Genomic DNA, 249022 nt, shown 5'->3' on the forward strand with positions numbered 1-249022 from the left:
CTGCTGTTCTTCCTTCTCAGCAGCCTGTAAGTTTCTTACGAATCTGAGTTTATTTAAGTTTCTCCCTCACAAACAATGCTTTTGAAAATGGGAGTGAAAATAAAATACCATTTTCAGTACTTTTAGATTCACGAAAGAGAAATAAAAGCTATAAAAAAATAAAATACTGTAATGTATTCAAAATGTGCATTTCTGAAACAGTTCCAACCAACAGAGAGGCAAATGTGGATGATAAGCCAAAACCTGGTTCCTGAGAGACGTGCTCATGATAAGGGGATGTGATTTATTATTAGTGAGTTAGAGCAAGGCCATTTTCAAGGATACTGTATCTGATTTATGGGTGTCAGGAAGCTACTATCAATATGCAGGAGAATTCTGTGAGTCACAGGAGAGGTGGGATGACTCTCACCTCAATGTATATTGTGCATTAACTGAGATGCAGAAGTAAAAAAATGTACTAAACTAAGTTGAATTAACTTTTTTGTATTTTCCCAGTGGGTGAGATGTACAATTATATCAGAAGATTACTGTACTGCTCTGGTTTTATTCCATAAACTATGGACAACATTTCTTCCAAATTGCAAATAAATTTATTGTCATTTAGAGCATTTATTTGCAGAAAATGAGAAATGGCTGAAATAACAAAAGAGATGCAGAGCTTTCAAACCTCAAATAATGCAAAGAAAACAAGTTCATATTCATAAAGTTTTAACAGTTCAGAAATCAATATTTGGTGGAATAAACCTGGTTTTTAATCACAGTTTTCATGCATCTTGGCATCATGTTCTCCTCCACCAGTCTTACACACTGCTTTTGGATAACTTTATGGCAAATCCTGGTGCAAATATGCAAGCAGATCAGTTCGGTTTGATGGCTTGTGATCATCCATCTTCCTCTTGATTATATTGCATAGATTTTTAATTTGGTAAAAACAAAGAAACTCATCATATTTAAGTGGTCTCTTATTTGTTTCAGAGCTGTATATCAGGCTTGATTTCACGGGGCATGGTCAGTACAAGCCCACTTGGGTTAAGAGCACACTATGGGTAAATGTTTGGCTAAACAATCAATTCTGCTGTTATTGGAAAGTGCTGAATTACTGGAGAGCGAAACACTGGCCTGTGAGTTACAGTCATTCCTGATTTGGGCTTTAAAAAGAGCTGCTGGCTTTCAGAACGTTTGAGTCGTGCTAAAAACAGCAGCAGCAGCCAGCACTTTCCGTGCCTCACTGCTCCACCGCCATGACGCAGCACACACACACACACACAACAAGGGACACGTACACACACGTGGTCCTGCTTGCATCACTATGCCGTGAATGTGGAGTTACGGGCTGCGTAGTGTGTTTTTACAGTCAGAGGCTGTTAAAAGCCAGCGGTGGACGCAAAGGGCAGGGAAGTGTGTCATCAGAGCCGTACGGCCCCGCCCCTCCCCACCCGGCCTTCCAGCAGCAGGAGGAGGCCCAGGGTCAGCCCTGAGGTTGTGGTTCCAGGACCGTGACTTCAGCCGTCTGGAAACTGACATGAATCATTCCCAGAAGCGTTAAGAGCAGCCAAGCTAAAATTAAAAGAGAACAAGAGAAAGACAGACAGACAGACAGACAGACATAAAATAGTCAGTAAAGGTCTTCACAGATGCAGGCTGAGTCGGCCTTAACCTGAGGGACAGAAAAAGGGCAGCGTCAGCAAAAATGAGCGATGTGTTTAAAAACATTACGTGAATTTGTAACAAAAATATGACAATCCTAAGAATGGGTGATATTTTAATATTATGACAACATTGTAACACAAACTTAACCCTTTCACATTTCAAAATGTTACAGGGTTAATTTTGTGTTACAATGTTGTCATAATATTAAAAGATCAAAAGGTTCAATTTGACAGGGTTGAATTTGATGAGTTACAGGTTTGGATGTGATGAGGTTTAATGTTACAGGTTTGGATGTGATGGGGTTAAATGTGACATGGTTAAATGTAATGGGGTTAAATGTGCTGGGGCTAAATGTTACAGGTTTGAAAATGATGGGGTTAAATATGACAGGTTTGAATGTGATGGAGTTAAATGTGACAGGTTTGAATGTGATGGGGTTAAATGTGACAGGTTTGAATGTGATGGGGTTAAATGTGACAGGTTTGAATATGATGGGGTTAAACGCTACAGGGTTGGATGTGATGAGATTCAGTGTGATGGGGTTAAATGTGGTGGGGTTAAATGTAAGAGATTTGGATGTGATGAGGGTAAATGTTACAGGTTTGGATGTGATGAGGGTAAATGTGACAGGTTTTAATGTGGTGGGGTTAAATGTGATGGGGTTAAATGTTACAGGTTTGAGAGTGATGGGGTTAAATGTAACAGTGTTAAATATGTTGGGGTTAAATGTTCCAGAGTGGAATGCGAAAGGGTTAAATATGACAGGGTTGAATGTGACGGGGTTAAATGTTACAGGTTTAAATATGGTGGGGTTAAATGTTACAGGTTTAAATATGTTGGGGGTAAATGTTCCAGGGTGGAATGTGAAAGGGTTAAATATGACAGGGTTGAATGTGAAGGGGTTAAATGTTACAGGTTTGAATGTGATGAGGTTAAATGTAACAGGGTTGAATTTGATGGGGTTAAATGTTACAGGGTTAAATGTGATGGGGTTCAATATGAAATGATTAAATGTGATGGGGTTAAATGTTACACGGTTAAATGTAAATAGAAGAAAAATATGCCAATTTGCAGCTGTGCCACCTTAATTGGTGCAGCAGTTTAGTCCAATCACCTCTGCTTTACTGTTTTATGTGTAATTAGTTTATGTGGCTGTGTGAAAATAGTGGGAGCATTTAAGGTGGAACTAACTTGCTTGAATGATTATAGTGGCTAAAATGATTTTATGGTGGAACTGGCGTCTTTGCATGAATATAGCGTGCATCAATATTGCATGATTTAAGGTGGAACAGAAACTTAAAAATTCAACTTGGCATTGGAAGTAGCTAAATAATTTTAATACACTTTTTAAGGTGGAATGGAATATTAAAGAAGTTTGAGTAAATTTGAAAGAGTTTAAGGGAGGAGTAGACAGTATAAAACTAACAGTGTAGTCTTTTGTCCATTTTTTTACTTGGGACACTTAACTCTTTCTACCACATAAATGCATTTCCAAATCTTTTCCTGCCAAATAGATCCGAACGCCGCTGTGCTCTAATTAACTGTGGTTCAGCAGCACTGAAAAGGCAATCTCTTATCCTCAGGATTACCCTTCGCTTAAAAAGGAGAGCATTCTGTTTTAAATTTCCCTCCAAATCATCCCCATTAATCCTGACCCCATCTGTGAGGGTTCGGGGACTGGAGCAGAGGCCTGCGGGGATCTGCACGCGATTTAGACTCTCTTTCATTCTTCAGATCATCTGCTTTAATTTCTTAGTCTTGTAAGCGTGTTCTTAGCGGCTCTGCGCTGTAATTCAGGCAGAATGCTGTGCAGCAACTTAATGCAGAGTGCTCACAGCTGGATGTGGATGGTGTTCAGGGGTGATGAAGAGGCTTGCTGCCAGAAAAGATGAGCCATACTGTTTGTAGCTGGTCATCACGACACTGTACGCTGACATGACTCACACCAAAACCTTCACTGATTGGTGGAAACTTCACACTAGACCTCAAACAGCTTGGACTGTGTGTCTCTCCACTCTTCATCCAGACTCTGGTTCCTTAATTTCCAAATGAAATGTAAAATTTACTGATGATCAGTGATGGTTTGGAGAGACATGTCATCTGCTAGTGTTGATCCACTGTGTTTTATTATCAAGTCCAAAGTCAGAGTTTTCTTACAGCACTTCATGCTTCCTTCTGCTGACAACTTTTATACAAATGCGGATTTCATTTTCCAGCACTGCAGAAAGTACCAATTGGTTTTTATATAATATTCTTACTGTCTGAGACACAGATTTTTGTGTTTATATTTCATTGTATCATCAACATTAAAATAAATATTTAAACAAATATCACATTTTGAACTGAATTACTGAAATAAAGTAACTTTTCAATGATATTCTATATATTTTTTTATTTTAAGTATTATTATTTTTTTAGTTCTCGCGTTTTTTGTCATAGTTTCGAGAATTCCAGTAAAGAGAGTAACCTAACCTCCCCTTTGCATAACACTAATGAGCATCTGTGATGCTGTGCCTAAAAACATATGGCATGTAAATGGGCGATGCTAAATTGCACACTAAGTGTGAGTAAATGAGTGTGTTGGGTACCCTGTAATGGACTGGCACTCTGTCCAGGGGTATTCCTGATCTATGCAGTGATTTCAGGTGGGCTCTGGAACCAGTGTGACCCACTCACTCAGTTACTTACAGTAAGCTTTTACCATGACTTACACTGTTTACACTGTTTTATAGCTGGTTATAGTAAATTAAATCGCTAAAAGAAAATGTTAATGTTAATGTGAACTCCAGAACTACATTCTACTGTATATAGAAACAGGATTAAGTGATGTGAGATTTTCTTTATAACACTAGAGGGTGCCAGCGCCATCCATTTCACCCCTCTAGGCTCTGTGATTTTCAGCCCTTTCAGCCCTGCAGCAACAGTGCACATAGCAGCTGTCCAATGAAAAACATGTATCTCCAAAACAGCAACCTTCTTAAATTTCAATGGAAGTCAGTGTAAAACGAGTTAATTACAGGTAATTCTGGAGGACTTATGTTGGTCCAATTCAAAATGTTGACACAGTCTAAGGTACAGTTTGTGTGTTCAAATTATGTAATCAACTAAAAAAAGACAAAAAATGGAGATACTTGTTTTTCATTGGACAGTGACGACAGGATCTGAGCTTGATTGGAGAGTTTGGATCATAACTGATTGGATGGGAGTTTAATAATATCTGAACTGTTGCTGTGATTAAATGTTATGTAAAATAAAACCGCCCATAATGTCTATTCCAGAATATTTTTGGATTATTTTTGTCTTGATAACATGTGAATTGTAAGAGCAACATCACTAAGGATGTGAGGACTTCAGTACATTATAAAAAAATAATAGAAATGATTTTAATCAATTAAAGAAAAAGATGGCCTTTCATATCATCACTGTCCAATGAAATAAAACAAGTATCTTCATATTTGTTGATTTTTAGTTTACTCAAATAGTTTACTATAATTATAATTTGAACCGACAAACTGCCCCTTACACAATGCCAAAATTTCTTGATGAACGCACAAATATAATAATAAATAAAAAGAAACTATTTTTTACATTGACTTTCATTGAAAGTTTCCAAGAAGGTTTTTTTTTTCTCTCCAGTAAAGTTGCTGTTTTGGAGATACTTGTTTTTTTTTTTATTGGACAGCAAAGATTTATAATAATGCACACCAAAAATATTCCATGTTTAAAGCAAAACGTACTGTACTAAACAGTACTAACAGTAGTAAAGCAACAAACTTCATATACGGTGCTGTTTGTTCGCGACAGAAAGCCTACTATGCTGGACTAACTGAAGCAGAACATCGCCACTGCCTGGGAAGCTGTGAGTGCGGAAACTTGCGACAAGCTGGTCAAATCGATGCCGCGGAGACTTCAGGCAGTCATACAAGCCAAGGGGGCAGCCACAAAATACTGAGAAAGTGATGATTGTAATTATAATAAAAATTATTCTAATTCAATGAAACGGTTTCTCCATTATTCTAATTCAATAAAACAACAGTGTCACAGTTAAATGGCCTAAATGGGCCTTTTGGAAAGCTCAGCTGAGCAATTTTTTTCCAGGTAACGAGTTCTGTGATTAGTCTAACGAGTAGGACAGGTGCGGTGAACACCTGATTTGCTTTCTGCACAAAAAATGCATTCAAAGAATTTCATGATTGCACTATTTCAAATTATTCTAATTCGTTGACCAGCACCGTATATATATATATATATATATATATATATATATATATATATATATATATATATATATATATATATATATATATATATATATAATAACCTTTTTTGTTCAGTTTTGCATGAGAATTGCTAACATTAAGCAATTACAGTGAACTAAAGTGAAATAGGTAACTCTTGCTCTTCCTTTCCTGGGGCGGTCCTGATAAGAGCCAGTTTCATCAGAATGTTTTTGATGGTCTTTTTGACTGCACTTGAGGATACTTTCAACATTCTTGAAATGATTGATTGATTGACCTTTATTTCTTAAAGTCATTTTATTTTCTTTACTTAGTTGAGTAGTTCTTGCCATAATATGAATTAGAACATTACTGAAATAGAGCTATTCACTGTATAACAACTACTTCTTCACAACTTTACAAGTGATGCTCTCAAACACATTAAGAGAAAAGAAATTCAAGTAATTAACTCTTTAAACAAGTTCAGCACAGCTGTTAACTGAATGCCTGAATTTAAGGTGACTCTGTCTCTCTATATAAAGCTGCCTATTTTGAGGAAATCTGGTTTACTAAATAACAATCATGGTTCTGGTCTTTTTTATCTTTTGGCTGTAATTTTGTTAAATTTGTATATTTACACTCGTTTTTACACATCTGAAGCAGTGATTTCACTCACACACTGTCATGTTTGCCCTTTTTGCATTTGATCAGCAGGTTTAACCCCCTTTTGAACCCCTCCAGTGTGTTCATCTCTAGAGGAAATACAGTAATTTCGTAATTTCGAGACGACTTAATTAGCCTCTCGCTTCTCTTTGCGGCGCTAACTGCTTTGATTCGAGCTTCATGAATACGGTCAATACGGCGTGACGTGCGCTAACTTATCTGCGTCTAATAAGAGTCCTTGGGCCTGCTGTTAGGAGGAGCAGGTACATTAGCTTATTACAGCATAATCACTGCCAAATTACTGCAGAGTAATCATTTTCTAATAGCTATTAGTTCTGTCCCGGAGGGGGTTTGGATCATGATAAATTAAACTTTGGCATTATGCAAATAGTGGGCGATGAGATGCTGAGGGAGGGCTGCTGACTGAAGGACTTTATGAATGTGGAGGGATTCCTCTGTCAGGCCAGAGGCCGTGCTCAAGAAATAGTCCAGCTCTATAATACTCCCGATTTAGTCTATATTACGTCTTTAGTTAGAACTGTGTTGTGATGCTTTGAGTTTATTCTCTAAGGCTACGTTCACATTACCAGGCAGAAGTGACTAAAAAAGTTTTTTTTTTGCTTAATGTGGCTCAAATCAGATTTTTTTCATGGCTGTGTGAACGTGCCAAATCCGTTTTTTTTTTTCTTTTTTTCAAATCAGATTTGAGTCACTTCCATATGTGGTCCTAATTCAGATATGTATCTGATCCAAGCACATGCAACATAAATGTGAACAGTAAAATTTGAATTTGTCTCTCGTACTCACACATCTCTTGGTGCAGCTGTGCACCTATAGCTATATTTGAGTAGATTTTAGACCACGATTTGAGTAAAATTTCCTAAAATACCTAAAAAAGCCGATACACTAAATAAGGTAATGCCCCCAAACCACACTTATCTTCAGTGTGTAGTCTTGCCCACCAGGGTTACATTCCTTTAGGTATATTAAGTTATATTTTTTATTTTATATTATATTTTTATATAAATAGTTGACTGCCTTTCCACTGTGTTGTAGGCTATAAGAGCACGTTATAATTTTATTTACTGCAACATGTGACTTCAAGCTGACTGAGCTGGATGAAAATAAGCACACTTTAAAATTTACACAAATTAAAAGTTATAAATTACCAGGCTTACAAGAGTTGTGAGGGACAGGCAAGGTCAATAACAAAAAAAAAGTCAGGCAAAGCAGGATCACAATCGATCAGTCCAGCAAAACAAAGAAGAAGGCAAAAGAGGAGTAAAAAAAACAGTCAGCAACAGGTAATCAATAGATGGGCAAGGCAAAAGATGAAAAACAGAAATACAAAAAAGGGTTAGTAACAAATAGTCAAAAACACCAGAACACGTTGTACAAGAGCTAGGAAAACTTGATTCAATACTCAGCAAAGAACTGAGCAAACAAAGGAGTATATATACTAGGGAGGACAGGTGGAACCAATTAGTAACTCAGAGTCAGAACGCAATAGAGTCATGTGATCAGTGGAATCAGGGATGTTTGGTGTGGGTTCAGACTGAAAAATGGGTCCTGATCCGACAGACTAACAGTGTCAGTATTGACAATACTTAAAAAAAAAACCACTTGAAAAATAGGTAACACTTTCAGTGTGGCACTTTATCTGAACTGAGAATCACAGATGAATTCAACTTTATTATAAAGTTAAACTGACTGCAGTGAATCAGACACTTACTGTATCTTCCTGTAGCTTCTGGCATAAACAACCTGCTGGACACCCGGGACTCAGACCTGAAGCCCACCTCTGGAGACCCTGTGTGTAGTGCTGAGCTGGGCTCTGACTGGGGCCCACCCTCAGGCTAAACTGCAGGAATGCTGATTCATCCTGCACAAACACAGACACACACACACACACACACACACACACACACAGTTCACTGCAAACTCATCATTACTGTAAAAAGAAAAAAAAAACATCCCCAGCATTAAAACTATAAAAGATTATTTTTTATTTACCTCTCTGCATTAAAGAGCCAATATTCCTTATTATGAGCCCTTCCTACAAATAAGCATATATCAAATATATAAAAAAAATCAGTTATTCTTTCTATTTTTATTTCAAACATTGTTTTTACATTAAAACTACATGTATTTAGACTTAGACCTGGATGGATGGAATGGTTTGTCCTGTAGTTTGGACCAATGGAGGTTAGCTGGTGTTGGTCTTAATTGGTGGCACCTGAAAGCAATTACAAGGACTACTTAAGCTCTCTGGAGATGAGCTGACTGCACTTAAGGATACTTTTATTTACCTTAATTTCTTATATATAAGTATTTTTTTTTTTACTTGGTTAAGAGGTTCTTGCCATTATATGGATTTTTATGTATTAAGCTATTCACTATATACCCACTCTACCTCTTCACAACTTTTGAACTGATGCTCTCAAACACATTAAGAGACAAGAAATTCAAGTAATTAACTCTTGACGAGTTCAGCACAGCTGTTAACTGAAAGCCTGAATTTCAGGTGACTCTACCTCATAAAGCTGATTGAGAAAATCCAGCCAAGTTAGCAAAACTGTCACACCGGACAGAGTTGTCTCCCCAGCCTACCCCTCCACAGACCCCAAGCTCACTTGGGTTGCCAAGCTAAGGACACAGTACCTAAATGGGCAAGTGCAAGAAAAGTTCAATAACTACTGCCAGTGCAAGCAACGTTATAAAGCAGCTCATGTGGATTTTCTATAACTTGTTCTGCAGTTAGCTAGCTAGATTTATGCACCGCTAGCTATGTTAGCTCAAGGTAAGTATGTAATATTGAAAAAAGGTCCCAATGCTCTGAAAATACACATCCTAGAATTGGTGCTATTAGGTTATAGATCCCAATAATATAATAATATTAGTTTAGCTGCCCTCACTGGTGTCAAGTGAAATGAGTGAAGACTGGAAATAAACAGATAAATAGCTAATGCTAGCTATCTGCTTGGAATGGCCATGAGTGAAATGTTTAACTTACCGTTAACTCTGTACTCATGATGTAAGAAATCGTGCAACATATAATCACATTCGTATCTAAATTGAGTTAATATAGAGACTAACTTTATATATCAATTTTCGGCATAGTCATCGCACCAGGGCTGGAGTAGTATTAGCATTAGCCGCTAAACGCTGTTTCCCCGTTCAGAGTTGAGCATTATCAGCCTGTAGCCAGCTTCTAACCCCGGTTAGCACTGCTGGACTAGCATTAGCATTAAATGTTAATCACGCTCGCTATCTCCCTGTTCAAAGGTGAGTATTATCAGCCTGTAGCCTGCTGCTAACTCCGGCTAGCACTGCTAGAGCGGTTAGCCGCTAATGCTAATGCTAATACTCCAGCCTTAGTGCTTTAATTCTGGAATCTAAGCTTACTGTAAATAAATAAAAGCACTTTACTCACCCAAATAAACAGTTTTCAGGAGAGAAATATGTGTAAATTAACATCCACGGTTTGTTTGACTTTTTTTTTTTTTTTTTTTACAGTTTTGTTTACTTATCTTAGCTTTACTTAACTTAGTTAGCTAAGTTACCTACCCCCACCATAATCACCACCCAGTGGTGAGACCTGCTGCATTAGAAGTTCCTTTTAGTGTCTCTTAAAATGCGCCTTATAATCCAGTGCACCTTATGTATGAAAATAAAATGTTCAGAAAATAGGTGTTCATTGATAGTATGCCTTATACTATGGTGCATCCTTAGCTGTAAAAGCTTATTCAGTATGGAGCCTGAATTTGACTCAGTTGAAGCACTGGGGTGTTACCAGTAGAGGGTGTGTAACCACCAGCGAGAGTCACCAGCAGCTCAGAGCTGTGTGGAAACTTACTGACACTGTGCAGGATCAGTTCAGGCCACTGGATCAGCTGCTGATGGCAAATCCAAACTGAGCCTTCTCTTCAGATGTGTTTAAACTCAGTGTAATGCAGAAGAGCTTATATTTATATATATACATATATAGAGCTATAAATGACTCAGCGTGTGCTGTGTGTTTGCAGTGTGGGGCCTCCTCTCTACTCTCACTAATCGTTCTGAATTGAGTTTAATTTCATGGCTAAACGGCCGAAACTTAAACTGACAGGAGTGTCGTATTCCTGTGCCTATTCTTGATTTGTGAGTCATGTTTTTGGACGCAGCCGGGCGGCCGCAGACTGTGGCGGCTGCTGGACAGGCCGTGCGGAGCGGGGCTGTTTTCAGTACGTTCTGCTCAGACTGGATGGCTTATTTTTATATAGTCTGAAACCATACATGTCAGAAATCACATCATCCTTCTGCTTTAATTCTTCCCGTTTTGGGAAACCTCAGTTTGCATCTGGTGACAAATGAGTAGCTCTGGCTTGTGTGGTGTGAGGTCAAAGGTCGTGCTGAAATGTTGTTTTGGTGATTTAAGATGTTAAAAATATTTCTAGGTTTCATCCAGTACCCTCTGGAAATAATGCAGATTCTAAAGATTTACACGGAACAAACACATATTACACAATTACACAAATAGAGTACTGTTAGCTTTCACTATAAAGAAGAAATTTTAGTACTTTTTTTTTTTTTTTTTACAGTATTCTCTTTTATGATGAAGGGTTTTAGCCATGTTTGCAAATCTGCCAGCCTGATCATTCTTTTAAGTGGTTAATAATACATTTTGTTTTTAAAAAGTATGTTTTCTTAAAATTTAAACAAAATTTAATTTAGCTATCCCCTCCCTGAAGACACTTGCTGCATGATCAGCAATTAATAATATTAATTTATTCACTTATTTCACTTAATATTTCTCATATTGTCATGTTCTCATTCTGTTCTGTGTCTCTCCTGTCTGTCTCTGTGTTTTCCTCCATTTCTCCGTCTTAAGTGTTTTCACCTGTGTTCATTTGTAGCTCCACCTCCTTGTTACCTGTCCCCGGGTGTTTCCTGTTACTTGTGTGTGTGTATATATATATATATATATATATATATATATATATATATATACATAGGCGTGGTAGTGGGGGGAAAAGTGGACCTGACTACCCAGGGCCCGAGTAGGAAGAGGGGCCCATGAAAATCCATGTTCCTTGTGTGTTGGCACGGATAGGGGCCCACTGACATTAAGAATGTACAGGGCCCAGAATTTGCTGCTACGCCCCTGTATATATATATATATATATATATATATATATATATATAGTTACTTGGGTTCAATGTCAGTTTTTGTACGTTTTTTTATGTTAGTTCAGGTTGCCTGTGTTTTTATGTATACCCAGTTTCTGTTTCTGTATTGGGTTTATTATTTGTTTTATTTGTTTATAAATACATTTACTCGCATTTTCGCATTGTTGGCACACTTATACGAGGAAAGGCTTGAGCTGTCCATGCTGTTGTGGTAAAATATTGTTATCCATATAATGACTCTGATTAATACACAAACAGTGAAAAAGCTGGGAAAAGGACACAGTATTCTGATAATGAACCTTATATTTTCATTTCTAATTGAGAGTTCTGTAACCCGATGAAAGTTTAAACGATTTGTAATAAATCTGAAAAACAGTAACACGTGTGCTCAGCAGTATTTTGTTGTCTCATTAATGGTGCTGACACACTCTGCTCTTCATTTCTCTGATCAGCTCTCAGCCTTTCAGCCACATTCACAGTGCTGTGGCTTCATAATGAAGACCAGCAATCCACAAGCACACACATACTCATACACTCATATACTAGTGCATCTCAAAAAAAAAAAAGAATATCATTAAAAAGTTACCTTTTTTTTTACTATTTCAGTAATTCAGTCTAAAATGTGAAATTCATATATTGTATAGATGTATTAAACACAGAGTGATCTATTTTAAGGGTTTATTTATTTTATTGTTGATGATTATTATGACTTACAGCCAATGACAACCCCAAAAATCAGTATCTCAGAAAATGTAAATATTATATAGGATCAATTGGTATTTTTGGAAGTGTAAGCAGAGTGCCAATTCCTGCTGGAAAATGAAATCTGCATCTCCATAAAAGTTGTCAGTAGCAGAGGGAAGCATGAAGTTCTGTAAGATTTTGTGGGAAAACAAAACTGCACTGACTTTAGACTTAATAATAAAACACAGTGGATCAATACCAGCAGATGACATGTCTCTCCAAATCATTACTGATCATCAGAAAATTTTGCATTTCATTTCAAATTGTTCTGTATAGCAGAGAAAACACTGGTAGGACTGGGAGTCACTAGTTTAACTGGTTAAATAAATACAGGTGTGTTATAAACCTGATGAAGATTGCTGGTGTTTTAGTTTTCCTGAAATCAGATCATAAAGATCTCAGAAGCTTATTTTAGCTAATTTCAGAATATTAACCTCAGAAATATGTTTATTTAATCTGATCTGTAGATGGGATAGAGCTGTAAATAAGGAGGAATAAGGATCGTCCCAGAGCTGGGTGTTTATTCTGGTGAACTGCAGGCCGGTTTCCCCTGATTACACTCCCTAATGGCTCATGAACTGCAGCTGCAGGTGGCCAGTGTAAATACCGCAGGTGAAGCTGCTGCCTGCCCCCTCTGGAACAGAGTCAGCGCTGTTAGCTCTAACTATGTTAACTGCAGTCATTACAATCATTTACAACTTACCCAAGCAGTCAGACATATGGAGGTATAGCATAAAAAATACGCCATAAATCATAAAAGCAGCTTTCATACAGGTTTCCAAGTGAAAGCCCAGCCAAGTTCTGCAGAGACTTGTATTTGTAAGGCGGATGAAATACAGGCAGAAAGCTTTCATTAGTTTAAATAATAAACGATCATAAACTGTTTTTACACCAGCATTAGAAATCTTTAACATTTTAATGTCCTTATCAATGGACAACCAATGGGATATTAAAAAAATAAGGCTCCTTAATAAAGGGTAAGTTAAGGTTTATTATATAAAATAATATAGATGTTTGATATGTTAGTATACACAACATCATGATTACTGGATAAATAATTAATCACAGTATGTGGAGTGAAAACTGAAAAGTCATGCTATGGAAAGACACAGCATATATGTAATGTATGTCTGCTGATTGGTTGGGTTGGGTTAAGTTAAACACCTTCTTTAATAAGATACAGTGACTCAAAATGTTTTTACCCAACAGCAGAGTAGATATTTAAGTGTTAAAGAATCCATTTGGATGTCTTGTCAGAATCAAACAACCAACTAATAAGCTCTATTAGAAATAAAAGTTATAATAAATAGAGCAAAATATTTTATTATAAAAAGAATATGTGTGTAGCCAAATCATTATCTGCCACATTTTTTTAAAAGTAAATAAACTGCTGAGAGATTTCTAAGCTTCAGGCAGAGGAAGAAATAAATTATTTAATAAACAGGTATGACAGGTATCTCTCTTTCATCTTGTTGCAGGATAATAAATCAGTTGTAGTTCTATTATGTGAAAAAATATAAAACAAATGAAACAGAAGTGTATTATATGTATATGTACATTTGGGATCTCACAACGTAGAGCTACAATATGCAACAAAGTCAGTGGTCAGTGAGTGTCTACCTGTAATTTAAATAATTACAATAACCCCAAAATAAACATAAAGTGAGTGTCTACCTATATAACTACCTATAGATACTCCTACTTCTCTACAGGTGTAAAGCACTGCATTACATTTAGATGCAAAATGTGCATATGCAAATGAGGTCCAAGTTGGGTTGGGATGGAGTAAAAGAAGTTAAAAAGAAAAAGGGAAAAAAAGAAAAATGTATCATCAAAAAATGACTGCGCCATAAAACGCAGAGCTATTAGACGCACGCGCGGGCGCGCGCGCACACACACACACACACACACACAAACACCAGACAGCCACCTCCGCTGTTGTTTTCATTTCATCCCTCCTTCTCTTCTCTTCTCCTCTCCGTCGCTGCTGTTAGATCTAAAGTCTGGCTCTCGTGCGGCTGCTGCTGTCATCCATGCGTTTAATAGACTGTAGAGAGAGAAATATAATAAAGAGAGAGAGAGAGAGATCTACAAACAAAAATGCAGAAGACGCGGAGACGGTTCTGCTGAGCACACAGCCCCAGTGCTGCTGCACGAGCCATGAGCCCGGACGTCCAGCCTTGTAATAATAGCCCGAGAGAGGGACGAGCACAGCCGGCTGCGCGAGCCAGCCAGAGCACCCCCCTGCTGTCCTGTCTCCTGTCTCCCCTCCTAAACGACCCCTAATGGCACCGCTGTGCACCAACAGTTCCTGCTATAGCTAAGTGCCAGCCAGCGCTCAAAGCTGCATGCATCCTGCCCTCTGTAGCTGCGCGTGAGGGGGGCATCTCATCTCTCTGCTGGGATTGGATTGCCTCGCCTGGGACATTTCTGCATTCTGCATGGGCTTTTTGGTCACTTGTCCCAAGGAGAAGGAGAGGGGTGCTGTTTGGGGGGCGTGGGAGGTAGTGCGTGCGCGTGTGTATGTGTGTGCATATGTGTGTATGTGTGTGGGGGGTGGTTTATTGGCTGATTTGCTGATTTGTTGGTTTGTTGGATTGGTGTGCTCGTGCATCCAACCAAGACTGGACCAGACAGAACTAGCGTGTACCACCAGAGTGGATTATTTTAAAGGATTGCTTCCCAGCAAAAGGAGCATGCATATGCATATGGAGGAGCAATAAACAAACAAACAACAACAACAACAGCAGCAGCAGCCAGAGCAGAAACAACACAGTAGCAGCAGCAAAGCAGCAGCAGCCAGAGATGACCAGGCGATGAACTAACAGAACTGCAGAGCTGCTGCTGCCAAAATAACAGAAACACAGAAAGCCTGCCTGCAAGCTACAACTTTTAGAGGAGGAGGAGAAGGAGGCGAGAAGCAGCAGCAGCAGGAGGAGGAGGAGGCAGAGGAGGAGGAGGGAGGAGGGAGTGCTGGCTTGGAAGTTTGGCTTGGAAATGGTACGTTTAACAAATCAATTTCATTTATCCATCATTTATTTCGTGCGCCTTCCAGCACGCACCTTAATGATAAGCCGCAATAATTAGGAGGAGTATGCACTATGTTAATGCTCTGTTTCTTTATGCACTGAGTGTTTATGCACTGTGTGTTTGTATATATGTATTTATATGCGTCTCTGCACGTGTATGCACGCAAAAAATCAAGCTAAACGACGTACTGTCACGAAATTTTGCTCGTTTAAGTCACGCAAGCCAGCTAACGTTATAGGCTTAATGCAGTGGTAAGAGTGTCCCGCAGTGAAAGTTAAGCGCGAGGAACAAACACAAGCAAATAAACAAGCAAAGAAACAAACAAATAAACAAACAAATTGACAACCCTTTCAAAAAACACAAAAATACACATACATACCGTATATGCTGTTAAAAAGGTGAGAATTATAACTTATAACGCATGTGTTAAGCTTCAGCTCCAGCAGAAATATGGCCGCAGGCTCGCCGGCATGAATTTGTACCACCACGCCGACAGAGGCGCACCCTCGCCGGGGAGCAGCCTCTGCCACACCGCGGTAGCTCCCGCAGCCCGAAGCACGGCTAGCTGCGGAGCTTCTCAAGCTCAAGTTCATGTACACACTCTCTCTCTCACACACACACACTGTCTCACACTCCTATTTCACATGATTTTAATGTCTGACAGACAGTAACTAACCTAAACGGTCTAAATTATGTAGAAACACTTTAAAAAGTATAGTTTACCTTAGCAAAACAGCACCGGCTAAACTAATCAATTCTACACCGACATTAAGAAGCAGGACGGCGGGCAAGTGCCAAACTCCTGCCCGGCGACTCACTTCCACAGCCGGTCTGCTGCATTTCTAAACACTTTATTTCGCTGACAGTCGCTTTTAAAGCAGCTTTAGGCGTTTTAAAGACTTTAAACTCTTTAAAATCTTCTTAAAATGAGCTATGACATTCTGAAAGTGTGTTTATTCAGGAAGTGTCTGTCTTCCTCTTCGTGGTTTTCAATTCATTTCTAAAAGCTGTGAGTGGGTTGTATTTATTAAACCCCTAATAATAATCCGCATTTTTATTATTTTTAGATGTATATTGTGCTGTTTTTATGTTTAAACATAATGACGCTGAAAGTTGTTTGAAAAGGACTGCACAGGCTGAAGAAATGTTTGAGTTAAAAAAGAAAAGAAAACAAATGTTTGTAGTAAACTAATAAATATTTGGTGTTTTTTCATAGATTTCATAGATTCACAGATTAGTGCCATAATTATGGACCAAATTATTAGGCTAATATATTTTTCTGCACCAAACATGGATAAAAAATATAATACATACAAATTGCCACTATTCCTCAAATGCATTTAGTCAGCCAAGAGTTGTTGGGTGTTTAGTTTATTTTTGGTAGTTTTTATTAGCGTAATTTTTTGGATGTTGCAAACCTACTGTAGGCCTAATTAAACAATTAGATCACATTAGTTTCTAGAGTTCTATAGAAACTGTCTAGTTTTATTTTTCACCTTATTAATTATGTTTAAGACATTTTTAAAAAGGACGGCATTACTTAAAAAAATGTTTCAGTGAAAAAAGACAAAAACACAAAAAATGCAAATGATTTTCCAGCCTTATTTCAAATGTTTTCAGGTGTTTTTTTCTTTTATACATATATTTATTGACAAAACACACGTTATCTTAATAAAACAATATTTGTTAGTGTTTTAAATTGACTAACTAAAAACACAAAAAAAGTATTGGAATAAGTTTTATTTAACATATGATAGTTCTGAAAACTGTTTCATTACTTTTAAACGACTGCTTTAGTAAAGAAATGTTTTTCTGAATGTAATTTATCAGTCAGTCTAGAAATGTTTGGTGTTTATTCTATATATGTTTTTGCTACATTTCCAAAGCTAATTTAGGCCTAACGGGCCTCTTTGGCAGGTCTTGGATGGAATACATTTAGGAAACCTAAAGTGGAAGTGGAAACCTTATGGAGTTGTATTGTCTAACTATACTGTGTATACAAAATATATTATATTATATTATATTATGTTATATTATATGACCTGTAGATCTATGGGGGGCTGGCATACTGAAGACTTTAAAGGTCAAAAGTTAATTATACTATATATGTATATATGACTTATACAGTACATAGGATAAAAATTTGTTTTGTTTTCATGATTTTTCATGAAAGATCTAGCAAAAGCCAAGGCTACCAAAGTTTTTTTTTGTGATCACAGTTTATTTTTCATGAGAATGCAAATAGATAAATATATAAAATATATAAACGTTGTTATCTCCACAAATGTACTTATCCTAAGCTGAGATCACAAACAAAAGGAAGTTTTTGTAATTTTGTAAAAACATTTGTCTTTGGGACATATCATCTGGCTATTTTGAGATTGCAAGAAAAAAAAGTTTGTGATCATGTCATCAAATACCGTTCTAAAAAATATCAATAACTCATGGCTTTTATGGGCTCTCATTGAAACTGTCTGCGTTTCATTTTTCACTTTATCCATTTTGTTTTATTTACATGCAAACAGAAGGCTTTTCAGTTCCTCGCAAGCTATAAAAGTCCAAATAACCCTAATCCTTCATAACGTTTGAGTACTGGGGTAAAAGAGGCAGCACAGTCTGCACTGTAGTGTACGGGTATAAATTTAAATGAAGTATTAGCTCTGACTGCTGAGCAGGTGTTTTTCTACTTTGTTACCTCATATAAGCTGCTGGGCCATATTTCCCCCCGCGTGAACTCAGAAAAGTTCCACTTTGAATCTGAACATGGATTCAGAAACAGATTACTCAAATTAAAACTCCATTGCCGTCTTTTCTGGGCCTTTAGCTGGAGCCTTTGTTGCCAAGCAGCCTACAAAAGTTGGAGAACTTTCTGCACTGGTGTTGTTGGAGGACGTCTGGTTGATATGTAAACTCATTGTGGTTTTGTTCGTGTTGAATCACCGCCTACAGTGTTTATAAAAGTCCAGCGTGGATACAAATGAACACTTTGGTCATTTATTATGCTGAGGTTCATGTATAAATTGCATAGGGTGCAAGTCGGGGTACACCCAGCACAGGGCGCCAGTCCATTACTGGCAAATAAGCACTGAGTTGATTTATGATTGTAGATGTTAATTTGGGGCTTAGTTAGTTCATCAACGCTATGGATGCTAAATCAGCACTGCCTGATTTAATCTAAAACTATAGACTATGGTTTATAGGCAGGTTATAGGCAGGAATTAATTATCATTAATATCTTTATTAATTAGTGCAACACTGTAGTGTTCATAGAAGACATATTTCCCTGTGAGGTTGATCACACATCAATGCACCAATTATTAATTTAATGTCATTTTAACCCCAGAGCAGCCATTCAATTTGACCTCAATAGTTAATTGTAAGATTGTGTCATATTGTGTAATATTCATTACTATAAAAGATGAGTAGCCAATAAAAGAATTAATGCAGTGCTGTTAAAGTAACCCCCAAAATGTAACATGTTAATGCAGCAAAGTTTTAAGCCCATATTTTGTTTAATTAAGCACTGTGAAGAGTTAAATCATCTCTGTAAGTGTTCATGTTACTCTATAATAAAAAACACTTAAAGAGTTGAAAAGCACTGTAGGAGTTAATGCAAAACTGTAAAATATAAAGCAACAGTGGTAGAAATGATACAACACTATAAGCGTTAAAGCAATGCTGTAATAGAGATAATGCAACACTGTAAGAGATAATGCACCACTAATAAATAATGCAACAGTCCAAGAAATTTTGCAACAATATTTGACACTAAAATATAAAACAACAGTGCAAGAAATAATGCAGCACTGTAAGAAATAATGCAACACCGTATAAGTTAATGCGACAATGGAATAGACAATCCAAAACTGTACAAAATAATGCAACAGGGTTAATGCAATACTTAAACAGTTAACGGGAGAGTTAATTTAGTACCAGATGAGTTAATGCAACACTGAACAATAATGCAACACTACACATTTTGAAAGTTACTAATTCAGCACTGTAACTGCTAAGTCAACATTGTTACACTAGAGAAAAACAAAGAATGCAACTCTGTCAGAATATTGTATGGGTTTGTTTTAAGCATTAATGCACCACTGCAAACATTATGAGAGTTAGTCTAATGTAGAGAGTTAATTCAGCACTGGCCCATTAATCCACTACTGTAAGAGTTGCTGCGGTCCTATGTAAGAGTCAACTCAACACTGAGAGTTACTTCAGCATTGTAAGTGTTAATTCATTATTGTGAGTTATTTCAGAATGGTAAGTTGATTCAGCATTGTTAAAGTAAATTCTGCATTTTGTGAGTTGGTTTAGCATTGCAGCATGCAGCAATGCAGGTACATTTAGCATTAAGAGAGTTGATTCTGTACTGTAAGTGTCACTGCAGCACTGCCTGTTTGAGAGCTAATTCAGTACTGAGAATTAATTCAGTGGGAGAGTGAGATTGTAAGAGTTAATTCAGTACAGTGGGAGGGTGAAAGTGTAAGAGCTAATTCAGTACTGTGAGGGTTAATTCAGTACAGTGGGAGGATGACAGTTAATTCAGTAGAGTTGGAGGGTGAGAGTTAATTCAGTGCTTTGGGAGGGTGAGAGTTAATTCAGTACTGTGGGGAAAGTGAGGGTTAATTCAGTATTGTGGAAGGGTGTGAGTTAATTCAGTACTGTGGGATAGTAAGGGTTAATTCAGTACAGTGGGAGGGTGAGAGTGTAAGAGTTAATGTTGCTCGTGGCTGATATAATTTGGCCTGAATGGGCGCTGTGGGTGACGCAACGTCCGGCGCTCGGTGTATGTCAGCACAGAGGGAGAGAGAGAAATAGAGAGAGGGAGGGAGAGAGAGAGAGAGAAATAGAGAGAGGGTGGGAGAGAGAGAGAAATAGAGAGAGGGAGGGATAGAGAGAGAGAGAGAGAGAGAGAGAGGAGCGCGCGGCGCTGTAGTGCTGCACTTGGGCGCGTGTTTGAAACCGGACTACAGCGGTGCGCAGACGGGGGACGGGGCGGCTGCGTGAACGCGCACGGGAGCGCGGATGAAGCGAGAGTTCCTGCTTCCTTAACTTCTTGCGCGCGCCGTTTTTTTTTGTTGGGACGGGCTATCACGTCATTTCATTCCTCCCTCTTCTTCATTTCTTCTCCTCCTCCTCCTCCTCCTCCCTCCATTTCCTAAATGGAAGTGCGCGCTTTGTGCGCGCCCCCGCTGCTCTTCGTCCCGCCTGCACGCGCTCACTTCTTTCCCGTCGTTTTTCTCACCGCTCGCGCCGAGTGGAAGTGAGAGAGTGTGTGAGAGAGAGAGAGAGAGAGAGAGAGAGAGAGAGAGAGAGAGAGAGAGAGAGATACAGAAGAGGAGAGAGAGAGACACACACACGGGGAGAGAGAGAGAGTGAGGGGGTGTCCTGAAGCTGCTGGAACCTTTCTGCTGGAGAGGAGGAAGAGGAGGAGGAGGAGGAGGATGATGGTGATGATGATGATGATGATGAAGATGAAGGTGGTGATGATGATGATGATGGTGGTGGTGATTAACTGTGAAGAATGCTCCACTGACTGATCGCTCACTCTCTGCTCTTCGAGACTCGCTCCGTTATTTTTCGCAAAAATGATGTATTCTCCTCTCTGCCTGACTCAGGTAAACAGCTCGGCTTTGTTTGTTTATTTGTTTGTTTGTTTGTTTGTTTACTGGTCACACAGAGGCAGTGCTGGGAGCTTTAGTGCAGAAGAAAAGGGCGGGCTAGGAAAAGTGCAGAAGCTGAGCTGGAGACGAGCCACAGAGTCCTGAGCTGAACTGCTGTACTCCTCTATAACTGTACTATAACTTTAATATAACTGTACTATAACTATAATATAACTATACTGTAACTCTAATATAACTGTACTATAACTATACAATAACTTTAATATAACTGTACTATAACTATAATATAACTATACTGTAACTCTAATATAACTGTACTATAACTATACAATAACTTTAATATAACTGTACTATATCTGTAGTATAACTATAACATAACTGTACTATTACTTTACTATAACTGTTCTAAACTTTAATATAACTGTACTATAACTGTAGTATAACTTTATTAAAACTGTACTGTAACTATATTGTAACTGTAGTATAACTATACTATAACTATACAATAACTATACTGTAACTTTACTATAGCGACAATACAACTGCACTATAACTATAATATAACTGTTACTATAATATAATCTCACTATAATATAATTGTAGAAAAGCTACATAATTACATTAATATAACTGTAGTATAACTGTAATAAAAACAAAAAAAACTTTAGTATAACAGTGCTATAACTTTATTATAAATGTCATATAACCAGTATAACTGTAATTTTACTGTGGGATAACAACTGTAACTGTATAGTTATAGCACTCTATTACTGTGCTATAACTAAAATATAACTGTAATATAGCTGCACTTTAACTATAAAAAAACAATAAAGTAACTGTCCCATAACCAGTTAAATTGTATTTTAGCTGTGCTTTAACTTTACTATAACTGCAATGTAACTGTGATGTAACTATAATATATATATATATATATATATATATTTCCTATAACAAGTATACTATAACTGTATTATAACTATAGTGCAACTGTGGCATAACTTTATTATAACTATAATATTACTGTTCTATAACTTTAAAACACTTGTATTATGACTAGAATAATTGTACTGTAACTGTAAAACACCTGTAATATGTTATATAATATTATAATATTTCATACATTCACAGCTTTACTGAATTACCGTCTCATTGTGCTGACAGTGGAAGGTATGCTGTTGTATGTTGTTTAAGGTTGTAAACTATATATTTAAGTATAAACAGCCTGGGATCATGCAAACAAGCCTCTTTTTAATTGTATTTCACATTAAATCACAGATATGACACAGATATTATATATATATTACATATGGAACACTTAACATTAAAAAAGGCTCAGAGAGGAAAAACCCATAATAAGCGACATGCTTCTAAAGTAAACCAAAACTTTTTTGGCCCGAGTGCAGACTTTTCAACTTAAACACATTACAAACCCATTCACATTGTTACATATTATTATAAACATATATAATGATGCATATGAATCAGTCCTTTTCCTGAGTGCACATGCTTTTTAACTTTATCCATTATCTCATGCAGCTGGAAATGTGTCACAGGCCGTTTTTCACACTGCAGCTTTTTTATGCCATGAAGTTTAAAATTGATTATTTTTACAAATTAACTGTAACCGTATTTGATAAAGTGCTTTAAAGTTGGCCAAGTTGCCAAAGTTCAAGCTTTTTAAAACCTAATAATGATTACATATTGCTATAAATACATTTCCTATATATAAATCTGTACATTCCATAATCATCAGTTTCTCAGTGAACTAATTCTACTATAAAAATACTTCAGGCAGGTTTGTGTGTAATTGTGTAATATAAATATGCATATGTAAATATATTTGAACTTATAAATATATTTGAAATATATATAAACTCTAAATGAAATATTCAGTATTTTTATTATAACAATGAGCTGTCTAAAATCAAATGTGCGAACTGTTCTAGAAGTTCTGGCCCTTTTGTAATAACCGTGCACTTACTTTTATATTATATCATACTCCTAAAATACATTTCAGACATTTCAATATTGCATCTTACATGTTAATATATATAACTAAAATTACTTAAAAATGTTTATTATGATTGACCATGTTTTAATATGTTCAGAAAACGTTAAAATTGGTTGTTTTTTGGCTACATGCAAGTTTTTTATATTATATCCAGCTTCTAAAATACATTTCAGATCATATTACCTATTATTACATATTAGGAAATAAAATTAAAATAAAATAACTTCTAAAATTATTATGATTTGACTGAATCTAAACATGTTTGGGACTTTTTTTTTTGCTAAATGCAAACATTACAATTCTACAAGTCTATTATTTGTTGTTCTTAAAATACATAACAGACCATATTGCGCGTATTATATTTTTTAACATATCTAACTAAAACTTTCTAATATTATGATCTGACTGTATTTAAATGTGTTTTGGAAACTTTAAACCTCTAAAGTTGGCACTATTTTTTTGGCTAATTACAGATTTCAACTCTTTCCTCTGTATCATTCTCCTAAAATACATTTAAAAGTTATTTTAAATACAAGCATATTTTATAACTAAAAAGATATTTGAATATGATTTTAAAAGTAGGTGATGCACATGCAGATTTTGCAGATTTTTCAACTCTATATTATAATCTATTGCTTAAAAATTACAGACTATATTGCATGTAATTATATTTTATTATGATGCATAACTAAAATTGTATAGAATTATGATTTAGGTCTAAAATGTTTGGTAAACTGTTTTAAAGTTGGCTATTTTTGGCTAAATGCAGACTTTGTTTAACTCTGTTCTATTATATTTTATTCTTAAAATACATAACGTTACAATATTTGACAAAAAATCTATGTTATATAATTTATTATTATATTTATGTATGATTTGATTACATCTAAATTTGTTTTGGAAACTTTAAAGCTCTTTTACATTATTGTATACTTATACAATACTTTATTGGTCCATGTTATTATACTTCATATTATTTTATATTATACATATATATGGTAAATATAATAGTGCATATATTTATGTTTTAATCTGTTTATTCTAGTGTTGGCACTTTCAGCTTTACTGCTTTACCTCACACTCCTAAAATACATCTCAGACCAGACCATGCTTGGTATGCTGTATTATCGTGCGTGTGTGTGTGTAATTGTGTGTATTTCCAGTGATTTGAGTGGAACTCCGAGTGTGTGTGTGTGTGTGTGTGTGTGAGCTCTTAAGTGCTGTGAAGTTGGCAGGTCGTCCCGCTCCGTTCTGGTGTCACTCGAGGACAGTGTAGGCCAGAGGAGAGGTAATGTGTAATCTTCTTCTAGGCCTCTTTTCCTCCCTCCGTTTTGTTGGTAGAACAACACTGACCTATATTTTTAATATCGAGCCGCTCGGCGAGACGCTGAATACAGTCAAATAATCAGATTTACACTTACGACACCAGTTTTACCAGTTATTAGAAGAGTTCAGGGGCCGGCAGAAGTGTTTAAATGTATTTGTGTAGAGTCTGGACTGAGTTAGAGCTCCGAGCTGCAGTTTAATACCATCTGTTCTGTGTGAATGTGGAGTTTATAATAGTTCTACATTTTCCATATGAACAGACTGCAGATATACAGAAAGAGCTGATTTTTTGCAGTGAAGCTGCAGCAGCTGCATTTGTGCAGAGTTTGCGCAGTTTGTGTCGAGTTTGTGCAGAGTTTATGTAGAGTGAGTGCAGAGTTATTTAAGGCCCAGTTTGTGTAGAGTTTCTGCTGAGTTAATACAGAGTTTGTGCGCAGTTTGTGTAAAGTTGTGCTGACAGTTTGTGTAGAGTAATTTAAGGCCCAGTTTGTGTAGAGTAATTTAAGGCCCAGTTTGTGTAGAGTTAATACAGAGTTTGTGCACAGTTTGTGTAAAGTTGTGCTAAGAGTTTGTGTAGAGTTATTTAAGGCACAATTTGTCCAGATTTGGTTAAAATTTGTGTAGAGTTTGTGTAGAGAGTTTGTCCGTTTTGCATAGACAGAGTTAGTGCACAGTTTGTATAGAGTTAGTGCAGAGTTTGTATAGAGTTAGTGCGGAGTTAATGCAGAGGGTTTATGCAGAGTTTATAAAAAGTTTATGTAGAGGCTGTGTAGAGTTTGTGCAGAGTTTATTGTGTAGTTTTCTCAGAGTTTGTGCAAAGTTTGTACAGAGTTAGTGCAGAGTTAATGTAGAGTATGTGCAGAGTTTTTTAAGGTACAGTTAATGTAGAGTTTGTGTAGAGTTTGTGTAGAGCTTTTGCACACTTAGTGTAGAGTTAATGCAGTTTGTTTAAAGTTTGTGTAGAGTTTGTGCAGAGTTTGTGTAGAGCTTATGCACACTTAGTGTAGAGTTAATGCAGAGTTTGTTTAAAGTTTGTGCAGAGTTTGTGTAGAGCTTATGTAGAGCTTATGCACACTTAGTGTAGAGTTAATGCAGAGTTTGTTTAAAGTTTGTGCAGAGTTTGTGTAGAGCTTATGCACACTTAGTGTAGAGTTAATGCAGAGTTTGTGCAAAGTTTGTGTAGAGTTTGTGCACACTTGGTGCAGAGATAATGCAGAGTTTGTGCAAAGTTTGTGTTGGGTTTGTGCAGAGTTTGTGTAAAGTTGTGTGGAGTTTGTGTAGAGTTAGTGCAGAGCTATTTAGGGCAAAATTTGTGTAGAGTTTGTGCACAGTTTGTGTAAAGTTGTGAAAGTTTGTGGAGTGTTTGTGCACACTTAGCGCAGAGATTTGCGCAGTTTTTGCAAAGTTTGTTGGGTTGTTGCAGAGTTTGTGCAGAGTTTGTGTAAATTTTGTGAAGAGTGAGTGCAGAGTTAGAGCACAGTTAGTGCACAGTTAGTGCAGAGTAATGTAGAGAGTTTGTGCAGTTTGTGTAGAGTTTGTATGCAGTTTGTGTAGAGTTCTGAAAAGTTTAAAAAACACTCTTTATGTGTATATTGTAATTTAAAAGTGTTAAATAGGCCTGTGAGGATAACCATTTTCATTGGATGATGTATTGTCTGAAAAAAATAATTTTGATAAATCATAACATTATCAGTTTTACCATTTCATGCCACTGATACTTACTTTATGGTTCAGCATAAAAATATAATCCGTAATTCTATAATGTAATTTGTTGGTCTGTGTGGAAATCTATTGTTTATAGGGCAATAGAAAAAACTGAGCAATCACTTTTAATTTATATTAATTAATAATAAAATCTGGACATTGGAAGTGGGATATAACATTATTTAAATTAAATAATCTAAATAAATTATTATGCAAAGAAAACACAGCAGGCTAAAGGCAATATTGAAGTCAGCACAAATGATAAAGGTCATGTCTACATATATATATACATATATTGTAATATATTGATAAAATATAGGATAACTATATTTTTTATGGCCTAGTGCTGAATTGTAGTTTACCTTTTACATTATTATATTATATTTATATACTTATTCATTTATAAGACATTTTCTAAAAAAAAAAAATCTTATTTTTGTGTTTAATTTAGTATTGTATAAAATATTGTATAATTTATTGTAAATAGATGAATGCATTTTTTTTTAAGAAGTTAAAGAAGTTAAAGAATGCGGTGCTGCAGGTTTAATCTGAACTGACTCGTGCAGGAAGGGAAAGTGCTGCTGCTGCTGCTGCTCGGTTTACAGGCCCGTGTGTTCCGTGCTTTAAGTGAGCCGCCTGTCCGCTGTTCCACTGCGTTTCTGCTTTTACGACGTGATCACCGGGCTGACTGCGCCGCGCCGCAGACGACTCACACTTAATCTGACTTTCACTGAAAATGAATAATCAGCTCCAGAGTTTTCAGGCCTTCAGGTCTCTGCCAGCTCCAGTCCCGACTCCCAGGTCCAGTCCTAAAGGGCTTGAGGGAGTACCTCACTTTACTGAAATACAAATACAAACTCAAACACTTTTATTAATTTTTTTTGTATAGAATATAAAATATGTTTTTTTTAGTCAGTCTCAATATTTTGCTTTTTTTTTTGTTAATTACACTCTATCATAAATTAATGTAATTTAAGCGTAGACCAATGGAAATGCTCTAAAATGCTACTAAAAATACTTTTTCAACATTGACTTCCATTAAAAGATAAATAAAAAGGTTTTTTTGTTCATTCTGTTTTTATCCTATATCAACAATGTACAATAAAATGTGAGCAAAGTTTTTTTTTGTTACTTTTTAAATCTAGAATAGAATAGAATAGAATAGAATATATATTATTGTCTGCAGTGTGGAAATTCGTCTCTGATCACTCATACGTAAAAAACTCCAACAACCTATAACCACACATACTCTACAGACACACACACAAAATTAAAAACAACACACATACGCAAAATTTACACATTCAGAATTTCCACTGCATTTGGGACAAAAAAAGATCTCCTGTAAATGTTCCTAGAAGCTCTTGGCATCCTATCTAGCAGTTGTTCTTAATCTTGTGTCCAGATTCCATGATGAATTGGACCAATTAAAATTGGCACTGTCTTTCATTGTGTTTTCCATCTCCCCTCAAATTAAACCTTAACTGTTTAAGAGATATGAGTTTTTTGCATGCCAAATGTATTTGCATATCGTTAACCAGTCCTGATTCTGATCCAGTTTTGAGTCCGGAAATTATATTATTAAATATCAAACTTTGTAAGCTTTATAAATATATATTTTAATATATTATAGTACTGTATCTGTTCTGATTTAATACATGCCTATTAAAAGTATAAAAGTATATCGCCATAATTCTAAAAGCTTTTTAATGTTTAAATCACTATAAAAGTGATTTAATAAATGTTTTAAGTAATAAATTAGCCCAGTTTCTGTTATTTTAATGTGTTTATTGGATAAATAAAATTAAATTAGAAATGAGAGGCAGGCGTGTTATTCACAAGTTATAGTGTGAGAGTATGTGTAAGAGTATGTTTCCAGGTTTTCTTGAATTTAGCTCTGTTATATGAATATATTGTGGTGCATGATTCTTACATTTCATGCATTTGGACAGTTTTCAATTTTACTAAACATAAAAAAAAAATCATAAGCAGTGTATTAGAGTGTGTGTTGTGTATTACTGTGTATTGTATATGTGTGTGTGTGTGTGTGTGTGTGTGTGTGTGTTGTGTTTTACATGTGCTGTAGAGTGTATTACAGGCTGGAGGCTTCTGGGCTTTTGCTTTGTTTCTGTGAACAGTAGCGCCGTGGCTGGTCTGGTGTGTGTTTACGGTGTGTGTGTGTGTGTGTGTGATCCAGCCTGTGGGCAGTGAGAGTGGAGGAGTCTCCTGACGTGCCCCTAATGTGCGAGTGTGGCGAGTAAAGAGAGAGAGAGAGAGAGAGAGAGAGGGGCGGCCGGAGTGTGTGCCAGACAGTGTGTGCTGGCAACCTGAAGGCCCTTGATCCTGAGGAGTGTGTTATAGTCACACACTCGGCCCGCACTTCCAGCAGCCGTATTTGAACTCTGCACCGGCGCAGCAGTAAAAGTGAGGCGCTGCAGGTTTTAATGTGGATGCTTTTAAAGTCAGTTGGTTTGTGGTGAGTTCGGCTCTGAATCTGATTGGTTGAGAGTTAAAAGAGCTGCTGGTACTATAAGTGGCTGAATGCATTCATTAAAACATGTGTCCACAAACATTTGACCATACAGCTCTGGAAGAAAAATTAGATACCACTTCAAAATGATGAGTTTCTTTAAATTTAACAAAGTGAAAACCTCTGGAATATAATCAAGAGGAAGATGGATGATCACAAGCCATCAAACCAAAACTGAACTGCTTGAATTTTTGCATCAGAAGTAAAGGCATTAGGTTATCCAAAAGCAGTGTGTAAGACTGGTGGAGGAGAACATGATGCCAAGATGCATGAAAACTGTGATTTAAAACTATTAAAACACAGATTTATTCCACCAAATATTGATTTCTGAACTCTTAAAACTTTATGGATATGAAATTGATTCCTTTGCATTATTTTATTATTTGAGGTCTGAAAGCTCTGCATCTTTTTTGTTATTTCAGCCATTTCTCATTTTCTGCAAATTCATGCTTTAAATGACAATATTTTTATTTAAACATTTTTGGGAGAAATGTCTATAGTTTCTAGAATAAAACAACAATGTTAATTTTACTCAAATATATACCTATAAATAGCAAAATCTGCAGTGGTCTCTTCATTTTTTCCAGAGCTGTATAGTGTAGATCTATTTTTACTCAATTTTGTGGTTGTTTTTTGAAGTTGTGTCAGAATTACTGAATTTCAAAATAAATGGACCAATAGAAATGCTCCAAAAAGAATTTAAACTTTTTACATTTATCGTCAATGGAAGTTTAGAAGCTTGAATTATCCTTTGTTGTAAAGTTGGCAGCAGTGATATAAAGTATGCTATTAATTCACATTAGTAATAAACTCTGTCTGTCTCTTTTTTCACCAATATGAAAGACAATAAGTACAAAATCAGATGAGCATTAATTATTTGTATTTAGTATTTAATAAGTATTTATTTTTTGGCAAGCTGTCCGCGATCCGTCCAGAACATGTCTGTGACCCACTTTTGGGTCCCGACCAACCAGATGAGAATCGATTATATATCTAAGATGTAAGGTATAAACTACATTTATCATTTGAAAAAGAAAAAAATAGCTTATTTTGTTCATGTTTAACCTCTGTGTTTGTTTTATTCAGACTTTTTTTTAGACATACAGAGATACATTACTTATGCTTTAAATGCCCTTTTTAGAAAAATAAATACCTTTTAAAATTGTAGTTGTAGTTTAATTGTACTGTAGTGTTAAACTAAACATGTTTCCAATCTATTTAGGGTTATATATATATATATATATATATATATATATATATATATATATATATATATATATATATATATATATGTAAATATCTGTAAGCTCTGCGTGCTTCCCATGTTTTTCCTATTTACACTGTCACTGCAGATAAATGGTAAAATAACTGCTTTCCTAATGAATGAAAAATAATTTGATGCAGATTTTTAGACCTTTAGAGGCTGAGCTGAGCTGAGCTACATGGCAGATGTTTATCATGAAGTGAGCTAATAGCTAATTAGCAAAGCTGTGGTTAATTATATGGTTGAAATTTGGCATTAGAGATGATTTGGATGGACAGTCGAAAATGTATTCGTGATTTTGTTTTTTTAACAGTGGCTTTCTTTATCGGTGCACAGAAAATTTGGGAATCTGGTTTAGAGAAAAATGTGTGGAAAATTGTTAAATTGTTGGAGTTTACTGTGTAAGTTTGACTGCAACTTGAGTTTAAGGGTTTTTCTTTGGAGGTTTTGTATCAGAGTTTGTTTGCAAGTCATTGAGGAGGCTGTTTTAACCCTTGTGTGGTGTTCATATTTTTGTTACTCGTTTACTTTGTTGCTTGTATTTAATTCAGCAAAATTAAGCAATTTTACATTAAAATGCTTTACACATGCTTGCTTCACCTAAATTGCAAGCAATATAAACAGCTTACATGGTTAATATTTGCCCTTTACCTTTCTTATGTTACATTTCTTTCAAAAAGTGCTCCTCTTTTTTTATTAGTTTTTTAATAAAATGTAAAAGCAAATGAATTAAACTCAAGGTATGAGTAGAACATTTGTTTAGTTTCAAATTTACAAATGAAGCAATGTTTATTAACCCCTGGCCAAACATACTGTATGTGATATAAATGTTTAGGGGGGGGGTGTACAGTGTGCGTTTATTGAAAATGTGTTTTGATATATGTTTTTCACAAAAAATGAGCCAATGCCAACGAGTTTGAGTTAGAAAAAATATTTTTTTTAGTATCATTTGATGAAAAATGAAAAAGGGTCCCACAGACCCGAACACCACACAAGGGTTAACTCTCCTGCAGTTGATTCACCTTTAGTGAAACTGCTTTGTTGCAGATTAAAGCAACAGTTTGTACGCAGCCCAGTTTGTAAGTTTAGCCCATATTTTGAGTAAATATTACCTAAATTGAACTGAATTATCTGAATAAGATAATGTCTACCTAACATTTCTTATAACACTTCACCAAAATCTAGACATTTTAGCATTTCATTTCAGTTTTAACTAGGGGTGTGCCATATCAAATCGTATCGTATTGTACGCAATTAATATCGCCAACATTTTTGAATATTGGGAAAAATATTATACCCTGAAATATTGTGTCATATCACCCACCACTAATTATCACATCAGGGTACTGTTATTTCGCTGTTTTTAGCAAAAGAAAAATTCACACTGTTCTTATTTCTCATTATATAGCTACTAGAGATTATATCTGTCCAGTATCATTTATTTTACTTTACTTTACTGGATATTATATGGATATATATATATATATTTGTAGTGCCTTTTTATTAGTATCATGACATTCTGGATCATTGACTTTGTTACAAATCTGATAAAATTATTGTATTTTTAAATACCTTGAAAATTTCTCCAAAATACCATGAAATATCGTGATATTATTTTTTAGGGCCATATCGTCCACCCCTAGTTCTAACTCCTGAACAGACTGAACAGATCAGCTTTCAGAAGGTGTTACTTTAACTCTGCGCTGGATTCAGTTTAATAGTCACACATAGACACAGAAATGGAGTTGATTAAAGTGGCAGGGAGTTTATTCTGAAAGGCAGAGTGTGCTGTGTGGTGTCTCCTCAGCCTGGCAGATGAAAGCAGTCTGGATTTCCTGACAGCAGGGCTGAGTGTTTGGAGGCTGGCGCGGGGATTTGGGACGGACCCCGTTCGGAGGGAGTTTGCCAACTCTCTGCAGTGCGATCTGTGGGAGATTTTGGACGAGTTTGAATTCCCCTGCGCTGGCAGAGCGCTGTCCTGCCCCCGTTTCTCATCGATTCATTCCGTTAGTGCCGCAATTAGTCCCCTGCAGTAGAGGAGAGGAGCGAGGGAGCGCAAGAGAGAGAGAGAGAGAGAGAGAGAGAGAAAGAGAGAGAGCGGACTGTGGGCTCTGCTAAAGCGAACTCTAGGCTGCCAGCAGGATTTTAACATCAGTCAGTGGGGTGATCATGTGGGGCTTTGGCGAGGTTCGGACTCGTGGTTTAGTGTTTTATTATTTTTTTTCTTCTTCTTTTTTGTTAATGCATTGCAACATTTTAAATCTGAACTGAGCTCTGAGTTTTCAGTGAGCATCTGAACATTGACCTCTTTATGTGTGTTTTTTTTGTCATGATTTATTTAATTATCCAAGATAAATAGAAGTTAACAAATTTCAGATAATATCTGTTATACCACAGTTAGTTTCAACCCTGCAATGTTATTGGCTGAGAGACGTTTTATGAGTGACATTATCCGCCGGTAATGCACTGTAACCGAAGCTCTGCATTTATTACTTTTATTACCACATACAGGTAACCTAGCAACGATGCAGCGCTTACAAGCCAAACAGCACAGCTACAAACAGAGCAGCTATGGAACTATTTTAACTCGTGGAGTGTTATAACCAAACAGATCGTATTTTCTCGTCCTCTTCAACTCAAAATCTTCAACTCAAAATAATGGATGGATAATATGGTATAATCGCAATAATAAAATTGAGGTTCGTGCTATACATTAACGTGTAATATTGGCACTACTCTGCTGCTCTACAACCGCATTACAGCAGGGCAAATATTACATATATACAAATTATACCTCATTTATACGAACCTCAAGTGTATTAATACTTAAATTACTTATGTAGCAACAGACGCTACTATAAGGTGAGACACACAACCCTGGACACACACTATACACACACTCTCACACTATAACTTGAGAGTGTTAACCAGCCTGCCTCTCATTTCCGACTTAATTTAATATCTAATAAATACATTAAAATGACAGAAACAGGGGTAATGTATTCCTTAACATTAAATTAAATCACTAAAACAACTTATTGTATTGATATTGAATATTCCTTAAAACTTTATTTAAAAAAATGAATTCCTGTTCAATCCCTTAAGCCGAATGTTTAGTTGACGTCAGGTTACTGCACTGGCATTTCTGCACACTGTATTGATTTTGGTGCATTTCTGTGAAATGCTGAATTTGTGCATTTTATATTTATTCAATATCCACAAAGAGAGAACTGCAGATATACTGTACATCAGAAATATCAGATATCTGCATCAGAGAAGACTTTTTTTAGATGATGATTTATTTTTTAAATGATCAGTCTATCAAATTGCTTTTCCAAATCTAACCAATAGACTGTCTTAAACTAAAACTGCACTTTTTACTTTTAATTGTATGTAATGTATACACTAAAATATCATAATATAATATACAGCTCTAGACAAAAATTAAGAGAGCACTTCAGATTCTGAATCAGTTTCACTGATTTTGCTATTTATAGGCATATGTGTAAATAAAATGAACATTATAGTTTTATTCTATAAACATTTCTTCCAAATTCTAAATAAAAATATTGTCATTTAAAGTATTTATTTGCAGAAAATTAGAAACATCTGAAAAGGTTTAATAGAGTTTAGAAATCAATATTTGGTGGAATAACCCTGGTTATAACCCTTTTAATCACAGTTTTTATGCATCTTGGCATCATGTTCTCATCCACCAGTCTTACACACTGCTTTTGGATAACTTTATACCACTCCTGGTTTGCATTAAAACGATCCTTTAAGCTACAGCATTCATATATTTAAACTAGCTATAGTTACTGCTTTCAATTTTTTTTTTTTGTATCCAGAGTTTTTGGGAGTTTTATCACTTAATCGTACTGAATAAATGATTCTGTACCCAGGACTGATTCTGGGTTCGTCTGGGGGACGAGAGGAACTTTTCTCCGATCTGTATATTGATTGTGCAATTCCATTTTTTCTCTTTTCTGAGTGAATAATTGCTGTTTTTGCTGTTGTCATTCATACAGCGAAGAGCAGCAGCAGGAGCTCCTCAGATAAAGAAGATGATGAGATTCTGTTCTCCTCATGTTTCTCCAGGCAGGTGTTTGATTGCATTGAGCTGTGAAGTGTGGAACTGTGTTCTCAGATCTTTACAGCAATACAGTAGAAACAGTTAAATCTAGTAAATTAAAACTATGTACTCTACGAAAATAGGGATAAACTCGTCTTTCGGACGAACCAGTGTGTGAACAGGTGTCCCAATACATTTGTCCATTGATTTAATTGATCTTAGTGAAGTTTTTATTGGTGTGTTTTACAGTTTTACTGAGATCAGTGTAACTTGGCCCTGTTTTAATCAGCAGCAGGCTCTGAAACACTCCCACGCCCCCCCTGCTTTCGGCCACACTGTTTGAAGTGTCGCTGCTGGTCCTCACTCAAACCATCCGGGCCTGTAGCACCCCCCTGCTGCTGCTGACTCTCATGGGCTATTGTGTGTGTGTGTGTGTGTTAGGTGTATGTGTGTGTGTTGGGTGTGTGTGTGTGTGTGTGTGTGTGAAATGCATGGCCCAATTTCCCGCTGCCGTCCCCGAGCGCTGCAGCCGTGCCAGTGTCCCCCCGCTGCTCCACAGCCTTCTGTGCTCCAGTCAACACATTAATTAAGCTATTTTGATTACCCTGCTCCTCCTGAGCTCTAACCCGACCATCATTTCTCAACAGCCATGCCAGGGATCTGTCACGGCTCCCAAAAAGAAGTGGTGCAAGGGCTAAGTAGAACATCAGCTTTGATGTGGGATGTTGTCGTGTGGGCCCTGGTGGCTGTGGGATTGGAGAAGAAGACTGGGGTACCATGGGACGGGACGGGACGGGACAGGACTCAGGACGGGGCTGGGTGTGGACGAGGGGGTTTGGTTTGGGGCGAGAAAAAAAGTAGGCACAGTTTTTAAAAATCTGCAGCATTTTATTACATAAAATCAGTGCGTCTCAGACCATCTTCTGAAGTGGTTTAATTTAACTAATTTTTATTTTTTTTTTAATGCATCTTGAACCACCTTAAGTGATTTGATTGGATTTGTGTATGTTTTAAATGTGTCTCAGACCACTTTCTGAAGTGATTTGGGTGATTATATTTGTGTATGTTTTAATAGCTTCTCAGACAACCTCCTAAAGTGATTTGATTAAAATGAGTTATGTTTTAAAGTGGTCTTAGACAACCTCCTAAAATGGGCTAAGTGAGCTGATTTTATCTGTTTTAAATGTGTCTCAGACAACCTTGTAAAGTGATTTGAGTGATTGAATTTGTGTATGTTTTAAATGTGTCTCAGACAACCTCCTAAAAAATTCTCAGTGCAAAGACTTTTATCTTTTTTTGGTAGGTCTCAGACCATCTTTTTCACTCCTGTACAAAGCTGATCACTTAAACCACTTCTGAAGTTGCTCTGAGATGCATATATATATATATATTTGTCTCAGACAATCTCCTAAATGGTCTGAGATGCACTAGTATCTGTCTTAAATGTGCCTCAAACAAACTCCTAAAATAGTTTGAGTATGCAGACTTTTATCTGTTTTAAATGTGTCTCAGACCAACTTCTTTCACTTCCGCACAAATCTGATTACTCAAAACACTTCAGGAAGTGGTCTGAGACACATTAATAAAAAAACAAATACAAATCTGATCACTTAAAACACTTTAGAAAGTGATCTGAGACGCAATAATAAAAACAAATACAAATCTGATTACTCAAACCACTTTAGGAGGTGGTCTGAGGCGCATTAAAAAAAAAAAAAACAAGCTCTGAGGTTGTCCAGCAGTTTAAGGCTCTGCCTCTATGATCAGGAGATTGCTGGTTTGAATCCTGATCATGCAGCTTGCCATAGGCTGCTGGATCCCTGAGAGAGCCCAATCGGCCTTGATCTCTCCGGGTGGGTATATTTAACTATTTTCCCACATCACTAATGTAAAAAGCTAATGTATTGGAAATGAGTCGCTGCGCTTTCCTCCAAATGCGCTGTCATGCTACTCGGCAGTTTGAAAAGAGGCGGTGGCTGACCTCACGTGTATCAGAGGAGGCATGTGCTAGTCCTTACCCTCCTGGTGTTGGGGCATCGCTATGTTGTCTGACACACAGTTAAAACAGATACAATTCAATCTCTTTTTGCCATTTGAGTCTCAGGCCAACTCCAGCAGTGATTTAAGTGATAGAATCTGTATCTGTTTTCTAAAAGAAGTGGTGAAAGTGCTAAGTAGAACATCAGCTTTGATGTGTGATGTTGTCGTGTGGGCCCTGGTGGCTGTGGGATTGGAAGGGGGGGGGGAGGAAGAGGGGGTATTATGGGATGGGACGGGAATCAGGACTGGTTGGGGGGTGTACTGGGGGGGGGGGGGTGCATGTTGTGCGAAAAAGTGGCCACAGTTATAAAAGCCGCAGCTCTTGGCATGAGCCGCGGACTCCATGTGGCCTGTGCTGCAGATGTCTGTGGACGCTTGGCTTCGTTTCATATCACACCCAGGTTCCTCGGCGGGGAGCATGGTGAGCAATGCTAAATATTTACATTACAAAGGCGGGTTTGGATTCCACCTGAGCATGCAACCTCTCGCGCATCTGCGGCAACAGATTAGGACGTGGTAGATCTGGGCTTTCGTCGCCGGGCTGCTTTCTCTTTTTTCTCTTTTCTTTTTCTTTTTTTTTCTGTGTTCTGTGTTTTTCTTTCCACCTCACTTTTCCCTCCATTCAGAAGCGATGACGCTCGGCGAGCTCCTACACACGGCCCTCCAGAGGCTCTTTCTCTTTCAGATGCTGAAATTATGGAACAGCCAACAGATCTGCAGAACAGCTTTTATACTAGCTGATCTTGCATGAAGTTACCATATAAAATAGCATTTTATATACATCCAACTGATACATCCATGTGAAACTATGTCTTTTTAGAGTTTGAGTTAAGTTGTAGGTCTTAGAAATCAGACCCTACAGTTTTATTAGAGTTGTTTCTAATGGTAAATTTAGTTATCTCTGGTTTGATGCTCATTAAAGCAAAAGTAAATATACTTTTTGAGTTCTGAATCAGAGTATCTGATTGGTAAATCAGTTAATTTAGAGCAGGTATTTTGTGGAAGTGCAAATGGGACTCATTTAGTGTTTGTACGTAAATGAAAGACTGTTTTCTGAAGATATGACAGATCTGGGCTCCCTTTTTTCTCCTTTTTTCTCCTTTTTTCTCTTTTTGTCCTTTTTCTTTTCTTTCCAACCCACTTTCTCTCCATTCAGAAGCGATGACGCTCGGCGAGCTCCTCCACACGGCCCTCCAGAGTCTCTTTCTCTTTCAGATGCTGAAATTATGGAACAGCCAACAGATCTGCAGAACAGCTTTTAAAATAGCTGTAAAAATAGCATTTTATAGTAGCTGCTGCTGCTGAGCAATGGCAGCAGTATCACACTCACAACTTTAGAACATCGAGAACATCGAAAACCTGATACATCAAACTGAACCATGACTTTTTAGAGTTTGAGTAAAGTTGTAAGTCTTAGAAATCAGACCCTACAGTTTTTTTTAGTTGTTTGAGTTGTTTCTAATGGTAAACTTAGTTATCTCTGGCTTGATTCTCATTAAAGCAAAAGTAAATATTCTCCTTTATGGTCAGATTCTTGTTTGAGTTCTGAATCAGAGTATCTGATTGGTAAATCAGTTTAAAAAAGAGCAGGTATTCTATGGAAGTGCAGATGGTACTCGTTCAGTGTTTGTACATAGACGATGGACTGTTTTCTAAAGATATGAAAGATCTGGGCTCCCTTTTTTCTCTTTTTTCCTTTTTCTTTTCCCTCCATTCAGAAGCGATGACGCTCGGCGAGCTCCTCCACACGGCCCTCCAGAGTCTCTTTCATTTTCAGATGCTGAAATTATGGAACAGCCAACAGATCTGCAGAACAGCTCTTATACTAGCTGATCTTGCATGAATTAACCATATAAAATAGCATTTTATAGTAGCTGCTGCTGCTGTGCGATGGCTGCAGTATCGCACTCACAACCTCAGAACATCCAAAACATCGAAAACCTGATATTTCAAACTGAACCATGTCTTTTTAGAGTTGTTTGAGTTGTTTCTGATTATCTTGGACTAGTTGCTCATTAAAGCAGAAATAAATATATTTCTTTATGGTCATATTCTTGTTTGAGTTGTATCTTATTGGTAAATCAGTTTATTAAGAACACTCGTTCAGTGTTTGTACATAGACTTTTTTTTTTGAGTAAATCTTTTTATTGTCTGTTTTGCTTTGTCATTGAACATTGGGGAGCAGAGTAATTATGTTTAATTATGTTGCGGAACGTTCCATTGCTCAGGTTCACAGAATATAAAATATGTACACTTTACAATGTAAAATATGTAGTCCTCAAACACAAAACATATGTTGTCCACAAAGGGGGAATCATTTTACCATTATTCTGGAAAGGCTGTAAGTGAGAGCTTTTCCATAAAAGTGAGGGAGCACAACCAGTTCATAGCAACTAATATTATTATTAAGTAGATTTTTCTAATTTGTGGTGAATGGAAACGAGAGTAGACACTAATTTTAATTCAGATATAATAATAATTGTATTTTTTAACATGTTTTATATCTTATTTTTAGCCTAATTGATACTAAAATTCAAATACAGAGGCGAACCTGGTGATAAATCTTGTTAAATTGAATGTACAGTGAATGTAATTCACTGCATAACTAATTATAATGATAATTCTAATTAAGAACGAGCATGTATTAATTAGCACAGCAGAGGGACAGTAATTAGGCTTATTAAGAATTATATAACAGTGAGAATTGTAATTGTAATTGTGTGTTCGGCAGGATTTATAACCAAAAACCTGGACAAAAGTCATGGAATTTGAAAACAGCAATTTCCAGGCCTGGATTTTTGGAAGTTTTTTGAAAAATAAAAATACCCATAAAAATGTAGAAAAGTCAAAGAAATTTGGTCTACAAATCTTTGTGTTTCAGGTTATTGATGGAGAAAATCTATTAAATCTATTTTGAGCTACAAATACGTCATCAGCTCAGAGTTAAGTCAGTAATTTAGCCTTTAAACTATAGAGCTCTCACACATTTTATTATTAAAGATTGTGTGTCATTATTTTTTATCAGATAAATTTTAGACCTACTATAAATAATATAAATGATAGATTTAATTGATTATTGGTTTTATTGTCTATGTCTGCACTGATGTTTTAAAAATCTTATGGTCATGAAAATTTGCCTTAAAGGCATGAAGATGTCATGCAAAAAAAATCATGCAAATGTATTGGTAGAGAAGTGTATGAACCCTGGTTCAGGCTCGGTGTAGTTGTATTGGTTTTATAGGGCTGGGCTGTGTCGGCCTGTGCTGGCCTGTGTTGGGCTGTGTTGTTATACTGCGCTGTGGATCAGCAGTGGGTCAGTGTGAGAAGAAGCTCGGCTGTTGGCAGCAGCGTCCGGCTGCCGCTGGAACGCCTTTCAGAGACATTCCAACTGGACGCCGATCAAGAAGCCGGGCGCTGGCGTGGCGCGGCCCAGCGAGCTGTTTATTTAAAACTTCTGTAAATCTACCTTTACTCGCGCGCTCTCCGCCGCCAGCCCGCGCGCTTATCCTGCACTCACTCTGATTACGAGGAGACGCGCTGGACCGGCCCGCCGTGTTTTCAGAACTGATGGCAGCTATTTCCAAAAAACGGTTTATGTTGTCAATTGTTTGGCGCCTGAAATTACAGCCGAGAATCTCTTTTAGCTGGAGTTTGTATTTTTAGTCCCATTCAGACTCTAGAGCATTTTTCCGGAGCATTTTTTTTCTGGCTGTGTTGATTTTTTTGCGCTTCTGCAGTTCACTTCTGAGATTGATTATGGAAAATGAGGAAATGAGAAAATGAGTAAATGAAAATAAAAAAAAAACAGTTCGAGGGGTTTTTAGGGGTTTTAGTGTATTCATTGCTAGAAAGCAGAAAACTAAATAGTAAACTCGTTTTTTTTTTTTTTTTACAGATTTCAATTGCAAAATCAGCCACTTTTTTGCCAGCTATCAGACAGCACATATGGAACTTAAATAATATCACGATGTTTTTTGCGATTTAAAAAAATAATTAAGAAAAGAAAAACAAGAAAATACTACTGCAACAAAATAAATATAAATACATTTTATTTAGTAGAAATTTAAGCACTTTTATTCATTCAGTACAAAGTTTGTGTATAAGAAAAATAAATTGGGCCAAACTTAAAAAATATAAATTTGCCAGAAGACAGAAAACCAAATAGTAAATAGTAGTTTTTTTTTTTTTTTTTTTTTTTATTTACATATTTCCATTGCAAAATCAGCCACTTTTTGCCAGACATCAGACAGCACATATTTTCATAATTCTAGGCATGTTTACCACTTTTTTCTTTATTTTTTAATGAGCTGTGTTTTATGATGTACTACCAGTCACGCCAATATTGTATTAACGATGAACAAATTGTTCAAATCAAACAAATCATACATTTTAACTTCAGAAACAGGAAATCCAGCTTATATTTGACCCCAGCCGGCCGAGGTCACCCTGCACCCTGACCTCAGTGCATGTCGAGTTTTTCCCCACAGGTATCAGTTCAGTTCTTTCCCCAGTGTAAATCTGTGTTCTGCTGACAAATGGCCCAGACAAGCTTTAGGCAGCTAAAGAGAGATTACTTCTCTGCCAAAAGTTCTGTTTAAAAATGTCTCGCTGTCTTTCTGTCGGTTTTATGAATCCGTTCTTAACCAGGCTGCGCAGAGAGGAGCGTAATAAGCGTTAATGAAGGCTTTGGCGCGGGATAATGATGAAAAGCTGTAATTAATGCTTTCTGTACAGAAGCAGAGAGAGCGAGAGCGTCTCCCGGCACAAAGCGCCGCTCAGCAGAACAGTTCACCAGCGAGTGACGGAGATTTCCTCCGAGGGCACTGGGACTGTGTGTGTGTTGAGTGTGTTGAGTGTGTTTTCTGGGAACAGCAGGTTGTAGTTGCAATCACAGCTCGTCACAATAACTCTGAGTTGCGTCTGTGACTTTTATACCATGTTCTGTAATTCCTTAATTTATCACTGTCTGTATGTTAGTCCACTGATTCAGTCATAGTACACTCTGCAGAGTCCATAGGGGTTACTGAATGAAGTGTGAGGTAGAGTGTGAGGTTGGCGTGAGGCAGAGTGTGAGGGTGGTGTGAGGCAGGGTGTGAGGGTGGTGTGAGCCAGAGAGCAAAGCAGACTGACATAAACTGTGAGGCTGCTGAAAAACAAAGTGTGAGGCTGGTCTGAGGCTGAGTGTGAGGATGCTTTGAGGCAGAGTGTGAGGTTGGTATAAGACAGAGAGCAAGGCAGACTGATGTAAAGTGTGAGGCAAAATTTGAGGGTGGTGTGTGGCAGAGTGTGAGGCTGGTCTTAGGCAGAGTGTGAGGATGCTGTGAGAGTGGTGTGAGGTTGGTATAACACAGGGAGCAAGGCAGACTGATGGAAAGTGTGAGGCAAAATTTGAGAATGGTCTGAGGCTGAGTGTGAAGATGCTGTGAGGCAGACTGAGAGTGGTGTGAGGCAGAGTGTGAGGTTGGTATAAGACAGGGAGAGAGGCAGACTGATGGAAAGTGTAAGGCACAATTTTTAGGGTGACTGAGGCAGAGTGTGAGGGAAAATGTGAGGCAGGTGTGAGACAGGTTGAGGCTGGTGTAATGCAGAGTGTGAGTCAAAGTGTTTGGCAGAGTGTGAGACAGTGTGTGAGGCGGAGTGTGAGAGTGGTGTGAGGCAGAATGTAAGACAGTGTGTAAGGCAGAGTGTGAGGATGTTGTGAGGCAGAGTGTGAGGTTGGTATAAGACAGAGCAAGGCAGACTGATGGAAAGTGTGAGGCAAAATGTGAGGCAGACTGTGAAAAACAAAGTGTGAGGCTCCTGTGAGGCAGAATGTAAGGTTGGTATGACGTTGAATCTGATGTAAGGCAGAGTTTGAAGCAGAGTAAAGCGGAGTGTAAGGTTGCTGTGAGGCAGAGTGTGTGGCTAGTGTGAGGCAGTGTGTGAGGGGGTGTGTGAGGCAGAGTGTGTAAAGCAGAGTGTGTGGCTAGTGTAAGGCAGTTTGAGGCAGTGTGCGAGGCAGGGTGCGAGGCAGTGTGTGTGAGGCAAAGTGTGTGAGGCAGTGTGTGTGAGGCAGTGTGTGTGAGGCAGAGTGTGTGAGGCAGAGTGTGTGAGGCAGAGTGTGTGAGGCAGAGTGTGTGAGGCAGAGTGTGTGAGGCAGTGTGTGTGTTTTGCAGGACGGAGCAGTTTCCCTGCAGTACAGCGTGCAGCTCGGCTGCAGGCCCCTGGGGCGCTGGCCTTTGCCTTGAATGCACCGTAGTGGTGGAAAAAAAGGCCAGTCGCTTATCTTGCAGTAATGGAGAGTCTCCATTACAGCACAGCCTGCTCCAGCTGCGGCCCAGATTCACTCACCCACACACACACACACACAGGCTTGGAAAGTCCTTAAATTCTGTTTTTCAATCTTTTAAAAATCTGTTTTTTTAATCACAGGGAATCTCATGATGCATTATCATCACGATACAATATCATTATTATCTCGATACTGTGATTCTTCGATATGCAATATATCACAAGACAAATCTCTATGGTATCTGTGTTACTGAAGAGGATAAAATACTCCTAAAAAAAATAATGGCAGAAATTATTTAATAGTGTCAGTTTTACAGAATTTGTCAACCAAAATATTTGATGCCTTGTATTTATATGACTTGTAATATCAATATATTGTTCCACCCCTCGTAACCACTATGAACGATTCTTAACTTTCTTCTAATAATTCAGTATCCAGCACGTATTCTTCAGTATGTACTATGTATTATTCAGTATGTACTATGGCTTATTCAATGTCTAATATAAATGATTTAGTATGCTTTATAAGTTTTTCAAAATTTGAAGCGTCCAGCAACTACTATGACTTATTCAGTATCCACTATAAACTGTTCAATAACTATTATAAATGAATTAATATTTTCTAGGGCAGTTCGAAAAAAAAAGTTGGGGCACTGAATAAAACATAAATAAATATAAATGAGGTGTAAAAACACATGCAAAGGAGTGCAAAGATGTGCAGTTCTCATAGACCCACATTTTACATCACAGTTTTCATGCATCATCTTGGCATCATGTTCTTCTCCACCAGTCTTACACACTGCTTTTGGATAACTTTATGCTGCTTTACTCCTGGTGCAAAAATTCAAGCAGTTCAGTTTGGTTTGATGGCTTGTGATCATCCATCCTTATCTTCATTATATTCTAGAGGTTTTCTCATCATTTTTAAGTGGTCTCTTATTTTTTTACAGGCAAGTTTTACCACATTTACTCAAATCATATTTACTCATTTTGTAGATTATCTATTTGATTACTTTATATTATTATTATTTCTGTACTCTTTTACACCGCTTGATTGGTGCAAGTTGGGATGTCTGCTTCTTCTTCTTCTTCTTTATTTTTTATTTTTTTTGCAAAGTAAAGCTTTTGATAGATGCAAAAAGTCAGAGAAACAGAGTTCAGGCGGTCCTAATGGAGTTCCGCTGGGGTTCATATGCATTGTTCATTGTTCGGCTGACACTGAATTGAGTAATGGCCTCTCGCTGCGGGTTTAATTTTGTTTTGCTGGGACTTGAAATAGCCTGAAACCTGTTGCATACCTGCACTCGCAATCAGCCGCTTGTGTTTATCTGCGTTTAAAACACCGGCTCTTTATCTGGAGCCTCAGGACTGAGGGTGAGTTTTGGTGCATTATCTGAGGCCGTGCTCCGCGGCGGTATTAAACGCCGCCCAATCAGATAGCCTCTTTCAGAATGTGGGTAAACATTAAAACCCTGATGCAGCTGTTTATGAATAAGCTGGGTCTTTCGTGTGCTTTCTTCTTAGCCTGGCTGGCAAATGTTGCGGGGCACCTTGCCTTCTTGTGTAGTTTGAATTTTCTTGCACTTTGAAGCAATTAAGTTAGAAAGCGTAGCTTTAACCCTTGTGTGGTGTTCGGGTCTGTGGGACACATTTTCATTTTTCATCAAATGATACTAAAAAAATATTTTTTCTAACTCAAACTCATTGGCATTGGCTCATTTTTTGTGAAATCAAAACACATTTTCGATAAACACACTGTACACCCCCCCCCCCCCCCCCCCAAAACACACACACACATTTATATTACATACAGTATGTTTGGCCAAGGGCTAATAAACATTGCTTCATTTGTAAATTTGAAACTAAACAAATGTTCTACTCATATCTTGAGTTTAATTCATTTTCTTTTACATTTTATTAAAAAACTAATAAAAAAAAGAGTAGCACTTTTTGAAAGAAATGTAACATAAGAAAGGTAAAGGGCAAATATTAACCATGTAAGCTGTTTATATTGCTTGCAATTTAGGTGAAGCAAGCATGTGTAAAGCATTTTAATGTAAAATTGCTTAATTTTGCTGAATTAAATACAAGTAACAAAGTAAACGAGTAACAAAAATATGAACACCACACAAGGGTTAAAGCTTTTATTATGATAATGCAGTTGTTATGGGTTGTGCTTGTTTAGCTTCAAGCCCTGAACTTCATATTGATTACAGTGTCTTTTAAGGCAAGATGATATGACCACTTTCTACTAGTGCAACTGCTGTTGAAATGTGTTCTGTTGTTACTACAAAGCCTGAAAAATCTGGTATGGTAGTAGCGCTGGGCTATATACCAGTTTATACAGTTTACCAGTCGTGGGTTTAGAACTGGTATGCATTTTTCACATACCGCCACACCACTAGAGGCGCTGCAGAGCGCTGTGTGGAACAGCACCACCAAAAAAGCACACAGCTCGCTAGATAAGGCTTGCCTGTTAGCATAACAAGCTAAAATACTGCAGTGACTGCAGTGAGAGGAATGGAATTGCGTAGTCAGTCCACAGCTCTGAGAAAAGTTCCTCTTGTGCCCCAGACGAACACAGAATCTGTCCTTAGTGTGGAAACATATAGAGATAAAACTACCTAAAACTCTGGATACGAGAAAGTAACTGTAACCCTTTAAAATATATTAATATTGTAGCTTGAAAGATGTATTTGTTAACTAGAGAGAAAAGGAAATTGTCTCTGATTTTAATACAGTAAATCATTTAATGGCTTCAGAAAGACATTGTAAATTGATTTTAAACTCGTGTCTTACTTGTGCAAAATAGCTTTTGAACAATATCTCTTTTTTAAAAAACTTAAACATTGAGAATTTTGGTTTCATTTATGGTGTTTATAGAACTATTTAAAATATTTCAAGGAAGCTGTGTTAAAGTTGTTGGTGCTTTTTTAAGATCTAGTGTTTTCAGCTATTTTTTCTGATAATTAAGCCTGATTCCTTCATATGTTGTGTAATTTTGTGATTTTGTGGGAAAAAGTAAACCCAATAGTAATCCCAATATTAATGTAAACCCTAAGTGTTGTAAATTGTATGTACTTCTAACAGTAGAGTGAGTCACATAATTATATAAAAGCCCAGTCATGAATGAATGAATAAATAAATAAATAATTAATTAAATAAATAAATAAGATATAATAAAAAAAACTGTGGTACACATTTTTGGTCATACAGCCCAGCACTACATGATAGTGATGAGTTTGTGATGAGCTTACTGCTTGTACAAGTAGCAACAATCAGACACAGCAGTGCTGCTGGAGTTTTTAAACACATCAGTGTCACTGCTGATCTGAAAAGCTGTGCAGCAACAGATTCAGAGCTTCTGTCTGTGACTTTACTTTATCTACAAGGTGTAGCCGCAGCCAGCTACAGGAAGGAGTGTCTAATAGAGAGTGGAGGACAGTGGTTAAATACAGTGTTTAAAAACTCCAGCAGCACTGCTGCACTGTCTGATCTACTTGTCTATAGTTACAGTACTATAAAAATTGCTTCTATATCATTAAAGCATACTGCATTTAATCAGTTATTTACTAATAATTATTTACTGGTTATTTCACTCGCACTTGATCGTCCCTTTTTGTCGACCTCAGGGCTGTATTTAGTTTTACTAAATGTAAAAAAAAATGTAAAACAAAATTACAATTGCAAAATTACAGATAAAAGTTAGAAGATATAGAGAGTATATAAAAATTATAAACAAACACATGTATCCATAGTTACAGGGGCTGTATTTATGTATTTAGTTAATGTGCTTGTGTTGCTTGTGCTTCTGTCCTGTCTCTCAGAAGAGCCTTGGGACAGAGGGCATTGTGGGTATTCATCTGGGATTTGGGTTTGAGGACGAGACATTTAGAGTGTCCCAGTGTTCTGCTCTCACACACTGGAAGAGTATTATTTCCTGCCTTCCTATAGAACAGTCACACACACACACACATACACTTTCACTAGCACATGTTGGCACAAATCAACAGACGTCAGCAGTGACAGAGCTAAAAGGCATGGAGAACATGTAGGGTGGAAGCTACAGGCCTCAGAGAGGTGTGTGTGTATGTGTGTGTGTGTGTGTGTGTGTTTATGTGTGTGTGTGTATGCGCACTCTACAGGCCCAGACAGAGATCTCTAAGAATTACAGCCCGAGCCAACCAGCACAGCGCTGGAAACGGAGGCGGACACGTCAACACCGGGCCGTGGCCTAATCTGACTCCGCCGCTATGCACAGCTAAACTAGGCCAGTCTGCTCGCTGCGCTGCTGCTGCTCTAATAAGCCCTTTCACCGCTGCCTGTTTGTTGCCTCATAATTTAATCCATCGCCGATTTAATCATTTAATTTCCCTCCTAATCTCCACTGAAACCACAAACTCTCCCCTGATGTTCCAACAGGGCTGAGTATGACTAAGAACCTGGCGTGATGATACATATCACGATACAGGAGCTACGATTTAATATATTACCAGTACTCGAGCAGCTTATTAACCTCTGTGGAACACCCTAGCATCCACCAGAAACGCCACTGTAACCATTTATTTGTATTTCGACACTCGTTCAACCACAAGCAGCCATCACCAAGTAAAGCTGTAGCAGCTCTTTGAAATATCAGATAGTTTTCAACCACTGGGGAACACCTCAGTAACCACCAGATACCATACCACGGCAACCACATTAGGGCTGTGTATTGGCAAGAACCTGCTGGTATTAAACTGTACGTATCAGCCACCATAAACACCACTGTATTTATCATTTATTGACACCACAAGCAGCTATCACCTGGCAATACTTTACTAACAGTCTGAAATATCAGTTAGAAACACCATAGCATCCACCAGAAACACCATTTAAACCATTTATTTCTATTTCGACTCCCTCTCAACCACAAGCAGCCATCACCAAGCAATGCTTTAGCAGCTCTTTGAAATATCAGATAGTTTTCAACCACTGGGAAACACCTCAGTAACCACCAGATACCATAACATACCAACCACATAGTGACTCTGGCGCTGTGTATTGGCAGGAACCTGCTGGTACTAAACTGTACGTATCAGCCACCATAAACACCACTGTATTTATCATTTATTGACACCACAAACAGCTATCATCTGGCAATACTTTACCAACTGTCTGAAATATCAGTTATCAACCACTGAGAAACACCCTAGCATCCACCAGAAACACCACTGTAACCATTTATTTGTATTTCGACACTCATTCAACCACAAGCAGCCATCACCAAGCAATACTTTAGCAACTATCTAAAATATCAGATAGTTTTCAACCACTGGAAACACCTCAGTAACCACCAGATTCCATACCACTGCAACCACATAGTGACACTAGCGCTGCGTATTGGCAAGAACCTGGTGGTACTAAACTGTAGTCTTACCACCACAAATATATTTTACTTACTGTCTGAAATATTAGTTATCAACCACTGAGAAACAACCTAGCATCCACCACAGACACCATTGTATCCCCTTAGTGATACCTTTGCAACTGCCTAGCAATTCCATAACAGCCACCTGGCAATCAACTAACAACCACAAAGCAAAACTTTAGCAACTGCCTAAAACTCTAACTGTCTTGTGGAACTTTCAGATGAAGTAAATTTAAAAAGAGTTTATTTTAGGTCAATTATGGAGAAATTCTATTGGTCCATTAATCAAGAACTTATGACCTTATAAAATATAGTATATATATATATATATATATATATATATATATATATATATATATATATATATATATATATATATATATGGCGATGTTTGTTCATCGCTTTGTGCTAATCTTCTGCTAATCTTCAGCAACATCAACTTCACAGAGGACATCTGTCATAGTATACAAAAATCATTATTCTAATATGCATACATTGTGTTTTTAAGATTCAATCTAATATTGCAAAACCTAAAATCAATACACTCACAATACACTGTTTCGATGTATTCTTACATCCTTATAATCAGTCCACAGTTAAAGGATGCACGCACTGCATCAACACTCACTCCAGGAATCTTTCTGGAAATCATGTGAAGTGTGGCTTTTTGAAAGCTCCGTCCAAGTGAGGAAGCTATGAATAAAATGCTTTTTTCGGGTTACGTAAGATTTCCTGCCTTTCAGGCCGCTCCAGGATTCGCCACGCTAGAGCGGAGGTGTGATTCAGAGGCTTGTGTATGATTAACCAGGGTACACGGCGCGGCCTGCAAGATAAACACAAGCCACTTCTTCAGTCTGCTTACACTGTAAAGCTGATAAAGGCACGCTGTTCCCCGCCGTGCTCTGCAGTGTGTATTAGCCTAGTTAATACACAGTATTTATCAAGTTATTACACAGAAATTAATGTTTAAAGGTGTTGTTCTGTTAAAAATTGTGACATAAAGTAGGTCTCTTTGTATATTATTGTATATGCTGCAGCACATGAAACATTGTTTATGTTCCTTAACCTCCATTAAAAAAAATATTTAAAAAGCAAGTAAATCAGGAAAATCCTCTGTGTCTACGTCAACCCGGGAACTAGTATTCACGGCCTCGCCCACCTTGGCTCGCGACCCCCCACAGACAGAGCTGAAGCCAGGCAGCCAGGCACATCTCGTCAAATAAGAGCTAAAAGTGTTAGGAACAGCATGGCGGTTTGGTTTACATAGGATCTCCGGTGGATTTCGCGTTTTACAGGGACTCTAAGGCTCTAGGTCAGTTGCCGGTCACAGATGCGCCAGCAAGAAGTGCACAAACAATTTTTGAGCAAAACTGTGCTCTTCTCCTGCTAATTTAACCTTTACACTCCTACTCTTACTGTGCAATTAATTAATGTGCAATAAATGAAGATTGGCCACCAGGCTGGTCCAATTTAGCTACGAAACTTCCTAGATTAAAATGACAGATGTTTCAGTTTTATTGTCCAACCTCTGTATATCGTTCACAAAATATTCTAATCGTGACAGGCCTATCAACAGATTAGTCGACTACTAAAATAGCCATTAGTTGGAGCGCTAGTAGTCAGTTACTGTGTCTTTTTACATTTGCCTGACGTTGCATTTGTACAGTGTGAAAGGTACGTGGTTGAGAAAAAAACATGGGTCTACATCAGAGAACTGCTGGAGACTCCCGGAGACAGAGATCCTGTGGCGTGGGCCGTGTGAAGTTAAAGAGAACTCCACTGAAGACTCCAGGCTAACAGGAGCCATTCAGATCAAAGCAAATAGGATTGTTGCCTGTTTTCATCAGTTAAATCCGCAGTGAACCAGCCTGCCCGCTTCCCAAGCGAAGTCCAGTACTGAGCCTTCGGTGGGCCGGGCCCCCCCCCCCTCCCTCCAGCTTCAGAAGCCTCACTGAGAGAGGAAGAAGAGGGACTGAAGGACCGGCTTTGTTGCCGGGCTCAGGCAGGGGCCCTGTTGTGGCATAGAACGGATTATGAAGATTAGCGGCCTAGCGTGTTATGTAATTGACCGTAACTGACGGGGGAGTCAGGTTGTGAGGCATGGCAGTGTTTTTTTATGAACAGTTATTTAATTTGATGATAAAATGCTCTGACATAGACCATTGTGAACAAAAGTATTGGGACACCTAAACATTTTTGGTTTCTCAAGGGTGACTCTTTGTTGGAGTCTCTACTGTCCAATAAAAGTAGGCTTTGTTGTGAGGATTCACAAGAGCAGGTCAGGATGTCAAGATATTATGGACCTCATCTCACCACAGTTCTTCAACTGTTCACAATCAAAAAGCATTGGATGGAGCCCCATTGCTCCAGAGAACACAGTCCCAGTATTCCAATAATCCAGCTCAAGACTGGTGTTTTTGCTGGTAGCTAGTCTACTTGCTGGTCAGATGGTCTAAGATGGTCATTGATGTTCACGTTGGTCGAAATGCTGATTAACTGTTACTTTTGGTTTTAGTCATGCTGGTCAGGCTGGTCGTGTTGGTCAACCAGCATGGTCACTCTCGGTTACTCTGATTGTCTAGCTGCTATGCATTCTGGTCATCGTGGTTAACCAGCTTGGTTTTGCAGAAGCTCCTCATTCAGTGTGGTAATGGTTGATTATACAGTTGTATGGTTTTCTAGCTGGCTATAGTAGTCAACAAGCTTGGTCAAGGCCATGCAGGTTGAACCTGTTGGTCAAGCTTACTCATCCAGGTTGGTCATGGTGGTTGACAAGCATGGAAAAGCTTGATCATACAAATTGTCTGGCTTACTGGTTGACCAGCTTGGTCTTTCAGGTCATGCTTTTCGACCAGCTGGGTCTTGCTGGTCACACTGGTTGGATAGTTAATGGGTCGAGTAGCTTGTTCTTGCTGGTCATGTTGGTCAACCAGCTTGGCCTTGCTGACGACAATGGTTGGATAGTTAACTTGTAGACCAGCTTGTTCACACTGTTCATTCTTCTAGAAATAAAAACAAACCCTGTGCTGTTCAAGAGCTTAACCAGCTAAACGGCTGAACGTCTGTTGTGTTTTATAGTATCTGGAAGAGCAGCAGTGCTTTATTTGTGTTTGAAATTCTTGTACTGGCTGTAGTTATCATTTTTTTTCGTCTTCGTCTCCCAGTTTTCACTCTGCAGCATAATGAATGTGCTGTTTAAAAACGCATCCAGTCCTTTAGACGAAAATCACAGCTTTCATAAATTCTCCAAGGCTGCGAACACGCTGTTCCAACTGGTGCCCGAGCCAGGGGAGCGACTTCTGCCTCCAGCATGCTAGTCAATGGATTAATCTTGAGGAGTTTGTCGATACTTTATACTTCTGCTGTCAGATTTAAGTGCTTTTAATAGGCTTAAGCTTTGGGTGAAATGTGCCTGGGTGCCCTGCGCTCGCGCCGTCAGACGGATGAACCCTATAACACATTCCCTTCATGGGAAAGATAACAAGGCGGGGACGGTGGCCTGATAAAGAGTCCTGCTTTAACCTTTAGCCCAGCGGAAGCTGGAAAGTGGGACGAACGAGAGTCAACAAGTCTCGAAATTCGGTTCTGACTCTTAAATAATTGAAAGGCTCCATATCCTCCTCTTTTTCAGCTCGTCAATTATTCAACCCATTTGAAAGCAGATTTAATTTGATTTGGTCTCTTCTGATCTGCCTCTCCCATGGCAGAGAGAGAGAGAGAGAGGGCGAGAGAGATAGCGAAAGAAAGAGAGATAGAGAAAGAGAGAGAGAGAGCGAGGAAGACCTAGTTCATTTCCCCAGGATTCTCCAGAATTAGAACTGTGCTGTCAGTGGTCCTGGAGCTCCAGCCAAATTCAGTTACAGGCCTGATGTAATTAAGCCTAGAGAGAGACGGAGCCTGTGTGTAGGCCAGAGAGCTCAGAGCCACCCTCTGCCCCCAGAGCCGGCCTCGGGCTCTTCAGGGCTCTAGACCCCCCGCCCCTACCATCACTACCACCATCACCATCGTTTAATTAGCCCTGTTCATTCAGGCTAAGTCAAATCACCTGCTTTTTACTGAGAGTCCTCTTCCATTCTGTACCCAACAACAACAACACTCCTCCAGAGCATTGGCAGGAATTATCTAAAAAACACTGCTGGTGCTTTCTGGTCTGCTTAGAAGTCACAATACCCAGATTGGGTGTCAATATCTTGACACTTTTGACTCCAAAACGTTTGTTATTCAAAGAGTTCATATTAGGGCTGTACAATAAATCATATTTTTATAGTTATTGCAAAATGAGTTTTCACAATAAACACATCAAAAGAGCCGCTTTAACATTGCAAACAATTGCAAAGGTAGACTGAGGTAGAGAGAGTGAGATGCAGAGATGGATAGAGTGAGATAGAGTGATGTAGACTGAGGTAGTGTTAGATGAAGTGAGGTTGTATAAGTACAACAATGTTCAGTGAGGAAGTGTGAGGTTGTGTGAGTAGAGCTTTGTTGAATGAGGTAGTGTGAGATGCCGTGAGGTAGAGTAAGGTAGAGCAAGGTAGAGCAGAAGTAGAAGTAATGAAGTAGTGTGAGATAGAGTGAGGTTGTGTGAGTAAGTCTGTTGAGTGAGGTGAAATGGTGTGAGGTAGATTAAAGTAGTGTAAGACTGAGGTAGAGTGAGTTAGAGAGAAGTAAAGTGAGCTAGAGTGAGATAGAGAGAAGTAAAGTGGGGTAGAATGAGGTATAAATAGTGAAAGCACACACCATGGTACTTCTTATCTTGTGAAAAATTAGTGTATCCAAGTTCTGATTATGGCTTACAGACAATGAAAACCTAAAAATTTATGTCTCAGAAAATTTGAATATTATATACTGTAAGACCAGTTGGTACTTTTAGCAGTGTGGGCAGTGTGCCAAGTCCTGCTGGAAAATGAAATCTGCATCTCCATAAAAGTTATCAACGGAGGGAAGCATGAAGTGCTGTAAGATTTTGCAGAAAAACGCTGCACTGACTTTGGACTTGATAATAAAACACAGTGGACCAACACCAGCAGATATGGAGACCAGACATGTCTCTCCAAACCATTACTGACCATCAGTAAAAAATTGCATTTCATTTGTAAATAAAGGGTTGTTTCCCATGTTTTGCTGGGCAGTATAATAGACACTGCTGATCTGTGTTTGGGTTCTGTTTGAGAGCGAGTTCTGCAGTCTGCTCATTAGGCTGGTAGGTTTTAAGTAGCTGTTCAGACGCTGGGCTCGGCCGCGCTCGGCTTTGCTTCGTTCAATATTAATGCGTCTCTGAATGCCACTGGATTCTCCGCTGTTCTCTGCCCATTGTTTTGCACTTAACGCTTTTCCACAGATGCGGCACCTCAGGCTGCTTCTCCAGTTTTTATGTGTAAGCTGAACGTCACATGTAATTTTGTTTATGTGGGAGACAAAGAGCACAGTGTGTGGAGCATGTTCCCAAACACTGAGGGATCTCTCTCTCTCCGAGTGGGGTTGTTGGGTTTGAGTTTCTCTGAACCGTCATTCTCGTAAATCTGTGTAAATTGCAGCCTGGTTTATGATACAGTATGTTGATGGTAGCAGTGGAAGATTAGTTTTGTTAATTCAGAGTTAAAGAAGATTTATGATGCAATTTTATATTCAAACAGTGTCTTCAATATCTTTAAATATATATGAGCAATTCTCAAATACAATCAGCTTTTTAGTTCTTACATAACTGAAAAAAGAGAAATAAATAAAAACTGCATGTAATCAACATAAAACAAAGATTTTAAAAAAGCTATTTAAAGTTTAGGATAGTAAGCCGCTTACTATTAGCTTTATATTAAACATGGTGCAAAAATGGCCTCCTCATATTTCAGATAAATATGAGGAAAAGTGTAAAATATGAAAATTACTGCTACATAATAGTGTTCTTTACAGATTTCTGACAAAAGCAGAAGCCTATCTACTGAGACACTACTCGGTCTGGCAGCTTCTATATTTATATGTCGATGTACAATCTTAATTGTTCCTCTATTAAAATTGCATTAAAACAGTCATTCGTTTTACTTAAATTTGATTTGATTGACCGCAAAGCACTAGGATAGGCAATATATCCGAAACACAACACAAGGAGAGTGAAGACTAGCACATGCCTTCTCCGATACATGTGAAGTCAGACTTCGCCTCTTTTTGAACTGCTGCTGATGTTGCATTAATAAGTAGCATCACAGCGATAATGCTCGGAGGAAAGCGCAGCTACTCAGTTCTGATACAGCAGCTCACAGATGCCTTGTGCTGATCGACATCACCCTTTTGGAGGGATGTGGAGAGAGAGTGCCATCTACCCAGCCAGAGAGAGCAAGGCCAATTGTGCTCTCTTAGGGCTCCAGCAGCTGATGGCAAGCTGCATAACTCAGATTCTAACCAGCAATCTCCAGATCATAGTGCCAGCGCTTTAGACCATTAGAGCAATCATGTCATTATTGAAACGTCTTTGATTTGAGTCATGTCTGTTTCAGGCCTCATTTGGACATCTCCTTTAAACTCAGAGAGTTTCCTCTGAAGACTTTAATTCTCTACTTCCCTTTTTCCTCTTATTTCCTGTTCCTGGCTGTGCTAAGATAGGGAAACCCCACAGGCGCACACATTAACACACAAACACACACACACACTCACACACATACAGAGCGCTCAGCAGTGTGTGGTGTAGCTAGAGCTGTAGAGATTAAGGTGAGGTGTCATCATTGTTGACCTCTATCTCTGCTGATATCCGGCTGCAGCAGATCTGAGCTATCAGCGTGATTGGAAGAATATAAGCCTTCGAAGAAAAGCTCAGTGATCGGACCCGGCCGGGATTATTACCACTGGCAGTGACAGTTTGGTGGATGACTGGAGAATCAGACACAGATTGACTGTATTTACAATCATTTACGATTGTGGTCATTTATGTTTTTTTATACACTAGTTTTATATGGATAAAGTTATTGGGATATTCATTGGTTCTCCTGAAATCAAGTGCATTAACCCTTGTGTGGTGTTCATATTTTTGTTACTGGTTTACTTTGTTACTTGTATTTAATTCAGCACAATTAAGCAATTTTACATTAAAATGCTTTACACATGCTTGCTTCACCTAAATTGCAAGCAATATAAACAGCTTACATGTTTAATATTTGCCATTTACCTTTCTTATGTTACATTTCTTTTAAAAAGTGCTACTCTTTTTTTTTATTAGTTTTTTTAATAAAATGTAAAAGAAAATGAATTAAACTCAAGATATGAGTAGAAAATTTGTTTAGTTTCAAATTTACAAATGAAGCAATGTTTATTAGCCCTTGGCCAAACATACTGTATGTAATATAAATGTATAGGGGGGGGGGGTGTACAGTGTGTGTTTATTGAAAATGTGTTTTGATATATGTTTTTCACAAAAAATGAGCCAATGCCAACGAGTTTGAGTTAGAAAAAAATTTTTTTTAGTATCATTTGATGAAAAATGAAAACGGGTCCCACAGACCCGAACACCACACAAGGGTTAAAAACAGCATTGCTGTGAGGACAATCCATCATTAGTGAGGTCAGGATATTGGACGCTTACCACTGCTGCTCATCTTCAGCTCCTCAAACCCCTATCCCAGATATACTGGATGAAAACCAATACTTTCAGAGAACACAGTTCTCCCTTTGCTTCTACATCGACTAGAGAGTTCTGTGTATGTGTGCACTTGCACATCTGTGTCAGCAATGGGTGCAACTTTAACTCATTGGAATGCATTCCTTTAAAAGATACTCACAATCATAAGAATATATAGTGTATGTATGAATTTCTGATATTAGATTTTGTCCAGTTATTTTTATAGTACAACGTAGTAACAACAACTATATAGAATAACAGAGACTAACGGCTTTTTCACACCTGTAGTTCTTTCTATGGATTTCTTGAAGCGTTTCTCCCTCTGTTTGGTTTGGTTTCACACAGGCATAAACCTAAACGCACCAAAATGTGCACCAATAAACTACACAAGCATACTGTCTACTCTGATTGGTCAGAACTGTCTGCCGCAGGAGCAAGAAAGTAAAGGAACGCTGAAAATTTACAGTGAACACTGCACAAACTGTGCTTGTAAACAGCATGGAGCAGAGACAGCATTTGTTCATAGCTGTGGTAATTAGCGTTATCTGGCTAATATATCAGATTAAACTGCACCTTATTAGCAGTTTAACTCAAATAAATGGAATATAATTAATAGCTGAGTCAGAGTTCGTTTTGATCCACCCCCGAGTGTGATTACAGTTTTCACACCTGCTCAATCTAACCATACTTAGAGTACAAACAAACCAAAGTCTGTTTTAACTGGACCAAATAGTGCTGGTTTAGTTAAGCATTAATTGAGGTTTTTTTTTTCATGGCGTAGGGGGGCATTATAGACAGCAAATAAGAAAAATAAAACTTTGTTTCGACAAAATATGAAGTGTCTGAATGGCAGTGTGCCGTTAAAGGGGAATTCCACCAATATTTCAGCATTTCTCAACGTCTCCCCCTCCCCTCCCAGTTTCAACAGAGCCAGTTCCACACCTATGTCTAAGTCTAAATGCAAATCAAATTAAATCAAATGGTGTATAAATAAAAAAAAATAATATAACAATGTATTCAAGTATACAATATAAAGCCCAAAAGCAAAAAAAGAAACAATGCAAATACAGTAATATACATACCAAATAAACAGTATATACAGATACAGCTCTGGGGAAAAAAAAGAGACCACTTAAAAATGATGAGTTTCTTTGATTTTACTAATTTTAAAACCTCTGGAATATAATCAAGAGGAAGATGGATGATCACAAGCCATCAAACCAAGCTGAACTGCTTGCATTTTTGCACCAGGAGTAAAGCAGCATAAAGTTATCCAAAAGCAGTGTGTAAGACTGGTGGAGGAGAACATGATGCCAAGATGCATGAAAACTATGATTAAAAAACAGGATTATTCCACCAAATATTGATTTCTGCAAATAAATGATCTCGACGACAATATTTTTGTTTGGAATTTGGGAGAAATGTTGTCTGTAGTTTATAGAATAAAACAACAATGTTCATTTTACTCGAACATTTACCTATAAATAGCAAAATCAAAGAAACTGATTCAGAAACTGAAGAGATCTAACCTAATTTTTTCCAGAGCTGTATATTTAAATAAAATATTTTTAAATATATTGAGGAAGATATATTAATAAAAATATACATTATATTTATAAATATAGTGTTCCACAGCTCTCTCATGACCTTCACAATCTTTCTGACCTGATCTACACTTACAGATATATATATATCGGATAAATATATATACAGATATATATATATCGGGTTCGGAAGTGAGCTTAAGCTGGACACAGCGGAGCTCTCGCGCCGTCTGTCGTCTACAACAACAGAGGGAGGGAGGGAGATGGAGAGATATAGAGAAAGAGAGATAGAGAAAGAGAGAGTGTGTGTGGTGGGCAGAATGAGGGACAGATTGGACTCAGACTGACCAGACGATCCCCTCTAATCCCCATAATGGACGCCTATTGTCCTGGCATGCTCAGGTCAGAGCTCAAGTGGAGTGGCTGCTTTGCATTTCCCACACAGCATCAGCATACTGCCCTGATTTACCCACAATCCCACAGACTGTATAGAGTCTGTATGAGGGTTTACGCTTTTTTATACATTTTATAGTAATAATAAAAAAATAATAGTAGTAATGGTCAGTGTAACGTTTAGCAGTTTAAATTTCTGACTGTATCAAGCTAAATTCAAACATAGAAAACTGTATATAAAACTAGTGAAGAAATATGGATATATTTTTTTATTATCTAGTTTTTGCAAACAGAATTTCAAGAAAAATAATAAAGAATTTTCTCTTGAGTTTCAGATTTGTCATTTTTTTGTATCTTGTAACACAAATCTGATGACTTGCAAAATGCAAAATTAAAAAAATTATAAAATAAATAGATAAATTATTAAATTTTTCGTGAAATAAGGAAAAATTCAATATTCTATTTTTCTATTTTTTCTATTTGTTTTTTTTTTTGCATTTAGCCTCAAACAGTCAGAAAAATAAATTAATAAAAGTTACACTGACCAATTATTAATAATGTCTTAACTAGTCTTAATTAGATAAAACCAAGTGGATTGAAACCTTACTTAACCATTTAACAATGTTTATTACTGTCATTTTGTTTGTGACCCTTATTGTAAAGTCTTACAACAATACATAAATCAAAAAGTAAATAAATAATACATTAATTCATAAGTAAAACTACACATTTAAGAATATGTCAAATAAAGAATGAATTATGATGTAAACTAAAAACTATTTTAGTATTATGATAAAGTTCATTAAAGATGCGAGTGTTTTTTATTATGCTTATCAGTGTGTAATAGGTTGGACAGAAATCTGGTAATATGAATGAATTGCTTGAAGCTATTTATTGCAGCAGTTTGATTTTGATAATGCTGTATGTAGTTTTGTATTAAGTATTTTGATAAAACCAGTCTACAAAATTGTGCTGTAACTATTGGAAAAAACTGTAAGTGAGAGACAAACTCCCTATTAATACTAATTTATAACTGATGGTGAGTTTTTGGAGATTATTGAGATTTGGAGATGGTTTGGAGGTGGTTGCTGCTTGTGCTCTTGTTCACTGTGCAATGCTCTTTTTGTCCATTTTTAGATTTGGCAGTATGTGGTCGGGTATGAAGTTGTGTAAAGTTGATGTTTTGCTGGCACTTGTGTCGCAGGAGGTGTTAAAATAGAATGTGGTGTGTTATAAAGTGTAACCTGAGCCTGAGTGATACTGTAGTGAAATATAGAAAGGCATGCAGGCAGTGGGATTGATTTGACCCAGCACTCTGTGTGTGTGTGTGTGTGTGTGTGTCTCTTGCTGTAGAGAACCAATCGATGGCGTGAGTGTGTGTGTTTGTGTGTGTGTGTGTGTGTGTGTGACAGCTCTGTGAGAGGGAACAGGTAGAACACTGTCAGGGGCTGCTGCTGCTGTCTGATCTGCTCACACTCTGAGGCCTGGGCCTGTATGTGTTGCTCTATGTGTGTGTGTGTGTGTGTGTGTGTGTGTGTGTGTGTGTGTCAGAATTGAGAGGTGTGAACACTTTGGAAAGAACAGAACACACCACGCCAGTAGAACAGTATTGATGTACAGTAGTAGGGTTGCAACAATATGACATTTTTTACGGTATGATAATCATCTTTTAAAGTATCACAGTATAAGTAAATTATAAAAAAATTAAAGTAACAAACAGAATTATGAATATAATGGATACCAGGCTAGTACAGAGGCACTGGATGGTTTGTATATGGTTAAACTGGTATTTTATTTCTTAAAACAAGTGGATTTTAGCTGTTTTTCTGAGCTTGATTACTTGCTGATAGTTGTGGATAGGTCAGGTTAAGTTTTGCTGTTTGTCATTATATGTGGAGTGTCTGTAGGTTATGAAGAACCTGCATTATGAAGCCTGGATTAATGTGTTAGGTGTAACATAAACTGCAGCTGCAGCCGGCTTTTAGAGTGTCTAGTGGTTTTAGTGGTCTAGCAGCAATGCTAATCCTACAGTTCAACCTACAGTAGATGCTGCTTTAGCTACTTTGACTGTGTTAAAACTGTTTTACCAAACCTTAAAAAAAATGGTTTAGGCACTTTCACGATAGAATTTATAAGCAAATAAATCAAAATTGTGTGTTTTATTTACTGGTATGAGATAACAGTTTGTTAACACGGTAACATCCAGTGTTTTTTTTTTTGCAACATTAAGCCATTATCTATTATAAACTAAAAAACATCCAATGGCTGATAATTCACAGAATTAATCTTCTTTTAACGTTATTCTTTTTTCTCTTTAGTATTTTAGAATATTTAACATCACAACAATGAATGAATTGAATTGAATATAATTCTTTGTTAGCCACAAGCTAATATTATATTGTTGCTGGCTAAAACAGACAAACAAATTTTTTGTATTTGTATCCAGATTTAAAAGCACATTATCGATAAACGTCTATTTTCTGGTCTATTTTATTACATAACACGCATTATGCAACAGGTTTAGAATCACCTGTTTTCCTTTAAACACCGCTTTGGGTGGTGAGAACTGTAAAGCTAAGCTAAGCTAAGTAAACAAAACTGAAATTCTTAAAAAAAACATCTTCTTTTAAAGTCAAACCAGTGCTGGATGTTAATCTACATAGATTTCTCTCCTGAAAACTCCTCTCCTTTATTTGTGTGAGTAAAGACCGTTCGGTTTATTTAGAGTAAGCTTAGATTTCCAGATTTCCACTATAGCAGCAATATTATCATTAGCAGCTAACCGCTAGCGCTAGATGCAGTTAACAGTAATAAATGCTGCCTGACAGCACTACACTGAGGAACCCTGAGAGTTTCAGTAAGCCAGGATGATATTGGTTTGTGCTAGTGGTTTGTCCCATGTAGCTTGTTTTAATACAGTAAACACGCAGACTACAGTTTGATAATACTCACCTCTGAACAGCAAAAAAAACTAGAGCTTAGCACAGTTAGCGGGAAATGCTAATGTTGTTCTAGCAGTGCTAGCCAGGGTTAGCAGCAGGCTACAGGCAGATACTCTCCTCTAGATGGCAAAAGAGCTAGTGCTAAGCGCGGTTAGCGGCTAATGCTAATACAGTTCCAGCTTTAGGTGCTGGAGAACTAAACTGAAGCTCCTGTTTAACACTGTAATTCAGCAGAGTGGCTTTACTGCTCCTTAATACCTGACTGGTAGAATTAATACATAAGGAGCACCAGATTATTATTTTTATAATGCACACTAACTATTTTTGGTAAAATTAAAGGGTTTTAAATGCGTCTTATAGTGTGAAAAAAATACAGTAATTTTTTTAAATAAATGATGATAGTAAAGTGAGCCTCAAGGGGAGAAACTGATGAAATGTGGGATATTAGCTCTTTAAATGAAGTGTGATTCACAGCTTCACCTCAGTGCTCCGCTCTCTTTTGATGCAGGAGAGGAATTAAAAGCGTAAGCTCATCATTCAGGCAGATTAACGAACGCAGCATGCACGGGAATTCAGATTGGTTTGGATGCGCTAATTGGATGTGATGATCTGTATGAAAGCACTGCGAGGCTTAAAGCCTGTCGAGAACTTTTACTGCGCATTATATTGCAGTATCAGCTAAATCTCTTAAAGGGCCAGTATCACATTAAAACTAGTTAATCCTCCCAACTTTATTAAAATGAATGGATTTTAATTATATAACATTTTCCAGAACATGCTTTTTAATTTACATAAAATTTAACATATGCCCATATATATTTAATATATACATTTTAAATATCACCCCTGCAGCAGTTTAGCACTGTCTATTTACACTGCAGTTACAAGTACCGGTAGTTTTACCCTTGTGAAGAAGAAGTATACTTAAATTATGCTGAAGTAGGTCTGTACTTAAGCTATGTTATTTTGGAACCAATAATTTGTACTTAATTACTAATTATTTGTAATTGAAATGATATAAATTTGCACTAAATTCATATTGAGTATACTAGTCGTATTTTATTTTTTAAGTATATTTGTGTGAGCTGTCCGACTGAACATTAAAAATCTTTTAAAAATGTGATTAAAATATAGATTTATGACATCACATTCACTTTGAGGAATGTATAAAAACTGGGGAAAACAAAAGCAATATATCTAAGTTCTTTTACAGACACTAAAGTAACTAAAGTAAACTTTTTAGGTATAAATTTAACACATAAAAGGTTATTATCACAGTTTTAATTTGTCAACACAAAATTATTGTTTTGTAGCAAATTTGACTGAAGTAGAGTTTTATTGCAGAAATATCGACTCCTTTAGACTCATTTAGTAAAAGTATAGTTTTATCATAAAAAGCACATAAAATAATTTCATAAAATAATACTTAGCATATATATTTTACTAAGTACATAACTAGTATAAAATCAGCACAAAGTAGAAAAAGTAAACTTTAATTATTGTGCATATCGTTCAAGTACACTATTATTATATATACACAACTTTTTACATATACATAAAAGATTTAAAGATTTTGCATGAGAGCATTTTTATTTAATTACAGTACCAGTCAAAAGTTTGGACATACCTTAAATTCAATGTTCTGCATTGTAGATTAATACTAACGTCATCCAAACTATGAATTATATAGAATTATTTATCAAACAGAAAAAGTGTTAAAGTTTTCTATATTTTAGATTCTTTAAAGTAACACCTCTTGCTTAGATAAAGACATTTTTTTTTACATCTTGGCTGGATTTTCTCAGTCAAGAGGTAGAGTCACCTGGAATTCAGGATTTCAGTTAACAGCTGTGCTGAACTCGTCAAGAGTTAATTACTTGCATCAGTTGCATCAGTTGAGCATCAGTTGTAAAGTTGTAAAGAAGCGGTAGAGTTACAGGAATACAGTGAATAGCTCTATTTGAGTAATGTTCTAATCCACATTATGGTAAGTAAAGAAAAAAAAAGTACTTTAAGAAATAAAGGTCAGTGAATTTGTACTGTATTTTTCTTATATTTTTTATTTTACAAGCATATATGCCTGTTTAATGCGATGAAGTAGGCAAAATAATGAAAACACGTTTTATGAAATCTTTATGAGTAAAAGAGAAAATGATCCTCCACTTCTTTGTTTGAAATAAGTTGATTTTATTTTTGTAGAAAGCTAACATTTAGATCTTGCACTAATTTTGGCTTTCTGGTCCCAAATGGAAAGGGTATTTTTTAAATGTTAAAATAAACAACCGTCCCCACATGAGGACACTGTTTTTTTTTGGTGGTTGTTGTTTTTTTTGTTGTTTTTTTTTTTGCAAAAATGACTTCCTGTACAAGGACAAAGTTTATTTTTAATACTTCTTAGGTCCCAGTAATTCCAAATAGCAAGGAGAAAGTAAAAAATGTGAGGCATATGTCCAGGTCTCAGGAGGTTAAACAGTATTACAGAACAAGAAAATAATATACTATACTGCGATAGTTCATCAGTACATCAAAATAATCCTAATTAACCCACTTTAATGAAGTAAACACCCCCTTATCTGGCCTGGCCCACGCGAGTCTCTGTGACTGTTGGCAGCTTAGCATCGAATGCCCCATTTCTACAGTTGCATATTGTTTCAGAAGCTGGAGAAGCTGGTGTTTTATCTCCAATATCAGATTGAAGAAGCATCGCACGTAATAGTGCTCACTTACGTTTTTGATCAGAAGTCGTAAACGGGTCACGGCAGACCTTTGAGAGTCGTTGATTGACATTTGTAGCCATAGATAACTGCGGTTTTAACCGTTACTCATTTAGCACCTTCCCCCCTTCCCCTGTACTGCTTTTATCTGGTTTTAGGATCTTGAATATTAAGAGCTGAAGCAGCTCGATAGGTTAAGGACTCGGTGACGGCGCTGTGGTTTGATGAGCTGGGAGCTCTGGGGACTTTTTGTGTCTCCAGTTTAACCACGCTGCTCATGTGTCTTCTTCAGCACTGTGCTGGGTGTGTTTGTTGTGTTGTTGTGTACGGAGGATTCTCCGCGACTGTATTGACCTTGTGCCGCTGCTGCTGCTGCCGTTACTCATTTAGCGACCAGGAAGCCGGAGGATGCTCGAGATTGCTGCGGCGGCGGCGGCTCAGTGCAGAGGCAGGGGTGCAGGCTGCAGGGGGACGCGTCAGGGTGGTGTTTCCCCAGAACTGCTGCACATTTTAGTAAACTGGTTTCTGAAAGGCACTGGGTTGACTGTAAACACGCTGCGCGTTTGCGCTAATGTTCACCAGGGAACGTCACAAGCGATGGCGGTTTTGATATAAGAGAGATTTGCCACGTTTGGCCTGTTTTTCTTGCACGAATAGGGAGAAGAGGGCGGGACGAATTCGAGAACATTTTTGTTCGACTAAGTATTTTAATATATTTCTTTATCTGTGCTTAAATTTACTTACATCTCCTAACGTTCGTGAACAGGTAAGCTGGAAGCAGAGCATGCACAAGCGTTACACTGGCTATTTTAGCTTTAAACATCAAATAGAGCAGTAAATAAAGGTCTTATAACATTCTTATAACCTTTCTGAATGCACACCTAATGGATAAAAGTATTGAAACACCTGCTCATTTATTGTTTCTTTGAAATCAATGGTATAAAAAAGGCTTTCTACTGGCTTTTAAAGCATTGATAGTAGGATTTGATTGCATTTGACAATCAACAAGCGTTAGTAAAGTCAGGAAAAAGGAGTCCCATTTTTTCTAGAGAACATAGTTTTCCCACTGCTTTATATCTCAAAACTGGGGCTTCATACAGCTTTAAACCCCTCGAGCCTACACCTGCTAATAATTATGCGTGGTTGTAATGCTGTTGCAAATCGATTGCAGTGAAGTTGCTTATTATTAGTTGTTGGTGTGTTCCTCAATATTCCTAAAAAGCATTTTTTTCCCTCTGTAATACCTGTAAAAACAAGTAATTACACATTAAACAAAAAGCTGTATACTGGCCCAGTGTCACAGTGTCAGTAGCTCAAAAGCAATAGTTCAACATTTTGATTGCTGTGTAGAACAGCACCGCCAAAGAAGCAGGTATAGCTCGCTAGCTAATGCTAGCCAATTAGTATAACAAGCTAAAACACACAGGAAGTCAAACGCTCATCTAGCGCTGTCCTGCCTAGAGAGAGATGAAAACAACACTTTATCTGAGGAGCTCCTGCTGCTGTTCTTCACTATATGAGTGTTTTTTATCCGAGTAAAATAGAAAAGCAACAGTAAATAAACAGCAATTATTCACTCAGAAAAGAGAACCTTTTAAATGTATTAATACTGTAGCTGAGGGAAATTTTTAATGCACACAAATACTTGAATGTATTTGTTAATTGGAGAAAAACGAGAATTGTGACTGATTTTAATGCTGTTATGCCTCTGTAATGGCTTAAAAAAATCACTTCTGAATTGTTAAACATTGAGTATTTTAGGTCTGTTTATAGTGTTTATGGAACTATGTATAAAGTTTCGTTTTGTAAAGGGAGCCATATTAAAGTTGCTGGCGTATTAACTTATATATATATATATTTTTAAGATCTATTGTTTATATCCTTTAGCTGTTTTTTCTGCTGATAAAGTCTGATTTCTTCATATATTGTGTAATTTTGCACTTTTTTGGGACAAAGTAAACCCAATAGTAATTGAAGCTTTAATTGAAAGCCTTAATGTTTTATATTAGATGTACTTCTAACAGTACAGTAAGTTACCTATAAACCTATATAAAAGCCCAGTCATGCAATAAAAAAAAAAAACATTATATAATCCAGCACTATTTTATTTTTTCAAATCCAGTTTTTGTTTCATTTAAACACAATACAGTCATGTTCTCGGGATTGTAGAGGTTAACAGGCGTTGCCGCTGTAGTGCTCTGGATGTTAACGTGTCTCTGTTTTGAAGTTTGAGGTTAAAGCGGAGCCCTCTTACCTCAGCGCTTCCTTTCCCACGTTAGAAAATCCCACCCCCCTCCCCTCCTCTCCAACCAGCCCCCCCAACCCCTCCAGAGCTCTCTCAGCGTCAGGGCTGGAGATGTATAGCGCTAATTGTTCCGTCAGACTGAGCCGGACTTCATTATGCCGAAGCTTCTTTGTTTCTAATCTTCAGTAAACAAACCTGCTCTGTGTTTCTCTCAGCGGTGGGGGGGGCGGGGCTGTTTCAGATGCTAATGGGACAGGTGCATTTAGCTGGCATGAGAACAACCTCCGCCTGCCGCAGTTTGTCATAATTAGATCTTGCCAATGATTGACAGCTCTTGTTTGTTTGTCGGACTCCTTTCATTACTGCTTCTTCTTTTTATTCTTTAAGGACTTTAAGACTTTAAGTATAATAAGGCTACTTTACATATATTTATGTATATCATAAAAATGTCTGTTGTATGGCTCTACGATATTAAAGAAAACTGAAGCTGCGTTCTGATTGGTTCACTCGTGTGATTAACTCGTTCACTATTCGCTATATAGCATTTGCGTTGCTGTAGCTATATGAGGATTAAAGATACAGTGCAAATTCTCGTGTGCATCACCTGTACACCACATTTTGCGATTCATTATGGCTGTTTACTGATTTCTATAACTATAATGAAAAATATATAAATACAATAAAATAAAATGCTTCTTTGGTGAGCTTTTGTTTACATCCCTCCCCTGTCTCCCTGTTGTGCGTGCCGTGACTTTAGTTTTTGCCCCTTTTTTTGTTTTTCTGCCCATTCTTGGGCTCTGTATCTTTTTTATAAGGGTGTTTTTTTTCCTCTGCCGTGTCCCAATTCACTAGCCGGGGCAGCGATAGTGTATTGGACCGCGACCCTGACGACACGGGTTCGATCCCTCGTGAGAAGCTGTGTTTATTTATGTATTTTTTTCCTTTTTTCTTGGGTTTCCCTGCTTTGAATTCAACTGTTCTGCAATTGGGTTCAATGACCCTTTGGGCTGGAGAGCTACTAGTCTGTAGCACTCCATCCCTTTACACTTTGTTTTCCGAAACAGATGTTTTTTTTTGTGGCCCACCAAGTAATGGCTTGGAAAATTTCTGTTCCGCGGCCAAACCTAATTGCAGACCCCTGATATATAGTGCAATATTTCTGTTACAGGAAGAGATTCTAAATACAGCTCTATATTTTATCAGGTAGTGATATTAATAATGCTCTGTGCAGGATCGTTCTAGCAATATGCACAGATTAAAAACCTTTTTGTTTGATACACAAAATGTGGAAAATGTTCACTGTTTCCATATTGTGGGGCTATTCTCAGTCCAGCAGTGACACTGTGGTGTTTAAAAACTCCAGCAGCACTGCTGTGTCTGATCCACTCGCTCCTACCAGCACAACACACACTAACACCTCATACACCACCACCCTGCCAGTACAGTCACTGCATATCACTGCAGATCTCAGACCGGCGGTGTTCAGGCTGAGATCACGGAAACGTTCACATCCTGAATTTCACAGATTTGGAGGGAAAAATGTGGGAAAGAAAAAAAAGAGGAAGTAACAGAGCATCGGGCTATCCCACACACTGCAGCCTTCACTCCACACCTCACTCTCTATCTCTCTCTCTCTCTCTCTCTCTTAGTCTCTCTTTCTTTTTATCACCTTTTCTTTTTTCTTTAATCATCTATCTTTGTCTCTGTCATATTGTCTTCTCTTTTCACTTAACCTCTCTCTCTCAATCTGTCTCTCTTTTTCTCTCTTTCTTTTATCACGTTTTCTTTTTTCTTATTCTGTCTTTTTTTCTGTTCTATTGTCTTCTCTTTACACTTAACCTTTCTCTCTCATTCTCTTTCTTTTTATCACGCCTTCTTTTTTCTCTTATCATCTGTCTTTTTCTCTGTCCTATTGTCTTCTCTTTCCGCTTAACCTCTCTGTCTCTTTCTCTCTTTCTAGCTTTGCTTCCTTTTATTCTCCTTCTCTTTTACCCTTTCTCTTTCTTCCTAATCTCTTACTATCGCTTTCTTTCTCTCTTTCTCTCACATTTTGTTTCCTCTTACCCACTGTCTCTTATCCCTATGCTCTTATCTATCTTTCTCTCACACACTTCTTTTTCCTTTTTTTGTTTCTTTTCTTTTATCCTCTTTTTTTCTCCCTCTTGCTTCATTTGTTCTTCTCTTTTTTATTTATCTTCTTACTTTTTTTTTTCTTTAGCCCGCATCCCATCCCCTCTCCTTTCTTTATTGTAACAGTGTGAGAAATGGATGAATCAGCACTATATATACAGTGTATGTATATATATATATATATATATATATATATATATATATTAGTCTAGATGGAAACAGGGGTCCACGAGCACATAGTGGATTTTTTTTCGCCACCTGTTTTTTCTTAATCTTTGAAGTGTCTATTTTAAGATTCTGACAGGTAACAGGATGAAATAATGTCCCATGACATTTATTTTTAACCCTTTAATGCATCTATGCTAATTCTGAACGGGAAAAAAAATATGAAGAAAATGGCATAGCTCCTTGAGTTAACAACCTATACAGACAAATGAGCACACTTTTCCATACAATTCTGGGCCAAGGAATTTAACCGAATGGTTATTTTTAAGTTTTTTACACATTTTGACTTGATTTTGGGACAAAAATATAAAAAAAATGCAAAAAAATGTAAATTTGCCTGTATGTTTTCACATTACACTAAAATCATGTGCATTAAATATAAACATCTTGGGGTTTTTCTTAAACTTTGAAGTGTCTACTTTAAGATTATGACAAGTAACAGGACAAAAAATGTCCTGTGGGGCTTATTTTTAACCCTTTACTACACCTGTCCCAATTTCGAACCTGAAAAAAATATTAATTAATTGGCATAGCTCCTTAAGTTAACAACCTATACAGACAAATGAGCACACTTTTCCACACAATTCTGGGCCAAGGAATTTAATGGAATGGTTATTTTTAAGTTTTTTACACATTTTGACTTAATTCTAGGACAAAAATATCAAAAATTAGCAGAAAATGTTAATTTGCCTGTATGTTTTCACATTACACTAAAATCATGCGCATTAAATAAAAACATCCTGATATTTTTCTTAATCATTAAAGTGTCTTCTTTAAGATTCTGACAGGTAACAGGACAAAAAATGTCCTGTGGGGCTTATTTTTAACTTTTTACTACATCTATCCCAATGCCGAACCTGAAAAATAATCAAGAAATTGGCATAGCTCCTTGAGTTTACAACCTATACAGACAAATGAGCACACTTTTCCATACAATTCTGGGCCAAGGAATTCAATAAAATGGTTATTTTTAAGATTTTGACACATTTTGACTTAATTCTGGGACAAAGAGATAAAAAAAAATAGCAGAAAATGTTAAGGTCGCATGTAGGTTTTTACATTATACTAAAATCCTGTGCACTGGATAAAAACATTCTGAGATTTTTCTTAATCCTTGAAGTGTCTACTTTAAGATTCTGACAGGTAACAGGACAAAAAATGTCCCGTGGGGCTTATTTTTAACCCTTTACTACACCTATACAAAATCCGAACCTAAAAAAATATGTAGAAATTGGCATAGCTCCTTCAGCTAAAGCCCTATACAGTCAAATGAGCACACTTTTCCATACAATTATGGGCCAGTGAATTCCATAGAATGGTTATTTTGAAGTTTTTGACACACTTTGATTCAATTCTGGGACAAAAAGATAAAAAAAAATAGCAGAAAATGTTATGGTCGCCTGTATGTTTTTTTACATTATACATTATATTTACATTAAGAAAAGTCTACTTTTAGATCCTGACAGGTACTAGGATGAAAAATGTAATAAGCTGCAGAACTAATTGATGATAAAATCCAACAATGTACTAAAAATAAAGTATTAGTATAGTGTGGTACTAATAATTTTAATCCTCATTATCACCATTGAAGAGATCATAAAATCTCTGTCCCTCTGTCCCTTCCTCCTGAACATCTGTCCCCTCTACAATCAATCCTGTCTCTTCTGCTCTTGCAAAAATGTCAAGAGAAGGAGGGAAGATGGGGCAAACTGACCAGACCGGCTCCAACACCCCCTCTTCCATTGTCTTCTCCCAACCCGTGCCCTGATCGTAAGGGTTTGGCCTTTCAGATTTTGGCTGATCTGTCCTTTTTTAGCTGGAAACCCTGTAGTTTACTCTGTCTACTTTAAAACGTGCATCCAGGGCTCTGTTAACACCCACCATCTTTTGCAGCATCTTGGTTCTCACAGCATCAATGGAGGTCAGTTGGCTAATAGACATACATAACATTATCTCCTGCTGGAGCTCATTGCTGTCCTGCCACAATGTCGTTTTTTCTTTCATTTTAAAATGTCTAGTTGTGGTCTCTAGTATGAATGAATGACATGTGAGCCGTTTTTGTAAAAAAAAAAGTGCTCAGGTGTCTCTGTATAGCTCTTTTTTAATGGACTGTTTTAGGCGTGTGTCCAAAATGACCGGATTCCAGCTTTGCTCATGAATATTCATACATGCAAACAGCATGCAAATATCTCTCCTCTGATTGGCTAGGAGCACTGCGACGCCCCTCCACCGCTCTGCCGCTCACTGCCTCCCACCTCCTAACTGATGAGCGGTGATGTTGCGTCGCTTCAGCTCCGCCTCTGGGAGTTTCTCGAGCCAAGGTGGGCTGGTCTGTGAGTTTCTGCCTACGTAGGCAGAAAGATAATTCAAAATTCACCCGTTTTTCGGAGGGGGGGAGGGGGGATTTCTTTGCTTAGCTCCTGCAGACAATGGGGGCTGCAAAACAGTTTAATGTGCAGGTGTACACATTCAACTCGGAGAGACCTACTGTATTCCACAAAAAACAAGAAAAATCGGATTTTCGCGGAAGGTGAGCTTTAAGCTTTTCTGTATTTAGTAAACTATTACTGTTTTTTTTAATCAAATCTGAGTACAATGTAAAACTGTATTGAGATCAGAGACATTCACTAGCTCACTATGCAAGCCAGTTCCGTGGTCAAGAATCATGGTAAGGTTGACACTGCTGACATGGTAAAGGAGGTTCAGTAATGTGTCGGTGTTCAGGGTCCTCATCACACTGTACTTGTACCCCCACTTTACAGCTTGGTGGAGGTACAGGACAACACGGGTGTCTGTCTCCTCCTGGTTTGACTGCAGGGTGTGGATCTCTGAACCCTGAACCCTTAACAAAATGTATTTTTTTTTACACATACCTGTATATTGAAGACTCTACAATTCTAGCGTTCCATTCAAATGTTTTTATAGCATTTGGATATGTGATGACAGCTAATGTTAAGCACCGATAACTAAGGTCTGAGCCTTTTTCAACTTACTTACATTTGTTAAAGTTAGGCAATAGGATCTCATATACCCATACCACTGCCCTCACTTCTCTAGCCCAGATGCTGCCTCAGTGGTGGCCTTGATTGCTTTGTGTGCACACATTAGTGCTAGAAGACTTCACAAACTTCATGAAAGTTTCCAGCATCAATGGAGGTCAGTTGACCATGGACATACATAACATTATCTCCTGTTGGAGCTCATTGTTGACCTGCCACTATGTAAAGCTGGCTTAAAGCCATATCCATACAGATACCTAACATGGTTTGAGGCATTTCTTGCCAACATTGACCTCTCCCACCTACATCAAGCTAGGAGCTATCTCTAATCCCAGGGGCTCTCTCAGTACTGGACAAGATCATGGAGAAAACTTTCATGAAGTTTTCTGAAGTCTTCTGGCACTAATGTGTGCACACAAAGCAATCAAGGCCACCGTCTCCTTCAAGATAGAGATGAGGAGGTCACCTACCCTAAGGATGCACTCTTCATACTAGATGTCAATGCTCTTTTCCATATGATGACTAACCTTCAGCCAACATGTGGAGAGATTTGTATGCAGCTCTTAAACCATTTGATTCTCAAGCAGGACTTAATCTCCACAGATTGCTACCAGACAGACTCTGTTAAAGCCCAGGAGAGGGTCAGATGATTCTCCACTGAGAAAGTCATAATTGGTGGCCCATACACCCACAAATCTTGTGACTTTAAATGCTTTCTTAGTAATAAGGTAAATAAGAAGCAGCTATGTGATCTGCTTCTCAAGGTCTGGGGGAGCAATGAGGCAGCATCTGGGCTAGAGAAGTGAGGGCAGTGGTATGGGTATATGAGATCCAATTGCCTAACTTTAACAAATGTCCAAGTAAGTTGACTATAGTTATCGGTGCTTAACATTAGTCATCACATATCCAAATGCTATAAAAACATTTGAATGGAGTCTTCAATATACAGGTATGTGTAATTTTTTTTACATTTTGTTAAGGGTTCAGGGTTCAGAGATCCACGCCCTGCAGTCAAACCAGGAGACCCATGTTGTCCTGTACCTCCACCAAGCTGTAAAGTGGGGGTACAAGTCTAGTGTGATGAGGACCCTGAACACCAACACATTACTGAACCTCCTTTACCATGTCAGCAGTGTCAACCTTACCATGTTTCTTGACCACAGAACTGGCTTGCATAGTGAGCTAGTGAATGTCTCTGAGCTAGCTGGAGCTCTGGGATCTAAATACTGGAGCACTCTTCTGGGACACTATGCTGCACCAGTGTTCTTTTAAGAGCAAAGTCGAAGTAGCTCCCTTGAAGAAGCTGCAGCTTGGTACATTGTGGCAGGACAGCAATGAGCTCCAGCAGGAGATAATGTTATGTATGTCTATTAGCCAACTGACCTCCATTAATGCCGTGAGAACCAAGATGCTGCAAAAGATGGTGGGTGTTAACAGAGCCCTGGATGCACGTTTTAAAGTAGACAGAGTAAACTACAGGGTTTCCAGCTAAAAAAGGACAGATCAGCCAAAATCTGAAAGGCCAAACCCTTACGATCAGGGCACGGGTTGGGAGAAGACAATGGAAGAGGGGGTGTTGGAGCCGGTCTGGTCAGTTTGCCCCATCTTCCCTCCTTCTCTTGACATTTTTGCAAGAGCAGAAGAGACAGGATTGATTGTAGAGGGGACAGATGTTCAGGAGGAAGGGACAGAGGGACAGAGATTTTATGATCTCTTCAATGGTGATAATGAGGATTAAAATTATTAGTACCACACTATACTAATACTTTATTTTTAGTACATTGTTGGATTTTATCATCAATTAGTTCTGCAGCTTATTACATTTTTCATCCTAGTACCTGTCAGGATCTAAAAGTAGACTTTTCTTAATGTAAATATAATGTATAATGTAAAAAAACATACAGGCGACCATAACATTTTCTGCTATTTTTTTTTATCTTTTTGTCCCAGAATTGAATCAAAGTGTGTCAAAAACTTCAAAATAACCATTCTATGGAATTCACTGGCCCATAATTGTATGGAAAAGTGTGCTCATTTGACTGTATAGGGCTTTAGCTGAAGGAGCTATGCCAATTTCTACATATTTTTTTAGGTTCGGATTTTGTATAGGTGTAGTAAAGGGTTAAAAATAAGCCCCACGGGACATTTTTTGTCCTGTTACCTGTCAGAATCTTAAAGTAGACACTTCAAGGATTAAGAAAAATCTCAGAATGTTTTTATCCAGTGCACAGGATTTTAGTATAATGTAAAAACCTACATGCGACCTTAACATTTTCTGCTATTTTTTTTTATCTCTTTGTCCCAGAATTAAGTCAAAATGTGTCAAAATCTTAAAAATAACCATTTTATTGAATTCCTTGGCCCAGAATTGTATGGAAAAGTGTGCTCATTTGTCTGTATAGGTTGTAAACTCAAGGAGCTATGCCAATTTCTTGATTATTTTTCAGGTTCGGCATTGGGATAGATGTAGTAAAAAGTTAAAAATAAGCCCCACAGGACATTTTTTGTCCTGTTACCTGTCAGAATCTTAAAGAAGACACTTTAATGATTAAGAAAAATATCAGGATGTTTTTATTTAATGCGCATGATTTTAGTGTAATGTGAAAACATACAGGCAAATTAACATTTTCTGCTAATTTTTGATATTTTTGTCCTAGAATTAAGTCAAAATGTGTAAAAAACTTAAAAATAACCATTCCATTAAATTCCTTGGCCCAGAATTGTGTGGAAAAGTGTGCTCATTTGTCTGTATAGGTTGTTAACTTAAGGAGCTATGCCAATTAATTAATATTTTTTTCAGGTTCGAAATTGGGACAGGTGTAGTAAAGGGTTAAAAATAAGCCCCACAGGACATTTTTTGTCCTGTTACTTGTCATAATCTTAAAGTAGACACTTCAAAGTTTAAGAAAAACCCCAAGATGTTTATATTTAATGCACATGATTTTAGTGTAATGTGAAAACATACAGGCAAATTTACATTTTTTTGCATTTTTTTTATATTTTTGTCCCAAAATCAAGTCAAAATGTGTAAAAAACTTAAAAATAACCATTCGGTTAAATTCCTTGGCCCAGAATTGTATGGAAAAGTGTGCTCATTTGTCTGTATAGGTTGTTAACTCAAGGAGCTATGCCATTTTCTTCATATTTTTTTTCCCGTTCAGAATTAGCATAGATGCATTAAAGGGTTAAAAATAAATGTCATGGGACATTATTTCATCCTGTTACCTGTCAGAATCTTAAAATAGACACTTCAAAGATTAAGAAAAAACAGGTGGCGAAAAAAAATCCACTATGTGCTCGTGGACCCCTGTTTCCATCTAGACTATATATATATAGAGAGAGAGAGAGAGAGAGAGAGAGAGCATCCCCTTTGACTCAGTTTGAATGTTGGGAGTCCTCTGGGAATGTTCCAGTAACCCTGCTACACTCACACACACACACACACACACACACACACACATATGAACGTACGTATGAGCAAATACAGTAAGAATTTTCCACTCTCTCTCTGATGCAGAGCGTCGCTGTGGTCAGCGCAGTCGATACTACCTGCAGACATAAAGACGCCCCGACTGCTCCCCCTGACCCACACGGCTTTCCTCGAAAGAGTTAAAAATACAGCAATATTAATATTACTGCACTGTACTATTATTTATATTTTACTTATAATTATTATCAGAATTAAATGGAATAAAATGTATGTGAAGCAGAAGAAGCATTCAGAAGAAAGAAACAGACAGAAGAATAGGAAAGTGAATGAAAGAGAGAAAAGGAGATGGAGAGAATGTGAGTCTCCACCCATAACTTTTTGCAGCAGTAGGGCGACAGAGCTGAGTCTGTGACTTAAAAGCGACGGTTTGGAAAAGTAATAACTGTAATACCTAGAAAAGTGCATTCCTGAAGTCTAGTTGCACAGTATAACTCTTGTAGTATAACTGTTTTGTTAGGGTGGTTGCTGTAGTGCACAAAGTGGTAGCAATGATGCTGCTAAGTGGTGCTAAGCTGTGTTCCATAGTTATGTAGGCCCTCTGGCTAGTTCTGCTACTTCATTGGCCGATTTCTTTGCTTAATATAAGCATATTATTATAGACTGCCTAACCAAAAAAATGATCACGCACTCTAATATTTTATTGGCGCACCATTATCTTAGATTGCATCACACATTCTCACTGTATAATTGTTTCGATAAGCTTCTGCAGTGTCACAAGATTTACTGTATTTTAATCCAGTGTTGCTGGATTCATTCATTTTTCACCAAGATCTTGCAGCAGCATTAATGATGGTAGAGTCTGACCACTGCACAAAGCAGCTCTTCTCCATCCAGCACATCCCAAAGATTCTCAATGAGGTTAAGATCTGGACTCTGTGGTGAACTCTCTCTCAATCCATGTGTGAAAATAATAAATGATGATCTCATGCTCCCTGAACTCTTTCACAATTCCAGCACCATGAATCCTGATATTGTTATTTTGGAATATGGCCGTCAATATGCCATCAGGGAAGAAATATAAAATCTATTGATGGAATAACCTGGTTTATATTCAGGAAATATTCAGGTAGTCAGCTGACCTCATTCTTTCAGCACATACTGTTGCTGAACCTAAACCTGCAGAACATCTGCCGCATTTTTTTGGCCAGGCAGTGCAGATTGTAGTTTTTTTCCCAGTGTATTTTTGTTGTGAAAACTACAGACATTTTTTACAGTGCTTATGAACCAGGCCAAATCCTGTCTTTCATTAGAGACCGGTAATTCAGTGAAATAAAGCAGGGCTAAAAAGAAACACTGGAGGATTTTCTCACAAAATGTCTCACATGGCATTCATTCATTTTTACCAGAGGAAAGAACTAGACATTTTAAAATGAATGAAAAAACGATGAAGTGAGACCTTGAAGGCTTCGATTTCAAAGTTTTCAAAGTTCTGCACGAGAAACAGCAACGCAGGTGTCCACTGTTGCATCCCAACCGGCCAAGCTCTGGTGTTCTGTTTTTGTGGTTCCTTAATGGAACAGTTCACAAGGTTCTCTCTACAAATTGCAGTTCTGAACGTTTAGCGTTCGAGTTATTTTGATTGTTAATGATGTGGCTCAGAACAGTCGGCACATTTCCGAGCACTGAGGTCAGTGTTTCCTCGCCGGGTTCCTGCGGCCAAACTTTTCGGGAAGGCGGTCGGGAAAACCTCCGACTGCGACACATGCTGGAGACTGGCGGGTAACCCGGGGCAACGCTTTCTGTGTGTGTTACCGCAGCCGCCCATTCAGTCATGCTCCTGACCCCCCCCCCTCACCGTCCCACACGCTGCACGAGTGTGTGCTGAAAAAACTCTGCAGAACCCGGTTCCCTCTGTTAGCCATAATAAAGCCCGTCTCCCGGCAACCGCGGCCAATAGGAACACAGTCCCATTCCTGCAATAACAAAATGATTTGATTACTGCGGGACGGTCTGCAGCTTTCTTCTACAGAGTGTGTGTGTGTGTGCGCACGTGTGTTAGTGTATATATGTGTATATGTGTGTGTCCATTAGTGTAATAGCTCAGGCCCAGGTGGAAATCAGAGTTTTTAATGTTTTTTTTCTTTTGTCCTCCTCTTTTGCTTTTGTCCGACTCTCCCTTTTTCTCATCTTTCCCTGTTTTTCTCCGTTTCGTCCTCTGTTCTTTCACTTTTTACATTTTTACACATTTTTCTCTGCTCTTCCAAGCATCTTCTCTCTCTTTCATGTGTTTACTCCCTATCTTCTGTCTGTCGTTCCTCTCTCTCTCTCTCTCTCTCTCTCTATCTCTTTTTCTCCTTTTTCTCTGTGTGTGTGGAGTGGGTGTTTTAAGGACACTGCTGCTGGACTCCAGCTCTGCAGCTTTATCCTCTCGTAGCGTAGCGTTCAGGTTTCATCCCTGGCAGCGCGCCAGCACTGATCTCCAACTCATCCTCTCCACTGAGACCCATCCCTCAGCTGCCTGCATCAGTAACAAAACTAACTGGACTGAGTGCAGACAGAGCAACACATGAAACTTTGGATTTTGTTGTAGTCTGGAGGTTCAGGCGTGAAAGTGGGATCGAGAATTTTGAAAAAAGAAGAAGACAAAAGGAGAAAGAGAGAGAGAGAGAGAAAGTTTGTGTATGAGTGAGAGAGAGAGAGAGAGAGAGAGAGAGAGAGAGGTTTGTGTGGCTTTCCCCCTTCAGATCCGTGTAAAAGTGAGGTTTGAACAGATGGAAGTTGTACAGGGTGGGATTGGGGATGAAGGGTGAGGGGTGGGGAGGTGGAGAGGTGGGGGGGTATGAAAACATTACAGCGTTATGAAGCTGGATGGAGAGCCGAATGCTCAACTACAGCTCTCAAACTCCCACAGCCTTTCCCTGATCCATGTTTCTTTAGATGTGTGGACATCTAACATTACTCAATCCACAGTGGGAGCAGGACCTTATAGAAGGCATTACCACTCACAGTGGACAGTGTGGTGGAAGGTAATGGTTGTGAAAGGCTAGGACACTACCATGGGCATAGCTGACATTTTTAGGGATGATCGAGTAAAAGTAAGTTCTAGCATCCTTAAAAGTAAAAGTAAACTTTTTTTTTGGAGTGGCCTTTGATATATTTTAGAAATAAAATAAAAGTTGTCCCGCTATTAAGCAGGTTTTTATAACGTGCAATTCAAAGTTTGAATGCTAGGTGTCAGAAAATGGGCCAAAGACTCTAAAAGTGGCGAGAGTGTTCAATTGTAGCTCAGAAAACGGGCCAAAGAGTCTAAAATCAGTGAGAATAATCAGTTGTAGTGCAGAAAACGGGCTAAAGAGTCTAAAAGAAGCGAGAGTGTACAGTTGTAGTGCAGAAAACGGGCCAAAGAGTCTAAAAGCGGCGACAGTGCTCAGTTATAACGCAGAAAACGGGCTAAAGAGTCTAAAAGCGGCGAGAGTGTATAGTTGTAGTGCAGAAAACGGGCTAAAGAGCAAAACATCATCAGTGGCCCTTCACATCCTCACTATGGTCTGTTTTCCCTGTTGGCTTCTGGAAAAAGATACAGGAGTATGCGGTGCAGGACCACCCGGTTCTGTAACAGTTTTTCCCCCAAGCTATTAGACTGTTAAACTCCTAAAACCTTGGTCAATTTAAGAAAACTCTGACTGAGTATTAGTTATTTACTTTTTTACACTCTACATATTCCTAACTGCACAAGTCAGTTTATTTATAGATATTTATGATTCTATCATAGAGGTGTGTATATTTTTGAAGATGTACATTGTGTAACTATGTGATATATCTATACTTAATTTATGCTGCTAAATTTTCATATATTTTTGTATTTGTACTTACATGCTATATTTATTATTTTTCTCGGTATTTCTGCGAGTCAATGCAACGAAATTTCGTTCTGCGTACAGAGGTGTATTAAGAATGACAATAAATAAAGTCTAAGAAGCTAATTGTTGAGCCATTGTTTGGTGTGGTTCAAATAAATAAGACAAGATAATAAAGAATGCAGCTATGCTAGGAATATTGCTTTAAAAAAACAGTTTTATCTTTTTATCTGCTGAAAATATGTTTAAAATTAAAATACACTCATGTCTCTCGGATCAATACAAAGTGTCCTTTTCCCCTTTATTGGACATGGCAAGAGTCAAAAGTCATGGGACACCTCAGTTTGTATACAGTAAAGAAGATTTTCTAGGGAGCTTAAATTAGATGGGTTTTTGGAGGAACCAGTTATGAGAAATGCCAGTTCTCAGCAATTTCTCACCAGAACAGAGGGATAGGGATGAGTGGTAGGGCCAAGGGGTGAAATGGGATTGGGCCCAAATTCTCACTGCAGTGCTCCAAATCCAAGTAGATACCAAGTAGAAAGCTTTCACTGGAGAGTAGAGACAGAGTTACTCAAAAAATATCAGGATAAGCTCTTTTTAATTCTCTGGATTTCACAAGAAATTAGTGAATTTGCAGGTGTCCAAATACTTTGGTTCAGATAAATTTGTGTGTATTTGTGGTCTGCTGTAAATTCCTGCTGTGTTTGAGCAGCCCTGATTTCCCTGTGGCTTTAGGAGAAATTGAGCGGAGAGAAGTCTTAAATCGGGCCGGGCTGCTCAGTTCGGGCTCATCTGTCACTGTTCCGAATGCTGATTGGCTATGGAGTGTCTTTAGGCACGTTTTGGCTCTGGAAGTGGAAGTGTTAGGCCTTACTAGTGGTAGCATTGCTAAGCAGCACCCTTGTTGGGTTTAGCGACAGACAATGTGCTCATGGCAAGGCTTTTTTTGGTTGTATTGAGTTGTTTTGAGGCTTGATGGTGGGTGCAGATGGATGGGAAAGTCTATTTCTGAAGCTTTGTGGATTTTTTAATATTCTTCTATCCACAGTATAACAGGAATTTGTCATAGAAGGCCTTACCACCCACAGTGGACAGCACAGTGCGTGTTAATGATCATGACTGGCAGCATCTGGCTAGAATTGTCCATATAAAATGATACTCTGTTCGCTCTGGTCCTTTACTGTCCTGATTGCTAATGAAAATGGAGTGTTGTTAGTTATGCTTTGGCTCCAGAAGCATCTTATTAAACTAGCGTTAGCATTGCTTAGCAGCGCCTTGTGTTTGGTTTGGTGATGGACAGAGGGCAAGTTATTTTAGCGTTAAACACGGTTCTGTCGTAAAAACAGCGCAGGGTTCAGAGCATGCCGTCACTTTTCTGGCCTTTTCGTCTCTCCGTCCTCTTTCCAGACCGGATCCCTGTTTTCCATCAGTCTCTCTCTCTCTCTCTCTCTCTCTCTCCCTCGTTCTCTCTCTCTCACACATTATTCTCCCTCTCTTTAACCGTCTGTCTTGTTTACAGTATTGCTGGTTCACTTTCCACACTTTATCTCCCATGCTCTCACTTTTTCACTTTTTTTCATTTTTTATCTTTGCTCTCTCTCTCTCTCGCTCACTCTCTATTGTCGTTTTTCTTTTGTCCTTCTTTCCCTTTCTGTTATTCTGTTTAGCTCCCTCTTTTTGTGTAGTTTCTTCTTTCTCTGTGTCTCACTAATGCCTCTGGCTAACTCACTTTTATTTCTTTTTCTCATTTTACTTTCTCTTTTTCTCTTTCTTCTTTATTTTATCTTTCAGTCTTTCTTTGCTCTGTCTCTCCTCTTGCACTCACTTTCTTACTTTACTCTTTTTTCTCTTCATTTTCTTTCTCTCCCTGTGTATTTTCCTCACTATCTACTCTTTCTTCTTTTTTCGATCTATTTTTTACCTTTCCTCTCTCTTTATTTTGTTCCTTTTTCTTTCTATTCTTCCAATGGTTGTCTCTTACTTTTTCTCTCTTTCACAAATTCTTCTCTCATCTTTCATCTCTCATCTTTACATCTCTTTGTCTCTCCTCTCATACTCTCTGGCTTAATTTTCTTTCTCATTTTGTCTCTCACTCTGTCTTTTGCTTTTTTTTCCTTTATTTTGTCTCTCTTTTTTCTTTTTCACCCTTTCTCCTCTCTCTGTCTATCTCACTTGCACTATTGCTCTCCATTTCCCTCAGTGGTGTTTTCACCACCACTTACTGTCTTCTCTTTTTCTTTTTCTTTTTTTACCTTTCTCTTTTTACATCTTTCTCTTTATTCATGCCACCTCTCATTTTCACCTGTTTTTCTTTATTTCCTTAAACCTCTCTTTCTCTCTCTCTCTCTTTCTCTCTCTCTCTCTCTCTCTCTCTCTCTCTCTGTAGTGAACTGAGTGCAGTTTTAGGAGAGCAGTTTGTACAGTAACTGTAGCTGGGCAGTCCGGGCCGCTGTTCCGGTGGTGATTTACAGATGGTGTTTCTGTAGAGTTAGCGTGTTCGGGTCGGGACCGGGCTCTCTCCAAACACCCAATTACCCCTGAGCTGATTACTCTGAACCGTTCCAGCCTGTTCTCCAGCGCCTCCAGAACCCTGAAAGAACTGGAAATAAAAACACATTATGTCCTGCTGTTCCTCTTACATAAAAATAAAGTCTCTCATTCTCTTTCCCTCTCTCTCCCCAAACCCATACCTCTCTTTAAAGAGAAAGTCAGATAAAAATAATAAAGTCTAAAGTTTTCCACCTTCCCTGAATGTATTTGGCCAGCTGGGGCATGCTCTGTGTCTGAAGGTTGCGCTGTTATTTTTGCTCTTGTGCTGCCTAAATCTAATTGGTTTGAACTATACTATATACATATATGGAATAAAATAGGAGATCACTTAAAAAGGATGAGTTTCTTTGATTTTACCAAATTGAAAACCTCTGGATTATAATCAAGAGGAAGATATATGATCACAAACCATCCAACCAATTTGAACTGCTTGAATTGTTGCACCAGGAGTAAAGCAGCATAAAGTTATCCAAAAGCAGTGTGTAAGACTGGTGGAGGAGAACATGATGCCAAGATGCATGAAAACTGTGATTTAAAAAAAACAGGGTTATTCCACCAAATATTGATTTCTGAACTCTTACAACTTTATGAATATAAACTTGTTTTCTTTGCATTATATGAGGTCTGAAAGCTCTGCATCTTTTTTTTTTATTTCAGCCGTTTCTAATTTTCTGCTAATACATTCTCTAAATGATATTTTTATTTACAATTTCGAAGAAAATGTCCGTACTTTAAAGAACAAAACAACAATGTTCATTTTACTCAAACATATACCTATAAATAGCAAAATCAGAGAAACTCATTCAGAAACTAAAGTTGTCTCTTAATTTTTTCCAGAGCTGTATATATATAGATGTAGTAAAAAATTATGGAAAATTTAAATTTTTTCAAAGTTTTATCACAAACAAAAATTACAGTCCCATTTTTTAAAATACTATAAGTTTGGGACACAATGTGAGTTCCTCCTAGTGAAAGATCGCATGATTTGAGTTCCTCATGTTGTGTGGTTCATGTGTGTAGTGTGTTAACCACATACACTAAAATATCCTCAATTACAATTGTGTAATGCAATTGTACATCCGTCTGACTACTCTAAATTTAGTAGTGTCACATACGCACAACATGACACAACAATCACTTGGCAAGTTCTCAGTCAACCAAGTGAACGCCTTTGATTTGGTTGAATTACAGAAAGACAGCAAGAAAAACTGTGTAGTGATATTTAGCTCACACAGATATTTATGGAGAGATTTGTATTGTGTTTTTTGTTTTATTTTTATATTGTGAGTCGAATGCAGAGTAGGTAATAAAACATCCAGACCCTGTTCATGTTAAACAGGCTGTAGACTACAGAGAAAAACAGGAGTAAAAGTGAAAACGAGGGTCAAATGTGTTTCTTTTGAAGGTCCTATGAGCTGTTACTCACTACCACTGTGTTTATTAGTAGAGGTGGTATCTTTATAGCTACACATCAGCACACACACACACACACACACATAAACACACGTGTTTGGCTGTTCTGAGGTGTGGAGTGGACTGAGGGCAGGGAGGTGAAAGGCAGTACACTGACTTGTGCTGAGCACTTCTCTGTGTTTTGTTTGGCGTAGTACTGTGTTTTGCTATTAAACTGTGTTTTACTGTGCTGTGTTACACTATATTATCAATTTTTTTTTTGCATTGTAAGGTGCACTTAAATTTCCAAAAATGTATGTATGAATTCTACCAGTCAGGTATTAAGGAGCTGAAGTACAGTGTTATACAGGAGTTTCAGTTTAGCTTCTTCAACACCGAGGCTGAAGCAGCATTAGCCGCTTACTGCGCTAAGCACTAGCTCTATCGCTGTTTAGAGGTGAGTATTTTAATCTGTAGTCTGCTTGTTTACTGTGTTAAAACAAGCTATATGCGAAGAAGCGCTAGCTGGCTCACTGTAATGCTAGCTGTGCTAGCGCTGCTGCTAACTGCGGCTAGCGCTGCTGCTAACTGCACTGTTGAAAACATTGGAAATCTAAGCTTACAATAACGGCTTTACTCACCCAAATAAACAGTGGGTTTTCAGATGGTGCGCCTTAAAGTCCGAAAAATACAGTATGTTCACTCTTTAAAAAATTATGTGCTAGTTTTACCTTAAAAAAATAAAATAAAATAAAAATCTCAAAGCTTTTTCGTCATTTTTGCTAAACATCTTTCTGACATTACTTAATAATTTGTATTACATAATTAGTATTTTTATGTATAACCCGCATAACATTTTGGTCATTTTTACAGAAAAATCTTAAAATAAGTTTCCCTACTTGGATTTTCTTAGAGTTTCTTCAGTATGTAAAATTAAGCTGTTCATATTTTAGGATGAATGATTAATTTATGTTTCTACTAAAACTGACTACTGCTGACATAAAACAAGGTCTTTTATTAGGTTGTAGTTATAAGATAAATTAAAACCAACTCCTTTTTTGTTTTTTTTAAAAAGTATGCAAATACATAGCAGCATTAGTGATGAACTAGTTGGTGTCCGGCTAGCGACATTAGCGATGAGTCAGCTAGCATCTGGCTAGCAGCATTAGCGATTAGCCAGCTAGCACCCACCTAACAGCATTAGCAACACGCTACCTAGCGTCCGGCTAGAGGCATTAGCAACACCACGACCAGGCATTAGCAACACCACCACGAGCGTTGGTGCTAGCAGCCAGGTATAACAATTAGCTTTCGTGCTCTAGCAAGCTAATGGCCAGCTGTAGAATTTATCAGAGAGTTAGCCAGCATGCTAGCTTGGAAAAATTAGCCATTTGACCTTGTGAAATCCGTTTTAGCTAGATAGGTTAGTTGCCTAATAAAGTCAGCAGATGTATTGTTTATTTCCTGTGTATTTCCAGTTTAAGGGGGAATTGTATTGGTGGTTTAATGCTTGCCTACTTCCAAGAAACATATGTAATCTGTAAAAAGTCACATAATTTAACATAATTGTGTATAAAAACCAACTGAAACTACACAGATTCCTCACCCACTTTAAATAAACCGTAATTATGCTCGTACTGCTTTTAAGTGTGCACTTTCACACACGTGTGCTGTGAGCAGCTAAATAATACATTCATTAAAACATTTGATTATGTAGTTTATATATTGTTTATAGCTGCCATATCAGTCAGTAAAACACTGATGTAAAAAAAAATATATATATATATATATATATATATATATATACTGTTTATTAAAACTTAAAATACTTTAATATCGGTATTGGCTACGGCCCCTACAGCAAATCTCCCTCCTTACTGTACACAATAAAACATTGTGTGGAATTTTTTCATTGTGTGGAGGTTATGAGCAGCACTCTTGTTATGACTGTGCCATATATATAAATACACATACACATACACACACCCATCCACAAACACACACGCAAACATATACAGTGAGTTGCATGTGCTGTTCATGCATGCAGCAGGCTGTGCGGCGTGCAATGCTGCACCGCGCCGAAACGCCGCTGATGTGTTTTGGTTGCTGGTAGTCGTGCAGGTTTTTTCCAGGGTTCTTTTTTTTTTCGGCGCCATTTTGCACTGCACGCCGGCGCTGGCGGAGGGTTTGTAGCAGAGCGAGAGCATGGAAGTGATTAGCGAGAGCGAGCGGCAGGCTGCGGAGCCATCGCGCTCTCGACAGTTTGGGCCGTGTGGTCGGCAGCGGCCTGCGAGGCACACAGATGTGTATTGTTGTCGAAAGTTACCACTAAGAGGGAAAATAGTCAACAAAACGTAATTGGATAAATGATGGCGGGCCGTGCTCGGGCCGGGCCCATGAAGTTCTGTGGCTTTGTGATGCTTTGCTGAGAAGCCTCCTGTACACGCGCCTGTTCAACAGCCTCCGCAACGCAGCTCTGCAGCGTCAGCCATAAATCTGCTGCCTCCACTGCTCAACACAATATATTTTATATTTAATATTCAATAAAAATCATATTATTATTGTCTCTTTATGCTGTAAAGGCCGGTAGGTGAGCCTACGACCTAGTGCTTTAGTTTTAGAACTGAGGAACCTGCAGAAACCACATAGTGGTTTCATACACAGTAGCCTACCTTGTTCAGGGTTAACTCAGCACTGTGGGTGTTAACTTAAAACACTGCTTTTTAATCACTGTTAGATTTACTGTGAATAGTGCTTAGTATACTGAGTAATATTTCAGAGTAGATACTGAATAATAATCTATAATAGATATATTGATAATTGCTGATACTGCATACAAATAATTTATGCCAGATACTGAATAATTTGCGTAAACTGAGAACATACTTAATATTATTTAAGCAGTATTACACTTGAGGTTCGTGCTGTAATGTGTAGTATTGGCACTGTTGTGCTACGTTCATAGGCACGAGGCCGCAGGCTCGTTCTATTATCTGTTATCACTGTTAATTAAAAGATTTTGAGTTTAAAGGATGAGAAAATACTTTAAATATCTGTATAGTTATAAACACTCCGCCAGTTAAATAGTTCCATAGCTGCTCTGTTTGTAGCTGTGCTGTTTGGCTTGTAAGCGCTGCATCGTTGCTAGAGTAATTAATACATGGAGAGCTTCGGTCACAGTGCATTACCGGCTGTTAACAGCACTCATGGAACACCTCTCAGCCAATCACATTACAGGGTCAGAACTAACTGTGGTGTAATTTAGTTGAATAGATACTGAATATAAATTTATACTTGAAAACCATATATAATTCATAGTGAATACTGAATAACTCATTATAGTTAAGAAGCATTGCATTGTAGACACTGAAAAATACATATTTGATACAAAAAATATATATTTTTAGTTAATACCAAATAATACATGAATCCATGGTCCTGAATAATAATTCCTAGTAGATACTAAATACATAATTAATAGTAGGTACTTAAGTTGAAGTAATTATGTTTATAAATATAAATTAAAACCTCCCTTTGGCTCTTGGCACTAGCGTTTTGCATACTGAGCATGTCATTGACACTCACTGTCATTGTGTTGTCATTTTCCCCTGAAAAATACATTCTGGATACTGAAAAAAAAAATCTTAGTAGATACTAAATAATACATATTGCATGTTACGTTATAAAAAAAAAAAAAATAGTTGCTTTATTGGAGACCTGTCAAGTATACAGTATATATATATATTAAAAAACATATATCTATTCTTATAAAAAAATATATACATATATATTACATGATTAAAGAAGATTAAAAAGCTATATGTTTACATTCAGGATATTAAATGTGATCTGTAAGAGCTGGTATTATATGCTGCGCCCAGATAATTGTGTGTGATTATGATGCCTATATGATTATGTGTAATTGTAACCATAATGACTGTATATATCACCGGCTGCTTCTGATAAATGGCTGGACGTGTGTAGTGTGTGGAATGTCCAGTGTGGTCAGAGGGGTAATTCTCTCTGTATGTTGATCGGTGGAGCAGTAGGCCGTTGGACAGCTGCCAGCCGTTAATCTGTCACTGGGGTTCGGTGAGGATGTTGTGTTGCCCTTTGTAGAACAGTGTATCTGCTTTCTGCAGAACAGCACGCTTGCATTTGGACTAGACAATCTCTGGGTTAGCAATTAGCAATGGGTTCAACATCAAAGTAACTAACATTTGAAAAAATTAAGAGACCACTTCAGTTTCTAAAAAAAAAAATTTATACAGTTTTAAGAGTTCAGAAATTAATATTTGATCAAATAACCCTGGTTTTAAATAACAGTTTTCATGCATCTTGGCATCATGTTCTCCTCCACCAGTCTTACACACTGCTTTTGGACAACTTTATGCTGCTTTACTCCTGGTGCCAAAATTCAAGCAGTTCAGTTTGGTTTGATGGCTTGTGATCATCCATCTTCCTCTTGATTATATTCCAGAGGTTTTCAATTTGGTAAAATCAAAGAAACTCAATGTTGAAGTGTTCATACAGTATTAGATAAAAGCAGGCATTTTTATTGAATTGTAAGAAGCTGTAAACTGTACAAAAAATTTTGGTTGACAGCTGGAACCCCTGATACCATTATTATTTAACTGTAATTTTAGAGGAAATTTAGATGGTTTATAATTTATGACTCATAGACAAATAAGTGTCTATTAAATGCAACTTAACTCTTAGATAAATGTAAATGACTCTCTACAGAATTTAACCCTACACCTAACCCCAACCTTTAACCATAAATCTTATTCTAAACCTAACCCTAAAATGTTAAGGTTAAATTGGGTGTAGAGTTATATTCAATAGAGGATCATTTACTCCTATCTTAGAGTTCAGTTGCATTTAATTGACATTCATCTGAATGTTATACGAATGCTAGTTGAACATCCATGAGGCATCAACTTTTAGTGAAAGTCCTTTTTTGTAAACATGGTTTTTGTGCCAGTAAAGATTATAAAGATTATGAACATTATCATCAACTAAATATGGCTCAAAAACTTGATAATCCAAAATTGTCTGGCTTTTTAAATAAAAAAATGTGCAATTTAAATATATATTGTTTATCAGTACAGTGATACAGAATACTGAATGTACCTTTTTTCGGGTTAAATGGTACAAATTTGTACTTATTGCTGTCAGGAAAGACATTGTACTTTAGATGGAACACATCTGACCCTGTAAAGACCAATATTGTACCTTTGAGGGTACAATTATGAAGAGTGTACCTTTGAGTACAAAAAAGTACTCATATCTTACCTCTGTTCTTTAGAGTGTAGTTTCCTAGTGTTTGTCCTGCAGTAAAGAGTCTTAAACTGGAAATCAAAGTGTTCATGCACATGCAGTTTCTGTCCAAAACTCATCCATCTCTTCCTCCTCCTTCTCTCCATCCCTTTAGGATGAGTTCCATCCGTTCATCGAGGCGCTGCTCCCGCACGTCCGCGCCTTCGCCTACACCTGGTTCAACCTGCAGGCGCGCAAACGCAAGTACTTCAAAAAGCATGAGAAGCGCATGACCAAGGACGAGGAGCGCGCCGTCAAAGACGAGCTGCTGGGCGAGAAGCCCGAGGTCAAGCAGAAGTGGGCGTCCCGCCTCCTGGCCAAACTGCGTAAGGACATCCGGCCCGAGTGCCGCGAGGACTTCGTGCTCTCCATCACGGGCAAGAAGCCACCGTGCTGCGTCCTCTCCAACCCCGACCAGAAGGGCAAGATGCGGCGGATCGACTGCCTCCGGCAAGCCGACAAGGTGTGGAGGCTGGACCTGGTGATGGTCATCCTCTTCAAAGGGATTCCCCTGGAGAGCACGGACGGCGAGCGGCTGGTGAAAGGAGGCCAGTGCTCCAACCACATCCTGTGTGTGCAACCGCACCACATCAGCGTCTCCGTCAAAGAGCTGGACCTCTACCTGGCCTACTTCGTGCAGGAGAGAGGTGAGTAAGCAGGCCTTGGGCGAGTGAATGAGTGTGTATGGGTGTGTGTTTGATTCTCAATGATTTGGTTGCCATAACATGACAAGTTTTATAGCTTGAAGGCGTTTTTTTCTGTCTTTTCAAAAAGACAAAGACAAAAGTTTCACAGCTATACAGTTTTTAACACTGCATGGCCTACTTGGATAACATATTTGACTTTTTAAAAAGATAAACAGGGGTTGGACAATGAAACTGAAACACCTGTCATTTTATTGTGGGAGGTTTCATGGCTAAATTGGAGCAGCCTGGTGGCCAATCTTCATTAATTGCACATTGCACCAGTAAGAGCGTGAAGAGTGTGAAGGTTCAATTAGCAGGGTAAGAGCACAGTTTTGCTCCAAATATTGCAATGCACACAACATTACGGGTGACGTACCAGAGTTCAAAAGAGGACAAATCGTTGGTGCACGTCTTGCTGGAGCATCTGTGACCAAGACAGCAAGTCTTTGTGATGCATCAAGAGCCACGGTATCCAGGGTAATGTCAGCATACCACCAAGAAGGACCAACCACATTCAACAGGATTAACTGTGGACGCTGTAAGAGGAAGCTGTCTGAAAGGGATGTTGGGGTGCTAATCCGGTTTGTATCCAAAAAACTTAAAACCAAGGCTGATCAAATCACGGCAGAATTCAATGTGCACCTCAACTCTCCTGTTTCCACCAGAACTGTCCGTCAAGACAATAAATTATTGTGGTCTAAAACCAGTTGTTTCAGTTTCATTGTTCAACCCCTGTACAGTATATGTTCAGTCCTATAATATGTTCAGGATTTTTGCAGCTGATTTCAGTTCATTTGCACCATCACAGCCACACTACCCTGTTTACTGGAAACCTTATTCTTAGATTCTTAGACCATTTTTTTAGAGTTTTTTTAGGATGTAGTTTCCTATTTTGTTCTTATTACATGGAGGAGGGATGTGTCTCCTTGAGTCTCTGAGATATTCTTGGACTGTTTGCCTACTGATATCAGCCTGTAGTATGTTCTACTGTACTCCAGATAGTAAGCAGCTTTACTTTTATTAATACTAAATTACTTTGATCAGTCATTTTTCTGATATCTGTGACTTTGTATACTGTGTATTATGATTACTAAGGACGCACTAAATATTCCATAGCTGAAATTAGCCGTCTGACACTTCTGGACACTTTTGGACTTTAGAATAATTTTGGACTTTAAAAAGTTGTCATTTATGCTGAACAGTATTTAGCTATTTTTGGTATTTTTGATATGTCTGTTTGATTGTTGAAAATGTTTTAAACTGCTTTTTTTCCTAGTATTTTGTCTTTGAAAAGCAATGCAAAAGTACATTTAGCCAGCCTATTTTCTGCAATGTTAAAAAAAAAAAAAAGTTAAATTACTAAAAACAATGCTAATGAAAATCGGTATTCAGCAAAATGTTTGTTTGGTTTCAGATTCAGTCAAAAAGTTGAAAAAGTTCAGTGCGTCCTAACTATTTAAAATCGATATATTCAGGTCTACAGGAGTTTTAGAATCTTTATCCTGCTACTACATTCCTTTAAAGCTGATTTGCGACAACAGAAGTGAAAAAAAGCTATTAAAAAATGCTTTATTAATAAACTTGGTTTTATTTGATTTGATTTTAAAGCACAGCAAAAGTGAATTATTCTGTGCTCACATAGGCCTAAAAATCTGAATTCCTCCTCTTTATCACTGTCACTTGTAGCACAATGTAACTATTGTTTATGTGCGGTGGCTCTTTTAACAGTAGTCACCTTGCACAATAAAAAAAGGAGCCGTGGTTCTGAGAAGAGTCCCGTTGCTGGGGTGTAAATACAGTACTAAGAACTGTCGCTCCAAAGCTGCGAAGAATCCCAGGTGCGCCGCAGAGCGGTTGGTGGACGGACATGTGTTTGCCGCTTTTGTGTAAATCACAGAGGATGCTACGGTTCGCCCTTCTGAGAAATAAAAGCCGCTGAGTCATCTCCTGCCTTACTCACTCCTGGTGTTCAGCAGCACTCCTCGCCCGTGACCTTTTTAACACCAGCTGCAGAGTAAAAGTGAGCAGGAGAGCGGGAGAAAAGCGCCTTTTACAGCACGTTCAGAGAGAGAGAGAAACGGCGAGACAGACGAGAAAGAAAGACGAGAAAGAGGGAGACAAGCAGAGCCAAGTCCTGCTGCCGTAAATCATTTTAAATGAGCGCGGGTTGCTCTGGCAGGCCGAGAGATGTGTTAAAATTTACAATGCTGTATAAAAGGGTGTAGGCTGGCAGTTAGCGGCGGTGCTGAGAAGCAGCTGACGAACAGGCGCCCCGGTGCAGCCTGGGAAAGAGCCTCACAGACAGAGATACAGTCTGAGACAATCTGATGATCCACTGTTAAGAGTCTGAGATAAACTGAGATAGAATGTGGGATATTCTTAAATCTTAGACAAAGCTTACTTTATCACAGCCTAAAATATGATCTGAGACAATGTCTGAGATACAGAGTTTGAGACAAGGTTAAGTTAGTATACGACTGTCTTATTCTGAAATAAAATCTGGGACAAAGTCTTAAAACTAAAGATAGTCGGAGAGAGACTAAAATATTCTTGGAAACCATCTGAAACAAGGCCTGAGACAGAGTCTGAGATACTCAGTGACAGTCCGAGAGAATCCAAGACAAAGCCAACAAAATAATCTGGGACTAAGCCTAAAATAGAGTCTGAGATACAGAATTTGAGACAAGGTTTAGTTAGACTATGATTGCATTATTCTGAGATAAAATCTGAGACAAATTCTTAAGACTAAAGAGAGTCTGAGAGAAATATTCTGGGACATCATCTGAAACAATGCCTGAGATTCTGAAAGTCTGACATAGTCAGTGATAGTCTGAGAGAATCAACGAAATAGTCTGGGACAAAGCTTGAGACAAAGTCTGAGAAGGTCTGAGAGAATCCAAGACAAAGCCAAAGATAGAATCTGAGACAAAGCCTGAGACAGAGTCTAAGATATTCTGTTACAGCCTGAGAGTATTTAAGATAAAGCCAACATAATAAACTGGGACAAAGCCTGAGACAGAGTCTGAGATACTCTGTGATAGTCGGAGAGAATTTAAGACAAAGCTTAAGACGGAATCTGAGACAAAACCTGAGACATAGAGTAAGATAACATCTGAGGCATCTAAGACAAAGTTAATCTGTTTCTTACAGTCTTAGACTGAGACAAAGTTTAATATGACAAAGTTTAAGAAATTAAGTGAGTCTGAGACAATCTGAGACCGTCCGACAGAACTTGAGACAGAAACAGTCTGAGACGATGCATTTATTTCATAGACACTAAGTAATTTACAAAACAAAGAGATCAGAATCAGTATCACTGCAAATGAAAACAAAATGACTTTAATTAGAATATGTCTGTTTATTTAAAAAAAAGTCCAGGTCACATGGTCTGCAATAACATCCTTCAGATTGTAAACAGGGGAGATTCTAAAAGATAAATATGATATGTTTTGGAACTGTGTAAAAATAAACAAACTTTTGATTGAATTATAGTAATGTAAATAAACTCAACATCTGTACTGGTGAATAAATACAAGGATGTGGTTTGAGTTCCAGGAAGATAAATAACAAATAAATAAATAAATAATTGGGCTGTAATTAGCGGTTTGATTTGCAGGGAGTGACTCACAGTGTTGTTTGATGTTCGGAAGTTGATGCGCTGCTGCGTTCCTGTGCTGATTTTCTCAGCCGGTTCCATCTAGTATCATTCTTTGTGGGTGAAAAGACTTTTAGCACACTGGCCTTTGCAAGAAGTTATTGGAGTTTAGTGGGTTGATGCTTTGTGTGTGTGTGTGTGTGTGTGTGTGTGGTGTTTGCAGGAGTGTGTGTTGAGATTTGTATCCTTTATCTTCTTCTATGTAATTTTTCTCTTTACAGTTTCTGAGAAAGGGCCTTACAGAGAGGTACAGGCCCTGAGATACATTCTGAGACAATCTGAGACAATCTGATGATCCACTGTCCATCTGCATATTTTCTAACTATTTCACAACTTTTCTCGTACCTAAAAAAGTTTCAGCACTTGCAACACAAACACCCAATGGGATAATGCATATATTTAGCTAGAAATAAATCTTACCATTTGTTAAAACTGAAGACAGTGTTTTGAACCATTGATTCACTCAATGAGTCGACTTAACCCAAACCATTTTTTTAAAACAGGTAAACCTAGTTTTTAACCATTTCTTTGTCATCTGTAGTTTGATTTTTAATAGGGGGGGAAAATGTATTATAATCGAAAATCAGATTGTTTTCTATTATTATAGGCCATAATCGCCCAGAACTAAGAAGTAGTATACAGACTGCCACTGTCACAGCACACACACACACACACACACACACACACACAGGACTGAGTCCCGGTTCATCCGAGGTGATGGTTTTGCCGTATCGTCCAGCTGGACATGCAGCCGTGGAGAAGTGTCCAAACAACACTGACTGAAACGTGATTCCATCAGCTCAATCATTCAGCTGATTATACAAACACACTCCTGCCAGAGGAGAGAGTATCGAGACAGACGCAGGACAGCCAGCGTGCAGCGTCTACAGGTCAAACAGTCAGGAGAGAGGGAGGGAGAGGGAGAGGAAGAGGCACAGGGAGAGAGAGAGAGAGGCAGAGGGAGAGAGAGAGAGACAGAGAGAGGGAAAGAGACAGAGGAACAGAGGAAATAGGGCTGCACGATATATCGTCATTGTGATGTGCGCATGCACATTAGATAGATAGATAGATAGATAGATAGGTGGGTAGGTAGAGATAGATAGATAGATAGATAGATAGATAGATAGATAGATAGATAGATAGATAGATAGATACTTTATTGATCCCGAAGGAAATTAGATATTAATTAGATATTAGAAATTAGATAGATAGATAGATAGATAGATAGATAGATAGATAGATACTTTATTGATCCCGAAGGACATTAGATATTAATTAGATATTAGAAATTAGATAGATAGATAGATAGATAGATACTTTATTGATCCCGAAGGACATTAGATATTAATTAGATATTAGAAATTAGATTGAAAAACGCTCTTATTTACTATTTAAAAAGCCACTTAAATGCCTGATTTAAGGGCAGATTACTGTTGTTTTGCTGGTTTTCTCGGGTTTTGAGTGCTCGGCACCGACTCTATAGTGCTGACTCAGCTCCAGGTTGGTCACCTGAGTCGGCTCTGACTCAAGACAGTGCGTAGGTGGGGTTGGGGGCGGGGCTGGTGACGTTACGGGTCCTGCATTGTTTAATATCGCGATATATATTTATATAGTAGAAAAAACGTTGCAATGTAAAATTTTTCCAATATCGTGCAGCTCTAAGAGGGATGCACTTTGTTTTACTGTACGCTGCTCTTGCCCACCCTCTGACCTTCACCCGCTGTCGTCTGGGTCAGAGAGGCTCGAGCGTCACCTGACCAGCCTAATGGCCTCCAAACTGCTGGCTGTAAACTCCGAGATAAGGAACTGCAGCTTCACACACACACACACACACACACACACTTATACACAAACCAGCACAGAGAGTGCCAGGGGAGAGGGAGTGGAGAGAGAGAGAGAGAGAGGCATCCAGTCAGCAATTGCTCTTAAAGGTGCAGCACCTTTTTTTTTACTGGTGTGATCCTTTCCTTCTTTCTTTCTTTCATTCTTTCTTTCTTTTCTGTGTGTTATCTTCTTTCTTCTCTTCTTTACAGTTTTTCATAGAAAAAAATGTAACGTTCTTAAAACTTTTAATCCACTTAACGTTTTTAAACGTTCTGGTAATGATGCTGCATCATCACCAGCATCCATTAGCGTTTTCATTTTTTGCTTTGGGGATGTTAGTGTTAACATTTTCATAATGTAAGGATTCGTCTACCCTGGAAACATTGCGTGAGAAACGTTCATGCAACATTAATTCAGAAACTCTACAGGCTAACCTTCCTGCATCCTGCTTTTAAAACATTGCAAAACATTAAAACATTCTTATAATGTTCTCTGTTACGTGTTTTTTCTTTGTCTGTCATTTGTTTGCTTCTTTTTTTTTGTCATTTCTCTTCTGTATTTTTTATTTCCTGTCTTGCTTTCTTTTTTAAATCTTTTCTAATTTTCTTCTTTGTTCTGTTTCTTTTTTTTTACAATTTTATTTACTTTTTTTTATTCTTTGTTTCTTTCTAGCTATCTATAGCTTTCTCTCTCTCAAATGTTCACTCTCTCTTTCTCTCTCTCTTATTCTCTCTTTCTCTCTCTCTCTCTCTCTTTTTTCCGGGTTGTACTGGGTCAGCAGTAACAGAAGCTCGACTGCTGTGGTTCAGTTCACTGTTTTGCCTCCTTCTCTCTCTTTCTCTCTCTCTCTCTCTCTCTCTCTCTCTCTCTCTCTCTTTCGTTCTCTCTCTTTCTCTCAGTTCAGTTTAGTGTGGATTTATTTAGCCATGAAAGCTAAAAGGTGCATTTTTGCCAGAAAGCTAAAATAAAGAAATATACCAGTAGAAATATATATCAGTATAAAATGCTGTTCATATATTATTATAGTTCATACGATGCCTTTATGATTGAGCCTCAGGTTGTAACATGATGCCACAAATCCTATTAGCTAATATGTAGGGCATCTCTCTCTCTCTCTCTCTCTCTCTTGTTCTCTCTCTGTCTGTCTGTCTCTCTCTCTCTCTCTCTCTGTTTTGGTGTGTTTCTTAATGAAGCTTGGAGGCCGGGCGACCCAGCATTACCCGCAGCTCTCTCTCTCTCTCTCTCTCTCTCTCTTTCTCCCTCATTCTGAGATTCAATGGGGCATTTGTTCCAAAAACGCACCCCTCCCTCCATCCTCCCCCCCAAGAATATCTCTTGCTGCTCTAAAACAATGAGCAGATCAGACACATTACACAATAATGATGTACAGTGAGATATAAAGAGACTACAGTACTCTAGAGTCATGGTCACGCAAAAACCTAAAAACCTCAGAACTCCAAAAACGCAACTTTACAGGAGAAAAAAAAAAAAAAACTTTTTTAAAATTCAATGGAAGATTCACAAAATAAGCAAAAAAAAAAAAACAGCACAAATGGAGATAAAAGATACAATATTTTAACTTCACGTTTGTTCTATACAGTAAATGCTGCTAAACTTTGTAAAACAAATCTTGTAAAGTAAAACTTTCTACACTTTAAATAACTTTTACACTCTTTAGAGTTGTTTGTCTTGTTTCATCCGTTAAGAAATGAGTTATGAGGTCCTCTTATGACAGCGACAGTGTGCTGCAGTCACGTGACCTGGCTCAGCTCCTGCCGTCTCCTCCCCATTTCTCTCTTCTCGTTCCAGTTTCATAAGAAGGGAATAAATACGGCATAAAAGACGTGTCAAAACAAATCGTATGGTGGTTTGACTAAGGAGTGATATCAAGCAGGAGCGGAATCATGCAAAGCCCGTCCTGCGGGACCTGACCTTCCTCTGGAACCCGCCCCCTCCCGCTGCGCTTCACTGTACGGCACGCCAAGTGGCACAAAAAACACTCTGTCTACTGCAGGCTTTGGCTTCCATACAGTTCAGTTCAGTTCAGTTCAGTTCTGAGTTGAGTTCATGACTTTATTGCTCTGTGTGTTTTAGGGATGTATGTTGATAATGAATTCACTGTATGTTTATATTTGTGGACACTATTCCTAATGTGTTATCCATTATTCAGTTAAATACAGGGGTTGGACAATGAAACTGAAACACCTGTCATTTTAGTGTGGGAGGTTTCATGGCTAAATTGGACCAGCCTGGTGGCCAATCCTCATTAATTGCACATTATTGCACCAGTAAGAGCAGAGGGTGAAAGTTCAATTAGCAGAGTAAGAGCACAGTTTTGCTTAAAATATTGCAATGCACACAATTGTTGGTGCACATCTTGCTGGCGCATCTGTGACCAAGACAGCAAGCCTTTGTTATGTATCAAGAGCCACGGTATCCAGGGTAATGTCAGCATACCACCAAGAAGGACCAACCACATCCAACAGGATTAACTGTGGACACTGTAAGAGGAAGCTGTCTGAAAGGGATGTTCGGGTGCTAACCCGGATTGTATCCAAAAAACATAAAACCACGGCTGAACAAATCACGGCAGAATTTAATGTGTACCTCAACTCTCCTGTTTCCACTAGAAGTGTCCGTTAGGACAATAAAAAAACAGGTGTTTCAGTTTTATTGTATATATATATATATATATATATATATATATATATATATATATATATATATATATATATATATATGGCTCGATGGTTTATGTTTTTTTTTAGTAAGTTAAATACGTAATAACTAATTTGAAATTATGTCTAAAATGTGCAGAAAGTGAACATATTTATGTCTTCATCTTGGAGAGATTTTGACCACATCAGTCTTGTCTCTGAACTGCCAGGATTTTTTTTTTATATCCACCCTTTTCTGTGGCTGAACTGTGGCCACAGAGGCTGACCTCGCTGGTGTCTCTGTCTGTACTGTCAAAAATTGAAGAAAACATTCTAAAAAAAGAAAAAGAGCTGCACTGAAGTGAACTGATTCAAACACACTCAGAATTTCCACATATAATAGCTTTCAGTTAACAGCTGTGTTGAACTGGTCAAGAGTTAATTACTTGAGAGCATCAGTTGTAAAGTTGTGAAGAGGTAGAGTTACAGGTATACAGTGAATAGCCTTATTTAAGTAATGTTCTAATCCATATTATGAGAAGCAAGAACTACTAAACTAAGTAAAGAAAATAATTCTTTAAGAAATGAAGAAATTTCAACAACTTTAAAAGTATCCTTATCAAATGCAGTCACCGCAAAGACCATTAAAAATGTTATGATGAAACTGGCACTCATCAGTTATGCCTAAGGAAAGGAAGAGCAAGAGTTGTCTCTGGAGATTGCTGTTTTGAATCCTGATCATGCAGCTTGCCATCAGCTGCCGAAGCCCCGAAAGAGCACAATTGGCACACATCATCACTCCTAGGGTGATGTTGTTTAGCACAAGGCATCTGTGAGCTGATGTATTGGAACTGAGTCGCTGCGCTTTCCTCCGAGTGCACTGTGATGCTACTTGGGAATGATACATCTGCAGCAGCTTGAAAAGAGGCGGAGTCTGACTTCACATGTGTCGGAGGAGACGTGCTTGTCTTTACCTTTTCTTGTGTTGTGGCCTTTTCTTTTTCTACATAATTTGAACAGCCAAACTGTCACTCATACTGTGCCAAAAATTTCTTGATGAACGGACCAATAGAAACTCTTTAAAATTACCTGAAATAAACACTTTTTACATTGACTTCCATTAAAAGTTTACTAGGTTTTTTCTCTCTCCTGTAAAGTTGCTGTTTTGGAGATAAGTGCTTTTTATTGGACAGCGACGATGTACAGCTAAGTAGTATATGAATGGGTGGGACAATTGACCTAGCTAAATTGGGAAATTATCCTATTATATTATATTATATTATATTATATTATATTAAATGGTAATTAAACTAATTAACACAAGTGTCCAGATACTATAGTGCATATATAATGTATATATTAGTGCATACATTTTGTCACTATCATGCAACAAAATTGTAAGTTGGTGAAAGAATTAGAAAGTGCAAAAATGGAGATACAAGGTTTTTGTGTATCACTATAAACTGTGTAAATTAAGTGCATTTGTGTTGTCTGTAAAGTCTGGAAGTGTGTGTTAGAGATGCTCGGCCTCTATTTATCCTCTCTTCAGAGCCTCTGTGTGTCTCTGTGCTCATTTCACATGTGAGTCTGCACTGTAAGTCAGCGGAGCAGGACGTTCCAGCACACACACACACACACACACACACACACACACACACAGTAAACACAGCGAGGCTGGAATGTGCTCCAGTGCTCCGGCAGCGGAAATTTGGGAGGGGTGGGAGGGACGAGGGTCAGCTCAGGTCAAGTTCAGCGGCTCAGCCAACGTCCAGCAGGGGGAGGTGTTCGGCCCGCTTCTCTCTTAAAGGCGCAGCGTCCTTTTTTTTCAAAAGCTTGACCCAGAACTTTAGCAGCACTGTAGTATTTATCTTTTAATCCAACGTTTCCTGGATTAAAACGTCATGGACAAAAGTATTAGGAAACATGCTTGTTCTTTGTTTTGTTTTTTTTAATGTATTGAAGTTAATTCAGCTTTTCTTATGTGTACTGTCCAGGAAAAAAAAAACTTTCTACTTAATTTCAGTTAGCCTTGCTTTGAGGATTTGATTGTAGGTAGTGACAAGAAATAAAGTTTGTTAACTTAAAATGTTGGATGATGATCACCACCCCAACCTCATCGACTGCAACGTCTGACGCACATAGAAAGCAAAAAGGGTGAATGATGGAACTGGCACTCATCAGGGAATGAAGACCAAGAGTTCCTCTGTTGCTCAGAATAAGTTTTTAAGAGTTACCATCCATTAAAGTCTCCTGGTAGAACTTTCACGGAAGTGTTTACTTTGCTAAAGATCTCACTTCCACTGCCTCACAGCTCAGAAGGCAAGGGGTGTATGATGGAACTGTCACTTATCAGACTACAGGAAAGGAAGAGCAAGAGTTCCTCTGTTGCACAGGATAAGCTTATAAGAGTTACTAGCCTCAGAAATCGCAATATAACAGCTTAACAGAGTATTTTGAGTTGTTTAACACTTGTAAAGACAGGTGAAAGCTGGTAATTCGTCGAGACATGCATGCAAGTAATATGCATTTAAGTCTCCTTGTAGAACCTTTACGGAAGCCGAAGTTAACTTTGCTGAAGCTCTCACTTCCACTGCTCCACAGCTTAATGCTGGGCACATATAAGGCAAGGGGTGTATGATGGAACTGTCACTAATCAGGAACGCCCCAGGAAATGAAGAGCAAGAGTTCCTCTGTTGCACAGGATAAGTTAATAAGTGTAACCAGCCTTAGAAACTGCAGTATAACAGCTTTACAGAGTATTTTGGGTTGTTTAACACTTTTAAAGACAGATGAAAGCTGGTAATTGGTCGAGACTTGCATGCAAGTAACATGCATTTAAGTCTCCTTGTAGAACTTTTACGGAAGCGGAAGTTTACTTCGCTGAAGCTCTCACTTCCACTGCTCCACAGCTCAATTCTAGGCACATAGAAGGCAAGTGGTGTATGATGGAACTGGCACTCATCAGGAACGCCCCAGGAAATGAAGAGCAAGAGTTCCTCTGTTGCACAGGATAAGTTTATAAGTGTAACCGCAAGTTAACAGCACCCCAGATGGTTAAGCTGGTAATTGGTGGAGACATGCATGCAAGTGACAGCTTATGGTAGCTGGATAACTGGATAATGCAATCATTAAAAGTGGTGGTGTCCACTAATATTTGTCTGATTTAATTTGCTTTATCTCTGTCTCTCTCTCTCTCACTTTCTGCAGTGCTGATAGAGAGAATGAGAGAGAGAGAGAAATGGAGAGAGAGAGAGAGAGAGGGCAGTCTTGTAGTCTCTCTGTCTGAAGGAAAAATCTATGAAGCTGCAGTGCTCTCTTGACCCTCGCTATGTCTGTCAATGTCCAATAAGTTAATGGGGCTTTGATTCCCGCGCTGGCTCCAGGATCTACACACACACACACACACGCACTCCCGCATCCTGCTCCTATAGTGTGTGTAATGTAGAATTTTATATATACAGCTCTGGAAAAAATGAAGAGACCACTTCAGTTTTTAAATCAGTTTCTCTGCTTTTGCCATTTATAGGTTTATGTTTGATTAAAATAAACATTGTTGTTTTATTCTATAAACTACAGACAACATTTCTCCCAAATTTCAAATAAAAATATTTTAGTCATTTAGAGCATTTATTTGCAGAAAATGAGAAATGGCTGAAATAACAAAAAAAGATGTAGAGCTTTCAGACCTCAAATAATGCAAAGAAAACAAGTTCATATTCATAGTTCTAAGTTCTAAGAGTTCAGAATATCAACAGATCAATATATGGTGGAATAACCTTGGTTTTTAATCACATGTTTCATGCATCTTGACATCATGTTCTCCTCCACCAGTCTTACACACTGCTTTTGAATAACTTTATGCCTTTAGTCCTGGTGCAAAAATTCAAGCCATATCATTAAGACCTTAATTAAAGGAGAACTCCGGAGTTAAATGGACTTGGGTTGTAGTGAAACACGATAATAAATATAAACTTGTCATGTCACACAGCAGCGAGTGAAGGAATCACATTTTGTCGTTGCGTCCTGCTTTAATGACACTGAAAAAGAAAACTACACTAAAGTGCACTTTAAACAGTATTTAATGCCACTACATATATTTTCTATCAACACAATGTATAATTTAAAGCATATTGTTTAAAAATACATTATATGGAAATACAGAGAAAGTATATTTAATGTGTTATATTAATTACTTTTATTAAGTATATTAAATAGAAAATGCACTTTTAGCATTCTTTACCCAAAAAAAATCATCAGTTCATCATGACACCGTCTGCCGTCTGTATTCAGTGTTTTTCAGAGCAGTCGTTGCTCACACGTCCTGAGAGCAGCGCTGTGCTGTTGAGGACCAACGTCACGCTGCCGTCTGGAGCTGATAACACCACCTAAAGTCTCACTGATTACAGTGCTGTACTGCAGCCCGGGCTGATAAACACTGCAGCGTTACTGTACCACAGCTCCCTGACGACACACGCGTTACTGCACCGCCCCGATATTACACTATCAGCAGAACATTAATTATATAAACCTTAATGTCAGACTCTGATTGGAGAATACAGTTCAGATTTCACCCAAACCCAGCCAGAGCACTGAAAAAGAGAGAGAGAGAGAGAGAGAGAGAGAGAGAGAGAGCTGCACTCTCGCAGCTCAATACATCACAGCCTGTCACAGAGAGAGACAGAGAGTGAGCATATCACACTAAATATCATATTAACACACACTATACACACACACACACACTCTCATAGAGTATACTTGGTTAATTTGTCTCATCACCTACACTTATTAATTATATATTTTTATTAATATTTATTTATTCATATATTATATTTTTTTTTTATAAAATATAATATTTTATTTTATATTTTATATATTTTTTTGCATTGTTTTAAAATGTAGAATCTGTTCTGTTCTAAACTTTAGAAATTGTTAATCTCTGAATCAGTTCATTATTCTTCCACTTTTACTTTACTGTTAAAACTGTGTAACTCAGGCTTTGGCAACACAAATGTAGCACTATTTGTCATGCCAATAAAGCACCTTGAATTGAATGAATGAGAGAAAGAGAGAGAAAGAGAGAGAGAGAGAGAGAGAGAGAGAGAGAGAAAGAGAGAAGAATAAGGGCTTTGTGTTCTCTCTCTATCTAAATGTAAACACACTGTAATGTTTCAGCTCTGGTCCAGATGTATAGAATAGCAGAGCCATTAGCGAGCAGCAGGGCTGATAAAGCTGTAATGCTTTACATTAGTCTCTCTCTCTCTCTCTCTTTCTCTCTCTTTATCTCTCTCTCTGCTGCCTGAGAGGCCACTCATACAACTTTTACTAATTGCAGTCTGTGTATAAGTGTGTGTATAAGTGTGTGTCTGTGTGTGTGTGTGTGTGTGTTTTATTTTCAGATAAAATCCAGGTTCTAATCTACACGACTAACAGTCATATATAGTTCTATAGACATTCTGACAAAAACAAATGGAAAATCCGTGTTGTGAGTAATGGAAAGTAACAGAGAGTCACAGAGCACAGTTATGAACTCTGTTATGAATAAGCTGTGTCCTAATTGCGTATAGTAGACACTAATACTCAGAGGTGTTAAGTAATGAGGAAAAAATACTTTTTTATCTTACTTAAGTAGACATTTTGTCTATACTGGACTATCTGAACTTTCTATTTTTTTTTTACATAAAAAAAATAGCTGCTAAAATGACTCCTATTTCACTTCAGTTCATTTTTTTTTAATTCTGGCTTCTAATCATTAAAAAAAACTCTATCCAGATAAATCTCTTCATCCTGATATAGAGTAAATCTGATTGTAGTTTGTATGTAGAGAAGATTCTTTAATATATTTACATTCTACTAAAAAATACATTTATTTTCTATTTTTCAGCTGAAACAGGGAGGAGCCTAGTGCAAAATCCCAAATTTAACAACAGTAACATTTTAATAATAGAACATTATAGTCATTATGGCTTTTATAAAAATGTGTTTTGTGGAGAAGGAGGGGGAGGGGGGGGGGGGGTACTGCACTACTATAGAGTCGTGTGGCGTGGCTTAAAAAATTTTGTCCATTACTTTTAGTTTTATATTTTAAGTAGCTTTGAAGCCAGTACTTTTACACTTTTACTTGAGTAAAATACTTGATAAGATACTTCAAGTATTTTGAACCCTAGTATCTATACTAAACTGTAGTTTTTACGTACGGGAAAACCTTTGAGGTGGAAGTAATTTAGGTGTAACTAATGTATACTTTTAATTTATTGTGTTTTATATCGATGGTATCGAGAAATCCAACAGCGTTATCACATGTAACATTTTATGTCCATGTTGTGAAACTCTCCTCTATATATAAATACTATGATCTTATGATCTTAGAATCGCTTAAACCTTTTTTGTAGTACCACAAAGTGATATTAACCCTCCTGTTATGTTACGGGTCAAACTGACCTGTTTTAAAGTTCGAAGATCTAAAAAAAAATAGTTTGAAGTATTTTTTCGGTATGAAACTTCTTCTGCTTGCCTTAATTAGTGTAATCTACATTTAATATAAAAATGGTTCATCTCACATATTTGCAACAACCACCCCCTGCCAAAAACTAAAACAAAATTGCAATGTTTTGCTTCAGTGTTATGTAGAACTAATGTTTTTTTTTTTTATATTGGTCTCTCAAAAGTGACAAAGTAGTGAAACATTTAAAAAAGTATGAACATATATTTTTTATGAAATATTTGTGAATACTCCTAATTGAGCCACTACCTGTTAGAGGTCAGGAAGAAGTAAGGAACGCCATTGCACTAAATATGATTTGATAGAATAATTAGTAATGCAGTTAGTAATTAAATATTCACACTGTTTGTTAGGATTTTTTTGGTTTCAGACATCTTTTGGATGGTTAAACATGCACCAGGTCAATTTGACCCAGAAACAGCATTGCTGTTCCTGACAAATGAACATAATACGAGGATTAAGCATATGAAGCACATGTTGAGTCCCACAAGGTTCTATGTTAGGACCTGTAAAGCTGATGTCAATTGTGTCAGCAGTCTAGTTGTGCAATGTGAGTAAAGAATTGCAGTTTGGTCAATTTACTTTAAGGCGATAGTACACTATGTGGACAAATGTATTGGGACATCTACTCATTCACTGCGTGTTTATTAGTGTTTATTTGGCTTTTGTTGGAGTAACAGTCTCTCCTGTCCAGGAAAGACTTTCTACTAGACTTTTCTACTAAAGCAGGGTTCGGCAATAGGTGGCCCGCAAAAAGATAAAATGCTTTTCTGGTGAGCTTTTGTTTATATTCCCCCCCCCCCGTCTCTCTCTGTCGCACATGGCATGACTTTAGTTTCCGATTGTTTTCGTTTTTTCCGTCCGTTCTTGGGCTCCCAATCTCCTTATAAGGTTTTTTTTTCCTGGCTGTGTCCCAATTCACTAGCCAGGGCAGTGGTAGTGTATTGGACCGCGTCCCTGATGAAATGGGTTCGATCCTGTGTAAGGAGCGGTGTTTTTATTTACTTGTTTATTTTTTCCTTTCTTCTTGGGTTCACCTGCTTTGAGATCAACTGTTGTGTAATTGGGTTCAACAACCCTCTGGGCTGGAGAGCTTCTAGTCTGTAGCACTTCATCCCATTACACTTCATGATCACCACCTCAACTCCTCCTCAACACCCTGACTGTGGCATAATGCCAGTAGGTTTATGGTATTTTATCTAATTGCTCCAGAAAGTGATGTTTGATATGATGCATGTTTGTAGTATGATATACTGTGTAGCTCTACTATGATTATTACACTTAGTTCAGTATAAACTTTCAGTATGGGTTTTCCTGAGTGGGGGAATTGTGGGAAATTGGGGGGCCGGGGGTCTCCGGGTGTGTCCAAAGCTTCGTAAAAGCATTTCCAGTGAAACGCTGGGACAGCTGTTGTAGTGCAGAAAGACATCTCCATTCACCCTGTCTGTCCCGTCTTTGCACGGCCAGCGAGTCTCAGCCGCACCACATTAGTGGGACAGCTGCCCGCTCACTGTTACAGCAGTGTGTGTGTGTGTGTGGTGGGGGGGGCGTGTGAACGGGATGCTGGTGCTGGTGATACACAGCTCCACACTGTCTGCACTGTCAGGGTCTGAGACATCCAGCCTGCTGAAACAGGCAGTGAAGAGGGGGTTACATTACATGAGTTAGGAAGGAACAGGGGTGTCGCCATGTTTACCTTCTAATTCAGCAGGTCTCATCGCTGGGAGCACCTAAATAAACAAAAAACTGAAATCATTTTTTTTTTCAAAGTCAAACGAGTGCTGGATGTTAATTTACAAAGATTTCTTATATGAAAACTCCTATTTATTTGGGTGAGTAAAGCGTAAAATAAAACAGTTCTGGTCCAAATTGAATTCTGCCGTGATTTGAGCAGCCAGGGTTTTATGTTTTTTGGATACAATCCGGGTTAACACCCGAACATCCCTTTCAGACAGCTTCCTCTTACAGCGTCCACAGTTAATCCTGTTGGATGTGGTTGGTCCTTCTTGGTGGTATGCTGACATTACCCTGGATACCGTGGCTCTTGATGCATAACAAAGACTTGCTGTCTTGGTCACAGATGCTCCAGCAAGACGTGCACCAACAATTTGTCCTCTTTTGAACTCTGGTATGTCTCCCATAATGTTGTAGTGTGCATTGCAATATTTTGAGCAGAACTGTGCTCTTACCCTGCTAATTGAACCTTCACACTGTTACTGCTCTTACTGGTGCAATGTGCAATTAATGAAGATTGGCTACCAGGCTGCTCCAGTTTAGCCGTGATAAAACCTCCCACACTAAAATGACGTTTCAGTTTCATTGTCTAACTCCTGTATATAGTAGTTATGGATTATATGCAGGGTTTTATTATTGAGTTAAAGCTGTTCTATCTTAATGTATCTTTTGTTGTTGATGTCAGTAGAACTGTGTAGAACTTGTTGGGTTTTTGTTTGGGTTCAGCAGTGTGTAACAGGTTGGGTACAGACCCCCGATACTTCAGTTGGCTGCTGGAAAGTGTGAGATATTCACTCTTTTTCATCATTTGTTAGGATGTTGTAAGTTGTTTACTGTATCCAAGACAAACCAAAGGCCACAACACAGCAGGGAAGTCCAGGTGTAATTTATTTATACTCCCGGCTGTATAAAATACGACTCACTGACAAAGCAAATGTTATCTGGCAGCCCTGGCTCGCTGTGTTTGTAAGGCAGATGTTCTCCACCACAAAGCAGTGATGTGTTCCAGCCCTGGTTCTTCTAATGCACGAAAGTTCCTCAAATAACCGCTCGTCTCAGCCTCAGACCCGAAACAGTTCAAATCACACGTGTTCAACATTTCCACACCAATACAACACACTGCAGAACACTTACAGAAAACAGTACCAGACAAAAGTTTAAACAATTCTTCTCTTATTTAATGTGTTTTCTTCATTTAATGTTTTTTTTTTACATTGTAAATTTAATATTGAAGACTATATTAACCCTTGTGTGGTGTTCGGGTCTGTGGGACCCGTTTTCATTTTTCATCAAATGATAAAAAAATATATTTTTTCTAACTCAAACTCATTGGCATTGACTTATTTTTTTTGAAAAACATATATCAAAACACATTTTCAATAAACACACACTGCCCCCCCCTACACATTTATATTACATACAGTATGTTTGGCCAAGGGCTAATAAACATTGCTTCATTTGTAAATTTGAAACTAAACAAATTTTCTACTCATATCTTGAGTTTAATTCATTTTCTTTTACATTTTATTAAAAAAACTAATAAAAAAAGAGCAGCACTTTTTAAAAGAAATGTACCATAAGAAAGGTAAAGGGCAAATATTAACCATGTAAGCTGTTTATATTGCTTGCAATTTAGGTGAAGCAAGCATGTGTAACGCATTTTAATGTAAAATTGCTTAATTTTGCTGAATTAAATACAAGTAACAAAGTAAATGAGAAACAAAAATATGAACACCAAACAAGGGTTAAAGCTATACAGGATCACACGCTGAAATATATTTAAAGAAACCAGAATGGGTTTATACTTTAGATCCTTCTAGAAATTAGCACATTTATCTTTGAGGACACGTGTTTCTTAATTGGTTTGAAAAAACATCCAAAAACACCCCAAAAACTAAATATATCTCATATAAAATAAATACATCTGAAGGAAAATAAATAATACATTCAGCATTCTATTTACTTTAGTTTTGCTGTTTACTGTATTTACTTTTAATTATTTGTTGCAGTTTATATGCATGCACTAAATATGCTGCATGATTTTTGTAGTTCCATTACTACATTTTTTGTCACGTTTTTTTATTTTGTTACACTACTATTTTACTATTATTTTATACAAAATATTTTTAATTTTATTTAATGAAATAAGCAAAGGGTTATATATTTTTTGTGTCTGAAACTGTTTATTTTTTTATATTTATATTATATTATTCATATTAAATCATCGCTGGTTTGAATCCCAGTTATGCAGCTTGCCATTTGCTGCTGGAGCCCCGAGAGATTTCAATTGGCCTTGCTCTCTCTGAGTGGGTAGATGGTGCTCTTTTCTCTCATCACTCCTAAAGTAATGTTGTAATGTTGGTCAGCACAAGGCATCTGTGAGCTGCTGTATGGTAACCATGATGGGTGGGACAATTGGCCAGATTAACTGGTAAAAAAAAAAACAAGAGAAAATTTGAAAAAAAAAAAAAACAGTAATTTGAGCAATCAGATTTTCATCACCATTGCAGCTGATTTTATATATATATATATATTAATTATCATGACTTAAGTGCAAAGTGAGCTCTCCTGCTATCCAGCTAATTTACAGCTCATCTTCTCATAAGACTTCTGCACAGCGCTGTAAAAACGGCCGAGCGATTAACGGTTAACGAATCGCCCGCGTATCGACGGGGTTACTCAGACACACAGCATCCAACTGGCAGGAGGGAAAAGGGCGATCAAAGCAGATTTTTTTTCTTCTCTCTCTCCTTATAAAGCACCAGAGAGGCTCGCTCAAATCAGCTTACTAAAGCAAAAACATATATAATCCGCTGACTCTGCGCGTTTTCCACCCCGCATCTCTGAAAGAAGTGGATGTATGGAGGCTTTTCCGAGATCAGAGATGTAGGTCAGGCATCCAGCCTTCGAAAAGCGCCTGACTCATCGATTGATTACCAACACAGGGGTCGAAGTGGGAAATTCTTCAAGACAATGCCTCATCACTCCGTCTTTCTTTCTGTCACGGCGCGCCACATGAAAGGCTGGCGAAGTCAGAAAGAAACCCCCCCCTTTCACAACTGCAGGTGCTTGCGTCAAGAGAGCGCTGACAGAAAGCGCCTGTGCGAAGTTTCTGGCGGTGAGGAAGGGTTTCAGTTGCCGCGCGAGTACGGGTTCAATCAGACTGTACGGTCAGAGCTCAAAGGAAAGCAGCAATTTCAAAAAAAACATGTGGCACTTTCTGTTTTGGGGAAGCGTCTTCCGTTGGCGTCATTTCGGGCACCGTTATGAGGAGAGATTAGTCAAGAGGGAAACTGATACCAATTTAATTTCCCATTTGCGGTGGACCAATCATGACTTGACACATACTGGGAGTAAACAGAACCAGCGCAGGGGATTTCAGCCCAGTGTGTAAGAGCTTTCAGAGCTTTAGTAAAGGTCAGCAAGGCCTGATCTGATTTACTCATTTACTGATTTACTGCACAGAGTTCCACAACAAACAGAAACACACTGTATCTGCTGCTGTACCACCCATCAGCCAGTTCAGCTATGTAAAGATGGACCTTCTACTGATGCACTATTCTGTATCCAGGTTGTGTACATACCTGTCTAGTCTCCCGTTTTAGCCGGGAAACTACCCAATTTTACCCCTCTTTCCTGCTGTTCTTCCTTTTTAGTATTTTTCCGCAAATTTCCCGTATTATATTATAATTTAAAAAACATACCCATGTCTCTCTAAACTGAAATATCACTAATTTTGAGATTAGTGACATTAGTGAGGTTAGTGCTGACAGCAGGAACAACCCTGGAACAACCAATCAGAGAGAGAGATGGATGGATGGATGGATGAGAGAGAGAGAGAGAGAGAGAGAGAGAGAGCATTCCTGCCAAAAAACAAACCACCTTACTATGATACATATGTATAATATTATACATACTCCTTCTGACTGCAGAAAAAAACATTGATACCACAAAAATACTTTAATACTACAAAATAACATAAAAATAAAAATAAAATAAAAAAATAAAAATCTAAAACTTATGTTTTAGGTATGTCTATAGTGTACATTTACATAATTCTGTTAGTTTACTGAGTGCACAAAATAATTTTAGAATATCATTGAAAATTGACTTCATGTCAGTAATTCTGTTCAAAATGTGAAACTCATATATTATATAGATGTATTACACAGCTACAGAGTGATCTATTTTAAGCGTTTATTTATTTTATTTTTAATGATTATGGCTTATAGCCATTGAAAACAATATAAAATATTATTGACAAAGAACAATTGGTACTTTTGGCAACAATGTGGGCAGTGTGCCCAAAAGTCCTGCTGGAAAATGAAATCTGCACCTCCATAAAAGTTGCACAGGATAGAGGGAAGCATGAAGTGCTGTAAGGATTTTTTTTTCAGGAAAACAAAACTGCACTGACTTTAGACTTGATAATAAAACACAGTGGATCAACACCAGCAGATGACATGTCTCTCCAAACCATCACTGATCATCAGTAAATTTTACATTTCATTTATAAATCAAGGATCAGAGTCTGGAGGAAGAGTGGAGAGACACACAGTCCAAACTGCTCGAGGTCTAGTGTGAAGTTTCCACCAATCAGTGATGGTTTGGATAAAGAGACATGTCATCTGCTGGTGTTGATCCACTGTGTTTTATTGTCAAGTCTAAAGTCACTAAAGCATATATATATATATATATATATATATATATATATATATATATATGCTTTAGTGACTTTAGACTTGATAGTGAGAGTGAGTAATATGGGATGGGCAGGGCTGTGATTGGTGTGGTTGGCATTTCAGCAGGTTTAACCACAGACCTGCTGTTTCTGATCTGTGTGTGTGATTTCTTATCTGCGTCTGATCTATAATCTGTGTTGGATCTCTGATCTGTGTGTGATGTGTGTGATATGTGTGTGTGTGTGTTTGTGATCTGAAGCTGTGACTTACTCACTCTGCGTAAACATCTTGGCCTTTAACCTTCCGGCCCACACACACACACACTACACACACACACACACACACACACACACACACACACAGATTAGTTGTGCCAAAATATACAAATGCTACAAATGTAGCTTTTGATTTTCTTAAACATATATGTAGATATAGAGTTTGGCTCATCAGAGTTACCAGCCTCAGAAACCGCAAGTTAACAGCAACCCAGATTAGAGCACCAAAAAGCTTTCTACATGATCCCTTAAGTCTAAATCTAAACGTTTGAATTGTACTGTATACCAGTATATATTTTTTTACCCAGCCATATTGCATATTATGTTGTGTTATATACTATAATATATATATATATATATTTTTTTTTTTCGAAAATTGAATTTCAAAAATCACATGTAAACACAATATATCTTCTTGCTTACAGTATTACCCAACTGTGTGTAGCAATATATATAAATCACAAGCACTGTATATATATATATATACATATATCACACCTGGTGCTAAAAGTGCTCCTGTATTTCCCACACTCTGTAGCCTTCAGACTACATTGCCCAGGATGCACCACACCTCGGCATTAATCATTAATCAATCCCAGTCACATGACACAGCACATGACACTAGCAGTAAGCAGGTCACCTGAGTACTAGCCACATGGTTTAGCTATATAAAAGGTATTAATATTTCTTTGTTACTGCAGTTGACCCTTTTTGTTGACCCTTTTCTGTTTGAACATGCCTTTGCCTAATATTTTTGTAAATAAAGTATATTTTCATCTGCTTTTATGCGTTCCTGAATTGTGCCCAGCCATGATAGTATAATGATGCATGATTTTTTCATGTTTTAGAATCTGTAGACTGAAAAATGGTCTCTTTCACAACTTTGCAGTAAAACAACACTGTAGATGTCTGTGATGATAAACACCACAGGCATTTTATGGTATTGTACACAATAAATTAATTAATTTATATCATGATATAAATGTTGTCCATATCTTCCAGACAAAGCATATTGTATTGCGGGGTTCTTGCCAACAAACAGTCCTAATTAGGATACTTGGGGTAGAAGAGTTAGTGCTTGGGGTCTGACCATGCGGCCTGAGATCATCCTGATGGCTTTTTAATTGGAGATGATGATGCTGCTGCCCTGTGTTTGATTGACTGCTCCTCCCCTCAGTGACCTCATGTCCCTATCTGTGTGTGTATCTCTGTGTGTGTGTGTGTGTGTGTGTGTGTGCTAAATGCTGGTTGGGCCGCGGGGTGGCCGTAACTTCTTGCCGGAGAGCAGCTGCCACTCTGGGTTCAGGCGGCGGGCAGCGTGCCTCGCCACAGAGCGAAAAAAAAAAAGCAGAAGAAAGGACGGTTTGCTCAGAAGACTTTGATCATACTTTCTCTGCCCTCGTCTCTGTTTGTGATTCTTTCCCCTTTAACTTCCATTCTGCTGTTTTTTTTTTTTGTTTTCTTTTTTCTCCTCCATGCCAAGCTGGCCTTCCTTCGCTTCCTGTCTTCTCAGCTCATTCCTGCTCTGTTCTTCCTCTCCTCCTGCTCTCCGTTACTTTGCGGGAGAGCGTGCGGTCTAACTGATGTCCTGACCTCGTGTTGTTTTATTCGCGCATTTCTCTTTTTTTAACCACAGCTTATTTTTCATAGCTACCAGGCGATACATCGTCAATATTGACTTAAAGCCAGGCAGTAAAAACAGGGTGCCCGAGTCAAACATAACAATGCCGGGAAAAACGAAGCTAAATATTGTTGTGGCGTCGCCGCGACCGTGCCGAGATCCGTTACCCGTTAGCGCACGGCGGCGGCGTCGTATTTGCATTGAAATGCCTCATTAGGATCACACTGTCCGTTACATATCAAACCCTGCGTTGTGTGTGGCTCCCAAAACACTCAACGCCCATCGTTGCCAGCACTGCCAGCATTGCATATGCCGGCGTGTGTCATTTGGAAGCACTTTAAACAAACGGCGTGCGCTGGAAAAGTTTTCCGCTGCCCTCAGCATCAAGACATGAGCGCCATTCCAGAGCGGCCGACCACTAATAGATAGGCCGCTAATAGAGCCTGCGGTCTCGGGGACGGCTCCCAGGGTTCTAATGAGGGATGAGGGAGGGGGTGGCTGGCAGTAGTCCTGCAGCTGCCTGGGTAAATCAAAAAGCATTGGGAGGGTGGAGCCAAAAAATCACCTTTCAATTTGCTGATTGGGGCTAACTCCACCCACAAGCTTTCATTTTTAAATTTACTATTTACTATATTTCAATGGATAGCTGCTGCATGCCACGGTGCATGCTGGGTTGCTTTGAATTGCGTTAAATGCAGCTTCGACCTCTTGCGAAAAAAAAGTTCAGCAAAGCTCAATTTCAACTGCAATATTCAAATGAATCCGGCTGCCGCGCTGCGTCCAGCCAATCAGGGAAGAGCAGGCTGACACTTTAAACATACGAGCCTCACACACACACAGAACAGCCACCTTTTAACCAGAGAAAAAAAGCTAAAAAAAATAGCGCAATATGGATTTATAGAATTATAGATTACAGTGAGATTGATTTTTTTTTTTTATCTTAAACTTTGAATTTACTACATCGCTTGCTATAATAATAATCGTCACAGACACGCCCACATAAAGTGAGCTGAGAGATCCTGCACGGTGATATGCATTGGCGAAAAGTGCCAGTGCACACGGGTCATCAGAAATGTGGATTTAGGTTTTCAAATGTATGGAAATTATCTATAGCTGCTAAACCTTGTAGATAAAGTTAAGTCAAGTATAGAAGCTCTAAATCTGTTGTTGCACAGTTTACAGTGTTGGTCATCCTCTAGTGCTCTAGTGTTTCATCAGTGCCCACAGCATGTTGCCCACAGGACGCTGTGGACTGTTCTCAGTTCAGCAGTAGCACTGAGGTGTTTAAAAACTCCAGCAGCACTGCTTTTCTTTTTTCCCTTTTTACTTCTTTTCTTCTTTATTTCTTTTCTCTCACACACACTCTTAGTTGAGTTGTGCATTTACCTTTCTGTTTTCTCTTCTTCTCTTTTCTTTCTGTTCTCTAGTTTCCTCTTCATTCTGTCTCTTTTTTCCACTGCTATTTTTGTTTCTCCATTCTCTTCTCTTCTCTTGTCTTCTCTCCTTTCTATTCTTCTAGTTTCTTCTTTTCTCATTTCTCATCTTGTCTTCTCTTTTTTCTCTATCTACGTCTGTATTTTCTCTTGTTTCTCTTTTCTCAATGTAGCTTTTGTCCTTTTTTCTTATCTTCTCTTCTCTTCTTCTCTTTATTCTTTATTCTCTTTTATTCTATTCTTCTAGTTCCTGCTTTTCTCATTTCTCTTTTTCACTACTCTTCTCTTATTTTCTATCTACTTCTCTCTTCTCATCTCCTTTTTTCATTTCTTCTCTGCTCTTAGTGTAGCTTCTCTCCCTTTTTCTTATTTTCTGTTCTCTTCTCTTCTATTATTTTTCTCCTTGTTTATTCTTCTCTCTTCTCTTCTTTCTCATCTTCTCTCAATTTACAGTTGTGGTCAAAAGTTTACATACACTTGTAAAAAAACATAATGTTATGGCTGTCTTGAGTTTTCAATAAGTTCTACAACTCTTATTTTTCTGTGATAGAGTGATCAGAACACATACATGTTTGTCACAAAAAACAGTCATAAAATTTGGTTCTTTCATAAATTTATTATGGGTCTGCTGAAAATGTCACCAAATCTGCTGGGTCAAAAATATACATACAGCAACATTAGTATTTGGTTACATGTCCCTTGGCCATTTTCACGGCAACTAGGCGCTTTTGGTAGCCATCCACAAGCTCCTGGCAAGCTTCAGGTCGAATGTTTGACCACTCTTCTTGACAGAATTGGTGCAGTTCAGCTAAATGTGATGGTTTTCTTGCATGAACCCGTTTCTTTAGCACTGTCCACATGTTCTCAATGGGGTTTAAGTCAGGACTTTGGGAAGGCCATTCTAAAACCTTAATTCTAGCCTGGTTTAGCCATTCCTTTACCACTTTTGATGTGTGTTTTGGGTCATTGTCTTGTTGGAACACCCAACTGCGCCCAAGACCCAACCTTCGGGCTGATGGTTTTAAGTTTTCCTGCAGAATTTGGAGGTAATCCTCCTTCTTCATTATCCCATTTACTTTCTGCAAAGAACCAGTTCCACTGGCAGCAAAACATCCCCAGAGCATAATACTACCACCACCATGCTTGACAGTAGGCATGGTGTTCCTGGGATTAAAGGCCTCACCTTTTCTCCTCCAAACATATTGCTGGGTGTTGTGGCCAAACAGCTCAATTTTTGTTTCGTCTGACCAGAGAACTTTCCTCCAGAAGGTTTTATCTTTGTCCATGTGATCAGCAGCAAACTTCAGCCGAGTCTTAAGGTGCCTTTTCTGGAGCAAGGGCTTCTTTCTTGCACGGCAGCCTCTCAGTCCATGGCGATGTAAAACACGCTTGACTGTGGAGACTGACACCTGTGTTCCATCAGCTTCCAAATCCTTGCAGACCTGCTTCTTGGTGATTCTTGGTTGACTCTTGACCATCCTGACCAATCTCCTCTCGGCAGCATGTGATAGCTTGCGTTTTCTTCCTGATCGTGGCAGTGACACAACTGTTCCATGCACTTTATACTTGCGTATAATTGTCTGCACAGTTGCTCTTGGGACCTGTAGCTGCTTTGAAATGGCTCCAAGTGACTTCCCTGACTTGTTCAAGTCAATAATTCACTTTTTCAGATCCACACTGAGTTCCTTTGACTTTCCCATTGTAGCTTTTGTAGCTGAGTCTAATCACTGGGTCAAATGAGCCCTATTTAAATGGGCTCATGAGAAGTCAACAGCTGTAGTCAATCAGAATCACTTACAAGAAGTGAAGAGGCCATGACATGAAGCTAATTTGATTGACACAACTCGCTACATCACCAAAATTGACAAATTTTGTTGCTGTATGTATATTTTTGACCCAGCAGATTTGGTGACATTTTCAGCAGACCCATAATAAATTTATGAAAGAACCAAATTTTATGACTGTTTTTTGTGACAAACATGTATGTGTTCCGATCACTCTATCACAGAAAAATAAGAGTTGTAGAACTTATTGAAAACTCAAGACAGCCATAACATTATGTTTTTTTACAAGTGTATGTAAACTTTTGACCACAACTGTATCTTCTCTCCTTTTTCTCATTTTCTATTCTTTTCTGTTCCATCATTTTTATAAAAAATTCTATTCTCTTTTCTTGTCTTCTGTTCTATTCTCTTCTTTCTCATCTTCTCTCAATGTATCCTCTCTTCTTTTTCTTCTTTTTTCTTATTTCCTATTTTCTACCCTTCTATAATTTTTCTAATTCTCTCTTCTCTTCAGTTTTCTTCTCTTCTTTTCTGAGTTCATCGTTTTTTTTTTCTCTCTATATGATTAAAATAATCACACCTCCCAAATAATAAAAGCTGCTCTGTGATGGTCCAGTTAGGTCCTGGCCATTAAAGAACAGGGTAAAAGGAGGATTATAATAATATAGAATGCAGAGAAACAGATACAGGACTACAGTCTGTAATCATAGAACTACAAAATTCTCCTACAGTATGAGTGTAAAAACAACGCAGTGGTGTTAATGTTATGGCTGATCAGTGTGATGCTACCAGATTAACACACCCGTCCCGTGCCTTTGTGTATCAGCCGCTGGCCCCCCCCCTGCTCTCTTCACAGCCCCATGCCAGCTGCTCATTGGTCGGATGGAGCCATGCCAGTGCTGGCAGCTGGCACCACTAGTGGCATTGAAACAATGACGCTGCTGCTGCTGCTGCTGCTGCCTCAGATGGCAGACCTGGCGCTCCGCCAGCCTCTCTTGCTGCAGGCGGAGGAATGAGAGAGAACGAGAAAGAGAGAGAGAGAGATTAAAGAGCACAGGAGAGTAAGAAAGGAGTGTAGGAAAGAGATTCAGAAAGAAAGCGAAGACAGGATGAAAGAAACAGTGAAAAAAGAAATAATAAGTGAGGGAGAGAGACACAAGCAGAGAGCCAGTGAGAAAGGGAAGAGAAAGAGAAGAGAAAAGCCTAGGAGAGATGAGAAGAGGGATAGATTAATGAGAAAGAGACGGAGAAGGAAAGATGAGATTGTGGAAGAGAGAAAGAAAGTGAACAAGATACGAGATACAGGAGATAGAGAGAGAGTGAGAGAGTGATAGCGAGAGAGAAGAAGGAGCATGGAGTGAGTTAGAGAGATAGAGAGACAGGGAGAAATAAGAAAAAAGGATAATGAGAAATAGGAAGAGAGTGAGAGATACCAGAGATAAAGAGGAGAAGACGAGAGAAGAGGGAGAAGACTGTGAGGCTGAGATATCAAAAACAGCAAAGGAGAGAGACAGAAAGTGAGAGAGAATAACAAGGAGAGAGTGAGAGAGGGAAGCAGTAGAAGAGAGAGATTAAGAGAGTGAGAAAGATGAGAGGTAGAAGAGAAAGTAGAAAGGAGAAGATAGTGAGGCTGAAAGATGGAAAGAAAGACAAAGAGAGAGTAAAGGAGAGAGGCATAAAGTGAACGAGAAAGAGATAGCAGACATAAAAGGGTAAAAAAGGAGAGTGGAAAGAGAAAGTAAATAAATAAAACAGAGAAAGAGGAGAAACACAATATGATAGAATGTACATGATACAAAAAGTGAGAGAAAGAGTAAAAATAGCTGATGAGAGAAAGCTTAAAGGAGAGTAAAGGAACGGAAAAAGCGAGAGAATGGTGTGAGGTGGAGTGCTGAAAAAAAGAGAGAGAGGGGAAATTGGGTAATCCCAGTGGGAGCCACTCTTTTTTCCTTCTTTCAATTGAAAGGATGGAGAAATGAGGGGAAGAATGGGTAATTATATGCTTGTTTAGATTTACTCATCTCTCATTCTCTCTCACTCTCTCTCATTCTCTCTCTCTCTCTCTCTGACCCTGGGCTAATTCATTAAAGCTGATCTGGTGTACAGCTGGCTCGGACGGCCGCCTGATGTCGAGGAATAATTACGACTGTGCCGTCTGCTGGGTACGCGCTCCGTACGCGCTCCATGCACCGGCCCCCTCGCCCGCCCCGGCCCCCTCGCCCGCCCCGGCCCCCGGCCCGCCTGTGGAAGGGGTGTGTCGTGCTCCCTGCCTTTGTCATCTTTAATCACGTCTGTATTTACGGCCTGAGGGAGCGGCGGCGAGCGGGGCCTGAATGAGGCCTTTGTCTTTGTGGATAATGCGGGTCGGTGCGGCTCCAGATCACGGCGGAGGAACCCGGGCTCACATTGTGCCGAGCGCTGGTGAGCAGACCGCAGGTGTCCCTGCTGAAATCTGCTGGCATGTAAACTGCAGTAAAGCGTAACAGCCTGCCGTAAATCTGTAAAAGCGAGGGCGAGCTCGGGAACACTCTGAAACGCTGTGACGTAGACGTGCTGAAAAGCTGGTGGGGTAAATCAGTCACTTTAGTTTGAACTGAGGCCGGATCAGTGAGATATTAACCACAGGAGATCACACAACTGTGTGTGGAGTGTGTTTGTGAAAGTGCGTATATATTACGTTGTTAGTTTATAGTCAGTGTTGTTCATTGAACACGCTCTTTTTTTTGTGAACGTTGAACTGAACGCAACATATTTTTTAATAAAGAACTTGAACGTGAACGAGTTCACAGTATGTGTCATGAACGCCAGACATCACTGTAAATGAACGTTGGCTAGAGAGCGTGGAGCGCAAGGACGCGCAAGAGAGAGAGAGAGAGAGAGAGAGAGACCAACGAGAGAGAACCAGTATGGACCACACAAACCACACAATATAAATTATTATAACTCATTTAAAATATTACTGAGTCATTGATATTATCACACATTTATAAAGTCTCCACACTCTTATTTCCATCTATTTGAATGATCATTAATAATAATTATAAGTGTTAATCTGGTAAATAATAATTTCTGTTGGTGTAATTGTATATATGTAATCTTTCTTTTAATTATTTATTATTATTATTATTTTTATTATTATTATTGTTTGTTTTCTGTTTTATGCTTTGGCAATAGTGTTGACTTTTACATTCATGGCAATAAAACACTGTTAAATTGTTGAATTGAGAGAGAGACCAACGACCAGAGCGCGAGGGCGAGAGAGAGAGAGAGAGAGAGAGAGACCAACGACGAGAGCACAGAGCGCGAGGGCGAGAGAGAGAGAGAGAGAGAGAGAGAGAGACCAACGACGAGAGCACAGAGCGCGAGGGCGAGAGAGAGAGAGAGAGAGAGAGAGACCAACAACGAGAGCACAGAGCGTGAGGGCGAGAGAGAGAGAGAGAGAGACCAACGACGAGAGTGCAGAGCGCGAGGGTGAGAGAGAGAGAGAGAGAGAGAGAGACCAACGACGAGAGCACAGAGCGCGAGGGCGAGAGAGAGAGACCAACGACGAGAGTGCAGAGCGCGAGGGTGAGAGAGATAGAGAGAGACCAACGACGAGAGCACAGAGCGCGAGGGCGAGAGAGAGAGAGAGAGACCAACGACGAGAGTCCAGAACGCGAGGGTGAGAGAGAGAGAGAGAGAGAGAGAGAGAGAGAGACCAACGACGAGAGCACAGAGCGCGAGGGCGACAGAGAGAGAGAGAGAGCAAATGTCTACAATGAGCAGTTTAAAGAACGTATAGTGATTTCTAGCTTGTAGTGTGAAAAAAAGTATTTATTTGAATATCTCACAAAAAAAGTAAAATGAACTGAACTTTGAACCAGTTCAGAATTAAAATTGTGAACTTTGAACGTGAACTGTTCACTTTGAGCATAAACTTGTAGTAAAAGTGTTAAATAAAGCTAAATATCTGAGGAACTGTTAACTTGCTCTTTTCTGGGGCTGGTAACTGGTAAACTTACCCTGTGCAAAAGAAGTAGGTAACTCCTGCTCTTACTTTAATGGGGCGGTGCTGATGAGACCCAGTTTCATCATCTGACCAACTTTTCTAAAAGTAATTTTATCTCTTTGCTTAGTTTATTAATTCTTGCAATCATATGGATTAGCACGTAATCATACATGCTTATATAGAGCTATTCACTGTATAACAACTCTACCTCCTGACTCTTTCTTGTATAGATGACTTTAGTATTAATCTACAATGCAGAACTTTTTAAAATAATAAAAAAAAAAAAAACGTTTAACTGTAGATCGGCCAAACAGAAAATACTATTATAATAGCAGCCCTAAATGTTTGTTCACATCCATAACTGCTGGTTGCATGTAGAACAAGGAGAAAATAACACTACAGATCAGTTTTCAATATGAATGAAAGTAAAAATATAAATTAGACACCCCTGATTTAAAAATATGTACTGCAGATAGGAAAAGTCTGCTGCAAAATACTAAATATAATATAAATATATAGAGTAAAACACTCACATTACACATTATTACACTTTAATAATTCACATTATAAAACACCTTAAAAAGTGTTTTTGATTTTCTTTTTTCCTCTGAATGTAACTGCAGCTGCATTTAAGGTGGAACAGGAAACTCAATGGAAAATGCTAATTTGTTCGGTAAACGCAGTGAGATATTCATTTAGTAAAAATGAAACTTGTTGCTAAAGTTCGCTTCTGTAAAACTATGGCATGATATGAAACTAATGGTTTAGTGCCTTTAAGGTGGAATTTATGGTTGACCCGTGGTAAGGTGGAACAGAACCTTGGAGAAAAATGCTAATGCTAACCTGTTTGCAAACCACAAGTGCGATACATTTGCTAAAAATCAGACACATTCTGTTTAACTACTCTGGCAAGCTCTAGAAACTTTAAGTGAGAAAGTTTGTGGCTAACATTAGCCTCTGAAACTACTTCATGTTGTAGAACTGCTGGTAAAGTGCATTTAAGGTAGAGTTTAAGGTGGAACGGCGGAACTAAAAACTCTGTAAATGTCTCATTAAGTTGATTGCTAAATGGAAGTGAGATATCATACCTTTACTGATAAACTTTGCATGGTTTGAAACTGCTGGTCTAGTGCCTTTTAAGGTGGAATTACGAGTTTACTGGTGGAAAAATAGAACAGAAACTTTGAGAAAAATGCTAATGCTAATGCTAATGCTAAAAATGAGACAAAATGAGAATGTTTAACTACTCTAGGAGGCTCTAGTAACACTGAGTGAGAGAGAATATAAAACGTCTGGCTAACATTAGCTTCTCTAAACCTATGGCATGTTTTGGAACTGCTAGTAAAGTGCATTTTAGGTGCAATTTAAGGTGGAACGGTGAAACTGGAAACTCAGGAAATGCTAACGTTAACTAAGATATCACAAATTTATATTTACATTGTGTAACTAGTATAGCAGGCTACAGTTTCTTTATGTGAAGAATAAAACTTTAGCATTAGCTAACATTAGCTTCTCTAAAACTACGGCATGTTTTAGAACTGCTGGTCTGAAACTGCTGGTCTGTAGCTACAGGGGTTCTAATACAGTCCTGAATCAGGGTTCTTTGGCTCATACCAGTAATGGTCTAATTTCTGGTATTATCTAGAACTACTTTAAAGTGTTCTTTAAAAAAAAAAGTTTCCTTTGTGAAAATACATTTAATGAGCTCTTGTATTAAGCATGCAGCAGATATACAGGACAGGTGTGTGTGTGTGTGTGTGTGTGTGTGTGTGTGTGTTGATGAAGTGAGAGCAGATGAAAGTGGGCTTGTGCTGGTGTTGTGCTGGTGTTGTGCTGGTGGTCCTGGGTGGGATCAGTGGAGTCGTGCTGGTGTTGATGTTGGAGGGATATTTAAGACGTCAGGAAGCAGAGCCGTAATTCCCGCAGGCAGAGAATTCACGTTCTCGCTTGGAGATTTAAAGCAGGACTGGAAACCGGGGTCCTGTCATTGCTGCGAGGCGAGCCGGACCGCCCGAGACCCCCAGACTGACTGATTAGAGGGGAAGCCTTTCTCCTCCTATTGCTCAGATCTGTTCATTCTATTCTCCAGATCCACTGCAGAGAGAAACACACTGACCACAGCTCTCTCTACCACTGCTCTCTCTCTCTGTCTCTGTTTTCTTTTTTCCCTTTTTACTTTTCTTTTCTTCTTTATTTCTTTTCTCTCTCTCACACTCTGTTTTCTCTTCTTCTCTTTTCTTTCTGTTCTCTAGTTTCCTCTTCATTCTGCCTCTTTTTTCCAACTGCTATTTTTGTTTCTCCTTTCTCTTTTCTTCTCTTCTCTTCTGTCTTTTCTATTCTTCCAGTTTCTTCTTTTCTCATTTCCCATCTTTTTTTTCTATCTACGTCTGTCTTCTCTCATGTCTCTTCTCTCAATGTAGCTTTTGTCCTTTTTTCTCCTCTCCTCTCCTCTTCTCTTATCTTCTCTTCTGTCATTTCTATTCTTCTAGTTTCTTCTTTTCTCATTTCCCATCTTGTCTTTTCTTTTTTTTCTTGCTACGTCTGTTTTCTCTCTCGTTTCTCTTCTCTCAATGTAGCTTTTGTCCTTTTTTCTCCTCTCCTCTTCTCTTCTCTCTTCTCTTCTCTTTTTCTCTCATTTTATCTCCTCTCATTTTTTCTACTTTTCTATTCTCTTCCCTTGTATAATTTTTTTCTCCATTTCTCTTCTCTTCTCTTCTTCTCTGTCTTTTATTCTATTCTTCTAGTTCCTGCTTTTCTCATTTCTCCTTTTCACTAATCTCTCAGTGTAGCTTCTCTTCTTTTTTTCGTATTTTCTGTTCTGTTCTCTTCTATCCTTTTTCTTACTTTTTTATTGTTTTCTCTTCTCTTCTTTCTCATTTTCTCTTAATTTATCTTCTCTCTTTTTTCTCATTTTCTATTCTCTTCTGTTCTATATATTTGTTTTCAAATTGTCTATTCTCTTCTCTTGTCTTCTTTTCTCTTCTCTATTTTCTCATCTTCTCTCAATTTATCCTCTCTCCTTTTTCTTCTTTTTTTTCTTATTTTCTATTCTCTACCCTTCTATAATTTTTCTAATTTTCTCTTCTCTTCAGTGTTCTTCTTTTCTTTTCTGGGTTTATCGTTTGTCTTTTCTTTTTTTCTATATGATTAAAATAATACAGAAATAGAGAATAGGAAAATCTGAGAGCCTCTGTTGAAGACCATCACCCACCCAGAAGTAAAGAATATTTTACAGTAGTGTTTATTTGGAATCAAAGGCATGTTAAGTAGTGTGTGTGTGTGTGTGTGTGTGTGTGTGGCTGGATTAGGCAGTGAGTGAAAGTGCTGGCACCAGCTGTTTGACGGGTTTGAGTTACACAGCTGCACTCACCCGTGACCCCGCCCCCTCCGAATCACCCCGTCCCCTTCTCCCCTCAGAAGCCCCTTCCTGAGATTTGTGTCCCGTAAATCAGCCCCAAACTGTGGACAGCGGCTCGGCGCAGATTCAGCTGCGGACCCTTTTTAACAGCCTTTTAGTCGGGGTGTAAATCTCTGAGCTCAGTGATTCAGTTACAGAATGACTCTTTAGGAAACGATTCACTGAATCATGCAGTCTCTGGAGTTTACATGATTCACACTCATGTGAGTCAATCAGACATGAACTCAACTAAATGTGTTACATCAACTGTTTCTACTGTCCACTGAAGGAGACTTTCTACTAGACTGTGGAGCATTGCTGTAAGGATTGGATTGCATACTGTAACAAACATGTTAATTCCCAAATTCCCAACTCCTCCCAAAAGTATTGATGGAGCTCCATCAATCCAGAGAACACAGATCCACTGCACCACAGCTCAGTACTGGGGGGCTTTATACCCCTCAAGCCCACACCTGACAATAGACATGGAGCCAGTAGGTCCATATTTATTTATCTGGCAGTGCTGCTGCTTCTACAGAGACTTAAAAAGCAATGTGTGTGAATTTGCACATCTGTATTAGTAGTGGGTGCAACATGTGTTTATTAGAAGAAGTGTCCACTACTTTTCAACTCCCTTCTTTTATCATGTCTTTCGCTTCTCTTCTCGTCTCTTCTCTTCTCTTCTCTTCTCTTCTCTTCTCTTCTCTTCTCTGTTCTCTTCTTTCTTTTACAATCTACATTTTCTTTTTCCTTTTTTTGATTTTATTTTTTTTTTCTGTAATTTTCTTTTCTCTTATTTTGTCTTCTTACAATTTCTGTTCTCTTCTATTATTCTAACATCTGATATGTTCTGTTCTCTTTCCATTTCTTTCACTTTTCTTTTCTTCTATAATTTTCTGTTCTCATTGTCTAATTTGTGTTGTTTATTTTCTCTTCTCTTCTCTTTTCTCTCTTTTTCACATTCTATGTTTTCTCTTTTCTTTTTTTGATTTTCCTTTTTTTCTATAATTTTCTCTCATTTTCTCCTCTTACATTTTCTCTTCTTTTCTCTCATTTTCTTTTCTCTTCTCTTTTATTATTTTTACGTCTTATATTTTCTCTTCTCTTTTCTTTTCTTCACTTTTCTTTTCTTTTATAATCTTCAGTTTTCTCATTGTCTAATTTGTGTTGTCTCATTTTCTCTTCTCTTCTCATATTTTCTCTTCTTTTCATTTCTTTTCTTTTCTTTTCTTTTCTTCTCTTCTATAATTTCCAGTTCTCTCGTTGTCCAATTTCTCTTCTCTTCTCTTCTGTCATTTTCTTTTCTCTTTTCCTTTCTTTTCTTCTCTTCTCTTCTCTTCTCTCTTTTTCACATCTTTCATTTTCTCTTCTTTTTCCTTTTTTTAAATTTTCTTTTTTAGAATTTTATAAAACTCTTCTCTCATTTTCTGTTCACTTATTTTCTCTTCTCTCATTTTCTCTTCTGTTCTTTTCTCTTCTCCTATTTTTTTATCTTGCATGTTCTCTTCTTTTTTCTTCGTTTTTTCATTTCTTCTTAATTCTTCATAATTTTATGTTCTCTCATTCTGTTGTCTCATATTTTCTCTTTTCTCATTTTTACATCTTATATTTTCTATTATTTTCTTCACTTTTCTTTTCTTCTATATATATATATATATAGTTTTCACATTGTCTAATTTATCTTCTCTCCCCTTTTCTCTCTTCTCTTCTCGTCTCTTCTCATATTTTCTCATTTTCTCTCATTATATTTTCTCTTCCTCTTTCCTTTTCTTTTTTTCTATAATTTTCTCACATTTTCTCATAAAACCTATTTTTTCTCTCATTTTCTTCTTTCATCTTCTCTGCTTTCATTTTCTCATAATTCCTCTTCTATTTTAAAAAAAATTCTTCTATTTTCTTCTTTCATTTTCTGTATGACTGTCTATTTGAATTAAATGAAAAGAAAGTATTCTGCATTTGCATGTTTTTAAGTGCTTTGTTACGTGATTTCTGTGCAATGTTTGATTATTTTAGTTTTCAGTCACAGCGGAGAGTGAGGGAATATAGTATAAGGCGGTGATCAGTCTGAAACCCGGCTCTCCTGAACCCAGGCCTGACTCTACAGCAGTACCTGATCTGGCAGCAGCTACTGAGATTTCAGCTGATCAGTAATTTACTGTAGAAATGAGTTTAATCATTAATCTGATGTGTAGCTGGGCTGGAGTGATTTGGCGTTTATTGTGCTGTAGTGTGTGAGCGTCTGGCACCGCTGGAACTTTCCTCTGCTGCCAGGAGCTGCTTTCACACACAGCCACAGCTCACCTCATATAATCTACCTTACAACTGTCTGTGAGTCTGAGAGAGAGATACAGCGCGAAAGCAGACTTTGATTTTTGAAGTTTTTTGTTGATTTAACTGTATTTACCAGGATTATTTTTAGGCCAAAAATATAGTTTTAAATGTAAATATCAGAAAATATAAAATATTTTTCTTATAGTTTCTTATAGTTTCTTGTTTATAATTTAACCAACACATTATGTTTAAATAACGTTTAGGTTTAATAACTAAAATAAAAAAAAGTTTATGATTTATCTTATTAATTTCTAGTTTTTTTTTTATTTGTTGTTTAGTTCTGTTAAATTCCAGAGGCAACAGGCAAACTGACCTGTTATATATTGTAAAAAAAAAAACATTTCCTTGAATATCGTCGCTGTCCAATGAATAACAAGCATCTCCGAAAAAGCAACTTTACAGGAGAGAGAAAAAAACCTTTTAAACTTTCAAAGGAAGTCAATGTAAAAAGAGTTTATTTAAGGTGATTTTGAAGCATTTCTATTGGTCTGTTCATCAAGGGACAGTTTGTCTGTTCAAATTATGTAGTAAACTAAAAATCGAGAAAAATAGAGATACTCGTTTTTTATTGGACAGCGACGATATACACATTTATGCAGGGCTTAATTCGTGTTTAAAACACTTTGAGCTAAACTCAATGTTTATTGAGAAAAATATTATACTATATTATTCAGATTAAGGTTAATCATGCAACAGTTCAGTCTGTGTGTGTGTGTGTGTGTGTGTGTGTGTGTGTGTGTGAGAGTGCAGGTGAAGTGGTCCAGACGCTGCTGTGAAGGGAGGGATTTGGTTTCTTGGCTCTGTCTGTCTGTCTGCCGCTCTTATATTGATCAGGGTTTTCCAGACTATTAATAGCGCTCTACCGCTGCGTCCTGCAGAACTGTGCCACCCAAACCCAGAACTAGAGCTGGGCGATATGGGCCTAAAAAAAAAAAAAATCATCGATTTAAAAAAAAATAATCAGATTTTAGATTTTAATCGATTTTTGCCCCTACTAAAAATCAAACTACTGATGATAAAGAAATACTTAATATTTAATATAAAATTTAGTTAAATTTCCCCTTTGTGGTTAAAGTGCAACCAGAAACAAGCAAAAAAAATAATCTATTGTAAACAGGGAGAACATAGTAACTTTTAGAAAGCTGTTCCCACACACTTTAGGTACTGACACAATGCACACTCAAACTTAAAATAAATAAATAAATAAATAAACACACCCTCAAAAAACCAATAGAAATAAATTAAATAATGCCCTTTTTGATAAAACTGACAAGATAGAAAACAAATACAATTTAATGTGCTATTAAGTAAAGACTTTTATTCATTGGGCTTTAAAATAAGTGCCAGTGTTTTATAAAATGAAATGATCTGTAGTGCACACAGAACCGGGAGGGAGGGGCTAAGCTCACTCTGAACTACGGGAGCCCACAGGGGAGCGTCGGTGGTGGAAATTAAAAATCGATTTTCGTTAAAACTTCGTTACTGTATCCTTAACTGTAAATTCGAATTAATCGATAAAATTATTCATCACTGACCTCGCGTGTAAAGCTGGTGTTGTGCCGAAATCTGCACCCTCTCTCGGGAGCGTGCACCCACAGCTTCTTGATAAAAGCGGAGATAATAGCTTTAACTTTAAATAGAAACACGCTCCCGAGAGGGGGTCCTTTTCATGGCGGGGGTGCAGACTTCAGTGTTCTTTCAAAATAAAAGTTTATTTTAAAACATTTCTGCTTTTTCTACAGTATCATTTTTTTTGGGGGGGGGGGGGAGAAATCCACCTATTTTTGATTTTGGATGGGAAACGGTTTCTACACCAATGATTAAAAGTTGTAAGATTGAACTACGCTTCAGAACTTTATGCAGACTGGCACATTTTGTTTCAAAACTAGGGAAGTTTCGTTTCTTCATTTCCCTGAAAAGAAGCTGTTAACTTAAACTTTGTGCAGCTTTGTATTTTCACGCCTCTGAAACCGCTCGGAAAGTTGTTTATACGCACCTGTTGAGGTGTTAGTTTGGAGTTGGGCTGTTAGGGAGTTTGGGTTGTAGGTTAGAGTTGGCACCTGTATCCGTACTTGGCCGTGACATGACGATCAAGTTTCGGAATCAGCAGATACTTGAGTATCAGTTATAATCCTCAGTCTTGAGTATCAGGTTTAGTTTTAGCAGTTACTTAAGGATTAAGTATCATCTGGGTAGATACTTCAACATCAGGTACCATTATATCCTGATACTTGAGAATTAGGTATTGGTACCAGATACTCAGAGATCAAATCAATTACTTGAGGGTCAGGTATTGGAATATTCAAATATCAAGTATCAACATAATAAATAAGAGTGAGGTATTAGCAAATTTTTGAGGATCTGTTATTTTTATCACTAGATACTTAAGGATCAGGTATTGATATCTGCAGTTACCTGAGGATCAGATATCAGAATCTACAGATTCTCTTGAAATAGGTAACAGTATTGACAGTACTTGAAGATCATGATTAGAATAGCACTGCTGAGGTAAATGCATGATTAAACTGGCACTGTTAAAGAAAATATATGGTTAAATAGCACTGCTAAGGTAAATTTATCATCAGAATAGCACTGTTGAGGTTAATGTATGATAAGAATAGCACTGCAGAGGGAAATTCATGATTAGAATAGCACTGTTGAGGTAAATTCATGATTAGAATAGCACTGTTAAGGTGAATACATGATTAGGATAGCACTGCTGACATAAATTTGTGATTAGAATAGCACTGCTAAGGTAAATGTATGATTTGAATAGCACTGCTGATGTAAATTTGTGATTAGAATAGCACTGATGAAGTACATTTGTGATTAGAGTAGCAATACTAAGGTAAATTCACGACTAGAATAGCACTGCTAAGGTAAATGTATGAGTAGAATAGCACTATTGAGGTAACTACATGATTCGAATATGTAGCTGCCTTTCGGTACATTTACTCCATGTTTAGAATGTCTGCAGTCGCGTTAATGCGAAGGGAAATAGAGCACTGTGGCAGTGAAATCCCGGCGCGAGAGCTGACGCTTACAGCTGAATTTGTTTTCATCGCTTGTGGTGTTCTCTTGGAACAAAGTCAGGAAACTGCCATAGAAGGTTAATGTGACTGCGAGGAATAAAAAAAAAAAGAAACAGCGCGAGAGAGAGAGGGAGAGAGAAAGAGAGAGAGAGAGAGAGAGAGAGAGAACGAGAGAGAGAATAAGTGAGAGAGCGAGAGAGGGAGAGAGAGGCAGATATTGCTCTTTTATAATGAGCCGTCCAGATGGCTTGAGGTTAATGTTAATGTTTGCCACATTGCTGCATTGTAACAGAGAGTATATCATAAAAAGAGAGCGAGGGATTGAAGTGGAATCAATAAGAAAGAGAGTGATAGAGTATAAGAGAAAGAAAGAGAGAGAGAGAGAGAGAGAGAGAGAGAGAGAGAGAGTATCTGGGAAAGTGAGAGCAGATTTGGCAGCGGAGCGTGGCCGAGGGGAGGGGTGGGGTGTTATTGGAGAAAGGGCATTTAAGGACACGAGCAAACGTCACACTTTCCTCTCGTCCACCCTTTCTCTCTCTCTCTCCTCTCTCTATCCCTCTATCCTTTAACCCTGACTACAGGAATAATATTCAACACTGCACAGTCAGTCCTTATTCTCTCTCTCTCTCTCTCTCTCTCTCTCTCTCTTTCTCTCTTTCTATCCTTCTATCATTTAACCCTATCTATCTATCTATCTATCTATCTATCTATCTATCTATCTATCTATCTATCTATCTATCTATCTATCTATCTATCTATCTATCTATCTATCTATCTATCTATCTATCTATCTATCTATCTATGGACAAATTCCACAAGTTGTGAGGTGGGCGGAGCCTCCATGAGCATCAGTGAGTCTTGGGAGCCCATGATCTTGTCAGGGGTTCACTGGTTGTGTTTTCATTGGAGAACTGTTGGTAGCTTCTGCCCACTGCATACTAGTAACACCCAACAAGGCCTCCCAGATGTTCTGGAGATGTTTTGACTCAGGCATAGTCTAGAACATCACAGTTCATGCTTTTTTTTCCTGTAAAAAATCTGTTTTGTTTTGTATTCTGGTAAGCTTTTAAATGAATTCATTTACATTGACAGCCAGACGTGTCTCTGGTTATTCAGACTGAAATCAGATTGCTGTGTTAGATTGTTTCGTCTGATTAACTCAATGCTCCCAAAGCACTGATGGATTGGATATTTAATTTTTTAAGTTTTGTTGGCAATTAGTGCTGCAATTATTAATTGTCATAACTGGCAATGTCGACTATAAAAATGGTAATAATGTTGATAATGTGTGATGGAGTGCAGTACAGAACGTGCTGTGGAGTAATGGTGAAATTTTCCCCCTAAGAATTGGGACAACCCTTTCAGCACTCAATATGATATCGGGCGACCCTGTCGGGATGTTTTACCCAGCTGCTGCTGGTTAACTAGTTAACTAAAGGTCTTTATTATATGTCTATGTTTAGGAAGGGAGCAAGTAGTGCAGCAATTATAATTAAAATTGTCCAAACCTCAATTCCTCTGTTTAAGGTGGAATAGGTTATAGGAATAAGTTAGTTAGTTAGTTAGCTAGCTAGCTAGCTAGCTGCTGAGATAAACTACTAGCGATTTGTTTATGCTTGTTATAAAGAAAAGGGCCTATACATCACAACTATTTTAATATAGTGGTTTTCATACTTTTTATTTATTTGGTTGTTGTTTGTGCCACCATATTGCCAGTGGTTGTAATCATAGATCACAAATGATTCTCATTTCATGCCTAACAAGAATCGGGACACCATTTCTACCTACCTAGGCGTGCACACAAAACTAAAATGAGAGGGGTAGAGCTAAGGGGTTGGTAGAGCCAAGGGGTGAAATGGGATTGGTCCAAAATTGTCATGCTGCTCCAAAATTGCCTGCCATAAAATGCTTTTCCAATAACTAACACTGAAAGTTAATATTGTTTTTGCTTCTTTCCTTATTGCATCATTTTCCGGTAAAAGATCGTCGGAGAGTGCGCTGGAGTGGTCATTAGGATGTAGTAATGCTATTAAAAATAGCCGTGCTGTTTGTCCACAGTGTGCAGTAGACTTGTGTGTGCAGTTTCGCTCTTGCGCTGCCACGTCCCGGCCTCGTCCGTCAGCGCCGACCGAAGGCTGGACTTCTTAAAGAGCCTCAGGATTCTCACAAACACAGAACAGACTCTTTGTGTAGGCTGAGTTTTGATTTTGATTTCTGTTACTGCTCCCAACTGCACGTCGCGGGGAGGAGGAGGAGGGGGAAAAGAGGAGGAGGGGGAGGACCCTGCTGCTGCCCGCCCGGCCGCCCTGCCGCCCTGCCGCTCGACTGTAGGCTAACTGGCACAGTGAGGCAGCAGGACTGTAGATGGCAGATAAGGAGCTGCCTAATTCTGCTAAATCAGATGAATTCCACTAAATCAGATAGAGGCCGGGGCTGAACCGTCACTCTGGTGTAATCAGAGCGAGAGCAGAGTCCTGCAGCTCTCTCTCTCTCTCGTGTGTCTGCTCTGATAATAGCCCCGCCCTGCATCCTGCACTAACGTGAGGCGCATGCCATGCCAGAGGCCACAGTGCACTGCTGACAACAGGGCGCGAGAGACAGAGAGAAAGAGAGCGCGAGAGAGAGAGAGAGAGAGAGAGAGAGAGAGAGAGAGATAACTGTCATGTGTCAGCTACGTGACCCTCCCACCCCATCCACAGATTCATCAAAAGTCTGTGGTTTTATGTGGTTTCTCCAGAGCCCTGAGGCTACATGTTGCACAAACTCCAAAACTACAATTATAGCATTCTTACTGTCACACAGGCCGATAAACATTCAGATGGAGACGTGTAAAGGCTTTCTTCAAACTTTTCACTGAGTAAACAGCCAAAGATCCTCCCTAAACTGGTTCCTGGCCCCCTGTCAGCTTGCTGTGAATCAGATATATATATATATATATATATATATATATATATATATATATATATATATATAGAGAGAGAGAGAGAGAGAGAGAGAGAGAGAGAGAGAGAGAGAATTATCAGAACGATAACTTAAAAAGGAAGGATGATTGATGTCAGCTCTAATTAAATCTGATGATGAAATGAAATGGGAAAAACAAGTACACAACACGTAATCAAACATATTCACCTACTTTTCTGATGCCAAAGCCCAATCTCTAATCCCATTTCACCCCTTTGGGGAAGAGATGGGGCTTGTTAGCCCTTCATATGACAATTTTTCAGTTGCACACTTCAAACCGAGGGGTATGAGAATCACTGGTAAGAAACCTACAAAAAAAACAAAAAAAAAAACCCACAAATAAGTATAAGCATAAGATAAGCACAAGCTGTGTGTGTGCATTTGCACATCTGTATCAGCAATAGGTGCAACTTAATCTAACAGTAGAGGCCTCTGTTTGCTTGCGTCTGAAGCCTATTAGCTTGTCTCATTAATGTGTTAGTGAAGCGCAGCACGGGTTTATGTGTGTGTGTATGTGTGTGTGTGTATGTGTGAGTGTGTGTGAGTGATTAGTGCAGCGCTGCTCCATATGTTCAGCACGTTGTTATGCGTCGGTGGCTGCGGTCTTTCCTCGGACGTCCCGTTGGTGGAGAGAGAGAGAGAGAGAGAGAGAGAGAGGGCTGAGGTGCAGGCGGTTAGCAGCCGTGACGTCCCAGCAGTGATTTTACAGCCCTGCTCCTCCTCCTCCTCCTCCTCCTCATCCTCACACATGTGCTCCTCCTCCACTCTGCATCCAAACCACAGGCTAACGTATGGCTCTAAACGCTCATATTCTGATGGTATATACAGTTAATCACAGGTAGACACTCTCACGGACCACTGACTTTATGTACAATATTTAGTGGAATAACCCTGGTTTTTAATCACAGTTTTCATGCATCTTGGCATCATTTTCTCCTCCACCAGTCTTACACACTGCTTTTGAATATGTTTATGCTGCTTTACTCCTGGTGCAAAAATAAATTCAAACAGTTCAGTTTGGTTTGATGGCTTGTGATCATCCATCTTCCTCTTGATTATATTGCAGATTATATTTTCAATTTGGTAAAATCAAAGAAACTCAACATTTTTAAGTGCTTCCAGAACTGTATATTTGGGTTTAATCTAATGTTGTATATAGGGAATTACAGGTAGACACTTAATCTCACTAATCACTGACTTTGTTTTTATTTGGGTTTAGTGTTCTAATGTTATATAGAGTTAATTACAGGTAGACACTCTCACTGATCACTGACTTTATGTTTATTTGGATGTAGTATTCTAATGTTATATAGAGTTAATTACAGGTAGACACTTAATCTCACTGATCATTGACTTTATTTTTATTTGGGTTTAGTATTCTAATGTTATATAGAGTTAATTAGAGGTAGACACTTAATCTCACTGATCACTGACTTTATTCTTTATTTTTATTTGGATTTAGTGTTCTAATGTTATACAGAGGTAATTACAGGTAGACACGCTCATTGAACACTGGCTTTATGTTTATTTGGAGTTAGTGTTCTAATGTTATATAGAGTTAATAACAGGTAGACGCTCTCACTGATCACTGACTTTATAATGTTATATAGAGTTCATTATTTGTCTCAACTGCCCAGAGCTTGTTTGGTGACATAAATAGGGCTAACCCAGTTTAAGGCATTAGTGGTTTTAATGTTATGGCCGTTACGCAGCAGCGGTGTTTGTGTCAGTGGTCTGGATTGGCTGGACTGCTGCTCAGTTTACAGTTTCTCTGAATCCACACACCTGATTCTGCTGATGAGGGACAGTGTGTGGAAGATGAGTTGAAACAGGTGAACGAACTGAACTCTCCGCTGCCGCTCATGCTGACTGTGTCCTCATCTGCTGGTTCATACACTGCTTACCTCATCAGATATTAAGTAAACATGCCATCGTTAAGCTCTGGCAGCTCTTGACAGCACTGCTTTATCAGTACTGTGAGGTACATCAACGTAATCTGTGTGGACTTTAGTCTCTGAACCTGCCTTTAGCCAATCCACCATTCCCATTTCCTCACCCCGGGTTGGCAGGTATAGAGCACAGTAGCATGCAGACTAGGGGTGGGCGATATGGCCCTAAAATAATATCACAATATTTCATGGTATTTTTGCGATAACGATACTCTTAACGATATTTTTTTTTTTCAGGAATACATTACCGCACAATACTAATAACGCACTCCATATATCTCCATATATCCAGTGCTGCAGTAAAATAAATGACACCGAACAGATACAATCTGTCTCTAGTAGATATATAATGGGAAATGAGAACAGTGTGAATTTTTCTTTTGCTAAAAACAGGAAAAAAAAGTCTCACCCTATGTGATAATCAGGGATGAGTGATATGGCACGATATTTCAGGGTTTAATATCGTTTAATATCAAATAAAAATATTGTCCTTTAGAGCAACCTTTAAACAAGTTCCTAGTAATACATTTTAAGAGTTCAGAAATCAATATTTGGAGCAAAAATCCTGTTTTAATCACATTTTTCATGCATCTTGGCATCATGTTCTCCTCCACCAGTCTTACACACTGCTTTTGGATAACTTTTTGCTATTCACTCCTGATGCGAAAATTCAAGTAGTTCAGTTTGGTCTGATGGCTTGTGATCATCTATCGTCCTCTTGATTATATTCCAGAGGTTTTCAATTTGGTAAAATCTTTTTTTTTTTTTCAGAGCTGTATATGACAGAAACCAGAAGTTCATCTCTATATTGAGTAGTAACTTAAATTCCACAGTGTGTATTTTCAGAGCAGAGAATAAAACATTACAAACATATACATTCACTGATCAGCTTCCACAGTAAGAATCATCTTCCCTTGCCACTGTGTGTCAATCTGGCAACCCATGCAAACTTTGCATCTGGGGAGGGACAGGTGGGGCTCTCCTCAGTGTTGAGAAATTATATGTATATATATTTTTTGTATACAAAATACAAAACAGCATGTTTTAACATAATAGAGCTATATAGTTTTCATCACATCAAGTCATATATCTTGCCATTTCTCTTCAGTGTGTTGAGATATGAGTTTTTTGTCATACCTCTCAGCTCTAGTATAGAGTTAATATCCTGCAGTGGGCCGTGCAGTAAACCCACAGAGCCTCTGGTGCTGCAGAACAGTTTACAGCGCTGAACTTAATGGACTGATTCAGTTCTGGATAGAGATCCTCCAGCCCTGCCTGAACACTTGTTGGTGGTTTGTGATTGGTTAAAGCCGTGCCGACTGTTCTGTAGTTGTAGAAGCTGCAGAGTAAAAGCTTAACTCAAACTTTATTCATCATTCAAGTTCACCACACCTTCCCCCAACAGCACCCACTACTGGCCTGCAGCTCTCTACACTGAGGAAAGCACAGAGGGATTTTATTGAGCTTTAGTTTTTAATCTGAAGCTAGAAAACAGATGTATTTCTACAATATTGATTTAGTGCTTCTGGCTTTTCTCAATGTCAATAAATGTATAAAAACTATACAAAAATATATATTGTACAGAATGCTTTAAATAGTTTAGAATTCTTTTAATGTAACTACCAGTGCATTAAAAATAGAATATCATTGAAACTCATATATTATAAAGATATATTAAACACACAGAGTGATCTATTTTAAGTGTTTATTTATTTTATTGTTGATGATTATGGCGTACAGCCAATGGAAACCCAAAAATCAGCCTTTTCAATTATATTATTTTTTTTTTTTGAGATGCACTAGTATGTGGATTAAAGGTTTAGGATGTTCAGTTCACAAAGACGTTAAGGGTGTAAGGATGGTGACCAAAAGTGACCTAGATAGATAGATAGATAGATAGATAGATAGATAGATAGATAGATAGACAGACAGACAGACAGACAGACAGACAGACAGACAGACAGACAGACAGACAGACAGACAGACAGACAGACAGACAGACAGACAGACAGACAGGAAGGAAATTTAGGATAAACAACATAATAACAAATAAATTACACTGTAGCCCCTGAGCCATCACTGACCCACTACATAATAATAATAAATTAAATAATCATAACAAAATGTAACAGTGAATACATTTAATAATAATAATAATAATAATAATAATAATAAGAAGAAGAAGAAGAAGAAGAAGAAGAAGAAGAAGAATTATAATAATAATAATCAACCTTTCCAGCCATTACATTTTGTGGGCATTTGTTAATTAATAAATGGACCAATAGCAGTCTTCCAGAATTACAGTAGAGTGGCTTTTGTTTTCTCCTTTTGTCTGAGAAATGGTTTGAAAATAAAATAATATTATTTTGTTTAATTTACCACAAAAATCAATGAATAACTGATATATATATATATATGAAATATAATAAACTATTGTGTGAACATTTTATTAGGATGAATGAATGGATGGGTAGATAAATGGATGGATGAATGGATGGGTAGATAAATGGATGGATTAATGGATGGGTGGGTGAATTAATATATTAGTAGATTAATAGATGGATGAATGGGTGGGTGGATGAATAAATGGATGGATCCTGGAGTAACCGTCTCCTGTACAGATGATATTAATACGTTTTAGAGATTCAGATAGTTCAAAGGTTCAGCTCTGACATGTTCTTCAAATATATCTGGATAATGTCTGTTTCTCCATTAGTTCTGCAGTATATAGTGTTTATATATCTTTTTTTTTTTACTGCACCTATACTGTCTGTACTGCACAGCTGCATGGTGCTGAGCACAGTAGAAACTGTCTGGGAGTTCTGGGAGCGCTGGTCCTCTTTATGGTATGTTTATATCGGTGGGGAGTCTGTTTGTTATCCACAATTACTGCTGCGGTTTCAGAACCAGAACCGCTGGCGGTGAAGAGCCTGCCAGTGCAGTCACACTGAATGGAACCTTGGAGGGAAGGGAGTTCTGGGCTGGAGGCGGAGCGTCTCTCGAACAGCAGAGCGAGAGAGAAAGATGGCGTTAGTTATGTAGAACTGGTGGTGTTTGGTAAGTTTTGAGTGTATATGTGTGTGTGTGTGTGTGTGTGTGTGTGTGCGTGTGTGTGTGGAGCAGAAGCTGGGGGTGGCCCTCAGGCTTTAGCACAGGCCCAGGAGTTCCACGCTCAGCCTTGGAGCTTCCTCCAAAGAAAACAGCTTTCCAGCGCCCACCCAACTCGCACTGCACACACACACACACACACACACACAGATACACACACACACACTCACACACACACACGCATGCTGCAGGCTTCTTCTCACTCTCGTGACCTGCCATCCCAGACTCAGCCCTCCTCAGCTCCAGTAGCCGATTGGAGATGGCAGGAAACGCTTCTGATGGTCAACCAGGAATTTTCCAGATCTTCGGTTTTGTAATTCTGGCAGCGGCTGCCTGCGGAGACCCGACACACCAGCCCAGCTCACTGACTTACTGACAGATGGACAGATAAACAGACAGACAGAGGAAATGTATGTGACATAGTCAAATGATGGAAAAGGTGGATAAATGGAAGGATTGGTGCAGGAATGGGTGGATGGATAAGAGGGATGAATGTGTGGGAGGATGGGTGGACAAGTGAGTGTATAGACAAATGCATGAAGGAGCAGATAGATGGATGAATGAAAGAGTGGATGGGTAAAAGGATGAATGGGTGGTTGAATGGATGAATGGGTTGGAGATGGAATGGGTGAAAGGATGGATGGACAAACGAGTGGATGGACCAAAGTATGAATGAACAGGTAGATGCATAAATGAATGAATGAATGAATGAATGAATGAATCCAATAATTAATGGATAGATCAATGGATGGGTGGGTGAATGCATGGATGCATGAAACAATGGATGGGTAGACGAATAGATGGAATAATGGATGGGTGGGTAAATGGAATATATTATGGGTGAATGGGTGGATGGATAAGAGGATGAATGTGTGGAAGGATGGGTGGACAAGTGAGTGTATGGACAAATGCATGAAGGAGCAGATAGATGGATGAATGAAATAGTGGAAGGGTAAAAGGATGGATGGGTGGTTGAATGGATGGATGGGTTGGAGATTGAATGGGTGAAAGGATGGGTGGACAAATGCACGAATGAACAGAAAGATGAATGAACGAAAAAATAAATAAATGAATGAATTAATGAATTGATTAATTAATGGATAGATAAATGTATTGGTGGATGAATGCATGGATGCATGACACAATGGATGGGTGGATGAATAAATGGATGGGTAGATGAATGGATTGATGGATGAATGGTTGGGTGGGTGGGTGGATGAATAGATAGATAAATTAATAGATGGATGGGTGGATGGATTTCTATGTGTAAATAATACATACAATAGACGTGAATGGCCTGGTGTGGTCACATGACAGCAATTTTGTTGAAGAAACTGTGTATATATGTGTGTGTGTGTTTGTGTTTGTGTGTGCAGCACATGTGTGTTTATACTTTATGCACGTCTATGCATATGTGTGTGTGTGTATATGTGTGTGTGTGTGTGTGTGTGTGTGTGTGTATGGTATATACTGTATGTGCATATAATCATTTAACATTATTACTGCCTGCGCCAGCACTGCTGCCCTCTCCGCTGCATGGGTCCTCGCAAATGACATGTTGCGCTCAAATTGCAGGGAGAGAGCTTTATAGCCCGTCCAAAGGCTATGGTGGGTGGCTCGGCCCCCTTTTTATATAAATATATATTTTAATATGTCTATGAAATGCGGCCAAAAATAACTTGAAAAGAGCACGACATTCGCATCTGTTTTTTATATTGCGGCTTGTGGAGAAGCAGGAAAAATAGAACTTTTATAATTCTGAGCTCACAGAGCGAGCAGGGCATCGAGCTGGAGCCTGGGGCCCCTGCTTACTGTTAAAGCTGGGGTCTGGGGCCCTTTACATTTAAACTGATGTAGGGCCCCTCTACTGTAATAGCTGAAGCTTGGGGCTACTCCTGTATGTTAAAGCTGGAGCCCAGGGCCATTTTACTATTAAAACTGATGTTGGTCTCCTCTACTGTAATAGCTGGAGCCTAAGGCTGTGTTTTAAACAGTAAAACTTAGGTTTGGGGCCCTTCTACAGTTCAAACCAATTCAGGCCCTTTTAATGTTGAAGCATTGGGGCCCTTGTAGTTAAAACTAGAGCTTGGGGCCCTTATACAATTGAAGCTAAAGACTTTTGGACCTTCTACTGTTTAAGTAACAGCCTGGTGGCTGGAGCCTGGGTCTCTTATACTGTTAAAGCTGGAGATTGAGGCTCTCTAGTAAAACTATAGCCTTGGTCTCTTCTACTTTTAAAGGTGGAAATTGGGGTTCTTCTAGTAAAACTAGAGTCTGGGCCTCTTCTACTGTTAAAACTGAAGATTGGGGCCCTTCTAATAAAGTTTGAGCCTGGGTCTCTTCTACTGTTAAAGCTTGAGATTGGGGCCCTTCAGTAAAGCTGGGGCCTGGGTCTCTTCTACTGTTAAAGCTGGAGATTGGGGACCTTCAGTAAAGCTGGGGCCTGGGTCTCTTCTACTGTTAAGGTCCTTCTACCAGTGTATGCCCATTCAAATGTTAAAGCTTGGAGCCTTCCACTGTTTAAAGCTGGAGATTGGGCCCTTGTAGTTAAAACTAGAGCCAGGGGCCCTTCTACAATTGAAGCTAGAGCCTTTGTACCTTCTACTGTTTAAATTACATCATGGCGGCGTTCTACTGTTAAAGCTGAAGATTGGGGCTCTTCTAGTAAAACTAGAGTCTGGGTCTCTTCTACTGTTAAAGCTGGAGATTGGGGTTCTTCTAGTAAAGCTGGAGCCTCGGTTTCCTCTACTGTTATAACTGAAGATTGTGGCCCTTCTAGTAAAACTAGAGTCTGGGTTTCTTCTAATAAAGCTGGAGCCTCGGTTGCTTTTACTGTTAAAACTGGAGATTGGGCCTCTTCTAGTAAAGTTAGTGCCTCGGTCTCTTCTAATGTTAAAGCTGAAGTTTGGGCTATTCCAGTACAGCTGGAGATTGGGGCTCTTCTACTGTTAAAGCTGGAGATTGGGGCCCTTCTAGTAAAGCTGGAGATTGGGGCTCTTCTACTGTTAAAGCTGGAGATTGGGGCCCTTCTAGTAAAGTTGGAGCCTGGATTTCTTCTACTGTTAAAGCTGGAGATTGGGGCTCTTCTAGTAAAGCTGGAGCCTTGGTCTTTTCTACTGTTAAAGATGGAAATTGGGGTTCTTCTAGTAAAAGTAGAGCCTGGGTCTCTTCTACTGTTAAAAATGGAGATTGGGGCTCTTCTATTGTTAAAGCTTGAGATTGGGGCCCTTCAGTAAAACTAGAGTCTGGGTTTCTTCTACTGTTGAAGCTGCAGATTGGGGCTCTTTTATTAAAGCTGGATCCTGGATCTTTTCTACTGTTAAAGGTGGAAATTGGGACTCTTCTATTAAAGCTGGAGCCTTGGTCTCTTCTACTGTTAAAGGTGGAAATTGGGGCTCTTCTATTAAAGCTGGAGCCTTGGTCTCTTCTACTGTTAAAGGTGGAAATTGGGGCCCTTCTTGTAAAGCTGGAGCCTCTGTCTCTTCTACTGTTCTTCTGTTAAATCTGGAGCCCATGGGCCCTCATTCTGTTCAAACTGGACGTCAGGTACTCCTCTAACTTACGACTCATTATTACTAGTTTGCTTTCACACAGAATTTCATTTAAACCTGCACTGATTGATTATTTGTGAACATAGCTTTTCTGTGTAAATCTTAATATGCAAAATAGTAGGGTTCCTCTGTTTATTTCTTGTCATTATTTTCCTTTGATACACTCACTTGAACATGCAATGGTAGTTTTAAATTACAGATATGTACAGATATGGAGCTTTTCTTTCTTAATTTTACAGTGGACTAAAAAATTTCCACGGTCGTGGATGTGATTGCCACCGCAACATCTGTCCAAAAGTGTGCAGACACCTGTTCCTCTAGAGTTTCTACTGAAATTATGGCTATTAATGGACAATTTTCCCGCTTGTTGCTGCAGTAACTGCTGTAGTCTTCTGGGAAGGCTTTGTACTTATATATGTGTGTGTGAGCGTACATGTGCGTGTCTATCCTTAGCTATGCGTAGATGTGTGTGTGTGTGTTAGTGTGTGTGTGTTAGCGTGTGTGTTTCTGCACCTGCAGTGTGCCTCTGTGTCTCTCGCAGCTGGTAGTGATTAGCTCCGCCCCTCTGATTGAGTAAATGGCTCGTCTGTGTTATTACTGTCAGAGCGGCCGGCCCACAGTACCCCTCTGCCACAGGAAGCAGCAATCCAGCCCTAAAGGTCAGCTGGGCCACTTCCTCCACCCTGCCAGCCCTGCTATTATCCCTGCAGCGGCCCCTCGCACGCTCCGGCTGCTCACACTCAACCACGACTCCATCATCGGCTTTCATCCCAAACCAAACCACCTCTAGGTTTTATCTTTAAGCAAGACTCAGACCTAGAAATCACAGCATCATCATGTCCAATACTGAGTTCTTTACTATTCAAATCCCATAATTAAGTCTAGTTCAAATTAAACTATATAGTCATATCTTGGGTTGTACCAAATTCCAACATTACGATTATCCCAAATCCCATTAATAAGTTTTCCCCAAATCCCATTAATAAGTTTTTCCCAAATCCCATTAATAAGTTAGTTCCCAATCAAATCCCTTCATCAAAATTGTCCCACATCAAATCATATCAAGAATGTCTCAGGTTCTCAGCTTGTCCCAAATCACATCCATAAACTCCAGTCCATGTTAAACTACTTAAACTGCTTAATTCCAACATTAAATTAATCCCAAATCCCATCATTGTGTCTATCCCAAATCATATCCTATTATTAATTATTTTTATTTTATTAAATTTGCCCCAAATCTAATCCCAACATCAAGTTTGTTTTAGATCCCACCATTGACTTTGTCCAAAAATCCCATACTTGAGTCCCTAATTTATTTTTTTACTTGAGATGATGTTTGGTTTGGATGATGGTGGTGAATTTGGGACAGAACCTGTTGTTTGGGTTGAGTTTGGGGTGAGATGGTGGTGGATTTGGGATAAAGCCTGGTGTTGGGATTGAGTTTGGAATGGTGAGATGGTGGTGAATTTGGAAAGAACCTGTTGTTTGGGTTGAGTTTGGAATGGTGAGATGGTGGTGAATTTGGGACGGAACCTGTTGTTTTGGTTGAGTTTGGAATGGTGGTGGATTTAAAATAGAGCCTCGTATTGGATTGAGTCTGGATTGAAATAATGGTGAATTTGGGACATAACCGGTTGTTTGGGTTGAGATTGGAGGGAGATGGTGGTGAATTTGGCATAGAGCCTGGTGTTGGGGTTGAGTTAGGAAAGGTGGTGGAATTGGGACAAGGCCTGGTAATGTGGTTCAGTTTGGGTTTCCTTTGAGAGCGCACTTAAAGAACTGTCCTTATCATCATCTGTCTCTCTTTCTCGATCGCCCCCCTTCTTACAGGAGTGTTTATGCGTGTTTCTCTGCGCTCTCTCTCTCTCTCTCTTTCTCTCTATCTTTCTTTCCCTGTTTCTCTCTCTTTCTCTCTGTGGTTCTGCAGTGTGTCTTGAAGCTCGGTCTGCTCTTTGTTTGACAGATACAACTTAAGACTGGAGTAGACTTCTCCCTCTTTCTCTCTCTCCCCCTTTCTTTTACTCTCTTTCTCTCTCTCTCTTTCTCCCTGCTCTTACTCTCTCGCTCTCGCGCTGGTGGATGATAGCTGTATTCATTCAGCGTGGCTCTGCAGCATCTTCCCCGTTTTTCCTGAGCTCAGCAATATGTGAGAATGAATTAAGAACAAATGCTTTCTTTCGTCCTCTCTCTTATTCTCTCTCTCTCTCTTTTTCTTCTCTCTCTTTTTCTTATTCTCCATTCTCGTATTCTTTTCTTTTCTTGTTCTAGTCATCCCAGCCTTTTTTTTTCTTTCTTTCTTTTCTCTTTGCTTCTTTTGTGCTCCTTCTGGGCGCCAGCAGCTGATGGCAAGCTACATGAACGGGATTCCAACCTGCAATTTGAACCATTAGCTTCCATAGTGGCAGTGCATTAGACCGCTGGACCACTCTGTGCCTCCAAAATTATTATTATTATTATTTTTTAAAGAATTACAGTTTTGTTTACTTTACTTTACACTGCTGAATTAGACGGAAACCCTTGAACATGGCGACACCATTGTTCCTTACTAGTTTTACTTAATGTGCCTCATAATCCAAGTGCGCCTTATGTATGAAAATAGACCAAAAATATATGTGCAAAAATTACGATACAATGTAACAAGCACATAAATGTCGATTCACATTTTGGCCCCAACTTTTAAGTGTAAAAATGCTTCAAATTACTTTTTGGACAGAGCTGAACTGTATTAGCAGAACTGTTGAAGGAAATCAGACACTAAGCATGTCTTGGATGATTGAGTACATATTTTACCAAATACAGTATTTCTTCAGGTAGGACAAGAACTGGAGCTTTGTAGCTCTGGAGCTCTGGAGGACTGGAGTGGGTTTTCTCTGCTGTAAATCGTAGCGGATTATACAGCCGTCTGCAACACACACACCTACACACACACAACACACACACACACACACACATATATATATATATATATATATGTACACACCTACCAGCCTTTCACAGTTCAGAGCACTCAGAAGCCCATCTCTGCGAGTGCCTCTTACCACTGATACCATCAGAGCTAAATTGCGTTTGGATCGAACGCTCAGTTTCCAGTTGGGTTCTGGATTTGCAGAGCTGGAGCTCTGATTGATTCTGCGAAGACCTCAGAGAAACAAATTGAACCCTTTCCTAGCATTCCTGAGCAGTTGTGTGTGTGCTGAGGTGTGTGTGTGTGCCCGAAACGTCAATAAATAACTTTGCATCTACTGTATATCCGTGTATAGATATTAGAATCCTGTGTCAGAAGTTTTGTAAAGCAGGATCTTTTATAAATAAATATAATTTAGCCGGTGTTTTCTGCTGATGTCATTCAGATTCACGCTTCTGAACAGAAAGCTTCTGTTAATATCTGATTTCTGTTTGCTGAACATTGGCGTTCTCACTCGCGGGTTGTATCGTATTGCGGTTTCTGTGCAGTGATGGGTATTGTGTTATGAAATGCCTGTCAATATTCAGCACTGGTGAATGCTAATATGATATTTGATAGATGCGCTCTGAGACGACAAGAGCACGGAAAGTATACAATGGTCAATGTGGAAAACATTGCCATTTCCATGCTGCAATATAAAAATTATATAAATATGAATAATAATTTTATTTATATAGCACCTTTAATGCACAGAATGCAGCTTAAAGTGATTTACAAAAAAATATAAAATAATAATCAAAAGACACAAACAGAAGATGCTTTAATAACAATAGATATCAATGAAACTTAATATAATATATAATTATCGGCAACACTTTAAAATAAGACTACCTTTATAAAGGGTTTATAAATGGTTCACAATTAGTTTATTAATGGTTACTAATTAGGTTGTTTAAACCTTCAGTTTTTAACTTGTATATATATATATATATATATATATATATATATATACATTAAAGAGATCTAAATTTCTTTATGAATTGTAAACTAAAATATATCATTTCAAAGAATAATGATAATTAGGTACCACTGTAAAATAAGACTACCTTTATAAAGGGTTTATAAATGGTTTACAATTAGTTTATTTATGGTTACTAATTAGGTTGTAAATGCCTTAAAAAATCATTAATAATCAGTTATGACACATATATAGAAAGAGCAACAGTTACCTGTTGTTTGCCAAATAGTGAGCCCACAGCCATCCATATTCTATGTATGTGTTATAACTGATTATTAATGATTTTTAAGGAATTTACAACCTAATTAGTGACCATTAATAAACTAATTGTAAACCATTTATAAACCCTTTATAAAGGTAGTCTTATTTTAAAGTGGTACCTAATTATCTTTATTATATATTTTAGTTTACAATTCATAAAGAAATTTAGATCTCTTTAATGTATATATACAAAAAAAAGTTCATAACTTAAGGTTTAAATTGAACACTTAAATGAGACACCTTAAATGTAGTGTTTTTTCATTATTCAGCATTGTATATTAATGTAGATTAAAAGTCATCAAAACTTTGAAGAAAAAATATGGAGTTATTTAGTAAACAAAACAGAATATGTTTTATATTTGAGATTCTTCAAAGTAGGCGCCATCAGAAACTTGATGATAAAACTGGCACTCATCAGGAGCAAGAGTTTCCTCTGTTGCACAGGATAAGTTCATCAGAGGTACAGATAAGAGCACCTAAATGCTTTACATTTAGTATTTTGTTTTTTTTTTAATACATTTTTTTACATAATTCATAATGTGTGTTTCTTCATGGCCTGGATCACTTCAGTGCTCATTTACAAAGCAGGAAAAATAATAATAATAATAAAATATTGTAATAAATAATTAAATAAGGTGTGTCCACACTTTTAACTGGTCCTGTATATACGGTAAGTAGTTTATGTCTTATATAAACAGGAACCAAAATAGAGCTAATCCTAAAAATAATAGGAACAAAAACTAAAAACCTGCAGTAGCATCATGCTAACCGCCTCTCATTGTTTGTTAGCTGCGCTAGCCTCACACAGAACACGCTGGATGAGAAATCTGAGAGAAAAGGCTGAATCTGATCTGATCCTGTAACAGATCTGTCCTGAAACAGCACACACTGGAGTACACGGTGTGATGGGAGGGTGTTCGCCGTGGGGAAGGAGAGTATTTAAGTAATCTGAGCATGATAGCCCTTTTTTTTAGATGCTCATCTTTAAAAAGCAGCAGTTTTACAGGGTTAAGAGTGGTATGCTTTGAATGATAAAATATTACAATATATGAACAAAAGAATTGTCTTATTTGTTGTTGTTGTTTTTTGTTTTTTTGTTTTTTTCAAAATCAAGGGTATTACAATGGTTTACCTGTTCAGCAAAGGCTTTAAACTAGGTTTTGGAGCATTTTTATGAGGATTTGGTTGCACTCAGTAACAAGAGCAGTGTTAGTGATGCCAGGATGTTGATTAATCTCCACCCCACCTCATCCCAAGCCCCCCACTTTTTTATTGGATGTAAATAATTTTGGATGTGGATCATTTGGACCTTTCACTGCTCCACAGCTCAATGCATGACGTTTATACCCCTCTAGTCCATGCCTGGTATTAGACATGGTGCATGTTTATCTGCTCTAGAGGGTTCTAATGTATTGGCAGTACTTTTAAACTCTCTTCTACAGTGATTCGACAAGCTGTGTGGTGTGTGTGTGTGAGTTCAGAAATCAATATTTGCTGGAATAATCCTGGTTGCTTTTTAATCACAGTTTTCGTGCATCTTGGCATCATGTTCTCCTCCACCAGTCTTACACACTGCTTTTGGATAACTTTATGCTGCTTTACTCCTGGTGCAAAAATTCAAGCAGTTCAGTTTGGTGGTTTGATGGCTTGTGATCATCCATCTTCCTCTTGATTATATTCCAGAAATTTCTAATTTGGTAAAATTAAAGAAACTCATAATTTATAAGTGGGCTCTTATTTTTTTTTCCAGAGCTGTAAATATGTTTGCCATGCTATTGGAGAGCATAGATAATTGTAGCAAGTAAAATCCTTTTAATTGTCTGATATTTCTTATTTTGCATTGCATTTTTATTGGTCCATCCATTACAAGCAAACACAATATAAAGAACAAGAGTCATATAACGACAAAACAATTGTGGAAACGTAAAACCAAAAGTGGAGATACAAGGTTTTGGCAGGGCAGTGATGATGGTCATGTGCCCCCTACTGGCTGGGTCAGGAATTGCTGCTCAGGTCAGAAGTGTTGCCATGTCCTCGCCTGTCTTTTAACCCCAGTGCTGCACTCCTTCACTGCTGCGAGACTGAGAGTTACAACGTGCTCTAGTATGAAGTTTACAAGACACACACACACAAACACACACACACATACACACACACACACATGCACACACACACACACACTATTTATCCCCTTCTCTGCAACAGTAAAATCACAGCACTCAGTCTGTGAGCACATGGGTGAATGTTTCATGTCATGTGACCGGCTAAGATAAACACATGATGTCCTGTCGGCCGTCCAGCTGCAGTTGTGTGTCTGATTACAGTGGTTTTGTGTGTGTGTATGTGTGTGTGTGTGTGTGTGTGTGTGTGTCAGACCGGCTGCTCTGGATAGAGCTGCTCTGTGTGTGAAAGTACCAATGAACCAGACAGAGAGGTTGTAATGATTTGCTGCTTTATTTATTTTACAGGACAGATTTGTTTTCCCTTATGTGTGTGTGTGTGTGTGTGTGTGTGTTTGAGAGAGAAAGAGAGATATACAGAGAGAGAGAGAGAGAAAGAGAGAGAGAGAGAGAGGCTTGTGTGTCGCCAGTGCCAGATTAAAACTAGGCCCATCATGATTACAACTTTTTTTTATTTGTACTATATATACAGCTCTGGAAAAAAATAAAAAAGCCACTTAAAAATTATGAGTTTCTTTGATTTTACCAAATTGAAAACCTCTGGAATATAATCAAGAGGAAGATGGATGATCACAAGCCATCAGACCAAACTGAACTGCTTGAATTTTTGCACCAGGAGTAAAGCAGCATAAAGTTATCCAAAAGCAGTGTGTAAGACTGGTGGAGGAGAACATGATGCCAAGATGCATGAAACATGTGATTAAAAACCAGGGTTATTCCACTAAATATTAAGTTCTGAACTTTTGATTTTCTGAATAAATGCATTAAATTACAATATTTTTATTTGGAATTTGGGAGACATGTTGTCCGTAGTTTATAGAATAAAACAACAATGCAATGATCATTTTATTCAAACATAAACCTACAAAAAGCAAAATCAGAGAAACTGATTCAGAAACTGAAGTGGTCTCTTATTTTTTTCAGGGCTATATACATATATAAGAGTATACAAGAGTATATACAAGAGTATTGTTAACGCCAAAATACCAAGAAGTATTGTGATATTATTTTATCACAGCCATGTTTCCCACCCATAACTGACAATGATTATAAAGGCACAGATTCTTATTAAGATTTATTGACTTAGATATTAGAGCAACAGAAGCTCTGAAGCTCCACTCCAGCTGTAGAAGTTTGATAAAAATCTACTTTTCTAGTTTTGCTTGTTAAAAAAATTACTTTTACAAGTTAACTACAGTTTAACTGTATTATTTCACTACAGGTACAGTATAAGTACTGGAGTCTCTGTAGTAAATGGAGTGGTGGAAGTGATGTACAGTTATTTATTATATAATCTGGTTAAGTGATCGTACGCTAAAGGTTAAGATCGTTATTTTCTCGTCTGTTTCGGTTCTGTTACGACAGCAGCAGCAGTGGCAGCGGCGGTGGTGATGGTGATGGCGGTGGTGTGTAATGCTTTTCTAAGTAGTTGTTTAGCCGTTACTCATTTCTGAAGCTGAGTGAAGATAAAGGAATGTCTGTCTCATTAGGTCATTTCCACAGTGAAAACTTTCTCTGCCTCTCTCTCTTTCTCTCTCTTTCTCTCTCTTTCTGTCTATCCATCTCTCTCTCTCTCTCACTCTCTCTCTGTTTATTGCCCACTCTAAACTCTTTCTGGATCCACAGAGCCGGTGCCAGTTCTCGCTCTCTCTCTCTCTCTCTCTCTCTCTCTCTCTCTCTCGCACGCTGGCCGTCTTGGCAAAGCGGCATGCTGGCACTCCACAGCGGGGTTAGTTGTACTCTGTGTGTTCTTGCTTAGATGATGATAGAGAGAGAGAAAGAGAGAAAGAGAGAGAGAGAGAGAGATGCCAGAAAGAGAGCGATCTAAAATGGCTGCCAACAGCAAACTCCTCTGCACATGAAATGTCTGCCAAAAAAAAAAAAAAAAACAAAGCCGAAGGGCTGAGTCCAACCAACGATTTCTCACTTTACTCACTAGTAAAAAAGAAAAAAAAAAACTGAAAAGGAGAAAAATCAACACCACCACCGATGTAACCTCGCAGGACCTCGAGGGAGACCTTTCACACAGGGGAAATCCACAGATTTCCACTCCAGTATTCTTCCAAACTTCCACACAAATTAAAGCGTATGATCTAAACAAACTGAATCAGAGCAGAGTGGGGTTTGGTGTGAAACTCTCCGTTCTGGTGAAACTTCTAAAAAAACCTAGTCAGACAGAGTAGTTTAGAGTGGTGGTGAATGGAACAAGAGACTTCCTAAGTAGTGTTTTTATCTCCTCTAGAAGCTTCTTCTACAGAATATTGTATCTGACGCCGGAAACACTGTTTTGCCGAAGTTCTGAGATATCTGAGAGATCTATAAACTGCCTGACCCCAAAAAAGTGTCTTTAGCTTTGATTGCAGCACCTGTTCACTGTGGAATTGTTTCAATAAGCTTCATCAATGTCACAAGATTTACTGTATTTCAATCCAATGTTGCATTCATTCATTTTTCACCAAGATCTTGCAGCAGCATTGATGATGGTAGAGTCTGACCTCCAGCACATCCCAAAGATTCTCAGTGAGGTTAAGATCTGGACTCTGTTGTGAACTCTCTCTCAATCCATGTGTGAAAATGATAAATGATGATCTCATGCTCCCTGAACAATGAACTCTTTCACAATTCCAGCCCCATGAATCCTGACATTGGAATATCATCTTGGAATATGGCCGTGTTCATCAGGGAAGAATTCCAAAATCCATTGATCCAGAAATAACCTGGTCTATATTCAGTATATTCAGGTAGTCAGCTGACCTCATTCTTTCAGCACATACTGTTGCTGAACCTAAACCTGCAGACCAACTGCAGTCGGCCATGCAGTGAACATAGAGAACAGTGAGTAAAGAACACAGTGTTTAAAAACTCCAGCAGCACTGCTGTGTCTGATCGACTTTGTGGTACCAAAACAACACATTACTTACACTTATACTTATACTCATACTTATACACCACCACCACCATCTTTAATTCTGCAATTCTAGAGCTACAAAGTATATAGAAAGGTTATATAGAAATTAATTCTCAGAATTAACATCATATGTGTGAACATGGGCAGTGCACAACAAAAAAAAAACAGGGAAAATTTGAAAGAAGTTTTAAAACTGAAGGAAAAGGATGAAGTGATGAGGAGCGTTAGTGCAGAAACGTGCAGGGCAGCAGGGCTTCTTCCCACTCAGGCCCATTCATCACTGCACTACTCTATTGCTCAGGTTTGTTTTTGGGAGAACGTTACTAAGCAGTGAAGCAGCAGTAAAACCCTCTCTCCCAGCCGGCCGGCCAAATGGTAGTAAAGTGGGAGCCGCTGTACAAAATGGCGGTCGTTTTTTTGTCGGGCTCCGCTCGGCAAGAGAAAATGGAGGCCGCCGCCGTGTTACTCTAGCATATTTCATTACATCATACTTTCCTCTCTGCCATTTCTGCTTTTCTATTCATGTGTCACGGCCCCTCAAAACCCAATACGAAAAAAAAAAAAGAAAAAAAAAACGGACGAGATTTTCGCTTTGGTTCAGAGGCAGTTCTTCACGCATTTTGTTTTATGCGTTTCTTTCTCTTATTTTTTTGCCTTTTTTAACTTTTCAGCATCACTGGCCTTATTGAGTGTGAGTGGTCCGAGTGTATGTGAGCCAGCCCCCCAACACACACTCACACAAACACACACACACACTCTCCCTCATTTTATTATTTCTCCTTTTCACTCAGCCGTGCCAGGGATTTAGTCTGAGGGCTGCTTGCCTAGAAACTGCTGCAACTCTTGGCAGAAGTGCTTTTGGATATTGAAGATAGCTGACAGAGAGAAACAGAGAGAGAGAGAGAGAGAGAGAGAGGGATACAGAGAGAGGGAGAGAGAGAGTTGGAGTGTGTCCCTCTGTTTTTCTGGCAGAGTGCTGCCCCTTTCAGCTCCTCACAGACTCAGAGCAATGATGGACATGCATTTGCGGTGTGTGTTTGTTTGTGTTTGTGTGTGTGTGTGTGTGTGTGTGTGTGTGTGTTTTTTGGTGTGTGTTTGTTAGTGTTTTGTGTGTGTGTGTGTGTGTGTGTGTGTTGTTTCATTGGTCTAAATTAGGAACAGTAAACAAAGTTGAGTCACCCTAGTCTCCCATACAATGTATACAGTGATATTTCTAGAACTTTAGGGTATATATTGCATCGTAAACTAGGTAGTAATGGTGTATACAGTGATATATACAACTTTTAAGGGTGTATACAGTAATATATACAACTTTTAATAAGTGTATATAGTGATATATACAACTTTTAAGGGTGCATAAAATGATACAGCTATTAAGGATGTATACAGTGATATATACAACTTTTAAGGGGGTGTGTACAGTGATATATACAACTTTCAAGGGTATGTACAGTGATATATACAACCTTTAATGGTGTATACAGTGTTTTATACAACTTCTAAGGGTGTGTACAGTGATGTGTACAGCCTTTATGGGTGTGTACAGTGATATATACAACATTTAGAGGTGTATACAGTGATATATACAACATTTGAGGGTGTATAGAGTGATGTGTACAACTGTTTAGGGTGTACACAGTGATATATACAACTGTTTAGGGTGTATACAGTGATATATACAACTGTTAAGGGTGTATACAGTGATATATACAACTGTTTAGGGTGTATACAGTGATATATGCAACTATTCAGGGTGTATACAGTGATATATACAACTATTCAGGGTGTATACAGTGATATATACAACTGATAATAGTGTCAACAGTATTATATATATAACTGTTAAGGGTGTATACAGTGATGTATACAACTGTTTAGGGTGTATACAGTGATATATACAACTCTGAAGGGTGTATATAGTGATATATACAACTCTTAAGGGTGTATATAGTGATATATACAATTGTTAAGGGTGTACACATTGATATATACAACTGTTAAGGGTGTATACAGTGATATATACAACTGGTTAGGTTGTATACAGTGATATATACAACTCTGAAGGGTGTATATAGTGATATATACAACTGTTTAGGGTGTATACAGTGATATATACAACTGTTTAGGGTGCATACAGTGATATATACAACTCTGAAGGGTGTATATAGTGATATATACAACTCTTAAGGGTGTATACAGTGATATATACAACTATTAAGGGTATATACAGTTAGACATATACAACTATTAAAGGTGGATACAATGATAAATGCAACTATCATTATTGTATACATTGTACAGCTATTAAATGTAAATGAGTGTATATCGTAATACATGCAGCTATTAAATATGTTAAGTTGATATTAATGGAGTGTTCACTAATATATCAGTTTCTAGCTGTTTCTAAACCCAAGTGTCTTCGCCAGAAACCTTTGAGGAACCTTTATTTTAATGAGAGCTGCTGATGTAGTGCAGGGTCCTGCTGCCAGGTGAAGTGCCAGCCAGAGTCTTGAGTCATTTTGGCTCCATCTGAACATTAGAGATGCTTCTGTTCACTTCTGAACTCATCCTGCTCCAGATCCTGTCCAGTACACCATTAATAAAGGCGGTGGTCCAGTTCCTCCAGCATCTGCGTGCAGTATACAAACACATGTTACAGAGGAGATGGTTCGCTTCAGATCACGAGCAGCTCCTTCATTTACTCTCCATCCGTCTGCTACAGGTTTACCTTGATGGTTACCGCCCTTCCCAGAACTCAACAGGCTTTTTTTCTGTAGTTTAAGTAAACTGTAAGCTGCCGTTTCTGTTTCGGAGGTTTACCACCAGTTTTCATTTTGTGGTAAATCCACTGAGGTCATGCTAGCGTCGTCTGATCTTCATGCTGGTCTTTGACACATTTATGCCTACATCCTGGAGAGACCGGAGGGTTTTGATGCGCTCAGCAGATTTGCTTCAGCGTGGAAGGAATTATTCGGTCGACTACCGTCGTCTCCATCCATGGTTCTCCAGGTTGTTTGTGGTTGCTAAGCTCACCAGTGCACTCTCGCTTCCTAACAGTGTAGCTGCAGTTGAGGTTCATTACCTGCTGTATGGATGAAACTACTTATCTGGTGCATACGATGATTTATGATTTATGATGATATATAAAAAAAATCATATTATTTTCATTTATTAAGGGGGAAAAAATCTACCAAAAACAAGCTGGCCCTGTGTAAAAAAAAAGTAATAGCCCTCTAATCCTAATAACTTGGTTGTGCCACCCAGAGAAATATTTACAGGTGGGCTTGCTGGTGTGCTTTGGGTCATTGTCCTGCTGCAGAACCCAAGTTCGCTTGAGCTTAAGGTCACAAACTGACATACATTCAAACAAACATTCTCTTCAAGATTTTTGGTAGAGAACAGATATAACAGATCAAACACCTTTCAAAAAGTTCCACTGTTGTCTTGTCATTCCACATAATATTTTTCCAAAAGCTCTGGGTATCATCAGGATGTTTGTTGGCAAATGTAAGACAAGGTTTTGAGTTCTTTTTGTTCAGCAGTCGCTTTTTTCTTTAGAACTCTCCCATGGAAACCATTTTAACTTTTTTTTTCTTTTTTGTCTTTTCTTATTATTGAATTGTGAACACTCACCTTAACTGAAGCAAGGGAGATCTGCATATCTTTAGATGTTGTTCTGTGTTCTTTTGTGACCTCCTGGATGAGTTGTCCATGCCCTTTTGAAATCATTTTGGTAGTCTGGTCACCACTGCGAAGGTGGAAGGTTCCTTCAATGTTTTTACATTTGTGAATAGCAGCTCTCACTGTGAATCACTGAAAAAAAAAAACATACAGGGGTTGGATAATGAAACTGAAACACCTGGTTTTAGACCACAATACTTCATAGTCCCAACGGACAGTTCTGGTGGAAACAGGAGAGTTGAGGTGCACATTGAATTTTGCCGTGATTTGATCAGCCGTGGTTTAATATTTTTTGGATACAATCCGGGTTAGCACCTGAACATCCCTTTCAGACAGCTTCCTCTTACAGCGTCCACAGTTAATCCTGTTGGATGTGGTTGGTCCTTCTTGTTGGTATGCTGACATTACCCTGGATACCGTGGCTCTTGATACTGTACATCACAAAGACTTGCTGTCTTGGTCACAGATGCGCCGGCAAGACGTGCACCAACAATTTGTCCTCTTTTGAACTCTGGTATGTCACCCATAATGTTATAGTGTGCATTGCAATATTTTGAGCAGAACTGTGCTCTTACCCTGCTAATTGAAGCTTCACACTCTGCTCTTACTGGTTCATTGTCCAACCCCCTGTATTACGATATCGTGCAGCTCTAATACACTATCGTAGTAGCTAAACCTACAGCATGAAACGCTATATATATAAAGATTATGTAAGGTTTGTTCACTTGCCAGGGCTTTCTTTTTTTGTGCTGTGTGAAACTGTGTCACTGTCCGGTTACTTATGACCGGCCCTGTGGGAGCTTAACAGCCAGGAATCAACTGGCCTACTTTTTACCAGCAGCAGCAGAAGAAAAGCTCACTTAAAACTGACCCTACTGGACAAAACCGGCATTTCTACGGTCAGCGTTTACATGCATACGTGTGTTTAGTAACGAAACATGCTTATTACATGAATAGCAGGCACAATGGAACGCCACGGACAATTAAAGCCATTATGCCATCCAATAGAATTAGTGGAGTCGTTCCCATTCCCACTATTAGCGGTGAAGTCATAGATGGTATCAGTGTATCAGCGTGTGGTGTGTTACTGTGTGTGTAAGTGAGTGTGTGTAGCAGGTCGCGGTCAGCCTCATACCTGCAGGCCAGGGAGAGAGCGTGTGAGTGGTAATGGTGCGTTGCGTTCTTTGGGCGCTAAACTCAAACATGTGCAGTAGGCCAGGCCCCCCCCCCTCGGCTTTGATCTGGACGTGGAGTCGGGCCTATCAGATACGCAGCGCTCCTATTTATTTATCTGGCTTTTTACTGCCGTCTCTCTGAACCCCTGCCAGAGCCCTCGTGGTAAACTTTGCATCCCATGATTCGGCATTCAGAACCCCCCCCCCCCCTTACTCCACTTCCACTCCGCCTCCGCCTCCTGAGCTGTTTAGTGTGTTTATCTGTGGGGTTTTATCTCCATGTGCCGCCAAAAAAGCCCAGTTCTGCAAATAAAAAGGTTTTATGGCTGGATTAGGCTGCTTTGTCCTTATCGCGCCGCTGCGATGTGTAGACACGCTGGCACAGCGGCTCAATCGCTGTGCCAATAAAGAGATTTCCATCGGATTATGGTCAGGCCTTGCCAAACAAGCCGAGAAAAGGGGGAAGAAGGAGTGTTTGGATGGGTTTGGGGTGTACTTTAGTACGGCGTGTTTCTCATTTCTGCGGTTTATGAAGTGTTTGACTAAGCTGGGCTCTGACCGGATGCAGTGGTGTGGCTGAGTCTCAATATTTTGCATTGATTTATGAGGTTATAGGGCAGCTGTGTTCCCATCCACAAGTATATGCTATATAGATACTAAACTGCCACTGTCCAACGTTTTTTTAGTTTACTGCATAATTTAAACATATATACTCTTCCTTAACCCTTGTGTGGTGTTCATATTTTTGTTACTCGTTTACTTTGTTACTTGTATTTAATTCAGCAAAATTAAGCAATTTTACATTAAAATGCTTTACACATGCTCGCTTCACCTAAATTGCAAGCAATATAAACAGCTTACATGGTGAATATTTGCCCTTTACGTTTCTTATGTTACATTTCTTTCAAAAAGTGCTACTCTTTTTTTAGTAGTTTTTTTAATAAAATGTAAAAGAAAATAAACTTATTCACTGATTTACAAATGAAGCAATGTTTATTAGCCCTTGGCCAAACATACTGTATGTAATATAAATGTGTTGGGGGGGGGGGGGGGTGTACAGTGTGTGTTTATCGAAAATGTGTTTTGATATATGTTTTTCACAAAAAATGAGCCAATGCCAACGAGTTTGAGTTAGAAAAAATATTTTTTTAGTATCATTTAATGAAAAATGGAAACGGGTCCCACAGACCCGAACACCACACAAGGGTTAATTACAGTTTTTGTGCTGTTTTTGGAAATACATTGTTTTCATTGGATAGTGATGATATACACTAAATGGACGAAAATATTGGGACACCTTAAGTATAGAATTCAGGTGTATAATAGCAACCAAATACAGGTATGTGTATAAACACTTATAATACCAGACAAGAGTGTTAGATATATAGAGAGAGGAAGAGTCACGCAGAATGGCTTTCAGTTAACAGCTGTGCTGAACTTGTCAAGAGTTTCAAGTAATTACTTGAATTTCTCGTCTCTTAATAAAGTGTTTGAGAGCATCAGTTAAAGTAAAGTAGTGAAGAGGTAGAGTTACAGGTATACAGTGAATAATAGCTCTATTTGAGTAATGTTCTAATACAGATTATGAGAAACAAGAACTACTCAACTACATAAATATACAAAATCTCTTATAGTGATAAAGCCGGTGTTGTGCTGAAATCTGCACCCCCGCCAGAAAAAGCTCCCCCTCTCGGGAGAGCGCACCCACATCTTCTTGATAAAAGTGGAGATAATTTCTTTTGCTAACTTTATTTTAAAAACGCGCTTCAGAGAGGGGGTGCTTTTCATGGCGGGGGTGCAGATTTCGTATTTTAACACAATTTCTGCTTTTTCTGTGGGACATATCCCACACATCCTTCCCAGTTCCTACGCCAGTAGAGGTAGAGACAGTTGCTCCAACAGATCACCAGATACACTCATTGAATACTCTTAATTTCAGAAGAAACAGTGAATATAAGCATGTGTTCTGATGCTTGTATCCATATACAGTGCAGACTGTATTCAGGGTTAAATGGACTGGTCCTTTAAGCCGCGTGGTCACAGCGTGTGGTTCTGCGTGCTTTTGTGCAGCGGTGCTGTACGAGTTCGTACGGGTTTGTGGGTTTGACCTTTACCTGTCACCACTCCCCTCAATGTTTCAATTAAGAAAATCTGCTGAGTCGGAACTTATCTCTCTCTCTCTCTGTCTCTCTCTCTCTCTGTCTCTCTCTCTCTCTCTCTCTCAGAGGCAGCGGAGCAGAGCAGTAGTCCCCGAACAGGTATTGGTTCAGACCAGGAGGACAGTCGAGCCGCCACAATGGGTAAGACATTCATCTCAACTGCTGACTCAGATGTTCAATATAGATATCCAGTATAAGCTCCATAATACCAGTCGCATACACTGCGAGTCTATTGTCACCATGCACCAGGTGCTGAATATTAAAGAAGCCAAAACTTTTTTTTGTTGGGGCCAGAAGAAGAAATATATTTGAAGTCACGGGCAAATAATGAAATATATACTACTTTTAGACTCTTTTGCCCGTTTTTCTGCGCTAGAAATGCGCACTCTCCGCTTTTAGACTCTTACCCCGTTTTTCTGCGCTAGAAATGCGCACTCTCTTTGCTTTTAGACTCTTTTACCCCGTTTTTCTGCGCTAGAAATGCGCACCCTCTACGCTTTTAGACTCTTTTACCCCGTTTTTCTGCACTAGAAATGCGCACTCTCTCTGCTTTTAGACTCTTTTACCCCGTTTTTCTGAGCTAGAAATGCGCACCCTCTACGCTTTTAGACTCTTTGGTCTGTTTCTCTGCGCTAGAAATGCGCACCCTCTCCACTTTTAGACTCTTTGCCCCATTTTTCTGCACTAGAAATGCGCACTCTCTCCGCTTTTAGACTCTTTTACCCCGTTTTTCTGCGCTAGAAATGCGCACTCTCTCTGCTTTTAGACTCTTTTGCCCCGTTTTTCTGAGCTAGAAATGCGCACCCTCTCCGCTTTTAGACTCTTTGGCCTGTTTTTCTGTGTTAGAAATGCGCACTCTCTCCGCTTTTAGACTCTTTGCCCTGTTTTTCAGCGCTAGAAATGCGCACTCTCTCCGTTGTTAGACTCTTTTGCCCCGTTTCTGACACCTAGCGTTCAAACTTTGAATCTCACATTATAAAAACCTGCTTAACAGCGGGCCAACTTTCATTCTATTTCTAAAATACCTCGCGGGCCGCTCCAAAAAAGGGCTGTAGTTTGGACACCCCTGCCCTAAACTATATATTTTTTATAAAAGTAATGAAACACATCAGTCCTGCTTAAGTTTGCTTATAAATATTTCCTACCTCTGGAACATAATCAGGAAGGAGGAAGATGGATGATCACAAGCCACCAAACTAAGCATAAAGTTATCCAAAAGCAGTGTGTAAGACTGGTGGAGGAGAACATGATGCCAAGATGCATCATGAAAACTGTGATTAAAAACCAGGGTTATATTGCACCAAACATTAATTTCTAAACTCTTAAAACTTTATAAATATGATTTTTTTATTATTATTATTATTATTTGAGGTCTGAAAGCTCTGCATATTTTTTTTTTGTTATTTCAGCCGTTTCTCATTTTCTGAAAAAATAAATGCTCTACATTACAATGTTCATTTTACTCAAACACACACCATAAAATTAGAGAAATTGATTCAGAAATTTAGAAAGTGGTCTCTTCATTTTTATATATTGCTTTGAGGTGCAAGGTAGATATATAATGGCACTCTTTTAGTCAGTGCAAGCCCCACCACCCCTATACTCAAACCAGTTGCACAAACAACCCCCCCCCCATCTACCCCCCCCCCCCTCCCTTAATTCTTCACCCAGGACTGGTGGTACTTCTTTACGAGTATCTGAAATAATTTATTCATCAGTATATAGCTTGATGTTGGACCTTAAAAATTATTATTTTATGGAATTATGATCATAAATATGATTCCAGACTAAAAAACAAAGACGCCCAAATCTTACCAGTATGTTTCTGTGTGTGTGTGTGTGTGTGTGTATGTATGTATGTATGTTGAGGGTGGGGGGTGTTTATATGTGTGTGTGTGTGTGTGTGTGTGTGTGTGTGTGTGTGTGTGTGTGTGTGTGTGCGCATGCTGCAGATTGTGTGAAGCACGGTGCAGGTCATGCTTGTTGATGCGTGAGTTACTGCAGTAAGAGCTTTTCTGCACTGTACTAACATCCTGTTTACACAACAGAGCTTCACGAACCCACACCCTGATACACCTCACACACACACACACACACACACACTCACACACTCACCACATTGCTCATACACCCACTTCAGTGCACCCACAAACACATGTTCTTTACCCACATAAAAACACAAGCCAAGCATGCTAGATCACAATGTGTCAAATTATAAAAAAAAAAAAAAAGAATCAAATAAATCACAACAAAAATCATTCTCAACTCCATTACGCACTGCTACTTATAGCTGCTGCTTCACCTTGTAGATAAAGTAAATTCAGAGACAGAAGCTTTAAGTTTGTGTTTGGTCATCATCTAGTCCTAGTCATCAGTGCTCACAGGAAGCGGCCTGTAGACTGGATGTTTCTGGTTGGTGGACTGTTCTCAGATCAGCAGTGACACTGAGATGTTTAAAAACTCCAGCAGCACTGCTGTGTCTGATCCACTCAACTAGCCCTGGTAAAAAAAAAAAATATATATATACTAAATTGTACTTAAAACATATTGAGAAATGTCTATGTATGCTGTAAATACGTACAACATAGTGTTTTTTAAAAATAAAATAACTACTATGAAGTAAGCTGAGTTTAGTTTAGTGTTATTTAATCTACATGGGTTGGACAGTGAAACTGAAACACCTGTCATTTTAGTGTGGGATGTTTCATGGCTAAATTGGAGCGGCCTGGTGGCCAATCTTCATTAATTGCACATTATTGCACCAGTAAGAGCAGTAAGAATGTGAAGGTTCATTTAGCAGGGTAAGAGCACAGTTTTACTCAAAATATTGCAATGCACACAACGTTATGGGTGAAATACCAGAGTTCAAAAGAGGACAAATTGTTGTGTTGTGCACGTCTTGCTGGAGCATCTGTGACCAAGACAGCAAGTCTCTGTGATGCATCAAGAGCCACAGTCTCCAGGGTAATGTCAGCATACCACCAAGAAGGACCAACCACATCCAACAGGATTAACTGTGGACGCTGTAAGCGGAAGCTGTCTGAAAGGGATGTTCGGGTGCTAACCCGGATTGTATCCAAAAAACATAAAACCATGGCTGATCAAATCATGGCAGAATTTAATGTGCATCTATACTCTCCTGTTTCCACCAGAACTGTCCGTCAACACAATAAATTATTGTGCTCTAAAACCAGGTGTTTTAGTTTCATTGTCCAACCCCTGTACTTCGACAATACTTGTTTACATATATACTTTTGTTCTTTTTTAGCCAAGTGTAAGAGTAACACAATAAATCACAGATCCATGGTTACCCTAGACTACCATGAGAGACCACTGTCCTGAGCGTCCAGTGAGATTAGCTGGCAGAAATGTTAGTAATTGTTCCCCTAAGAGTTGGAATAGTCGCATAACACTGCATAACACTGTGTTTCTTGTCTTCACAGATGGGCCTGAGTTTCAGGAGAGCTTCATCACATCGGGAGTGTTCAACGTGACAGAACTGGTGCAAGTGTCCAGAAGTAAGAAGCTCATGTGTCTAAACTCTAAAGAGCTGGTTGACCACTAACTTTCCCCATTAAACACTAACAAGTCAATGTTCTGTACTGAACTAAGACTGTTATGAAGTACGTTTTTCTTTGTCCAAACCAGTGTATCTAAGATTATCTATGATTAGAGTTTGACATCAACCCAAACCAACTGTTTTTTAACGGCTATCAACCAAAATTCAACATCTGTCTAACATAAAGAAGTTGATTTCAATCCATTTTTTTCCTACAAGTATCTGAGTTTCAACATATTTACAATGCTGGAGGTTGATATCAACCCAATGTTGCTTTTTGACAGAAAATTAAACATCTGCCTAATGTTGAAGGTTGATGTCAGCCCAATGGTAGTTTTTACGAGATGTATGATTTTGACTTCCATCCAAAATTCAATGTCTGTCCAATGTTGGAGGTTGATGTCAATCCAACAATATTTTTTGGCTGATATCTAGCTTTAATTTTCAAGCAAAATTCAATGTGTACCAATGTTGGAAGTTAATGTCAAACCCTCTTTGGTTTTTGACACATAACCAACTTTGATTTGCAACAACAATTCTACATCTGTCCAATGTTGGAGGTTGATGTCAATCCAGCAGTAGTTTTTGGCAGATATGTAGCTTTGAATTCCAACCAAAATTCAGCATCTGTCAAATGTTGGAGGTTGATGTCAACCCAATGATAATTCTTGTCAGATATCTTGCAGTGATTTCCAACTAAAATTCAATGTCTTTCCAATTTTAGAGGTTGATGTCAACCCAACTGTAGTTTTTGACAGATGTCTGATTTTGATTTCCAACCAAAATTCAACATCTGTCTAACAATAGTAGGTTGATCCCAAGGCAGTTTTCAATTTAATTTCTAACCTGAACGTTTGTCAACCGTTTTCTTTTGACAGGCATCGGTTCTACTATGATTTCCTACCATAATTCATTATCTATCCAATGTTAAAAAAATTCATTTCGAAGTGTAGTTTAGACAGATATCCAATCTTGATTTCCAACCAAGATTCAGCATCTAACACTGGAGGTTAATGACAAGCCACCATTTTTTTTTTTTTTTTTTTTTTTGTCACATACCCAACTTTCATTTCCAAGTTAAATTCAACATCTGTCCAGCATTGGAGCTTGGTGTTGACTCATGGCTGGTTCTTGAAATATCCAACTCATACTCAACTGATTTCCAACCAAGTATCAACATCTGTCCAACACTGAAGCTCGATGTCAAGCTAACACTGGGTTTTAACACCCAGTTTAAAAATTCAACATCTGCCCAACATCTTTCTGATGTTAAATTGACATCTGCTGCCCGTCTATTTGGGGTAGAGTTTAATGAGTTGAAGCAGGACATAAACACAGTCACTCTCAATGTATCAGCAGAGATCGGCTGCGTTTAGCGCTCTGTTCTGAACGTCCTGGCACAGCTCTGGGGTTTGACTGTTAGCTATCGTGAAAGATGGCAGGTTGCCATGGTTACATTGCCATTTACAGATGCCATCTGCTTTAGATATGCTCCAGAGTGTCACCCCTCTCATATGAAGTTAATGTAACACAATTACAGCCTTAAACACCATGCGCATGCACAGCATGTCAAAAGTGAGAATTTAATTATCACTTTTATTTTCAATTAAAATGCAGAAAAGGTCAGAATAAAGTGGCTGTGTCATAATGTTCTGGCTATATTTAACTTCAATGCTTAGCTTCATGTCTTAAGAGCAGATTTTATATATATATTTTTTTCAGACTTTAATGTATTTTGGCCCAGAGGTACAATATATTGCCAAGGAGTGTCTGCTCGCCTGCAATGAGTTTGGTGATATTCTGGAACCCCATTCCATAAAGCTTTCTAGAGCATCATTTGTTCTGAGACCTGGAAATAGGAACATGGAAGTTGTAACTCATGGTTTTAAATAACAAAAATAATAATCTATTATTAAACATATATTTTAATTTCGCACAATGTCTTTATAATATTCAAAAAGTGTTCTTAACACTAGATGTCAATGTTAAAGCGAATAATTTGGACGCGTTGTTTATTTTTTTTTGCAATTCATTATGGCAACAAATTTAACCCCAATTTACGCTGTAATCTGCCAGTGCAACCTGCCCAACGTGCGGGATCTGGTCTTAATCCTAGCCAGCTATTAAATATACTTTTTTATTGTGCTAAACTGCTGATTAGGTGCAGTTTAATATGCTAGCTATTAGCTAGCAAATATACTGCTATGAACAAAACATGTCTCGGCTGCTCCACGCTATTTACACACTAAGAGTGCGATATGTGCAGCGTTCACTGCTCGCAGCCGCATGACTCTGACATTTAATATTACTGTGCTGCTTATCCCATTGTGAAACACTGCGTTTGAAAGCGCTGCGGCAAATTTTGAGTGTTTTGTGTTAAAGCAGCTTCACACTGCACAGATATACACACTGGAACTGGAACACAGAATCTTTTTGCTATATTTGCGTTCTTGCTCCTACGCCAGACAGCTCCGACCAATCAGAGGAGACATTGTGCTCTCCTGAGTTTTGGTGCGTTTAGGTTTATGCCTGTGTGAAACCAAACCAATTAAAGGTTTTATCAACTGATCCGGACCATAGAAACTATAACACAACTACAGGTGTGAAAACACTCTTTTATACTCAAAATACGCAAATTAAGTTCTAATTCAGAAATCCTTACAACCAAGCTGAATAAAATAAAGTAAAAAAAAGTTTCGTCTATACAATTTATGATGCGTTCTTATTTTAACCCCCTCAAACATACAAGTATATTTAGTATTAGTATTTTAATTGACATCATCAATATATAGAGAATTGCACTTTACATTTCTTACATTCATTCTTTAATTTACATTTAAAAATCTAATATGATATAAAAACCTGCGTCTTAAGAAGAACAAGTGTGATTAATAGCAGTTAATCACAGAATATTGTTGTGAATAATCGGATTCCATTTTTTAATTGATTAACACCACTAAAAAAAAAATATATATATATATATATATATATATATATATATATATATATATATATATATATATATATTAGGTTAGAGTGGCTATAAAAGCAGGTTACTTCTCTTAGCTTGATTCTAGTTAGTATAATTACTTGTTACTTGATAAGTGATTTAAATGTAAAAAATAATAAATGTTCAGGATTGAAAAAAGTCTACATAAAAAATATAAATTAGTTGGTTGGCTTTAATATGGATTTTTTTACTGTATTACTTTGCATTTTACATTTTGTCTAAAGCGGCGAAGTCTTGGAAAAGTAATGGAAATGTATTGGTGAAAAAGTGAATGAACCCTGTATATATATATGGATGTTGGTGTATCCTCAGTGAGCTCCATCTCTACTAAAGGCTCAGTGGATGAGAGAGAGAAAAAGAGAGAGAGAGAGGGTTCGGATTGGAGCCGATGTGTCTCCTAGCTGGGTCGGCCGTGTTTATCCAGCCAGCCTGTGCACAGCTGGGGTCTGCGTGCAGCGCCAATGGATGGCCATAACTCACATGATCACAGCTGAGTCTGACGCAGCTCACATTACTGCAGCACCGTAACGCTGGAACAGCCTCAATCGCTTCAATATGAACCATCCCGGCCTCCATCCACAGAGAGAGAACCGGGCATCTGTATTCCCCATCCTCATCACACACACACACACGTGCCTTCAGATCCGACATAATTGTACGTATTTCCCAGCAGACCGTAATCAGACGTGACACCTCTTCTCCAGAAGAGACAGAACCCTGCCAGTCTGTCAGACGTAATTGATCATATTTATTTGCAATTATCCTCGTTCCCGCTGGGCTCTCCACCGTCCGACTGTCAGCGAGAGACGAGCTGAAGGAGGGAGTGAGCGAGAGGGCAGGAGTGTGTGTGTGTGTGTGTGTTTAAGAGTGTGTGTGTGTGTGTGTGAGAGTGTGTGTGTGAGAGTGTGTGTCAGTGAATGAGTGATGGAGTTCTGTGGAGAAATGTTACTATATCTTGGAAAGTGAAGTGAAGGAATCTTAAATAGGCAATCTAATGTATAATATTCCTCATTATGGGATTGATGTAGGAATATTATTCATCTTATTTCTAGATATTTGACGTATATAAAGTGATCTTATCGAGTCTGATGACTTTGAACTACTTAAAGTGTTCTGCTCTGTTCTTCTATTCATTTTACTTTAATATATTTCATTAATTTTACTTGGTAAAGTCACTTTTATAAAAGTGAGGCCTCACACTGATACTATGAGATATTCAGAGGAGATTCAAAGAGGAGAACAACTTGCAATTGACCACCTTAAATACCTTTTCTCATGATTGGATACACCTGGCTATGAAATTCAAAGCTCAATGAGGTTACCAAACCAATTTTGTGCTTCAGTAAGTCAGTAAAAAGTAGTTAGGAGTATTCAAATCAATAAAATGATAAGGGTGCCCATACTTTTGCACCGGTCAAATTTTGGTTTAATGCATATTGCACATTTTCTGTTAGTACAATAAACCTCATTTCAATCCTGAAATATTACTGTGTCCATCAGTTATTAGATATATCAAACTGAAATGTCTGTTGCAAAAACCCAAATATTTAGAACTAAAAATGATTAAGATTAATAGGGGTGCCCAAACTTTTTCATACGACTGTACTATATATTGTATACTTATCATAATAGCGCAGGTTTGGCAGGCAATTATACAAAGTATTAATGAACTTTCCTATTTTTTGCTATTATTTGCTACACTGTATTGCCAAAAGTATTTGTTCGCTTGCATTGTCCGCAAGACCTCATGGACTTCAGAGGTCTGCAGAAAGTTGGTTCCTCTGTGCACTGTGTTCCTCAGCATCCTCTGACCCTGCTCTGTTTTTTTACACTGACAGAGCACAGAGTCACTGTCATTCCCAGTCACTTCCATTGTGTTATAATATCACTGACAGTTGGCTGTGGAATATTTTGTAGTTGGGAAAATTCACGGCTTGACTTGTTGCACAGGTGCTGAATCCTAGCAGAGTATCACTCTGGAATTCACTGAGCTCCTGAGAGCGACACATGCTTAGATTTCCAATATTTTCAACAGCACGGTTAGCATCAGCGCTAGCCACGGTTAGCAGTGCTTAGTGCTAGTAAATGCTGCCCGACAGCACTACACTGAGGAACCCTGAGTGTTCCGGTAAGCAAGGGCACTATCAGCTAGCGGTTCATCCCACGTAGCTTGTTTTAACATGTCGAAAACATGCAGACTACAGTCCAATAAAAAAGAGCTAGCACTGTGATTAGAGCTAGCACGGCTAATGCTAATACTGCTCCAGCCTTGGTGCTGGAGAAACTTCACAGAAATTCCTGTATAACGCTGTACTTCAGCAGAGCGCCTTTTCTGCTCCTTAATACATGACTGGTAGAATTCATACATAAAGCGCAACGGATTATAAGGCACACTGACAATTTTGTGGAAAATTAAATAACTTTAAGTGCGCCTTATAGTGCGAAAAATACTTAGGATAAAATCTTTTTTAATACACTTGATTTCAGAAGAAAGAATAAATAGTGTCCCAAAACCTTTGTCCATATAGTTTATGTGCTAACATTTTCTTTGAATGTCATCTTTAAAAGACTCTATATAAACATACTCGTAACACATTATAATGCATTCATAAGGCATTATAAACATGGCTATACATATTTATAAAAAATGTATAATTCATTATAGCAATGCTTATTATGCATCATGAACTGTGATTATAATGCATTTATAGCTGTGTTTATAACTTATGTTTATAACATATGTTATACATGAATACCAAGAAACTCAGTCCCAGCTTGCAGACTTTATCATGACTAAAATAGCTTCCAACTTATAAACACACCCTCAATAATCCTATAAATATATTTTTAACCACTCATAAATTATTCTTGTCTTGAATATATAATATTAGTTATAGTCAATTATAATGTATTATAACAGGTCTTTGTGCGCTCTAAGTAAAGTGCCAGACTTTCATTGTAGGAGTAGATTATTAATGATAGAGATATACTATTTTAACATAAATATTATAAGCACAGCTTATAATGTATTATTATCACAAGTCATAATGCTTAACAAACATGGCTATAATGGGTTATGCATTTTTATAAACATTTATAGCCATGTTTACAATGCCTTATGAATGCATTATTATATGTTATGAATGTGGTTATAGCGTCTAATAAAGATGACATTCATAGAAAGTGTTACCGTTTATGTTAGTGAATGAGTAAGTGAACGAGTCTGTAAATGTTTTAATGAGTGACTGAATAAGTTTGTGTTTGCGCACTCGAGTGAATGCATGGCTGAGTGAACGAGTGTGTAAGTGAGTGAGTGAACAAGTGAGTGAGTGTGTAATTGCGGTTTGGGACGCTTGTTTGCTCGCAGCACCTGGTGTGTATGTGGCTGTTGTGCTTGTCAGATGGAGAGTGATGGATGGGGAGTGAAATTAGATAGTAAAGGCATTCATTAAGCAGCTGTCAGCTGGCTAAATAATGCAGCCTGTTCCGACAGAGTCACGTTATAGTCCTCCTGCCACCAGCGCCACCTGCAGGACAGACTATTTGTTGGATTTATTGGTGGCCCATTTGAGTCCATTTCTCTTTAATTCCACAACATAAAAAAAATCATACACTGATCAGCCATAACATTAAATCCTTGTGGTTCTGCCAAAGCAGCTCTCACCCATTGAGGCACGGACTACACAAGCCAAGACTTCTAAGAGAGTGTTCTGTGGTACTTGGAACCAAAATTGGAACCAACATTACGGCCTATAAGTCCTGTATGTCCTGTAAGTTGTGAGGTAGGTGGAGCCTCCATAAGCATCAGTGCAGCCATAAGCATTGGGAGCCCCATACTTTTGGCAGCAGTACACAGCAGTATAACAATATATGCTGGTTATGTCTGTATCTATTGTAACTGTAGATTATCCCTTATTTAAAAACAGAAATAAAAGAAATCAAAGGGGAATCTGTTACACTCATTCTGCTACGGTAATACGCAAATTCTGAGAGGTAGAGAGGTGAAATTCAGCACACCTGGAAAAGCACTGCGGCAAACTTACAGCATTCTACAAACCAATCACTATAAAATATAGACACATTCTTCCTACGTGATGGATGACGGCACGGCACAAGAGATTTCTTTAATCTGCTTAGAAAACTTCAGTGTCAAACCAAAACTAACCAACTTTCTGGTGTGTAAATGTCATTAAAAATTAGTTGAATACATTAATTTAAGAGGGTGTCCACAAACATTTGTGCATATAGTGTACATGCTGTTTAGTTTACACTAAAACTAAAACCTTGACCCTGACTGATGCAGCATGAACTGCAGATATCTAACTCAACTGCATCCATTCTGTCCTGCAGTCGAGTTTCTCCTGCAGTCGAGTATCTCCTGCAGTCGTGGACCAGGAGTTAAATGTCTGAGAAATGTTTGGACGTGTGGTCCGCAGGGCTCCTTTCTTAATGAACAGTCAGCGCTTATTTATTTATCTGTTCGACTTAAAGAAACAAACCCTGATTGTACTGTATTTCTAAGTGTGCGCGCAGCAGGACTGTCATTTGTCAAAACAAAGTGACACCCATGGGAATTATCCAATCAGAGCACCCCTAAGGCGGAGTTTAGTACTGTCTGTCAGTACCTCACCGTGGAAGCAGTAAATCAGATTCTGTGATTAAATTATGCCGCTTTTAGGAGCCTCTGCAGACTCCAAAATGACTGGGACGGAAGCCACAGCATGCAAAAGATCTGCTTAACCCTTTCATTTCTAAAAATTAAGATTCCTAGGTTAGAACACTTAGTTCTACTTAAATAAATAAACCTTTTCTATTTGTAGAAGTTCTTTAATACTTACTGTATTCCTACCAACATTTCACACTCAAGCAATGTACAGAAAAAAATGTCTTTATTTTTCAAAACTCATTGTCTACAATATTTTTCAGCTCATTGTGGGGTTCTATAATATCATATATATTGTATCATATTTTTCGGACTATAAGGCGCACTTAAAATCCTATAATTTTCCCAAAAATCGATAATAAGCCTTATAATCTGGTGCACCTTATGTATGAATTCTGCAGTCAGGTTGTAAGGAGCAGTAAAGCTACTCTGCTGAAGGCTGGAGCAGTGTTAGCATTAGCCGCTAACCGCAGCGCTAGCTCTTTCGATATTCAGAGGTGAGTATATGGGACTGTAGTCTGTGTGTTTACCGTGTTAAAACAAGCTACGTGGGACAAACCATTAGCTGATAGCACCCTGGGTTACCACTCTCAGGGTTTCTCAGTGTAGCGCTGTCGGTTGGCATTTACTAGCGCTAAGCCCTGCTAATCACAGCTAGCGCTGCTGCTAACCGTGCCTAGCACTGCTGCTAACCTCGTTAAAATATTGGAATGTATGTATGTATAAAAATAGACCAGAAAATAGACATTCATTGATAGTGCACCTTACAATTTGTATAATTACAGACTGTAGTCATTTATCTGTTTCTCTGCATACTTTATTATCTTCCTTTCGCCCTTTTCTTCAATGAACATGACCACAGAGAAGCACCACAGAGCAGCTATTATTGGATCAGAAATAGCATTGCTTTTGGAGTTTTTAAACACCTCAGTGTCACTGCTGGATTAAAAATAGTCAACCAACCTAAAACATCAGTCAACACCTTTATGTGGGCAAAATCTCTTGCCAATCTGTTGCACATGATCCACTTGTACCAACACAACACACACTAACACACTAATCACCACCATGCTAGTCGAGATCTTGTGAGCTAGTCTGAAAAAAAGCTTGGTGCCCCAGTGGATATGTTGAATTCTATTAGCATCTCACCTGATTTACCATCATTAAGCTCTGATTTTTTTTATGATGTTGATATGAACTATAAATAAAATACTCGACTCCATGAGGAGAGAAACTTTTTTTGTGTGTGTGAGACGTTAGGTCTGGTGCAGCATTTTTTTTTTTCTTGCTTTATATTTTAATGTAGTATGAGCCGATGCAATCTGAGAGCTGTGTCGACTCTGAGAACTGTGGGTAATTATATACAGGCTCTCATTATGTTAACCCGGAGGGGATGTGATCTGCATAAAGAGTTTGTTTTGGTAATGTGCGACTGAAACTATCTGCTGCGTTGATTTAGTCTCCAAATAAAATCTGCGTCCTGAGAGACAGGCGGGCGGGTTTCCTCTAAGAGCTCAAATCTTTCCGACCTGCTTTTTCCAGAATGAATTTAGCTGAGCTGGGGGAGAACGTAATACAAACACTGCATATTTGCCATCATCATATTAACAAAAAAAACGCTTACATCACAGACTGGATATAGCTTTTATTTATTTTTTGTACACTGTGTTTTCAAATGTTTGGGGACACCCCCTGTAATGAATGAATGCACTTAACACTTAAACATATTGCCAATAATTAAGCAGGACTTTCTGGAGCAGGTGCTGTGTTTTTCAGAGTATAAGGTGCATTTAAAACCTTTTTTTTTTCCAAAAGAAATTCCCAATCATTATTATTTAATTTTACCAGTCAGGTTGTAAATAGCAGTAAAGTCACTTCACTGAAGTACAGCGTTATACAGGAGTATCAGTTTAGGCATCGAGGCTGGAGCAGTATTAGCATTAGCTGCTAACCGTGCTAAGCACTAGCTCTTTTGCTGTTCAGAATTAGTATTATCAGACTGTAGCCGGCTGCTAACCCTGGCAAGCACTGCTAAAACAGCATTAGCCGCTAACCACGCGAAGCGCTAGCTCTTTCACCATTGAGAGGTGAGTAAATCAGACAGTATTCTGCATGTTTACTGTCTTAAAACAAGCTATGTAGGACAAAACCGCTAGCTGATATCACCCTGACTTGCCAGAACACTCAGGATTCCTCAGTGGAGCGCTGTCGGGCCGCTAATTGGTTAGCGGCTAATGCTAATGCTCCAGCCTTTAGTTCTGGAGAAATTTGGGAATCTAAGCTTACTGAACATAAACAGAAGTGCTTCACTCACCCAAATAAACAGTTTTAGGAGAGAAATCTGTGTAGATTAACATTCAGTGCTTGTTTGACTTTAAAAGAACGTGTTTTAAAAACACGTTTACTTAGCTTAGCTTTGCTTAACTTAGTTAAAACCACCACTACCTAGTGGAAAGACCTGCTAATGGCGACACCCCTGTTCCTTACTAGTGTTATATAGTGCTCCTTATGTATAGAAAATAGAGGTTCATTGATAGTGCGCCTTTAATCTAATGCCATGATGGGCTACTAGAAGGGTATAGAGTCCCCAGTAGTGAGTTTTGGAGTTCTTTGTTTTCTGCAATAATGGTTCTATATTTAGTATGTTTGGATTGGATTTGGATAAGTTATGGAGTTGTAGATGTAGTGATCATCCAACAATATTGTGAATTAATGCTCTTGTAGTTGAATGCAATCAAATGCTTACAGATAAATCGCTCCAAATTGTAGTAGGTAGGCTTCCATAGACAGTAGAGACAGTCACTCAAACAAAAGCATTATAAACCCTTTTTAATTTGGAGAAACAATGTAATAAGTGTGTAAATAATGTCCTAAAACTTTTGTCCATTTGAGTTCATATTAAATTCCTCCTTTCTGTTCAACTTCATGTATATTCTGTGTGCTGGAGCTCAAGTCTTTTATTAGACTGAGCCGGGGTGACAGGCTGCCGGGGGAACCGTGTTCTTTTAATAGGCATTACCTGCTGGAACAAACGGGCCATTGTTTTCATTGTCTGTTTGAGTTGTGCTCAGAGCTCAGCCATGGTCCGCAGGCTCATAGCCAGCCCAGCACTGTCCTTTAGGGCTGTTATGTGCACCAGAATGTACTTAAAGCAGTTGTTTTATCTGATATTTTCCAATAAAAATTATTGGTAGAAGTTGCCAAAGTGCAACAACCTTCAATAACATAAAATAACATAACATAACAAAACACAACCACCTTGCTTCATTAAAGCTACTATATGGTACACTATAGTAGTACCTACCTTCCAACGTTCTAACAGCTCCCTGAGATACCAGAGCAACTCATTGCACCTACCAACATTATATAGAATCCACCAATAATTAAAGTATACAAATGATCATTTTAGATAAATAATAAATCCCATTTTAATGAGCATCGTTTACTGGGCTCAAGAGTTGTTTTTAACAGCTTGGGAGAGCCAGAACCACAAAATGAAAAATGATATGTAGCAGTGGTGATATACAACAGGTGAAGGTGATCAGTATTCAGGTGAGAGGGAATGTGGAGTAAACAGTCTTTGGCTAGTGGAGGGCAAATTTAGTTTTTAAAGGAAGGAGACCAGCAGTGTTTAATGAGAACATCTTTCATGAAACATGGTGCTAAATGATCATTTTTTGGTTTAGAAAGTTTAATGTTTTTTTTAATACCTTAAATACCTGTATTTATTAATACCTCTATGAGTACTTATAAATATTGTGTGATTTCAGTACCGTTCAGGCATTATATCAACCTGGACTAATTCAACTTGTGTTTGTCTGTGTGTGTGTGTGTGTGTGTGTGTGTGTGTGTGTGTGTGTGCGTGTGCGTGTGCGTGTGTGTGTGTGTGTGTGTGTGTTTGTGTGTGTGTGTGTGTGTGTGTGTGTGTAGCACCGGTGGTGACAGGAACAGGGCCAAACTTCTCTCTCGGGGAGCTGCAGGGGCACCTGGCCTACGATCTCAACCCCACAGGCGTGGCCATGAGGAGAACCCTACCCAGCACGTCCTCCAGCGGGTCAGTGTACACACACACCCACACACACTCACACAAATATTATATTATACTGGTGTTACTACACTTGTGAGACTTTTTATTGACATCTGTATTACAGTAATAAAAACAATAGGACATTTAGGACGTTTTTTTACACCTGTAGTTGGTTTCTATGGTGTGGATCAGTTGATGAGTTAATGTGTTTGGTTTGATTTCTCACAGACATTAATCTAAACGTACCAAAATGCTAATCAATAAACCATACAAGCTCATTCTCTCCTCTGATTGGTCAGAGCTGCCTGGCACAGCAGCAAGAAAGTAAATATAGTGAGAATATTCTGTGTATATCTATGCAGTGTGAAGCTGCTTTAACACAAAATGCTGAAAAATTGCTGCTGCTCTTTCGAATAGTGTTTTAATGGGACGTGCAGCGCAAATGTACACATAGTAAATGGAGTTGCACGGCTGCGAGCAGTGAACGCAGCACAGACCATGCATGTAAACAGCATGGAGCAGCAGAGACGGCATTTGTTCATAGCTGTGGTAATTAGCATTATCTGGCTAATATATATCAGATTAAACTGCACCTTATTAGCAGTTTATCTCAAATAAAAGAAGTATATGTGATAGCTGGGTCAGATTAAGACCAGATCACGTTCTTACTGCAAGCATGAAAACACCCTTAGTAGTCACAAGCTGATAAAAACATAAGCATTCTCACACTGTGGACAATGTGAATAAAAGTATTGAGACACCTGCTCATTGGGACATTGTTTCTTCTGTGATCAAACATGCTTTTGTTGGAGTAACTGTCTCTACTGTCCAGAGAAGACTTTTACTAGATTTTGGAACATTGCTGTGAGGGTCTAGTGAACTTCAGTGAACTTTAGTGGGGCATAGTTCCAATAGGTATATGTTTGTTTATCGGCTCCAGTGAGTCCTATTCAGAGGTGGAAAGTAATGAATTACATTTACTCAAGTTACTGTAATTGAGTAGATTTTATGAGTAATTTGTCATTTTTAAAGTAGTTTTTAAAATAGGTAATTTTACTTTTACTCAAGTACATTTTGACACAAGTAATTTACTTTGCTACTTTGGAAAACTCCCAATTACTAAGTAAAAAATAAAATGCTGGGTGAAAAACAATTGTCTGAATTTAAAAAAAAAAGTGGCACGTCCTCATGCAAAATACTTTTTTACATCAAATAATTAAAAGTAACTATGTAACTTTTACTTAAAGTGCATTTTAAATTGAGTACGTTTTACTCTTACTCAAGTAGATTTTTAGATGGGTACTTTTACTTTTATTTGAGTAGAATTTTAGCAAAGTAAAGGTACTTTTATTTAATTACAATTTTTCTGTACTTTTTCCATCTCTGGTCCTATTATATTGGCAGTACTTCAGTACTTAAAGGGACCAGAGATATGTGCACATCTGTGTCATCCACTGGTACAACTTAAAGCAGCTAAATGCTAAATTTATACAATGGAAAGGATGTATAACAGTATTTGGACATATATTCAGTATATTACTGAATATTTCTCCATCCTGCTGTATTTCAGTATCTGCTGCCAGCATGACCACATCATCTTCTTCACGTACTGTACTCCTGGACGACCTGTGTGATGTTGAACATTGTGTTTGTGTGTGTGTGTGTTGAGGTTGCTGCAGGCTATGATTTATCTGCTCTCTGTGCTCTCAGACTGCAGCTCTGATTAATGCTCTTATTTTCCATTAAACGCACTGCAAAGCTAAAACAAAGTGAGCTTGTTGGCAGCCGGCTCCATCTGAGTGGCTGGGGAACGCAGAGTGGGGATATCCAGTAGCCAATATCCAGACAGCATCAGAGAGAGACAGATTGTGTGTGTGTATGTGTGTGTGTGTATGCCGTATAGATTTGTTCCGCCTGGCAGTGCGGGATGGCACAGTTTATTGCAAATATGTGATCACTAGGGAGATCCCAATCCAGTTTTTCCGAGTGCAGTTTCATTTGAATGGCAGTGGGTAGTGTGCGCTGAGCTGTTGTGCCTTGGGTCTGCAGGTCAGCATGAATTTGCTTGGATGTTGATTGAGGTTCTTTAGCCAAAATACAAACAATTCTTTTCAGTCTGTGTTTATGCCAGTGGAAAGGGCATATGCTAACTTTAGCGGAGAGCTAGCTAACGTTAGCAGTGAGCTAGCTAACATTAGCAGCAAGTTATCTAGCTACAGTAACTACTAGGGACAGAACTAAGGTTAGCAGAGGGTTAGCTAACATACTAACATTAGCAGCAAGTTATCTAACTACAGTAACTACTGGGGACAGAACTAAGGTTAGGGGTGAGCTAGCTAACATACTAACATTAGCAGCAAGTTATCTAGCTACAGTAACTACTGGGGACAGAACTAAGGTTAGGGGTGAGCTAGCTAACATACTAACATTAGCAGCAAGTTATCTAGCTACAGTAACTACTGGGGACAGAACTAAGGTTAGCGGTGAGCTAGCTAATGTTAGTGGTGAGCTAGCTATCATACTAACATTAGCAGCAAGTTATCTAGCTTCAGTAATTACTGGGGACAGAACTAAGGTTAGCAGTGAGCTAGCTAACATACTAACATTAGCAGCAAATTATCTAGCTACAGTAACTACTGGGGACAGGACTAAGGTTAGCGGAGAGCTAGCTAATGTTAGTGGTGAGCTAGCTAACATACTAACATTAGCAGCAAGTTATCTAGCTTCAGTAACTACTGAGGACAGAACTAAGGTTAGTGAAGAGCTAGCTAACATACTAACATTAGCAGCGAGTTATCTAGCTATATTACTGGGAAGAGAACTAAGGTTAGTGAAGAGCTAGCTAACATAATAACATTAGTAATGAGCTAGCTGACATGCTAACATAAAATTAGCACCAAGTTAGCTATGTTATCAGGAAAATAACTAAGGTTAGCGAAGAGCTAGCTAACATAGTAACTTTAGCAGCGAGTTAGCTACGTTACCGGAGAGAGAACTAAGGTTAGCTGTAAACTCTTTGTCCATACTTTTGGTTTTCTATGTAAAATAATATAATATTTATTTATTTGTCTTGTCGTTACATAATATTTGTATATGATTTGTATAAACCATATAGTAATGCATCTCAAAAATATATATATATTATTGAAAAGTGACTTTATTTGAGTAATTCAGTTCAAAATGTGAAACTCATATATCATATAGGTGTATTACATACAGAGTGATCTATATTACGTGTCTATTTTTTATTGTTGATGATTATGATTATAAATTAGAATATTATATAAAACCAATTGGTACTTTTAGTCGTGTGGGCAGTGTGCCAAGTCCTGCTGGAAAATGAAATCTGCATCTTCATAAAAGTTGTCAGCAGAGGGAAGCATGAAGTGCTGTAAGATTTTGCGGGAAAACAAAACTGCACTGACTTTGGATTTGATAATAAAACACAGTGGATCAACACCAGCAGATGACATGTCTCTCCAAACCATCACTGATTATCAGCAAATTTTAAATTTCATTTGTAAATCAAGGGAGCAGAGTCTGGAGGAAGAGTGGAGAGACACACAGTCCAAACTGCTTGAGGTCTAGTGTGAAATTTACACAATCAGTGATTAAACAATCAGAGCAGAGAGAAACATGAAGTTGTTGATGCTGTTAAACCTGGTGGGTATAGAGCCCCCAGTATTGAGCTGTGGAGCAGTGGAACTGCTGGAGCTCCATCCAGTACTTTTGAATGGGATGAGTTGGGAATTAATGAGGTTGGGTTGGTGATCATCCAACATCCTGATCTCACTAATGCTCTGTTTGACAAATGCAGTCAAATCCTCACAACATCACTGCTATAAAAACTGCTACTTTCCTGGAGAGTAAAGACATTAACTCAACAAACATCCGATCCCTTTCGTCATGAATGAACAGGTATCCCATACTTTTGTCCATATAGTAAACTTTTGCAAATTTTCTGGAAGTCTTTTACAACTAAGTGTTAATATAACAGAAAAAAAAGTATATTATGGAGTTGGTATAAATTCTTTTTTGTCTCCCTCTCTCACTCTCTATCTATTTCTCTTTCTCTCTTTCTTTCCTGCAGAAGTAAGAGGCAGAAGTCCAGTTCTGTAGAGGGTGATATAGACACCAGCCCCGGAGGAGAGTACTACGCCTCTCCAAACTCTCCGGCCAGCAGCTCCAGGAACTGGCAGGATGAGATGGAAGGAGGTTAGCTGCATGCTTTAATGCTTATGAGGAACAGTGTAGTTTAAAACAGTATTACCACCATCATCATCATCATCATTACCACAATCATTATCATCGTCACTAAAACAGCTGATTAATGCTACTACTGTCTGTATTTTTATCTTTTTATATTATGAAGTGGAAACACACACATATACACTCGTGAGCACATGCACACACAGCGATATAGGGCTACAACTTTTGGTTATACATGTTGGGCTACACATACAGAAGTAGTGTGTAATGCATGAAGTTGTAGAGGTTCCTAAAGGAATCCTGTAATAATCCATCCCATACAGCTTGAATATCCTTACAGTTCCTGCAGTCGATTTTGTGGTAGGGGTATAGGATTGTCGATAGCATGTCCAATAGCATCCCACACATTTTCATTAAGGGGGTAGGTCTGGTGATACAGCTCGTTAAGCTTTTTGAGATTGCAGCAGTACGTGGACAAGTATTGTCTTGTTAAAATAAAAAAAGCGTATGCTCTATGTGCGTTGAGAAACAAATATTGTAGCTGTAATGAAGACCGAAGATGATCTGGCATTTTACGAAGCTACACCCAACACTATAACAACAGCCATATTGAATGTGTGACGTGTGACTACAAACAGTTGTTCTTGTTGTTGACCACAGCCAATCAGAACATTTCAGATCATTTGTGTACAGTAGTACATGCACAATCTGTTTAACAGTTAAAAGGAGGTTGGGAAATTATTTGTCAATCACACTTTTTTTAAAAGGTAGAGGGAAATTTAATTTAATAAAAGTAAATTAAAAGTAAATTAAGAATGCAGGACGTTGAGCTGTCTTCATTCATTCCAGTGGGCACACAGGTACAGTAGGTATTATTAGTAGGTACATCTCAGTCTGCTGTCTAAATTTGTCCAGCTTTAATCAACACTTTTTGAAGAACTTTGGGAAGAGTAAATGACAAACATATCGTCTTTTTGGGGTCGTGGCGCGGAACGCCTGAGCTCAGAGACTGCTGCTCGTACTCGGCTTTGAATTTCCTAAACAGAGCCGCAGGTCGTCATTAATTCATGAACTCACATTTTTGTGTTAGTCTGCAGAATCTCAGCAGCTGGCTGCTCCTCTTTCATCGGCCCTCAGACTACCGTCCCGCACCGAGCGCTCTGTGCTTTCGATGTTAAAATGTACCGATGATAAAAACACATGGTGCCCTATTGTACACCCTTCACAAGGTGCATCACGATCCTCGTTGCTATCTTACACCCCTCAACAGTCTATTTTCACACCTTGCATCCGCATTATTTAAATAATGTCAGTGTTAATGAATAAATCTATACCGATGGGTGGGGTGGTCTTGAAGTGAGATGTCTTCAGGTAAATTTCTGGCGTGTTTTTATCTTGGCGGTGGAAAATACAGGTGCGCCACTGACTGATTAACAGTCAACAACAGTCAACAGTCAGCAGCCCAATCATATCTTAGCCATGCAGGAGCGATGTGCACACTGTGCGCCCTCAGCACACATATATATACCCCAACTTTCACCTCAACAATAAACAGAATAAAGAATAAAATAACATTGCTGTTCCCTTAGGTCAGTATCCTCTGCTGAGACACACAAAAGCGCCATGCTGTTCAGATACAAATGCACCAAAGTCAGAGCTCACCTGCCTCTTAAAGGGAATGACAGCTGGCACACTGATTGGTTTATTTCATGTTAAGCCCTAAAAACACCCATTAATAATTAAGACAGTTAGATCATGCCTTTTGTGCATTTTATTTCTTCTTTATCCCATTTTAAAATGTACTCATTAGGACTCCACGTATCACTAGTAATGCCCCAATAAAGTGGAAAGTAAGCACGTGCCTCCTCCGACACATGTGAAATCAGCCATCGCTTCTTTTTGAACTGCTGCTGATGCAGCATTGCTGAGTGGCATCACAGCACACTCGGAGGAAAGCGCAGCGACTCGATTCTGATACATCAGCTCACAGAAGCAGCCTTGTGCTAATCAAAATCACCCTTTGGAGTGATGTGGGGAGAGAGCGCCATCTTCTCACCCAGAGAGAGCAAGGCCAATTGTGCTCTCTCAGGGCTCCAGTAGCTGATGGCAAGCTGCATAAACAGGATTCAAACCTTATAAGTATTTAATAATGTTTTTTTATTGATAAAAATATATACTCTAGATCTGGATAAGTTTGTGCAGTTAGAAATACTGTAGATTCACTGTGAGCTTAAATCTAAGGGAATCAGAACCCACTGAGGAATGGTTTGGACTCTAATAGGTTAAGTCAGAACAGTTTGTTTTATATTTGGCAAAATTCTGCTCACATTCTGGCAGCTGACAATAAAATATGTGGAAAACTGTGCGTGGTTGCCTCAGGCTTAGACAAAACAAATGAAGCGGACCACCGACATCAAACCCAGCAAGACAAGAAGGCGTATCTACTGACCTGTCAGTCACGTTCTTCACAGCACATAGCAGGGAGCTGTAAAGGGCTCACAGATCTGTTCTCACTGCGGAACTGTGCAGATCTGATACACATCTAATACACTTCTGTAAAAGATCCTTACACCAGAAATATCGCACTGTTAGCTGTGTTAAATATCATAAACAGGCAACTGCACTCATTTCCCTTTTAAATTTATAGCAGAAAACTACTTAGTACTAATTACTCAGCCAATGAGCCAATCAGCACTCGGTAGCCAGAATTCTGAAATGATCTAGCACATTATTTGCCTACAGCAAACATGTTTTATTAATGATAATACACTGGAAATTATGTTGTGCTGGCAGCTTTTACACCATATTATTCCACAACACTGTTTTAAAGACATAAATTGTTTCATTCTAAATAGATTATACACATTTTCCCTTAATTTTCAAACAGCATAAAACGCAAAAAACAATAAGGGTGTCGCCATGTTTTCCTTCTAATTCAGCAGGTTATACTGGTGGGTGGTGGTTGGGGGAGTAGTTTAACTAAGTTAAGGAAAGCTAACCTAAGTTAACACAACTGTAATTCTTAAGAAAAACATCTTTTAAATTCAAACAAGAACTGGATGTTAATCTACACAGAATCTCTCTCTGAAAACTGTTTACTTGGGTGAGTTAAGCGATTCTGTTTATTTACAGTAAGCTTAGATTTCTAAGTTTCCACTAAGCCTGAGTGCAGCAGCATTAGCATTAGCAGCTAACCACTAGCCATGGTTTGCGCTAGTAAATGCAGCCCAACAGAGCTACACTAAGGAACCCTAAGTGTTTCAATAAGCCAGGGTGACATTAGCTAGCAGTTTGTCCCACGCAGCTTGTTTTAGCACGGTAAACACTCAGGCTACAGTCTGATATACTCGTCTTTGAGTGGTAAAAGCTAACGCTAATGCTGCTCCAGCATTGCTAGCTGAGGTTAGCAGGCTACAGGCCAATAATACTCACCTCTGAATGGTGAAAGAGCTAGCGGTTAGCAGATAATGGAGAAAAACTTCACTGAAACTCCTTTATACTCCTATTATAGAGGCACTGTTTATTTCTGAAATGAAGACGGCTATAAGAGTTTATCCTGCTTTTAATGGAGTAACTGTCTCTACTGTCCAAAGAAGACTTTATACAAGATTTTGGATAATTGCTGTGAGACTGTGGAATGAGTGGGTGGGAAATTGTAATCAGTAGCCCCGCCCACTGGTTTCTGTGCAGGGAAAACAGTGCAGTGGTGAGTTCACCTGTAATATCTGTGAAGGTGTCCAGCAGGCGGTTAGAGCGCATCAGATAGCCATAATGAATGCATTAAATTCAAACCTTTGATATTCTGTGGTAATGGATCTGGTTCTCCATTTAAAACTCTTCAGTGTGTGTGTGTGTGTGTATCTGTAAAGTGCAGTAAAGTGCAATATAAGCAGCTTCAGTTCTTTCCAGCAGAACTAAACACCTGGACCAACCTGGCTGGAGTTAAAGTAGGCCGCGCATTCGTTACATAAACCACACTGTGATCTACTTCTACCGTGATCCTTTGTGTGTGTGTGTGTGTGTGCGTATCGAGTGTGTGTGTGTGAAGCGTGTGTAGGATAAAACACTCACCACTGTGTAGGGGTAGTTCTCTTTGAGAAGTGGAGGAGTGTGGGAGAGAGTCATGTGAGTGTGTGTTGTACTGAAGTTGTGAAGCAGATTTTTTATACATTATATATATAATGTTATTATATTTAATTAAATTGAGTGTGAGCTAGCTGCTGTTGCTTAAAAAAAATTATTAGCAAGAACAAGTCAGTAAAAAAGAAAATGTTTTGTAGAGCTAGATAGCTAGATTCAATACTCGGTGAGAGAACAGAGCAAACTGAGGTGTATTTATACTAGATATGCCAGGTGGAAACAATCAGTAGCTAGTGGAGGGGGGACTCTGTAGCATTACGTGATCAGCATGCTGGGAATTAGAAACTTTGCGTAGTTCACAATCCTGACAGTGTGAGGACTGATACGTGTAGACTATGATCTCCTGTACTTTACAGTGTGATGGACATTTTTGTGAGATACCCAGGGCCATATTTTAGCATTTTATAGGAGAGCTGTCAATCGTGCACCGTGCAGCTTAATTTAGGGTGCGTTTACTAATTTTCTTAATTAATCATAGTCATGTGTTTTAGAGTAACATGCAGTAAACCAATCAGCGCGTCACTTGCCAATCCCTTTAGGAGCCAGTTGTGCTCTGACTTTGGCACATTGCTATTTCAGGGGTGCAGCTATGTGGACATATCCAGGACTGACCTGCACGTTCATTTTGTTTATTGTTGATATAAATGTTTGCATAGCTGCCAACAGGCACACACTGTGGTTTAGGTTTTGACAACTCACTTCCAAGATAGCAATGAACATCTGACTTTTGACATCTGCCTAGGTTCATTTCAGTCAGTAGCGGACCTGTGTTTTCTGTTCCCAAGATAGAAATACACCAGAAATGTACCTGAACACATTTTTAATTTCGAGACCAACACACCTATTAGCGTAGATATATTTAAATAGACTGTTGGTGGGGTGTAAGATAGCAATGAGCTTTATGACGCACATTGTGCAGGGTGTAATATAGGTGTAACTCCAAACCCCACCCCCCAGCAGAGCAAAGCAGAAGCCTGGTCTGGGATCAGACCTCAACAGGACACCCTGCAGGAGAGCAGCCCCGCCCACCTCACTTCCTGTCTAGACGGCTCTAATGAGGTCCTCTTTAACGAGTCTCTCTGACTGATGCTCCGCTGTGGGACGGGGGTGTGGGTGGGTGGGGGGTTAAGGTCTTTTCTGCACCTTTCAGGTACATGTAGACTCTGTGCAACAGCCGGGGGCTCTGGGAGAACTGTGAACCAAACCATTTATACGGGTTAGTGTGTAAAATCCTGCGTTTAGCTGGAGAGGAACATTATGGTCATTATGGTTTAGCAGTGTATTAATGTTCATTCATTCACATACACTCTTTCTATACTATAATACTGATATTTCTAAATTATATATATATATATGCAAAATAGCACTCTAGCCTGAGACACTCTTTATAACTTCAATGTGAAAGAGTGGGAGGGGTTACTGCATAAGACTAAATATGGAGATACTGTGCATTCAAGTATCTTTATGTTGTGACATCACAAAAACAATGATTTCAGAGCAGACAGTTCTTGTAGCTTATTCATATTTGTAATAGTAAAATTATAAAATAATTTATTGTTGCTTGTGTAATTTGCTATTCTATATGAAAAAAAAACATTATTAAAGATTATGGTAATACAAATAACATTACTTACGACAGTAATTCACATTGTTTAAGGGTTAAGTAATGTCTCAGCTACTTAATAATTAACTTTAACTAAGGAAATTTGAAACATTACTAAGTATTAAGGCTTAAGAATGTTGTAAATAATAGAGTATTAAAAATATGTCATGATTATTAAATATCTTAACTAATAAATATAAATAACATTCAAACAAAACATTTTTTACAATAAATAATTTATTCTATAAACAACAGACAACATTTCTCCCAAATTGCAGAAAAAATATCATTTAGAGCATTTATTTGCAGAAAATGAGAAATGGCTGAAATAACAAAAAAAGATGCAGAGCTTTCAGACCTTGAATAATGCAAAGAAAACAAGTTCATATTCATAAAGTTTTAGTAGTTCAGAAATCAATATTTGGTGGAATAACCCTGGTTTTTAATCACAGTTTTCATGCATCTTGGCGTCATGTTCTCCTCCACCAGTCTTGCACCCTGCTTTTAGATAACTTCATGTCTTTACTCCTGGTGCTAAAATTCAAGCAGTTCAGTTTGGTTTGATGGCTTGTGATCATCCATCTTCCTCTTGTTTATTTTTCAGAGGTTTTCAATTTGGTAAAATCAAAGAAACTCATCATTTTTAAGTGGTCTCTTATTTTTTTCCAGAACTGTATATATATATACGATCAGCATGTTACAGATAGAATGCAAATATCTATACAGTGAGTTATTGTTCATTGTAGATTGAAATTCTCTGCTCATATTTCATATCAGCTGCGTTCTTTAAAAAGAAGCCTTAGCTAAGCAATTTGTCCACTCCTGGTGGATCTTTCCTCGCACACACACACACACACACCTTGACACCACTACCCTAGCTCCATAAAGGGCTGAGAATGCTCGGTACACACTGCAGTTCTCTGCAGCAGTGGTGTGTGCTGTGCTCTTAACACAGTGCACCACCCTGTGGTCAGAGATGCTAGCTGCAGTCTAGCATCAGAGAGCAGGAGAACCATAAAAAAGAGACAGTTAGCTGAGTAAGCATTTCGTTTTAGCTTTACTAAAGTTCGTCCTTGTGTAAAACAGCGAGTCTGACCTCACCCCTCTCTCTCTCTCTCTCTCTCTCTCTCTCTCTCTCTCTCTCTCGCTCTCGCTCTCGCTCTCTCGCTCTCTCAGGGATGTCCCCAACAGTGAAGAAGACTGAGATGGACAGTCCGTCTCCTCAGGAGAGTTCTCCACGCCTCGGCAGCTTCACACAGCACCACAGACCTGTCATCGCAGTGCACAGCGGTGAGGGCATGCTCACACACACACACACACATACACCTGCTTTTAAAAAGTCTATTTGAACATCTACAAACAGTAGATGCTCTGATTTAGTACATTTTTCCTCACAAATTCAAGGAGTACAGCTTAAAAATCGTTTATTTGGCATCGCCTGCTGTCTTCGGAGTCACACACATCATACATGATGTAGACAATAGAAAACAACCCAAGAACTGAAGACGATGCTAAATGACAAAAAGCTGTGTTGGTTTTGGCTGCAGTAACTTGATGTACAGTGAAACATCTGTACGCAAAGTGGCCTAAAGACCCCGAAATACCCAAAAAGTGAGCAAAATTTGTAAACTTTAAAAAGGCACGCTGAAAAAAAGCGTCCACACACTCTGTTATCTGTAGTTCTTACTTCACTCCTGAAGATTAACACAACTATGCGATGTGGAAAGACTGTGTTGTGTCGAATTCAGCACCCCCGCCAGGAAAAGCACCCCCTCTCGGGAGCGTGCACACTATGCTGGTTCTTTAAGAAAGTCAAAAATCCAGTACCATCTACACAGATATTATTATTATTATTATTATGTACAGTCTCCCCAACAATCACTACAGATACGTCTTCATCTTTGATTTGAAAAATATCTTCTGAATCTGTAGAACCAGCACTGAAAAATTTGCAGTCCAACTCTGCCATAGTTAACTATGTTTGACAGCGGCGCTATTCAATGTTTTCCACCAGTGACATCAGTCGTTTTTTGTAGCATATTTAAAGTAAATTAAATATGTGATTGTCATGAATTAATTAATTAAATTCATGTTCACATTTTTAGAAGCTAAAATAATGTGAAATCTTCAAGGCGGTTCTTTAGATGGTGCTTAGACTTTAAAAAGAATGGCAAAACACACCCATGATTAATTAAGAGAATTAGTACATGCCTTTGGAGCATTTTGAGTCCCGCAATGCTTACTTTTCCTGTCGTTATGATAGCGAAGAAACGCTGTGCTGTGCACAGTTGATGGCTCTCCTATAGATCGCTCAAATCGCTTAATGTTAGGCCTTAAGATACTAAAGTTAACAGTCAGCATTATGCCATAGAATACGGATGACATGAGGATGTAAAATATAGCATATAAAGTGCAACTAATAGATTTTAGTTAATATCTGTCTTTGCACACAGAACCAGAAAGTTGTATATCTTGATATGACTGAAATATCTTCTGTGCTGCTGCACTGATTGTGCCACGTTCAGGTTTGGGTTGCTGGAGTTACTGTGTTTATAGTGCTGTATGGTGGGAGTGAGGAGCACATGGTCAGCAATGTTTGCTAATTTCCTGGTGAACTGACACAACGACTGAAGCTGGTAATTACCTGCTAAGTAGAATCAGGTGTGTTTGAGCAGCAATATAAACAGATTGTGCAGGATTCCAGCCCTCCAGGACTCCAGGTTCCCCACCCCAGCTTTATGGTGTGCTCAGCTAGTTTTGTGCTTAAAACAGCCACGTTTTACACTTTCAATCTTTATAACTCTCTCCCACACATTTACACTGCAGCTAATGCAGAGTTTCTACTTCTGGTAGCAGAGGTGGCAAACAGCCAGAGACTCACTGTAGATGGACGCAGTTGGAGATTTTAAAGTCTTAGTTGTGTATTTATTGCCCATAATAGAGTATTGTTTGAGACTTAGTGTCTGTCGTTGAGTATTGTTTGATATTTAGTGTCTGTGGTTGAGTATTGTTTGATATTTAGTCTCTGCAGTTGAGTATTGTTTGAGACTTAGTGTCTGTAGTTAGGTATTGTTTGAGATTTAGTGTCTGTAGTTAGGTATTGTTTGAGATTTAGTGTCTGTAGTTGAGTATTGTTTGAGATTTAGTGTCTGTAGTTCAGTATTGTTTGAGATTTAGTGTCTATTGTTAAGTACTGTTTGAGATTTAGTGGCTGTAGTTAAGTATTGTTTGATATTTAGTACCTGTAGTTGAGTATTGTTTGAGACTTAGTGTCTGTAGTTAGGTATTGTTTGAGATTTAGTGTCTGTAGTTAGGTATTGTTTGAGATTTAGTGTCTGTAGTTGAGTATTGTTTGAGATTTAGTGTATGTAGTTGAGTATTGTTTGATATTAAATGTCTATAGTTGAGTACAGTTTGAGATTCAGGGCCTGCAGTTGAGTATTGTTTGAAATTCAAAGACTGTAGTTAAGTACTTTTGAAATTCAGGGTCTGTATGTAAGTAATGTTTGAGATTTGGGGCCAATAATTGGATATTGTTTAAGATTTAGTGTCTGTATTTTGGTATTTTTTGAGATTTAGTACCTGTAGTTGAGTATTGTTTGAGATTTAGTGTCTGTTGTTAAGTAGTGTTTGAGATTTAGTGTCTGTAGTTGAGTATTGTTTGAGATTTAGTGTCTGTAGTTGAGTATTGTTTGAGATTTAGTGTCTGTAGTTGAGTATTGTTTGAGATTTAGTGTCTATTGTTAAGTACTGTTTGAGATTTAGTGGCTGTAGTTAAGTATTGTTTGATATTTAGTATCTGTAGTTGAGTATTGTTTGAGACTTAGTGTCTGTAGTTAGGTATTGTTTGAGATTTAGTGTCTGTAGTTGAGTATTGTTTGAGATTTAGTGTATGTAGTTGAGTATTGTTTGATATTAAATGTCTATAGTTGAGTACAGTTTGAGATTCAGGGCCTGCAGTTGAGTATTGTTTGAAATTCAAAGACTGTAGTTAAGTACTTTTGAAATTCAGGGTCTGTATGTAAGTAATGTTTGAGATTTGGGGCCAATAATTGGATATTGTTTAAGATTTAGTGTCTGTATTTTGGTATTTTTTGAGATTTAGTACCTGTAGTTGAGTATTCTTTGAGATTTAGTGGTTGTAGTTGAGTATTCTTTGAGATTTTGAGACTGCAGTTGGGTATTCTTTGAGATTTTAGACATTGGGGTGGGTATTTTTTTGAGATTTTGAGCTTGTTTGGTATTCTTTAAGATTCTAAAGTCAGATATTCCTTGAGATGCATATTTTCTACCTGGACATAGATATACTTTGGTTTTAAAGTGGGGAAGTTTGGTTTTCTTTAAGGTCTTAAGCTTGGGTTGAAAAATCCTTGAGGTTTTGAGCTTGGAGTTGAGTATTTCTTGAGTTTTTGAGCCCAGAGTTGGGTATAATTGAGATTTTTGGCCTGAAGATGGATATTCATTGAGATTTTGAGCCTAGAGTTAAGTATTCTTTGAGAGTTTAAGCCTGGAGTTGGGTATAATTGAGATTTCCGGCCTGTAGATGGGTATATTGTGTGATTTTGAAGGTGTAGTTTGGTATTATTTAAGATTTTAAGCCTGTAGTTAGATATTCTTTGGGATTTTGACCCTGGATTTGAGCCTTACAATTTAAGTTGAGTATTCCTGAGACTTTAAGACTGTAGTTGGGTATTTGTTTGTGATTTTGAGCCTGAAGTTGGATATTCCTTGAGATTTCGGGTCTAGAGATGGGTATTCTTTAAGATTTTGAGCCTGGAGTTGGATATTCCTCGAGTTTTTGAGCCTGGACTTGGGTATTCTTTGATGTTTTAGAACTAAAGTGTTCTACTCTTGGAGATTTTCCCACTTGGCCCAGTTCTACCTCTGTCATAGCCCCTGTAGCATTATAAATGTGCTCATTGCAGATTTATACTGGATTGAAATAGCAGTTGTTATCATTAATTAATTAAATTATTACTCCTCCCCAGGTATGCGGTCTCATTAGGCTTTAGCGTGGGAGTTGACAGCAATTAACAGTGGTTAAAAAGTGATCTAATTGCAGTTTAGCCTCACAGTCAGTGTGCTGTATGCATGTGATCTTTGTTAGTGGGATAAAAGTGGGTGTGCTCTCTCAGAGTGAGTATTAAAACTGACATGCTGTCTGGGACAGGAAGAGCAGGTAGTGTGTGTGTTTGTGTGTGTGTGATGAGCTGCTTTATTTCAGGGCACACAGTGCTATGCAGACAGCACTGCTCTCTGTGACAGGTAATTGTCTCTGGGACAATGAGGAGTAATCTGTTGTCTGGCAACGCTCCACTGTCTGCACAACGATGCTACAACAATTAGCGCCGCTGTTCAAATGAACTGGTGGAGCATCGCCACCATATGTCACCAGGAGCGGAGTGTTAGCACTGATATTACAGCTGTCCCAGAGTATTATGGAAATCAATGTCAGTGGGAATTGTTCATTTCCAGCAGGATTAAGAGAATGAAGATGTGAAGAGGATGACAGAATAGCACAGCATGCTTATTACGCAGTGTTAGTAGTTGTCAGTAGTTGGCGGTTAGGTAAACTCAGAACTCGAGGAGGACGTGTGGGTAATGATGTCAGATATAGAGGAGAGCTCTTCAGTGTAATGAAGACCCACTGCTGATTTATTAATCCACAACAGAAATTCAGATCCTCACTCTTACAACCTACACATTAGTTTCATAGGAGATACTAAATAATTCAAAATCCTAACTAAATTATTTAGAGTAGATACTGAATATTTCATATTGCTTACTGAATCATTTAGAGTAGATACTGAATAATTAATAATGCTTTCTGAATCATTTAGAGTAGATATTGAATAATTCATAATGCATACTGAATCATTTAGACTTAATATTGCTTTCTGAATCATTTAGAGTAGATATTGAATAACTCATCATGTGTACTGAATCATTTAGAGTAGATACTAAATAATTCATAATGTTTAATGAATTATTTCTAATAATCATCTAGAGTAGATACTGAATAATTCATAGTGCATACTGAACCAATTAGAATTCATATTGCTTACTGAATCATTTAGAATAGATACTGAATAATTCATATTGCTTACTGAATCATTTATAGTAGATACTGAATAATTAATAATGGTTTCTGAATCATTTAGAGTAGATACTGAATAATTCATATTGCGTACTGAATAATTAGTAGTAAATACTGAATAATTAATAATGGTTTCTGAATCATTTTGAGTAGATACTGAATAATTAATAATGCTTATTGAGTCATTTAGAATTCATAATAGTTTCTGAATCATGTAGAATTCACAATGGTTTCTAAATTATCTAGAGTAGATACTGACAAATTCATAATGCTTTCTAATTAACTTTTAGTGCATACTGACTTTGTTCATAATACGTACTGAATCAAATTGAGTAGATACTGGATAATCCATGTCCTTACTACATATTTAATTGTAGTTACTGTAGTAACTCTTAGTGGCTACTGAATTTATTTTTAGATCATAAATAATTCATACAGGTTACTTTTCCTAGTGGTAAACTGAAATAACGTCTATTATTCAGTTACTGAATAATTTTGAATGACTAAATAAATAAAGAAATAGATACTGAATAATTCATAGTGGTTACTGAATGCTAAATAAATCATAGTACATACTGACTAACTCATAATAATCACCCCTTACAATTTGTAGTGGCTATTAAACAATTCATGGTGGATACTTAACAATTCATAGTGGATTCTGAATAATTTGTAATAGATACTAAAAAAATCACAAGAGTTGCTGAATAATTCATAGCGGATACAAAATAGTTCCTAGTAGATTTTTAAAAAGACATAAACAAACAGCTCAGTCTAGAAAAGCATATATCTATTAATATATACAAGCAAAGTATTCAGTATTATTGTATTTGTATTATTAATACCCTGTATCTGTTTTCAGGGATCTCCCGGAGTCCGCACCCATCCTCGTCGCTGCATTTTTCAACTACCCCCATCCTGCCCCAGTCCACCTCCACCTACTTCCCCCACACGGCCATCCGCTACCCGCCCCACCTCAGCACACAAGACCCGCTCAAGGACCTGGTCTCTCTGGCCTGCGACCCGTCCAATCAACAGCCCAGCCCGGTAAGCCTGCTCCTCCAACGGCACGCTCTCCTCTTATCACTCCTAATGTGAGGTTGGTCAGCACAGCACAGGCGTCTGTTAGCTGACGTATCAGAGCTGAGAGTCTGACGCTTTCCTCCGAGAGCGTTAGCTAACCAGTGATGCTGCATCAGCAGCAGTTAGAAAAAAGGCAGGACTAGACCTGTCACAGTAACTGTTTTTATTTGGATGATATACAGTGGCTTGCAAAAGTATTCATACCCCTTGAACTTTTCCATATTTCGTCACAAGACAGCCACAAAGATAAATTGTCACATTCTGGTCCTCCTGTCTTTTTATTTTTCCTTATGTTCCTGCACTTTCTCTGAGTTTTCTCCATGTCTCTGTCTGAGTGTTCTCACCTGTGTTCCCCCATGTGATTGTATCTGTAGCTCCGCCCCCTTGTTACCTGTTTCCCCAGGTGTCTTCCATTTCCGTTTACCTCCTTGTGTATAATATACCTCAGCGTTTCCTGTTTTCTTGTTGTTTTTTTTGTGTTTATTTGTTTATTTCGTTCTCTGTTTGTTGGTTTTGTATGTCTAAAAAACACAACCGTGACAGAAATATATTTAAGTGGAATTTAATGTGAGCAGTTTTCACAATTTTCAGTTTTTTATTTGTAAAAAAGGTTAAGAATCATGCATAATTTTCTTTCTTCATTTTGTGTTGGTCTTTCACATTAAATTCCAATTAAATATATATATAGGTTTGTGGTTGTAACGTGACAAAATATGAAAAAAATTCAAGGGGTATGAACACTTTTGCAAGCCACTGTATCGTCCTAGTAATAATTGCAATATCTTGTAATTTTAAGACCCTTTTATGCTAATGATATAATAATAATGCAATAGCATTATATACATGTACATACTTAAAAACAACAATGAACCATTTAAATTATTGAAGCCATCTACTTACAGTATATATATTTAATCAGTAATACCCAATAATGGCAGTGACAATATTACATCTTGTAGCACAAACCTTGAGTGTATTATCGTGATTAAATCACAGTTCCATTATCACTGTTTATTAAAGATTTTAAAATAAAGAGGACAAGAAAATAATATGATGTTCGGTTATAAACACTCTGCAAGCTAAAACAGTTCCATTACTGGTTTGTTTGTAGCTGCGCTGTTTGGCTTGTAAGTGCTGCATCGTTGCTAGGTTACCTATATGTGACGGAGTAATACATGGAGAGCTTCAGTTACAGTGCATTACCGGCTGATAATGGCACTCATAGAACGCGTATCGACCAATCACATTTAACACACACAGAAACCTACACACATACCCTACTGTGTGACAGTGTCAGTGTATATTACAAAGGTACATAGTGTAGTACAGCATAAAATATATATAATATGGTACAGCATGGTAACACAGTATTGTATAATATAGAGCAGTAAAATAGTTTTAGATTGTATAGTATACCAGCACATGCTCTTGAAGGTTTAATATGTAAATATTTATTAAATGTACATTTAAAAAAACAGAAGAAATGGTTGCAACACAGTTCCTACCAAAACACATCCAGCAGTTTTGATTAATTCATTTAACACCAAATAAGGTTTATATAAACCCTTATATGGCGTCACATCAATGTCAAAAGTCGGGGCCGCAAAAATGCCAGGTGAGAAAAATTAACCAGCATGTTTTAACATTCTGTCTGTGTAAATTAACGTCTTGTGAGCGCAAATGTGAAGCTCACAAGCAAAAAAAGGGAATTGTGTGCGCGCTGGACAAAATATTGCTCTCGAGCTTCATTTTCCTCCTCCCAGTTGTTTAATTTTCCTCTCGATATCACGCTTTTGCGCTCGAGTTTTGAAAGGGGTGGTTTTGACAGTTTGTGGGGCAGAGTCAGTGAATGCTATTGGCTGATATCTCCAGGGTTTGTGACGGACCGCCTACCTCCAAGAGCAGAAGGAAGGCGGAGAAACAAGGACAGCAGAAGAGTTAGCTAACTGGCTATGCTAACATCCAAACAACCCGCTCTCCGGCGCTGTTAACCCGGGTTTAGTGCCTGGAGCCAGTCAAAAAGCTGAACAAAAGAGCCAGTCACTCCAGTCACTAAACAAGAGGCGTTTACTCCGGGCGCTGAAAGAGAGAGTCGGGCACTAAACCTGGGCAGACAGCCCCGGGGGGGGGGGCGGTTGTTTGCATGTTAGCATAGCCATCTAGCTAACTCTCCTGTTGTCCTTCTTTCTCCGCTCTCCTCCGGCTCTTGGAGGTAGGAGGTCTGTCACAAACTGTGAAGATATCAGCCAATAGTATTCGCTAAGGATGGCAACCCTGACCCCGCCCCCAACCTGTCAAAACCACCACTATTAGAACTCAAACACAAAAGCCTCGCTTTAGCAGAAACAAAAAATGCAGGTAATTTGCTATTCACATTTGCGCTCGCGAGAAGTTTCGCGAGAAAAATTTTTCACCTGGTATTTTTGCACCCCCGACTTTTGACACTGATGTGACGCCATACCCTTTAACCCCTAATTATCCTTCGGATGCTGCAGTTGCTGCTCTCTGCAATGGCTGTTGGTTCTGACCCCTAGTTAACTCACAATTGTTGCGTGGTGTTTTGTCTGCCAGCAAAGGGTGAAGAGCATAAGCTGAATTCTGTTTTGCTGATCGAGCAAATAGAACCAAGTGTGATTATGCAGCAGGTTCTAGAGCTGCAGTTTATTTTAGGCCTATGTTTATTTCTGTCTTTCCCAGCATCACCAGTTCCTCCCATTTCTCCAGTTCCTTCAGCTCCTTCAGTTTTGCACTGCTTCTGCTGATTTTACAAAATGTGGGTTTAATATGACAGTGACCAAAACAGAAAGAGATAAAGTGAGAATGTGAGAGATATTGAGAGAGAGAGAGAGAGTCGTCACTGTCTGCAAAGGACTCATGTTTTCTTAAAAAGAGGAATGGAAATAACCTCAAGAAAGAACACCCCTTTTAAAGTCTGTAAAAGAGAAAAAGTGCAAAAGATCAGACAGAATATGAATGAGAAAGAGAGAGAAAATGTGAGAGCAGGAGAGAACAGACTCCAAGAGAGAGAGAGAGAGAGCTAAAAGAGAATGAGAGAGTGGAATCTGAGCGATATCTAAGGGAGAAAGAGAGAGAAAGAGAAAATGCGAGAGTGGGAGAATTTAGAATCCAAGAGAGAAAGAGGGAGAAAATGTGAGAGCAGGAGAGAACAGACAGAATACAAGAAAGAGAGAGAGCTAAGAGAGAATGAGAGAGTGGAATCTGAGCGATATCTAAGATAAAAAAAAGAGAGAGAGAAAAAGCGAGAGTAACCGAAAGAGAGAGAGAAAGAGAGATGTCACTGTCTACAAAGGACTCCCGCCCAAAAGAGGGGTGAAAAAAACAGTCAGAACACCCCTTTTCATATCCTTGAAAGAAGTAGAGAAGAAGGAGAGTGCGAGAGATCAGAAAGAATCTGATAGGGAGTGAGAAAGAGTGAGGGAGAAAAAGAGAAAAGAGTACGCGAGAGGTCGGACAGAATCCGAGAGAGATCTAGAGTGAGAGAGAAAGACGGAAATAGAGAGAGTGGCAAAAAAGAAAGATGTCACTGTTTGCAATGCATTCGCAACTAAAAGAGGGGCAGAAAAAGCCAGAAAAATGCCCCCTTTTTAGTATCTGCAAAAGAGAGAGTACGCGAGAGCTCAGACATAATCTGAGAGAGATCTAAAGTGAAAGAAAAAGAAATTAAAAGAGTGAGAGAGAAAGAGGGGAATAGAGAGATGGACAAAAAGAGAGAAATGTCACTGTTTGCAATGCATTCGCAACTAAAGGGGGGCCTTGAGTCAGAATGCCCCCCTTTTAGTATCTGCAAAAGAGAGAGAGAGTTCGCGAGAGATCAGAAATGATCTGAGAGATCTTTAGAGTCAAAGAGAGAGAAATAAAAAGAGTGAGAGAGAGAGAAAGACAGAAATAGAGAGACTGACAAAAAGGGAAAGATGTCACTGTCTGCAAAGGGCTCCCAACCAGAAGTCAGAACACCCCCCTTTTAGCATCCGCAAAAGAAAGGGAGAGAGAGTGCGCGAGAGATCAGACATAATCTGAGAAAGATCTGAGAGTGAAAGAGAGAGAAAAAGAGAGAGAGACAGAGGGAGCAGGAAGTGTGGATTCAAACTGGAAAAAGGAAGGAGATTCCAGTGTGCCTGGCAGGGCTGCTGACGCTGGCACAGCGGGGGAGAGAGAGTGCGCGAGAGCGAGCGAGAGAGAGATTTGTCAGGCTTGCCCCATGGCAGGCAGGCAGGCAGGCTTGGCTCGTTCTGCAGACTCATTGAAATTCCCCGTACTGCAGTGCGACTGCAGCCAGCCAGTCACAAAGGACAGACGCAGCGGCCCACAATGCCGCTGACTCACTCAGCAACTATTGTTGTGCGGGACAGTGAGTGTGCAGTCCTGGGGATGGATGGATAAGCAGAGAGAGAGAGAGAGAGAGTGAAAGTGTGAGAGGGTGAGAGAGAGAGAGAGAGAGAGAGAGCACGACAGATGGCAGCTCTCTGCCAAAACAGTGCCAAGAACCTTATTCTGTCTCTCGCGCACATACTGTAACTGCTGACCCAGAGAGAGAGAGAGATAGAAAGAGAGATAGAAAGAGAGATAGAGCGAGAGACCAAAGGCCGATTCATACTTCTGCATTGAACCTGAGCCGAAGTCTACGCGAGAAACCTGTGCATAGCTACACCGTCTACACCGACGTACACCCCCCTAGAAATGTAACATGCCTTATGTTTGGGTAGTGCAACCACAAGTGCCACCATCAGTGTGTAGTCCTTCCAGAGACTGTAAAAAAGATGGATGCCCCGTCGCCGTTCCCATTCATTCAATGTAAAAGAAGCCAAAATCTTCCGTCATGTTGGCGATGCTGAAACCAGAGTCTGTAGAGCGCAGTAGAGACCCAGAGGAGGTAGAAAGACTGTGGAGAGACAGCCTACTCATTTAAATAACCCCGCCCCTGAGGGCTGCCTCCACAGAGCTCACACAGTCTATGGTCCTATCCATTCAGTCATTGGTCCCACCCCCGGCTAGGTGTAACCCAGCCCTTTTACACACCAATAACCACACCTTTTTGAATAGAGCTGAATAATTCCTTCCGCCAGGCTACCTTCCTCTGTCTGGTTACTTGTAATGTGTTTTAAATTGTGCTTAAAAGCATTAATAGGCCAAGAGAGAGAGAGCATGTTCACGATAGAAAGAGAGAGAGAGCTTGAAAGTAAGAGAGAGACAATGAAAGAGAGTAAGACAGATGGCAGCTCTCTGCCAAAACAGTGCCAAGAACCTTATTCTGTTTCTCACACACATACTGTAACTGCCGACCAAGAAAGAGGGAAAGAAAGAGAGATAGAGCGAGAGACCAAAGGCCAGTTTATACTTCTGCATTGAACCTGCGCAAAACCTGTGCATAGCTCACAACCCTACGCCATCTCCAGAGGTAGAAATTTTACCTCAAAAAAACTATTTTGGTGATGTTGGATTGCTTTCTGGACATCCAGAACCAACTCCTCAATGTCTGAACGCTGTGTATTTCACTTCTACCTTGTTTGGTCCAGAACTTCAGATATTTCAGTTTGGTCTGAACCAAAATAGCAGGTGTGAAAGGTGCCTTGAACCACAATCAAGATCAAGTAATCTTGCGACCAAGCAATTTTAGTCCAATCAGAAGACATGGTCTCAGTTCGGATCATCTTATCCATGGTCCAGTTCCTTTGCGGTCTCAAATCCCTTTTTTTTTTGGATGGTTGAGACTTTTGGACCAATTACCAGAGGTGGAAAAAGTACTGAAAAATTGTAATTAAGTAAAAGTATCTTTACTTTGCTAAAATTCTACTCAAGTAAAAGTAAAGAAGTACTCAATTTAAAATTTACTTTGAGTAAAAGTTACATAGTTACTTTTTTAATGAACTAATATTCCACATAATAATTTGGTCCTTCAGGCAGTATTTGTTCAGACCACCCCATGAAACCCCATGATTTTTTAAAGAACAAGTAGTATAGGTTTCTATCATCCATTTTTTTCTTTACTGTTAAAAAGTTATGGTCATATAGGTGACTATAAACCGTATTTTTACAGTTTTACAGTTCATTATTATTTTTTAACTTGCCATTGTTATGCTTTAACTGCTATTTACATGTTTTTATTAACATTTAAGCAGATTGTTTAATGATAAAAATATTTACCACCACATGCTTTCTCAGGTTTGATGTGGAAATTTTGAAAGCTGACAGCTCTGTCCGGCGGAGCACATTTTCCATTGCTTGAGGACGTTATTGCCTCGTTATTCTCGGCGCATCCGTGCTAATTTTATTTTTTTTTAATTCAAACATTTTTTTCCCCAGCAACTCATTTTTTACTCAGTAATGGGGAGTTTTCCAATGTAGCGAAGTAAATTACTTGTGTCAAAATGTACTTGAGTAAAAGTAAAATTACCTATCTTAAAAACTACTTTAAAATTACAAATTATCCTTAAAATCTACTTAATTACAGTAATGTGAGTAAATGTAATTCATTACTTTCCACCTCTGCCAATTACAAGGAGTTATGTCAAGCTATTATCACCCTTTAAACAATAGAAGTTTTGTAATGCTATTTTAATTTTGCTATGACATGATAATCACAATACAGAAATACACAGTAACTTCAAACTGTGTATTTAAAAAAAGGCACTTGCTGCGCTGTGTGTAGCTGTTCTTCATAAACATTTTTCTTTAATAATAATTAATAATAATAAGTGTATGCTTCTCAAGTGTTGCAATGTTAATTAACATCATGCTGAACAGATTTTGCTAATTTAAAAAAATGGCCAAAATGTTTTTAAAAAGCTAATTTTTAACGCTGTACTTACTAAGTAAATTTCGGGTTTATTTCGGGCTTGGGAACACAGTTTATGGCGTCTGGTGTAGTTTCTACTGTAACCGTAGATTACCCCTCATTTATAAACAGAAAAAAATTGCAACACAGCATCTCTCAAAAGTGAAGCCACCACAGGTCTAGTGCCTCTACAGGCTGGTTGCAGTATGATGAATAGCCCGACTCCCTCCCAAACTTTCTTTCCATCTCCAGTGTTTAATGCCCAAAGTTAGTTTCTGTGTGGTAATATTATTGCATTTTTCTTTCCCCAGAAATCAGCTTTTAAGCTTTATTCTGCTTATTGTATCTGCATACTGTAAGAAGGTGGGGCTACACCTAGGAATGAAGTGACTGACAGCCTTCCTGCTGGAACAGACTGTCTGCATTACATGGATTGGCATGAACTATCTAGTTCTATCAATTCTATTATTGTGTGATTAAATATTTTAAGAAATGACTCAGTAACTACAAAAATGATCAAGTGTCTATTATATAGGATGCATTATCTACTAGAAATGATCCCATATCTACAGTAAGTGATTCAGTAACTTCATTAAATGATTCTCTGCCTATTGTAAATTATTTGTTATCTAAATTTTTCGCGATTCGTAAGAAAGATTACTCTGTAATAACTATTAAAAATGATTAAGTATCTGCTGAGAAAAAATAATGCGGTGGTCAGCAGTGTATAGATTATATTTTGCTATATTTAATGAGAAAAAGACAGAAGGATGAGAGTGAGAGAGATTTGATGAATGAGATGAGAATATAAAATTATGTGCCTTATATTTGGGCACTACAACCATGAAGAGTAAATCTTACACCTTTTCTTATTGGCTCCTGGCACCATCTGTTTAAAAGAAGTGGGCAGGTCTAAACCCCAACTCACCATCAGTGTGTAGTCCTTCCCCCAGCCTTCCCCTACATGGCTACTTGTGATGTACATGTATATTATATTAAATTGAGCTTAGAGCGTTAATATTCTTAGTGTAGTCAGTGGCTTATAGATTAGATTGTGAATAAGAGAGAGCAGGTTGAGAGAAAGATAGAAAGAGAGAGAGAGAGAGAGAAAAAGAGAGAGGGCGGGAGAGTGAGAGAGAGCAGTTAAAAGTGTTTGTAAATGCCCTGGAGCTCCTGGCTGACTGTTGCTCTCTCTTTCTCCTGCAGCTGAATGGCAGTGGTCAGGTGAAGGTCCCCCCTCACTACATCTCCTCTCAGATGCTGGCCCCCCCGCCTCCCCCGGCCCTGCCCCGCCTGACGCTGCCCCCCGACTCCAAATCCAGCACCACCTCTGCAGACGCAGCCTCCAGCTCGCCCACCTCCCCCAGTAAGTGGGTCAATGTGGTACCCATTCAGCCGTCCGTACATCCGTCCATACATCCGTCCACCCCCTCCCTTCCCTGGCCAGCTTTGCAGGGATTGGCTTAGAGATTGGCTTGATTGGTCAGTCTTGGGTAGTTCTGCAGACGTTTGTTCTTGTACCCAAAGATATAAGCAGAGGACAGTGAGCGAGAAGGACATCCAAAGTACCCTAAATAAAAATAAAATAAAAGCTAGTGTAGCTATCTAAGCTGAAAAAGATCATTTTCTCCAGATAGCCGAAGACCTAGAGACTCAACTTCAGTTTAGTACAATACATGGAAAACCAAATGAACGTTATTTCAGCCCAGGGTAAACATTCACAGAACTGTGTAAATGAATGTGTAATGTATTAAACCAATGTAAATGGGGATATCAATGCAAGAGTGCAGAACATTCTAGAACTGTGTGAATGACTGAAGAGTATTCTAGAAATGTGGATGACTAGAGGACATTCTAGAACTGTTGACACTCTAGAATTGTATTGATGGGTTAACATTATTAAACTGTGAATGGATAGAAAACATTTTAGGACTGTGTAAATTGAAGTGTAATGTCTTGAAACAATGTAAATAAGGGGATATCAACGAAAGAGTGGAGAACATTCTAGAACTGTGAATTAGTAGAGCACATTGTAGAACTGTATGAATCAGTGGAGGACCTTATAGAACTGTGGATGAGTAGAAGACATTCTAGAACTGTGTGAATCAGTGGAGAACATTCTAGAACTGTGAATTAGTAGAGAACATTGTAGAACTGTGTGAATCAGTGGAGGACCTTATAGAACTGTGGATGAGTGGAGGGCATTCTAGAACTGTGTGAATCAGTGGAGGACACTCTAGAACTGTGGATGAGTGGAGGACACTCTAGAACTGTGGATGAGTGGAGGACATTCTCGAACTGTGAATGAGTAGAAGACATTCTAGGACTATGAATGAGTGGAGGACATTCTAGAACTGTTTGAATGAGTGGAGGACATTCTAGAACTGTGTAATTAAGTGGAGGAAGTTCTAGAATTGTGAATGACTGAAATACATTCTAGAACTGTGAATAAGTGGAGAACATTCTAAAACTGTGAATAAGTGGATGTCATTCTAGAACTATGAAAAGGATAGAGTACATTCTAGAACTGTGTTCATGGGTGAACATTTTAAAGCTGTGAATGGATGGCAGACAGTCGGAACCATGAATGTTTGGAGGAGATTCTAAGACTGTGAATATGTGGAGGAAAGTCTGGAACTTTGAATGGATAAAGGACATTCTAGAACTTGTCTTTTCTAGACATGAGATGTGTTGAAGCCATGGACTAAACACAATCTTACGCAATATTGGATCCGTTTCAGTTGCAACTTATTTACTATTTTACTATTTGAAGATTACGTAAACTATGGACTGTGTATGTACTGTTGATCAAACTGAGATGCAGAAGCATAAAAAGTAAAAGTAAAAAACGTTTAAAAACGAACTAAACTAAGTTAATACAATAAAAATAGCTCTTTATTCAGATGCAGCATGATTTTAAGTTTTAAGTTAAGGACTGACTTTGCATGCTGCTGAGTTGGAGCACGGTGCACATGCGCTGTAGACGCTGGGAGAGGCTGAGTCCCAGAGCAGGAATGCTGATCCATCATCAGTTCCTGCCGTTCTCGTTCTCGTCGGGCAGGAATACCCGGACAGTGTGTTCTTACTCTGAGAAAGCTGATAAATGATGGTGCATTGTCTTTGGCCGCTGAGGCTTATAAGCAGCCGTGCTCTTTAGATGACGAGGCAGTGGGCCATAGAGGCCCTTGTCCATTAATCATGCTAATTTCATTAAGAATTGCTGAGGAGAGCTGGGCCTGCGCCGGGCCGGGCCGGGCCTGCGCCGCAGCAGCAGCAGCAGCTATGATCAATCCTCCGGTGTGTGGTCTCCTCATCTCACCCAAATACGATTAGAGCGTCTGCCTGCTCGCTCAGCTGAGACGCCGCTTAATAGTTATGGATTCCCGATGTGCTCGGTTTGATGTGAATGAATGCGTAGGTTTTAGCCGGCTCTTTTTTTTCTCCTCCAGATCTGTGAATAAAAGGAACGCCTGAGAGTTCAGATTTAATGATCATTCCGACAGTTTTATAAAAGCTGTGTTAGTGCGGGATTCCCTGCGAGAGGCCCGGATAAACACGGCTGCCTTTTTAATTACTCAGCTCAGCCAGCCGGCTCGGATTAGAAGACATTACGCCGTGTTTTCATTAGCGAGGCGCTGGATTTGTATAACGAGATATTGTTACACGGGGAGAACGCATGCGGGCGTTTAGCTCTGTTCACTGTCAGAGAGCTCTCGCAAAACACCGTCTGAAGGGTTTAATCACAGAGTGTGCTTGAGACCCTCTACTTTCTTTACTTACGTTTAAGTAAATCTAAAATCTAATTCAGGTTTTCTGTTGTTTCGCGATAAAAAACATGGGCTTCTTTAGAATAATGAAGTGAATGAATCTTCGGTATAATGCCATTATGGCGTTATACAACGTACAATACAATGAAATTGTTCTCACAGCTGGGTCAGCAGTATTACAGCGCCCTCTTTTCTAAGTCTGGAAACTATATGAAACAAGCCATCAAACCAAGCTGAACTGCTTGAATTTTTGCACCAGGAAAGCAGGCATTAAGTTATCCAAAAGCAGTGTGCAAGACTTGTGGAGGAGGAGAACATGATGCCAAGATGCATGAAAACTGTGATTAAAAATCAGGGTTATTCCACCAAATATTGATTTCTGAACTAAAATTTAATTAAAACGTTATAAATATGAACTTGTTTTCTTTGCATTAGAAAGCTCTAAAAGCTCAGTATCTTTTTTGTTATTTCAGACATTTCTCATTTTCTGCAAATAAATGCTCTATTTGGAATTTGGGAGAAATGTTGTTTGTAGTTTTTAGAATAAAACAAAAATGTTAATTTTACTCAAACATAAACCTATAAATAGCAGAATCAGATAAACTGATTTAGATGTACATATGCATGTCTCATTAATTAATACTCATTAAAAATGTCTTTTTATACAGCCTGATAAGGTTTTGCCAATTTTATTTATTTATTCAACACGGACACAGCATCAGAGCGTTCAGAAGGTCGATTTCTTTTTAAATTTCATTGATATAAAATATTAAATACTGAGCTAGCCTTCTTTTCCTACATTTCTACATTTTCCTACTCAATTTTTTTTGTCACTCTTCCAAAAATACTGTGAAAGGAAATACCAACACTAAAACTTAAAATTTATAATTAATATTTTCAGAAAATTGACATCTATTGACATCTCTTATATAAATAAATTTTATTTTTATTAAATATTAATTAAAGCTTAGTCTTTAGAAGAATAAAAGTTTCACGTCTCATGTAGCTTTTTTTAACTGGGTAAACATGCAGACGACAGTAGTCCAATATACTCACCTCTGAACAGCGAAAGAGCTATCGCTGTGGTTAGCGGCTAATGCTAATGCTAAAGCTAAAGCTGCTGCACCCAGACTTAGTGCTGGAGAAACTTCACTGAAAATTCACCCTTATAACTCTGTACTTCAGTGGAGTGGCTTTATTGCTCCTTAATACCTGACTGGTAGAATTCATACATAAGGCGCAGGGATTATACGGCTCTCTGCTAAAAAAAAATTCAAAAAGGATTTTAAGTGCGCCTTAAAATGCCAAATATGTTCATATGTGTAATACTGTGTTAATTTAGAGTAAATCTTGAACAATATATTGTAACACATTGATTATATATGCTGAAGACCCAGACAATGCTGACCACTGTGCTGATAATCATCATTTCTTTCTCTCTCTTTCTCTTTCAGCATACTCTGCTCCCGGGACACCACCTGCCAACCGCTCCTTCGTAGGAATCGCCTCTCGAGACCCTGCTAGTCTGTATCAGGCTCAGGTACTGAATCATCACACAGAACTTTATTTAACTTCATTCTTGATATTAATTTTATTAGAATTTTATTATGGATACAAAATGTATTACTGCTTTATTCCAAAATGTTAAAGAAGGGGATTAAAGTCTTATTGGAATTTAATTCTGGATATTCCATATATTTTAATGGCACTTCATTTGGTATTACAATTGAATTTGAACTTCTATTCTATTCTAAATCTAAATGTATTGGAACTTTTACTGCATTGAAAATTTATTTGGTTTCATATTTTATTGACACTTTATTCTGGATTGAAATTTTACCAAAAAGTGATTTGGTGCCTAAATTTTATTGGATTTATTTGGGGTATGAATTTTTTTTTTTATATTTTAACTTGATTTTGGATCAACATTTTATTTAAAGTTTGTTCTGGAAAGCAGTACTTTGCATACTTTCTTTTTTTTAGAATGTCTTTCTGTAAATTGATTTTATTGGAAAGTTTGCTATTTTATTGGAATCTAATTTTGGATCTTGTACAGTTTTCTTCCCACCAAAAATATTAAATTAGTATTCTTGAATAAATAATCGACTTTTAGATGAACATTAATGGGTTTATCCCATTTCTGCACCTAATCCATCCAAGCTCCCATCTTTCCCTTGATGCCACTACACACACTAAAAACTTAATTTATTATACATTGAAAAAAGTTAAATATTAATCACATTGTTTGAAATTTTGTGAAATGTAAAATGTGGGTGAATTTTCTCTCGTATTGTGGTGCTGGCTGTGCTACAGTAGTCTGGCCTTGTTTGAGACACAGGAGCTACACCTCTGTGTTGAATTATGGATCAGAGGAGTGTATTCTCTCTCTCTGCGTTGAACACACACTCCACCTCCACACATCAGACAGCGCTGAGTCGAGAGGAGCCACACACGGTTCCCTGCTCTCAGTTAAAACACATTCATAAAGCGCGGCTTGAGGGGGGGGGGGGGGGTGGGTGCTCAGAACTCAGGACCTATCGATTCTTCTGGAGCTTCAGTTTCACTTCAGCTGAGATCAGGGAGTCGCGCAGGTTTTTTTATTTGCTTACTCAGCTTCTGTATAACATCCCAGATTACAATCCCTCAAAAACAGAGCAGCTCCAGAATTACTGCTGAACAGCATCAGCACGACGGCCTCTTACCATTCCATGTGTATGTGGGGGCATCATCTTGATTCCACCGGACTATTAAAAAGTTTGTTGTTACAAATATACAGTATTTGTTCACAATTAGTAATTAATTACACAGTGATAGATTACATAGTAATAACATATAGGGCCCTAAAGTACACCCTGCACAAGGTGCGTTGCGATGCTCAAAGGTTTGGAATATATCTACACTAATAGACGTGGTGGTCTGGAAGTGAGGTCAATTTCTGGTGTGTATTTTATCTTGGTGCGCCACTGACTGATTAAAACCCTGACAACAGTCAGCAGTCAGCTGCCCAGTTCTATCTTAGTCATGCAGGAGCACCATGCACAAAAGTGTCTTCTGTAAAGTTACCTTTTTTAAAATACTTGGAGCTGGTTCTGAACTGATTGGTTCTGGATTGGATGCTAAAAGGATGTACAGTGTGTGTCTGGGATGCTCATTTAATTCCAGTGCGGCTGTTTAGCTGATTAAGATAAAGTGAGGTACAGTGAGGTAAAGTGAGAGCACAGTGTTAATCAGTGTATCAGCAGTGCAGTGTGCAGTTCTGGACCAGGGGGTTTAGCTACATGCTGCTACCGCTCCTGCTGCATTGCAGTGCTCACTGCTCTATAAAAAGTGCACCTCGCTGAGGCATGGGGTAGTGAAGTGTGTGAGTGTGTGTGGGTGAGTGTGCATGGAATCTATAGCTGAAACTTTACTAGTGTACTGCAGATATGTATATTGGCTGCTTATAGAACCTGCCACACTCCACTCAGTCCAGACGCATTTGTCCAGTGGCAGGTTTAGTGGCTGTGGTCAGCTCTGGAGGGCTGAGGAGGAGCAAAAAAAAAAAAAAAGTGAAAGGTGAAAAAGGGACATGGGGGGTGGGGTTAAAGAGACGGTAAAGCGCGTGCTCCGTCCGGGATGGTCACGTCCAGAGCAGTCTGGTTGTTAGGGGAAACCAGACATGATGTAATGGTGCGATGAACTTGAACTTGAGAACAGGGAATAAAAAAGTCCACCAGGCCGAGATAATTCACACCGCTCAGACCAGACTGATGGAAAGTGCTGTCTGCATGAGCGGGGATTGATTCATCAGGTCTGAGATACAAATAGACTCATGTTATACAGTGTATCATGTTTATTTACACAGTAAAATACAATGATCATACATTTCTCTGCAAAATGCAAAAGAATCTTGAAATATAGTAGTTAGACTGGGACATCCCGTGTTGAATTGAAGTCATAACCAGAACACTTAGTGGATCCTGACATAAAAGATATTAGATCTATTATGTCAATATTTTTTAACAGATCATTCAAAACCCATCAAAATTAGTGTGGAGTTGGCGCCACTCAGCATTTGCTCACTTTACATGACTTTTCTAGAATGTCCTCAACTCACTCACAGTTCTAAACTTTTCTCAACTTATTCACACAGTTCTGGAATGTCTTCCACTCATTCACAGGTCTAGAATAATGTTCCCTCATTTACAGTTCTAGAACGTTCTACCCTTGTTCACCGTTCTAGAATGGTCTGCATCTGTTCACAGTTCTAGAATGATCTGCACTCATTCACAGTTCTAGATTGTCTGCACTCGTTCACAGTTCTAGAATAATCTGCACTCGTTCACAGTTCTAGAACGATCTGCACTCGTTCACAGTTCTAGAATGATCTGTATCCACTTGCAGTTCTAGAATGATCTGCCTACGTTCACAGTTCTAGAATTATCTGCTCTCGTTCACAGTTCTAGAATGATATGCACTCCTTCATCGATTTAGAATTATCTGCACTTGTTCACAGTTCTAGAATGATCTGCACTTGTTTACAGTTCTAGAATGATCTACATCCACTCGCAGTTCTAGAATGATCTGCTCTCCTTCATTGTTCTAGAATGATCCGCTCTCCTTCATTGTTCTAGAATGATCCGCACTCAATCACAGTTCTAGAGTGGTCTGTACCTGTTCACAGTTCTAGAATGATCTGCACTCATGAACAGTTCTAGAGTGGTCAGTACCTGTTCACAGTTCTAAAATGATCTGCTCTCGTTTACAGTTCTAGAATGATCTGCACTCGTTCACAGTTCTAAAATAATCTGCTCTCGTTTACAGTTCTAGAATGATCTGCACTCGTTCACAGTTCTAAAATAATCTGATCTCGTTCACAGTTCTAGAATGATCTGCACTCGTTCACAGTTCTAAAATGATCTGCACTCCTTCATCATTCTAGAATGATCTGCACTCATTCACAGTTCACAGTTGTCTGTATCTGTTCACAGTTCTAGAATGATCTGCCTTCGTTCACAGTTCTAAAATGATCTTCCTATGTTCACAGTTCTACTCATTCACAGTTCTAGAATGTTTTTACCTTGTTCTCAATTCTAGAATGACCTACACTCATTCACAGTTCTAGAAAGTCCTCCACTTGATAACTAATCTAGATTGTCTTTCATTCATTCACAGTGCTAGAATGTTTTGCACTCAATAACTATTCTAGAATGTCCTCCACTAATTCACAGTTCTAGAATGTCTTCCACCTATTTACAGTTTTAGTATGTCTTCGACTCATTTAGAGAATGAGCGTTCTAGAATGTTCTGCACTGATTCATAGTTCCAAAATGTCATCCACTCATTCACAGTTCCAGAATGTCCTCCACTCATTCACAGTCCAGAATGTCCTCCACTCATTCACAGTTCCAGAATGTCTACCACTCAATAACTAGTCTAGAATGTCCTCCAATCATTTACAGTTGTAGAATGTCCTTCACTCATTTACACAGTTCTAGAATGATCTGCACTTGTTCACAGTTCTAGAAATATCTCCCTCATTTTTAGCAGTTTAGCAGTTTATAGAGCTCCTCCAGATCTGATTCTGTTACGTTTTCTTCTCTCATCAGTGATGATCTTTGTTTCTGAGGAGACTCGTATTCCAGCCTTGGCTTCAGACTCCCCCCAAAGCGTTTAATTAGAGGGAAAGATTGTCGTTAGTTTTTCCCTCGTGGCCTAATAACCCGCCCTCCCCATCCTGCGCTTTGACCACACCCATGTCTCAGCTTCATGTTTTCTTAACTTCAACCACCTGTCCCCGAGACAAAACCTCCAGCCTTTATAGAAATCTAAATATTTCGCTTGGAGTCGAGTCCTGACCACAGTTAATCTCTGCTCTCCGTCCTGCCGGACAGGCGCGGTTCGAGAGGCTGTTCTGGGGGAATCAGTGCCTTTGATGCGAATAAAACGGATCTCTTTAGCAGCTGGCATGCGCTGGAGGTTCCAGAATAAACGGTGGGCATGAGGCCATAAAGGGAGATAGAGGGGAGTCATTTGACTCCAGATTTTATCCAGAGCACATCATTTGGCTTTAATGTGCAGCAGTAAATTCTGCTCCCTCTGTTTAACAAAGAGGAATTTTGCGCGTTGCAAAATAATGGAATGGGCGGAAAAAAAATGGAAGTGCCTTTAAGTCCAAGATACACAGAGTTCTGTTGAAAGCGAATAAAAGGCTAAAACTTATACTGTAAATGTTGCAGTGGATATATTTAGCTGTACGCTGTAGAAATGTAGACATTAAGCCAACTTAAAGAACCATTTAGGATTATATTTTCTGTTGTAACTCATAACATGACCAGCATGTATCATCAGATAATAAGAAAACTTGCAGCTATTGGCAGCAGAGCTTCAGACAGTATTTTCTTATTTGAACTGTGTGGTACCTCAAGGAAATCTGTGTGGCTTGTGACCTTCGAATCGGCCCACCACCATTTCCCCAGCCCCATTTCCACACTCAAGTTTGCCAGGTACACATACAACAGCATGCAAACAGTATGATACCGCCATGGAAACGAGCAATCTGTCTATTTTTATGCTGAACAGGTAATCACTAGGCTTCAGTAAGGTAAGCTAACCATAGCTGGATAATTTACCACCAGCACTAGCGTAATAGAGACGGAACATAGATATATATATATATATATATTCACTGATTAGCTACAGAGTAAGACTTGTCGCTTGCCACTGTGTGACAACCTGGCAACCTGCACTAGAATTTTGGTGGTTAATGTGTTGTTAAGTGTGTGTGTTGTGCTGGTATAAGTGTATCAGAAACCAGTTGAAACCAGATAGGTTCCACAGCAACAACTAAGAAAGACTGTAGCAACCACCTAGCAGCCTTATATAAAACAAATAGCAGCTGTAAATTGCCACCTGGCAACCACTTAACAACACCACTGCAACCACCTTTGTTACCGAATAACACATACTAACCATCTAGAACAGGGAGTTCACCCCTCTTTACTCCTCTGGCAAGGCTTGATATTAGATGTTGGAACATAGCTGTGAGAATTTGATGGTCTGTATGTTCTGAGAAGCCCAGAGGATGTTTAGTTTTAGAATCAATATTTTTCCAATTTCCAAAGTAGTAGAAGAAGCACCACTGGGCAGAAACCCACCTTAAGCAAGAAACCCACAGAAGAAGGCCAGCCAGGAGACACTGCTGTGCTCTCAGTTACTGGGAAACGGCCAGTCAGTTCCAGAGGCTCACTGGTGCAGGAGTACAGCTCCCTCTGCTGGACTCAGAATTGAAATGGCCAGCAGCTTTGGATTCTTCAAAGCAAAGATACAGTAGCAGTCAAATAAATATGTGACAAAAATTGTCAACCCGACTATGAAGGTATCATAAGGGATCATGTTTAACTCTTAAAAGTGTTAAACAAACCAAAATACTCCAAAAAGCATTTAAGTGCTTCTTCTCTGGGACGCTGTTAACTTCCTCTCTAACTATCCTCTTCCTCTTCCTTTCCTGGGATGTTCCCGATGAGAGCCAGTTTCATCATAAATGATGCATTGACTGACCATCGTTCCTTAACCTATTAAAATGTATTGACTTGTACAGGGGTTGGACATTGAAACTGAAACACCTGTAATTTTAGTGTGGGAGGTTTCATGGCTAAATTGGAGCAGCCTGGTGGCCAATCTTCATTAATTGCACATTATTGCAGTGTGAAGGTTCAATTAGCAGGGTGAGAGCACAGTTTTTCTCAAAATATTGCAATTTGTCCTCTTTTGAACATTATGGGTGAAATACCAGAGTTCAAAAGAGGACAAATTGTTGGTGCACATCTTGCTGGAGCATCTGTGACCAAGACAGCAAGTCTTTGTGATGCATCAAGAGCCACGGTATCCAGGGTAATGTCAGTATACCACCAAGAAGGACCAACCACATCCAACAGGACTAACTGTGGACGCTGTAAGAGGAAGCTGTCTGAAAGGAATGTTTCATTGGAAAATGAAATCCGCATCTTCATAAAAGTTGTCAGTAGCAGAGGGAAACATGAAGTGATTTAAGATTTTGTGGGAATACACTGAACTGACTTTGGACTTGATAATAAAACACAGTGGATCAACACCAGCAGATGTCATGTCTCTTTATCCAAACCATCACTGATTGGTGGAAACTTCACACTAGACCTCAAGCAGTTTGGATTGTGTGTCTCTCCACTCTTCCTCCAGACTCTAATTCCTTGATTTACAAATGAAATGTAAAATTTACTGATGATCAGTGATGGTTTGGAGAGACATGTCATCTGCTGGTGTTGATCCACTGTGTTTTATTATCAAGTCTAAAGTCAGTGCAGTTTTGTTTTCCCACAAAATCTTACAGCCCTTCATGCTCTTTTCTGCTACTGACAACTTTTATGGAGATGCGGATTTCATTTTCCAGCAGGACACTTGCTCTTATATAATATTCAAATTTTCTGATACACTGATTTTTGGGTTTTCATTGGCTGTAAGCCATAATCATCAATAATAAAATAAATAAATGCATAAATTAGATAATTCTGTGTGTAATACATCTATATAATATATGAGTTTCACATTTTTAACTGAATTACTGAAATAAAGTGACTTTTCAAAGATATTCAAATTTTTTGAGATGGCCCTGTACAGTGTGTATGTACAGCCAGTGAAGCTGAGTTCTGAGTGTTCACTCCGGAGTGATCAGCCAGATGTTTGTAAGCGCCGGGATCGGAGGCGCCGGGATCTCTCAGGCTCTTTCCCCTCTTTTTAGCTTTATTAAATCAGTGCAATTGAGTGTAGTTAAAGACGTCTGCTGGAGCGCTGTTAACTCACTCAGGCCTCGGTGGAAAATGTTGAACCGGGCACTCGGGCCGTGAATGGCTGCCGTTTTTTAAAGCCTGTCAAATTTTAAAAAGGCTTCGGCGGAGCGCAAGCGAACGAGAGCCAAAATCCTATTATGTTTTTAAAAGCTTTGGTCCGGGGCCCGCTGGGCCGCCTCGCGCTGGCCCTCGCTGCGCTCTTTAGGCCGTATTATGTTTAATAGCTGCGTTCCCTCCGAAGCTAAAGCGTTATCTGCAGCACAGGGAGTCCACTGGGGCAGAAGACACTGATTGCTGCGAGTTTGGAAAGCACAAGTCATTACGTTGTGTTCTGGCTGCTGATTCGCTGTGGTTCTGCATAATTTAGAGCTGTGACACACATCTAATACTTTCATACACACTCCTGTACACACACTCCTTCTGTAATACGGATTGATTAGTATAAAAAACAATCCAGTATGTCCAGTTTGTCCAGTTTTTGAATATAAACCAATGGGATGTCAGAATGGTATATGTTTATACTTCTCTACATACAACCAGAATCAGATTTACCCTGATGCTCTGGAAGGAGAGATTTATCTAGATAGTTATTTTTTGAATGATTAGAAGCATGAATGAAAACACGCTGAAATAAAACAGCAGTAACGAGGCTATTTTTATACAATAAAGGTATTAAATGGGTAAAAGGGTGATAAAAATGCAACATTAGGGCAAACCACTATGATCATGAGATCTCTGTTTCGAATCCTGTTCATGTAGCTTGCCATCGGCTGAGAGAGCACAATTGGCCTTGATCTCTCTCTCTCTCTGGGTAGGTAGATGGCGCATTCTCCACACATCACTCCAAAGGGTGATGTTGATCAGCACAAGGCTGCGTCTGTGAGCTGATGTATCGGGACCAAATCGCTGCACTTTCCTTCGAACGCACTGTGATGCTGCTCGCCAATCCTGCATCAGCAGCAGAAGCAGAGTTTTTATTGCAGCAGGGTTTTTATTGAATGATGAGAAGCCGGAATGAAAACTAGTTAAAATGTAATGGGAGTAACGAGGCTATTTTTAAAATGTAAGGAGTAGAAAGTTTAGACAATTGTGTGAAAATGTAAGAAGTAGAAGTAAAATAGCTTTTGCTTTTCTTTTTTGCTCTTTTAAAACACATTTTAAAAAGAATTCGTAAGCCTTTGGTGTTTTTTTATGATTTTGGAGTTTAAGTCATATTTTACTCACTTAAATAGGATTCTTCTGCACTTAGAAAATGATTTTTCTGCAGCTGTACATCAGTGCCAAGCTAAACGCATTTATAAAGCTGTATTTATAGAATTGTAGTTTCAGCTCTGAGAGAACGAATGTGACAGATTCCTGCTGTGAACAAGAACAGAACATTCTGAAGAGAAAACGGAGCAGATGGAAATCTGATGATTTATCTTTTATTTTTAGTAGAGAGAGATTTGTCAGGACTGCATGACAATTAATAAAGCATAATCCTAAATAGAATGTTATGGGATTATTATTGTGTGCTAATATTAGTGTATAATATGAAATAGATCAGAAACCTTGTATCTTCACCATGGCAACTTCTAGGTAAAAGAAAAAACTGGTTAAAATGTCTTCTTTTATATTTTAATTTCATCTGTACATTCTATTTTGTAGCACACCCTTCCTTTAACTAAAATTATATATATATTATATATAATATATATTATAATATATACAATGTATAATATACATTTTTGCTATAATATAATAATATAATGATATATATATATATATATATATATATATATATATATATATATATATATATATATATATATATATATATATATATAATTACGGGAAAACACTGCACTGGACATATATCAAGTCCAGTGCAGTTTTGTTTTCCCGGAAAATCTTACAGCACTTCATGCTTCCCTCTGCTGACAACTTAGATGCGGATTTCATTTTTCAGCAGTACTTGGCACACTGCACACACTTCCAATATAACATATACATTTTTTTCTGAGACACTGATTTCTGGGTTTTCATTGGCTGTAAGCCATACTAATCAACTATAAAGGAAAAAATGCTTAAAATAGATCACTCTGTGTGTAATACAGCTATATAATATATGAGTTTTAAATTTTAAACTGAATTACTGAAATAAAGTAACTTTTCAATGATGTTCTAGTTTTTTGAGATGCACTTGTATAATCCTATCCTAGTCCTAATACTAGTATATCCTTAACTTCAGAAAGTTTTCTTTAACCTCTATAACCTTTAAAAAATGAAATTAAATAATTGTTATTACTTTTGGACCAATTTTTTTTTTTTTATGTAACATAATGTAAGTTTTTTTATAAGGATCAATAATTATTGTACTTTTTAAATATTTGTATAAAATATAAAGAAGAGCTAACTCTCTCTCTTTTCCTCTCTCTCTCTCTCTCTCTCTATTTTTCTGTCTGCAGTCCTGGTATCTGGGGAACTGATTCGGACACAGCGGATACACCCGAGGGGGGCGTGGACACGGATCTGACATGAATACAAATCTCTTTTTGTGGAATTACGAAAACTAAAACAAAAGATTGTGAACAAGATGCAAGAGGGAAAACAGATATATATGCAGTATTTGTATATATATACAGTATATGTGTGGATGTATGGACATATATGCACACATATATTTATATATGCATAAAGATATATAAGATACTTCAGTACACTTTTTTTGGAGACGGACGTCGGGGGACGGAACGTCTGGAGAGAACGAGGAAAGACAGACTGAGCTTGAAAGACTATGGATGCGAGGCGCAAGACGAGACAAGACATGACAAGACAAAAGGAGACGAGACGACAGGAGAGGAGAGGATGTTGTTTGGGGGCAGACACACACTGAACTACGGGGCAGAGGATGGAGAGAAAAAAAGACACGTGATGAAAAATTTTCAAAAACTAAGCCCGCCTTTGCTTCCCTCCTGGAACGCCCCATGCCCCGCCCCTATCCTGCCCCTTTTGCCCCGCCCTCTCCCTTTGCTACAGGTGCTGCTTCCTCATATATGCAAAATAAGTATCCTTTATTTGTTTCTGAACAAACAGGGAGGAGAGTAAGAGAGAGAGAGCGTTTGAACTTTTGCACCGCTGGAGGTGAAGATGGCCCTGTTGTTCTGTTTTTGTTTCGTTTTTTTTTTTTTTTTTTTTTCTCTCTCTTTTTTTGTTATTGGGGGGTATTTTGAATGTGGGCCGAGGTTTTAGGGGGCAACATGAGGGGTCGAAGACCTCTCTTGAGTCTAGTGTTCCCTTCAAATATCTGACAAAAGGAAAAAAAGGCTTCATTTCGAATTATCGACAATCATGTTTCTCTTTCTTTTTCGTTTTTTTTTTTTTTTTTTTTTTAATCACATTCTCCGCCATTTGTTCCACTTCTCAGTGGAAGCCTTAATTTTTTGGATGAAACCATGTTTGTGGTACGTCTGCGGTGCTTTGGGTCGCAGCGAGCCTGCAGATTTGACATTTGCATGCTTTCATTTACATACACACACACACAAACACACAAACACACATATTTGCACTTACGTATGCACATTCACACACATTAGGGATGTATGTTGTTAACGGATGTTGATGGATACACTAAGTGTTGGGCGGACATATAGGATCAAGACCTTCTGTCTTGATGCTGAAGAGAACCCTCACGTCTGCTGTATGTGTGGGCTGTATGTACATGTGTACACTATATGGACAAAAGTAATGGGACACCTACAGATTACCAAATTATACCTACAAGAGCTTTTACAAAGACTTTGAAAGACCAACCTAAACCCATAATCATTAGTGTGGAGTCAGTCCACTTTTTGCACTTCTAACAGGTGTGCAGTCGCTGATCACCAGAGTATTGAACACCATGCTCTGCTTGAGTTGCTGTGGCTCCTAAACGCTTCTTATTTGTAATAATAATCACTCAGCTAATGGTGGAATACCTCAGCTAATAGTATGGAAATCAACACCCCCGTCCCAATACACCTTTAGCCCATATAGTGTATATATGTGACAGTGTATAATTGTATGTGTGTGTGTGGTAGTGTGTGTATGTGTGTGTTGTTGCAATTCAAACACATTTAAAGCTCCTTATCCATCCCAGTTTTGACAAACGTACTTACACACAGAATATGTTCTTCGATTGGTGTAGATTAAGACTAAAAGTAAGACTTCTATTTTACATCTTACATAGTGACGAGAGAAAGGGAGTAGGACAATAGAGTAGTTCTGTCATTACATGACAGTATTTGGATATTTGGGTGTAGAGAATAGACGTTTTTTTTCTTATTATTAAAATTTTGTGTCATTTGTTGAAACTGCATTGGAAATTACAGGCATTGCACTACTTTCAATTTTTCAATTTTTTTCCTTTTTTTTTTTTTTTGGTTGCATTTTTTTGTTTTGGGCCTAATCATATGAAATGCTGCAAGCCAGAGTTTTTAGGGTGTTTTAGGATTGTTTATTTGTAGAAATTGACTCTTCTTTGTTTCCACTTTTTCTTTCTCTGTTTCTTGTAGAAGGGTGCGCGAGTGTCGACTCTGATCAGATCAGAACAAAAAACGCGGCCTGTCGCGCTCCATTTGCACGCCGTGCTTCCACTTGTAGTATGTGTGTGTGTGTGTAATGTTTGAGTGGATTCCCATCAGTTTAACAGTGTGCTCTCTCTCTCTCTCTCTCTCTCTCTCTCTCTCTCTCTCTACAGACACAAACACATACACATATATACACAAATACACACATGCATACATACCTACGTATTCATACACACACATGTATGAATGCATCTCCTAACAAGAGCTTAAGGATCTCTTGGAAGGTTGGAGGTTCTGATTGTTAAAATTTTGTTTTTTTAGATTTTGATAAAAACCGAGGAGAATGTGAACGATAGTTTTGATCGATAGTTCCCACCTGGGAAGGCCTCTGTTTTTCCAGAATTCTTTATATGTAGACATGTAGAATGCCCATGAACCAGCGGTGTACAAGGCTAACACCTGTATGTACAGCTCCAGGTCCCTTTTTGCTGGTTAGCGTCTGATTTATTCATTTTTTATTTGTGTTTTTATTTTATTTTCCCCGACAGAACGGGCTTCGCTGCACTCTGAGACGTGTCGACTTGTGTTCAATTGAAACATCAGGGCTTAATAAAGACTCCGCTACCGAACCCAAAATAATCACAAAAAGCCATGAAAAGTGCCTAAGACATTGCAAAAGAGGTTTATTTGATTTTGGGTTGGGTTTTTTTTAAGCCTTTTTATGATTCTAATTATTATTATTACTACTAAATATTATTATTATTATTATTATTTAATCTGCTTTGAACTGGCCCCATCGTCACCCTCGACAGAGTGGGATATTGTGGAGTTGGACAGGTAGAGCACGAAGGTGAACGAACAGAGTGGTATAGCAAAGCCCAAAGCAGCCACGCCCGCATAAACCCCGCCCCCTTTCCCATCCAAAACTGGAAGCAAATGCAAACGCATCCCCACATAAACCCCCTCCTAAACCCCAACGACCAACAACTAAGCCAACACATATCAAAGCATATTAAAGCTCAGCAGAGTCTACAGCGACATTAACAGACCTGTTAGTGAGGATTCCTCACTAACAGTTTGCCCCGCCCACCTTTATCTCTTATACCTTCCTTTATCTCCCACTTCTCCGCACAACTCCGCAACTCCGCTCTAAATCTCTAATCTAAGCTTTGCATACCAGTTCTGTTCAGTCCGAGACCCGGAATACATACAATACTTACAAACGACCTGCGTTCAAGGTGCTGACTATATGGAAACTATATTGAAAATCTATATATATGGATTTTATATATATATAATAACTGCATGGTGCTTTTAACGGAAATAAAAATAAATAATACAAGAATTAAGCTCAAATGACCACCGTTCCGCTGACATGGGCGCATGGCAGATACTCTTAGTACGAGCTCTGAAGCTAAACCCCACCCTCTCCCCTCCCCCATCTCCTTTTAGGACAACTCCTCCCCTTCCCGAACCCCACCCCCAAGCAGGAATGAGAGCATTGGAAACAGATGGGTTTTTACGACATTTGTACGACATTGGTTTTCGAATTTTACCCCTCCGCCCCCCTTCAACTTTGCACGACGTTTTCTATAATATAATATATATATATAACACATTATGTGCCTTGCCTTTAGTTAAGAACAATAATAATACATGATTGAAGAATTGTACATTCATTTCTTTTTTATGTATCTGAGTGTCGCTAAAAGATGTTACGAAAAAAAATTGTGGAAAAAAAAAATTGCTGCATGTTTGATTGCTTGTCATTATCCGATTAGGACTAATAGATAACTTTAGACTGAGACGGGTGAGATTGGCTTATCTCCTAAACCCCCCTCCACACAACCCCTCACCCTCAAACCCTCAAACCCCAACCCCCAACCTTTTATAAGTACAGTATGATAGTCATCTTTTCATTGCATGAAATCTTTTGCTGCGTTTTTCCCTCCATTTTCACTCCATTTCGTTTTCTGTTCTTTTTCTCTCTGCATCGGCTAACAATGCCCGTTCTCAGACGATCGCAGTTCGGTCCCTCACCCACATCATTAATCTGTCCTTTTTTTTTGTTGAACCGTTTAGACTGAATGTAGCTTAGAGTGAAGTGTTTGAGCAGAGCAGATGTGAGAACGAGAAGCCAGAAACAGGAAAAAAAAAGTCAGAAATGTGAATGAATAGCACCCTTTCACGCTCGGGAAGTTCGGCCCCGCCCTGGCAGTGCGGATCAAGGCTCGTAATCAGGAGGAATTGGGAAGATTAGTGCTGACGGTGTCGGGACCTGCTCTCGGAGCAGAGGGAAGCGCTGAAGTGGAAAAATGTGTTGACACAGCTTTGGGTCTTAACTTCAGGACGTTCGACTCTGTTACATATTTACAGTGGAAAAAAAATAATAATGGCACTTTGAATTTGCATGATTTCGTTCCATACAATTTTTTTTTTACAATTTTACTGCTGATTTTTGCTTTAAACTAGTCATCATCAATTACCAATCAGCTTAATCAACAATATAAACCCTAAACATAGTCCAAACTCTTACCCTTGAGATAATTTTTCCCCCTCTAGCCCCTCTAGTGAACAGTGCTCCACCAGTGCAACACCCAGTTGAGATCATTTTTAGTGGCCCTACAAGCAGTTTCACTTAATATGGCAAGCAGCCCACTAGTGGAGGCCCTTTTCCCTCATTCAACCCAACACCAAGAGAGTGAACAGTGCTCCACCAGTGCGTATAATAACCCCAACAATGAAGCAAAGAGGGTAGCTGGAGCCCAACCACACCCCACACCCCAAATTGTCTTTGAAGGCTAAATTAAAGAAATTAAACTAAAGATTCTATATGCCACTAGCACATCTTCCATTTAAACTATTCAAATGAATGTGCTAATCAAACAACGTGACTGAATCATGCAAATTCAAAGCATAATTTTATTTACACTGAACATCTAAATAGTGACTTTACCCATAGAGAAATAGAGTAAAGGAGAGCAGCTGACATTTTAAAATCTAAAATCTAAGTAAACTGGGATGCTTTGGGAAGACAGCACTGGGAGTGCTACAGTGAGATGTGAAATGAGATTGACCACCAGATTTTGATTGTCAAAAGCATTTCGGTTTTGCTGGTCATGCTGGTCAACTACCATGACCAAATTTGGCCATACTGGTGGTTTTGCTTGGTCTAGTTTGGCAGTGGAGCTTGGTCAGGTTGGTCATCCAACTTACCTTGCCTGTTTAAAACAGTTTAATCAGTATCAGCTGAAAATTTCAAACACTAGGTTTTGAGGGACTTTATGATTGAAAGGTCAGTTTCTCAGAGTAAAGTTGGCAACCATCCATAGTCTTGAATGTTCAGATTTGTGATTTATGAATATTCCCCATAACTTTTTTTAATTCAGTCCTTTGATACCATACGCTGAATTTGCCATTTATGTATTCGTGTTTTTTTTTTGTTGTTGTTAAAAAGTTGGGGATAAATAATCGTCTTCCTTAAATGACCCATCAAAATAATCAGAGAGTTTTCCTCCCAGTCTGTTCTGGATCTGTCTGAACGTGTTGGAAAAGTGGTGACTTGACCTTGTTAGAAAGCGATTCATTTCGATTCTTCTGAATGCTTTGATAGACTTAGACTTTCTTTCTTTTCTGCATCATTATTTCTTTCTTCCTTTAGTAGTTAGAGTGTAGGTAAGGTAATTTATAATTGCGTAGTGTAATGGGTAATGGGAGTGTGCTGAAAAAGAACAGAGACTGTGTAGTTTTCTTTTTTTTTCTTTTTTTATTAGCAGGGTCACTAAAGGCCATGTTCTAGTTTGTGATGCAGTGTATAGTACTGTTCCTGCAATGCGTATTGCAACGCTGGTAGCTAGATAATTATAAAAAGAAAGAAGTGGAACGAGCAGAAGTGGAGGTTTTGGACGGATGGTGCCATAATGCCGTGGTGCTGTGGTGAAGGTTCTGGCGCTGATGGTTTACAAACCCCGGCCGCCGGCCTGGCAGGTTAGGAGTGCTGTAACTAAAGGCATTCCGTTAAAACCCACATAATTCACACCGATAACAAAAGTGCTGTCATTCAGCAAGCAATTTTACTTTTTTTTAACAGAGCAGGTGGTGGGACAGGGGTCTGATCCTGAGGAAGGAGGGAGTGTGGATTTTGGGTTCAAATTCCCAGTTCAGCAAGCACTACATAATACATAAAACACCAGTACGCCATAATATACCTAATGCTTCACACATAAATATAAAGGTGCTATAAAGGGTTATTTTAGGGATGCTACAGAACAGTGGTTTAGTTGAGATATGGCAGATATTATGTCCATTATTTGCAAAAATAATGCATTATTTGTGATCATTGATTGGTCTGGCATAGTACAGCTAAACCATTCAATTTAAATAAAATTATATCCTATACTGGTCAGGAGCTAAGCTGGTTAACCAGCTTAACTAGCCTCAGCTAACTTTTCTCATTGATTGATTGGTCACAGTTTAGTCACATGACTAGCAAAGCTAGCAAAAATGACCTGAAATAAAACTTTGGCTGTTAAGATAAGGTTAGATTAAATTCCAAGATTAAAAGTGTAAAAGGTGTCAAAAGTTACACATAGTGCAGTCAGTCCTCTTTTTAAGGTTTGTAATGATTGGAAATCAATGAAACAGCAAACATAATCGATTGGCCTTGTAGTGTCACACCTATCAGGGATCAGTCTCTGGAAACCAGGACTGGAAACTGGATTTAAGGTTAAGATTTACAGGCCTCTGCTATAGAAGAACCAATTTTATTTACACTTAAGCAGTTTTTAAACAAAGAATACTGCTCAACACTCCATCAATATGAAATAGTTCTCAATAGTTTATCAGTTACAGGTCCAGGTCCAGATACTGGAACCACGGTTTACCTTTAAATGAAATTACCTCTCTTCTATGGCATTTGGCACATAAGGAACCCTCTGAAGCACATTTATACTTATTGTTTAGACTCATTTTATCTATAATCATCTACAGTATACTGACCACACAGTGTCCAGTGTAAAACTGGAATACTCAGAATAAGGGAAGGTCCATTATGCCCATTATATTGCCAAAGCCACACTCGACCACACAGTTGTTTTAAGTTGTTAAAACCAGCCTAAAAAAAAGCATGCAAGCTTATTAAAATCCTGGGTCAGATGTCTCCAGCCCACCACCAGTCCTGTGAAGATTTGCACTGCTCCACACCCACCTATGTATAGCTGCCAGCCAGGCCAGGCCACAGCCGGCCACCCTTAGGGGTCAGTAGCCCGATGCCAGCCTAAAAGACCCTGTAGAAAGGTCTGTGAGCACGGCGTCTGCTTCTTCTTCTTCTTTCTATTCTTCCTGTTCTTCCTGTTCACGCTCGTTTTCTTTTTGTGCCAGACAGGAGCGCTCGGTAAGAGCTGATTTGCAGATTTGATGCCACCCCAGTCTGTCATTTTTAAAGTGGTCACAGGTGAGGGTTGAACTTACTATAACCTTTTGATGATGCATTTGAGCTGGTGCATGTTTAAGAAAAAAAACAACAAAATCGAAATAAAACAACAAAAAAACAAGCAAAAAGCGCAAAAAAAGTGATATTTTATTTCAAAACCCTTGACTAATATTTTTATAGAACAGTAATTACGATTGTTATGCATAAAAATGTTGAAATGTTACATTTTGAACACATTATCTTGTGTATAAATGCTTACCATGTATCTGGTAGAATGAGGAAAGCAAAAAGTAAAAGGCAAAAATGTACATAAAAATGTCTTTTTGTATGAGAAACTATATGTGTATGTTTGTGTGTTCGGGTTTTAGTTGTCATAAGCTTGTGGCAAAGCCACGAAAATGTAAAAAATGTAAAACCTTCCTTCTAAAGGATCTGCTGTTGTCGGTGCGAGCTCTGCACCGCGATCGTTAGCCTTTCCTGAGAGGGTAGCTGACTGGCTTCAGGCTTCTTTCGGCCTGGACTCCTGTAATTTCAGCCTCACTTGTTGTCATTTTAAACCAGTCCACTTATTAAAAAAGGAGGGGTTGCGCGAATTCCGAATAATCTTCATCACCCTCCCGTTTTTTTCCTTCTCCTGAATTTGTTTGGATTTGTTTAGATTCATTAGAACATTCTTCACGCATGCTTGGAAGATCTTAAAACACTTTCCTTTTCGTTTAAAAGATTGCACTAGATATTTTGCTATTGATAAACAAAAATGTCCTTTTTTATTTTTTAAAAGTTCCTTTAGAAATATTTCTGTTGGTCAACCTTATAATGATGGAAAGAGACTATGAGAATACGAGATAGAAGGAGAGATAAAATAGCTGCTTTAATTGCATTTTCTTTTTAATGTTGTCCATCAGCGTCAACTTAATTGTTGTACACCAATCGTACAACTAGGCCCTATTCTATATCATGTTTCGAGAGGAGTTATGGTGGATTGGTTATCCTGCCGACTACGCCAATTATTTTTTTTCAGTGTGTTGAGTTTTGAGAGGCATTCTAGTTTGTTGGTGATCCTGCCGACTACGCCAAGTCTCGTTTCAGTGCGTGGAATGTGTTGTTTAGTAGCGAATGGTGCAGTTGTGGTGAAGTTGATGCAGTTGGTGAGAACAAGCAGAGGAAATTGTGATTAGCAGGAATGATTCAGTTATTCAGTTCAAGCTAGCAATCCCCACTCTGATCAGAGTGCCTTTTTCCAGTCTTAGCCCAGTATTGAATGTCAATGGAGTTCAGCTCTTGAATGCACTGCTCTGCTTGTCGTCTGGATGTGCAATGGCGTATCGTTTGACCCTGTGCGTGATTTGATATGCTGTGTTTCCCCCCCGATGGTAAACGTCTCAGTGTTCGAAAGAGAGTAGGATTAGTACTGTATTATATTAATATAGTATGCATACATATGCACTATAAGCATCAGAGAATGAGGGGTGAGATAGGGACGAGGCATATGGCGAGTATTTGCACTTTTAAAGTAAGTCGTGTGTAGCTAAACTGAGGGTAATAGGCATGAAATGCCGAGTGTATTCCACATTTTCTTCTACCCATTAAAAAAAGTATTTCTTTCTTTATTTTCTTGGCCTGCAGTTCAGCCTCTTGCTGAAGATAATTTAGTAAGATTACCAGACTCAAGCTAGCGAGTCTCTTTAGAGTTTTAGTCGAGTGTTCTTGTTCTTGTTGTTTTTTTTTTTTCTATTTTCTACCCTTCCATGGTCTGGATGAGTTTAATCTTATGGTACTATGATGTAAGTGAAACAGCAAACCTCTGTGCAAGTTCTTTGTACTATGTTCCCTTTCCTCGTATGTAAGGGCTGAACAAATTTCTTCAGGGCCGAATCTCTGGGATTTGGTCTCTACTTTTTTACCATTTTACATTTGTTTTCCTTTTTTTATGCCAGTAGTTTTTTTGTCCATGGTTCAAACACTTCGCCATTCAGCTCAGCTCATTTTAAAACAGCACAGCTAATACTGAAATTATCAGTTGGATAAAGCTCAGCGTGTGCTGGCAAAACACCTGGGATAATCTGCTCTCAGAAAGGCCTTTTAGAGGAAATCGGTACAATCCTCACTCACAGAGATTAAAGAAAGGCAGCTTTACTTTTTTTTAGACTCAGTTTAGAGTTCAACATCCGTCTCCTGAACTTGCTGAACTGATCTTAGTTAGGTTAGAGACTGGCTCTGAACAGGCTGCTGGCTCCCTAATGTTCTTATGACTTTTCAAACTGTTTAAAAATATAAAATACACTAATATTAGGGCTCAACCTAAATAAATTTTACAGTGTTTTTCATATATATCATGCTATATAATGTCATTTAGTTACTTTGTGATTGCTTAGAGTTTTGAGTTTAAATTTAATACAGTACTATAAAGTGTGGACACACAATGATACCAGAATAACAACGCTAAAATAAGTATTATATTTTTTGCACTATAAGGTGCACTGGCTAATAAGATACACTATCAATAAATGGTCTATTTTTATACATAAGGTTCTTTTCTAAGCAACTCTAGTAAGGCAAGTGTTCCTTCTAATTCAGCAGTTCTTGCCACGGGATGGTGAGTCCTATAAAGCTAAGCTACGCTAAGCTAAGTTAAGTTAAGTAAACAAAAGTGTAATTCGTAAAAAAAAACATTTTAGACGATTCAGACAAGTCATACGAGTCAAACTGAAAATTTTAAATGTACCTTATAGTGCAAACAATACAGCAGACATATAAATGTGGATTAGTAGAACCTTTGCCAGTTGTTTGTCAGATCAGAATTATTATATCACTGAAATATATTTTGAATATACTTTGAGAACAATCTGTAACACTTATAAAAATTATAAAAAAGTTATAAAACTTACTAAAACTGAACAAAACAATATTCTTCAGTCAAGTAATCTGACAGTCAAGTAATCTAAATGTACTATGATTCAAACTACTAATAACATCACCAACAGTAAAATCCTCTAACTCTGTCAATTAAGTCCTACATTTTAGTATAAAATGTATTAAAAAGTATTTAAAGCTAGGACACGCTCACATAATTCTCATGATCATCTTCAGTGTTTCACATGATTCTCCTTCAGCTTTAACTGAGATTTTTTAAACCATGCTAGCATTTTGTTGATGCTAGATTAATTAGCTCATGGTTAGCTACTTGGTCATACTGGTTGGTTTGCTTGGTCAAGCTGACCAGGCTTGTTGACCAGCTAAACCATTAAACTCAAACTTAAAATCAAACTCAAACTTAACCAGCTTGGGCATTTATTTAAGCATTTAGACATTCTTAGCATTTCTTGCTAGTTTTGTGTTGATGCTAACTAGCTAAGTAACTAGCTAGCTTAGTGGTTAGCTCATGTTTGGTCACAGTGCTAAACTACTAGGCAGCACTTTTTTTTATGACACGTTTCTTACAGTAAATAAGCCAAGAATACATTTTCTGAGGATACTTTTGTGACAAAACACAGTCTCAAGTTTTAAGCAAGTTAACTGCTAGCTAGTTCACCGCTAGCTAGTTAACTGCTAGCTAGTTCACTGCTAGCTAGTTAGCAGCACTTGTTAGTGGCTCCTGTTAGCCTGTAGGTCTCTAAATAGAGCTTATCCCAGGTGTTTAAACTTAATTTCTGTACAAGCCAGTTTTCAGACACGCTTTATTACACTTATTTTAGGTGATTTTGGCTCAATCTTTTAATGTAAACTGTTGCTAATGAAGCTGGTGATGCAATTTTTCTTATGCAAACCCTGGATTTATCCATCCAACTACTAGGTGGAAAAAGTGTGTGCCATGATTGTGGTGTAACTTAGTGATTTTGGTGTAGATCATTTGTTTTTGTTAGTTTTTAGTCTCCAGTTACTTTCATTTGAGTTCCTCAAGAAACCAGCAGGTGACAGCAAAGCAGTGAAAGTATTTACATGAGAATAGTAGGAAGTATAAGTAGTAGTAGATACCAAAAAATAACCTGAAACATCTTCAACGAGCAGTGCCTGATCGTTTTTTACCACTTCGGTTTACTCTTTCCTTTTTTTTGTCCCTTCCCTTTCCGAAGTGAAAACTCTGAGGTTTCTCCTACGTTTTTTTTTACCACAAGGTTCTGTTTCTTTTTTCTCTTCGTTTTTGACGTGTTTGTTCTCTTGTGAATTCTATTGTTTGTGTACCACTTAAGTTGCTTTGGTTCATTACTCACCAATCAGAGAGCCAGATTTACCCGAGCCTCTTAATAACGAATACCATGGCGCGACTGGTGCAATACACACACCTCGACCAGTCTTTGAGAATGTTTTAATTTTTTATTTTTTATTATTAATTTTAATTTTGCCAATGCTAAAACTGTTAGCAAGGGTAAGTCTGGCCTCAGGCGTGACAGCGAGGTTCTTCCGAGGGGATCTTGGGTTCCTGCTCGTCATTGTTTCTGTTCAAAGGGGTGAAAAGCCATGTAAATGCTTTGCAGTTATGCAATCTTTTGATAATAATAATAGTACTATCAACTATGAAATGCCAAAACACTCTGAAGCGCTGTCTGGGGTGTCGTTCAGAGATAAATGGAAAAAAAAAATCATATTGCGCTGAACTCCGACACATTAATGGGTGACATCTAAACTGGTTTATCGTTATCGTGCCCGCTCCCGTTCAGAATCATCACTATCACTATGGATCACTCTTTTTTTTTTTTTTTTTCGTTTTGTTGTTTGTTGGTTTATAATTGTATTAAAAAGTTTCTCTGTGTAATTTCTTGTTTTTAAAGCATGCTGTTTCCTCTCTGTTAGGAGGTTGACGCGATGGCGAAAAAAGGAAGATGGTTGAAATGTTTCTCAGAGAACATTCTAATGCAGTGTTAAATTTCAAGGGTTTTTTTTTGTTTGTTTTAAATTTAGTTTTTCTTTTTTTTTTTCCTCTCATTATTCTTTGCAATTATTACCATAGTAGTTACGCATTAACCGCTTGCTTGCTGCACAGACACACACTTCACACCAGGGAAGAGCATGTGGATGTTTAGTTCACATCACCATCAAACAGTATGACATACCGACATAAACCCGGTAACTTACAATTATAATAATAACAACACACACCCAATATTACTTTTTAAACAGCTCAGTGATTATTATGATTATTATTTTCTTTTTCTTTTTGTTCGTTTGTTCACTCAATAATTTCGGGGAAAAGTTGGTATCAGCAAAAGTTGGTAATCATGTTTCAAGCAGTTTTTTTTAGAACTAAAACTAAATTTGCCATGTGTTTTTGAACTGGTGTGAGGGGAAATTTACAGCTTTGACAATATTTCATTATAACATTGTATTCCGCCATCGCTGTTCGCAGACATTGCTCATGAATACAGTACTGGAAGTGAGTATGTTTCTCTATGCAAAAAAAGTATAAAAATTAATAAACAAAGCTATGCTACAACTCAGAAAAAGAAAACACTCCGAGTCTTTTTGCTTCGTGTCATAAGTACATTATTGTGATGCTTTGCATATTTCTGCGTTAATATTAAAAATCTCATTCCATCATTTTTTAATTCATTTTAAAATGTCTAGTTGTGGTCTCTAGTATGAATAAATGAATGCCATGTGATATGTTCTTTTGTGGAAAAAAGTTCTCAAAGCCCTGCTTTTTTATTTCACTGAATTAGAGGTCTCTGAAAAAAGACAGGTCTTGGGCTCTTGCTCATGAATATTTATTTATTTGTTTATTTATTTATTTATACACACAAACATATGGCCTTTGATTGGCTAACAGCACTACAACAGAGAACACCTACCTGCCTTTCTTCCCATTCCCATTCGGTAAAACATGGAATCAACCGGAGATACGATTTTAACCTATATAGTTACGTACACAAGATAGCTAACGCTAACTAGCGCTAACAGTGCTGTTAGCTCCTCCTAATGCTGTAGCGCCCAGGTTCAGCACTGCCTGTGAGCGGTCCTGAGCCGAGGTGGGGGAGGCCATTGTAGTGTCTAGTTGGCATAGACACCCTAACATCTCTCTGATCAACTCGTATTTCTGAGGATTTTTTTTTTACTAGCTACTGCAGACAAGGGAGGCTGAGAAAGAGTTTCATATGTGCAGCATCCATATACAACTCAGTATATGGATGCTGCTATAGTATTTCACAAAGAAGGAGACCTTTAACCTTTGTCTTTAAATACATTTAACAGGTTGTGTGATCTTATTGCCCTCACTGAATGAATGGATTGTGTAGTAACTCCCTATAAATACCCCTGATTTTAGGAGAAACTCCAGGAGCTGAAGTTGCAGGTGTGTAGTGAACATACAGTACATGACTCATTCAGAAGTACCTTCTGTATGATCAGAGCTTCTCTAAATGGCGGTTCTGATTCTGCGAGTGGGCCTGGCAGGCCGGATGAAGTGGGCGAGGGAACGAGTGCGGTTAGCTCTATGTTTTTACTTAAGCTTGGCCGCAGAGCTGAACACACCTGACTCTAATCATGCTGCGATCCGTTTCCCAAGATAGCGGCCCGCTGGAGCCAGGTTCGGAAAAATACAGCTTCAGACTTTGGAAAGGAAGTCAAGTTTTATTTCATTTTAATGATTCGGGACAGCTCGGGCCAGCAGAACCTCCCTTTCGTACATGCGAGGGTGAGTGGGTGCAATAGCACTTGTTGAAAGGGTCAACGAGTAACTTAGTGAACTCACTGCTAAATGCACACACAGACCCCACGACTCACATACCGAGCTTTCACCCTGTCACACCCTCAGCATCTCTTAACGTCTTTTATTTCTCCCTTTAATCCAAATGCTAGAAACATTATCTTCAGTCTGAACTGAATAAAGCGGGATCTCTGAGACGGCTGTGCTTCAAATCAAGCGCCAGTGCTCTACTTACCAAAGAACTACACTGTAAAAAAAGTATATTTCTTACAAATTATAAGAGCCGATGCAATTCGAGCCCAAATGCTTTGCTCGCTTGCATTGCTTTGCCAGGGTGGTCGAGTTCTATATGTTTCAAAACCCCCGGCTGCTGAGTATAATATGGAATATGTACTTACTTAAAATATATTAAAAGTACATTAATATTATGTTATATTATATTATATAATATTAGTTTTATACAGTGGTCAAGTTCTATATGTTTCAAAACCCCGGCTGCTGAGTATAATATAAAATATTGATTTGACCTGAGCTGCTTGTGCCAAACCTTTGTGGAAAAAAAAATTGAATTGTACTTAATACATATTGAGAAATGTCTAAGTATGCTTTGAATATACTAACAGATTTATGTACTTACTTAAAATATATTAAAAAATACATTAATATTATGCTTTTATCAAATGTTTGAAAGTACTGTGATCATACTTTTTTAAAAAAGTACAATATAGAGTATTTAAAAAAATAGACAACTATGAAGTACACTTTAAATTTAATGTAATTCAATATACTTCTAAAATACTTATTTCTAAATATACTTTTGTACATTTTTTAGCAAAGTGTGTTAAAACAACAGTTACAGTAGTTCACTTAAAGTGCAATGTATCATGTTCTTTTTTTGAAAGGAAATTAAATTACTACATTGGTAAAATGTTTTTAAAATATAGATTTAGGTATTATATTAATATAACAGTTAAAATGTATTTCAATGCTCTGTATTTATAATTAGGAAAATATAAATAAAAGTAAATTATAGGATATAGTGTTAAATAACACATTAAAATGACAAATAAAAAAAATGTAAAGTAAATTTGTAACATGCTAAAAATTGTAGTACAGTATATTAAATATATATTTTTATATCCAACAAAGTATACTAGAAGTATAGAACAGGAACAAGAAGCATATACTGTACTGTAATGTAAATATGTAAATCACATATATTTAACATCAATTCTTAGTACACTTCTAATCTACTCGGTGTATAATAATAGTGATACAGCTGTAATACTCTACTCATTAAATGTATTATAATTTTTACTGTTATAAGTATATTTAAAATGTGGGGTTACATACATTAAGTAGTTTTTGTGTGTTTAAATGTCACTTAAGTATTTAAAATTTTAAATAGTTACATTTTAGTACAGTTAAGTACACTTAGCACAATTTAAGTAAGATTTTTGTACTGTTTTTATACTGTAATTAAAGTATAATATGTACAAGAAAAACTCTTTAAATATACTGATTAATAATGTGGCTAAAAAAATCTTTTTTTGCACTATAGCATAATAATGCTTAGTATACTTGAATCTACTTTTTTTTCTCACTAGGGAACAGCCCATTTGTAGAGTATAAAATGGGAAATGGCTTGAGCCACTTGTGCCAATGCCCAGGATTCTGAATCCCAGCCAAGCTTGGTGCAACACTTCATGCTGTCCAGTGTACTATCTTAAATCATCTTAAATTTAGGTACCAATAAAGTCAACTGTCAAGCACGAACGAATAGGTAGGATAGTTGAGCAGATTGCAAAGTTAATTTCTTGGAAATGCATGAATTCCAGCTGTTGCTAAAAACAATATCTGATTACTATCGATATTAGAATGCAAAAAAAAAAATTATATTAACTTTGCTTAAAATGTTTTACTATTCGTGCTCAATGGTTGATTTATTGTAACCTAAATTTACCTACACTATGGGATGTAAACAGTGGCTTTTCCCTAGTGAAAAAAAAAGTAGATTTAAGTATACTAAGCGTACTGGTAGCCACATTATTATTAATCAGTGTATTTACTGAACTTTTTTGTACTTATTAAACTTTAATTGCATAAAAATAGTACAAAAGTTGTGCTAAGTGTACTTAACTGTACTAGAATGGAACTATTTCATGTTTCATGATGCGTTCTCCTGAGCTGACTTTTCCCAGCTGGTACCGGTCCACTGGTGTATTGGTCTGCTGGGACTCTTACTGGGGCACACTCGAGTAGAAATGTCCTCCACAGCTCTGGCTGTAATTAAAATGTTCCTGCAGAGAAATTCACACAGCTCTCACAAATTAAACTCTATAGCTTACACCCCCTCCCTCCACATTCGCTTCAAGGCTGCAGCTTAAGAGGGACGGCTGTTTTGTTTGGAGGTTGGCTGCAGTAATTTAACACTAAGTGAAGACTAGCGTGTGCATTAGCTGCTCCCTCGGTGCTCCATCGTGTTTAAAAAACTCTGGCTCAGTCTCAAAACCACTCATTTTTACTTCTGCAGTAAACTAACTGTGGCCAGTCGCCAAAGTGTCCCATTGTAGAGGTGATCATAGGGCACTAGAATCTGTGCACCCTGCTAAAAACAAAAAAAAAACAGCTGAGTAAATTAGTTTAGCCTGTTAGCTAAATCACCAACTGCCTCAGATCAACAGGATATTCCAATAAAACGATGCTCGTCCACACACTGCAGACTCTAATTAAACTTTTATTTAACTTACGAGAACTCTCCTCAGTGATGCTGGTTGGAAAATAATGTCCATTATGCCACAATGTGATTGGCTGAGAGTCATTCTATGAGTGCCATTATCAGCCGGTAATGCACTGTAACCGAAGCTCTCCATGTATTACTCTGCTACATACAGGTAACCTAGAAACGATGCAGCACTTACAAACCAAACCATGCAGCTACAAAAAGAGCAGCAATGGAATTACTTAAACTTGATATTGAACAGATTTTTTTTTCTCATCCTCTTTAACTCATAATCTTTTAATAAACAGCGATAATGAACCTGTGGTATAATAAGTGGCAATAATACACAAGAGGATAATGCTACAATATGTAATATTGACACATTATAGCATGAATCTCATGTGTATTATTGCATAATTAATTTTGCTTTAGGACTGAATTTGGATTAAAATTGCCTGTGCCAAATGCTGCATCGAATCACGACAAAAAGATACTTTTTGCGATAGAAATATAATAAAGAGCTAAAATAATGGATAGACCACACCTTTATCTTGGTGTAGTCTAGAGCTTAAATCAATCTCAAACCATCCAGCCCGACTCCTGACTACCTGAACCCATGCATCTTCTGTCTGATCCAGCACGCCCCATAAACTATCATTAGCAGTCAAAGCCTGATTTAAAAAGTCTAGCGCAGGGGTGTCCAAACTACGGCCCGCGGGCCATTTGCGGCCCGTTTCCTATTTTGGAGCGGCCCGCGAGGTCTATTAGAAATAGAATGAAAGTTGTCCCGCTGTTAAGCAGGTTTTTATAATGTGAGATTCAAAGTTTGAACACTAGGTGTCAGAAACGGGCCAAAGAGTCTAAAAGCAGACAGGGTGCGCATTTCAAACGCAGAAAAACGGGGTAAAAGAGTGTAAAAGCGGAGAGAGTGCGCATTTCTAGCGCAGAAAAACGGGCCAAAGAGTCTAAAAGTTGCCGTAATTAAGGAGTTTTATATTAAGAGACATCATGAAATGAAACATCAATTTGAAAAATCTTAGTTTACACAACGCTGTCAAAGATAAAGATAGTAAGTCAAGTAAAATGGTGTGTAAATGAAATAATCAGGAAAAAAGTCTTATTTAAAGTGGTATATTTCATTATTTGTTTTATTACAGAGTCTGTGGCCCGTGACTTCATACATATTTCTCCTTCTGGCCCCCAATAAAAAAAGTTTGGACACCCCTGGTCTAGCGTAAAACTGACCTTTATATCTACAATTCAGAGTTGTTTAAATGAGCTAAATCTGTTCCGAATAATCTTAATTAACAGTGCAACACGAAAGAAGCGTAGTGTGCTGCAAATCAACGGCACTTTCTTCAACTTTCTTCTCTCGGGTTGTTGTGTGGGCGTGTCTGTGAAGTTTTTTTTATTCAAATAAAGGAAAAGAAGTAGCCAAACACATTTTGAAGGTCTGAAGTCTAGCTAGTCCAGGTCATCTAGTGTACCATGTTGAGTTGCTTCGAGTACCACCAGTGGAACCTGTACCACAGTTTGAGAAGCACTGTTCTGTAGCCTTGCTGACAGAACCCTTTGTTGTAGTTGTTTGTTTGATTTGAGGAGTGTGAGTTCCTCCTGAATGATTGAGTTATTTAGATTCTGATTCATTAATGTGCTAATGTTTTCGCTCAGTGGGAATGCTGGAGCGCTGCACGCCTCAACTGCGGCTGTTTTCATTAGCTCTGTTTAAAATTTCAGAAGTCTCTATTCTCTCTCTCTCCCTCTCTCTCTCTCTCTCTCTCTCTCTCTCTCTCTCTCGTGTGTGCTTGCTTTCTCCATTTATGAATTTAATATCTCAATTTACAGAACGTGATGGGAAAGCCTTGTAAAAACACACTGCAGTAATGGGCTCCAGATGTCTGAACAAAGGCCTGCAGTTCCACAGAGACGTTCTTTCTTTCTCTCTTTCTCTCTTTGTCTCCCTCTCTTTCTTTCCATCTCTCTCACTCTTGATCCTCTCTCTTTCTTTCCCTCTTTCTCTATTTCTCTTTCTTTCATTCTTTCTCTTTCTCCCCCTCTCTTACTCTTTCTCCCTCGTTCTCTCCCTCTTTCTGTTTCTCTCTCTTTCATTCTTTCTCTTTCTCTCCCCCTCTTACTTTTTCTCTCCCTCTCATTCTTTCTCTTTCATTCTTTCTCTTTCTCTCCTCCTCTTACTTTTTCTCTCCCTATCATTCTTTCTCTTTCATTCTTTCTCCCCCTCTCTCTTTCTCTCCCACTTTTTCTGTCTTTTTCATTCTTTATCTCCATATTTCTTTCTCTCTCTCTTTCATTCTTTATCTCCATCTTTCTTTCTCTCTCTTTCATTCTTTATCTTATTATGGTCATTATTCTCTGCTGTGATTTGATCAGCCGTGGTTTTATGTTTTTTGGATACAATCCGGGTTTACACCCAAACATCCCTTTCAGACAGCTTCCTCTTACAGCGTCCACAGTTAATCCTTCTGGATGTGGTTGGTTCTTCTTGGTGGTATGCTGACATTACCCTGAAAACTGTGTCTCTTGATGCATCACAAAGACTTGCTGTCTTGATCACAGATGCGCCAGCAAGACGTGCACCAACAATTTCTCCTCTTTTGAACTCTGGTATGTCACCCATAATGTTATAGTGTGCATTGCAATATTTAGAGTAGAACTGTGCTCTTAACCTGATAATTGAACCTTCACACTTTGCTCTTACTGGTGCAATAATGTGCAATTAATGAAGATTGGCCTCCAGGCTGCTCCAATTTAGCCATGAAACCTCCCACACTAAAATGACAGGTGTTTCAGTTTCATTGTCCAACCCCGATAATTTTCAAATGGTGTAAAATTAGTCAGTTCTTTTCTACTTTCTTGCTCATTTATCCTTCTATCTCACACTTTCTAACACAACCTTCTCCAACCCCCACCCCCTGCTGCTGAGATAGCTCTGGGTAGTGTCACTCTGCAGTGAGTGGGTCTGTATATTTACTGCTGGTTTACTGTAAGCTGTGGTTAGAGTAGACTTCACTAAACGCTGGTTAGAGTTTCTGTTATTGTTTCACTAATTCTCTGTAAAGTCTTTCTAAAGCTGATTTGGTGATAGATAGAGACAAAAAGCACAATAGTCACTTTTTCTAATGCTAAAGGAGGACTACAAGGGTATAAAACCCCAACACTGGGCAGTGGGGTTCAATAGATGGATGGTTAGCGATAATGCTAAGTCTGCTAAGCTAAGGTCAGAATGTTGGACCATTACAACCCCACCTCATCATCCACAAATCCCCAACCCATCTAATCCAGTAGTTCTTCCATAAAAATAAATATAAAAATAGTCCAAACATTTAAACACACTACTTCATGTATGTAACCCCATATTTTAAATATGCTTACAGTAAAATGTAATATATTAAATTTAATGTAAGTATTACAACTGCATCACTATTATACACCAGGTATATTATGTAAATGTAAAAAGAAGTGATGTTAAATGTACAAATATGCTTCTTGTTCCTGTCTTTTATAAGTAGCACACTTTTAGTATACTTTGTTGGGTACAAAAATATATTTTAATATACTGTTCTACAATTTTTAGCATGTTACAAATTTACTTTAAGTGAACTACTGTAAAAGTTGTTTAACACACTTTTGCTTAAAAATTAAAATACAAAAGTACATTTGGAAATAAGTATTTTAGAAGTATATTGAATTACATTAAACTAAAAGTGCTTACTTTTATAGTAGTCTATTTTTAGTCTATACAATATATTGTACTTTTGATCAAAGTTTATATTCAAACACTTGATAAAAGCATATTTTTAATATATTTCAAGTAAGTACATAAATCTGTTAGTATATTTATACCATACATTTCTCAATATGTTTTAAGTACAATTAAGTATATATTTGTTTTCACCAGAGTTGCCAATTCCTTACAGTACTGTGTGTGTGTGTGTGTGTGTGTGTGTGTGTGTGTGTGTGTGTGTGTGTGTGTGTGTGTGTGTGCAGATTCATATAATCATAACTGACTTTTACAGAATATGTTAGGGACCCATCTAGTGTCTGAACCCAGTAATGACAGACCTTTGAGGGATTTATGTCATATTTATTTCCAGTTTACCACAAAACTGTGCATTCAGGTTATACATTCAATTAAACTTATACATTTACAATATGATATAAATTATTTTGTACAAATGTCCATAATTAGTTAATTTGTCAGAAGCGAGGTGTTGCAGTGCAGCAGGACTGTAGACGGAGGGCAGTGTGTGTCCGCCGGCGTCTTCATTACAGGTTGGTCATTTTGGTGTCCTGAGTTAATTCAATATCCAGAGCTTTATTATCAAATCCCTCAAAACCCCTCAGCATTTCATCATCATTCCTGCAGAGAAAACACCACAGCTCAAACACACGCACTGGCCACTTTATTATAAAAACACCTACTGGCTTACACTGGCCACTTTATTAGAAACACCTAATGTCTTATACTTCCACTCACTGGCCACTTTATTAGAAACACCTGCTGTCTTATACTTCCACTCACTGGGCACTTAATTATAAACACCTACTGCCTTATACTGGCCACTTTATTAGAAACACCTGCTGTCTTATACTTCCACTCACTGGCCACTTTATTAGAAACACCTACTGTTTTATACTTACACGTACTGGCCACTTTATTAGAAACACCTACTGCCTTATACTGGCCACTTTATTAGAAACACCTAATGTCTTATACTTCCACTCACTGGCCACTTTATTAGAAACACCTACTGCCTTATACTGGCCACTTTATTAGAAACACCTGCTGTCTTATACTTCCACTCACTGGCCACTTTATTAGAAACACCTGCTGTCATATACTTACACTCACTTAAACTGGCCACTTTATTAGAAACACCTACTGTCATATACTTACACTTACTGGCCACTTTATTAGAAACACCCACTTCCTCATTCTGGCCACTTTATTAGAAACACCTACTGTCATATACTTACACTTATTGGACACTTTATTAGAAACACCTACTGTCTTATACTTGCACTCACTGGCCACTTTATTAGAAACACGTACTGCCTTGTTCTGGCCACTTTATTAGAAACACCTACTGTAAAATACTTACTCTCACTGGCCACTTTATAAGAAACACTTACTCCCATACTCGGGACACTTTATTAGAAACACCTACTGTCTTATACAACCACTCACTTGCCACTTTATTAAAAACACATACTGCCTTGTACTGGCCACTTTATGAGAAACACCTAATACCTTATACTTCCACTCACTGGCCACTTTATTAGAAACACCTACTGTAATATACTTACTCTTATATAAAAAACACTTACTCCCTTACTCTGGCCACTTTATTAGAAACACCTACTGCTTTATACTGGCCGCTCCAGTGGGCAGCCGACTTGGATAAATATGTATTTAAAATATTTTTTTATTACAGTTTATAGATTAATTCACAAAAAACATTAAAGGAAATGTTGTACATTATATAAAGATCGTTTTTACACTGTGAGACTGAACTAGTTAATGATTGGGTGAGAGCATGATTGACACGTGTATGACGGCTGTGGTTTCAGTATTGACTCTGTTGTAATTGCTGGTGCGTGATTGGGACCTTGGACGGTATCTGAACATGTGCAGAGATAAAACAACATTGTGTCTCATAAAAGACCATAAACACTTCATAACAGCATGGCCTTTAGCTAACCAATCCTAAAAATCATATAAATATAGTACTAGCAGAAAGATTATTCCATAGCCATAACATTAAAACCACCAATAACATTGTGTAGATTCCCCATGTGCTGCCAAAAATTGCTCTGACCTGTTGAGACATGGACAATCCACAAGACCTCTGAAGGTGCTCTGTGGTATCTGGCACCAAGGTAGCATATCATAGTCATTAGGTATCTGGGAACCCATTACTCTGTCCGTTTTCACACTGCTCACACCCATGCAACTCTGTTTACGACTCAGATACAGTATCTTTCTCATTGAAAGCAATGTGCTCGCAAATTGTATGCGTTCAGTATTAAAGCAGCTTCAGGAGACATTATGCATGTGTGGTTCATTTGTCGCATTTTACGCAGGTGTGTTTAGGTTTGTGCCTGTGTGAAAACAAACCAAACCGAGGGGGAAGATGATCTAGGTAAACAAACTCATCTACTAATTCAGACCAGAGAAATGTGAAAACCAGTGAAAACACTGCTACAGAGCTCTGTTGAGGCGAAATATTACATATACACTCATCTTCAAACAAACAGTTGCAAACATGATTATTATATATTATCTTTGTTAAATGGGTTGAGCTACACATACAGATAAAGTTAATAATGCATGGGTAAAATTGTAACATGCCAGATATTTTAGCATGCATGAAGTTATAGAGGTTCCTAATGGTGCACTAAGATAGTCCATAAGTGTTAATAGCACATCCAATATCATCCCAGACATTTGTTTATAAGTAATAGGTCTTTAATGTGACTGACCATGATATAGCTGATATGATATATGATATATATGTATTTTCAAGGAAACTCATGTGAATGACACATTCGTTGTGTGCCGCATATGTTTGGTGATGAGTGTATATCAGGTGTATATTAAGCCATAATGTCTTCATTCATGTGACTTTTTAAAAAATGTGTTCCAGGTCAGGTGGCTCATACTCACCGGTCTTTCTTAAAGAAGATCCTTTTCACGATGAGGATGAAGAAGACGAGGAAGAGGAAGCCCACCACAGCGGTCAGTCCCACCAGCCACGGCTGCATGATCACTTTCTCCTCTGTTCCAGCTCTCAAACCACCTGAATGGTCAGCATACAGACAGGTATTTTATTTATAAAGAGGGGAATTTAGTGTTTAATACCCATACCTACAATGTGCAATATATATTTGTGCAATATACAGTATATTTCTCATACTTTTCAGACTATAAAAAGCACTTAAAATCATTTAACTTTCCCAAAAACTGACAGTGACGTTTCTCCAGCACTAAGGCTGGTTGCAGCAGCATTAGCATTATCCGCTAACCTCAGCGCTAGTTCTTTCACTGTTCAGAGGTGAGTATATTGGACTGTAGTCTGAGTGTTTACCGTGTAAAAACAAGCTACGTGGGACGAATCGCTAGCTAATAGCGCCCTGGGTTACAGGAACACTCAGGGTTCCTCAATCTAGCACTATCAGACGGCAATCCAGCACTATCTATAGTGGTGTGTTTAGTGGCTAACGCTAATGCTGCTGGAGAAACTTCACTAAAAATACCTCACTCTTACAAAATATTGGAAATCTAAGCGTACCACAAGTAAACAAAAGCGTTTTAACCACCCAAATAAATAGTTTTCAGGAGAGAAATATGCTATATCGTTGCTACTGTAACACTGTAAATTCACCTATGATTATCTTATCTTATTTCTATTGGTCCATTAATCATGAAAGTCTGTTAGAGTATAAAGACCAAAAGCCAGATCCACCTCATGTTTTTTCCAGAAATAAAGTAAATACAAGGTTTTGTTGTGACAGCAGTGATATGCTTCTGTATATTGATACTGAACTGTATATTGTTTCTTAGCTTGTGACTTACATATTACACTGTAAAATGTGTATGTTTATATAAACACATACATATATGAGATTTCAATAAATAAGTATTTAGCCATTTTGAATTGATAAAATATATTATTAACAATATTAGTATACAATATTTCTCTTTTTCTAAAGAAATTGTTTTCTTCTATAAGCAGAGAAGTAATGCTTTAAACTCAAAACAAGCACAATAATTTAAAATAATAATAATAATAATTTAATCACATTATAATATTTGTGTATATTTTTATTTTAAAAGAAAAAGGTTTGGTCACTCTTGTTTAAAAGACATATATTGTGTGTTAATAAGGGAATTTCAGTATAGATAGATAAATTGAATTAAATGAATTCTATCCACCATACAAGAGTGTAAACTGATCATATCATTCCAGTGGTTTAAGTATATTAGATAATAGTAAGAGTTCAATTTGACAGTAAATTTTAATTGTAATTGAAGGCAAAAAATGCACTGAATCAGATTCTGAATTTTATAAATCCTTTTTTTTTGTCTGGTTAGTTCTGTTTATATTTTTAAAACTAGTTAATCAGTTTAATCAGTTAAATTCAGACCAGGATGTTTACAGACATATATAAACTCTGAGGAAGCAGAAACACTGGATCTCTGGACTGGTTTTGTTCTAAAGGTCCAAAGAGCCTCAAAAATAGGATGATTTTATCTTCGATTTTAAAAACAGCAGATCACAGCTTTACTCACCTGTACCTGCCTGACAGGTGGAGACAAGCAGCAGAAAGATGGCCAGGAGATTCTTGAAATGAGACATTTAGCAGATCTGTTCTCCGCTGCGTCTGTCTGTCTGTCTCTCTGTCTGTCTGTCTGTCTGCAGTAACTCTGTCAGTACAGGTGCTTCTGTTCCTCTACAGATCAAAGTTCAGCTAGAAGAAGGAAGAGGGCAGCTTATAACACGTCCTGAGCACGGCCCTCTGATAACTTAACAACACTCATTACACACACACACACACACACACACACACACACACACACACACACACACACACACCCCATCACACACACACACACAATCACACACACAGGCTGTAAAGATAAATGTCACTGCTTTAGTGTTTAGTAGATTAGAATTATGCACAGATCCAGTCCAGATACACAGCTGCAGATTTCAGATTTCCTTCTTGGATGGGTGGAGCTAACTGGTAGAGTTTGACTGAGGTTAGGTTTAGGGTTAGGTTATGATAAAGGGTAAGGTTAAGGATAAGGTAAGAGAGAGTGTTGGGTTGAGAGTTGATGTTAAGGGTTAAGGTTATGGTTAAGGGTGAGGTTAAGGATAAGGATAAGGTAAGAGAGTGTTGGGTATAGGGCTGAGGTTGAGGGATGAAGTTAAGGGTTGAGGTTATGTTTGAGGATGAGTTTGAGGTTAGAGTTAAGGATAAGGTAAGAGAGTGTTGGGTTTAGGGTTGAGGTAAAGGATTTAGATTATGGCTTGAGGTTATGGTTAAGGGTGAGGTTAAGGATAAGATAAGAGAGAGTGTTGGGTTTAGGGTTGAGGTTAAGAGGTGAGGTTATGGTTAAGGCCTCGGCATACTTCATGCGCGGACGTCGCACAGGGGCTTCGTTCGCCGTGTCGTGCACATGGCAGCTGGGCGAACTCCACGGCCGAAGACACAACGCGACAAAGGCTGTGATTGGTCGTTAAAAAAGAGGGTAAAGGGTAAAGGGTTAAGGGTAAAGGTTATGGTAAGAGAGTGTTGGGTTTAGGGTTGAGCTTTGGGTTAGAGTGAGTGTTAGGTTAAGGTTTGGGGTTGAGGTTAATGGTAAAGGTTATGGTTGAGGATGAGTTTGAGGTTAGGGTTAGGGATAAGGTAAGAGAGTGTTGGGTTTAGAGGGATTTAGATCAAGGCCTGAGGTTATGGTTAAGAGTGAGGTCAAGGTTAAGGATAAGGGAAGAGAGAGTGTTGGGTTGAGGGTTGATGTTAAGGGTTAAGGTTATGGTTAAGGATAAGGTAAGAGAGTGTAGGGTTTAGGGCTGAGGTGGAGTTTTGAAGTTAAGGATTGAGGTTATGGTTAAGGTTAAGGATAATGTAAAAGAGAGCGTTGGGTCCTCATATGGTGACATTTCTGCTTTTCTGAACCATGATACTTTTTATTTTTTAATGTTGATGCTTTGGCCACATAAGGAAATACTTTCCGTACTGTCTAGTGGTTACCAGTACTTTAAATTGATTGTAGAAACTTTTGACTGGGATTCCCTTAGTCAGCCCAGACAGAAACATGGGCCAGGTAAAAATACTCATAAAATTTTATGTTTGAAACTAGTTTATTTATTTACTGCAAATAGTTTACATCATTTTAACTATTAGGAACAACCTTCTGAATGGTAATACATGCGTGGGTAGAGTGCACCAGCTTTTCATTCTTGTGAAAGTTGATTACAGCAGTGTGTAATCCCCAGTGTAATCCTCGTCTCTCTCTCTCTCTCTCTTTCTCTCTCTACCAGACTCCACTGTGAGTCAGATTAGAAAAACTATAGACCCCACAGGACCCCAATGGAGCAGTTATTATTTAGGTGGTGAGTCTTTATTCTTAGCATTCCAGTAATACTGGAACGGTGGTGGTGTATAAGGTGTTAGTTTATATTGATTAGATACAGCAGTGCTGCTGGAGTTTTTAAACACAGGACTGTCGTCCTCAGGACTGCTGTTAGTGGACTATTCTCAGTCCAGCAGTGACACTGAGGTGTTTAAAAACTCACAAAGTGCTCTTGTGTGCTCAGTGGGGCTGAGAAAATATATAATTGGTGTAGAAACATAATGGTACGCATATTTTGCTTATATACATGCATAAAAAACTATATGGACATGATTGCGACACTTACACATTACATCTTACAGGAGCTTTTTGTGTGATCTCTCATTTTAAGGTTTGTGGGTATTGACCATAGCGCTGGACACTTTTCAGCACTATGCACTATACACTATCAATTCGGTCACCCTGGTGATTTAAGATGATTTAATACACCTGTGGCAATGGGCTTGAATGTAACATCTAAATTAATTATTAAGATGTTTGTCCCAATACTTTTATTCGTGTTGTGTATAAATTTAAACATATATAATGTGCATGGTCTTTTGTGCATTTTGCATTTCTAGTAGACTTATGCTTGTACTGAGTAATGATAATAAAGCTGGATTTATCTGAATCCATCAGTTGTTTTATAGCTTTATAGACTCATAATAAAAAGGCCTCTGCAGCTTTTTATCCAGAGGGTGTGTAAACTTTATCGATTACATAATTTAATCAGAAAAGCATGATTATATTGTAAAAGTAATATAGCTGGACAATAAAATCGTAAATAGAACAGGGGATCTGAGTGGTCCAGCAGACTTGGGCGCTGCCACTATAATCAGGAGATCACTGGTTCGAATCCTGGTCATGCAGCTCGCCTTCAGCTGCCAGAGCCCTGAGAGAGCACAAATGGCCTAGCAAATTAAGCCATGTCTTGTGCTAGCTAATGGTTGAGGTCGGCATTCAGAATAATTCAGAATAAAGATGAGACCACAGAGAACAGAATCAGAACATAGAAAATAACAAGACTGGTTTCTAGATTAGGTATTTTTTATACAGGGAATCACTTTAGCATCACAATACCACAGGAAAAATCGAACACTAATTTTGGAAACACACGTCACAGTACCAGTCATACGTTTTAGAACACCCCAAATTGTTTTACAAACAATGCCATTCTTACTGCCGGTCCACTTTCAGCTCAAAACCTCTTAAAGTTGCATGCTTAAATTAGTATATTTTTAGGTCATTTCAGGTTATTAAATGTTAAAAACGTATTAAATGTTAAAAACGTTTGACCAGTAGTGTATGTAAAAGGATACAATACTGATAAATTAATCGACACCACACAATAATCTCACTAGTCAGATAGGTACATATAAAAGGAAGAACATAAAGAGGAAATATACGTAAAAGGGACTACCAAAACAAACAAACAAAAAAATAAAAAAAACACTCCACAGGCTGTTGGACAGTAGACTATTCTTTGCTCTGATGCTGCTTAGAAGCAGAAGATAAGCTGGTGGGTTTGGTGTAAATGATGGGGATAACACAGGTGGAACATGGGCTAGATGTAGTATATTATATTAATTCTAAAAACTGGGGTGTCGGGTCACTTTTCGCGGGAGTTCTTCGTCTTCTGGCCACGTCACACGTCTTTACGTACTTTACGTTTACATCACACGTACAGCCTCTAAGAGCGGATCCGGCTCAGTTTTACTGAACGCGAGTGGCTGGTGGAGCAATGGAGACTTCAGAAGGGGAAGCTCAGTATCTCATTCACTCAGAGTAAAACCAAAGAAATGAAGAAGTAAAGAAACTCTGAAGCCAAAAAGGAATACGATAGAGTCTGCGCTAAAACCAGGATTAATATCGGATTGGAGTCTTTGACTGAACATAACCTGGAATCGGATTCATTCACTTTAAAAGACGACTGCATCACACCCGCCCAGTTTAAAATGATTCTTACGCATGCTTGATGCAATTACCAATTCTCACCCCAGAGGCTTCTAAAACCCCCAAATCCCAAAACTTATGGACATCATACGTTGTTAAATATTGAATTAAACAACAAAACACTCATGGTAATATGCAGTCTTTATAATATAATAGTGTTTTGCCATCTTTGAGCATCTTGAAACACGTTTATTTTTTTGCACTTTTAAAGGTTTAAAATTCCAGTTTTTAACAGTTTTTACCAGTTTTGAGGATTTTAGGGCCAATTTTATTCAAAGTACACTTTGTATTGCCATAACTGACCTTTATGTACCTTAACTGGGCAGTAATATTCAGCAATATGGGTTTAATTTCATCAAATAACTTAATAATACTTAATAACAAGTAAGCCAATAAGAATGTGGAGATAACCATGGAAGGTCGGTGTAGTGTAGTGGATAACACTACTGCCCTTTCGGTGCCAAACAAGGGTTTGATTCCCTAGTCCAGCAGGTTCCCCACTCTACACTAATGAGAGTTTTCTTGGTATGACTAATTAACTCTGTATATGATCAATAGACAAATGTAATAAATGGGATTATACATATACTGGATACTATACTACTCTATAGAGTAGTGTGCAGTATAGAGTATATTAGAGCAATATACTAATGTACATTACACTACAACACAACACACAGTCAGTAAGGTCTTGAAGGAGCTCTAGGTGGACAGTGGTTCCCAACTCTCATCCCTGTCCTGGTCCAGTACATCCCCCTAGCCCTGCACATTTTAGTGCTCACACCTGATCCAGTTAATCAGCTCATTAACAAGCCCCTCCTTCAACTTCATAGCAGGAGACTACTAAAATGCACAGAGCAAAGGGTTCTCCAGGACCAGGGTTGGGAACCACTGCAGTAAGTGTTGTCTCTCTAGGGTTCCAGATAGAGAACCGTCAGGATAATGCCGTCATCAGGATGTTACAGAGAGTTTGATCCCTGGTAATATTGTTCTCTTCTCCTCCACCACCTCCGTGATTCTCCTCCCCCATCTGACTCTTCTTTCTCCAGCTCTCTCCTCCCCTCCAGAAGACTCCAGCGACTCCGCCTCCACCACCACCACCACCTCCTCCTCCTCCAGGTTGGGTCCAAAAAGCCAGTCTGACAGGACATGGAAAAGTTCATCATTAAACACACTTTTTTGTTAAGACAAGACACTACAGGATCTACACTGCTAAACTATATACAGCTCTGAAAAAAAAAGACCACTTAAGAATGATGAGTTACCAAAATTGAATTTTACCAAATTGAAAACCTCTGGAATATAATCAAGAGTAAGATGGATGATCACAAGCCATCAGGAGTAAAGCAGCATAAAGTTATCCAAAAGCAGTGTGTAAGACTGGTGGAGGAGAACATGATGCCAAAATGCGTTAAACCTGTGATTAAAAAACAGGGTTATTCCACCAAATATTGATTTCTGAACTACTAAAACTTTATGAGTACACTCTAAAAAACAGAGGTACGATATGAGTACTTTTTTGTACTCGAAGGTACATTCTTTATAATTGTACCCTCAAAGGTACAATATTGGTCTTTACAGGGTCAGATTTGTTCCCTCTGAAGTACAAAGTAATTTCTAACAGCAATAAGTACAAATTTGTACCATTTAACCAGCCAAAGGGTACATTCAGTATTCTGTATCACTGTACTAATAAACAATATATATTTTAATTGCACATTTTTTATTTGAAAGCCAGACAATTTTGGATCATCAAGTTTTTGAGCCATATTTAGTTGATGATAATGTTTATAATCTTTATGATCTTTACTGCCACAAAAACCATGGGTACAAAAAAGGACTTTCACTGAAAGGTACTTTTTTGTGCCTCAATATAAGGTACAGCCCCAGCGACAAGCTTTGTACTCTTTTAAGTACAAATCTGTACTTATATTTCTTAGAGTGTATGAACTTGTTTTCTTTGCATTATTTGAGGTCTGAAAGCTTTATTTGTTATTTCAGCCATTTCTCATTTTCTGTAAATAAATGCTCTAAATGACAATATTTTTGGTTGGAATTTGGGAGAAATGTTGTCTGTAGTTTATAGAATAAAACAACAATTGTTCATGTTATTTATACATATACCTATAAATAGCAAAAGCAAACAAACTAATTCAGAAACTGAAGCGGTTTTCAGAGCTGTATAGTACCAAAAGTTTTTTTCATTATTTAAAAAATGTTCTGCATTGTAGATTAATTAAAGTCATTTTAACTATGAAAAAAAAAACATTAAATTATTTTATCGTACAAAAAAGTGTTAAACAAACCAGAATATGTTAAATATTTTACATTCTTCAAAGTAGCACCTCTGGCTTAGATAGATGATAGTTTTGCACATCTCAGCTGGATTTTCTCAGTCAGCTTTATGAGGTAGAATCAGGATTTCATTAAACAGCTGTGCTGAACTTGTCAAGAGTTAATAACTTGAATTTCTTGTCTTGAATCTATTAGGAGGTGTTACCTCAGTGCATGGCTTGGGAATGCAAAAACTGCTGCTATGCTGATAAATCACAGTCAAGGAACTGCAAAAAAATAATGAGGAAAAAAAACAGTCATATTCTGGCACCAGTTTTCTTCCAGACATTGTCTGACACCCCTGCTACCAGAAAATGAAGGTTTTTAAATATATTTTTTAACAGTATGCTATAAAAGTAATGGTTAATGGTCAATACAAAAAACTGAATTAATTGAATATTTAGACCATGATGAGAATAAGGCTCTTGTTTCTGACTGGAAGTCTTTGCTCAGTGAAATCCCACCCTCACAGTAAGTGATGGGTTTATGGGCTGGACTGATCAGATCATATCAGCTCAGATTAATATGAGCAGCAGTGGGTTAGCGTTTAGCCCCAGACCCCCCGCAGTGACCCGGCTAATCCAGCACTAAGTCCTTCAGACACTGGACATCTCGCTGACGCTGATGTTCCATGGGTACTAATTGCTGTGGCTGTGTTTCATCAAGGTGAACGCTGTGCGTCAACGGTCAGCTGACGCTCAGATCTTCATACACTATGGGGCAGTATATATTATATAGATGTATTTTGAGTGTTTATTTCTTTTATTGTAGATGATTATGGCTTACAGCCAATGAAAACCCAAAAATCAGTGTCTCAGAAAATTTTAATATTATATACGACCAATTGGTACTTTTGACAGTGTGGGCAGTGTGCAAGTCCTGCTGGAAAATGAAATCTGCATCTCCATAAAAGTTGTCAGCAGCAGAGGGAAGCATGAAGTGCTGTAAGATTTTGTGGAAAAATGAAACTGCACTGACTTTAGACTTGATAATAAAACACAGTGGATCAACACCAGCAGATGACATGTTTCTCCAAACCATCACTGATTGGTGGAAACTTCACACTAGACCTCGAGCAGTTCGGACTGTGTGTCTCTCCACTCTTCCTCCAGACTCTGCTCCCTTTATTTACAAATGAAATGTAAAATTTACTGATGATCAGTGATGGTTTGGAGAGACATGTCATCTGCTGGTGTTGATCCACTGTGTTTTATTATCAAGTCTAAAGTCAGTGCAGTTTTGTTTTCCTGCAAAATCTTACAGCACTTCATGCTTCCCTCTGCTGACAACTTTTATAGAGATGCGGATTTCATTTTCCAGCAGGACTTGGCACACTGCCCACACTGCCAAAAGTACCAATTGGTCTTATATAATATTCTAATTTTCTAAGACACTGACATTTGGGTTTCCATTGTCTGTAAGTCAAAATCATCAACAATAAAAGAAATACATATGAGATATGAGATTCATATTTTGAACTGAATTACTGAAATAAAGTAACTTTTTAATAATATTCCATTTTTTTGAGATGCACCTATACATTAATCTACTTTAAATTTCACAATTATTGCTGACAGATATATAAAATTGACAAAATTGGGGAATTGGAAATCAGACCTTACTAACACTCTTGATTTAAATCAAATGAATGCAATCAAATTTTCACAGCAATGCACCAAAATATAAGTACAGTTATTTCAACAAAAGCAGGATAAACTCTTTTTAATACCCTTGATTTCAGAAGGAACAATGAATATGCAGCTGTTCCAATACTTTTGTCCATATGATGCACCAATAAAGACACTGAAGATGAGACTGATGAGCCACAACACAACAAATTCTCATTGTGTTATTATGTTTGTGCTACAGTAGCTTTTTTGTTGGATTGGACGAGACACTGATCCATCATGTAATTTATTCAGTGATGTCAGCTGCTGGGCTGCTGGCAGATGATCAGGACAAACGATTTACCTGCCAGATCATGAAGCAGATCTTTAATGAGGTGCCCGGTGATGCCATACATGCCCGCCACCACCACCACCACCCCGATTAGGATGTAGATGACGTATTTGGGGACGGTGATGGTGTCTCTGGCCGGGGGAACGTAGTCAGTATAGTAGAGCTCCTCTTTTTCTATGACTTCCTGAAGCAGACGCCTGGCGGTGTACGTCGTCCGTGAGCTGTTCCAGAACGCGTGCCACAGAACCGAGTGAGGGGGGGTCGGGTTTGGTGCGTTCATCTCGAGCGAACATGTGCGGCAAGCGTCTGCTGAGCTGTCTGAGGGTGAGATACGCTCCTGAGAAACATCCGGGCACAGTCTTTATTTGAGAATTCAGTAAAGTTTTTATTTAAACTGTGCTTGAGCATTTCTTGCAAATGTTTGGAATCACTTTTAACATAAATGATTATAAAATATTGTACTTTATCAACAATAAAAACTGATATAATGTAAATTCACAATGAGACATACATATTTTAAAAAATATATATATAAACTACAATGCATGTAAAAATGCTTTATTGTATATTTTGGACTATAAGGCACACCGAATTATAAGGCGCACTATCAATGAACGTCTATTTTTTGGGACATGTCCCACCCAATATCAGAAATAGGTGGATTTGTCCCCCACAAAATAGCGCAGAAAAAGCAGAAATTGTTTTTAAAAAATGTTAAACTTTTATTTTGAAAGTGCACCGAAATCTGCACCCCCGCCATGAAAAGCACCCCCTCTCTGGAAAGCGTTTCTAATTAAAGTTAGCTAAAGCAATTATCTCCGCTTTTGTTAAGAAGAAGGTGCATATGCGCTGCCGAGAGGGGTACTTTTTATGGCGGGGGTGCAGATTTAGGCACTACTATGGTGCCAAATTCAGCACCCCCGCCAGAAAAAGCACCCCCTCTTGGGAGAGGCTGCAGGTGACGTTTCTATTTCCTTATTTCTTACGAGTCACACTAAGGCTAGGTGCAGCAGCATTAGCATTAGGTCCATCACTCTGGACTCATCATTTCCAATAAATTCTTAGATTCTGAGTGATTAGTAAAAACTGATTCCAAACCTTTGAAAGGTAATGTCATTGTGTGTGTATGAGGCTGGTAAATGAGATGATGGTGATTTGATGGCGTGGATTGGTGGTTTTCCAGCAGGATGGTCCAGTTGAAAGAATAAATGAATGAATGACAGAGACAGGCTGAAGAAGAGCTGGAGAAAAGCTGGAGAAAAGCTGGAGAAGAGGACGTCACACAGAGCTTCACGTGAGATCACAGACTGATCCCACTAAGAGGATCAGCTTCCATTGACACACTTTCACTACAGCAGCCCAGGCTGAATCATCACACACATCAATATATATACCCTTTGCTAAGACCACAAAGCTATTAACCTATAATTATGGTTATAATTACTAATTAAAGTATAAGTATAAACTGCTGAGTATAAATTTTTTTATTGTATTTTTGAATCATAATATAGTGTCATTTAATATTATTTCCTGTACAGACAGGATGCTCAGTTTTTCCCATGTTCAGGCTTTTTTTGTATGTTCAGGCTGTGTATTGGCAAGAATCTGGAGATACAATACATATCACAATACAGGCGCTACAAATCAGTATCGTATATATTTTCTACATATATGTATGTATTGTGTTCATAATTTAATAAATTTACTAGTAAAAACTTATATGAAAAGGTATATTTAATATAATGGGGAAAATACCCAAATTCTTAATAATGATATAATGATAAGATGTAAAAAATGTGGCACAGTGTATAGACTATTGCATCTCAAAAAATTAGAATATCATTGAAAAGTTATTTTATTTCAGCAACTCAGTTCAAAATGTGGAACTCATATATTATATAGATGTGTTACACACAGAGTGTGTTTCTATTTTAAGAGTTTATTTATTTTATTGTTGATGATTATGGCTTACAGCCAATGAAAACCCAGAATCAGTGTCTCAGAAAATTAGAATATTATATAAGACCAATTGGTTTTTTTTGGCAGTGTGGGCAGTGTGCCAAGTCCTGCTGGAAAATGAAATCTGCATCTCCATAAAAGTTATTAGTGTAAAGGGAAAGCATGAAGTGCTGTAAGATTTGATTGCATTCAGCATTGGAGTGGTCGTGAGGTCGTAGTTTTGGATGATCACCACCAACCTTATCCCCAACTCCCCAAACTACCCACCTCATCTCCATCTACCTAACTCAGAATTGGATGGAGCTCCATCATTTCAGAAGAACACACAGTTCTTCCACTGCTCTACAGCTCAATACTGGGGGCTTTATGTCCCTCTAGCCCATGCCAGGCATTAGGGCTTGGTGCCAGTAGGTTCATATTTGTTTATCTACATTACTTCAGACAATCCTATTCCTATTCAATTGGCCATACTTCTTCTCTATGGTGACTAAACAAATCATGTTAGCAATGGGTGTAACAAGATTACTTATTAAAGGGTGTACACAAAAATCTGGACATATTATGTACTGTATATTATCACTGTCATGCAAAAACCATGCATATACAAAGTGGTAAATATACAAGAAAAATGCTTCTTAAATTTCAAACGTAAAAATAGTATTTTGGATTTTTTTTTGCATTTCTGTTGGTTCATTGGTCGAAAAATTCTAATCAGATTTACATTCCCAAAAAGTGAAAAACAGCAAGCATGAAAATGCTAGTTTTTTTTTTGTCCAAAAGCAAATATGTAAAAAGTATTCAAATACATTACTCAGGCAGAAGTATAGATACTAGGATTTAAAATACTTCTGTAGAATTTAAAGTATTAGGTGTTTTACTCTTTAAGTAAAAGTCTAAAAGTACTGCTTTCAAAACTAATTAAAGTATAAAAGTAAAAGTAATATAAGAAATAAAATGCCATTAAGGACAAAAGCTTAGTCCTATAGTGAGTCCTGTAGTGCTAAACACATTTTTCTAAAAGCCATAATGACTATAATGTTATATTATTAAAATTTTAACGTTGATAAATTTGGGATGCACTAGGCTCCTCCCTGTTTTAGCTGCATTTAATGTATGCCCATTGTAAACGAATGCATTATAGTACAATGTAAATATATTGAAGTTAATTAAACCTTAGGTTGTATGTTTGTCTGGAGATCTCTTGAGTCTCTGCACAGATCATCTTCATACTAGGCTACATACGTCTGCTATGTTCTTGCTGGTGCAATGGATCGCAGTATAAACCAATAGAAAGTCAGAATGGCAGAATGGTATATGTTTATACTGTATTTCTTTACATACAATCAGATTCACTCTGGATGGAGAGATTTATCTGGATAGGGTTGTGTTTTTTTACTTTTTTGAAGGATGAGAAGCTGAAAGGAAAAAAAAGCTGAAATAAAATAGGTATAATAATTTTTAGGTGCTATTTTTAAAATGTAAAAAGTAGAAAGTTCAGATAATTCTGAGAAAGTAAATGTAAAAAATACAAAAAAAAATTCCACTTAAGTAACACTTAAATTTCTACTCTGTCCAAAAGCAACACTATATTCTATGTAAAGGGTAATTTTAGCTGCTCACTCAGACGGGCACTTGCTCCTCAGATGGGGGTGGTGCTGGTAGCTTCTTGCAGAAGACCTGGGACAGCAGGAAGTTCCACAGGATCACCGTTAAGGAGGTGTTGGCTGAAATGATGCTGACCATGAGAGGATGCATCTCTGCGTGTCCGCTGCCGTGTGCTACTGACCGACTGACTGACTGAGCGACTGACTGGCTCTCAGCGCAGTGTGAGGTGTTTATGAATGTGAGTGATGAGCACAGGCCTGTCTTATCCATCTCAGACAACCTCAATCACTTGATCTTCCTCACTCATCCGTCCTTCCTGACCTTCCTCAGCTCGGCTAATCCGCTGCATCAGTGTCTCAGCCCTACCTGAGACCACAGCCCAGACCAGCACAGCACACTCTGCACCTGCGGCCCACTGGAGCTTAAATTAATGACCTTAATAAAAACAATACGATTTACCACCAGCTCTAATCTATCACACCTCACCCCTCTATCACAAAATGCTGACTACATAAGCCAGTGAGACATTTTCATTTTAAGGTGATGGTTGTTTTGAATTGGAGCTATATGAAGAAAAGTATTGGGCACCAACATATTACACCAACAGGAGCTTTTACAACAATGTCCTATTCTAAATATATAGGCATTAGTGTGGAGTCGGTCCCCCCTTGCCACTTTAACTGCAGATGTGGAGCTTTGCAGTTAATGAGGAATTTGGAATTTGTTGAGGAGTTGGGAAAGAGTTGAGGAGTTTTAGAATTAGTTGAAAAGTTGGGAATTAGTGGAGGAGCTTGAAATTAGTTGAGGAGTCTGGATGAGTTGGGGATTTAGTGTGAGTTGAGGAGTTTAGAATTAGTTAAAAAGTTGGGAATTAGTTGAGGAGTTTGAAATTAGTTGAGGAGTCGGGATGAGTTGGGGAGTTGGGGATGAGTTGAGGAGTTGGGGATGAGTTGAGGAGTTTAGAATTAGTTGAAAAGTTGGGAATTAGTGGAGGAGCTTGAAATTAGTTGAGGAGTCGGGATGAGTTGGGGATTTAGAGTGAGTTGAGGAGTTTAGAATTAGTTAAAAAGTTGGGAATTAGTTGAGGAGTTTGAAATTAGTTGAGGAGTCGGGATGAGTTGGGGAGCTGGGGATGAGTTGAGGAGTTGGGGATGAGTTGAGGAGTTGGGGATGAAGTGAGGAGTTTGGAATTAGTTGAGGAGTTGGGGATGAAGTGAGGAGTTTGGAATTAGTTGAGGACCTAGGGATGAGTTGAGGACTTTGGATGAGTTGAGAAGTTTAGAGTTAGTTAAGGAGCTGAAGAGTTTTTTAGAATTTGATGAGGATTTTGGGTTTGAGTTGAGAAGTTTAAAATTAGTTGAGGAGTTGGGAATGAGTTGAGGAGCTGGGAATGAGTTAAGGAGTTTGAAAATGATTGAGGAGTTTAAAATTAGTTGAGCAGTTTGGGATAAGTTGAGCAGTTGGGGATGAGTTGAAGAGTTTCGAATTAGTTGAGCAGTTGGAGGTGAGTTAAGAAGTTTGGAATGAGTTGAGGAGTTTGGAATTAGTTGAGAAGTTGGGGATGAGTTGAGGAGTTGGGGATGAGTTAATGAGTTTGGAATTAATTGAGGAGTTGGGGATCAGTTGAGAGGTTGGGGATGAGCCGAGGATTTGGTTATGAGTTGAAGATTTGGGGATGAGTTGTGGACTTGGGAATGAGTTAGGAAGATGGGGATGAGATGAGTTTGGAATTAGTTCAAGAGTTTGGAATTGGTTGAAGAGTTGGGGATGAGTTGAGGAGTTTGGAATTGGTTGAGGAGTGTTGAATGGGGTGAGGGGTTGAGGAGTTGAGGATTAATAAAATGGGTGGTGATCATTTAACATTCTGACATCACTAACTTTTGCTTTTGTAAGAGAATGCAATCGAATCCTCAATACAATGGATTTATTGTAAACATGCAAGATGGAAATATGACATATGGAAACCCAAAATGAGTGAGATGATGTGTTTGATGGACACTATGATGGATGATACAAATGATCCAACTTTGTGTAAGAAAGTGTTTCTGTAAGAAAGATTTGCCTATGGCTATATATTATTAAGTTAATAAGTCAGGATAAAATAAACATAATAATGCACTTTACCTGCTGGAAAGCTGCTTTTAATGGATGTCACTTTTGCAGGATGAAGATCTGGATGAATCTTCAGCTTGAGACGTCCTTCTGTACACTCGGCTGGAGTCGTGTGGGCAGAATGGAGAGGGTGAATGGTATTTTCTTCAATCTGGCAACCAAAGCAATCTGAACAGAGAGAGAGAAATGAGAGAGAGAAAGAGACAAACACCATCTGTAAAAGCAAAGCCACTCCGTCACACAATCTGCGCAGAGTTTAATCTCAGCCTCTGCCAAAATAAGCTGTAATACCCACAGCCAAACAGGAGAAAGTATTTTGTTCCCGGCATTTTCCCGGTACTCCGCCGAGGCTTTCCAGAAGCACAGATAAAAAAATACATTACCTGAAGCTGAAGCTCTGATGGAGATGAAGCTCTGCAGCCAGTGGAGCCACTAATCCTAAATCAATCGAAAGATGACTACAAGCTAAACTAAAAAAAGTAATAATAAACAAGTATACAAATAATAGAATGCTAAAAATATCCTCTAAATATACTCTTAAGCTGCACTATACTTCTGTCGTGATCAGAAGATCATGGTTATGATGGGCTTTCCTTAGATTTCGACTCCTCTTCAGTCCCCATGTAAAAGGCCTGTGTCAGGATGTAGATCCAGTAAACCACAGTAATAAAGGTGTTGGCCATCACAATCCCGATCACAAAGGGGTGCAGCATGGTGGACTGGACTGAGTCTGACCTCGGCTTAAAGCTCTAGTATCTGAGGCTGGGTTCAGTATCTGGGAGCTCTTTTAGTAATACTTAAATTTGCTGGCCCTCCCTCTGTGGTTCCAGTGCTTACGGATCTCCAAGCCTCAGCCCAGAACATGCTGACCCCCACGCTAAAACCATTAGCCAAGACTTACTGTTAAAAAAAAGAAAAGAAAAATGAATGGAGAGTGGAAGCAGACGACCAATTTCACCAATTTAGAGTTTTTTGCCTGATTAACGCAAGTTCTGAGAAGGTTTTAGCATAAAGACAACAAAAACAGAAACAATTTATAACTCTATAATACACTGCAGCTGAAAGATAATATATCCATAACACAAAATAATGCATTAAAAAAACATGATAATATATTGAGGCTACAAGATAAACCTGGGACACAAAAATTAAAGGAATGGAAAGAAAGCATTTCCATATGTATATAATCAGGTAATAAATAGAGGCCACAAGGTAATATATATATATATATAATATATATATATATATATATATATATATATATATATATATATATATATGAACAACAAGATAATAAAACGAGGCCACGGGCTTGAGATCACAAGATAATATATTAAGAA

At 38.3% G+C, this 249022-nt stretch overlaps 2 protein-coding genes and 1 long non-coding RNA gene across 5 annotated transcripts; 1 reads left to right on the plus strand and 2 right to left on the minus strand.

The window, feature by feature from the left end:
* Positions 1 to 594: 594 nt before the first annotated feature.
* On the minus strand, positions 595 to 16058 carry LOC111192612 (uncharacterized). 2 transcript variants are annotated; one of them, XR_002650029.2, is made up of 4 exons: positions 15853 to 16058; positions 14374 to 14490; positions 8263 to 8412; positions 595 to 1657 (listed from the first exon to the last, which is right to left on the minus strand). It is a non-coding gene; the product is annotated as an uncharacterized LOC111192612 (long non-coding RNA). The 2 variants fall into 2 exon arrangements; XR_002650028.2 differs by lacking the exon at positions 15853 to 16058 and having other exon boundaries at positions 14374 to 15115.
* A 4337-nt stretch (positions 16059 to 20395) lies between these two features.
* On the plus strand, positions 20396 to 220760 carry nfic (nuclear factor I/C). 2 transcript variants are annotated; one of them, XM_022670218.2, is made up of 11 exons: positions 20396 to 21094; positions 87189 to 87720; positions 154594 to 154668; positions 157971 to 158045; positions 169690 to 169813; positions 173877 to 174001; positions 180915 to 181028; positions 186698 to 186882; positions 194918 to 195077; positions 198933 to 199018; positions 208730 to 220760. In XM_022670218.2, the coding sequence occupies exons 1-11, from the start codon at positions 21065 to 21067 to the stop codon at positions 208748 to 208750; spliced, it is 1527 nt and encodes a 508-aa protein (XP_022525939.2). In that variant the 5' UTR covers positions 20396 to 21064; the 3' UTR covers positions 208751 to 220760. The 2 variants fall into 2 exon arrangements, with proteins under 2 accessions (XP_022525939.2, XP_022525940.2); XM_022670219.2 differs by lacking the exon at positions 194918 to 195077 and having other exon boundaries at positions 20398 to 21094.
* Positions 220761 to 229703: 8943 nt separating this feature from the next.
* smim24 (small integral membrane protein 24) lies at positions 229704 to 234110 on the minus strand. The gene is made up of 3 exons (XM_007245780.4): positions 233934 to 234110; positions 232308 to 232440; positions 229704 to 230000 (listed from the first exon to the last, which is right to left on the minus strand). Exons 1-3 carry the CDS (start codon positions 233998 to 234000, stop codon positions 229907 to 229909), a joined length of 294 nt encoding a protein of 97 aa, XP_007245842.3. The 5' UTR covers positions 234001 to 234110; the 3' UTR covers positions 229704 to 229906.
* Positions 234111 to 249022: the final 14912 nt, after the last annotated feature.

Source organism: Astyanax mexicanus, chromosome 12, assembly GCF_023375975.1.
Source record: "Astyanax mexicanus isolate ESR-SI-001 chromosome 12, AstMex3_surface, whole genome shotgun sequence".
Classification (NCBI taxonomy): domain Eukaryota; kingdom Metazoa; phylum Chordata; class Actinopteri; order Characiformes; family Acestrorhamphidae; genus Astyanax; species Astyanax mexicanus.

Bases quoted from the DNA above. Each gene is read 5' to 3' on its own strand.
- nfic (XM_022670218.2), top strand. From the start codon at position 21,065: ATGATGTATTCTCCTCTCTGCCTGACTCAG. The intron at 154,669-157,970 runs GTAAGACATTCA...TTGTCTTCACAG, and splicing joins CAGTCGAGCCGCCACAATGG to ATGGGCCTGAGTTTCAGGAG. The intron at 169,814-173,876 runs GTCAGTGTACAC...TCTTTCCTGCAG, and splicing joins CCCAGCACGTCCTCCAGCGG to AAGTAAGAGGCAGAAGTCCA.
- smim24 (XM_007245780.4), bottom strand. From the start codon at position 234,000: ATGTCTCATTTCAAGAATCTCCTGGCCATCTTTCTGCTGCTTGTCTCC. The intron at 232,441-233,933 runs GTGAGTAAAGCT...CTGACCATTCAG, and splicing joins CACCTGTCAGGCAGGTACAG to GTGGTTTGAGAGCTGGAACA. The intron at 230,001-232,307 runs GTGAGTATGAGC...TTTTCTCTGCAG, and splicing joins ATCTTCTTTAAGAAAGACCG to GAATGATGATGAAATGCTGA.